This window comes from Schistocerca serialis, chromosome 4 (genome assembly GCF_023864345.2).
Source record: "Schistocerca serialis cubense isolate TAMUIC-IGC-003099 chromosome 4, iqSchSeri2.2, whole genome shotgun sequence".
Taxonomy (NCBI): Eukaryota; Metazoa; Arthropoda; class Insecta; order Orthoptera; family Acrididae; genus Schistocerca; species Schistocerca serialis.
The window spans coordinates 673,311,625-673,599,982 of record NC_064641.1 but is presented as its reverse complement, the minus strand read 5'-3'; the positions used below and the strand labels follow the sequence as shown (position 1 = coordinate 673,599,982).

Genomic DNA, 288,358 nt, shown 5'->3' with positions numbered 1-288,358 from the left:
GTAGCATGCCGCGACAGCGTGGATGTGAACCGTATGTGCAGTTGACGGACTTTGAGCGAGGGCGTATAGTGGGCATGCGGGAGGCCGGGTGGACGTACCGCCGAATTGCTCAACACGTGGGGCGTGAGGTCTCCACAGTACATCGATGTTGTCGCCAGTGGTCGGCGGAAGGTGCACGTGCCCGTCGACCTGGGACCGGACCGCAGCGACGCACGGATACACGCCAAGACCGTAGGATCCTACGCAGTGCCGTAGGGGACCGCACCGCCACTTCCCAGCAAATTAGGGACACTGTTGCTCCTGGGGTTATCGGCGAGGACCATTCGCAACCGTCTCCATGAAGCTGGGCTACGGTCCCGCACACCGTTAGGCCGTCTTCCGCTCACGCCCCAACATCGTGCAGCCCGCCTCCAGTGGTGTCGCGACAGGCGTGAATGGAGGGACGAATGGAGAAGTGTCGTCTTCAGCGATGAGAGTCGCTTCTGCCTTGGTGCCAATGATGGTCGTATGCGTGTTTGGCGCCGTGCAGGTGAGCGCCACAATCAGGACTGCATACGACCGAGGCACACAGGGCCAACACCCGGCATCATGGTGTGGGGAGCGATCTGCTACACTGGCCGTACACCACTGGTGATCGTCGAGGGGACACTGAATAGTGCACGGTACATCCAAACCGTCATCGAACCCATCGTTCTACCATTCCTAGACCGGCAAGGGAACTTGCTGTTCCAACAGGACAATGCACGTCCGCATGTATCCCGTGCCACCCAACGTGCTCTAGAAGGTGTAAGTCAACTACCCTGGCCAGCAAGATCTCCGGATCTGTCCCCCATTGAGCATGTTTGGGACTGGATGAAGCGTCGTCTCACGCGGTCTGCACGTCCAGCACGAACGCTAGTCCAACTGAGGCGCCAGGTGGAAATGGCATGGCAAGCCGTTCCACAGGACTACATCCAGCATCTCTACGATCGTCTCCATGGGAGAATAGCAGCCTGCATTGCTGCGAAAGGTGGATATACACTGTACTAGTGCCGACATTGTGCATACTCTGTTGCCTGTGTCTATGTGCCTGTGGTTCTGTCAGTGTGATCGTGTGATGTATCTGACCCCAGGAATGTGTCAATAAAGTTTCCCCTTCCTGGGACAATGAATTCACGGTGTTCTTATTTCAATTTCCAGGAGTGTAGTTTATAAATATAAAAATAGTTCAAGAGGTTAACATTTGTGATGATGTTCATGCGAAGATGGTGGTTGTGTGGTATCATTTGCCGCACTGTATGAGGCTCCATGTCACAGATTGCACGGCCCTTCCTGCTGGAGGTTCGAGTCCTCCCCCGGGCATGGGTGTGTGTGTTGTTCTTAGCATAAGTTAGTTTAAGTTAGTTTAAGTAGTGTTTAAGTCTAGGGACCGATGACCTCAGCAGTTTGTCCCTTAGGAATTCACACACACGCATTAGGTATACATTCTTTTCCTTATGAGGGTGATGTGATGGCGGCTCCTGGTACCTGTGTGCGAGGTTTGGTTGTGTTGGAACAGTTGGACTGCATGTCGTCTGGAAATGAATATGGATTGTATAAATGGTGTAATGACGTGACGAACAGCAGTCAATGCTGACACCAGTACTAGCCAGGACAGCGTCTTCTTCTCCAGAATCGCGGGTGTGCAAACTGTCGGCAGTGATCTTCCAACACCGTGGCGAGCACGGAGACATAACGCCCACTCGGTATCAGTATTCTTAGTGAAGTACAGCTTCCATACAAGAGGACGACTTTGGTGCACAGTAAGAGGGTGGAAGGCGTGGACACTGTGGCGGTGGCGTGCTGCCTCACCACTTGAGCGACACAGAGAGCGACAGCGTCCGACGTTTGGACGAGCGACATTTCTGCTGCAAGCAGAAGCATAGGACTACATACTCGGGTGTCCTGCGTGCGAGCGGCTCACTCTCTCTATAAGATGCCTACAAGAGCCGACCAGCTTGTGCAGTCTCATTTTATTTCCTGTGTAAACCAATAACAAGACCAAATAACACTGTATTAAGGTGCGACCTGTTGGCGCTGAGCAGTGCATTTTGTGCTCTTGTCTAACGCGTGCCCGAACAGCTGAATGAGGAAGGTATAACCACCAGTGTCAGAGACGACATACATATACATAGGCCGCTCTGTGCAGTACTCTTGTTGACTTCTTATTATTCTTAGATTTATGTAACTGCTAAGTCTAACAGGATTTAGGTGGAAGGATTCTGGTTTTGCTCGTACATGAAGGTAGACGTGTTCTGCACTAGAGTATTTCTTGTTAATTGTTGTGCGCCATCTGAGGCACATACTGTAAGAAATATTTTGTGTCTGAAGTTAAATGAAAATGAAAGTTTGATGTCAAATGTATGGAGAGTGCTGTAAAAAGATCACTCAACAGATGTATGAAATTAAGGAGCGTCTTAAAAAATAATTTTTGATTTACCAAGAACCGTTATCATGACACTATAGACTGGAGTTCCTCATAACGTGTGTGTGTGTGTGTGTGTGTGTTGTGTGTGTGTGTGTGTGTGTGTGTGTGTGTGTGTGTGTGTGTAAGAATATGCACTTTCTACGAGGTCGTAATTTCCCTCGTCACCGGATGATTTAACTTGCAAATCTAATTCACTCCACTCCAAAAACTCCGAATTCATATGCACATCAAAAAAAGTTTTGCATCACCCCTGATCCCAAAACTCCTGAAGAAAGACGTTGACTGTGGATATTGTATCACAGACACAGTCCCTTTGACTGTTCAGAGATGTCACTAAACCCGCCTAAAGATGTAAACAACCATGCATGAGCACCACCTGTTAGACGGAGGGGGTCTTACAGCTGATCAGTTCCACTCATTCCACCGGGAAGGAGGTACACGGCGCGTGTTGTTTATAGTTCAGTCATGCCTAGAAGGTCAATACCGTGGTTCGGTCGCGTCCACATTATTACTGTGTGCCAGGAAGGGCTCTCAACAGGGGAAGTTTCCAGGCGTCTCGGAGTGAACCAAAGTGATGTTGTTGGCACATAGAGAAGATACAGAAACACAGGAACTGTCGATGGCATGCCTCGCTCAGGCCGCTAAAGAGCTACTACTGCAGTGGATGATCGCTACCTACAGATTTTGGTTGGGAGCAACCCTGACAACAACGCCACCATGTTGAATAATGCTTTTCGTGCAGCCAAACTGTGCGCAGTACGCTGCATGATGCGCAACTTCACTCTCGACGTCCATGGCTAGGTCCATCTTTGCAACCACGACACCATGCAGCGCTGGACAGATGGGCCCAACAACATGCCAAATGGACCGCTCAGGATTGGCAGCCGGCCGTTGTGACCGAGCGGCTCTAGCCGTTTCGTTCCGGAACCGTGCTGCTGCTACGGTCGCAGGTTCGAATCCTACCTCTGGCATGGATGTGTGTGGTGTCCTTAGGTTAGTTAGGTTTAAGTAGTTCTAAATCTAGGGGACTGATGCCCTCAGATGTTAAGTCCCATAGTGCAGAGAACCATTTCAACCATTTTCACCAGAATTGGCATCACGTTCCTTTCACCGACGAGTGTCGCATATGCCTTCAACCAGACAATCGTCGGAGACGTGTCTGGAGGCAACCCAGTCAGGCTGAACGCCTTAGACTCACTCTCCAGCGAGTGCAGGAAGGTGGAGGTTCCCAGTTGTTTTGGGGTAGCATTGTGTGTGGCCGACGTACGGCGCTGGTGATCATGGAAGGCGCCGTAAAAGTTGTACCACACGTGAATGCCATCCTCCGACCGATAGTGGAACCACATCGGCAGCATATTGGCTCGACATTCGTCTTTATAGACTACAATTAGCACCCCCATCGTGCACATCTTGTGAATAACTTCCTTCAGGATAACGATATCACTCGACTAGAGTGGCCAGCATGTTCTCCAGACATGAACACTGTCGAACATACCTGGGATAGATTGAAAAGGGCTGTTTATGGACGACGTGACCCACCAACCACTCTGTGGAATCTACGCCGAATCGCCATTGGGGAGTGGGACGGTCTGGACCAACAGTGCCTTTATAAACTATCCAGTTACTTCAAACTTCAGAATTTTCTCAACACTAAGCGGTGTGCTCTGCGCAAGTGTATGGTGTGTAGCGCAAACTCAGTAGATTACACCATTTGCTATCCAAAGCACTTGGCCTTAATCATCACATATACTTTTTATAGATACATACATTTCAGTTGCCAAACAACAAACTAACGAATAAACAAAGACATACACCACCTAGTATCTTGTTAAAGACAGGGATACTGTAAGCTGTTTCTAAAATATGGCATCCATAAACCTTGGAATGTTTCAGCTGCACAATAAGCTTTACTTCAGAAAATAATATGATAAAGGCCCGCTGTGCATAAAATTCACAATGACAGGAATCTTTATGGAGAATTTCATCATTTACACTGAAGAGCCAAAGAAACTGGTAATTGCATGCGTATTCAGATACAGAGATATGTAAACACGCAAAATACGGCGATGGGGTCGACAACTCTTACGCATGACAACAAGTGTCTGGTGCAGTTGTCAGATCGGTTATTGTTGCTACAATGGCAGTATCAAGATTTAAGTGAGTTTGGACGTTGTGTTGTAATCGTCGCACGCAAGAGGACGTGCTACTGGGTATTAGAGGTACTTGTGTGTACAGCAATCTGGACCACCACCTCCGAAGGTCTCGCTGTGTGGTGGTACAAAATGCAATGTGTGGTTTTCATGACCAATAAAAATGGCAGAAATGATGTTTCCGTTGATCTCTATTCCAGGACACAGTATCTCCGAGGTGGCGATGAATTGGCGATTTTCCCGTACCACCATCACAAGAGTGCACCGTGAATAACAGGAATTACGGTAAAACATCAAATCTCCGACTTCGCTGCGGGTCCTGAAAAAGATCCGGCAAGAACGGGACCAACGACGGCCGAAGAGAATCGTCCAACGTGACAGAAGTGCAGCCCTGCCGCAAATTGCTGCAGATTTCAATGTTGGGCCATCAACAAGTGTCAGCGTGCGAACCATTCAACGAAAACATCATCGATACGGGCTTTCAGAGCCGAAGACACACTCATGTATCCTTGATGGATGCGCAACACAAAGCTTTACGCCTCGCCTGGCCCTGTTAACACCTACATTGGACGATTGATGACTGGAAACATATTGCCTGATCGGACGAGTCTCGTTTCAAATTGTATCGAGCGGATGGACGTGTACGGGTATGCAGACAACCTCATGGATCCATGGACCCTGCGTGCCAGCAGGGGACTGTTCAAGCTGGTGGAGGCTCTGTAATGGGGTGCGGCGTATGCATTTGGAGTGGTAAGGGTCCCCTGATACTTCTAGATACGACTCTGACAGGTGACACGCACGTAAGCATCTTGTCTGATCACTTGCATCCATTCACGTCCATCGTGCATTCTGACGGACTTCGGCAATTCCAGCAGGACAACGTGACACCCCTCACCTCCATAATTGTTACAGAGTGGCTGCAGAAACACACTTCTGACTCTAAACACTTTCACTGGCCACCAGATTCCCCAGACATGAACATTATTGAGCATATTTGGGATGCCTTGCAACGCACTGTTCAATAGGGATGTATACCCCCTCTACTCTTACGGATTTATGGACAGCCCTACAGGATTCATGGTGTCAGTTCCCTCCAGCACTACTTCAGACATTAGTAGAGTCCATGCCACGTCGTGTTGCTGCACCTCTGCGTGCTAACGGGCGACCAACACGATATAACGCAGGTGTATCAGTATCTTTGGGTTTTCAGTGTTTATCAGCAACTACAAAGATACGTTGGACTACCTCATCAACGAATTAAACACGAGTGTCTCTTAAGTGACAACGAACTTGCAATACTGTGTACGCAGCTGACCTCAGTGTATTTCTAAACGATGAGCAAGATGAAATCAGCGCAGCTGACGCACTCAACGAATATCAAAGACCTACAGAACCGGAATCAACATGGAAAAATCAATTTATATTGGCTCTATATCCAATTCTCCATATCGGTAGCACCCATGGCTGTAGACAGAAAACAAAATTTGAGAATAAAATTAGAGTGAATCCTACGCATATGTCAGAATTCAGCTGGCAGGAGATCATGCAACCAATTACAATGTTATTAAGGAGCAGAAACCTTTGAAATCCAGACAGAATACAAATGGCTTATGACATCAGTACTTATGTAATACCTAGTCTCAATCGTGTAGCTGAGTGCGTCCTATCTATACCTGAAAAATATACCAGACAAATACTTTACGTGGCGGCGTGGAATATCTGGAGGTTCAATTTCTTCAAATTGACTTTTATTAACACAACAATCCCTTGTGTCAACGGCGAATTGGTAGTGTGAAATTCGGACAATCATTGGATAACAAATTTCCTTAAACGAAAAAAAACAACAACAAATAAGCAAGATGTTCATGGAAATCACAGGAAGTATAACAGAAAGGATGTTAGAAATGTTTAACACCGACTACTTGTATCGATGCACAATGCAAAAATTATAGATGTGCCTACACCTACGTCATATAAACAAGATACTTAGGATATAATGAATAAGTCCTCAGCAGGAGTCTACCAACAATTAACCCAATGAGTTCCTAAGCCCCCTACGTCAAGCAAATGTCTTCACACCAAATGGTCACACGTTTAGAAAAATGCCCAGGCAAAGATTGTACCTACAAACAGAAGAGCTATGTGGCTATACGTCATCACCGATCTCTGTCCGCCTCATGTTAAGAAATATAAAATCAAACTGACCCCCCTTGACCTTACGCTAAGTGGGTGGTGTTGAAGTCGAATGGAACACATATATCTATGCAAGAGAACGATTAATATTTAAAATTGTGTAAGTTAAAAATCTCTGTATTATCACGATTACCTTTATAAATAAGTTAGTCTTCCAATAGTTTTGCGATCGGATTGGAAATTTTTCCCTGACACTAAGCATAATACTTCTGCCTGGCTTGTTGGACATTTGACATATTTTGTAACAAACTCTAGGGCACTGATATAGGGAATTTACTGGTTATTTGTCATTGCAGATCTGGAGCTTTATATATCGTTTGGAAACCAGATGTGTACCTACAACGTTAGTTCTCTACCTTTGATTCTTGAGTCAGATTGAGAAAGGAAAATGACGGTAAAGGGTACGCTTAAGACAGTAACTGACCTGATAGAAAGAGACAGTGTAGAACATCAATTTAGTAAAAAGAAAAAGAATAAAATTGCAAGAATGCACAAGAGACGAATCTCTATTTGGTCTAACTTCCTGTTCTTTTTTCATTTTTCAAAGTTTTATTGTTATTCTTCTCATTTTTATTGTAAGTGTAAGTCAGGGAAATGATATGTTCTGCACATACATATATATGCTAAACAGTTATAATTCTCATTTCAGTTCAATAAAATACTAGTATTTAAAAAAAGTCCACTGTTAACCTATTACAGACTTTTGGGACAGAACATAATCTGTATGGAAATTACTTCTTCTTCTAGTACTGTGGTTCTGGATTGCTGAGTTCACTCTAAATTAACTCTTTTTAGCAACCGAAAATACCATTAGGAAGCATATGTATTGGTGTTTAAGTAGAAGAATCCCTAGCTCTCGGAAGACGTTGTAATATTCTTACTGCACGCTTCTATGAAATAATACTGAATAGACGCAAAAGATTATAAGTGGGATAGGACCGATGAAAATGTGGAAAATATGCTATGTATGCTGACAATACTGTTTGTACATCAGCACAATTGGAAAGGTTTCTCAGTTCAAAGCAGGCAGAACTTAGCCTTTTTGGTTAACTGATCCACCTGGCGATGACACATCCGTTTAGTATTCATCTGAATTCCCAGGACCTTCACACACGCAGCCTCATCCAGTCCATGGATCGCTACTTCTGGTACCTATTGAGTCAATTTTATTTGTTTGAAATTGTGTTCTGTGCGTTTTTATAATATTAAGGATTAAATTATTGGCTATGAACTAGTGGCAAAGTCGTCCCATTATTCTCCTTAATAGGATGTGCTTTGGTCCTTCGCCAATGTACTGTATCGGGAACAGTCAAATAAAAACGAGACAGATGGAAAAAAAAGTACACTATTCATTACTTGTAAAGTAATCATCATAACTGCTTAGACATTTATCCCGCTGTGAGAGAACACGATCTGTGCCTAAGTGGAAAAATGTTTGCGGTTGCCTATGGAACCATGAAAAGATAACGTTCTACTAGTCGGGGCGTGCAATGTCAGAAGTTTGAACGTGGCAGCGAAGCTAGAAAATCTGAATGTGAAAACGCAAGGGCTCAATCTAGATATGGTGGGAGTCAGTGAAGTGAAATGGAAAGACGACAAAGATTTCTGGTCAGATGAGTATAGGGTTAATGAACAGCAGCAGAAAATGGTACAACTTGAGTAGGACTTGTTATGAATAGGAAGGTGGGTGAAAGAGTGTGTTACTGTGAACAGTTCAGTGATAGGGTTGTTGTTATGAGAATCTACAGTAAACCAACACCGACAAGGATAGTTCAGGTATACATGCCGAGATCGCAAGCTGAAGATGAAGAGATAGAGATACGGCTAATAGAGTACGTGAAGGGAGATGAAAATCTAATGGTCATGGGCGACTGGGATCCATTTGTAGGGGAAAGAGTAGAAGAAAAGGTTATAGGACGATATGGGCTTGGGACAAAGAATGAGAGAGGAAAAAGACTAATTGAGTTCTGTGATAAATTTCAGCTAGTAATAGCGAATATTTTGTTCAAGAATCAAAAGAGGGGTAGGTATACTTGGAAAGGCTGGATGATACGGAAAGATTTCAATTAGATTACATCACGATCAGACAGAGATTCCGAAATCAGATATTAGATTGTAAAGCGTACCAAGGAGCAGATACAGGCTCGGATCACAATTTAATAGTGATGAAGAGTAGGCTGAAGTTTAAGAGATTAGTCAGGAAGTGGAATTCAGAAGTCCTAAGAAACGACGAACTACGCTCTAAGTTCCCTAAGGCTTCAGATACAGCAATAAGGAATTACTAAGTTGGCAATACAGTTGAAGAGGAATGGACATCTCTGAAAAGGGTAATCACAGACGTTGGAAAGAAAAACATTGGTACAAAGAAGGTAACTGCCAAGAAACAATGGGTTGATAGATGAAAGTGCAAAAGTGTTCAGGGAAATTCAAGAACACAGAAATACAAGTCGCTGAGGTATGAAATAAATAGGAAGTGCAGGGAAGCTAAGACGAAAAGGTTGCATGAAAAACGTGAAGCAATCGATAAAGAAATTATTGTCGGAAAGATTGACTCTGCATATAGGAAAGTCGAAACAACCTTCGACGAAATTAAAAGCAAGGGTTGTAACATTAAGAGTGCAACAGGAATTCCACTGTTAAATGCAGAGGAGAGAGCTGATAGAGGGGAAGAGTACACTGAAGGCCTCTATGAGGGGGAAGATTTGTCTGATGTGATAGGAGAAGGAACAGGAGTTTCATTTAGAAGAGATAGGGGATCCAGTGTTAGAATCAGAATTTAAGATAGCTTTGGAGGACTCAGTAACAAATAAGGCAGTAGGGATACATAACATGCCATTTGAACTTCTAAAATCATTGGGGGAAATGACAAAAGAACGACTAATCACGTTGGTGAGTAGAACGTATGAGTCTAGCGACATACCTTCTGAGTTTCGGAAAATTAGCATCCATACAATTCCGAAGGCTGCAAGAGCTGGCTAACAGGTGCGAGAATTACCGCACAATCACCTTAGAAGCTCATCCATCAAAGTTACTTACAAGAGTAATATACAGAAGAAGGGGAAAGAAAACTGAGGAAGTGTTAGATGACGATCGGTCTGGCTTTAGGAAAGGTATAGGCACCAGTGAGGCAATTCTGACGTTGCGGTTCTCAATGTAGGGGGGGCTAAAGAAAAATCATAACACGTTCGTAGGATTTGTCGACCCAGAAAGAGCATTCGATAATGTAAAATGTTTCAAGATGTTCGAAATTCGGAGAAAAATATGGGTAAGCTATGGGGAGAGACGTGTAATACAGAATATGAACAATAACCAAGAGGGAATAATAAGAGTGGGCGACAAGAACGAAGTGCTCGGATTAAAAATGGTGTAAGACAGGGATGTAGTCTTCCGCCCGTTCAGGAGCGGTATTAAAATTCGCTGTGAAAGGATACCAATGATACGATTCGCTGATGACATTGCTATCCTGAGTGAAAGTGAAGAAGAATTACGTGATCTGCTGAATAGAATGAATACTCTAATGAGTACAGAATATGGTCTGAGAGTAAATCGAAGAAGGACGAAAGTAATGAGAAGTAGTAGAAATGAAAACAGTGAGAAACTTAACGTCAGGATTGATGATCATGATGTAGATGAAGTCAAGGAATTCTGCAACCTAGACAGCAAAATAACCAATCACGGGCGGAGCAAGGAGGACATAAAAAGCAGACTTGCACTGGCAAAAAGCCCTACTAGTATCGATCGTAGGCCTTAACTTTAGGAGGAAATTTCTGAGGACGTACATTTGGGATGTAGCATTGTATGGTAGTGAAACATGGACTGTGAGCAAATCGGAACAGAAAAGAATCGAAGCTTTTGAGATGTGGTGCTACAGACAAATGTCGGAAACAAGAGGGCTTATAAGGTAAGGAATGAGGAGGTTTTGCGCAGAATCGTGGAGGAAAGGAACATGTGCGAAACACTGACAATGAGAAGGGTCAGGATGATAGGACATCTGTTAAGACATCATGGAATGCCTTCCATGGTACTAGAGGGAGCTGTAGAAGGCAAAAACTGTAGAGGAAGACAGAGATTGGAATACATCCAGCAAATAATTGAGGACGTACGTTACAAGTGGGGCTCTGAGATGAAGGGGTTGGCACAGGAGTGGAATTCGTGGCGGGCAGTACCACACCAGCCAGAAAACTGATGACACAAAAAAAATCATATTTACAACTCTTCGTCCGAAGCAAATCGACGGCCACGAATGTCTTTCTTCAAGGCTCGAGAAATATGTAAATCGCACGGGAAGAGACTGGGACTGTATGGGGATGTAGAATGGCTTCCCAGCATAAATTCTGCATCGTAGTCGAAACAACTTTGTCAAGATATGGGCGGGCATATCCTGCAGCAGAATGATACCGTGCGTGTACATTCCTAGGCATTTGAATCTGATGACACACTTCAATTTTTGCAAAGTGTCCTCGAACGCTGTGCGTTAACTATGGCGCCGTGTTCCAGGAACACAATGTGCAGCGGGTTCTCGTGGTCAAAGGAAAAGGCCATAGTGACTTCCCCGGAGCTGGTGTGAACAGCTTTGGATTTTTTCCGTGGGGCTGAATTCGTGAGCTTCCATTGCTGTCTCTGACGCCTGCTCAAAATGATGACATCACGTTTCGTCTCCCGAGTAAGTATGGGACAGTAAACGACATTCCTCATCGTGACACCCTAGCAGGTGCTGCAGTGATGTCGAATTTCTGTTCAAATTCTACTCCTCCATCAGGCCTTGGAGAAGCCTCTGGACACAGATTCTCTGGAACTTCAGATGTTCCGTCATGATGACGTAAGCGGTACCGTGACTGATGCCCAATATGAACCAAATGTCTTCCGGCATCCACCGTCGGTCATTTCTGACGGCGGCGTCAGAAGGGGTAATGACACGATGGGCTTGTCCCGGCCTACTGCTATCTTTCATGCCTATCAATGACATCCGACCTTCTCCAAATGGTTTAATCCATGCAAACACATGCGCATGTGACATACTCCGTTCGCCATACACCGCAAACATTCGGGATAGAATTTCACTTCTTGACACTCCTTTCGCAGTCATAAACACCACCAAACCTCGCTGTTTCTTGCTCCTGGCCTCATAGTGAAGTCGGACGCACACACGACTCGCTGACCTCACGCTGAGCTCGCCTAACAGACACATGGCACAGAGTGGAACATTCGCGCTGTTGCTCCCCGATTACCTGCAGTTGACACATCCATACACACTCCTACCTGCGTTAAAGTCCACGCCACGCTCATTGTACAGTCTTTCTTGTTTCCATTTGACTGCACCTTATACTTGTGTCATCAAGAGTTCAAAAAAAAGTTCTCCAGTGTTCCATGTCAATCATTTATGTAGACTAAGTACAGAGTAGAGCAAGCACAGAGCACTGCGGCATACAATACGTAACGTTTCTGCAGTCTGCATGTAATACTTTGCCTGTTGTATTTTTTGCTACTGTGACCCTCTGGTTTGTATCGTTTAGATGCGACTGTGAAGATACTAGGTAAGGATCTGTAATATTTAACCGTTTCAGCTTTCTTAGCAGAACTGTATGATCTACACAGTCAAAGCCATGGCAAAATTTTTTTGGAAATTTGTGGTAAGGTCTTATGGGACCAAACTGCTGAGGTCATCAGGTCCCTAAGCTTATACATTACTTCAGCTAACTTAAACTAGCTTACGCTAAGGACAACACACACACCCATGCCAGAGGGAGGACTCGAACCTCCGACGGGGGGAGCCGCGCGAACCGTGACAAGACGCCCCTGAACGCAAGGCTACTCCGAGCGACAAAGCCATGGCAAGGTCATAGAAATGTCAACAGAGTAATTTTCATTGTTTAGTTCTATTAAAATTCAGTTCGTGATATCATATACTGAATTCACACAAAACCTAGGGATCCGAAAAATAAAAAGTTATTTTCAGCACGACGGTTCAGTATTCAGTTGCAAGATATCTTAACAAATATTTTGAGAACACAGGAAGGACGGAGAGCTGCCTCTCATTAGAAGTCAGTTGCTTATCTCCCCTTTTGTATACTGGTGTTCCTACTGCACACTTCAGCATTTCAGGATATACACGTTGATGGATCTGAGCACTATGGGACTTAACTATATACACGTAGGCTAAAGGTAATTCAGGACTGGCACTACCAAGTCAGCAATTATACTACTTTGGCCGAGATACAATCATAAACAGAAAAGTTAATAGTTTTTAGCGAGCTATAAGAAGTGGAAGTTTTTCACTGATAGACACGAAAGGCAACCAGTGTCTGCACACACATGATTTTTTTTTTTTTTTTTTTGAGAGTGTGTTGGCTTTGTTGAAGATTGTAATACATCATATTATTCCCCACTCTTCTGGCTACAAAAACCCTTTTTTGCAACATAATCTCCCCTCAGAGCGACGGCCTTACGCCACCTTACGGTGATGCCCTGTATGTTCGCATTCTACTGGTCGACGTAGCAGACAATGTCTTGCTACATCAATAACCTCGTCATCATGCACGTACTGCTTTTCGCGGAGTGCATCGTTCATTGGGCCGGACAGATGGAAGTCGGAAGGTACGACATCTGGGCTGTAGAGTAGATGCGGAAGAACAGTCCAATGAGCTTTGTGAGCTTCTCTAGGGTGCGCAAACTTGTGTGAGGTCTTGCGTTACCTTGGAGAAGGAAAAGTTCATTTGAATTTTTGTGGTGGCGAACACGTTGTAGTCGTTTCTTCAGTTTCCTAAGAGTAGCACAATACACATCCGAGTTTATCGTTGCACCATGAGGGAGGACATCGAACAGGATAACTTCTTCACAGTTTCAGAAGACGGTCGCCATGTTTGTACCGGATGAGGGTGCGGCTTTGGACGTTATCTTCGGATGATGATGATGATGATTGGTTTGTGGGGCGTTCAACTGTGCGGTTATCAGCACCCGTACAAATTCCCAACCTTTGCTCAGTCCAAACTCGCCACCTTCATGAATGATGATGAAATGATGAGGACAACACAAAGCACCCAGCCAACTCGAGACAAGTGAAAATTCCTGATACCGCCGGGAATCGAACCTGGGACCCCGTGCTCGGGAAGCGAGAAGGCGACCGCGAGACTACGAGCTGCGGACATCTTCGGAATAGAAATGGCATGGTGCCACATCACGGATTGCCGTTTTCTTTCCGGTTAGAAGTGATGAATCCATGTTTCATCGCCTGTGATGATTTTAGACCAAAAGTTGTCATGATCAGCCTCGTAAAGCGCAAGCAGTTCCGCACACACGGTAGTTCGATGATCTTTATGGTCTTCTGTTAGGCGGTGAGGAACCTAGGGGCACAAACGTTTGAGTGACCAAACTGGTGTATGAGTGTAACACCAACAGAGACGTCCATTGAGCTGATAAGTGTTTGATTGTGATCTGTCGATCACCTTGAATGAGAGTGTCCACTCGTTCCATCATTGCAGGAGTCACAACTATGCGTTGCCGGCCGGCTCGCAAGAGATCGGACCCCTAGCCCAACGACTCATCGTGCTTTTGCCCACGCTCGGATCTCCGTAGACATTCGGCAGGCTCCTACGAATATCAGCGATGTTCTGATTTTCCGCCGAAAAAAACTCAATGACGGCTGTCCGCATGGAACGCACCTCCGTTACAGACGCCATTTTGAAGGCAAAGTATAGTGCTACCGCCTATCGCAACTACACTCCTGGAAATAGAAAAAAGAACACATTGACACCGGTGTGTCAGACCCACCATACTTGCTCCGGACACTGCGAGAGGGCTGTACAAGCAATAATCACACGCACGGCACAGCGGACACACCAGGAACCGCGGTGTTGGCCGTCGAATGGCGCTAGCTGCGCAGCATTTGTGCACCGCCGCCGTCAGTGTCAGCCAGTTTGCCGTGGCATACGGAGCTCCATCGCAGTCTTTAACACTGGTAGCATGCCGCGACAGCGTGGACGTGAACCATATGTGCAGTTGACGGACTTTGAGCGAGGGCGTATAGTGGGCATGCGGGAGGCCGGGTGGACGTACCGCCGAATTGCTCAACACGTGGGGCGTGAGGTCTCCACAGTACATCGATGTTGTCGCCAGTGGTCGGCGGAAGGTGCACGTGCCCGTCGACCTGGGACCGGACCGCAGCGACGCACGGATGCACGCCAAGACCGTAGGATCCTACGCAGTGCCGTAGGGGACCGCACCACCACTTCCCAGCAAATTAGGGACACTGTTGCTCCTGGGGTATCGGCGAGGACCATTCGCAACCGTCTCCATGAAGCTGGGCTACGGTCCCGCACACCGTTAGGCCGTCTTCCGCTCACGCCCCAACATCGTGCAGCCCGCCTCCAGTGGTGTCGCGACAGGCGTGAATGGAGGGACGAATGGAGACGTGTCGTCTTCAGCGATGAGAGTCGCTTCTGCCTTGGTGCCAATAATGGTCGTATGCGTGTTTGGCGCCGTGCAGGTGAGCGCCACAATCAGGACTGCATACGACCGAGGCACACAGGGCCAACACCCGGCATCATGGTGTGGGGAGCGATCTCCTACACTGGCCGTACACCACTGGTGATCGTCGAGGGGACACTGAATAGTGCACGGTACATCCAAACCGTCATCGAACCCATCGTTCTACCATTCCTAGACCGGCAAGGGAACTTGCTGTTCCAACAGGACAATGCACGTCCGCATGTATCCCGTGCCACCCAACGTGCTCTGGAAGGTGTAAGTCAACTACCCTGGCCAGCAAGATCTCCGGATCTGTCCCCCATTGAGCATGTTTGGGACTGGATGAAGCGTCGTCTCACGCGGTCTGCACGTCCAGCACGAACGCTGGTCCAACTGAGGCGCCAGGTGAAAATGGCATGGCAAGCCGTTCCACAGGACTACATCCAGCATCTCTACGATCGTCTCCATGGGAGAATAGCAGCCTGCATTGCTGCGAAAGGTGGATATACACTGTACTAGTGCCGACATTGTGCATGCTCTGTTGCCTGTGTCTATGTGCCTGTGGTTCTGTCAGTGTGATCATGTGATGTATCTGACCCCAGGAATGTGTCAATAAAGTTTCCCCTTCCTGGGACAATGAATTCACGGTGTTCTTATTTCAATTTCCAGGAGTGTACGTCAAACTATTTGAGCTGAAGCGGGAATATTCCATGATGTCCCAGAATAAATTCCGCGTTTTTTCAACTGAAACTGGTCGAGAAAAAGAAAGAAGTGTTGCATTACGTACTGAACGCCTCTCGTACATAGAAGGATGGAGTATTATGACTGAAGGGGATCTACAGCTGCATCTACATACATATCGTGCACACCACTCTGAAGTGCAGAGAAGAGGGTACTTAGCGTGGCACTATACACTATGGCATCTTCCCGTTCTAGCTGCGTATGGAGCGTGGAGAGAATGACTGCTTAATACCTGAGTACTTGTTCTAATTATGACTTAATGGTTCTTTTGTGAACGATGGGCTGACTGCTAAAGAATACCTCAAACTTCTTCACTTAATACTAGTTCGCGAAACTTTGTAGGTAAGCGCTGGTGAGATAATTTGCTTCTGTCTTCAAGCATATGACGTTTCAGGTAGTTATCATTTCCGTGACGCTTTCCCAATAGTAAAATAAATCTCCGTCCATTCCTGCCACCCTCATTTGTATACGTTCAGTGCCCCTTGCTAGTCTTATTTGGTATTGCACCACACACTTGAACAATACCTCGAGGCGGGGCTCACAAACGATTTGTAAGCAGTCTTCTTTGTAGACTGTCTGCACTGTCACAGTATCTGGCCAATGAACCTAAGCCAGCACCTGCCTTACCTACCACTGGGCGACGCGCTCATTTCATTCCATATCCTTCCGAGCAGTCATAGGGTACTACTCTTCTGCGATTTGTGAAGTGCACAGTTTTACAGTTTTCTAAACTACAAACCGTTGCCAATTTTCGAACCACTTCGAAATCTTATCGAGATTTGACTCGATATTTTTCAGCGTTTTAGAAGTAGTAGGTCCAATAAAGTTTTGCATCACTCCAGTTCCCAGAACTCATGAAGATAGACCTTGACTGTGCATACTGTATCACAGACACAGTCACTTTGACTGTTCAGCGATGTCAGTAAACCCGCCCAAAGATGTAAACAACAATGCATGAGCAGCGCCTATTAGACGGAGAGGGTCCGACAGCCGATCAGTTCCAGTCATTTCACCAGGAATGAGGTACACGGCTCGTGTTGTCTGTAGTTCAACCATGCCAAGACGGTCAATACCACGGTTCGATCGCCAGGAGGGGCTCTCAACAAGGGAAGTGTCCAGGCGTCTCGGAGTGAACCAAAGCAATGTTCTTCGGACGTGGAGGAGACACAGAGAGAAAGGAACTGTCGATGACATGCCTCGCTCAGGCCGCCCAAGGGCTACTTCTTCAGTGGATTACCGCTACCTAAGGAGATTATGACTCAAGGAACCCTGACAGCAACGCCACCATGTTGAATAATGCTTTTCGTCATCCACAGGACGTCGTGTTACGACTCAAGCTGTGCGCAATAGGCTGCATGAAGCACAACTTCACTCTCGACGTCCATGGCGAGGTCCATCTTTGCAACCATGACGCCTTGCAGCGCGGTACAGATCGGCCCAACAACATGCCGAACGGACCGCTCAGGACTGGCATCATGTTCTCTTAACCGGTGAGTATCGCAAATGCCTTCAACCAGACAATCGACGGAGACGTGTTTGGAGGCAACCCGGTCAGGCTGAATGCCTTAGACACACTGTCCAGCCAGTGCAGAAAGGTGGAGATTCTCAGCTGTTTTGGGGTGGCGTTACGTGGGGCCTGTCTACGCCGCTGGTGTCCATGGAAGGCGCCGTAACAGCTGTACGATACTTGAATGCCATCCTCCAACCGATAGTGCAACCATATCGGCAGCATAATGGCGAGGCATCCGTGTTCATGGACGACAATCCGCGCCCCCATTGTGCACATCTTGTGAATGACTTCCTTCAGGATAACGACATCGCTCGACTAGAGTGGCCAGCATGTTCTCCAGACATGAACCCTATCGACCACGCCTGTGATAGACTGAAAAGAGCTCTTTTTATGGACGACGTGACCCACCAACCACTCTGAAGGATCTACGACGAATCACAGTTGATTGGTGGGATAATCTGGACCAACAATGCCTTGATGAACTTATGGATCGTGTGCCACGACGAATACAAGCATGCATCAATTCAAGAGGACGTGCTACTGGGTATTAGACGTACCGGTGTGTACAGTAATCTGTACCACTGCCTCTGTAGGTCTCGCTGTATGGTGATACAATATGCAATGTGTGGTTTTCATGAGCAATAAAAAGGGCGGAAATGACGTTTATGTTGATCTCTATTCCAATTTTCTATACAGGTTCCGGAACTCTCGGAACCGAGGTGATGCAAAACTTTTTTTGATGTGTGTAGATAACTGCATAATCCGCAAAAAGCAGTTGTTTGCTATAATATTCTCCGTCAGGCCACTTATATACAGTATGAGGAACAAGGGTCCCAACACGTTTCCCTGGAAAACGTCTGAAGTTACTTTTACTTCTGTCGATGACTCTCTGCGTCTTCCCTACCAAAAAATCCTGATCTGTTCAAAAGTTTCGTGTAATACTCACATAATCGTAGTTTTGTTAATAATCGTTGTTTCGGAAGTCAAGAAATATCATATCAACTTGATTGCCTTGGAGAAGAAAGTGGAAATATTAGTGTTTAACGACCCGTCGACAATGAGGACATTAGAGAAGGAGCACAATGTCGGACTGGTTGAGACACGGAAAGCAAATCGGTCAAGCCCTTTCACAGAAACTATCCCAGAATTTGTCTGGACTGATCTAGAGAAGTCAATGAAGACCTAAATCTGGATGACCGGACGTGGTTCTCAGCGTCGTCCTGCTCAGTGTGAGTACAGCGTGCTAAACACTACATCACCTCACTCGCTTGATCGCCAGGTTCCACGGCATTCAGGATGTTACGTGAGAAAAGCTTAAGATGGGTTTAGCTATATTCATGTTTTCGAAATCCGTTCTGGTTGGCATGGAGGAAATTATTCTGTTCGAGTTAACTCATTGTGGAGCTCAGAATATGTTCTAGGATTCTCCAACGGATGGTCCTCAGCGAGATTGGACGGTACTTTTGCGAATCACTTCTGTTACTTTTGTTGTAGACGATTGTGGCCTGTTCTAGGCGCTACAGTCTGGAACCGCGCGACTGCTACGGTCACAGGTTCGAATCCCGCCTCGGGCATGGATGTGTGTGATGTCCTTAGGTTGGTTAGGTTTAAGTAGTTCTAAGTTCTAGGGGACTGATGACCTGAGATTTTAAGTCCCACAGTGTTCAGAGCCATTTGAACCATTTTTTTTTATTGTGGCCTGTATTTGTTTTGTGATGGCTGACCACAGCATTTTGTACAAGGGATTTATTTCAGAGGGTGGTAAAATATTTCAAGCAACACCATCCACACAGATGACATATTAACCAGAGCACGATGGTAAAACTTCTCGGAAACCAGTGCTGCCGCAAACAAACCGATAGCTTCACTGTCGTAAATGGTTGCGTGTGAAGGAACACCAACGCTATTCTGACATCGTTCTGTAAGGGTCTATAACGCTGTACTCGCCTCATCAACTGCACACCAACAAAGACAATTTTGACCAGATATAAATGACATCCTTATAAAATATCAGTCTTATGACAACTCATCGAGTTGGAGACATGTGAAGCCAGCTGTGTATGCGGTGGAGATAAAAAAACTTACGTACGTCAGGCATCGGAGTGTTGCTGCTTGTGCTGCTCCTGTTTGCTGACGCTGCTGTGGTGTACGGGAAAGTGTCGTTGTTGAGTGATTGGAGGCGGATACAAGTTGACTTAGACAAAATTTCTAGTTGGTGTGACGAAAGGGCGCTTGCTCTAAATGTGAAAAAAAAGTCAATACAGATTAGGAGAACTAATCCAGTAATGTTGAATACAGCATTATTAGTGTACTTCTTCACACAGTCAATTCGATTAAGTATCTAGACATAATGTTGCAAAGCGATATGAAATTGAACGAACATGTAAGGATGGTAGTGGAGAAGACGAATGGGGAACTTCGGTTTATTGGGAGGATTTTGAGAAAGTGTGGTTCATCTGTAAAGGAGAGCGCATATAGAAAACTAGTGCGGCCTATTTCTGAGTACTGCTCGAGTGTTTTGGATCCCCATCAGGTGGGATTGAAACAAGACATCGAAGCAATTCAGAAGTGTGCTGCTAGAGTTGCTTTCGGTAGATTCGGTCATCACTCGAGTGCTACACTAATGCTTTGGGAACTCAAGTGGGAATCCCTGGAGGGAAGACGACGTTCTTTTCGCCGAACACAACTGAGAAAATGCAGAGAACTGGCGTTTGAAGCTGACTGCGAAACGATTCTACTGCCGCCAACATACATTTCGCGTTAAGGACCACGAGGATAAGAGAGATTAGGGCTCTTGCGGAGGCGTTTAGACAGTCTTTTTTCCCTCGCTCTGTTTGCGAGTGGATCAGGGAAGAAAATGAATACTAGTGGTAGAAGGTACACTCCGCCATGCACCATACGGTGGCCTGCGGAGTGTGCATAAGGATGTAGATTCCGCTACATTTGTGCGCGAGGAATGGATAAAGTGGATAGTACCAACCTTACAACGTGATGACAACGTGTTAAGAACATCCTGTAGCCTTTATGTGCTATGAACAGCATTTGTCTTGTTCTGTACAAAATGACACGTAACTCGAGATCCTATTAAGTTACGCTCAACTCAATTACATCATTGTTTTCCCCGTGTAACTGTCTATCTATTTGTTATGTCACATGACCTCCCTTTCCATTGCAAAATATTGAGTTACGTCCAAGATGGTGGATTCCACAATTTCTCTCATCACATACTATTTAGCTTTCAATTTCTGTTTTTCCTCACGGTATTTTTTTGTTTTTGAAGGATGATTTCACACCTATATAAACTGTATTCGTAAAAGGCAAGGAGAACAACTCACAACTGAATCTGTGAACAAAATAAGTAGTACTAAGCGCTACAGCGACTATTTTAATTCAGTGTCCAGCTGAAGTTTCTAAGAAATGATTCTTTTAGTTAATCCATACTCTGAACCAGTCTACGTTCCTCAAGCTTCTCCATTTAGAACATAATGACTGACTGACTCACTTGCAGAAGAGATTTAAATTGCTAGTACAAAACTTCACTTGATGATTAGGAAAAACAAATAAATCGGCTGTAGCAGAACACGTTTTTCAGCCAGGAAATCATCAAGTGAAGTTTTCCGAAACAAAAATTTTATCTACGACGACGAACTATTACCCACGGCTTTGTAGAGAAGCAATTGAAATATATAAACATAGGGATAATTTTAATCGGAAAGAAGAGACCATGAAACTTAGTGATATTTGGACAGTAGCACTACAGAATTGCTAGACAGTTTTATCCGTGACGAGATTACGATCGATAGTTAAGTTTTATCTCTGACAAAGGTTACCTCTGCATATCACGTGTAACTCTGGTCACGCCCACTTTCTATGATACATAAGTCGCTCTCAGACGTCCGACCCGTCAGTCGGCAAGACTCACCGGAGGAGAAACACCCCTCTGAAGATGTCCAGCGCAGCTCTGGACGAAACGTTAGGAGCTGAAGAGTTTCATGGACCACGACCTTACATCCCGGAAGGTTTATCAGAAGATATTCCTAAAAAGAGTTCCCTACCACGCAGATGCCCTCTCGAGTAATCCATGACCACTTCGCTACGTTACTAGGTACATGTCTGCCCGATATAATTGGCCCTTATTTTATAACGAAAGTATCAAAACAGCAGATTCCTGAAAGGTATCACAAAATTATTTCTGAATATGCTGAAATCTCACATATCAATTGTTCCACGAGTAATGTTGCGTTCAGTTTTCTACATAATGCAAGTAGCTCTTCTCGTGTGCAACTGTTCTTATCTGTCCTGACAATAAATAGAATATCAGCAATAAAAACATCACACTAACTAGGTAGCAATGTTACAAAAATTAGCCAATATGAATGATCAATTTATTGATAATGAACTGTGAATGATGTTGTTGACAACGATGTGGAAACGATCCTTCTATCTTTGCATTAGCAACGTGATAATTAAATGATAAGTTTCTCTTTATATAAGTGCCGAGTAGCAGGATGTAGAACAAGAGCTGGTAAGATGAGAGTCATTGCTTTGATTCTTGCACTTGCAGCAGTAGCCTCAGGTTAGTAACAAAACTGCACACTTTTGTATCAGTGACTTAAAAAAATAACGTCTTCTAATACATGTGGTATTTCTACTGTTTGTTGCCGCCATATTATAAAGTACATGCATTTGCAGTAAAAAGATTCTCTGAGCCAAATAAGACTCTTTCGTGCATATTCTGCCATGTCTTCGACCTGAGCGCCAGTGTCTTTATTTCTCAAAACTTACAGAAATCAGTCTTGTCAACAATCTGTGTCAAGAGCGACCCGAAACCCACCTTAAAATCCTACATTTTGTGGTGTACATATACATGAAAATAAGAACTATAAGAAACACTCTACGAAGCTCATTAATCAGTAAATTTAACACTGTCTATTCATTAACATCGTTTGTAATACTATTGTGGAGTAAGTCGTCTATTGCAGAGAAATTTTTCTTTAGATAAAAGGGTGCAATCTGAAGTATCCAGGGTGGTCCAGTATTTAGGGCTGTGACAGAAACGATCATTCGAAGCACTAAGGTCTAGTAAACACATGCTTAAAAATGCCAGCCTTACGAGCTATAAGCACTTCTACAGTAGAAGAGATGTGTTTCATAGTTTCAGAGATGAACAAATATTCATATTTCTTAAGGTACCCACTTTAAAGGCCTGTTTAATGGACATTTTTTCCTTGTTTTGGTCCATGCTACCATATCTCAAATTATAGAAATTTATTTCTTTATTTCTTTATTGTCAAATTATAGACCTGTTATGTTTTTAAAACAGATCGTGCATCTTAAACTTTTAGTTTTTCATCTATTTTGTGTTTTTTTGTTTTGTTTCTATCTGCAACATTGTATAAAGATTAAAATTTTTAATATAACAATAATTTAGGATTGAAATATAAATACAATTTCGTTATTTTAAGAAGTGTATAAAAGGATGATAGGACAGAGGAGAGATTTGTTGGTGCCATCGCCGACTGTGACTGGCGGTGAATACCTTGGAATGGTTTCTTCGAGTTGTTGAGCGCCAGTCACAACAAAAACAGTTTGGTTATTAATACAGAAAGAATATTGCTAATATTATGCATTAACTTTAGGTGCTCATCACAGTGCAACATTTGGTGCTATATGGGCTAGATGGCCAGCACCTTATGCTTATTTACTGCCACATCTCGTCTTCCTCCTCCTGTTTCTCTTCATTGTCACTGTTCATACTGTCACTGTGAGGATCGCTGTCACCCTCTGGAGATTGTTGTTACATTGTCATGGGGTCTGAGTGGGTTGGAGTGAAGTCAGGGGGTGCCCCAGGGATCAGTGTTGGGGCCACTCCTGTTCCTTATTTATATAAATGATATGCCCTCTAGTTTTACACGTAACTGTAAAATATTTCTGTTTGCTGATGACACTAGCTTGGTAGCAAAGGAGGTTGTGTGCCACATTGGCTCAGTTTAAAATAGTGCATTTTATGACTTAAGTTCATGGCTTGTAGATAATAAACTAACGCTAAATCACAGTAAGACTCAGTATTTACAGTTTCTAACACACAATTCAACAAAACCTAACGTTTTAATTTCACAGAATGGGTATATGATTAGTGAAACTGAACAGTTGAAATTTCTAAACTGTCATGGGGAACCCACGTTCAGGAACTTGTTCAAACATTTAATGCTGTCATTTTTACTATTCGAACGGTAACTGAAGTGAGTGATCGTTCGACACGAAAATTAGTCTACTTTGCTTATTTTAATTCGCTTATTCGTATGGTATTATATTTTGGGGTAACTCTTCCCATTCTAAAAGGATATTTCTGGCTCAGAAACTGGCAGTTCGGGCAATAAGTGGTGTAAGTTCACGAACCTCTTGTCGACCCCTGTTCACGAGTCTGGGTATTTTGACATCGGCCTCTCAATATATATGCATTCCTTACTGTCATTTCTTGTTAACAATATTAGCTTATTACCAAGAATAAACAGCTTTCACTTAGTTAATACTCGGCAGAAATCAAACCTGCATTTAGAGGGTATTTCCTTAATTCGGGTGCAGAAAAGTGTGCATTATACTGCTGCATCCATTTTTAATAATGTACAACTAGAATTCAAAAATCTTAGCAATAATCCACCCATTTTCAAATCTAAACTGAAGAGTTTGTTCATTTGTCACTCCTTCTATTCTTTCGAGGAGTTCCTTGAAAAAGTTAGCTGATTCTTGTTGTATTGTTGATTGCGTTTACTTACACATATGGCTTTACTTTTTTCGGGTTCATAAACATTTTATTTTTGTCTGATGTTGTAATTTCATATATTGACATGTACCACCACCTTGGACATTTGCTCCGCAATTTAGTCCTATGGAATTTGACGTGTAAACAAAAAATAAATGTAGCATGTAGGCATGTCTGTTATGTCATGTCCTCAGGTACTCTCCATGTGTTGTTTTTGGGATACTGTTTGCCAATGCGTTTAGATGAGCCCATTGTTCTTCGTCTGTTGTTGCTGTGTATATATGTATATCTGTAGTTCAAGTGTAGCGTATATTGTTGGTGTATTGTCCTCAGAAGAAGACAGTGTATTCTGGGGAACGTTCTTCCCCACATGTGCATGTGTGTCTCTCTCAGACTCACACGGTTGTGGAAATCAAAGAGCTTGCAGTAAAAGAGATTTGTTTTACAGAACTGAAGATGAAAAAGTGCTCATAGCTTGTAAGGTATGCATTTAAAGCACGCCTCACTCACGTTTTTGCTTCGAATGATCGTTCCTGTCATATCTACTAATATTGACCATTTCTAATGGGAAACCATGCATGCAGTGTTCCCCTATAATCACCTCAGTATCACTGAATTTTATTGAAATTTATCATTAAATGTCGTAACTGAGTAATAATATCCACAACTACAACATTATACGAAAATTATTGCCTCCATTACTCTTCTTTAAAACTGAATTTCTCCAAAATATGGGCCAATTATACTACAATAATCATTGCTCATCATAATATTGAAAAGGAAACACTTTCTTGATATTCTGAAACTGTTATTTCGTATATCACAAGAAAGCTTTCAGAGTCTTAGACTTTCGTCAGGTCGAAAAAAAAAATGATTCGTTATAAAATACATAAAGTGCTCTCTTTCTTATATTATTGTCACTACCTGTCAAACGCCGAAGGATAATTCAGTTAATGCTGTTCACCACCTTCTCACTGAAGTAAAAGGTCGGCCAGATACTAAAATTAACTTTTATTTAGTAATATATGAAATACATAGTGCGTTAGCGTGGATCACTTGCGTCCTAGTTCTGAAGTATTCTGCTTTATTGCGTCTACTATTCTCGTTCTCCTTTTTTCTTTGTAACGGCATCCGTATGACCACAGGTATCTCCATCATGGATTTGGTTTCCTCCGGCAATGCGTTGATTGCACAGTGAGGTGACATAAATCATGGGCTACCTCCTAATATCGTGTCGGACCTCTTTTTGCCGGCCTAGAGCAGCAATTCGATGTGGCATGGACTCCGCAAGTCGCTGGAAGTTCCCTCCAGAAATATTGACTCTTGCTGCCTCTATAGCCGTCTACAATTGCGAAAGCGTTGTCGGCGCAAGATTCTGTGCACGTGCTAACCTCTCCATTATGTCCCATAATGGTCGATTCGATTCATGTTGAACGATCTGGCCAGCCAAACCATTTGCTCGTATTGTCCAGAATGTTCTTCAGACCTATCGTGAACAACTGTGACGTGGTGAGGCGGCGCATTGCCACCCATAAAAATTCCATCGTTGTGTGGAAATATGAAGTCCATGAATGGCTGCAAATGGTCTCCACATAGCCGAACATAATAATTCCCAGTCAACGATCAGTTTAGTTGGACCAAGAGACCCAGTCCATTCCTTGTAAAGACAGCCTACACCGTTACGGAGCCACCACCAGCTTGCACAGTGCCTTTTTGACAACTTGGGTCAATGGCTTCGTGAGGTCTACGCCTTCGCCACACTGTTCTGATACATTCGTCGTACGTCCAAACATTGGTTTCTGCGGTTATTTCACGCAGTGTTGCCTGTCTATTAGAACAGACAACTCTACACAAACTCCGCTGCTCTCGTTCATTAAATAAAGGTCGTTGGTCACCGCGATGTTCGTGGTGAGAGGTAATGCCTGAAATCTGGTGTTCTCGAGACATTCTTGACACTGTGGATCTCGCAATATATGGAGTATCCCATGCCTCTAGTTCTAGCAACATTTCGCGCCCAAAGTCTGTTAATTTCTAGTTACAACTATTATTCCGCATTTAAAGTCTGTTAATTCCCGTCGTGTGGCCATAATCAAGTCAGAAATTTTTCCACGTGAATCACCTGAGTACAAATGACAGTTCCGCCATTGCACTGAACTTTTATATCTTGTGTATGCGATGCTACCGCCATCTGTACATGTGCATGTCATTATCCCACGACTTTTGTCACATCAGTGTAAACAAGTGTTACAACATGATTTTTTTAAAATTTTATAATGGATAGCTACAATAGACTAAAAAGTATCGTATGCGCCTCAGTGTACTGAACTGTTACGTATTTTGTGACAAGTTACCTATTAGCTTTTAAATGAAAATGTATTAAAATTTTCTTTGACTTATTCCACATTCATGAGGACGTTTTTTCACTTGGAATTTGTTAGGAGTAAATTAGCAGTTTTATTTTTCTTTGTAAATATTTATTGTGCATACTTGTTTTTGTGACATGTTCTACAACCTGGAGGATGTCCCCAATAGGCATCTATTGGAACGAAGTAGTTTCTACAAATCTTTTTCCTGTACTCTACCGCTTCCTCACAGTCCTTGTTCCACTAAAGAAGCTCCTTTTTCTTTCCTCTTTTCGCCACAATTTTATCTTCACGTATAGGAGATAAAAAGAGGAATGTTGCGTACAGTGAAGTCACACATCTTACAAGGGCTTCTTCAAAGGTCTTGAAATTTCTCATTCATTTCACGATTCATTTGCGACTTATACGATTTTCGTCTAATATTCAAAGTCAACTACAAGTCAACGGCGACTTACACAATCACAATAGAATACGAAAATACAGTTTCCATACAGACTTTGCCTTACCTCCTTGTCGGGTGTTCAAAATTTTGATCAGAACCCATGTGAAAAATTTGTATCAAGCAACCGACAAACAGAAAGCAAGGAATGGGGTATACTTGTGAATAAAACGTTTACTGAAAGCCTTTCTGAGAGTAACTGGAGCATATCGGGCGTTGTTAATGGCTAATGTTATCAACAGAAGTATTTCTCATAGCTCTCTCTCTTTGTGAATTTGCGCCTGACGTTATTCTATATAATGTGGACTGTAACCTTGCAAGGACTCCTTTCCTGTGTGTCTAATGGGATACGAAGAATTTTGTGGTAAAGAACTAAGTAAATGTCATTTCACTTTAAGTGGCCACTCGATCGAAGAAATGACGCAGTCACTTTATACGTAATATGGTTAGTACCAGCGTGGTGTAATGACAATTATAGTAAATTTCTACGATGGGCAGTATTCGAGGTGAGTGTGAAAAGTAATGAGACTGATTTTTTATCTACCAAATCTTCTTTTTTTTTCAAGCAACAATATTGTCCCCTTCAAAGTAGTTCCTTTCGGCAGTTAAACGGCGGCGGAGTCGCACTTCCCAGCCTTGGTAGCAGCGCTGAAAGTCTTCAGCTGATAAAGAGTCTTTAACACGTTAGTGACATTCTTTTGAATGTCCTCCAATGTCTCAAAACGTCGTCGTATTACAACATATTTCAATTTCGGAAAAAGGGAAAAGTCAGAATGACTCTGATAAGTGAAGAGCGGCGCTGCGAAACACCAAAAAAATGGTTCAAATGGCTCTGAGCAGTATGGGACTTAACTTCTGTGGTCATCAGTCCCCTAGAACTTAGAACTACGTAAACCTAACTAACCTAAGGACATCACACACATCCATGCCCGAGGCAGGATTCGAACCTGCGACCGTAGCAGTCGCGCGGTTCCGGACTGAGCGCCTTAACCGCGAGACCACCGCGGCCGGCGCGGAACAACAGGTACGCCTTTTGGGATCGAAAATTCCGTGATGGAAGTGTCCTTGTGACATGGGGCGGTGTCACGATGCAGCATCCACTTGCCTGCAGTGTCCGTACTCACTCGATTCACTCATTTCCCAAGCCTTTCAAGGACATCTTGTTCCTCCAGCACGAAGTGTCAACCAATTTTTGAAACTGAATTTTTGAATTCAAATTTTTTAATTTGATGGTCTCCCTGAGCGAGGTTCATCTTCAACCTGTTCGCGGCGTCCAAAACTGATTTGTGCCAGCGAAAAACTAGTGTTCTTGAGAAGGAATGTTCCCCACAGTCCTCTTTCAATTTTTCAAAGGACGCAATCGCATGTTCTTCAATTTTAACACGAAAATTGATGGCATAACGTTGTTCTAAATTCCGCTGTTCCATTTTCGTAACTCACAACAAAAACTCAACTTCGCTGGTGGCGTTGTACACAGTCCCGTGATGGTTGTACGGAGCTGAAGCTAGGAATGAACATCTGGAAGGGATGAACAAACCACTATGAAGTACATGGTAGAGGGTACTCACAGCAGTATAGAACTACATATTATGGTTTCTTCCCATTCTAGTCCCCTCTGGGGAGCGGAACGCATGCTTAAATGCTTCTGTGTGTGTTGCAGTTGGTCTAATGAGTTAGGGGTCTCTATGGGAATGATAAACAGGGGAACGACGAATAGCTCTAGATTTTTTGCTTAACACTGGTTTCGAAACTTTGTAAGAAGGCTTTCGCGGAGTGCTTAGAGTATATCTTAAGCATCTGCCAATTCAGGTTTCACGGTATGTTAGAGACGCTCTAACGCGAGTCAACAAACATGCAAACATTCGTGCTGCCCATCGTTCGCCATGTTCAGTAAATGTCCTATTAGTACCGTTCGGTGTGTATTATTTAGGAATATTCTAATATGGGAAGCACAATTTATTTATAAAAAATCTCCTTTGTAGATTGACTGCATTTTCCCAGTATCATGGCAGTGAACTCGAGTCTGTCAACCACCTTACCAACAACTGAATCTACGTGATAATTCCATCTCATGTACCTACAAACTGTTACTCCCAGGTATTTATTTTCGTTGACTGATTCCAACTGTCACTCGCTGGTCTTGTAATCATAGGATACTATTATTTTGAAATTGGTGTCGTGCACAATTTTATATTTTTTCAACACTTTAAACGAGTTGTCAATCTTTGCACCAATATAATTCGGGATCTCACTAGGTATTATGCAGCTTGTTTCACATATTCAGCGTACAGGGGATAGGCAAAATAGTGTGAACACCTGTACTTACTTGGGAATGGTTTATTAATAAGGCTTAGGAACCCCATTTGTCCGTATAACAGCTGTGATTCTGGCATTTAATGGTTGTATAGTCTCGAGTGGAATGTTATGCCGCTCTTCGATCAGAACCTCTTGCAACTCCTGTAGAATTCCAAAGTAAAATTCTATGTACCGACTTGACAGGAAATCCTAGGAAGTTCTGTTCTTGCGTTAAATCAGTAAGTGGATCGAAACAGCATATACAGACATTCTGGGAAGATAATGGCATTGAAACAGAGGATGACACGCTTAAAGCTGAAATACTAAACACCTTTTTCCGAAGCTGTTTCACAGAGGGAGACAGCACTGCAGTTCCTTCTCTAAATCCTCGCACGAACGAAAAAATGGCTGACATCGAAATAAGCGTCCAAGAAATAGAAAAACAACTGAAATAACTCAACAGAGGAAAGTCCACTGGACCTGATATACCAATTCGATTCTACACAGAGTACGCGAGAGAACTTGCCCCCCCCCCCCCCCCCCCCGCCCCTTCGAACAGCCGTGTACCGCAAGTCTCTAGAGGAACGGAAGGTTCCAAATGATTGGAAAAGAACACAGGTAGTCTCAGTCTTCAAGAAGGGTCGTCGAGCAGATGCGCAAAACTATAGACCTATATCTCTGACGTCGATCTGTTGTAGAATTTTAGAACATGTTTTTTGCTCGCTTATCATGTCATTTCTGGAAACCCAGAATCTACTCTGTAGGAATCAACATGGATTCCGGAAACAGCGATCGTGTTGAGACTCAACTCGCTTTATTTGTTCATGAGACCCAGAAAATATTAGATACAGGCTCCCAGGTAGATGCCTTATTCCTTGACTTCCGGAAGGCGTTCGATACAGTTCCGCACTGTCGCCTGATATACAAAGTAAGAGCCTATGGAATATCAGACCAGCTATGTGGCTGCATTGAAGAGTTTTTGGCAAACAGAACACAGCTTGTTGTTCTCAATGGAGAGACGTCTACAGACGTTAAAGTAACCTCTGGCGTGTCACAGGGGAGTGTTATTGGACCATTACTTATCGCAATATATATAAAAGGTCTAGTAGATAGTGTCGGAAGTTCCATGCGGCTTTTCACGGATGATGCTGTAGTATAAAGAGAAGTTGCAGCACTAGAAAATTGAGCGAAATGCAGGAAGATCTGCAGCGGATAGGCACTTGGTGCAGGGAGTGGCAACTGACCCTTAACATAGACAAATGTAATGTATTGCGAATACATAGAAAGAAGGATCCTTTATTGTATGATTATATGATAGCGGAACAAACACTGGTAGCAGTTACTTCTGTAAAATATCTGGGAGTGTGCGTAAGGAACTATTTGAAGTGGAATGATCATATAAAATTAATTGTTGGTAAGGCGGGTGCCAGGTTAGATTCATTGGGAGAGTCCTAAGAAAATGTTGTCCATCAACAAAGGAGGTGGCTTACAAAATACTCGTTCGACCTATACTTGAGTATTGCTCATCAGTGTGGGATCCATTCCAGGTCGGGTTGACAGAGGAGATAGAGAAGATCCAAAGAAGAGCGGCGCATTTCGTCACAGGATTATTTGGTAAGCGTGATAGCGTTACGGAGATGTTTAGCAAACTCAAGTGGCAGACTGTGCAAGAGAGGCGCTCTGCATCGCGGTGTAGCTTGCTGTCCAGGTTACGAGAGGGTGCGTTTCTGAATGAGGTGTCGAATTTATTGCTTCCCCCTACTTATATCTCCTGAGGAGATCACGAATGTAAAATTAGAGAGATTCGAGCGCGCACGAAGGCTTTTCGGCAGTCGTTCTTCCCGCGAACCAGGAAAGGGAGGTAATGACAGTGGCACGTAAAGTGCCCTGCGCCACACACCGTTGGGTGCCTTGCGGAGTGTAAATGTATATGTAGATGTAGTGACGACGCAGGCGGAAATCTGCTCCGGAGGCTGCTCGCCAATTCCGCCAACAATTGTTTGATAATGTTCAAGTTCAAGGACTCTGGTGGCCAGGGAAGACACTGCATATCAATTCTCATACCACGATTTTACTGTCCCGACTGTGTGAATGGGTGCATTATCGTCCTGAAATATGGCATTATTGTTGGGGAGCAACATTTGAACCATGGGGTGCACCTGATCACCTAAAATGTTCACATAATCGTTGGCTGTAACACGGCCTTTGAGAGTTATTATGGGACCAGTAGAAGACAATGAAATGGCTACCCACAGCATCACAATTCCACCTCCATGCTTAACCGATGGAATCAAGCAGTCAGGATTGTAGGCTTCTTTTGACGTTCACCAAACGTAAACCCGGCCCGATGTTGGAAAAAACTAAAATTTTGACTCGTAGGACAGTATGACGTGTTTCCACTGATCAGCCGTCCAGGATTTATGCTTCTGACACCATGTTTTAAGCTTCTTTGTGTTGGTTGTAATCAATGACCGTTTCGGTGTAGCAGCTTTTCAATGAATATTCGCTTTATGAATTTCTCGGCGGACAGTGTCGATAGATACGGAGTCTCGAAGATGGCTGTTGAGCTCTGCAATCACTTTAGCCGCTGTAGCTTTGTGTTGTTCTGACACAATTCGTGTTAGCGTACAACAGTCTCTGTCATTTAGTTTTGATTTGCGCCCACTATTACGTTTACACGATGATCTCTTTCCATGTTTTGTATAGGCTGTCATGACTGTTGAACAATTGCTCTTGAAACATTCAATAAGTTGGCTGTCTTGGTTACTGATGCTCCAGTTAATAGGGCCCCCAAAATCTGCCCTCTTTGGAACTCTGTTAGGTCTTTCATTGCAAGTTGACCTCGGCCTCTAAATGCAGATACGTTGTGTGCACTACTCGTAAACAACCTGCACCGATGCCTAGTCCGTACTGAACACGCACAGTTCAGTGCAACACGTGCCTTACCTCTGTTGTTGACCATCAGACACAACCACCCACTGTTCACATTATTTTGTCCATCCCCTGTAGATAGCTGACTCATGTGCAAGAAGCGTGAGATTGCTGTTCACATTATTTTGCCCATCCCCTGTAGATAGCCGACCCATGTGCAAGAAGCATGAGATTGCTGTGTTATCTGGCAGGTGATTCACAAGAAACATGAACAACACAGATCCCAACACAGTTCTCTGCGGCACGCCACAAGTAATATCTGTGTTTGTCGCTGGTTCTACATCCAAGACAACATGCTGCGTCGTTCCTACTAAGAAATCTCAATTCACGCAAAACTTTTGGTTCATACCCGATACACAGTACTTTCGTTATCGATCGTTGGTGTGGTATCGTCTCAAATGCTTTTCCAGAATCATGGAAGTCTGTCATGTTCCATGGCATTCGGAATATCATGTCAGAAAAGCCTAAGTTGGATTTCGCATGTTCGATGCTTTAAGAATCTGTGTGGTTGTCAATGAGGAAGTCAATCTGTTCGATATACTTCAGAGCCTCAGATCAGTTACTATGGGCTAAATAAATTTAAGCATCCAGGTCTTGGCATTTTCTGTCCGTTCAATTCAGCTTTTTTCTGAAGACATTGTAGATAAAATACATATTATTACTACAGGAAAATGGTTACTAGAATGAATCTTTGATCATAGTGAAATTCTGTCAGTAAAACTCTATATTTTCTTTCTTTTTTTGTATATTACATTATTTTCTAGTATTTTTTGGCTACTGCCACCACGACCTCTTGTAATTAAAAACAAAAGTGATACAAGAACGAAAAGTTATGCGCACAAATTAGCAATCAACAACATAAAATCTCAACCAGCAAATGCACTTCTGATGAAATAAAGTTGTATATCAACGTGTACCAATGATAAAATAGGGTGCCAACTGCTAGCTCGACTAGTAAATTGAAATAAAATCAAACTAACGAAAATATAATGACATGAAATACTAGTGAAACGTGATTCTCTTCTTTCTTTTGCGTCGTCACTATTCTGATCATTTTCACATGCCCGGCCACGACTTCCTGTTGTTCCACAGCAGAGAAACGTGTAGCAAATGAATGTCTGAGCTGGGCCCAGACTCGACCTGAATTGCTTTCTGTTCGGAAGCAGTCGCCTTAACTGTTGAGGTACCTGAACGCACGACTCCATGTCAACTTTCACGATTCCATTCGTGATATTCGAGTACTACAGGAAATAACACCAATGGAAGATTTGATTTAGCAAAGGATATGGTATTGAGAGGGGAGGGGGTTAATGTTGGTTGGTGTTTAACCGGTTTCTGGCTGGTTGGGGGGACATTAACGAAATTTCAATACTCTGAAAAAAACCTTATGAAGTCAAAGGTTCTCAAGACAACGTAACTACGTTTGGAACATTTGTTAAAATATTTTATGTGCATACACAAATATGTTTTCATTTTTATCGGTGTTATAGGTTTTTATTTATAAACAACTGAAATTTTTAACAAAGTGAGTACAAATATTCATTTTTGAAAAGTGTTTCAGAACGAAATTAATACATTTTTGTACAAAATTTGATATACCATTATTACAAATATCTGTGTAATAGAATTTTGATCTCTTATTTTGCTGGATTTTTACAGCTCTCCACTAATATCTGTAAAAAAAAAAGAACCAAATTTTAAGGTTTCTCTCTTACATTTCCATTGTATTAAATGAAAATTCCTTTCAGAGAATATTTCACAATAGTATTGACTAGCTTAATGCCAAATTTAAGTACTCTAACGTTAATGATTTCTAAGGAAAAGGTACATAAACTTTTTAAAATGTAAGTTACGGGAAACCTGACTCAAAGATTTGAAAGTTTTTATATATGGCCTTGCCCTCTGTGAGTGAATTAATGCAAACCATATGCATACTACTTTTCATCCTCAAGGAATCTTTTCTCTGATTTTCTTCCTTGAATAATCTGATTTCAAAATTAGTGCCACGCGGGATTAGCCGTGTGGTCTAAGGCGCTGCAGTCATGGACTGTGCGGCTGGTCCCGGGGGAGGTTCGAGTCCTCCCTCGGGCATGGGTGTGTTTGCTTGTCTTTAGGATAATTTAGGTTAAGTAGTGTGTAAGTTTAGGGACTGATGACCTTAGTAGTTAACTCCCATAAGATTTCACACACATTTGAACATTTCAAAATCAGTAGCAATAATGTCAGCTGCAGAAATTCTCCTGTTAGAGATTTCCTTCAATATCGATAATGTGGAAGTTCCGGATCAAAACCTAGCCTCTGTAGAATTCGTAGTCTGCCAAGGTTATTAAAGTGTAGTAATTACACTTTACTTGAACTGGGCTTCCTGCAGATTGTAATAATAGATCTACACACAGTTTCGTAAACTTTACTCCTTTGCAACCACTTATAAACAAACACCATAAACCAGAGAATACAGAATCAGTGGCAGTGATGCAATTCCACAACCTTGTTGATGTACTACACAAAAATTCCCTGCATGAGAATTACATAAAACTGGAAGAAAAGGCCACAGGAATAAATAATATGAGGAAATACAGAACAAGAAAGAGCCATAGACACGTACCATCTTTTGCCAGTTATTATTTCCATCAAATTTAGGAGTGTAATCGGAACGTAATATTCAGGAATTGAAATTTCAGTACCATGTAGTAAATGAAGAGCCAATTAAAAAAATCACAATGTCGGTTGCTTTCATGTACGTACCCCCTTAACAACTGGGCTACCTGAACATGACTTCATTGGCTTTGATGATTTCCGAGCACTACTGCCAGATATTCCATCGCAGGAAATAACGCCAATGGAGGAATTGATTTGGTGAAGGAATGTAATTTCGTTTAGTGTGGGGAGGGGAGGGGCCTTGATGTTTATTAACCAGCTTGTGGCTGGTTTGGTGGAACCCACCACAGCGTCCTCTCCTGTGCCAACCACTTCATCTCAGAGCAGTACTGGCAACCGACAGCCTCAATTATTTGTTGCTTGTATTACAATCGTTGTCTTCTTCCCGTACTCGTTTTACTCTCTGCTGCTCCCTCAATTACAGTAGAACACAGCTGCAGCTGAAAATTTCGAAAACGAATTCCAAAATGTTATTTCTTTGACAAGTTGACTTCAAGTTTTCTCAATTTCCAGATTCTCTGGACTTTCGATAACTCGGAAGATCTTAGGTCCCACCTAGTCTAGACCAACGAAGATCCACTGTATTTCATATTAGGTCTTCACGTTAAATGTCTGTAGCCTCAGAACCGCATACCCCAGTTACGCAGACATTTAAATTTTTCTGTTACAGCCCGTCCTCGCCGGTGGGAGCTGGTTCCCACGAAGGATGGCGGAGTCGAGCTTTACGACCTGACCCAGCCTCTGCCGGAAGTGCGGGTCGATGCGAGTGACGTCGTCTTCCAGCTCTACACTCAGTAAGTCAAATGTCATCTGCGATACGTATTATAACCACGATATTTTATTCTTGCGTCTCTTCTGTGTAAATTTTAGTCTAATACTGAACTCAGTGTGATATTTAATACTGGGAACATTTGCAGTGACATGTGGACCGGCTCTCATGGGTGTGAAGACCCTATTTGTCTTCTGGCAATACAAATACAGAGACGCACTCCTGACGTTGAGATTAATGATAGAGATAATACTTAACGAAAAATCAAGACACTTAGATAGACTGGATTTGTCGAAATAGAAAAATCTTTCGACAATGTAAAATTGTGCAAGATGATTGAAATCCTCAGAAAAATAGGCATAAACCATAGTTTATTTATTAAGCACACTCGTGGTCGCGTATATGATGTTACCAACATTATTTTTGGATGATTAGCTTCGATCTACGACAGAAATCATCATCAGATCTACATTCCTTGTTGGTAATAGGAGTCTCTGGCGTGGAGCAGTCCCATCCGTGCTAGCGTTGAGAAAATTGCTCAGTGTTCCTACGCAATTGGTACAAGAACCAAGGGGACACACTGGGAATGGAACACCAAATTGAGAAGTGCCTGGATTAGAAGAAGTGTGAGGGGATGTAGGCTTTCTCCCTCACTGTTCAACCTTTGGGCTCCTATATCAAGGATTAAATGACATGAATAAACCAAATATTCAGCAGCAGAGGCATACCAGGGTGATCCTGCGACCTGGCACAACTACCTAAGCTGCAGCCTCCCTCCTTCCCCCTCCCCCCCCCCCCCCATCCACACCTACCCCATAAAACTGCCTTTATGCAATTTTTTATGCGGTTTTACAAATTGTATAATTAGGTTTAATATACTGAAGCACTATTGAAAAACATATCTAACTGGACAACATTGCTGAAAAGTGTTGCACACAATAAAATCAATGTGTCGCTGTAGTAAATAAAAGGCAAACTGTATAAAATTCCTAAAGAAATTGAAATAAAAATGAAATCTGTATCTTATTGTTTATGAGTTTATCGGTTTACTGGTTGCAGAACGGTGATTAATAAATAACAAATTTCCTTTGCTGCTCATAAATTACTAATAAAGCAGAAATTAATAATTGGAAGTAAAAGAAGAAGGGCTATAATTAAGAACTGCCACAATATCCCTCTCCAGGAACTGTGTTTTTATTATAATTTAATTTTGATTTCCGCGTTTTGAGTGAAGCAAACGCGTCAGCTACATCGTTTAAATCAAGTTTATCAGCTTTGTCGTGTTGTATCGAGAATGCAGCTAACTCTGACAATCTGATCTCAGCATACACGACCTTAAGTATGTTTCTATCATTAATTTGCTGAAACTGCGTTTACAATATGCTCCGGTCACCGCCACTGTCATACTATTTCGTTGTTTTGGTAAGTATCCTTCACGCCATACGTTGAAAAACAAGACATTCGGAATACCCACAAGCCAAGCTGTGTCAATGCTCTTAATCAGCTTCTTCACGTGCAACTCTAAAGCAGTTACTTCATTAACTAGATCTGTCGTATCAATGTCTCTGGCATATGTTGCACCAAAACCAATGGCACATTTTCTGCAATAAGATATAGAGATTTCATTTATGGCCTTTCTTGACAAGAAATTACAGTCAGATGAAATTGTGAGATAAACATGAGATCTGTCAGTTTCACCTATACTCTACGAAATGCTTGAAACGCTTTAGCTCAAAAAGTCTGTCCATTACATAGGCGCCATTGATTGGTCAAAGAGCATATTTGCTTCATCATCCCTTCACCGACCTTTGAGTTCCTGCAACATCCCAGCGATGTTATTGAACGGAGCCAGGTGAAAAGGCGTCAGCTGTGGGAGCAAAGTGCAGTGTTGCCACATAAACCATGTTAACGGTAGACACCTCTTAGGTTGTCAGTAGCCGTTTCCTTATGATGCTGCTTAGACGAAATGACACTATGACGACAGCGTGCGTTTACAGTCGCAGTCTGAGGGAAAAACTGCTTCTCAAAGCCAGAAGATAGGAACACAAAAGGTAGGAGACTCTCACGAATCCCCTCCAGTTAACTCTTAAACCTTCCTTCTTTACTGTCTTCTTTACTAGTCAATTTTTATGTCCGACCTGTCTGTTAACTTGGCAGAGATCTATCTTACCGTCGCCTCAGGACTGTACCGTTAAATTCGATGTTAATGGATAGGACCTGTTGAATGGAATGGACAGTCTACTGAGCACAAAATATGGATTGAGAGTAGGACTCAATTAAAGAAAGACTAAAGCACTGAAAAATAGCATAAATGGAGAACGTTGGAGCAGAGGAAGTTAAGCAATTTTTCTGCCTTCGAACCAAACTGATATAAGATGGACGTAGCAAGGATTATATAAAAAGCAGACTAATGCCATAGAAGAGGGTATTCCTCGCTAAAATAAGTCTGCTTAAATCAAATATAGGCCTTAACTTGAGGAATAAAATTCTTGCACGTATGTATAGTATTAATTATGGGCTGTGGGAAAACCGGAAGGAAGACTATCGAAACGTCTGAGATGTGGTGTACAGAGAAATACTGCAGATTAAGTGGACCAAGAATAAACCCCTTCAGTGAGAGCTCGCAAGTTCAATCTTTAGTAAGGCTGATTTGCAAGTGTTGTGGCAACAACTATGACAGGAAAAATATTAGCTGCTAATGACTCACCATATGAATCAGGAGTGCAACAGAAATTTTGTGTCCGGCAGGTGCAGAGACACATCCTTCTATTTGTATGCATTACACTTCACAAAATGGACATCGTCGACATTCAAGAAATGCTCAAAATAACGAAGAACTTGTTGCATGAATAACAAATAAAAAAATGGCGTGTGTAGTGATCAGTAAGATTCGCACCACCAAGATCGAAGGCGAACTCCTCCGAAGATATAAACTGTGCGGGACATTCAAATCGGTATGCACTCTTAAAGAATGCATATGGTATCGTAGTGGTGTAACTGGGTGATAAGAGCTGACGGGATGTGATGGCAGGCCAGGCTGTCGTGGCGCTTATGATGAAACTGGGTATCCCTTAAGGAGTAGCTGCTGTTTCGTAGGTAGGGAAAAAACAAACACCCAAGGCCTGAAATTGTCCGGTGCTTTCAGGTGGTATGAACTGCAATGTCAAACGCTTGTCAGGAGGGATAGTTTTGCTCCAAAGGAGTATGGTTTTTATACACAGACCAGGAATCCAGCAAAAGTAAGTTAATTTGACCGACTACTGCCTAAAAACAGTGCTCATACTATAGTTGTAGTTTTCTTACACCCATTTTCCCACTCTTGTTTGCTATGGCGTAAATATTCCCTACTGCCCTTGCAAGATCATGCACATGAGAAAGAACTTCAGGGGGCAGAACACTTCCAACTTTTCGCAGTGCAATGAACAACTTTCGTGCCAATTTACCACCCAAATTAACAGTTGGCATAATTGTTTACACATACGTTAATGCATTGATGTTAGTTGATCTTGACACAGTTCTCTTGGTTCCTCTAATTTCCAGAGTTCCTTTCATATGCATTTCCTCTTCAGATACCGATTGGTCGGAGTTGAAAACAAATTCCTTACTAACTGAAAGGATAAGTTTGTTTATCTCATCTACCAATTTTAGGGTCGATTCCATAGTGGACCTTTTCCACCCTTGAACATCCGTAGCTTCTCTTATGTACCACACGATCATATTGCTGTGGACTTATACGAAGCATATACGAGGACCATACATTCCACTGATTCATCTTGCAATAACGCTGATATTTCATCTTCTGCTTCTTTTTCACTGTGCGAAATTCCTTGGGTTAATTTCTTACGAAATTATTGTTACAGAAAAATAAAAGTTAGGTTTTGATATTTGCAGACGAGACGTTGTAGATAGGTAGCAGAATAGCTGCCAAAATAAATGTCCAATAGCATGTAAGGTATGTAAACTAACGCATACCTCCACACTTTTCGCCAATTCAGTTGTAAATAGAACTTTTACATAATGTTATTGACAACACACAGTGCATCAGGTCGTTAATACATATCTCAGGCGTGAACTATGAAAATATGATGTATAATATTTTACAACAATTATTCAATCACAATTGTAAATATTATGTACTAAAAGGTTCGCTAAATGTTAATATGTAAGAACAATTTTACAGTTAGAAAATAATAAATAACCCACTGAAGATAGCCCAATGAGGGCTGAAACATGTCTAGGTGAAACAAAATAGAAAAAAAGGTGTCTTGCATAAGGCGGAATTCCTCGTTCAATAAAAATGATTTTTCTGCGTTGTGCTGGTGCATTCTGTTCCTGCGTGTTTCTCATAATTATAGAGTTGTAACAAATAAGTTCTATCGTGGAGAAACAGTTGTTCAGACACATGTCAAAAATGTTTACTCTTACATGTTTGAGAAACGTATATATAATGTCAAGTCGTAACCTTTTCTTTTGCTCTATAAATATAGTGAAAAATGGCCGAAAGAGGGAAGAAACGTCTAGGAGCCGAGCCACTTATTAAGGCTAACAGCTTGTAAATTGCAGCGACTGTCACCTTGGATGGTCCATTAAGCACTATAAAATTCCTCCATGATGCTCGAGTCTTTTGTGGGAGACATAAAAAGAAGGGCATATTTTTGGGAATTGTTCGAGCTGTTGGTTGTTGAGAACTAGTCAATTCCGACTATTCATAAGCACGTATCACAGATAAGCATGAATATATTCTATGCTCCATTATCACACCAAAATAGCTTTTAAGTTTTTATGGTGTTAACAATTGACCACTAAGATTATATTCTCAAGGTGAACAATTTTCACGAAAATACGATGATGTCTCCAACAACAATTTCAGATGACACACAATAATTTGATTGATCGAATGGAGATATACTATCAACAATGATTTCTTTTTGTCAACAGAGCAAATCCAAGTAGCCCTCAAACTTTGACAGCAGGTGGATCTTACATTGGAAACTTCATTGCCTAGAAACAAACAAAATTTGTTAGCCATGGATGGATGAACACAGGGGATCACATGAGTGACATCCGTGATGGTAAGTGCTATTCTTTAAAACGAATTAGTGTACATCACATACATCCAAATCTACAAAGTCAGTGGACATGTCATACATAATTCCAATCATCAAAAGTGAATATTAGTTACAGGTTACAGAAATATTATCATCTACAGTCACTGGAATATTTTAATGTCGCATGCCAGGTATCTACAGTGAAAGAAGTTCTTCAGCCTACTGCTTAAATATGTTATGGTTGAAACGAATACAAGACAATCTTTATTGAATTAGGAAACATAACCAAATATGCTAATGAGAATACCACTGATTTGTTGTGGCTTATCTGACAAATCCTTTTCAATTGGTGCGGCTGCAGTGTTCGTGGTCAGCTTGAAACAAAATAAATTTATCCCTCACTTCAAACACACAAACTTAAATTCATCAGTTTCAAGTATCAAGCTACAATAGCAAACTGTGCTTAAGAGAGGTATGTCAGCAATGTGTTGCTGTTCACCATGTTGCACTAGCCAAAAATTCTCTTACAATAGGTGTAGTCATGTTACAAAAATTTAACGCTCATGCAGCTTCTACAGATCACACATTAACACCGGCGAAAGCATGCTGCAATAACAAACATTAAAATTGACTTAGAAGAAAAAGGAAATTAAGAAAACGAAAAGTGAATCGACGAGATGGAGGAGAAAAGAAGTTGTGCTTCTGAAGACTAAGCTGTGCAGAGATTTTTCTCCTTTGTCATTCCAGGAAAATTCTACAGCTCTATGGCTCCATGCAGTCTTACGTTCTTTGATATGGACATTAATAGTACGAGCCAGGTGATTCAGTTTATAGGTTGTGTAAATTACAGATAATTAACAGAATTTCACAAACTATAATTCATTTTACAAGTTATGAAACAAATATCAAAACTGCCATTAATATGGAAGACTTTGTTGTAAAATCCAGCATGAAATATGTATATGAGGGTAAATCAGTATTCATCAATTAGAAGAGGTGCTGAATAAGAAAGCACACATAGAGTCGATGACAAAATAGTAAGCTTTCAGAAAAGTCATTATTCAAAGCTACACAACTAACATGCAGTAGAACTGTTGTATTTTGACACTGCAACCTAACTGGACCAGGAGTTAATAGTTGCTGTGTGTGTGTGTGTGTGTGTGTGTGTGTGTGTGTGTGTGTTTGTTTGTTAGCTTTGCAGAAAAATGCTGTCCAGAATCTCAGAATTATGTTTCTTTGTTCTTCTATCTCTCTCCTCCTCATAACCACTTCTTTCTGGTGAGAAGTAATCTCGCTTTACTGAACATATTATGTAACAAATGTGGAGCAGTTAGACTGAAATGTTGTTATATATTTCCAGGAAACAAAACTAAAGTTGTTTAAAATATAACAAGACTTGTCAGTTACACACAGAAGAAAGTTACATGTGGCTTTGTGATATGTAATGCAGTTAACACTAAGTGTTGTACATGATACTATCGCTGTTCCACAGGGCAGACATGGGAGAGTGGGACACGTTATTTTACATGTTTGTTCCTGTAACAGAGAAATGATCTATCTCTTGAGTTAAGTAAATAATACTTACTTTGTCCCCATTACAACTCTTTCCTTACAGGCTATAATGGAATCTCAGAATAAGATAAGGAATACTTTTTGTACTTGATAAATCTAAACTTGTATATGTATTGCATTATTTTGATGCTTGGCTGCGTGGAGGGCAACTTCTGTTACGTCTCTCAAATTGAAATGACTGCATAATTTCCATCCTACTTGCATAATTAGCTTCTTGTATTTTACCTTCGCTATAACTCAGAGTCCTTAGTTCTGTAATGCCGGACAGAATAAGAGAGCTTTATTTGCATAATTCTCAGGCTGGTTACGAGCTGGAGATTACAATGTGATTGTCATAGACTGGTCAGTCCACGCAGGAAACTGGAATTACGCTCAGGCAAAAGCTGCTGTAGCAGGAGTTGGAGAAATAGTGGCAACTTTCATCGACTGGCTTGCTTCTCTTGGAGCCAGCACTAATAACATGCAGCTTGTAGGACATAGGTGCTCACGTCTGTGGTGTTGCAGGCAATCGTGTTACTGGAGGAAGACTAAAAAGAATAACAGGTGGGGTGTTATTTTAAGTCACTTTGATAAACGCATCAATAACGCCAGATATAGCTTATACTTCTGCTATTCTATCACAGATTCATTATGTTCCTGCCTCTTATTTGTCTGTTGAATCAGTTTTCTGAATTTTTCCTAGTTCAGTTTGTTATCTCTATTATCTCTTTACACATTTTCGTTTCTGCTTTTCTCATTATAGTCCTGAAGGATGTTGTTTATTTACAAAAGCTCATTCATGTCATTATTTTATGTTTCATTGATAAGAAGATCTTACAAATATAGTCTGTATTCGTTATGCTTTTACTTCGTATGAAAATATTTGGTACTGCCATCATGGCTGTTCATGTATTTCTTGCAAGAGGAACAACCGCTTCTGGACCATGTATTTCAAGGAATATTGATGATAACTTTCATGTTTGTTATGACTGTCGTTGTCTTTGATCACAATCTTGGATTATTGTAACGTTCTTAAATGATATGAATCCGTAATTTTAACTCAGCTAAACTTTTAAGTTACTGCAATATTTTTTATTGCGAATTCACTTTCTTGCACTTTTGATATATGAGACATGATTGGCATACATTAATGATGGTGATATTCTGATGGTTTAATTTCATAGTCAATAAACGAATAAGACCTGCAGAATCAAAAGAAAGCACTGAACCACGTAAGGTTAAAAGGAAACTTACAGAGTCACTGATACTCTCCATCCTTCAGTATGGTGTCCCTATTCTCCAAGGGATTTAATATGAGAGCTCACATTGGCTGGGACTGGCGATGAATGCGGGTGTGCTACACATTTGTAATGTACGCTATTTCGACCATACTGCTCCTGCCAATGAACAATTATCATGGCTATATGCCAATAAGCATAGAGATAATCATACCTTGTGTTTGCCGCATCATCTTCTCAATCATTGGTCTCCTTCCTATTTATCTTCACAACCCTTAACGCATCTATCTGAACCATAAAGCAGACATACTCTTTCCCATAAAAGTAAAAGCCTCACTATACCACTAGACAACACTACCATGTTCTCTAAATCGTTATTTGTGTCAGAAAGCCGCCTTGGAACAATCTTCCTCAAAACATTAGGGAAATTAAGATCCTTTGAAACTGCAGGTCCTAATATGGGCAGGCTAAATAAGCAATAAATCAATAAATAATAAATACTTGTTACTTCAGTCAAACATGAACATTAATTGTAATTAGAGTGTAGGGCAGAATTAACTTAGAGCTGTACTCAAAATCAGAGTATTAATTCAGAGAAAATAAAAACTTTTCTATAAATAACTTCTCTTCCAATTACCCATGTGATGTGGAAAACTATTGATTCCGTGGAACAAAAATAATACGTGAAATTAATGCGTGATTCACCGATGATTTATTTATTAATTTCAATGTACAGCAAGGCAATTTAATAATCTTAAATGTAACGCTTATGAAACTATTCCTCCCACAAAGAACCAGTGATAAGATCCTAAGATCTTTGCTATATTAGCCAGTACGAATTTAGTTGCAGTAATAATTGCAAAGGAATAAGGAAAGAAAACAGCTATGAGTATACTGATACAAATATATTGTCTCTTCTTGTCTATCAGAATTTAATTCCTCAAAAATCTGATTTTATCTCCACAGGCATGGACCCAGCAGCACTATTCTTTGATTCAGAGCCCACCTCAAACCGTCTTGATGCAAGTGATGCTAGCTTTGTACAGGTGATACATACCAATGGTGGATATCTGGGGTGGTATGATCCTATGGGAACAGCTGACTTCTATCCAAATGGTGGAAAATGACAGCCTGGTTGTGACATTGATGTTACAGGTTAGTTATTTATGAAATTATGCGCTTTAAGTCCTAAAACCAAAGGTAGCGGTGGCTGAAGTGTTGACATGCAAGCTGTTTCATACCAACCGAATTGATTGTGTGGTAGATGATGATATATGACTTTGCCTGCATAAAGTTAATTTTTGTTTTTGACATACAGTAGGCAGAAGAGCTGCAGCTTTCCCATTTCAGTTAACCAAAAAATTCATGTACGTGTAAAATTCCATGGTGAAATATGGTACTCTTTTTCAAACCTAATTATTTCAGACAAAACAGATCCTTACATTTTTAGAAGTATAGAGAATCTTTAGTACTATATATCTCTATATATTACTAATTAAAGTTCCTTGCCACATTATTCACTCAGAATGTGGAGGCAAATCTCAGGAAGTACTGGTACAGTTCTCACTGATAACTAGACAGATTCATATGGAAGGTTTATGTATATAATATTCGTGTAGATTGGCTGAACTATACTGAATTAAAGTCCCCAACCACTTTTTGCTTTCTGTATGTGAAGCCTATCCTCATGAACTACTGTAAGGATTTTGATGCGGTTTTCACTAATAGATAGATTGATTCACAAGGAAGGTTTGTGTATATAATCTATTAGCACTATGGCAGAGAGTCTTCCAGCCATAGGTACTTAGTGCTGCCTATGCAAAGCCAGGTTGAGTCGCTAATTACAATATTATTTAATGGTCTTTCTATTAATTAAGATGTAGAAAAGCTTGTTCTTCAAATATTATGGTTTCTGTACAGCCAAAATGTTGCTAATAGATTGTCGCTGTCTTTTCGTTTTTAATCATTACTTTATGATGTTTGCTCATGTGGCACATAATTCTGCCTGGTAATTCTTTATATACTAAAATGTTTATGTCAACCATTATAGTGAAAATTATACATATGTATTTATTCTACAAATCCACAGGTGCGTGTAGCCATGGTCGGTCAACTGAATTCTTTGCTGAATCCATAACATCAGGAACAGGATTCAAGGCATACCAGTGTGGCAGCTGGAACGACTACAACGCTGGAAACTGTGCTAGCAACCCAACAGCTCTCATGGGAGAGACTGTCTCAACCAGGTACAATACATTCAGTAATGTGTAACGTTGTTTTGGTAAACGACTTAGTTTAGGAACACTTGAATAATCTATATCAAAGTCTAACGAAAATTACTGCGTGCAAACTGTTAGCTGCCAATGTACCGAAAGAAACTCTTCATCTCAGAATCAATAAACATTTTATTCAATTGCACAAAGAATTATCTAACAACGAAACTAGATCAAGGCGTTTTACATTAAGGTAGAGCCGCCCCGATAACTAGAACGTTCAGTAGTCAAATGTAACTCCGAAAATAGCTGACAGCAGAACGAAAAACTATTCTAAGAGTAAGGAAAAGAGCGTCACAGAATACAGCGCCTCTAGCGGCTGGCTCGAAAGCACTTTGACAGCGCCCCCAACTTAACGCTCAAAAACTACACAGCTTGCTCTACGCTATCGTGTCACTTCTGTCTGCTACATCAGCCTCCACCGGGAAAACGGAACGATGTCCAAAACTTCCTAGGGAAATGGACTGGTCGACCCGAACGTGTTGTGTGTCCTGAGACCTTCGTATCGACGGTTGCTGGAGCTGGCGGTGACGAAGAATTTGGAACTGGGTCGGGATTGCGCTGCGTTGTCGGAATCTCTTCTTGAGAGAGCAATAAAGGCTTCACCTGGCCCAGTGAGGCAGTAGTGCTTTTGCCATAAACAAAGATATAGGGCTTGCAGTCTCCTCGTCGTACCACATTATGCAGTCCTGAGTAAGGTGTTAGTTACTTTAGTTTGATGCCGTCAGAGCGTAGGATTATGTGTATACTGTTATTAATGTCTGGGCGTTTGCTGAGGTCTGATGTGGGAGATATGTTCCCTCCTCTGACAAATAAAATCACCATCTGTCAAGTTGGGTAGCTGCAAGGACTGTTAATACACGAACTCTCCTGACAGGCGTAACGTGTCACCGTACACAAGTCTGGCAGCTGAAGCGTCTAAATCCGGCTCGTAAGTTCCCAGACCGAGCAAACCCATTGGGAGGGTTGTTGTTCAACTTTCATCATGACACACCAGGCGTACTTTCAGTGACCAGTGCCAGTGTTCTATCAGCCCTTTGCTGGTGGGGTAATAATAGCTCATCATTCTATGATGATGAGAGCCACATAATTTAGTCATCTGTACAAACAGGTCGGTCTCTAACTGGCGTCCACGATCTACGTGACATGCGAAGGGCAGCCGAAACGTGACAACTAAGTAGGAGCGAAGGTATAAACTAAGGTCTCGCCACGATGTTGTCTACTGGTGCAGCTTCCGGGCAGTAAGTGAAACGATACACCATTGTTGGTAAATAACGTTGGCTGTTCCATGGATTCTAGAAGCCAATAACATCGATATGAACATGCGGTTGTATCAGGAAAGTTACCCACTGGCGCGCGAACATGTCCTTTGGTTTTGTTGCGTTGGCATTTAATATATGTCCGTTCCCAGTCTCGTCAGTCTTTCTTGACTCCTGGCCACACAAACTATTGTATGCTAATCGTGTTGTCGCATGACCCATGACGGTACATGTTACATATGTTATCGAAAACACACCACCGAACGCCGTATGTAGGAAAGGACGAGTTTTGCCACTGAACACGTCACAGTACAACTTGGCGTCGATGCCAGGAATCTCTAGCATCTGAGGTTTTGGTGATGATTTGGACTCTTCAAGGAAGTCGTGCAGGTCCAGGTGAACAATTCATGTTATTTAATCGGACGCCATATGCGCGTGGCTTATGGTGTGGAAAGATATGAAATGCTTGGTCACCAGTTGAGATCAGAATTATTTAATGACTTCGTAGATTGCTAAAAGCTCTCTGTCATTGGCACTCTAATTCTGTTGAGACGGAGACTGCTAATGCGAGAAGAATGCTAGCGCTTCCATGCTCCATTATGTTGTTCAACAGTGTTGATAGCCGTCTGACTCGCGTCAACTACTAGAGCCAATGATGCACTCGGTTCTGGGTGTGCGAGTAATGCCGCGTCCGCTAAACGCTCCTTCGTTGCTTAGAAAGTCGTGATTATTTCATCCGTCCAGGCAACTAGTGAGTTTCCCATGCTCTTCTGGCCAGTGAGTGCCGCTCTTAAAGGCGCTTGTAACTCAGCCGCATGAGGTAGATGTCAGCAATAAAAACTGAAGACGCCAAGAAAGCGATACACTTCCTTGTAAGTCCTGGTCGGGTCATCTGCAGAATGACTTTAACTTTCTCTGGCAAGGGTAGTGAGCCCGACATGATCCTGTGGCCCAAAAAATCAGCTTGTGCCTGGCCGAAGACGCACTTGGCGGTGATTAGAACAACGCCATACAGTTCCAATTTTCTGAACACTTCAGTAAGGCGCTGCTGATGTAGCAGTAGAGAATGTCATCGTAGCTGGTGTCTTACATGAGTTTAGCCGTGTGCACTGCCACATCTCGCCGAAACCTGCAGCTGTTAACCCAATGACGCCATCAACAAGCCGCGTGTTCGCCATGTCGGGAAGCAGTTGATAATGCACCAAACAATCTGCGCCTATTATGGGTTCTGACGCATCTGCAACCATGAAATGCCACGTAAAGTCGCACCATAGTCCGAGGTCCAGGCTGATTCACAACGTTCCGTATGTCGATATACACTCCTGGAAATTGAAATAATAACACCGTGAATTCATTGTCCCAGGAAGGGGAAACTTTATTGACACATTCCTGGGGTCAAATACATCACATGATCACACTGACAGAACCGCAGGCACATAGACACAGGCAACAGAGCATGCACAATGTCGGCACTAGTACAGTGTATATCCACCTTTCGAAGCAATGCAGGCTGCTATTCTCCCATGGAGACGATCGTAGAGATGCTGGATGTAGTCCTGTGGAACGGCTTGCCATGCCATTTCCACCTGGCGCCTCAGTTGGACCAGCGTTCGTGCTGGACGTGCAGACCGCATGAGACGACGCTTCATCCAGTCCCAAACATGCTCAATGGGGGACAGATCCGGAGATCTTGCTGGCCAGGGTAGTTGACTTACACCTTCTAGAGCACGTTGGGTGGCACGGGATACATGCGGACGTGCATTGTCCTGTTGGAACAGCAAGTTCCCTTGCCGGTCTAGGAATGGTAGAACGATGGGTTCGATGACGGTTTGGATGTACCGTGCACTATTCAGTGTCCCCTCGACGATCACCAGTGGTGTATGGCCAGTGTAGGAGATCGCTCCCCACACCATGATGCCGGGTGTTGGCCCTGTGTGCCTCGGTCGTATGCAGTCCTGATTGTGGCGCTCACCTGCACGGCGCCAAACACGCATACGACCATCATTGGCACCAAGGCAGAAGCGACTCTCATCGCTGAAGACGACACGTCTCCATTCGTCCCTCCATTCACACCTGTCTCGACACCACTGGAGGCGGGCTGCACGATGTTGGGGCGTGAGCGGAAGACGGCCTAACGGTGTGCGGGACCGTAGCCCAGCTTCATGGAGACGGTTGCGAATGGTCCTCGCCGATACCCCAGGAGCAACAGTGTCCCTAATTTGCTGGGAAGTGGCGGTGCGGTCCCCTACGGCACTGCGTAGGATCCTACGGGCTTGGCGTGCATCCGTGCGTCGCTGCGGTCCGGTCCCAGGTCGACGGGCACGTGCACCTTCCGCCGACCACTGGCGACAACATCGATGTACTGTGGAGACCTCACGCCCCACGTGTTGAGCAATTCGGCGGTACGTCCACCCGGCCTCCCGCATGCCCACTATACGCCCTCGCTCAAAGTCCGTCAACTGCACATACGGTTCACGTCCACGCTGTCGCGGCATGCTACCAGTGTTAAAGACTGCGATGGAGCTGCGTATGCCACGGCAAACTGGCTGACACTGACGGCGGCGGTGCACAAATGCTGCGCAGCTAGCGCCATTCGACGGCCAACACCGCGGTTCCTGGTGTGTCCGCTGTGCCGTGCGTGTGATCATTGCTTGTACAGCCCTCTCACAGTGTCCGGAGCAAGTATGGTGGGTCTGACACACCGGTGTCAATGTGTTCTTTTTTCCATTTACAGGAGTGTAGTTGAGTTGTTGGCGGCAGTCAAACGGAAGTGGGTGCATGGCCGCTTGATGTACTACTTCCTGTACAGGAACACGCATAGGTCAGAACCAGTATCTACGAGATATTTCTAACTGCACTTACGATCACTGACGAACAGGGGCTGAGACGACGCCTGGCAATCGGTTGACGCGCGTACATCCGTTTGCTGCTGTTTCCAACTTCTCCTAAGCGGCTGTCGTAGGTAGAGTGGTGATCACATCTTCAATCTCCGATGCGTATTTCTGAATCAGCGGGCTCGTACTGTGAACAAGGGTTGCAACAAGACTGAGGTGCCGACTTTAGAAAGTGCGGGCACGTAAACATGGTGTTGCTACGAGCGCCATCTAGTAGCCGCAGAAACAACTAGGCTACTGTACATTCAAAATTAGACACATGAAATTGTGATGCAGCTGATTCAGGCATAACGTAAGCATTAACAATAACAGGATGAATTTACATATTTATCTGCTTTAAATAGAGATACATTTTGTAACGTACAAAACGTTAGTATGACATACAAGAAAACAGCAAAGATGTGACAGGAAAACAACATTTCGGTAAACTGCAGGAGGAAATCTGAATCAAAGATGAAGCAATGGTTTTATATAGTCAAAAAAGTTTTTATTTCGCAGCTGCAGCTGTTCGTTGAGAATGAGGGCATCATGACGAGTGAGATGTTTGAAAAATCTCCAATTCCTCTAAGACATCTAACCTACGCCCCTTCTTTTCGGTATGCTGAAATTTGTTATCGCCTATGGCTTTAGGCACGTGTCCAGTAATTAAGAGATGATCGGCAAAGGACGAATTTAGGGGACTGGTGCCGTTCTTTCTCAAAAGATGTTCTTTATATCTGATGGTGAAAGCACGTCCAGTTTGCCCTATATAATAGGAGGAGCAGGTATCGCAGATGATCTTATAAACCCCAGAACTTGCTGTAGGGGAGCCAATGGATTTCAAATTATGAATGAAGTTTCTCTTTAGATTATTATTACAAGAGAAAGCAACATGGCAGTTGTATTTGTTGCGAATCATGCGCTGAATCTGATAGGAAATGGCTCCTATGAAAGGAATAGAAAAACGTTTTTTTGGGTTAATTTCAGTGCATGAGGTGTTGAGCGTGGTAGTTCTTGCAGTTTTCTTTTTTAGGATATCGTCCACTATGTTAGGCGTATATTCATTATTGACTGATATGGTTTTAAGTAAATTAATCTCCTCATTAAACTTTTCTGTTGAAAGTGGTATGGAGGTTGCTCGGTGGACGGCAGAGTGAAAAAAGGCCATTTTTTGAGACTGTGGATGAAAAGAGGAAGCAGGCACGATTTGGTCAGTATACGTTTCTTTTCGAAAAATATTGAAAGTGATGTTATTGTCTTCTATTGTCAGTGTCAAGTCTAAATAATGTAATTGGCGGTTTTCGTTTTCGAGTTCAATAATGAAAGAAATTTTTTCATGGAGGTCGTTAAAATGTTTAAATTTATGATCAATTCTAACGGCAGGTCCATTATAGATGACTAGAATATCATCAACGTATCTTGTGTAAGAAAGGATACCTAGTGAAGCGGCTGAGACACAGTTAAACAGCTTTTTTTCCAAGGAATTGATAAAGATGTCAGCAAGGATGCCGGCTAAAGGGTTGCCCATAGCGAGCCCACCAGACTGCTGGTACGGTTGTCCGTTAAATTCAAAGCAGTTGTACTTGACAACGACATTAATGAGCTTCATTAAGTCGGTAATCTGTTCATCTGATAGATCTTTTTTAAATTGACGTAAGTTTTCTTCCACAATGATGAGCGTCTCACGTACCGGGACATTGGTATAAAGATTTTTAATATCTAAGGAAAAAAGCTTGGTGTCTGAACTGCATACTAAGTTTTTAATATTTTGGACCAAAACGTGGCTGTTAGGAACGGAATAATTATTTTCGAAAACGAAGGATTTTTTCAAAGTTTCGTGTAGAAATTGGGCCAAATCGTGATATGCGCTATTCATGCTGTTGGAGATTGGACGTATTGGATGATTAGGTTTATGAATTTTGAACTGGGACCGAAGTTTACGGGGTTGGGGATTCATATTGATGAGTAGTTTCTTTTGGAAAGCTTTTATAAGAAATTTAGCATTGTTAATGGCTGACCTTACTTCATTCTGTAATTTAGGAGTCGGATCATCATGCAGCTACGATATGTTGTTTTTACTGAAGAAATTTTCACGTTTAGAAATATACTCAGAAATATAAGCAATGACTAGACAACAACCTTTTTCGGATTTAGTAATTAAAGCATTTGCTGTTTTAAGTTTATTACTAATGGAAGTTACAAAAATTCTGTCGTTATCTGTAGCATTAGACAAAATAGCTGCATTTTTCTCTAGCATGCGGGTTACATCATACGCAATTCTGGCTTGAGAAGCGTTATCTATCTTATTATAATCGAGACCGATTTTTAAATCAACAAGCATATTTTCTCTTACATTTCTGTCTGACGGGTTAGGCCTGACATTGTATTTTAGTCCTTTTCCTAACAGGACTTTTTCATTCTCAGTAAAGACGATGTTGGTTTTATTTAAAATTCTTTCATGAAAGATGTGACTGCTTTTTTAAAATGTATTCTGAGGGAATTTTTCATTAGAAAGCAGACAAAAAAGATTTCTGAGCTTCTTCTCGTGTTTCTGCATTATACCTATTTTACAAATCTCTAGATGTTCGTTAATTTGCGTCCACATGTCGTCAGTATTAAAATTATAGTTAACACGATAAGTGTTTGTGATATTTAAGTACAAATGGTATGCTTCTTCGTTAAGACGGTCTTTTTTAGCGTACAGCTCTTTTATTCTATTACAAATAATATTCTTAATGATAGGTCAAAAGGACTTTGGATTTTTCTAATATACAGAAAAATTGATGTAGGCTTTTGTATAAGTCGGGTCAAGTCCCCTTTTTTTCACACTGCTTGTTAAAATAGATAGCCATACTTGTATTCAAAATTTTCTTTTTTAATTCTTTATATTTAGAAACAGCCTTAGATACCTGGGCAGGTAAGAAACGTAAAAAAACTTTGAACATAGCTGCTAAGGTTCAGTGACCATGTCAGAATTATATTGGAACAAATAAACCCTCGGGCACAAATATTAAGTCAAAATTGACCTGGTTTCGACGCTACTATGAGCGTCGTCTTCATAATTAGACTAACTGTTCTAAAACATATTCGGTATATAGTACATTAATAAAATTAAAGTTTGTACTGACTGGAAAAGATGCAGTACTTACAAGTCACACATTAAAAAAGATCTGAGCCGGAAAGGTGACGTCATGAACAGTTGTGAGATGGCGATCCGCTAAGGGCTGCTCATACTGTGAACAAAGGTTGCAATCCTTGTTCACAGTACGAGCAGCCCTTATTATATGCGGTGAGGATCCATTGGATTGTGGTTCTGTGTTTCCTTTCCTGTAACGTTATGGCTTGCAACTCTTGTTTACTTCACTGTTTTTTGTCCTCTGCCACGTGAAGTAGATCTTTACTCTGACAAACCAGTTATAAATTTCTATGGTGAGAACATACTCTCTGTGCATATTATAAATATTTTCACATAGTTAATAACTAGTTCTTATATTTCAGTTATATTGTACAGATTTTCTTTTCTTTTTTCAGCGCATCTGGAACGTACTTTTTGGCAACTGCAAGCTCTTCACCTTATGCTCTTGGCTAGATGTTGTGTATTCTGCCCAGGGCATGGGATACATCCAAAACTTCTACATAAACCTGGAGCAGTAATCTTCATGTTGATTCAGTGCATAACTACCATTAAATAAAGAATTTTATTGGTATCACTCTGCAAAGTCCCTTTACTTTCCTTCCACACAAAAGTACTGATTACACAATTTTAATTAAACAGACTCCCCAAACATACTTCTTTAAGAGTTGTGCTGGCTGTCTTTGCAAATCCAGTAATTGCATATTGTATTGTGCTGGTATGGCAGTATCAGAAAAAGTAAAAACAATACAGGTCTCTGTATTTCTTCACCAACTGAAATAAACCAGACACCTAGATTACAGTCGAACTTCCCAAATCAAGCTAAAGTCTTATGAGAAACAGGAAGTTTTTGGCTTTGCACTGGTCATCAGCATCTGTTTCATTTCCTTCTAAACAGTTGGCAGTGCCAATACTGACGAGTCAATGTAACCAGATACAACCTGACAGTGGTACAACTATAAGTGAAACTTAGAAGGCAAAGTATTAAGAAGCCAGCAGCGCTTTTTTCACTCAGTAGCATTTATAGGACATGGTGAAGACGATAGCAAGGTTACATGCCAGATGGGTAATAACAATTACTGAACTTCCTTAGTAGTGGATAACAGGTGAGCAAAATTTTAAGGTAACTGGAGATGTGAGGTTGTCATCGTGTCTAATTAAAGGTTTTAAAAAAAAATGAAATCATAATCACTGAGTGTTGATACAATATTTTAGAACAGGGCCTTAATTATGCAATGAGGCATGAAATAAAGCTCGCAGCTGAGGATGATTATCATCTCATTGCGAAGATTTTGTTCCTTTTTGATCTATACGATAGATGATGCGTTAAATATTACGTTTTAAGTAATAAATATAGAACTCCAATAATTTCTAATAAAAGTGAGAAATTCACGCTTGTGCATATATATAGAACCAGCCACTCTTCACTCTGTCAGGCCACATATATTTTGTATGTCTGAATGCACCCAGAAGAGGTAAGTTGCATAAGAACACAGGTTATTCAGAAAGTGAAGTTGTAATTTAATGTGAGAAAATCCAACTCACAGTTGTTTCTTCTTTAGTTCCTCTGAAAGGCCACAATTCTCTAGATCTCGTTTATGGCTTAAAACTAAATTTGATGCTACTGCTATCGTTCTAAATGACAAAAGTGAAAGTTCATGCTGCAGTTCGCTTAATGAATTCAATTTAGGTACGAAGAATTCAGTGTCATTCCATCCCGATTGTAGTGACAACAGTAAAAATTGAAGGAATTGTGTTTGAATTTCAAAACTGAAAAAATGATGTTCATAAGGAAGAATAAAGGAATTTGACATATGGGGATGTGAAACAGATCGATCACATTTATTGAATCACAAGCAAATCAGGTGACAAAATTTGATTCATTGATAGGATACTGGGAATATGCAGTCAGTATACAAAGGATATTGTTTACAAAATATTTGTGTGATTCATTCTAAAGTGTGTGATACACATACAAAAAATGTCTAGTAGGTAATATTGAAGAAGGGCAATATGAATGACCAGACATTTGTTTGACTCACGGGAGAACATCACAGAAGAGCTGAAAAACCTGAATTGGCAGACTTTCGAAGATTGACACTAACTATACTGCTTACCACTATTTAAAAATATTAAAAATCGAGTATTTAGTGAGGAATCTGGGAATGTACTACGGCTGCCTGCCTTTTACTCCTGTAGGACTAAACAAGGCTACATTAGAATAACAACAGCAGCCACAGGTGCATTTAAGTAATCTGTGTTTCCACATTCCATAAGCAAATGGAATGGCCAGAAATTTTGATATGTTGTACAATGGGAAGTACCTTTTGCCACGCCTTTCACTGTGATTTTTCATTGAATGGCTGTACATTCCGATATAGAGGTAGACGAAAGTATGGAAGAAATATTGAAGCTGATGATGTTCAACGTTCAGTGAACTTCAGAACCGTTAAGAACTACCTAGTATAACTCAATCTCTCTATAATTGTTGATGAAGGTTATAGAAAGAGATTTAGTTATGCTAGATGCCGAAAATGAAGTCCAAAAGCCTTGCAACGTCACTACAACTTCGCATTTTACTCATTTTTTGTGATATATTGAATAGTCTGTTCAGTCACCTTGAATAATACTAAAGATATGGTGCATGTGAGATTGTATAGGATCAACTATTCATCATCAATAGTAATATTAATTACTACATCATTGCTGTGAATATATATATTATTTTTTATCTTCTCATAAGAGGAGGCAGCTTAAACCAAATAAACTTCGAACTTCTTCATTAATAAAAAATAAAAGCGTGGTTTCATCACAGTAATCATTGTTAATTGAGGTAGCCTCAAAAGTAGTGTTCTTTAGAACTATACCTCTACCTAAATTAAAGATTATATTAATGATATCAAATGACATAGTTTTAAAAACAAGATTAGCAACAGTCCTTTTATCTGGTCCAATAGTCTGATTCTTAAAAGCTGAAAAACATTCAGTATTACCCTTTACATCCACATACAGTAAATGTAACTTCCAATAATAGCTCGATTTTAACATTCATTTGCTTTCATGCTTGTAGTAGGTTTCTTTGTACGAAAAAAATTTTCCTGATTTTTTAAACTATATTGACTAACAATAAATCCTATCATTTCAGTGTTAAAATATAACTTGTAATTTTTTTCTATGACAATAGGAGTTAATACAGTTGCATGCAAAAACCTTTACTACAGCATTAAAACAGTCATTAAAGGAAACACTTATTCTTTTACTTAGAAATATTGAATAACTACTCAGTATAAATAATTTACCTATTCATTAGTAATTAAATGAAGATACATGTAGAATTAAAGTAAGACATCCAGAGAAGAAGACAAATGTAAGACATTCTAAAGATTTGCCAAACATAATTTATTGTGCATCAGTAGATGTAAGTGGTTATGGAAGCACAACGTTAATGATTGATAACTATCTATTAAGCTGAAGACTGTTCATTTAGAATAAAATAAATCATGAATTCATTCACTCTGAAAGCTTAGCTCAATAAAAGTTTCAAGAATCTATGGAAAATGACAAAGAACTGAAGCAGCAACAAGTGATTCATTAGCACCACGTATTAGTGACAGCGACGTTGTGAAAAGTCGGACAAATGTGAGTGTAATTCGCTACTAGTTTTCGATGAGTTCCCATTGGAAGGTTAAGGAAACGTATAAGAATGCTATCCACGTGAAAGACACAGATTAATAGGCCCCTTTTATTTAGCTCAAACATAGTTTTAAGAATAATGCATAAGGTTTTGGATAGGTGACTTCGGTGACGGGCTAGCTACTACTGCAGCTAAAGGAATAATGTGCAGCAAGACAATACACAGGATGATTCAGTTGAGCTGATAAGATATCCTTATTCTCTTTCAACAGAAATGAATCGCGAAAAGGCCACACTATAATATGTATGGTCTCTTTTAATAACTAAATTAACCACACAGATATCGATATGAACTTCGCAATTTTCTGATGGAATTGCTACAATTTTTGCAGGCAGTATCGTAATTCTAATAGAGGTGAATTCAACGGCATTTTGCTCTTAAAAAGCCGATTACTAGTTTATGAGAAATTATAACATTTAGAACTTACTGTTTTCTGCCTTGAACAAGAAGCCAATAGCTGTCATACTAGAAAGTTCGTGTTATATGGAACTGTCTCTTCAGGCTGAAAGGGGCTCTCTAGCTCGACGTAGCTAAGACAGTCAGCTTACAGTGGTGCATAAAATTTTAATTTAAAATTGGTACAAATCGCACTTTACAAAAAAATGGTTCAAATGGCTCTGAGCACTATGGGACTCAACTGCTGAGGTCATTAGTCCCCTAGAACTTAGAACTAGTTAAACCTAACTAACCTAAGGACATCACAAACATCCATGCCCGAGGCAGGATTCGAACCTGCGACCGTAGCGGTCTTGCGGTTCCAGACTGCAGCGCCTTTAACCGCACGGCCACTTCGGCCGGCTCGCACTTTACATCTGAGGACGTTTCGCCAGTTCTACGATAATACAGGACCTTTCAAAAAAGACTTTACAACTTTAAAAATTCATATAAATTTACTGAAATAAGATGTAGAGCTGGGCTTAGTGTTATTTTGTAGGGAAACACATCAAGTTTTTTCACCTTACACTAAAGATGTTGTATGTGACTACATTTGGATATCCTGCCTGCACACATCCCATCGGAAGCCAATTTCTTCCCAAACTCGCTGTAGAATTGCAGGTGTAACGTGCTCAGTGGTGGCGTGAATTCTCGCTCTAAAGCTTAGGTAGAGAAGCTGGCACAGGAGGTGCAAATACGATATCCTTGAAGAATCCCCATAAAAAAATCAAATGGTGTCATGTCTGGAGAAAGGGGGGGGGGGGTTGGCATTCAATTGGTGCATCACGGCCAATCCATTTTTCCCGAGAAAATTCCATACATCGGCCTGGTAGTGGGTTGGTGCACCATCTTGCATGAAGTAAACATTTCGTTCTTGGTTTTGCTCATCGATCTGTGGTATATGGTACATCATTTCACTGATAGTTCTCTCACGGAAAAAAAGGGACCATACACTAAGTTCTTGCTGAAAGCTCAAAAAACGTTCCGTTTATGGCTATCACGAACATGTTGCGAAGTTTGATTGGGATTTTCACTGCCCAAGTCCTACAGCTATGTGTGTTAACCTTGCCACTTAAGTGAAAAGATGCCAGAAAAGATGATTTCGTCCAAGAAATTTTCATCCTCATGTAACTGATTTAATATATCCACACAGAAGTTCTTGTGGGCAATTTTATCAGTGTCTCTTATTGCTTGTACGATCGTCGAAATGTACGGTTTCAAATGCAAACGGTTTCTCAACACACGCCAAACAGTCGTGTGTGAGATTTGCAGTTCGCGAGATGCACGCCGGGTCGATTTCGTAGCGCTGTTGACCAAACGTCGTCTTCACTCGCTCAAGGACATCGTTAGATATGCTTGGACCACCAGATGATTTCCAATATCTTACTGAGCAACCTGTTTTTATAAAACATTTATGTCACTCATGAACTGTAGGCCTACTAGGAGGATCTTTAGCGTACTTGGTATGGAAATGACGCTCAACAGTTGTTTTCGACTTAGATTCTTCAAACCAAAACTCACAACTAGCACGCTCGGGTCCAGTGAAGGCAGCCATCTTTAACGCAACTGCCGCTAGCGCTCCTTACGGTGCGATTCGGCGTAAGCGAACTATGCGAGACAAAACTTGATGTATTTCCCTACAAATTGACGCTATAATAACCTCAGTAGGTACAACGAATTACTTTATATGAATTTTCAAATTTGTAAACTCCTTTTTGAAACACTGTAGTTTTGCTCTTGTTTCTGCCAGAGCCTTCATAGAAAGATGGACATGAAAAATTGAATGGATCTGTAAAACACTGAATTAAGGTATTTAACTGTTAAATTATAGATCAGTGACGTGAGTTTATATTAAATTGAAAAATCACAACAGCAACAAAGAGAAAACCACAAAAGAAAGTGGTCATAAACACTCCCTTAAAATTCCTTTTATATCACCAGGTGTTTTAAATTCCCACTGTCTATCACAATACACGTCTGCTAGTGCAAGCGCTTCTGGAAAGTGAAGAGATTCCTTCGATATCTTTGAACATGGTGCAACAATACGATGCTTTAAATGTTCTGGAGTCGTCGGACTTGGACACAAACTTCATCTTTGAGATTACTGGAGGGAGAAACGTCCAGTAACGTCACATTAGGCCATCATGCAGGTCAGTTTAAACCGCCCTTACATCCTATCCAGGTACATAGAAAGACCTGGGTGAGCGCTTTTCTGGCCACAAGCGAGCAGTGAGCCAGGCACTCGCAGTTCCAATACGACGTACATCTACATATTTCAAGTGGTACTTCCCCTAGGACAGCTGGTAACACTTCGGTAAGAAAATGTGTGTATCTTCTAACAATTAAGGTTGCCGTAGTGAATTACGGATCAGTCACGGATGGTAGTCTCCGATAATGCTGAAGCAAACATTCACACTCCGCTACCTGCCCAAGCCGTTGGCACATGGACCGCGCATGCGAACGTTGAGCGTGTCGAATTGCTGACTTCATAGAGTGGAAGGTTTTCCCTCTTTCAGAAGGTGCAGAGTAATATCTAGCATGTCAGGTATCTTGAACGTGCGTCTGAACGTCAACCAGTGAGTTGGAAGAACGCCACTAACGCCATATGACGCCACTTTAGTACAGCGTCGCGAGACGCCATACTGGTTTCAGTTGAAACCCATATATGTATAATCACCAAACTGAGGTACCTCGAAAATTTGTCTTTAATTGTACGATTTGTTGTAATAAAATAACGGGAAACATTATATTGTTGGTTAAAGAATTACTGTAACTTGTGTATTATGAATGTATGCTGTTTCAAGACTAAGGCACATTGAAAATCGATCAAAAACTCATTGTTCTTGGTACAATAATTAAATATCAGTTTAAATTATAGTTACGACTGGAGCTTTCAGGAGATGGTATGATGGAAAGTATGGCTGTGAGTTATTCATATTGGGTGTAATGTAACGAGTAGAGAGGCAGAATTGTAAGCTAAGAGGTGATATGTTGATGGTCCGAGTCTCACTGGATTCCAACATATATTTAGTAACTGTTACGTCTGCCACAGACGGCCCCTGCCAGGCCGACTACACACAAGACAACCCTGTGAATCATATAACATACACAAGCACTTGCAGGCGCAACCAAGAGGAAAACAATTCTTCAAAACAAACAGAACTTGCTAAAGACTAATGCGAACCTTTTTCTGCAGAGGTCGCCTCACAGATACAGGGAAAGTTGGAGTACTCCACCGACCTCCGCCGGCTTTATAAGGCCAGCGCAGCAGCAGTACAGCCAGTTCCTCACTGAGCTAGGACCAGCTCCGACAGACCTCACTGACGCTCTTGATGAATGGTCGTCTACATGTTATTCGTTTTCTTTGTGTGTATATAGTGATTGTTCGAGAAGTGTAGTTCAGTTTCAATAAACAACACTATACTGAGTGTTCTACAATACTGAGTATTCTTCAGTGGCGACGAGTATTGTGGAACGAACCGACGAGAATCATGGTTACAACAGCAGCACCTACGGAATGGCAACAATTCTTTCAAGGACTTCTGCACCAGTTTTTGGAAACTCAGACACAACTGATCGCCGAAATCCGAAGCCTCCACCGTCCCGCAACGCCACCGCCGTTCCAAGCAAAAAAATGGTTCAAATGGCACTGAGCACTATGGGACTTAACATCTGTGGTCATCAGTCCCCTAGAACTTAGAACTACTTAAACCTAACTAACCTAAGGACGTCACACACATCCATGCCCGAGGCAGGATTCTAACCTGCGACCGTAGCAGTCGCGCGGTTCCGGACTGCGCACCTAGAACCGCTAGACCACCGCAGCCGGCCGTTCAGCGTTCAACGATGAAGTTGAAGAATAGGAAACATACAAACGACGTCTCCGCCAACACTTCACGATTCATCAAGTCACCCAAGAAGACAGGCAGCACGCTTTTTTCTTGTCATGGAACCAATCGAAGATGTATGTCCTGCTCACGAAACTACTGCCGCTGGACCCCGACTCCCTCTCCTTCACCGCCATCTGTGCGACGTTAAATGCCTACTACAAACGCCAATATCATGTACTCGCAGCCCACGTCGAGTTCTACCAATGCCGGAAGAAACCGAAGCAGACCTATCGCCAGTGGGCAGCCGAGCTGCAAGGTCTCAGCAGGAAATGTAAGTTTCACACACATCTTTCCAAGGAATCATACGCTGATGACATGGTGTGTGACCACTTGATACAGGCAGCTCCAGACGCCGCTTTCCGCTATGACGCCCTCAAGTTAGAACACCTGCCCTCGAGCAGGTTATAGAAGTAGCCTATAAGTTCGAAATTTTTACAGCCGCCTATCGTCAACTGGAATCCTGGGCAGATGTAGCAGCAATCAGTGACGACGCCACAAGGACACCGAAGACGTCGCAGCAATCCAGGGCTCAATGCCGCGCTCCTACTGCTGCCACGGTCGGAGACCGCCTCCACAACAAGATGCCGAGTCGCATCATCCTGGGCAGAGCCAGAAGCCACTGCAGCAGCAACACAACCAGCAACGTCGTCGTGGGGATCATCTCCACCTGCCCTCCTGCCCCACCTGCTATTCAGCACATGATAGAGAAGGTTGCCCAGACCGCTGGGTGCAATGCACACACTGCGGCAGGGAAGGCCATTTAGCGCCCGTTTGTCACGCAAAAACACCCACCCCCATATCCAGACGGCTGGAACAACACCCCAAAGGACGTCAACTAGGTAGACAACTCCTCGACATCAAAAATTTTTATAGACGTCACTATCAATGACAAGCCTCTGCGTCTGCAAGTGGACACAGGTGCAGCAGTATCCTTGATTAATTACACTTCATATGCCAACATTGGTTCACCAACCCTCTCTCTCCAGCACTTAAGCATCTACTGGCGTACAATAAGCAAGAGATAGCTCTCCTAGGGCAAGTCACGACCCAAGTCAAGTACAAATCGGTTCACCATCCAGTCACGTTTCTGGTTGTCAACAATTCCTCCACAGCAGACTTATTCGGACTGGACGCCTTCTGCTTATTCGGATTTTCCATTGTGGACGATGTTCACCTGGTGTCTCAGCATGTTCCTTTCCCTGAAGCTGATGCACTCTGTAAAGAATTCCAGGATCTGTTTTCACTGGGCATAGGCTGCGCCAAGGACTTTGAGGCCTCGCTCCAACTCCATCCCACTGCCTGGTCCCGCTACTTCTGGACACGCCAGGTACCAGTGGCGCTACAACTGCTGCTCAAAGAAGAACTCCAACATCCTCAAGATGAAGGGGTTCTCCAGCCCGTGCGGTTCAGCTTGTGGTCTACGCCTTTAGTCATCGTGCAGAAGCCAGGCTGCCACCTTCGCCTCTGTGGTGACTTTAAGTCTACAGTCAACCCACAGCTTCTCGTTGATGACTATCCCCTTCCACGACCGGAAGATCTTTTTCGCAAGTTGGCAGGGGGCTCCTACATTACCAAAATCGACCTAGCAGAAGCATATCTCCAAACTCCTCTTGATATTTCCTCCCAGCAATACACTGTTATAAATACTCCTTTTGGCATCTTCCAACTAAACCAACTCATGTTCGGTTTAGCCAGTGCTCCTGCAATCTTTCAAAGATACCTTGAACAACTTCTCACTGATATTACGGGCTGTATAAATTACCTAGACGACACAGTCGTCACGGGGTCCTCCTCCGAAGAGCACATAGCCAACCTCCGCCTCCTCTTCCTCCATCTCCGAACTGCAGGTCTAAAATGTAATATTTCTAAATGTTCATTTTTCCCACAATCTATTTCCTATCTGGGTCACACAATTTCCCAGAATGGCATTTGTCCATCTTTCTCTTACATCGACATCATTAACAACCTGCCCCATCACTGGGACCTTCATCAGTTGAAATTCTTCTTGGGCAAAATTTCATATTACAGGAAATTCGTTCCTTCTGCAGCTCAAGTGGCAGCACCCCTGTACCACCTCTGCCGCAAAAATGTCCCATTCTGTTGGACTGCCTTCCATACCCTCAAACAGCTGCCCCAATCCACTGCATGTCTCATGCCTTATGATCAAAATCTTCCTTTGATACTTGCTACGGACGCCTCTGAGTATGGTGTGGGCGCCGTCCTGTCTCACAAATTACCGGATGGCACAGAGCGCCCCATAGCATACATCACAAAAGCTCTCTCCACAGCGCTAATCAAATATTCCCAAATCGAGAAAGAAGCACTTGCCATGGTTTTTGCCTATTCCAAGTTCTATCCCTTTCTCTATGGCAAGTCCTTTCACGTTATTACTGACCACAAACCGCTCCTCTCTTTATTTGCGCCTTCCGCGCGATTACCGACCAAAACATCCAACCGTCTTGAGCGTTGGGTGTTGATCCTGTCCCAATTTCGCTACACCATGCATTTCCGTACCACCTCCCAGCACGCCAACGTGGACGCCTTGTCGCGTCTACCACAAGGTCCGGACCCTGCTTTTGACCAGTTGGACCTCCTCGTTTTTCAGATTGATGATGACGCCGAAGAGGCCCTGAAGGCATCTCCTGTTACAGCTGTCAAAGTAGCTGCAGCCACCGCAGCAGATTCCCTCCTCCGAGTCGTCCGACACTGCGCTCTGCATGGTTGGCCATCCTCGCCACCTTCTCAGGATCAACGCCACCTCTGGTTGTACTATTCCATCTGACACCAGCTTTCGGTGGTGGATGGATTCCTCCTTCGCTTATATTCAGCAGAACTGTGGGTCATCTTTCCGAGATCCCTGCAGCCGACGATTCTCCACATCCTTCACCAAGGGCATTGGGGCATTGTTCGCACCAAATTCCTCGCAAGGGCATTTTTTTGGATCGGCCTCACGTCTGACATAACTGAGATGGTGCGGCGCTGTACCGTCTGTCCCAAAAATTGCCCCGTCCCCCCCAAAAATTCCTTCCCTGGCCTATGCCGAACGGTTCCTGGGAACGCATCCACCTTGACTTCGCAGGACCATTTCCGGGCCCCCAATAGCTCGTAGTCACGGATGCATTTTCCCATTTCCCGTACGTCATTCGGTGTTCAGCAATCACCACGCACGTTACCTTATCATCGGTCGCAAAAATATTTTGCTTGAAAGGATTACCGAAAGCCATAGTCACAGACAATGGACCACAATTTCGCAGCCAGGAATTCCTCTCCTTTTGCACTGACAACGGCATCCAGCATCTTCTTACCCTGCCCTTCCATCCCCAATCCAACGCGGAAGCAGGACGCCTGGTCAGAACTTTCAAGACACAAATGCTCGAATATACCAAAGACCACTCCCTTGAAGATGGTCGGACGCTACTCCTCAGTTCCTATTGGGCCACTCTGATAGGGGACTGAAGCCCATCAGAAGCACTCCACAGCCTCCTACATGTTCTCTTGCCCTCTCCAAGCATTCAGATTCCTCCTGGGCAGTCCCAGTTCTTCCCTGGCTCCTTAGTCTGGACCAAATGTTTTGGCACTAACGCAGGTTGGCTGCCCGCCGTCATCCAGCGTTCCCGGGGTCGCCAACTTTTTGATGTCATCTTGGATGGCCACATAGTCTGTCGCCATCGAAATCAATTGCGTCCTCGCTACCCTGCGCCACCTGCACTGCACCCTATGACACGGACCACTGCCACCTTTACAACCCATTCTGGACCACCTACACAGACCCCTTCACTAATGCCATCTAATCGTTGCATGGGTGACGTTTCAGGGCATCAGTCACCGGCACCAGCACCACCAACACGGCAGCCGCAGCCGACGGACCAGCTGCCTGGCCCCTCTTCGGCGCCTCCCCAACAGCCGATGGCCACCGATGAAGACGAACTGATGCCACTGGTCCCACCCAGGCCGCCATCACAACCAGTACGCCGGTCAGCCCACATCGCAGGACGTACAGCACCATATTCTCCAAGAGGCAGCCTCCACAGCCTCCTCCAGGGAGCCGCAGCTGCAGATCTCCACAACGTAGCAGCTATCGATCCTTCGCGCGGCTCTCCCCCGGAAGGGAGGTATGATACGTCTGCCACAGACGGCCCCTGCCAGGCCAACTACACTCAAGACACCGCTGTGTAGCATATAACATACACAAGCACTTGCAGGCGCAACCAAGAGGAAAACAATTCTGCAAAACGAACAGAACTTGCTTGAGACTAATGCGAACCTTTTTCTGCAGAGGTCGCCTACAGATACAGGGAAAGTTGGAGTACTCCGCCGACCTCCGCCGGCTTTATAAGGCCAGCGAGGCAGCAGTACAGCCAGTTCCTCGCTGAGCTAGGACCAGCTCCGACGGACCTCACCGACGCTCTTGATGAATGGTCGTCTACATGTTATTTGTTTTCTTTGTTTGTATATAGTGATTGTTCGAGAAGTGTATTTCAGTTTCAATAAACGACATTATAGTGAGTGTTCTACAATACTGAGTATTCTAGAGTAACCTTCGCTTTTTCCAATAAATTCTAATACTTTCTTATTCGTTTATCCATAACGTGTATTTCTTACATTCAGCTTTGCATGATTTGTAATGATAATTTCCCGCCAAAGGGAACTCTCTGAAGAAACAACCAAATGACATACTGTTGCATCAGTCCCATTGGATAATCTACTGGTGAAGTGATACGCTGCAGATGAAAGCTGTTTGCGCGCAGAATGCGGATAATTTAGATCTGAAATTACAGAGGAACTCGTAATTTCTCTTGAGTTAACACGGATTACGAATAACAGCTGTCCAGATATCAATTTCTTTTGCTCCCCTTATTTTCTAGTGTCTATGTAGTATTTCAATGGCATTGTAATAACAGTTTTCAGACTTTCACTGAATCGTTATTCTCGTTGGACTTTGTCTGTCGTAACACTTCTGTATACGGGGTGCGGGGTGCGTTTTAGTAAGTTTAGTGTTGTCTCCTTCAAAGCAGTTCCCTTCTGACTGCACACACCTTTTCCAGCGCTTCTGCCATTGATGGTAACATTTCTGAAACTCATCTTCTGTAATATCCTCCGAGACCCTCGTCACAGCTTTTTGGACATCTTGTGTTGTTTGAAAATGGCGTCCCTTGACCGCCATTTTGACTTTTGGAAATAGAAAAAAGTCGCACGGAGCGATATCTGGTGAATAACGTGGCTGTGGTAGTGCTGAAATTTGTTTTGAGGTTAAACAAAATTGCTGTACTGACAGAGCAGTATGGGATGCCGCATTATCGTGATACGGAGTACAATTATCAGCAATGTTGGCATGGACACGAAGAACTCCTTTACGGAGTCTTTCTAAAATTTCTTTGTAGTAATGTTAGTTAACTGTTTGTCCAGGAGGCACCCACTCTTTATGAATAATTCCCTTGGAATCAAAGAAGCACACAAGCATACATTTCACTTTTGACATTGAATGCGAGCTTGTTTTGGTCTGGGTGATCCCCCTGGCGCCATTGCGAACTTTGGCGTTTTGTGTCTGGATCGTACTGAAAAAACCAACTTTCATCACCAGCGATAACAGGGCTCAACAATTCTGGATTGATTTCCGTTTTCTCTAACAGATCAGGTGCCACGTTTTTCCCTGTTTCTCACTGTTGTGGCGTGAGATTTTTGGGAACAATTTTTGCACAAATCTTTCTCATATCAAGATCTTAGGTTATTATTAGACGAACCGTTTTTCATTTGATGTTCAGTTCTTCTGCAATCATTTTCACTGATCATCTTCGATCAGATCGTACGAGTTCACGTACCCTGGCCAAGTTGACATCAGTCCGTGAGGTTGATGGTCGTCCACTGCGGTCTCCATCTTGAACATTCGTTCTGCCTTTACTAAACATTTTATGCCAACGAAAAACTTGAGTTCTTAACATTACCTCCTCTCCAAAAGTCTTCTAAAGCTCACCGTAAGTTGTCGTCGAGTTTCGGAGGAAAGTGTGCGTCCGTTCTGATGGAAGTGATCAGTGGACGCCCATGGCCGCATTATCGCTGCAGTTAATTTTTTGACCCTCCCGGTCTTGTCACCCTATTGCCGTGTTGTCAGCCCTGTTCTGTATTTCTTTCTTTAGCCTATGAGGAGCTAGTAGGATTAATTGGGACTGAGCACTCCGACAGTGGCAGCAGTGTCATATGCTTTCCCAGCCATTATACACTGAAGAGTCAAAGAAACTGGTACACTTGCCTAATATCGTGTAGGGCCCCCGGGAGCACGCAGAAGTGCCGCAGGATGACATGGCATGGACTCGGTTGGCGTCTGAAGTAGTGCCAGAGGGAACTGACACGATAAATCCTGTAGGGCTGTTCATAAATCCGTAAGACTACGAGGGGTTGGAGATTCTTCTGAACAGAACGTTGCAAGGCATCCCAGATATACTCAATAATGTTCATATCTGGGGAGTTTGGTGGCCATCGGAAGTGCTTAAACTCAGAGGAGTGTTCCTGAAGCCACTCTGTAGCAATTCTGGATGTGTGTGTGTGTGGGGGGGGGGGAGGTCGCATTGTCCTGCTGGAATTGTACAAGTCCATTGGAATGCAAAATGGACATGTATGGATGCAGGTGATCAGACAGGATGCTTACGTACGTGTCACCTCTCAGAGTCGTATATAGACGTATCGGGGGTTCCATATCACTCCAACTGCACACGCCCCACACCATTACAGCGCCTCCACCAGCTCAGCTGACATGCAGGGTCCATAGATTCATGAGGTGGTCTACATACCCATACACATCCATACTCTCGATACAATTTGAAACGAGACTCGTCCTATCAGGCAACATTTACGCAGTCATGAACAGTCCAATGTCGGTGCTGACGGGCCCAAGTGAGGCGTACAACTTTGTGTCGCACCGTCATCAAGGGCACACTAGTGGACCTGCGACTCCGAAAGCCTATATCTACAACTACATCTACATCTACATGATTACTCTGCAATTCACATTTAAGTGCTTGGCAGAGGGTTCATCGAACCACAGTCATACTATCTCTCTACCATTCCACTCCCGAACAGAGCGCGGGAAAAACGAACACCTAAACCTTTCTGTTCGAGCTCTGTTTTTAAATATTAAGTGTTTGCGTTTTGAGTTACGTAAGATTTCTTTAATTCATTTCTTTTGTAACTACGCCTTTAATGGCAAGTTGTTATATCTCTAGTGGTAGTGATTATTACACTTATACCTCCCTTTTCTTTTTGGACCCCTCTTTTTCCAAAAAAATACTAAATATCCGTTGAAGGGTTCGTATGCTGAGATTTGTTGATGGTCCAGCATTGAAATCTGCAGCAGTTTGCAGAAGGGCTGCACTTCTGCCACGCTGAACGATTCTCTTCAATCGTCGTTGGTCCCGGTCTTGCAGGATCTTTTTCCTGCCACAGTGATGTCGGAGATTTGATGTTTTACTGGATTCCTGATATTCACGGTACACTCGTGAAATGGTTCGTACGGGAAAATCCCCATTTCATCGCTATCTCGGAGATGCTGTGTTCCATCGCTCGTGCACCGACGATAACATCACGTTCAAACTCACTTAACTCTTGATAATCTGCCATTGTAGCAGCTGCAACCGTTCTAATAAATGCGCCAGACATCTGTTGTCTTATATAGGCGTTGCCCACCGCAGCGCTATTTGTACCTGTTTACATATCTCTGGATGGGCATGCCTATTCCAGGTTCAGTATATATCGAGGTATCGCTACTCCCTTGTTGCTGCATTATCCATATTATTTTACCCAGATTTAATGGAGAGATACCTACCAGTCAGGCGCACTAGCTCCACTTAAAGGAAGAGAAACAGAACGACTCACACTCTGTTTTTAGTGAACAACGTCTGGTTAGGGAAGCCGAGGAAGCCCCCTGCTGCGACATTACGCTGACAACACCAGTGGCTAGATGTGCACCGAATGGCGCTTCTAATGCGGACACATATTTCTGCCTTGTTTTGTGTTCCCAAACGTACTTGTTCTTTCGCTACTCTTTCTGGCAAGTGTCACTTTCAGATTTCCTACCGCTACTCTGTTAACTTCAGGCGTAACGACAGGGTGACAGAAGAATTTATTACTCAATTCAGGATTTTTTTTTCTCCGTATTGGATGTAGTAGAAAAATGGAGTATGCTGCAATGAATAGAGCATACACTGAAGTTTTTATGAGGAAATTTTAATGTCATCACTGTGTAATTGGGATTTTCCCGAGGCAGATCTGAAAGGAAGTAGATGGACAGTTGCCGTAACTCCGGTTGTGGTTATCTGAAACATGAAATTAACATATCAGCCTGATCCTTACAGGTGGAATTTTACTTTATCGCAGGGACTTGAAAAAAAATTATTTGGCTAAATTATAGATATTTTTGGAGCCCTCTTTTTCAGAAAAAATACTAAATATCAAGATTAAAAAAAATCGGCTTCGATGAACTGCTTCAAGGGAGACCAAAAATCATTAAAATCGGATGAAAATTATAACATGGGAGATGTCAAAACTGCCGAAAAACATGATTTTGATAAAAATGCGTTTTAAGTTTGACAATTATTCATCATATAAAAAAGGGTCAAAGCTTGAAACCTACGGGATATCGCCCCGGCTAGTGGATAGTCGCTTTCTGCTACTTTGACCTGATGAGCCCTCATTTTCGTCCTCAAAGCCCTTTTGGTCACCGAGCCTATCACTGCTGGCTTCTCTATCTTCAAAGAAGCGGCGCATTTCATCGATTTCGATTTAAAGAGCACATGCCACTTGTATTAAAGCAGTGTGGCCTACACTGAATAGACATACGACCAAATTTGAAGCAATGTTGACAAGTTCACTTTGGGCTGGGTGTTATTTTAGGAGCGTATCTCCGAATGAGTAAAACCGTCCACAAACGCTCCAGCAAATCAGATTTACTCAAATCGGTATAGATATAGGTGATGACTTCGGTAGCAACGAGTGGCGACCGGTTTTCTCACACCGAGCCGTGCCGTGCACGCTCGGCTTCAAACGCGCGCGGAATCGTTCCTTTTCAGAGTTCGCGCATAATATTTTGAGCAATAATTCTTAGATGTATATACATTCTATAATAAAAAACATTCGAATTTTTTTCCATGGAAATCCTGACGCTTCCCTTTCAGTCACGAAACATCGAAGCATACTTTAGTTACCGAACAGCTCCAGTTTTGTATTCGGACGTAATGGACCGATAAATAATAATGAACAATGATCCTATTGTAACTTATTGTACATGCACAAAGCTTTGAATACAGCATGTTTCCTCGATCCTTAGCGGATCAAGATAATTACCTGCTTCGTTTTCGTGCCAAAAGCGCGTTAGATGACAGACTTGGTCAGGGGTAACCTGAACACTAAGATCTATTTGTCTAGTTTTCGCCTTCTTTCCCACAGTCATGATGTCTATTTTAACCAACAGTTCACCTAATCTTTCGTCGGCTTCTTGCAGTGACGAACTGGCAGTATTATCTGGCGCTCACACAAATGCTGCCTGTTCCACGACACGGCTGGTCACGGTCCTGCTTGTACAGGATGTTCTACTTACACACAGTCATACACGTACCTTCACAATTTACATTACAATTTTTATACTCTACACTTTTGCACTCGTTACTGCTTGTGGATGATGCACTCTTGCAGTCCAGCTTGTACTACTGTTCATAACACTAACACTAGAAGTGTTATTCTTTGATTAATTAAGAAATATGAACTAGGTACTCATTATCATGTTAATTATACCATTATGCTACCCCCTGAGGTAGCATAATCGGTACACTTTGCTAATACAAGCAAATAACGCAGTAACTAATAATTTCCCATCTTCTGTTAAACTTCTTTCTTCTCAGTAAGAAATGTAAGCGCATTTCAGCAACTTCGTTCCGGCACTAGATGCACCTCTCACTCACATAATAAAATGGAAACAAATTTAGAAATAATGGTCACACAGAACCAATTAGCATTAATCCGTTTCGTGCGCGTTTGTGGCTGCACTTTACATGGTTTCAGCTACTAGATGAATAGGACATCCTCAATCAGCAAGTTCTGAATGGCCCAATCTATAAATTATTACAATCGAGTAGTCATTCCTAGTGTTACGTCTGTAAAATGGTTCAAATGGCTCTGAGGACTATGGGACTTAACATCTCAGGTCATCAGTCCCCTAGAGCTTAGAAATACTTAAACCTAACTAACCTAAGGACATCACATACATCCATGCCCGAGGCAGGATTCGAACCTGCGACCGTGGTGGTCGCGCGGTTCCAGACTAAAGCGCCTAGAACCGCTCGGCCACCAGCGGTCGGCGTTACGTCTGTACCTTTAGCTCTATTTGTCACTGGGTTTGGTATCGATTATATATAAATATGGGTACGGTAAATCAAGTGGGCCAGCACCACAGGTTGTGCCAGATCCCCAAACAGCTCTTGAACATCCGAGTTAAAAGTGCCACTTCACAAGCATGGTCCTCCTTTGGGTTAAGATATGAATTACTTTTCTAGTAAATAGTCCAGTTCTGATGCAGGTGTAATTAGATTGATTTGTAAAGGGGAATCCTAACTTAACGTGTTTTGAAATATTAAGTGTTTGCGTTTTGAGTTACATAAGATTTCTTTAATTCATTTCTTTTGTAACCACGCCTTTAATGGCAAGTTGTTGTATCTCTAGTGGTAGTCATTATTACACTTCTACCTCCCTTTTCTACAAAATGCAGACTACTCGTACCCCGACCGATGCGACTCCCGTCCGTGAGTATTGCAGCCACATGCAGTCGACCCACTTGATGCACGTCGGCCTGGGCTCGGGGACTTCGCCTTACCACGGTGCCCGCGTAACACTGGACGGGCTCAGCTACAGCTCAGCTGGCTACCGCTACCGTGCTCACAGACACGCCAGGTTGACAACCGGCCACTGCACCAACTCCGGCCACGTCGCACAGTCGGGAAGTAACATTTCAAAGAAAACTGTTAAACAAGACGCTTCAATAACTAGTATTTTCGCCTACATGTCGCATATTGAAACCGGATCTTTGCGAAACTGCACCAAGAATAGCCCATATGTTGACATGTCTGCACGTGTGTCCGGCGGAAGCGCGGCCGCGGTCGCTGGCGTCACACCTCTGCTGTGGCCGCAGGCGGAAAGGGGCCGGCTGACACAGTGTTCTCGAATACGACAGCCAACCCTAAGAGCGATGCTGATACACATATTTACCGCTGGTCTTAAAAGTTCTTTATTACTTTATTTATTACAAACAACTGATTTTATTTCCATTAACATACTCATAGTCGTGATTCTTGAAGTTTTTCCGGCGTACTGACAAGGGAACCTCCCCATCGCACCCCCTTCAGATTTAGTTATAAGTTGGCACAGTGAATAGACCTTGAAAAACTGAACACAGATCAATCGAGAAAACAGGAAGAAGTTATGTGGAACTAAGAAAGAAAAAAGCAAATTATACAAACTGAGTAGTCCATGCGTAAGATAAGCAACATCAAGGGTAGTGTGAGCTAACGAGCACCGTGGCCCCGTGATTAGTGTGAGCAGCTGCGGAACGAGAGGTCCTTGGATCAAGTTTTCCTTCGAGTGAAAAGTTTAATTTTTTATTTTCAGACAATTATCAAAGTTCAGGTGCTCACACATAATCAACTTCGCTCTCCAAAATTCCAGGACATGTCCAGATTTGCTTGGACATATGCAGAATTTGACGGTCTACACACGGAAAAATTTGAAAACGTTAAAAACATGTTTTGACAGAGCACAGAGAAAACTGTGCGACTGTGAAACTGTTGCATTTATTTGTTGCAGTTTATGTGACGAACTCTTATGTTTTCATCACTTTTTTGGGAGTGATTATCACATCCACAAGAAAACCTAAATCGGGCAAGGTAGAAGAATCTTTTTACCCATTCGCCAAGTGTATAAGTTAGGTGGGTCGACAACATATTCCTGTCATGTGACGCACATGCCGTCACCAGTGTCGTATAGAACATTTCAGACATGTTTTCCTGTGGAGGAATCGGTTGACCTATGACCATGCGATCAAATGTTTTCGGTTCCCATTGGAGAAGCACGTCCTTTCGTCTACTAATAGCACGGTTTTGCGGTGCGGTCGCAAAACACAGACACTAAACTTATTACAGTGAACAGAGATGTCAATGAACGAACGGGCAGATCATAACGTTGCGAAAATAAAGAAAGTACACTTTTCACTCGAGGGAAGACTTGAACCAAGGACCTCTCGCTCCGCAGCTGCTCACGCAAACCACGGGACCACGGCGCTCCTGATCTCACACTGTTCTTGATATTGCCTATCTTACGCATGGACTACTCAGTTTGTACATCTTGCTTATTTTTTTCATAGTTCCACACAACTTCTTCCTGTTTTCTCGATTGATCTGTGTTCAGTTTATCAAGGCCTATCCACTGTGCCAACTTATAACTAAATCTGAGGGGGGTGCGATGGGGAGATTCCCTTGTGAGTGTTCTATGAGATTTCGGGATTGCATCCGGATCACGTTGACTTCTTGCCACGATATTTCGGCTGGCAATCGTCCAGTCATCTTCTGGTGAGTGTCCTTCACTGGAGACTGCAGGTTCCCAGAGTCAACTTTACAGCAAAAATTGGCGTGAGAACGCATGCGCATTGATCTCCGTTACAGGAGCGCCATATATCGAAATCCGCGTCCTCTGAAACTACTGTTCTGTCTGTGGAGTGCAGGCGCATGCGTAAAGGTGAAAACGACATGTCCGCCCTCTGTTGAAATGGCCACCCACGTCGCTAAAAACAGACGTCAGACGTCGCCGGACGAGTCACTATGAATAAACTGTCTTCTTTCAGAGGAAATCAGAGAGATCTCCGGGTCCCAGGCCTTGTCCAGTTGAAAACCGCCATCACGATTTACAAGATTTTGCGCGAGGCGTACTTCCACATATTCTTTAATTACTGAATCCCAAAAATTTTTCCCTGGCGCCAAGATTTTCGTGGCAGAAAAATCCATAGCGTGTCGTGTGGTAATACAGAACTCAGCTACGGCCGACTTACTGGGCAGCGAAAGGCGAGTATGGCGTTCGTGTTCAATGCACCTTTCATGTACTGAGCGTGTCGTCTGACAGATGTAAGCTTTGCCACAGTGGCAAGGAATTTTATAGATACCGGCCTTCCGCAGACACAGATCATCCTTTACTGAACCGAGAAGGGCACTAATCTTCGCCGATTGCCGGAAGATTACTTTAACTTGATGTTTCCTTAGGATCCTGCCTATTTTAGATGAAAGATTGCCGGCGTATGGAAGGAATACCCTGGATTTGAATAGCTCCTTATCTTCTTGATGTTGTAGGTGGTCACGTTTCTTCCCTCTTAGCGCTGTTCTAATCTGATGTGGAGAGTAACCATTACTTCTGAACACCGACACTAAATGTTCCAGCTCCTTTGTAAGGCTGTCTCCATCAGAAACAACATGAGCCCGGTGCACCAACGTTCTAAGGACGCCGGTAGCTTGCGCAGGATGATGACAACTCGACGTTCGCGGGTAAAGCTCCGTATGTGTTGGGTTACGGTAGACAGAATGCCCTAATGACCCATCCAATCTCTTTGTAATCAAGACATCCAACAAAGGCAAGCAACCACTCTCCTCTATTTCCATCGTAAACTGGATGTTCTTGTGGATTGCAGTCAGATGTTGCAAGAACCGTGACAGTTCTTCTTCACCATGGAGCCACACTACAAAAGCGTCATCTACATATCGCCAGAAAACTCTCGGTTTAAGTTTTGCCGAATCTAGTGCCCTTTCCTCAAAGTCTTCCATGAAAAATTTTGCTACCAAAGGCGAGAGAGGACTGCCCAGGGCAACACCGTTAGTCTGCTCAAAATATTCGTTGTTAAATAAAAAGTAGTTGAGGAAAGGACATGATGGAAAAGTGCTGTTTAATCAGCCGTGAACTTATTGCTGATGAGAGACAAAGAATCCATAAGAGGAACCTTAATGAAAAGTGAGATGACGTCGAAGCTGATTAGTAAGTCAGTTTCACTAAGTTGAAGTGACTTCAGTCTATTGATAAAGTCAGCCGAGTTGCGAACATGATGCGCGCATTTCCCTACAAAAGGTCTTAGTAGAGAAGCGAGATGTGTCGCCAAATCATACGTGGGGGCGTCGATATTACTGACGATCGGCCGTAACGGAACCTCTTTTTTGTGGATCTTCGCAAGACCGTATAGCCTTGGTGGCGCACAACAGTGAGGTCTTAGTCTTTTCGCCACTTCTTGCGGAATAGAAGAAGAATTCAGCAGTCCTGATGTTTTCCTTTCCACTTTCGCTGTGGGGTCTTTGTCAATCTTCCGATACATTGGTTCACTCAGCAAGTTGTAAATCTTCTGATTATAAACCTCACGCGGCAACTGCAAGGCCTGGGACCTGGTGATCTCTCTGATTTCTTCTGAAAGAAGACAGTTTATTCATAATGACCCGTCTGGCGACATCTGACGTCTGTTTTTAGCGACGTGGGCGCGCATTCCGACAGAGGGCGGACATGTCGTTTTCACCTTTAGGCATGCGCCTGCACTCCACAGACAGAACTGTAGCTCCAGAGGGCGCGGATTTCGATAGATGACGCTCCTGAGACGGAGATCAATGTGGATGCGTTTTCGCACCAATTTTTGGTATAAAGTTACTCCAGGAACTTGCAGTCTCGTCCCCCCCCCCTTCAAATTCTATAAGTCCCTCCAGATCCTTGAGCGTCATGCACTCTGCCTCGCCTTCCGTACACACCTCCTGTCCCCCACACGGATCCTCTATGACCTCATTCCTTTCCCCCATCTGCTCCTATTCCTCGAACATATCTGCATACTCTACACCTCCCGCCGCCTTGATCCCCCTTCCCCCTGGTTGCTCCTCTCCTCTCCTCTCCTCTCCCATCCCCACCCCCTGCCACGTCTTCACTGTTGTGTCCCCCCAACCCTCCATCTCTACACCCTTCATCTCCTTTCCCAAGGTGGCTTTCATAAACTCCCCCTCACAGATGATGCCCTCTCTCCCTCCGTACATCCCGCCTATCAACTCTGATCCTCACCCTCCCCCCCTCCTTTCCTCCATCCTTTTCTTGGGCTCCCTCTCCCCCCACCCCCTTCCACCCTTCCATCCTCTTTTTTCCCCATATACCCTCTCTCTGCCTCCTCTTCTCTCCCCCGAGTCCCTTTGCATTTCCCTCCTCTGCCTTTTCCCATTCCCTCTCGTGTCTGCCCCCCCCCCTTATGGGTCCTCTCCCTCCTTTGGTTCCCCCCCTTTTCGCTTTTCCTCTCCTCCCTCCTTGTTTTCTCCCTCATCTGTCCAGGTCCACTCCACCCCCATCTGCCCTTGGCTATGGTGTGTCCTCTTTGTGCCGACATTTTAGAGCAGTGTTTACGGTGAGTGTTCAGTGTTGTGTGTCTTTTCCGACGTGTTGCGAACGAACATCATACTGTCGCTGGGTGTGATTTTAGATCTCTTGCGAACAGAAACCAGACTGTCGCCATGTTTTTTAATTGTGTGTCTACTATGTTACCCTTCTCGATCCTGTGTATTTTTACTCACTTTGCCAACCCTTTACTTTATGTTTTAACTTTCCCCAATTTTCCGCCGTTTTAAATTTAAGTCCCCGTTTTATCACCTGCTTTTATTGTTTCTTAACTTCTTACATTTTAAAAAGTCTGTAGGCTGCAGAGCAGCGTGATAAGCTGCTCCCAGCCCGCCCCCTTCAGGGGGAATCGAAATACAATAAAGGAAAAAAAAACTTGCAGTCTCCAGTGATGGACACTCACCTGAAGATGGCTGAACAATTGCCAGCTGAAATATCGTGGCAAGAAGCCAACGTGATCCGGCTGCAATTCCGAAATCTCACGGAACATAGGCCTAGTCATAGTCGTTTCTCTGATGAGTATGAACACCGTTTTTATGTTCCTAAGTCGGCAGCCTTAGATATCAGCGAAAAAGTGAGTAGAGGTGTATGAGGGCGTGCTGAAAAGTAACGTTGTAGAGTTTAAATAAAATAAACTTTATGTAAGTCTGCAGGCTTTGTGCTTGGCTCGCCCTTTTGTAGATCCTCCTGGCTTTCATTGACTGCACAGGGAGGCTAATTCTGGCGAATTTCGGGATAACGTCCCAAATGTATGGACTACCCAATATATATAAATAATCAGTTCCTTTGAGGCCTATCGTCAGTGGGATTAACTCGCCAACTTATTTTTTAGCGCGTCATTTATCTGAAAAACTGAGACATCTTGTTGGCAAAACAAATATCTTTGTCTAAGATTCAAAACATTTTTTAGAAATTATACGCACTGTGAAGATATCTGCAGGCGACATTCCTGTTAGCTTCGATGTGACTTCGCTATTTACCAACGTCCCAGTATCAGATAAAATGGAGATCATAAGGGAGAAAGTTGCTTCAGATGTTTGTGACTTAAGTGAATTATGTCTTCATTCGAGCTATTTTAAATGCAATGGTGAATATGTGAAGTCTTCACGAGTTGTCAGCCGAGTAGCGTCGTCGTCTCGTAGCATTGTTTCGATGTAGCAGTGTTTCATCTTCGCCTGAAGATGATGGAGACGCATTCCATCGAAACGTTGCTACGAGACGACGACGCTACTCCGCTGACAACCCGTGAAGAGTTCATATACGAAATTCGCCGAGAAAGCCTGTACTCACATATACAATGGTGAATTCTATGAACAGGCTGACGGCCTTGCTATGGGCTCACCCATATTGCCAGTTGCAGCTGACATTTTTATGGAACATTTTGAGTAACAGGCATTAAGTAGTGCTCTTTGGAAGCCTTCTTGTTGGCTCCGCTATGTGGACGATACATGTTATACGGCCACGCAGCGAAGCAGAACTTCATGCGTTCCACAATTTCTTAAATGGAATTTCACCGCAAAATCAAATTTAACTTGGAGGCTGAGAGTGAGGTAGGACTCCCGTTCCTGGATGTGTTGATATACAGAAGATCTGATAACAATCTATGGCACAGAGTGTATAGAAAGCCGACCAACACAAACAGCTATTTAGATGTCACTTTGCAGCACCGCCCAGCCCAGAAACAAGCAGTGCTCAACATATTTTTTGTCCAAATGGTTCAAATGGCTCTAAGCACTATGGGACTTAACATCTGAGGTCATCAGTCCTCTAGACTTAGAACTACTTAAATCTAACTAACGTAAGGACATCACACACATCCATGCCCCAGGCAGGATTCTAACCTGCGACCGTAGCAGCGGGGGGAGGGGGGGGGGGGGGGTTGGTTCCGGACTGAAGCGCCTAGAACAACAGCGGCCGGCCCATTTTTTGTCACACTGGCTTATTTATCGTAGGTGTTATCTTAAATTTTGACAGATTTTGATGCAAACAATTTTATTATAGTATCTTATACCTACATTTACATCTACAACTACATACATACGCCGCAAGCCACCGTACCGGTGCGTGGCAGAGGGCACCTAATCAATTCCTTTTCTGTTCCACTCGCACGAGGGTCCTATATGCATCAAAAATTCTCCCAGTAAACCGAAGTCGACCATTCGCCTTCTCTACCACAGTTCTCACACGCTTGTTTCATTTCATATCGCTTTGCAACGTTACGTCCAAATATTTACATTTGTGAAGCAGGACACTAGTAATACTGTATCCGAACATTATAGGTTTATTCTTCCTACCCAGCTGCTTTAACTTACATTTCTACACATTTAGAGCTAGCCTCCATCCACTACATCAAGCCTCGTGATGACTGGGTGTTGTGTGCTGTCCTTAGGTTAGTTAGGTTTAAGTAGTTCTAAGTTCTAGGGGACTGATGACCATAGATGTTAAGTCCCATAGTGCTCAGAGCCATTTGAACCATTTGAACCACTACATCAACTAGAAATTTCGTCTATATAGTCTTGTATCTTCCTTCAGTCACTCAACTTCGACACCTTACCGTACACCACGGCTACATCAGCGAACATCACAGATTGCTACCCACCCCATCTCCAAAATCATTTGTGTAATAGAGATCAATAGCGGCCCTATCACACTTCCCTGGGGCACTCCTGACGATTTCCTTGTCTCTGATGATCACTCGCCATCGAGAACAAGATACTGGGTTCTTTTACATGAGAAGTTTTCGAGCCACTCACTATGAACTTATTCCACATGCTCGTACCTTCGTTAAAAACCTGCAATGGGGCACCGTGTCAAATGCTTTCCGGAAATCTAGAAATATGGAATCTGCCTGTTGATCTTCATCCATAGCTCTCTGTATATCATGTGAGAAAAGGGCAAGCTGAGTTTCGCAGGAGTGACGCTTTCTAAGGCATGGGACATAAGCGGCTTAGTCTCAAGAAAGTTCGTTATATCTTAAACATGACTGCTATTCAACAACTGCATGAATTATAGGAGGCTGAAAAAAATCAGCCTACCAGTTTCGAACCAAAGAATTATTAAGCCCTTGACCTAGGTTTAGATATTTCTAAAAATATCTTCTTCAGAAGGAGTTAGCCCTAAAATATATATAAACGATTAGAAACTATTTTACATACATAACAAGATACTAATAATAGAAAAATGTTTGTGAGGTTCGCATACATGGTAGTAAAATACGTTAGCTGAAGCCGAGCGGCTATTGTCACATATAAAATTATCTTATCATGTATGAAATTGATATAAAAACCAGGAACATCATACACCATGGCTTAAGACAGCAGCCAGGTTACATTCATGGTACGTCAGAATAAATGCACAGATGTATTCGCCCTCTGGTAAAGGCTCTTGCATACATGAAATTATAACAGGAGCGCAAAGAATAAAATATTTGCATAATATAAGAATTCAGCGTGCCCGAGACAAAGGCCAACTGTTCAGAGGTACAGGCTCAAACTGATGAGAAAAAATTGGGATGCAGAGGGCCCATAAGAACTACGCCTTACTTGTGTTAAGCAGCAGCATTTTACATTAAAGTAAGAACTAAAATTTCTTCTACAAGGCTACTACTAATGCAATAAATTTACAGGTATACGAGGAGCGTTTGAAAAGTCCGTACAAAGTCCGAGAGATGGCACCACCGGCGCGTGTCGAGGTCATGTTTAGTTAGCAGCATCTTTGGGAAGAACACACACCAAGTTTCAGCCGTATTAGTCTATTTCTTTGTGTTTGGCATTCGTGTGAATCAAGGAAGTTCAGTGATTGTCAAAAAATGGACGAAAAAGAATTTCGTGTGGTGATTAAACATTACTTTATGAAAAGCAAAACGCCTCAGGAGACTAAAGAGAAGCTTGATAAACACTACGGCGACTCTGTACCTTCGATTACGACAGTTTATAAGTGGTTTCAAATTTTTCGGAGTGGCCATATGTGCACAAGTAATGCTGAACGTTCTGGACGCTCTGTGGAGGTTATGACTCCAGAAATCATTGATAAAATCCATGATATGGTGAAGGATGACAGAAGAGTTAAGGTGCGTGAGATTGCTAGTGCTGTGGGCATCTCGAATGAACGGATACATAATATTTTGCATAAACATTTGGACATGAGAAAGCTATCCGCAAGATGGGTTCCGCGATTGCTCACGCTTGACCAAAAACGGAATCGTGTGAAGTGTTGCAAGGATGGTTTGCAGCTGTTCAGGAAGAATCCGCAGGACTTTAAGCTTCGTTTCGTCACTGTGGATGAAACATGGATACATTACTGTACTCTTGAGACGAAACAACAATCTAAACAATGGGTTACCATGGGAAAATCTGCACCAAAAAGGGCGAAGAGCATTCCTTCGGCCGGAAAGGTTATGGCGAGTGTCTTTTGGGGTTCGCAGGGGATAATCCTCATCGACTATCTGGAAAAGGGTAAAACTATTACAGGTATATATTATTCATCGTTATTGGACCGTTTGAAAAACGCGCTGCACAGATGTATTAGTCGGCGATTGGACCGCAAAAAAAGGCCGTTTCCATCACGACAATGAACCAGCACACATGTCAGCAGTTATGGTCGCAAAGTTAATGGAAACAGGAGTCTAAATCGTTTCACATCCCCGCTATTCTCCAGACTTGGCTTCGTCGGACTACTATTTGTTCCCCGATTTGAAGAAATGGCTGGCGGGACAAAGATTTTATTCAAACGAGAAGGTGATTGCAGCAACTAATAGCTATTTTGTAGACTTGGACAATTCCCATTATTCGGAAGGGATCAACAAATTAGAACAGTGTTGGACGAAGTGTATAAGTCTAAAAGGAGACTTTGTCGAAAAATAAAAAAGATTTACCCCAAATACATAAGTAGTTTTTATTTTAACACGGACTTTTCAAACGCCCCTCGTACATTACGGATAAAATCTCCAAGTATATTCTCAAAAAAAAAAAAAAATGGTTCAAATGGCTCTGAGCACTATGGAACTCAACATCTTAGGTCATAACTCCCCTAGAACTTAGAACTACTTAAACCTAACTAACCTAAGGACATCACACACACCCATGGCCGAGGCAGGATTCGAACCTGCGACCGTAGCAGTCCCGCGGTTCCGGACTGCAGCGCCAGAACCGCTAGACCACCGCGGCCGGCAGTATATTCTCTGACAGAGTAATAATGTACGTATAAATCAGCGTGCAGAAGTTAGAGTTCTCTTCACAAAGGACCACTGTCACAAATGCATGTAGAAAGCAGAGCAAATACGAGCTAAAACTGTCACTATAAAGAGAAACTTGCGTTTGACTTAGCGGAAGCGATAAAGAGAAATTGGAAAGCAGTGGATGCTATATACATGCGCTTAATCACTGCGTTTTGGTTGTATTAAGTAACATAATTTTACACTGAAGAAAAATGAAATCTCTTATAGAAGGACAGTCGCAATAATTTTTGAGGTACATATAAAATGTAAAACATTTATGCAGCAGAGTGATACTACATGTAAATCTGAAGATATCAATTTTGTTGCAAAAAATTACTTCTGTCTCAAAAAGGTAGAGAAAAGAGTAAAAGGGATAAAATTACATCACAACATAAAGAATGAGAACATTCTGCTTGACTGAACGGAGGCTTACGCAGAAAATATACATTTTTTTGTGAAACTCCATGTGTAGGAACATATGCTGAAAAAAGTACGTGAAAAATGAAATCCATTGATATGAACTTCAGTAGATCACGAATGAAGATCAAGTATTTTGAGGAAAACGGCACATTCCCCGATATTAGCGGAGATCGGTAAACACGTATTATGTGACAGTGAGCAGCGGTTTAAAGCCAACAAGGAAATGCTTACTGGCGAGTTGAAACACAAGTCAGAGTTCTTACGCTCATGAATTTAACGTCCTCTGCATCCCAATTTTTCTTCATCGGTTTGAGCCTGTACCTCGGAACAGCTGGCCTTTGTCTCTGGCGTGGTGAATATTTATGTTACGCAATTATTTTATTCTTTGGACTGCTGCTATAATTTCATGTAGACAAACGTTGTGCCAGTGGGCGAATACATTTGTGCATTTATTCTGACGCACGCTGGATGTAATCTGGCTGCTGTCTTAAGCCATGGCAAGTGATGTAATTTCTATATCAATTTTATATATGACAAGCACCGCTCGGCTTAAGCTAATGTATTTTATCACCTCGTGATGTAAAAAGTGAGCTCACAAATATTTTCTATTATTAGTATTTTGTCATTTGTGTAAAAATAGTTTGCAAGCGTCTGTACACATTTTTTAGGCCCACTCCTTCTAAGTAAGATATTTTTAGAAATATCGAAACTTAGGTCAAGGTCTAAAAAACCTTTGTTTTGCGACTGGTTGGCTGATTTTTTTTCAACTTCTTCGAAGTTTATTGCATTTGTACTGAGAGTATGTTCAAGGATTCTGTAGCAAACCGAAGTTAGGGATATTGGTTTGTAATTTTGCGGGCCCATTCTTTTATGCTTCTTGTACATTGGGGTTACCTCCTCTTTTTTCCAGTCTCTTGGGACTTTGTGCAGGACGAGAGATTCACGATAAATGAAGGTTAGGTAAGGAGCCAACGCCGTAGAGTAATCTTTGTAAAACCGAACTGGGATTCCAACCGGACCTGGTGATTCATTTGCTTTCAAATCTTTCAGTTGTTTCTATACCCTAGGGAAGCTTATTACGTGGGGGAGTTGGAAAATAAGTTTCCCCTGTCGACTGTGGTCAGAGTTGTGTGTGAAAGGAAAAAAAGAGATGCGACATTAAAGATAGGACATATCTTTATTTTTCTACATAATTTCCAATTACATTGAGACATTTGTCATACCTCTTTATAAGCTTCAAAAAGCCTTCCAGGAAAAAATCCGGGCGTTGCATACTGAAGAAGCGTTGAATGACTTGTTTGACGTCAGCATTGCTGCCAAAGCGCCCTCTGCCGAGAGTCTTCTTCAAAGCAGGAAACAGATGGAAGTCACTTGGTGCTAGATCCGGCTGTAAAGCGGATGGTGTAGGCGCTCCGAACCAAGAGTTGCAATATGGTTTTGAGTTGCCGTCGCTGTGTGTGGTCTCGCGTTGTCATCCAACAGCAGAACGCCAGATCTGAGACGGCCAGGCTGCTTTTTACGAATTACCTCTTTCAATTTCGACAATGTGGCACAGTACCACGCATCATTGATGGTTGCATCCACCAGAAAGTCCAGCAGCAAAACTCCTTTGGGGTCCCAGAAAACTGTGAGTAGCACTTTACCTGCAGAAGGTGTGCTTTTAAACTTCTTTCGGACAGGTGATGACGGATGTTTCCACTCCATGGATGCGGTCTCCGATTCGGGCATATAATGGTGGACCCACGTTTCATCCCCCGTCACAATCCGAAACAGAAGGTCATTGCCAGATTCGTGGTAACGCACGAGATGTTCAAGGCAGAACGCCATGCGTTGTTCCATGTGTGTCGTGGTCAGCTGGCGGGGCACCCATAGTGCTGACACCTTCCTGTATCGAAGAATGCCGTGGATGATCTTGTGAGCTCGCTCATGTCCGATTCCAAGTTCTGCCGCTGCTCCATCGATGGTGATACGCCGGTTCGCTTTAATCATGTCATCCACCTTCCTGAAATTTGCATCTGCAGTGGCTGTGCACGTCCGTCCAGGTCTCGGCATGTCCTGCACTTGCTGACGTCCATCACTGAATTGCTGGCACCATCTCCGCGCCATTTGCCTCGACATCACACCTGACCCATACACCTCAACAAGGCGGTTATGAATTTCAAAAATGGCTCTGAGCATTATGGGACTCAACTGCTGAGGTCATTAGTCCCCTAGAACTTAGAACTAGTTAAACCTAACTAACCTAAGGACATCACAAACATCCATGCCCGAGGCAGGATTCGAACCTGCGACCGTAGCGGTGTTGCGGTTCCAGACTGCAGCGCCTTTAACCGCACGGCCACTTCGGCCGGCTATTATGAATTTCTGTGCCTGATTCTCCACGTGCTCATTCATAGCGGATAACAGCTCTCGCTTCCGCCTTTGACCACGACTCCAAAACGCACTTTCCCTCCACAGCTCCGGGAAAAGACCGATCGGCTGGCCTCCTCTTTGCGCAGGCACTGCGACAGCGCCATCTGCTTAATCGCGGTCGATCTCTACTCAATGGTGTATCGATGTCTTGCACGTGCGAGTTCACCTGCCGTGCCGTCTTTCGCCCATATCACACAACTCTGCCCACAGTCGACAGGGGAAACTCATTTTCCAACTCCCCCTCGTACTATGTCGTCCATACGGGAATCTGTCCGACGGTCAAATGACGGTATGTTTGTAGGATTCTCCTGTGTGAACGACTTCTTGAAGTGAAATTTAAAATTTCGGCTTTCATTTTGCTATCTTCAAGTGTCACACCAACTGGTCAAACAAGGAACTGAATGGAAGCCTTAGACCCGCTTAGCGATTTTCACTTTGGGATTGTATTTCAATATCGCTGAGTACTTTAAGAGTGAGGCAAAGTGTTCCATAGGAGCATTTCCTGTTTAATAGGTAACATTTAGTTTCATTCGTATTACATTGGAATGCACATATGACAGTATTGTGTTGCTGTTATAATTTTCAATGTATAATTTGCAGACTCGTACATATTTGATGATTGATTGCAGTGAGATGGAGTGCAGGTATTATTGAAGGTTTATGTGAACCGTTTGCTGTCGCGTATTTGTTGATTAATGCACGGTGGAGTGCCTTCCACATGCTGATTAAGCTGCTGTGCAAGATTTCTATGAAGATTTTCTGCACAAGTTGGTTATTAATGCAGCATTTGCTCTGGGTGTTTAGTCCTGTGAATTTAGATCTGTATTATTTCTAAAATGTCCATTAATTGTCCTTGGAGACATTATGAAACTGAGATTTCTCTCGATATTTTCAATGGAGTATTTATACTCTATGAGATGCGTGCCGAAAGCTGAAAGGGTATTTTCGCTTGTGTTTATATGTTCGCTATATTTCGTTTCTAAATGAACGCTTTGGTGTTAAACATTTAAAAATATCCTTTCTACAAAACTTGAGGGCTGCAAGACGCAGAAGTACCGAGAACTTTTATATCTGTCTGTAAAGCACCAAATTAAATGGCAAAAGAAGAAAATACGCCAAGGAGATACAAAAGAGAAAGTGTCCAGGTTAACGATTGCATGTACCGTCCGCAATGCGCTTATACCTGGTTCAGGAAGAAAACATTACGGGACCTACTGTTCGTCGTTAGCAAGTGCCAACTATTACAGTCATTCTAAAGCCATGCGGAGAGCTCCGAAGAAGAAGCAGTCTGGGAAGTTAAGATAACTTGGTGGTGTTATGAACACAGGATCGTAAAAGTCGCTGATTAAGTGACATACAAGATGGCTCGACAGTTATTGTTGTTGTTGTTCTTGTTGTTGTGGTCTTAAGTCAGAAGACTGGTTCGACGCAGGGCACCACGTCTGTGATTGTGGCTTGTGGTCTAGTGATGAGCATGACTGCCCTTCGATGCTGGGCTGACAAGCTCAATTCCCGTCTGCGCCATTGATTTTCCCCTGTTGCGCGATGGTTGTCTGTGTTGACCTTATCATTTCGTGTTATCATCATCGATGCACAAGGCGGTGATGTGGTGCCAAACAGAAAAAGGTGAACTAGGCAGCCACATGGGGACTCTCAGCCAATAATGCCATACGATCATTTCCTTTTTATCTCACACGCTTATCTATGGACGCCTCCTACATACGCATAACTCTTGCAAATGACATGGGTTTGAACCTGCTTGTTATGGTCAGGCCTTGGTCTGACTCTACAACTTCGCCCCTTTCACCTCATACCTCCCCCCCTCTCCTACTTCCCAACCCCCGACTTCCTTCCATTACCAAATTGACGATACCTTTTTGTCTCAGGGTAAGTCATCTTAATCGGTCCCTTCCCTTAGTCAATTTGTGGCACTTGTTTTCTGTACAGTTCGATTCATTACCGGTCCATTTAGCATTATTATTATAACCACATTTCACCCTCGAGGTCTCCGAGAGCGCTAATGCACTGCTTCCTGGACCCAGATAGGCGCGCTGGTGGGTAATGTCGAGGGCCGGTGTGCCGACCAGCCTAGATGTGGTTTTTAGGCGGTTTTCCACATCCCAGTAGGTGGATACCAGGCTGGTCCCCACGTCCCGTCTCAGTTACATGACTCGCAGACATTGGAAAACACGTCCACACTATTTCATGGCTTACACTAGACGCAGACAGCTGGGGTACACTGATTCCGTCCTGGGGCGTATAGGGTGGCGACAGGAGGGGTATCTGGCCACCCTCTGACACTAACATCGCCAAATCCTTAGTAACAACGCCGACCCCGTATTGCAGTGGGTCAAAGGCCCAAAGGAAATGATGATTAGAACCACATTTCAGAAGTTTCTACTCTCTTCTTGCCTGGACTGTTTCCCATCCAGGTTTCATCTCCATACACCTCAGACAAATACCTTAGTGGAGACTTCGCAACAATTAAACTTATATTAAGTGATAGTACCACAAGAAAATCAGCACAGAAACGGAGGGTTTGGTCAAAAGTTCGATTTTAGCCGTTATTACTATTTACCGAAACTGGACAGACGGCAGTGAAAATTTTGGAGTACTTGACCACGACGAGAGTTGCGGCCATATTTCGTACGGTCGGATGACAGTTGGTGGCCTTGTCCAGAGGAACTGGAGGCAGACACGCTGGAAACGCTTCACTCAATCGAGTTCAGCAGATGAGACTCACACTGACGTCTTCATGTCGGAGTGCGCGTAGAAGTACCAGTAACTTGTCAAAAGCTGCCTCCAACATTCTGAACATGTTAAGTTGTTTGCATCGTCCTGTCGTAGTTCTTTAACGCTGTGACCTACGAATTCTAATACGCCTTACTACTTTGTATTGTTATAACACTAACGTCGGTTATAGGAATCGGACCAGTATGGTATCACAGGTATTGCATCATCAACAATGTGGTTACACACATAAGTTAAATCCTGCCAATACATTCACAATAAGACCACACTGATCCATACATCTTACAGTGTAAATGAAAACACTACTTTGTTTGGAAACGCTGCGTCGGCGGGCATTATGTAGACACAGCTTCAGCGCGACTCACACATGGCTCTCGTTCCAACTGCCAGCTGCCATCCGAGGCTCTGGAGACACCTGTGCCCGGCGCCCACACCAGGCTGGTGGCTGCCGGCAGGCCGCTCTTCGGTCCCCAGCTGCCTCCCCGCGCCTTCCACCTCCTCCTCTGACGCGCCTTGTCCTCCCTACTCTGGTGGACTTCAATCCAGCTCCTCCTGCTCTACCGTTACAATTCTGACCTTGGGCTCAACACATTGCAACGTCGCGATTTTCTACGTACTCGTCCTCCTGAAATAATATTTACTCACCTTGCAGTGCTTTCTTCATTTGCAGTCAGGTCGCACGCGTGCCATATTACAAACGAATAAGCATTTCAACTGGAAAATCTGTAGTAGCGCCAACAGCATTACACGAGTCCAACGGGTGCAACAAATGTTTTGCTAGTACCAAGTATTACCGCACTTTTAATTAAGAACAATATTACAAGGCTTATTTTCATATAGGGGAGAGGAGAGGTGATCGACAATATCAGTAATAATTAATAGCCTTGAAAATGTTTTAATTAAAATTACCGATATACACTACTGGCCATTAAAATTACTACACCAAGAAGAAATGTAGATGATAAACGGGTATTCATTGGACGAATATACTATACTAGACCTGACATGTGATTACATTTTCACGCAATTTGGGTGCATAGATCCTGAGAAATCAGTACCCAGAACAACCAACTCTGGCCGTAATAACGGCCTTGATACGCCTGGGCATTCAGTCAAACAGAGCTTGGCTGGTGTGTACAGGTACAGCTGCCCATGCAGCTTCAACACGATATCACAGTTCATCAAGAATAGTCACTCGCGTATTGTGACGAACCAGTTGCTCGGCCACAATTGACCAGACGTTTTCAGTTGGTGAGAGATCTGGAGAATGTGCTGGCCAGGGCAGCAGTCGAACATTTTCTGTATCCAGAAAGGCCCGTACAGGCCCTGCAACATGCGTTCGTGCATTATCCTGTTGAAATGTAGGGATTCGCAGGGATCGAATGAAGGGTAGAGCCACGAGTCGTAACACATCTGAAATGTAACGTCCACTGTTCAAAGTGCCGTCAGTGCGAACAAGAGGTGACCGAGACGTGTGACCAATGACACCCCATACCATCACGCCGGGTGATACGCCAGTATGGCGATGACGAATACACGCTTCCAATGTGCGTTCACCGCGATGTCGCCAAACACGGATGCGACCATCATGATGCTGTAAACAGAACCTGGATTCATCCGAAAAAATGGCGTTTTGCCATTCGTGCACCCAGGTTCGTACACCATCGCAGGCGCTCCTGTCTGTGATGCAGCGTCAAGGGTAACCGCAGCCATGGTCTCCGAGCTGATAGTCTATCCTGCTGCAAACGTCGTCGAACTGTTCGTGCGGATGGTTGTTGTCCTGCAAACGTCCCCATCTGTTGACTCAGGGATCGAGACGTGGCTGCACGATCCGTTACAGCCATGCGGATAAGATCTCATCTCGACTGCTAGTGATACGAGGCTATTGGGATCCAGCACGGCGTTCCGTATTACCCTCTTGAACCCACCGATTCCATATTCTGCTAACAGTCATTGGATCTCGACCAACGCGAGCAGCAACGTTGCGATATGATAAACCGCAATCGCGATAGGCTACAATCCGACCTTTATCAAAGTCGGAAACGTGATGGTACGCTTTTCATCTCCTTACACGAGGCATCACAACAACGTTTCACCAGGCAACGCCGGTCAACTGCTGTTTGTGTATGAGAAATCGGTTGGAAACTTTCCTCATGCTCTGAGTTGTAGGTGTTGCCACCGGCGCCAATCTTGTGTGAATGCTCTGAAAAGCTAATCATTTGCATATCACAGCATCTTCTTCCTGTCGGTTAAATTTTGCGTCTGTAGCACGTCATCTTCGTGGTGTAGCAATTTAAATGCGCTAGTAGTGTATAATCTCTCATCAGAATAACGCCAGCAGCAAAGTAGCGCTTCAGGGAAACCAAAGAGGATTTCACGCGGATAGTTTTGTCTCTAAATTCTACAATATAAACCATGCACGGGTATTGTTAGTTCTCTTGTCTTGTTTTCTGCGCTCTGAATAAGTCTACGTAGCGAGCATTTCCGTGTGATATGCTAGGGAAGGGATCAGGGCACTTTTGTTAAATTGCAAACGGAATTGACTGTAGTTAATTTATACGGGACAGACTTTCGCCGTAGGTCACGGGCTGAGAATATCTGAGGAATTGTGTGCGCGAGAAAAAGTAGCGCTCAGTATTAACTTCTAGTACATGCCGAATAACTGATAATTGGATCTGTGGACTACACTATAAACTGAATATAAGAACTGGACTGGACACTTAGCTTTGTGAAAATTAAAGTGTACGCAGTTTGAATTACTGTACTGAAATATACTAATGGACCATATTTCTTGCTAGAATATCTTCGAGTGACTAACCATAAAAATCACGGACATTTTACTTGCCTTAATTGCTGAGAATGGTTGTAGGGTCAACCCTCCTTTTCCCTCTATACAAAACGTAATCATTCATGGTCACTTAATTATTATTTGATGTTATTGATAAAGAACTAAAGCGATTTCCGTAACATCGTCTATATTGGCGAATAATAACTAACATCCAAAGACGTTACTAACTATATTGTTTTCGGTAACGCAGCAACAAACGAAGTGTGGACGACTGAGCCAAAAATTTAGCATTAGTAACTTAGTCACCGTTACAGTGAAAATGTTTATGGCTGCACCATCTGATGTATATATTTAACTAAAAGCCATGCATATACAGTAGATAATAACATTGTATCTTCCGTCAGAGAAGTCGAAGACAGCAGGTCGACGGAGGGCGGTTACACAAGTTAGCTCAGATATTCAACGTTGAGTAGTTTGTAAGTGAAAACTTGAATATATTGCCACTCATTTGATACAAATCACGTCTGCGCTAACCAAGTCCATGCTAACCTGAAGCTACAGTTTCGGCACACTCACACGCCATCACAGTCACTCATCATAGACAGCTAATGGTAATTAACTGAACCGGGCCGTAGAAGAATTACCAAACGCCTCACCCGTGACAGAATACTCGCTCAAATGTTACACAATTTGACGAATACGAATGTTCAGTTTGCGGTCACAAATTGTATAACATGCTACGCAGATTTTGGTTATTCAAAAGTTACAGCTTGCGTATTAAAATCGAAATTTCACGTATTTGTTTTTCTCACACGTTGGCATCCACTTTGCTGCGATCCAGGGTATTCTGCAGAATTACCACATCTGTTCAGAGCTCCTTATACCGAAATCCGAACGTCAGCCGCGCGGTCTGAAGGCGCCTTGCCACAGTTCGCGCGACTCTCCCCGTCTGAGGTTCGAGTCCTGCCTCGGGCATGGGTGTATATGTCATCCTTAGCATAAGTTAGTTTAAGTTAGATTATGTAGTGTGTAAGCCAAGGGACCGATGACCTCAGCAGTTTGCTCCCATAGGAACTTACCACAAATTTTCAATGTTTCCTTACATCATGATGGCGGAACTCCGAAATGACTGTTCAGACTTCACAAAGCAGTTCTTTAGCTCACAGAATACCCGTGAACGTACTGTTCTCTGGTTGGCTGGTACACATCATAGCCAATCCTATATTAGAATTAAACTGCGCAGTCCCGTGTCTTTTACATTTGACTAATCACAACTTAATAGTTTTTATGAACAGTTTACTAAATGCGAAAATTTAGAAACTCCACAAACATCAAAATAACCCCCCTTTAAATAACAGAATTATCGTAAAATGTTTCTTGTTTCCCTATTCCTACAAACTGGCAAGTTGTACATTACAAAATTTGCCTAAGAGTATAACTCACTTTCTCTGTATAGTCAGAGTTCTGCCGCTAACGTCTGCTCAGTTGATCGACATAACAATACTAATGTACTATTTTAGTTTCCCTTGACGCCATTATTCACATTAACAAAGGAATTAGCAGTAATTAATGACAGTCATAATAATCGCAATAACAACAATTTTGTTTTCAAAACATGTTTTAAATGCCTGGTAATTTCATAGCTCGTACGAAGTCGTTTGGTGCTCAGCATTGCATATTACCGAAACATGGACTGTGGGAAAACGGAGCAGAAGAGAATCGAAGCATTTGAGATGTGGTGCTACAGACGAATGTTGAAAATTAGGTGTACTGATAAGATAAGGAATGAGCACATTCTGCACAGAATCGGACAGGAAAGGAATGTGTGGGAAACAGTGACAAGGAGAAGGGACAGGACGATAGGACAACTGTTAAGACATCAGCGACTGACTTCCACGGTACTAGAGAAAGCTGTAGAGGGTAAAAACTGTAGAAGAAGACAGAGATTGGAGTACATCCAGCATATAATTGAGGATGTAGGCTGCAAGTGCTACTCTGAGAAAAAGAGATTGGCTCAGGAGAGAAATTCGTGGCAGGCCGCATCGAACCAGTCAGAAGACTGACGACTTTTACTTTTCTGCCTCAGTCGTGACTATTTTCAGCGAGTCACTGGATCAGAGCGCATCCGTTGCGCAATAACCGTGACTCACTGTCTGGTGTTGTCTGCTTGCTATCGTCTCTTACTTAACACGAACGCGATATGAAGAGCTAAGCCTCAACGTGCACCACTAAACTATACAATATTTGGAAGGAAAATCAGCATTGGTCGTATTTTGTTTTATTATCCGCACAATCGATTTTCGTTCACTTAGTGACCATCCTCTGTGCTGTAATATACAATTAAAATTGGCAGGCACTGTTATCAACAAGCTTAGAGCGATCACATAAACTGCAAAACAAAAAAGTACGACCAATGCTGATTCTCCTTCCAATTATATCCACTATCTGGTCGTGGTGCACAGAACACTCCATAGAGTCGCCAATCTATACAATATTTCACAGCATACAACACATCAATATAGAAAATGGGCTTATTGAGTTAAAAAATTACAAGTTAACTTGACTGTTGCCAAAATCTGTACAAAATACCTATGAAACATTACTCACAAAAAAGTGCTAATTACTAGTAGCATTAAGTGTTGGTGTCGCACAATTCCACTGAGGCGAAACCTGAGGCTGGACTACGTCCATTGAATTGACTTAAAAGTGAGTGCAGTCCTCCTCCCCCCCCCCCCCCCCCGCCCCCGCAGCACCCGCTGCCGCTCCCCTAATAAGCATAGTCCTTTACTGTTAAGCTGAGGACAGCCTCTCCGCTCTTGAAACCCGCATGGCGGATATCACCGTGTGAATCTGTACTAGTGCTGTAACTGCTCTTGAGCATGTGATAAAGACTGGTGAACCGTAACACTGTAACTGCCTGTTTAACAGCGCGCTGGTCCAGATGTGAAACGCAAAACAGCAGTGGTCCTGAGTGGCATCGTTTCGACAAATCTTCAGTAGATTTCCCACAGCGCGTGGTCGCGCAATTCCCGTAAGTCACAGGCTGGCGGTTTGTCGGAGCAGGGTCCCAGGCGTGTTCCATCGGGTTCAGATCAAGCGAATCTGGTGGTCAAAGCATCAACATGACTTCACTACTGCACTTCTGAAGACAGAGCAGCCCCGGTTCTGGCCTGGTGACACAGACGGCTATATTGGCGGAAGGCGCCGTTGCAGTCAGGCAAGAAGTCGAGCACGCAGGGATACAGGTGGTCCGCAATAACGATCACGTAGACGGCACCTGTCACAGTGCCCTCCCTTACTAGCAGAGATCCCACGGAAGCCGAGGTCAATGTAACGCATGGCTTAATGCTTCGTCTACCTAATTGCGTCCGTGGTGCGGTGCACGTTTCGAGCATACCTTCGAAAGACTCGATCTCTTATAACTGACCCACACGAAAGTTAATATCACTTGATCACAGATACAGCAAATGTCATAATGTAAAAATACTAAGTTCATCTTAAATAATTAATATGAAGTACGAAAAATAGTGGCCAACTTACGTATTTTGGGTCTCCTTAAATAAAAATCGCCCAGTGAAACCTATTTGTTCACTAGGACCGCTTTCACTCAGAATTCACGTAAACACTCCTATTTTACACGAAAACCAATGTAATTCTTAATAATTCATGTTATTTACTTATTTATGAAAATTGGAGAAGTCAATTGACAAACTTCTAAAAAACGGCCTTTTTGTAAAAAAGAATTATTCTGTCAAGTCAGCAAATCTGTCTGTCAATTTAATAACGTGTTAAATTATGTCACTCGATATAAATTAATAACTTTTCTGCACAAATTACGATAACAGATGTACATGTGACTTACAAACTATATCTCTTTTTAGTAGTTCTTTGACAAGGTTATAAATACAAGCAGCAAGAAGGGTCGGGAGCGGAGTCTGAATGTCACTTTGGTAAGGTGTATGTGTGTTATTGTTCGAGGTGGATAAACATTGCAGAGAACATGTAAAACAAGTGCTACTTTGTGTTGTGTCATTGTCTTTGGTGGACAGTGGAATTAAGATGGCCACCAGAGTAATAAATATTTGAAGTTTAAATATTTGTTGGTTTCGCTCATTATTTATCATCAAAAGCACATCAAAAACGCGGGACCTCACCTTTTTACCCCTAGACAACCAGATTTAGAGCCAGCATTAGCATCGAGACACAGCAGCGATCCAGCAAGCAGCAGCGATTACCACAATGCATTTTAATGGCGCCAACCTAACATCAAGTGCTAACAAGCTCCGTAAATGGGAGTGAAATAGTGCGATTATAGCAATATCTACGACTAGGCGACCATTATAAGCTGCATCTTCATCTCCCACACCTAGTATCTGCACGTCTCCCGCGGTATTATCTTTCCTTCTCGATCTCGGCCGTCCTAGTGGTCTCCTTCCTTCGGCTTCTCCATCCATTACTGCTTTTATTACCGCATTCTCTCCTCTCCTCCTCACAAGTCCGTACCACCTGAATCTTTTAGTTTTCAAACTCGTTACGATGTGAGGTAGCGTGTCTAATTGCTCTCTGTATTTCCTTATTCTTGTCCATTGTTCATTTCGTTTCACTGGTCCATATATTCTTCTCAGTACTTTATTTACAAAAGTGATGAGTGATACGTGGTACTTACTGGAATTAAGGAAAACGTGGAAGGGAGGGCCCACTAATATAACTTTCTTTTCACACTACCCGTTTATTTAACAATACAGAAATTGTGTTTTACAGATAATCGAAGCATTTCATCATAAAATTTTCTTTGACAAAATGAACTAATTTGCAAAATTCCCTTGACCTTAAACTTCAATTTGAATAAGCTTTTAATCTTTGCAAAAGAAATCTGTAGTGCTGTATTGCAAAAGAGCAAACAATATGACAATGATAAGACGGCCGGACATGTAGCCCGCCCGTTGTCAGGTGAAACAGCGGTGTTTACTACCGCGCTGGACACACTCTGTCTTATTAAATGGTCTTCTGCAACACATGAAACTACATAAGCACCACTGACGAGAAGAGTGATTAAACTTCTCAAAACAAATGACTAGATTTTGATTGGAAAGCTGTATGTCGAAAGGTTCGTGGTTAACATGCGCACCTGTGCTTAAGAGTTAAATAGATTAGCAAACAATATAACAATGATAAGGCTTACTTAAAAGCAACCAACCTCTTAACATCTATCGGCAACGAAGGTGCACCCAGATCCCAACCCGTCCCTTCTGACAATGTTATTTTGACTAAGGCCCTGGAGACAGTTAGCTGTTAATATTTTCAAAGTTAAACTGAATGTCAGTTATTAAGACCGCTCTGAAGGAGCGTATTAAAACATTATCTGTGAAAACAAGAGAACTCACTCAGCGGAACCACAAGATCCAGCTAAAATACATCAATAATGACCCGGTCTTTCAAACACAGAAACGAACAGCTTAGTACAGAGGGTTGTTCAGATTATAACTAATTACTGGGAAATGTAATTACAATCAAAGAATTGAACCGGTTACAGCTAAATCTAACCACAGGGTCCCTCTTTTGTTTAACGGCAACTTGTGCTTCAGTACATTTTTTCTGGCTGTATTTACGACCAAAAGATGATTGATTAGAACATTAATGATCGTGTACAAACCAGAAAGACAGGGCAATATAATAGAGGAACAAATTTTCAAGCAACAACTAGTGTCTTAGTACAATACTACTGCCTATATTTACGACCAAAGAGCCAACCAAGTAAAACTCTGAGGGTCGGGTAAAAACGAGAAAATAATAAGGAGGGCAAGTACACAATGAAACAAACCACCATGATGATTGCAGAATGTTACTCCCCCTTATCAGCTCGTAGCTTCGACCGCTCGGACCTCGTAACCACCTCTTGTTGCGACGCTACCACCAATCCCCAAACTTCGTGCCTTTCTCCCGGCCCAGCGAACCCCGTATATACATCGATATATCGACAAGCAAAGACCTTCTAAGGACACAACCCACAGTACCAACTCTTCCACATAGATACTGGCAATGGGGCCGCAAGAGGGATATTCGATACTACACCTGAGCCAGTGGCGCCATACAGAATAGTGTACAAACTCAATGGCGCCACGGCTCAATGAGTTTTTTACCTTTTTTTTTCAGGGTCCAAGTCTCGTTTGCGTTGCACACCACTAGTTTGATGATGGTCTGATACAGTTATTTTTGCTTGCAAAATAGTAACTTAGATCTTATGATGTTATGTATAGCTCCTAGACATCTCCCCCAACTTCAGTTCTCTTTAAGATCTCTTCTTCTATAAGGTTTTGCTGATTGATGGCGACATCGAGGTACGTGAACGTGCCGTTTTCCATACTTTTATGTTCCTGACTGTTATATTGTTTTGTCCTGACTGAGCTCTTCAGCCTATTACCATGAACTATGTTTTACTTTCATTTATCCTTAGGTCTACTTTCTTAGCTTCTTCCAGCAGTACAGTTCACATTTTCTCCAGGTCTTTCACGCTCCTTTCTGTCATCACAATTTTCTTCCTTCCTTGGGACCTTTGACCTGCGTCACGCGGGGTAGATCGTGTTACTATTGATGTGGCAGTGTTAGTAGCAGAGTGTGGCCAGATGCCCTTTCTGCCGCCACCCCGAACCCCGGAACTGAATTAGTGTACCCCAGCTGTCTGCGTCTAGTGGAAGCCATGGAATAGTGCGAAAGTTTCCAAAAGTCCGCGAATCGTGTAACTGAGGCGGAACGTGGGGACCAGCGCGGTATTCACCTAGCAGGATGTGGAAAACCGGCTAAAAACCACATCCAGGCTGGCCGGCATACCGGCCCTCGTCGGTAATCCGCCGGGCGGATTCGATCGAAGGCCGGTGTGCCTACCCTAGTCCAGGAAGCAGCGCATTAGCGCTCTCGGCTACCCTGGCCGGTTCCTTCTGTCACCACAACATCATCTGTGAAAGCCATAACATGTACCTTTTTCCCTATGGCGACTCCTGTACATTCTTTCGTTACTCTTCTCAGGGTGTTGTTAAGTGCGAAACTGAAAAGCGTCGCTGATATAATATTTCCCTCTCTCACTCCTGCGTTTACCTGAAATGTTCCTGAGAACTCCCCCTGTACTTTCACTCTATACTTTGATTCCATCACACACGTTTTAGTTATCTTTATCAGCTTGTCCGGTATCCCACACTCTGCCATTATCCTCCACGTCTCCTCTCTATGCTGTCACATGCTTCGTTGAAGTCTATAAAGATACAGAAGGTAGCCTTATCGTGCTCCCAGTTCTTATCTGGTATTTGTCCTGGTGTGAATATTTGATCAGTTGTTGACTTAGCCTTTCTGAACCCCGCTTGTGATGTGTCTAATATTACTTCAGTGTATGAGTTGAGCCTGTCCAGTGTAGCTGCTTATGCCATTTTACAGCACGTGCATAGTAGAGATATCCTTATACAGTTCTGTATCAATGTTTTGTACATGGTACATACTCCAGCAGTTTTCCATTCCTCCTGCTTTACTCCTTTCCCGGTGTAACAACAGAATTGATTAATCGGATGAGGCGACACGTTTACATCGATCCACGGTTTACTCTCTATGATCCCGTGCCCATTGCAACCGTGACTGACAGTGTCAACGGGTCAACACGGCAACAGGTACGGATCGTCTGCTGCGTACCTCCACGTTCGAGTACGTACGCTGCGAAACACCGGTGCCTCCAGCGCAACTGCGCTCTGGTGTGAGATCTGCCACACATCGCCAGCAGCCCTGCACCACGGAGCGGGCTTTCCGACGCGACGGGGACTGCACTTCCAGCGTCTCGTCTCCTACTCTTGGGTTCAACGCCCTCTACTGTCCATAGACGCTCATGACAGCCTCACGCCAACAGCCGACCAGATTCTCCGTTTACGACATACTCGCTCAAACGCCGTGGCTCACAGCAATGTGCCCTTACGTCTGTGGGTTCCCCATTTGCGGCCTTTGCCGTCGCTTGAATACTTTCCCATTCGTATCTACTCCGCTTACGTAATTCTCTTAGTGCGTCACATGCACACAACGCTACCTGGTAGCATCCAGTATGGCGTTGGGCAGTGGTCGCAATGTTTTCGGCTCATCACCGTGCTGTCTTCATAATATTTTCACCACCAGTAAGTCCGCTTGACAAATTTATTTTTGCAATAAACACAGTTACTCACAATCTCTCTTACAAGGGAACCCCCCCCCCCCCTCCACCCATCGCATCTTTCTCAGATTTAGCGGTAAAATGGCCCAGTTGATAGCCCCAGGAAGAAGTTGCACTGCACTGTGAAAAAAGAAGCGAAATAGAAACAGTGAAACGTTTAAGCACCAGATTTGCAGCATCGGGAAAACTGCAAAAACTACGTTGTTGTGGTTGTGTTTTCACGGAGCTGGGCTGCAAAGCGGGACATCTGTAATCCATATTGAAATCTCACTCTATAAGATGACTTTTTTTAATAATATGAATATTTATATATGTGCTTGGAGAGAGAGAGAGAGAGATTGATTTTTGATTGAGATTTTTACTTTAAGTCGTAACTGGTACCTGACTTTTGGTTGCTGCCTCTTTGAATGATCAGCTTCTGCACCAGTTGGTGACGTATTACAATTTGGAGGAAGTTATTATCCTTTAAGATTTAAAATACGACTCTGTTAGTTACTTGGCCGTATTGCAGATAGCTTTGACCCCAAGTTTTCGTAGCTTTTCATACCTAAGGGACCACTGTTGTAAGTAAATAAGACCAAACAGCAATTTGCTTTTCGTGAGAAGAGATTGCTTGGCACACAAACTTCCTTCAAACTACACTTCCTGCTTCATCAAAATTGGTCAGTGGAATTCAGCACCATACTATTGTACAAGAACATAATCCAATTACTGTATTTAAAAAATTATGAGAGGTTGTTACTTACTGAATGAGAACTATAGAGAATGCATTTCTTTTCCTGTATTTTAGTGAACTTTGTACACTTACAATTTCGTCGTTTGATAGACAGCGACGACAATGAAAGTCACCTCCTTTTCCAAAAACAAGATATTTCTATTCTTCACCTCCAGAAAATTTGTATACATAAATGTTTGGCAACTCTTACACATACTTTACTCGGTTTTATCACTAAAATGTCAATTTTCATTAAATATAACAATACGTTCTGAGCGACGGTCTAGCAAAACTTCCTCTTTCCACAAGGTACAGATTAACAGTTCTCTTTTTTTAAATAAATCAATTGTCTTGTTTTGAGAGTCCATACTCAAACATTCACAACTACTATCATTGCGGGGAGTGCGCGCTAAAGAGTTTGTTGCTGTCCAGCTCCGCTTCACTTCGGTACTTACATACATTACTGAGCTTCTCAGAATAAAATCAGGCACAAATTAGTTTTAAAGAAAGCAGTGAGGCACACATAACATTACAACTCGTACGTAGTTTTTTTTTTTTTTTCACAAAGTTACGAACTTTCCATCCAGCTATTGAGGTGTCTGTTCTCCTTCTGTAGTCTTGGCAATTATCATACTATACATTGGTTAGACACTATGAGTCATCTGGCTAAAAATATATGTTCCGGCCTACCGAAAAACGCCGGAACGAAGACGAAAATCGCAAGATGAAAGAAGGCGGAGAGACGACTTCAGCCAATAGCGCGCTGACAAGAACCGCACCACGACAGGAGAGCCCTCTAGACGAAGAGAATATAATCGCCGCTCCTGCCAGCCTCGGCCGGACAGTATTAGCACTGTAGTAGACCCGGCCCTACGATAGCAGAGACGTGCGATCCATATCCATTGCGTAATTGGACATTGTCTATAGCGAATAACATTACTTATTTGCATGTCGCCCACCGCTTCCGACACCGATGTAAAGCCCAATTTAAGTATTGTCAATCTTCTTGTTTGTAATAAAAACCATTAATGTTATTTGTTTGAATTGTTGTATAGCATTCCGAGAAAGCAGCATCCTTTAGGCACCCTATAAGCGACGAGTGGGCAGGACCCCAAATACATTAACCGTGGCAAGTAAATGTGAAGAAGAGTGAGAACAGGCGAGATGCTGCATAGACCTCCGACAGAAAAGAAAACAACAAACAAACGGATGTGAACTATGTTACAACAAAGGAATTCAAGAGTCAAAACATCTAAACGGGAGCGCGAGAGTCATAACATGTGGTATTTGGGTAGAACAAATAGGAGGTATGTACGGAAGTTGTCGAGAAAGCAATGCATCCCATTTTCTTTTATTCTACAACTCTTTATTGAACATAATGAGAATTACACACACGAAAGAATGCTGTTTTATCTACACATCCTATTTTTCCACGTATTTTTCTATGGCCTTATTGCAGGGCGAAACACGGTCGGTATCGGTCCTTGTCCTGGTGGCGGAGCTAGTGCTTCACTGTGTGTCCTCAAAATGTCTTCCACGAATGGTATCCTTTAATGGCCCAAACAAGTGAAAGTCTGAAAGGGTTATATTAGGTGTGTCAGGTGTGACAGCCGCGGATGGTTTCCACGACCGAGCTCGGCCGAATCACCTTCTGATGAGCTTGCCCGCCGTGCCCAAGGACTAATTGTATTTCTATCGTCAGCAGATGCTCCACAGACTTTGCACAAGCGTTTGTAAATATTCTCCGTAGGTTCTTTCTCTGCAGTGATAAATTCAATGACGGCACGTTGCTTGCAGCGCACATCACATACAGATGCCATTTTGAAACTGTCCTGCAGCTACGCTATCTGTCGGAAGCGACGGAAACTTGACGCGCTCTCTCAGGAGGCTTCAAATAATACATACGTAACGTTTCGCATTCATAGCATTGTTTTCGGGTGAGAAAAAAACATTCGGTGCATTACTGTCTTGGCAACCCTCGTACGTCTGGATGTCCTTCCTCACACCTCGCTGTTGCAAACGGACGTCAAACCACGACACAGACAAAAATATGAATGGCCGGAGTGGCCGAGCGGTTCTAGGCGCTACAGTCTGAAGCCGCGCGACCGCTACGGTCGCAGGTTCGAATCAAGCCTCGGGCAAGGAAGTGTGTGATGTCCCTAGGTTAGTTAGGTTTAAGTAGTTCTAAGTTCTAGGTGACTAATGACCTCAGACGTTGAGTCCCATAGTGCTCAGAGCCATTTGAACCAATGATCCGTGGCGCTTGTGGTTGGCAGCTGGACTCCACTATAACGGAAAGGAACACTGCTGTGTTCGTGACGAGAGGCGTCACACTTCCGCGGTTTACCCTTCCTGCGGAAAGATTTGCGCCGCGCACGTCGCTGTGCTGAGCCTGCGTTCGCCCCCTGCACCGCGCATTGCGCGTGTCCCCCTGTCAGTGAGAACAACCTAAGATGCAGGCGGCGGATGTGGCAGCGTCGCTGTTAGCGCTACTTGCAGCAAACGGCACCTCGCTGCTCGATTGCGTCTGCGACTACATCTTCCACGTCACCGGGCCGCCCGGGAGCAGCTACGGCGAAAAGAAGTTGTGGTGGACCTACTGTCAGTATCCTCGTAAGTACTTTTTCGTAAATTACGGATTTACACGACGTTATCCGCCGTGCGGTTCTTAACAGCCGGCAGACGGCTTGGCTTTCACGTCCTGTTGTGGGGCAACATAAAAGGTTCTCAGCCCGACAGTAAGGTACTATTTTCACCAATTGCGACATGGTCGCGTACACAAGCAGTGATCCAATACTGTCAAATGTTTTTTATTCCGATCTTTGATCACAATATGAATTCTTTAGACGATGACCGGTTTCAGTCCGTAATGACCATCCTCAGATCTTTTTTACACCATGTCCTAAAGTGATAAGGCCATAATGGCATCGTCAAAACATATAAAATATAATCAGCATAGTATCGTCATATATATCTAAAATAAGGTGTAGAATAGACCGCACCGTCCACACAGTCATTATGACAGTCATCTTCATCTTCATCCAATATTGCTTGCAATTCGGCGTCTTCGAACTTTTTTGGTGGTCTTCCACGTCCTTCATTTCTTACATTAAAATCATTATTTCTGAACCGTTGAAACCATCTTTTGCATGTTGCTTCTGATAGAGCATGATCACCATATGCCTCGACAAGTATTCGATGCGACTCTGTAGCACTTTTTTTTCAAATGAAAACAAAAAATTAATGCTTTCCGCAAATCATCACTTTCTGGTACAAAATTCGACATTGTTAACACGATGAAAATATGTGATGTTGTTTGTTCCATGACTTGATGTATACTAAATATCTTGGACAGATGCCATACCAACCAAACAAACAAAAAATTAAGGCTCGTTCACAACACATTGTTCCCTATCGACACATTTGTAGCCGCGCGAGATTAGCTAAGCGGTCTAAGGCGCTGCAGTCTTGGACTGTGCGGCTGGTCCCGGCGGAGGTTCGAGTCCTCCTCGAGCATGGGTGTGTGCGTTTGTCCTTAAGATAATTTAGGTTAAGTAGTGTGTAAGCTTAGCAACTGATGACCTTAGCAGTTATGTCCCATAGGATCTCACACACATTTGAACATTTTTTTACACATTTGTATCTTAACGCTCATTTCATACCGGTACACCTGATATATGCCATTTCTGAGAATAAACGAATTAGCGAACTCTCGAAAACCATCCGTTAATTGTATCATTCGCTGCAATAACATGACGAGAAACGTCATACCCATGGTAAAAAAATGATTGTAACTTGCGTATTATAAGAGTATGCCGTTTCAAATGAATAGCATGTTGAGAATCCGTTAACAACGTATTATTCTTGATAGACTTTGTTATGATTAAATCTCGGTTGGTAATGTAACTACAATTAAAGCTTTCAGGAAATGGTAACATTCTGTGTCGTATCATACGTCGTTGTGTACTAACAAACTCACTCGACTATATTACAAATATGCTCCCCTAAAGACCAGAAAAGTAAGAAAGAAACTTGTAACTTCGCTAGCTGAAAAACGAAAAGAAGTCATGAATCTCAGAGACACTGCGTACTTGGCATGTAAACTGCGCCCCACGCTTGAAAATCATATGCATACAAACAGAAACGGAAGCAGCTGTGAGAAATGCAAAACTGAGGCAGGCCCACACATTACCCGACAACAGAAATAGATCATCTGTCCTACGGAAAAATAGCTCTGAGCACTATGCGACTTAACATCTATGGTCATCAGTCCACTAGAACTTAGAACTACTTAAACCTAACTAACCTAAGGACATCACACAACACCCAGTCATCACGAGTCAGCGAAAATCCCTGACCCCGCCGGGAATCGAACGCGGGAACCCGGGCGCGGGAAGCGAGAACGCTATCGCACGACCACGAGCTGCGGGCCCTACGGAAAAACCTGTGTGGTCTTGGTATAGGCAAAGCAAAAGCTGCAGCTGAGCCAACTGTCCCAGCGGAAGAACTGAACAAGTAGTTCACATTATCTGAAAGCACGACTCAACCAAGAACGAAACAGATGCTTCATAGCGACTGAACCCACAAAGAATTCTATCTGCAGCTTGTTATTTGCAATACCCCCAAAAACCCATCACGTGTTTCAGATTAGCATCTATTGGATACAATGGCATCACAGTCCAAATGCTGAAGGTTATCACTGACCCAATACTGCCCACTGTAACAGATATCTTCAACCACTCCATAACTACAAGAGTTTTCGCTGAGGCCTGTAAACAGGGACTGACTAAGCCACTATCTAACAAGGACGTTGCCACAGCAGCCTCTGATTACCGACCTAATTGCATTCTTCCCGCACTGTCCATGACCTTAGAATAAATAGTACACGACCAGCTAACAAAATGCCTAATCACAAACAACCTACTAGAAGGATATCAGTCAGGTTTCTGTAAACATCACAGCGTAATGGCTGCCTTAATAATGATGACAGATGACCTAAAGCTTGACATGGATGCACAAGAGGCGACTACTATGTGACTCTTAGACTTAAGAAAAACCTTTGATATTGCCGACTTCGACATTTTACTTGCCAAATTTAGCAACCAGAATTTCTCGCCAGGTGCATTGCAGTGGTTTCGCTCATACCTGATGCCTTGCCAGGAATGCGTCATGTCTCACACCCTAAGGTCACAACGGAGGCAGGTCGTATCAAGCATCCCCCCAAGGGTTCGGCATTAGGTCCTATGCTCTTTACTTTTTATGTCTACGATGTGTGATCAGTTTTGTCCTACAGCAAACACCACATGTACACAGATGATCTCCAGTTGTATCGAAGTGCAAAACCAATAACCCTGAAGACAGCTATCAAGAATTTTAGTAGTGACCTGTGTGCAATATCAAAATGGAATCAGGATACACTGTTAAAGCTCAAGCTACGCAAAACCCAAGTTGTACAGGTTGGCCATTCTAAGCTCATTAGAACTAATTTTTACAATCCTTAACCCCAAATCGGACAAATATCAACTTCTCTTCTTCAGAAAAGAATCTAGGTCAGTAACACATGACAATCTAAATTGAACTAGGCACGTTACTGCAGTGTGTAAGAGAACATCAGTATCTCTCCATGCCCTAGGAAAATATAAAAATCTCTTCCGTCTTGATCTCAAGAAGAAAGTTTTACAAACACTTATGCTTCTAATTTTTGATTACAGCGATGTTATACTGTAACCCCTTTCTCAAGAAAGTTCACGTAGCCTGGAACTGGCTGTGAATGCCTGTGTCCGTTATACCTGTGATGTTCGACTTCCATCACATTTCAACATCATATGCACGCCTTTCCTGGCTTCATGCAGAGAAGTGCAGGATTTTTTCCATAACCTCTGATACCTTTACTGTCTTGTCATCGAACGCTGTCCCTCATATACCTCCTCGAGCTTAACGCTCTTGTCTGAACAACATGGCAACACTCATTCCCACTACCGCAAAATGTTTTCTGTCTCGCTCCATCGCGTAGCTACTTTCTCGATGTCCTTCTCAGTATCAGGACTCTCGAAAAAATTCGTGCAGTATATTAGGGAAATGAACAACATCTCCAGCTTCATAAGACAGTTAATGACATGTGTACTAAAGCAACAAAAATGATTACCATTGTCCCTGTATGCATTCTTTGTCCTTCTTTCCTAATTTTCCAATATTATTAGCTGGTGCAGTCTCCTTAAATTTCCTTTCCCCAGAACTCGCTATATCATAAAATATGTATTTTGTACGCCCATAAATCATTTTTACATCTGCCACTATGATGAATGTTATTATTGTAATCATTATTATTAATTATAATTATTATCACTATCAGTGGCACTAGCAGCAGAAATACAAGTACAGGAAGTATTAACTTTATTAGTTCATAGTGAGTATTACTTACTCACATTGTCACTGTAGACATTAAAATCATTTTAACACTCCATGTCTTCACATTAAAATCACTTTTTCTTAGGTAACTATGACGTAAAAAAGTTACTGTATGTATGGAAACCCAATCCGTTGTAAGAGAGGGCCTGGTAGCCCTAATTATGTGAGCTTAAATCAATGCTGGTAGAAGTTATCTGTATAGTTGAGGGCCAGTGTCTTCAGAATAAGCGGTTGAACATTCGTAATTACGTAAAAAAATCAAAGACGGCGCTTATCAGAATTCACAGAGCTTGCTCATTGCAATCGTGCTGATATCGGCGGCACAAAGGCCATATACGAAACTTCGATCTCGTAAAAATTTATTGTTTATAAATTCTAAAACTCAGCTAATGTATGTTGAGGAGATGCAGTTAGTTCTCGTTCCCCGACGGGACTTACCATGACTCGCCAGGGTTTGGAAAGATGGAAATGATTTATTAGATATTATTCATGCCGACAAATTCCACAACTTACGAGCCACTAGAAAAGGCTCATGAGTGACTACAGTACCACAAAACTTGAGCAGTTAACAGTTGGCCAGTAAGCTGCGCCCAATCTATCATCAGTCTCGAGAGAGTGATGCATTATACACACGATAAGCTTTGCTCATTAACTACCTGTGTCTAAGCCTCAGCGTTTCTCACCAGCAGAAATATACTTAAAACACAGTCATAAAGTTCACTGCCTGCACGGCTTTACTCAGACAACTTTACTTGCACAGACTGTGCTCTAACAAAGCTTACTGCGGAATCATGACACAACGACTCTCAGTACACGTCTTTCCAATTCAACTGCTAAGACACTTGTCTTCTGATTGTGGTGTGTCGCTCCACTCTCTTTTTCTTGATGGTTATGACATCAGACACTACAGTTCACCACATATAAACTCTGCTTGTAATTGTATCATTCTCTACAATTTACTGATATATAAGTCAACTCTACATTCATCAACACTAAGAATTCTCTACTGTCAACCAGAACAAAACGTAAAGTGGATAATTTTTTGCTTTGGGATGGCTCTGGTGTTGGAGTTCTCCGCAGGAACCAAAGAGAAGAGAAGTCTTAACATTTAATTTGGGTCCTTTTTATATTCCCTGCACCTGCTCCTATGCTTTCCAGATCCCACTGCCTTAGCCCACGATGGTGACTGGCAACATCTGAGGGAGCCAGCTGCCCTCCCCCGAATGTGGTATGTGGCCGCCTCGCGCTCCACCCATATCCGAGTAGGCTAGCTCAAACTCAAATAACTCCACTATGTGTACTCTGATTGTTATGCTGTTTACACCATTCTTAGTGTAATGAAATGTTGCATCAGTTGACACGTTCGTCAGCTATTTACCTCTCTTAATTATTATACCAAATCCCTTAATTCATTTAATTATCAAACTGAGCATGCGAATCGTTATGACAGCACACTGCCACATCTCTCGCTGCTGATATTTATGGCATAAACAATGGCTGTAACCCAACTGGGTTGGGATTGTTTAGGGGAAGAGACCAAACAGCGAGGTCATCGGTCTCATCAGATTAGGGAAGGACAGGGAAGGAAATCGGCCGTGACCTTTCAACGGAACCATCCTGGCATTTGCCTTGAGTGATTTAGAGAAATCACGGAAAACCTAAATCAGGATGGCCGGACGCGGGATTGAACAGTCGTCCTCCTGAATGCGAGTCCACTGTGCTAACCACTGCGCCACCTCGCTCGGTAACCCGACTGGCCTTCGAGCTGAACTGAGCTCGGATGGCCAATCCAGGTATGTCATTTCGTATTGCTGCAAGTATGTGCCAGAGTTCCGTGGCTATAGAGTGACGCATGCCAGTTTTTTGGTAACCCACTACCAGATGTTTACAGTGCCAGAGAGATTTGGAGAACGTTCTGTTAACGGCGACAGTTAAAACCATCTGTATCACGGTAGATCGGGACAGTGTGTGGTTTTGAATCATCTTCTTGGAAGATAATGTCAGGGCATCTCAGAGATAGGGCAGAACCATAGGTCTCAACGCATTACAAATATAAAGGCTGCTGTCCAAAATGCCGACTATGCACTGTATATCAAATGGTGCCCTATACAGTGATGCCAGATGCTGGCCCTGCACGAGACTGATCAGTGCAACCTGGCAAGCCTCCACACTGCATCTGTCGACCGTGAAGCTGTAATAAGAACAGGGCCTCTGCTGAGAAGACAACGTGCTGCCATCCTGTGCCCAGCACCTTCATAGGGCGCACCACTGCCGGTATGCCCATCTCTGCTTCCACACCGGTGGAGCCCACAGCAATGGTCAGCGTGCTCATAGTCAGCTGAAATGCTAGTAATCTGCCCGTCGAAGCCCAAACTACACCTGATGACATGTTTACGAGTACTTTATGGATTGCTGCTTTCATGTTGTCGGTATTTCAGTGACGAGATGTCTGAACATACACTCATGCTCATAAATTAAGGATAATTGCAGAATGTGGTGCCACACAACGTGGCTCTACACAAAACTGGCGCTAATAGCATAGGCACATAGGGGACACACACGGCATTGGTGATAAGCTGAGAACACCGTCCCGAAACACATGTGCTACAAAACACCACTGTTTCCTGCGCATGTACCCCGACATCAATATGGGATATGATCACCATGCACATGTACACAGGTCGCACAACGGGTTGGCATATTCTGGATGAGGTGCTCGAGGAGCTACTGGGGTATAGCCTCCCATTCTTACACCAGTGCCTGTCGGAGCTCCTGAAGTGTCGTAGGGGTTTGAAGACGTGCAGCGATACGTCGACCGAGAGTATCCCAGACGTGCTCGATGGGGTATAGGTCTGAAGAACAGGCAGGCCACTCCATTCGCCTGATTTCTTCTGCTTCAAGGTACTCCTCCACGATGGATGCTCGGTGGGGCCGTCGTTATCATCCATCAGGAGGAAGATGGGACCCACTGCATCCCTGAAAAGGCGGACGTACTGGTGCAAAATGACGTCTCGATACACCTGACCTGTTACAGTTCCCCTCTCAAAGGCATGCCGTGGTGTATGTGTACCAATCATGATCCCACCCCACGCCACCAAACCACGACCTCCATATAGGTCCTTTTCAAGGACATTAAGGGGTTGGTATCTGGTTCCTGGTTCACGCCAGATGATACCCAGCGAGAATCACTGTTCAGACTACACCTGGACTCGTCCGTGAACATCACCTGGGTCCACTGTTCCAATGGCCATATACTGTGTTCTTAATACAAGGCTTTACGGGCTTTCCTGTGACTAGGGGTGAGTGGAATGCACCTTGCAGGTCTCTGTAGACTGCATGTCTGGAGACAACTGTTCCAATCGCTGCGGTGAGGTCCAAAGCAAGGCTACCTGCTGTACTCCGTGGCCGTCTGCGGGCACTGGTGGTGAGATATCGGTCTTCTTGTAGTGTTGTACACTGTGGACGTCCCATACTGTAGCGCCTGGACACGTTTCCTGTCTGCTGGAATCGTTGCCATAATCGTGAGATCACCTCGTCGCATATGGAGGGCCCCTGCTACGACCTGCTGTTTTTGGCCAGCCTCCAGTCGCCCTAGTACTCTATTATCCATAACGTCATCAATATGTGTTCTTCGAGCCATTTTCAACACACAGTTACCATTAGCACGTCTGAAAACGTCTGCACACTTGCTCCCTGCACTGTACTCTGATATGCACCAGCCGGCCAGAGTGGTCGAGCGGTTCTAGGCGCTACAGTCTGGAACCGCGCGACCGCTACGGTCGCAGGTTCGAATACTGCCTCGGGTATGGTTGTGTGTGATGTCATTAGGTTAGTTAGGTTTAAGTAGTTCTAAGTTCTAGGAGACTAATGGCCTCAGAAGTTAAGTCCCATAGTGCTCAGAACCATTTGAACCATTTGATATGCGCCAACACACCTCTGCGTATGTGGACTGCTGCCAGCGCCACCGTGCGATGACCGCAGGTCAAATGCACCGCACTGTCAGACCACGAGGTGATTTAAACCTGCAAACCCCCACCAGAGCGTTGTTTCATCATGTAGCAGCATTATCCTCAATTTATGAGCATTAGTGTAGATGTTGTTGTTGTTGTTGTGGTCTTCAGTCCTTAGACTGGTCTGATGCACCTCTCCATGCTACTTTATCCTGTGCAAGCCTCTTCATCTCCCAGTATCTACTGCAGCCTACATCCTTCTAAATCTGCTTAGTGTATTCATCTCTTGGTCTCCCTCTACGATTTTTACCCTCCACGCTGCCCTCCAATACTAAACTGGTGATCCCTTGATGCCTCAGAACATGTCCTACCAACCGATCCCTTCTTCTAGTCAAGTTGTGCCACAAACTTCTCTTCTCCCCAATTCTATTCAATACTTCATCATTAGTTATGTGATCTACCCATTTAATTTTCAGCATTCTTCTGCAGCACCACATTTCGAAAGCTTCTATTCTCTTCTTTTCTAAACTATTTATCGTCCATATTTCACTTCCATACATGGCTACACTCCATACAAATACTTTCAGAGACGACTTCCTGACACTTAAATCAATACTCGATGTTAACAAATTCCTTTTCATCAGAAACGCTTTCCTTGCCATTGCCAGGTTACATTTTATATCCTCCCTACTTCGACCATCATCAGTTATTTTGGTCCCCAAATAGCAAAACTCATTTACTACTTTAAGTGTCTCATTTCCTAATCTGATTCGCGCAGCATCACCCTTCTTAATTCGACTACATTCCATTACCCTCGTTTTGCTTTTGTTGATGTTCATCTTATTCCCTCCTTTCAAGACACTGTCCATTCCGTTCAACTGCTCTTCCAAGTCCTTTGCTGTCTTTGACAGAATTACAATGTCATCGGCGAACCTCAAAGTTTTTATTTCTTCTCCATGGATTTTAATACCTACTCCGAACTTTTCTTTCGTTTCCTCTACTGCTTGCTCAATATACAGATTGAATATCATCTGGGAGGGGCTACAACCCTGTCTCACTCCCTTCCCAACCATTGCTTCCCTTTCAAGTCCCTCGACTCTTATAATTGCCATCTGCTTTCTGTACAAATTGTAAATAGCCTTTAGCTCTCTGTACTTTACCCCTGCCACCTTCAGAATTTGAAAGAGAATATTCCAGTCAACATTGTCAAGAGCTTTCTCTAAGTCTACAAATGCTAGAAACGTAGGTTTGCCGTTCCTTGATCTTTCGTCTAAGGTGAGTCGTAAGGTCAGTATTGCCTCACGTGTTCCACCATTTCTACGGAATCCAAACTGATATTCCCCGAGGTCGGCTTCTAACAGTTTTTCCATTCGTCTGTAAAGAATTCGCGTTAGTATTTTGCAGCAGTGGCTTATTAAACTGATAGTACGGTAATTTTCACATCTGTCAACACCTGCTTTCTTTGGGATTGGAGTTATTATATTCTTCTTGAAGTCTGAGGGAATTTCGCCTGTCTCATACATCTTGCTCACCAGATGGTAGAGTTTTGTCAGGACTGGCTCTCCCAAGGCTGTCAGTAGTTCTAATGGAATGAGTGTAGATAGAAGTAGTTAATGAAACTGTGTCCGGGCAGTCAGTGTGCGGTCTTCAATGTTTCACAGGAAGCTATGACGTGTACGTGACGTGCGACAACCTGGCGCCGCCGTCTGCTGCGGTGTCGGCGGTGGCGCGCCTGATACCGAGCACCAGCAGCAGCCGCTGGCCACCCGTATGGGGGGAGGGGTGCGGCGGCGCTGTGGAGGCGGTCCGCGACCTCGCCAGAGCCACCCCAGACGAGCTGCACTCCTGGGACCTGTGCTCCCTCATCGCTAAGCACTGCATCCACTCCTCCTTTGTCCGGGGGTATGTATGCCACGGAAGGCCTCCGTCATTAACCGTACACCTAATCTTCTTTTCCTTTTCTTAATTTTCTTCTGTGCACTACCATCTCTCTTCCCTACTTTCCGAGCCTTACCAAGTGCACCGCACAACACACTGGTCACTTCCCTACGAGACAGCGGGCTAGTACCTCGTGGCACCACCTGTAGCCGTGATGACGGCTTAAATGCAGATGCTAACTACGCCTGCTGGTTGCGCTATTGTATTTGACCAAAAATGTTACCTGCGCAAAGTCCTCAATACGCTGCAAGTTGTAGTCCTGGTCAGAACATTGTTCTGCATAGTTCTGAATGGATTAGTCCGCCCCGATAGCTGAGTGGCCAGCGCGGCGGTCTGTCACCCTGAGGGGCCCGGGTTCGATTCCCGGCTGGGTCGGAGATTTTCTCCGCTCAGGGACTGGGTGTTGTGTTGTCCTCATTATCATTTCATCATCACCAGTGGAAGGCAACGGGAAACCACCACTGGAATCGCTTCCCTAGACGCTCATGCGGTGGACCTCTCTGACGAGGCTTCCCCCATGACAAGAACTGCAGTAAGGCAGAACTTAAAAGTTTTGAATGGATTATGTCGGAATAAGTGCAATCGTATGAGGGCGAATCGCTGCTGCTCTTATAGTGGGTGCCTCGCTAAACAAGACGCCTGAAGTGTTTGGTGTACCAAGAGGCAAGATTTATACCAAATGCAGCGAGAGTGGGAAATGCATCCTCTAAGTCACAAATTGGACGAAAGTGTAGCAGGACTTTGAATTTCGCCGCGCTACACTCGTTCCCTCAGATATAAATTATACAGTCACAGCAGCATGAGCGCTTGACGGCAGAGAAAATATATAAGAAAATGAAGGTACAAAAATTTTAACTCTTTTTGTTTTCTACCCGCTCTTGTCTCTTGAGAGCGAAAGCTTAAATTCACTTATTAGCTAGTCCTGGTCGGATTAAGACGAAAAAACTTATTGATGTGCAGACGTATTGTGAAAGTTTGAATGAAATTTGGAGGATGGAAGCAGCAACGTAAAATACATAGCATTCAATATCAAGACGGTTTTAATTTGTATACATTAGTAATTCCTGGACAATGAAATTTATTGCAAGATTTCGAAGCAGCTACGACTTTTCACGCAAAAATGAAGCAGGAGATTTTTGGAGAACAAGACCTGGACGCCGCACAAGAGAAGACATGTTAATATGGTAAAGAATGAACTCTTATCTACGCCATCTCCCCCTGTTAACATTTTGTTATTCTCTGTTCTCTTTCAAATAATTTTTGTAGTGGAAATTGGTTTGACTTTTGCTCAGAAACGCCACAAGGACCACCCCAACAATAGCTTTTCCGAATCACAAAGTCCGATAGCTCTTCTGTAATACGAAGTCCGATTTGCATTTCATTCTTTCCCTTTTTCTCGGTCATTAACGATTTTAATACCCCTTTTTATTCACCACCTCTTCCCACATATTCAACCTTTCCTTCTCTTCTTTTCCTTTTTTATTAACCACTACAAAAGGATGTGTTGCTTGGTCGTGATAGACGGTCATTGTGAGGACTGTGACGAAACATAAGAGCACGATAGCTACATTAGTCACATCAGAACTGAATGTCGTAATCGCAAATACGAAGGCAGCTCCATAAGCAGGGAATAGCAGAGAGAGCTCTAATTCCGAAACTATCGGTGGATATCAATTCCTGCAGAGTGATGAAATGGTTATTAACAGGAAAACGTGGTGCCGAAGCCAACCGAAGAAAGCGGTTCGGTCGGATGAGTCTTGCTTCACATTTTTTTCCAACTTCTCAACGAGTTTACGTCCAAAAAGTGAAACATGGAGGTGGTTCGCTGATAATTATGACAGCGATATCATAGTATTCCATTGGCCCCATTGTTACTTCCAAGGTCACACTGCTGACAAGGATATGTGACCATTTTGGCTGATCAGGTCGAGCCCATGGTACAGTGTTTGTTCCCCAACGGCGACGCCATTTTCCAAGATGACTGAGCACCTCTTCAAACAGCTCGCATCGTCGAGGACTGGTTCCCTGAGCACAAGGATGAATTCTCACGTCTCCCTCAACCACCAATATTATTAAGCCTCTGTGATCTACTTTCGAGGGGAACGTGCGTTCAAAATGGCTCTGAGAACTATGGGACTTAACTTCTGGGGTCATCAGTCCCCTAGAACTTAGAACTACTTCAACCTAACTAACCTAAGGACATCACACACATTCATACCCGAGGCAGAATTCGAGCCTGCGACCGTAGCGGTCGCGCGGTTCCAAACTGTAGCGCCTAGAACCGCTCGGCCACTCCGGCCGGTGAACGTGCGTGATTGTTAAACACCTCCTTCATCTTTACCCAAACTTCCCACTAACCTGCAGGAAGAGTGACATAGCTCTCACTTGGAAATTATGCAGGACTTGTATTTACCTATTCAGAGATGACTGGAAACTGTTATGACAGTGTGTTATGTTCTTGGTGTTTCCTTATTTCTGTACACAGCCTGTACGTCATATAGACATCCCTTGATGTTTAAGTCCGGTGGACGCACCAGTTTCCGGCGATTATGAGTGGTACGTTGCAGCCTCTGTTTCGAAAAGTCCCAGCCACTGTCCACGGTATTAGTATTGTGTGATAAAGCAGGCCCCACGAGGTGTGCTAGGCGTCCTGGGTCTTTGCCCGACCGGAAATGTGTGCATGCAACCTTGTGAAAATGGCTGTTGTCATCTTGTTACATGGGAGTGTCCACAGCATACTGATCACGAAGATTTACAAATAGGGCAACGCTTCGTCACTGAGAACGGGGAAATAAACACTCTGGTTCACGTTATAAGGGGGTAGTTTGTGTTGTTGGCCCGGATGATGATCACACGAATATTTGGTCAGGATTTGTAAGCGGTGGGCCCTTGAGGTACGGCAATACGCGAACACGAGAAGTCAGTTTAAACAGTTTTATTAACAAAGGCTGATTATAAAACACACACGCTACGCGCACCCATCATCACTGTGTCTGACATCCTAACATCGGCTAATTACGGTCGTATCGAAAGGCTCCATATTCGCGACCGAGGCCGCGTTAGTTAATACGGCGCGCTGTGGACGGCGGTCAGTGGCTTACTCTCTGCCTCGCACTGCTGACCAATCAAAGTGTCAGCATTCCAGATGGGCCGGCTGGCGAGCGCGTGTTATCTAACGTGCAGTCCGTAAAACCTTATAATGGCTCTGAGCACTATGGGACTTAACATCTATGGTCATCAGTCCCCTAGAACGTAGAACTACTTAAACCTAACTAACCTAAAGACATCACACAACACCCAGTCATCACGAGGCAAAACCTTATAATGTTCAGGATAACCTCAATGAGTGCATCCAAGTCACGCTACGAAAAACACCCTCATATCTTAACAGAACCACCTCCGGCCTGAACTATTTTTCACGTACTGCAGCCTGAACAACTCTTTGGATCGTTGGTCCACCTTACTCTTCGCATCGTTTGAAATGAGCCGAAATCATGACACATTGCTGTACACACTACATGCGTCCGCTTAGTTATAGTCCAGTTCATTGGTTTGATTGGCCCATTAGGAAGATTATCTCTATGTGCCAATGTGAGCAACAGCCTTTTGCGTGGCATCCGACTCGAAAGTCTAATCTTTGCAGTTGACTTCGTGATGATCGCTCGGAAACTGGACCTGCATTCACTGAAAGTAGTTGTTCCTGTCAGGTTTGAAACTGACTGCCATTGACAAGGAGTGCCTTTCTTTCGAGTGCCAGCGGCTAATATCTGTCTACTGTCGCTGTTCTTACGAGGTGTTACATTGCTGTGAGCGGTACTGCATCCCTTGTAGACATATGGACAGTCCACAGTGATAAACAAACAAACAAACTGGGCAACTTCTTGCGCTTAGTTATAGCCCAGTTCATAGAAAGCAGGTGTTGACAGATGTGAAAATTACCGAACTATCAATTTTATAAGTAACAGCTGCAAAATACTAACGCGAATTCTATACAGACGACTGGAAAAACTGGTAGAAGCCAACTTTGGGGAAGATCAGTTTGGATTCCGTAGAAACGTTGGAACACGTGCCTCAATACTGACCTTACGACTTATCGTAGAAGAAAGATTAAGGAGAGGCAAACCTACGTTTCTAGCATTTGTAGACTTAAAGAAAGATTTTGACAATGTTGACTGGAACACTCTCTTTCAAATTATAAAGGTGGCAGGGGTAAAATATGTGGTGTCACCGCCAGACACCACACTTGCTAGGTGGTAGCCTTTAAACCGGCCGCGGTCCGTTAATATACGTCGGACCAGCGTGTCGCCACTATCAGTGATTGCAGACCGAGCGCCGCCACACGGCAGGTCTAGAGAGACTTCCTAGCACTCGCCCCAGTTGTACAGCCGACTTTGCTAGCGATGGTTCACTGACAAAATACGCTCTCATTTGCCGAGACGATAGTTAGCATAGCCTTCAGCTACGTCATTTGCTACGACCTAGCAAGGTGCCATTACCAGTTACTATTGATGCTGTAAAACATGTACCGTCAAGAGCGATGTTCACCAATTATGGATTAAAGTTAAGTATTCCAGCAGCTACGTACGTTTTTTGTTAGTCTCATTTCCTTGTCCTGTTCCAGACCTCACGCCAGCCTGCGTGAGCTAAAACGCGTGGCCGACCGCGGTGGTCTAGCGGTTCTAGGCGCTCAGTCCGGAACCGTGGGACTCCTACGGTCGCAGGTTCGAATCCTGCCTCGGGCATGGATGTGTGTGATGTTCTTAGGTTAGTTCGGTTTAAGTAGTTCTAAGTTCTAGGGGACTGATGACCACAGATGTTAAGTCACATAGTGCTCAGAGCCATTTGAACCATTTGAGCTAAAACGCGTGCCTTTCGGCTTCCTCTCATAGTGGGTTGGCTGTCTTGCCAATACACAACGAAATACAGGGAGCGAAAGGCTATTTATAATTTGTACAGAAACCAGATGGCAGTTATAAGAGTCGAGGGGCATGAAAGGGAAGCAGTGGTTGGGAGGGAGTGAGACAGGGTTGTAGCCTCTCCCCTATGTTATTCAATCTGTATATTGAGCAAGCAGTAAAGGAAACAAAAGAAAAATTCGGAGTAGGTATTAAAATCCATGGAGAAGAAATAAAAACTTTGAGGTCGCCGATGACATTGTAATTCTGTCAGAGAAAGCAAAGGACTTGGAAGAGCACTTGAACGGAATGGACAGTGTCTTGACAGGAGGATATAAGATGAACATCAACAAAAGCAAAACGAGGATAATGGAATTTAGTCGAATTATGTCGGATGATGCTGAGGGAACTAGATTAGGAATGAGACACTTAAAGTAGTAAATGAGTTTTGCTATTTGGGGAGCAAAATAACTGATGATGGTCGAAGTAGAGGGGATATAAAATGTAGAGTGGCAATAGCAAGGAAAGCGTTTCTGAAGAAGAGAAATTTGTTAACATCGAGTATAGATTTAAGTGTCAGGAAGTCGTTTCTGAAAAAAATTGTATGGAGTGTAGCCATGTATGGAAGTGAAACATGGTCGATAAATAGTTTGGACAAGAAGAGAATAGAAGCTTTCGAAATGTGGTGCCACAGAAGAATGCTGAAGATTAGAAGGGTAATCACATACCTAATGAGGAGGTATTGAATAGAATTGGGGAGAAGAGGGATTTGTGGCACAACTTGACAAGAGGAAGGGACCGGTTGGTAGAACATGTTCTGAGGCATCAAGGGATCACAAATTTAGCATTGGAGGGCAGCGTGGTGGGTAAAAATCGTAGAGGGAGACCAAGAGATGAATACACTAAGCAGATTCAGAAGGATGTAGGTTGTAGTAAGTACTGGCAGATGAAGAAGCTCGCACAGAATAGAGTAGCATGGAGAGCTGCATCAAACCAGTCTCAGGACTGAAGACCACAACAACAACAACATGGTCACGAACTTGTCCAAACACTATAGCTGGTTTCTGCTATCCCTTAAGATCTCCAAGTCGACCCACCTTGCTGTGCTAATTTCATACAAGTAACTGGCACTTACCTACCACGACTGCCATCTCTCTGTCACGCCTTGACGTCAGCAGTGGAGAGTCACGTGACTCCCTGGTACCAGTTCTACACTACCTGTAGGGCTGCAGAGCAACCTGTGTGCTAAATTAAGTTGTTGACTAGTATTTTGTCTGGTGAGTTTGTCATGCTTTGCAAATGATATAAGACTTGTTAGTTTTTCTATTATAATCATTATAGCTAATGAAAAGCATCAGGCTGAAAATCACGTTATGGTTGTCTGCTTAAAGTAAATATCGTTTGTTCGTTCCTACGAGGGGCGTTGAATAAGCATTGGAGCACATTTTTTTCTGAAATCGTGATGGTTTTATTCAGAATTCCAATACACCATATTATTTCCCACTGCTTTGGCTGCAAAAGCCTGTTTGCCAACATAATCTCCATTGAATTCAACGGCTTTACGCCACGTTACTGGGAGGGACTATATGCCCGTACGGTGACACTCTAGTGGTTGACGTGAGAGCCAACGTCATGCTGCATCAATAACCTCTCCATCACCCACGTGCTGCTTCCCATAGAGTGTATCCTTCATTGGGCCAAACGGACGGAAGTCGGATGGTCCGAGATCTGGGCTGTAGGGTGGATGAGGAAGAACAGTCCATTGGAGTTTTGTGAGAGCCTCTCCAGTGTGCTGATTTGAGTGAGGCCTTGCGTCATCACGAAGAAGCAGATGTTCGTGTGCATTTTTTGTGGCGACGAATACGCTAAAGTCGTTTCTTCAGTTTCCTGAGGGTAGCACAATACACTTCCGAATTGATCATTGCGCCATGCGAGAGAATATCAAGGAGAATAATAACTTAAAAGTCACAGAAGGCTATCGCCATGTTTTTACCGGCTGAGGGCGCAGCTCTGAATTTTTCTGCGGAGAAGAGGTGGTGTGGTGGCACTCCGTGGATTGCTGTTTTGTTTTCAGTTCAAAGTGATCAACACATGTTTCATTGCCTGTGACGATGTTCGACAAAGAATTGTCGCGATCAGCCATCTAATGTGCAAGCAATTCCCCACAGACGGTCCTCATAGCTCTTTATGGTCTTCTGTTAGGGTGCAAGGAGCCGACGGGCTTTCAGTTGTAAGTAGGCTGTTTATGCTTTTATGTTGGTAACGTCATGTAACGCTCTATATGAAAATCACTGACTGTGCTGTGTGCAGTCTGCGACTGGTTTGCATTGTTGGAATTCGCCATTGTAGTGTTGGGCAGTTGGCTGTTAAGAGCGCGTAGCGTTGCGCAGTTGAAGGTGAGCTGCCAGCAGTGGTGGATATGGGGAGAGAGATGGCGGAGTTTTGAGAGCGGATGATCTGGACGTGTGTCCATCAGAGAGAGTAGATTTGTAATACTGGATATCATGATATATATATATATATATATATATATATATATATATATATATATATATATATATATATATATATATAATGACTTTTGAACACTTTTAAGGTAAATACATTGTTTGTTCTCCATCAAGATCTTTCATTTGCTAACTATGCCTATCAGTAGTTAGTGCCTTCAGTAGTTAGAATCTTTTATTTAGCTGGCAGTAGTGGCGCTCGCTGTATTGGCAGTAGTTCGAGTAATGAAGATTTTTGTGAGGTAAGTGATTCATGAAACGTATAGGTTATTGTTAATCAGGGCCATTCTTTTGTAGGGATGTTTGAAAGTCAGATTGCGTTGCGCTGAAAATATTGTGTGTCAGTTTAAGCACAGTCATTTATAATTTTTCTAAGGGGACGTTTCTATGTAAGTAGGCTGTTTAGCTTTTTATGTTGGTAACGTCATGTAGCGCTCTATATGAAAATCACTGACTGTACTGTGTGCAGTATGTGGCTGGTTTGCATTGTTGGAATTCGACATTGTAGTGTTGGGCAGTTGGCTGTTAACAGCGCGTAGCGTTGCGCAGTTGGAGGTGAGCCGCCAGCAGTGGTGGATGTGGGGAGAGAGATGGCGGAGTTTTGAGAGCGGATGATCTGGACGTGTGTCCATCAGAGAGAGTAAATTTGTAATACCGGATATCATGAACTGATATATATGTAATGACTTTTGAACACTATTAAGGTAAATACATTGTTTGTTCTCCATCAAAATCTTTCATTTGCTAACTATGCCTATCAGTAGTTAGTGCCTTCAGTAGTTAGAATCTTTTATTTTAGCTGGCAGTAGTGACGCTCGCTGTATTGCAGTAGTTCGAGTAATGAAGATTTTTGTGAGGTAAGTGATTTGTGAAAGGTATAGGTTAATGTTAGTCAGGGCCATTCTTTTGTAGGGATTATTGAAAGTCAGATTACGTTGCGCTAAAAATATTGTGTGTCAGTTTAAGCACAGTCATTTATAATTTTTCTAAGGGGACGTTTCAGAGTGCCCAAACTGGTGGACGAGCGTGTCAGCACTACGAACAGAGGCGTCTAGTTGTGCAGTGAGCTGTTTCATTGTGGTCCGTCGACCACGTCAAATGAGAGTGTGCTGTTTCGTTCACTGTCAGGTCTCCGCAGACATTCTCCAAGCGTCTATGAATACCTGCGATGCTCTGCCGCCAAAAGAAACTCAATGACAGCTGATTGCTTGGAACGCACCTCCATTACAGACACCATTTTGAGGGCTGCATATAGCGCCGCCACCTATCGGAACTGGGTGAAAGTATATGGGCTGAAGCGGGAATATTCCACGATGTACCACAACGAACTCCGAATTTTCTCAACCGAACCTGCCCGAGAAAAAAGGTGTTGCGTTACTTACTGAAAGACCCCCTCAACTAGCCAGAAAAATGTTGTACCACTGTGAGTGGGTTAAATTCTGTCAGGATATGATTTATCATTTCACAATCAGCAAGCAAGTTTTCTGTACACCTTCATTCATACTATAGCTATAATATGCAGCCAGAACATTCGCTAGGATCGTCAAGGCACTCCTTGCGCAAAATGTTTTATAAAACTGAGTTCCTAAACCACCTCCTGAACCACTTTTACACCAATTAAAAATTAACAACTAAAAAGGTTTTCAATCTAGTGTATCTTGCAGAGCACCATAAGTAGAATTCCTCTAATAATTATAAGATGATTCATCCGTTACACAATAAGTTACCAGGGAAACCATTTCGTAAATATACGGACTGAGAAAATCAGTTTGTAAGTTTGAAAAATGCTTTACTGTAAGTTAGAACGACTTTTATGAGCGAAAACTGCCCAGCTCAATAGTATACTCCTTGGTGTCCTTTCTTCTTTGCATCATTTTTCAATTTCAGTCACCGAGCGAGGTGGCGCAGTGGTTAGCACACTGGACTCGCATTCGGGAGGACCACGGTTCAATCCCGCCTCCGGCCATCCTGATTTAGGTTTTCCGTGATTTCCCTAAATCGTTCCTGGCAAATACCGAGATGGTTCCTTTGAAAGGCACCGCCCACTTCCTTCCCCATCCTTCCCTACTCCAATGAGACCGATGACCTTGCTGTCTGGTCTCTTCGTCCAAACAACCCAACCCCTCAATTTCAGTCTTTCCTGCTTTCCTTAGCTCCTTGGTAGATCGTCTTGCCCTGCCCCCCTTTTTTTTTGAAAGAGTTATGCTCCACATGCTTTCATTCTTCAAACATTTGATCGTATTTACCACACAGGTCTTTAAGTTTCTCAACAGATTTTAATGTGCCACCCAGCCCATCATTAAAAGTAATCACAATGTCACAAGCCCCTATTTGTACCGTTTTTTTTAAAAAAAACAGTCTTTGGGCATATATCTTAAATTTTGGAGTGGAATAAGTCATAGCATTTATCTTTTTTTAAAATTTATTTTACAAATTACATTTACCCTTCTTGTTATAGAATCCTTAGGTATGTAATAGGCTTTCATGTTTTTCATCAAACAACTTGGTGCGTAGCTACGACTATCACTACTCTTTTCCAAATCTCCAGTCCTCCCAGGATAATGTGCCATTTTGTTTTTATAATATGCTTTGAGTTTTCCATTTCAAAATAAAGTAAAATCGCCTCAGAAATCACGTTACAACAGCTGTAGAAAATAGTCCACACTCTCAATGACAGAACACAATTCAGAGAGTAAACAATTCTGAGGTGGACAATTGCAGGGCTGAACTATGACTAACAAGTATGAGAAATTTTCAGTTCCGTTCTGCCACACAGAAGCATGATAAATGCACGTCAAAGTTAACCTGAAAGTCAGCAAACTAACAGAAACTGACGGATGCAGTGGACATGGAATGTTCAAATATCAGACGCCTATCATCATCTATATTCGTCTATAATGCTGCAACCGACAAACATTTTTTGTTGAAATCTTCACGTCTGCAAAGCTGAAAGAACGGAGAGTCATTTGGAACAAATTTTCAGAATTCCATTTTTTGAATCCAGGTAGCTGTATGTAACTCCTCAACTATCATTACACTGGACATTTGAGTCATTCAAAATTGAAGTAAATTACTAATCGCAATGCATAATGACTGAGAAACGTGACCTCACAATAATATTCACTGTCACTAGATTTCCTGAATCACCTCTCTCTACCAATCAAAATGCATTTCCAAAAAAATGTAACAATTTAATTGTAAAGTCTTCCCACCTAGCAGCAATTAGAAATGGCAATGTTGAAAGTACAAAAACCTGCATTACACAAATATATATACAGAATTAAATAATATTTTACAATCACAGAATTAACTTTTACTTTGCCAGAATAATTACTTTTGTTATTGAATTTACCTGCTTCACAAAAAATTGGTGAATGCAGTTAAATTTCAAAATCGAAATAATACTTCCGGTTAAGCCATTGAAATAGCAAAGTGTAATATTAGCTTTCTCACTCACTTAGGACTTTCATATTAGATTTTATCTCTGTTTTGGAAATTGGAAATTTGTAGTAAGTTCCTATGGGACCAAACTGCTGAGGTAATCGGGCCCTAGACTTCCATCCTACTTCATCTAACTTACGCTAAGGACAACACACACGCCCATGCCCGAGGGAGGACTCGAACCTCCGGCGGGGGGAGCCGCGAGAACCGTGCCAAGGTGTAGCCGCGTGGCCCTGTTTTAATAACGTGACACCTGATTATTATAATGATTGGAACAGGATGCTACTGTTGGCGATGATATAGGAAAATCGTTAACATTAGGTAAGGATTAAAATTTATAAAGTACTGCATAATTCAGTAAACTGATTTTATGACCTTGCAAGTCTCGTATATTTCTAAACTCGGAAGTGGTACAGTCTTACTTTGAGGTAGCGCTGCTTTTAGCGTAAAATAATGACTTTTGAAGCCATAGTTATTGGGCAAAAGGCTCGTTTCCATTTACGTGGAATGTATAATTATAGCTGGCCACAAAATACTTCTCTCTCATTTATACTCTTCAGACTTCTCCTGAAATTAAAATTTTAATGTAGTCTATACAATTGATTTTTCGATGTATCCACAATGCCTTGTGAAACATTATGTCACAATGCCATTTACAAACATTTTTTGCGTGCTCTGACAATTGCTTCACGTCCGACCTCTTTCACTGTTAACTAGCGACTGTTTTAGCGCTCCCATATACAATCGATGTTAGTGCCATTCCAAAATATCTTTTGTTTGGGATTGTTATTATACACTATAAAGTCCCTGACATTGCCAGTGTGTTTACGACGTTCCCTAAAACATTATTTTGAAATAACTGTAATAAGTTTACTTTGCAACATTTCAGTTGATCAGAATTTCAAGAGAATAATAAAATCTATACATACTTATAATCAGAAAATAATACTGAGAAACGTAAATAGAAATAATTTGTTGTGTATGAGGTACTGTCATTCAGAGTTATAGTCGCTGACCGCAGATGAACATTTTAGAGAGTTAACTGTATGATTCTGTTCTAACCAGTAGTGTCTCTAAATGTTTTCCGTTTTCACACTCCTTATTTCTGCTGTAATATAAAAAATGAAGGTGTTTAAATGAAATAAGATCCCTGTGTAGGCTTTCCACAAAACAGGGAATGCTTAGAACTTATTTATTCTTAGGCTACAATTAATGGGCGTTCATTAACGAAAAAGTTATTGATATGTGCTTCCATCTAAATCCCGTTCAGTGCTTCTCATGCTTTTACTACTAAATGACTCTATATAAATGACTATAGCCCAAAAAGGACGCAGTTAATGATTTCATGAAACAGATTACTCGAACCTAGGCGAACATGTAACAGAAAGTGATTTTATGGAGGATTTATTTTACTGCAAATCTTTCAATCTGCATACTATTTACTTTTAAGTTTCTTCACGTCCCCTTTACACTGATCTTTCAGGGTTAGGTACTTGCGATTGGATGGGAATAAGAATGAGCGTCAACATCACACAGAGAGACGATGAGATTAATTGATCACAAATAGTGAAAATTTATTCAGGTCAACCATGAGACTGCCACCGAAAACACTTTAAAACACATTTATAAATCAAGAATCTTATGACACTGATAGGAGTACACAATCTAACGTCCGATTGCACTCTATAACTGTCCCTTGACACATATCAAAGTGCGGTTCAGAGGGAACATTGACTATTGTGAATGGAATCAGCCTCATGGCTGAGATATAAAAGTTCCAAACCATGAGGCAAGGATCACTTAACACACGCACATTCCCACAGCTAGATAAAGGACAAATTTTAGTTCTGCAATCTACTCACACCAAGGCAAGCAAAGAATGATTAGAGTGGTCAGTCTTGTCAGAGATAGTTGGTTGCAAATATGTTGTTAAAATCATAAAGTAGTTCATGAAAGACAGGTCCACATGCATGCAGGTACTTATGCATAGGTTCCCACTAGAGCCTTTAACTGGAACCTATGGGATCACAAACATGTGAGGGTCTATCAGACAAAGGAGATGATACTGGACACAAAGATTTACCGGTTAAAATAGTAATTAATTTATAATATTCACCATATGATTCAGGAGCTGCTATAGAAACAATTTAATAAAATGTACAGCTCACAATAACTATTGTTCGGACAAGGTACGTGTGTGGTAGTAGTCCAAAAACTAACAAAGCACACACTACCAAGTTACAATAAATACACGAAATCATGTAAAAGAATCAAAAAGAGGATCATGAACATTTCCTTAAAATACCGAAGCTGGAATGAAATAGACTATACACAAGCTACACTCCCATACTGAAATACATGTAACCTCAACCAATGAAGACGCTCGAGAGGGCATATCGGTTCACTTACCAAACAACTGCAAGAGTGTCGAAACAGCTACGTGGCCGACATGGTTTCTGTTTCCAACAGGTGGAATTGAACGATACCATTACTTCTGAGCAACCACACCCCAGACATACTAGGACCTGTTGACTGACGCTGCCTATGCTTTTTGTTCTCTGATATAGATTTCTATCACGTTAAAATGGCAAAGACGAGTTGCTGCATTTGCTAACTCTGGTCGACCGCAGAAGCATTTGAAATGCACTGACACCCAGTTCATACATTCATAGTTTATAGGATAAATGTATGATGTAACATACATCTACAAATGAAATAAATGAACAAATCGGCTTCTCCTTACTCCAGAGATTGATTATTAGCGTAAGGCAGTAATGTCTGTCGTGAAATCAGTACTACACTATATGCGTTATGAAATAAAAGTCTATGAAACGAATCTGACCGATGCGTTTCATCACCGGAAGCCCATGGGAAAGTTGAGCTGGGGCTGTCCTTCAAATGGAAGGGCAGTCCCTGGCATGTTTTGCTGAACAAACGAGGACGATATCTTAAATACCTTATTTTGCATACATAGTAATTAATGAACAAAGTCACAAAAAACAAGTACAAATCTTGAGGGAACTAAATGATTCGATTGTAATATATGAAATCATAATTTTAGTGACCCATAAAAAATGGGATCTATCTCTGTGAATAATTATCTATAATGATAATACTTAGGTTTTACAAGAAAAAAATCGTAAGCACAACATGAAAGATTTCCTATTGTAATACGTGTATATTTCTATTGTCTATTGTCAAACCACAATTTATGAAAGATGTTTGTATTTTATTAATAGGATTAAGTAGGAATAATTAATATTTGTCATGTTGGAAATAACTGTGGTAGCAGGGAATGTCTGCACCAAAGTATTGTTGGCAAGAGGGACCGCAGATTGATATAATTTTAAAAAGGGCGGGACGGACAGCGTATGGATACATTTTAAGAAAAGAGTGGGAAAGACCGCGCACTGGTACATTTTGTAATGTTAGCAGGGATTGTCTGCACCAGAAAGCATTGTTGGCAGGAGAGACCGCACTTTAGCGTTCGTAGGAAGTCATTAGTAAGCGAGATGTGGAGCGAGTCGGTAGTAGGTCTGAAGCGAGAGGTCGAGAGGAGCGGTGTGCCTGCCAGCCACCGGCTATGATTTACAAGAGATTATAAACGGATGTACAGAGACATCACCTAACTATTATCATAAGAGGAACTAATGTTATTGACTTATTTTTTTGAGAAACTCAAGACTACGGAAGGTATGTTTGCGCAATGCTGGTTGTAAGATTATTGTAAAAAGTAAGTTCGATTTGAACGTTTGTAAAATCATTTCATTCAAAATATAATTAATTTTTGCCAGCAATATTGCATTACTGATTATAATCCACCCCAAAAACCATCAACGTAAAACTTTGCAAAATTTTATTGTTGTCAAGAAAAAGTTTAACTATGAACTACGTAACGTCAGTCAAATTAATTAAAGAATAACGTTAGCTTTGCTATTAAAGAATAACGTCAGCTTTGGTAATAAATGTGGTGTCACCGCCAGACACCACACTTGCTAGGTGGTAGCCTTTAAATCGGCCGCGGTCCATTAGTATACGCCGGACCCGAGTGTCGCCACTGTCAGTGATAGCAGACCGAGCGCCACCATACGGCATGTCTAGAGAGACGTACTGGCACTCGCCCCAGTTGTACAGCCGACTTTGCAAGGAAAAGTTCACTGACAAATACGCTCTCATTTGCCGAGACGATAGTTAGCATAGCCTTCAGCTACATTTGCTACGACCTAGCAAGGCGCCGTATTCAATTGGTAATTAATATTATGAAGCATGTATCATCAAGAGAGATGTTCTACAATTGTGGATTAAAGTTAAGTATTATATCAACTACTTACTTTATTTGCAATTCTCAAGATATTGTCCTGTTCCAGACCTCACGCCAGTCCGCGTGTAATTAAACGCGTGCATTTCGGCCTCCTCTAGAAAAACAGTGTTGGCTCTTCTGTCAACACTACAATAAATACAGCCACTTATTATGACAGCCCACCAGCAGCTAATAGAGTATAGTAAACAGTGTAAGTATATTCATGTCGCAGTTTTATGTAGCAGTCAGATGGCGATCTAGTAACAGTAAAAAAGGTAAGGAACAGTTTTGGGTTATAGCACATAACGATTGAGGGCCACGACGACGACACATTCTATGTTTCGTTGAAATAATCAAGAAAAAATTTTTAATAAGCAGCATTTAAATTTGTATGCGAAGATTGAGAAAGAGAATTAATTTCAAAGGGAAGACTTCATTTGTTATTATTAAGCAAGAGGTAGAAATCCTAAGGGAAGGTTTCACAGGTTATTGTGAAAGGGAAGGTTGCGCAACAAAAGAGATATAGAGGAGACGGGAAGGTTTCACTATCAATTGAACAACATGGGTGACAGGTAAGCAGTACATGATAGAAACAAACACAAATGTACAGTTTGTTCATTACAAGAAAAATAAGTGAATAAAATAATCAAAAAGGATACCACTCCTTTACAATCTAATGGACTTTAACCCAGTTCAAATTTTATCCACTTAAAAGAAGATTGCTTCTTTAGAGTCTAATAAACACTCATCTATTCAAATACGATAACTTTTCGGAAACCAAGGAACGATCAGTCGCGAAACTGAAACTACAGTGAAAATCCTATGAGGGTTTGCACAGATGTGTTGGGAAGTGTCTCTAGTACGTTAGCAGTAGCTCTTCTCCGTTCAGTTTTAGCGCGTAAAGGTGCCTAGAGCAATAATGTCTCCAGCCAAATATGGGGTGCCTGCCGAGAGATTTCGCCTGATATCATGCAACCCCGCAGAACCTAACTTCATGCATTTCCTTCTTCATGACAGTTCTCAGCTGCACACTGCAGCGGCTATAAAAACGCCCGTGCAGCGTTTTCGATGGGAAGTGTTTGACCAGCCTCCATACAGCCCAGATGTGGCTCCATCTGATAAACCTCTGGCTATGAAGACGACGTTTTGAAATAGACAATGAGGAGCATTCCAGCGCAGAAATGTGCCGGAAAGCACAATAGCCTGCCTTCTGTGACGACGTTATTGGAAAGTTGATTCAACATTACGACAGATGTCTAAGACAGAGCGGAGACTACGTAGAGAAGAAGCTGGAAGATTTAGATAACTGTTGCAAATAAAAGTTGTGATCTTCACTGTGGTTTTCATTTCGCGACCAATCGTTCCCTTTTTCCCGAATGGTCCTCGAATTATGCACTTAAAGTTTGCACATGAGAATGAAATTTGACACATTACTTATGAATATCATGTAATTAATACAGTTTTGTATTTTTAAAGACAATAATTAATGCTCCAACATGTTAAAAGTATCGCGAAAGAACATGTTGACCGACTTCAACAATACAGTATCAAATAAAATTTAAACGTCAACAAAATTAATGTATCACATCTTTAAGAAAGAGACATATATTATCATTGATTAACTCAAGAAAAATAAAGAAAAAGTTACTATTTAGACGTGTATATTACCAACTGTAGGCAAACAAACTTGACAGCAACTAAATAATTCAAAGAAAATCACACTATAATAAGAACCAAGCAATGTTTTTAAACAAATCACTGCAAAAACAAAACGCTATAAAAGGGTATAAGTTGATATCGATCGATAGGAAATGAATATAATTTGCAGACAAATCGAATTACTTTTGGGATATTTACATTACTCGCAATGAAAAAAGTGAGTATATGTCTCAAAGAATAAACACAATATTGGTAAATGAAAAAATAACATTTCTACAGTAGCATTTGTCAATATTGCTTTTAGTTTCACACATCATCAAACACTTAACATAATAGAATAAAGAAAACTACGCTAATAATGTTGATAAAGAGACAATGCTCTTCAGTAACAGCCTGAGCCACCTCAGTCGATTGGCTCAGATTCTCAAGGATGCCTACAGCACGTGTCTTCTTGCAGTCGCCTCCCAAAATGTGTGTAGTAGATCTCAGTGGTGATTGGAAAGACAACACATTTGGACTATGGGTTACAGAACTGTTTCGTTAAGACAGTCATAGGGAGTGAGTTCCACATGCGTTAGGTGGGCGTGTTCCAGCTCAAAGAACATTTCGCAGGTTCTTTCAGTTAAATCAGCTGTTGGCGGGAAGCAGATCAAAATGCTTGTCTCACCTTCTTAAGACTTAGTGAAAATTTAGGGAGGCTGCTCTTGACTCATCTGCTGAACTCGTCGTTGATATTCATGTGAACGTTGTGGCACAGTACTGTGTGGTACCATAAAAACATGCACGTAGTTTCTCTTCTTCTAGTACCACACTGCTGTTGCACACCATGGCACCTACCACACGTAATCGCGTGTGCATGGTTTGGGCGGATTGGCCATGGTAGTGTTGCGTTAATGCCAGCACACTTCTGTATTTTCTGAACCCAAGAGCTGTTAGGAGTGTATCAGACCCTTTCTGCGTCATTAGGGCTGATTACCGCTCGTGCTGTGAAGTCAGGCCAGGTAATCCTAGTTGCTCAACTGTCATCTCTTTCGGCAGGACGTGCGTGACGTCAGTGAAGCGGACTCCTAGGTCCGAGTATTAGCAGTGCTGTGGTGGCTAGGGCTACCTTGTCCGCTGGGCTAGGATACTCAATTACATAGCAGCCTTCCATTACTCGGGCAGCGACAGTAGCGTAGGTGTCTTCCAGTTCATCCCAACCACTGAGCTCGCTTCATAGTCCCGGGAACATGCTGCTCTCTTAACAGATGTACAGACAATCATTTTTACGACATATTACACGGCATGGACCCGTTATTAATGCAATAATCTTTGCACAGATCTCCATTCGAACTTTACGTGAATAGGAGGTTGCCACATGAATATTAATCATACTTTATACATAGTTATGACTAATTAAAAGAAAGTTATATCAAGCAATTTCATACTGTACACAGTTTGCAATGGACAGGGTGAAGAAAAAAGTTAAGCGTTAAGTAGTACTACTCCCATTCACCACCAGCAAACTCATAGAATCAAATCACTCACTACATATACCTTTTACATCATTCTATACACACATTTCAGAAATACTTGTCCAAGTGAGGAACGTGGCTGGACATACTCAACGACCTGTTAATTTCATCTACTTGTCATTCCTGTACACACCCTCACACTATCATTTGACTGGAGTCAAGTCTCTACGTCTTCTTATCCATACGACTCTCCTTGCGTATTACAGTGTTTGTCAGTCTCCAGCATCTGTAAACATCTCACAAAAACCGAAAAAGATGACATCATCTCCTCTCTAGTGGTTTCGCAGTCAGAAGGTCAGTCGCAATTAACCAACACAATAAACACATAGCAATTCAAACGAGAAAAAATTACAGAACTGACTGATTTGTTACCTCGTGTGGCTCAGTCTATATGGGTACACAGAGCCATCGCTCAGCCACTTGATTTGAAACTGGAAAGCATGGAAATAATCTATTAACACAAAATATACAAGTGTACAAAAATATGAGGTCCATGGCGATCTCTAATTTCCATGTTCTTCTGATACTCCCTCACTCAAACATTTTCTTTACGATTGATTACAAACCACAGGCAGTATGAAGGTTTGTCTGCTATTACATCTTTGTTTCAGTATCTCCACTCAAAAGTCTCGTTCTTGTCATGGAATTTGACACAAAAGGACATGTCGCTAACTATTTCCAAAATAGTTTTCGTACACTCCTGGTCCACTGGAATCTCGGATCTATCGAGAAAAACATAAAAAATCGAATCACCTGAGCGATTCTCATTAAATAACTTCCACTTCTTTTCTTCTCCGCTGTTCAGTTTCCTATTACAGAAAAAAAACTACAAAAGTAATACAGGCTAGCACATAGTAAACTATTGTCCAGTCATTGATCAATGCATTCTTTCTGTCTTCATGTTGCTGATTAGTTGTTCCATGACCTGATCTCTTCCCACATGGTTTCCTCATTAAAAGCTTGTTTTGAGAGAGGCAGCAACACATTCATCTTGTGTGAAGCACAAGATTGTAACAGACCTTCCTTTTGGCGTACCCTTTCTCAACTCAAACAAACTACTGCAGCAAATCGCATCCTCTGCATTATTTTTTTTAGATCCATTTCTACTCTCAGTACTCCCTTGATGCGGGTCATGTTTTCCGGGCAAGAGCAACAAAAAACTCCGTTATTGCTTCTCACTACCTTCATATTGCCAGTGCTCCCTTGGCATTAGTATTCAGCAAATACTCTATGCAATTAAATCCTGTATTCATCTGCCATCTACAGCTCTCTATACGCATCCTACAGAGCTGCAAGTCAAATGTTCATTAATTACAGTTGCTCCCATAGAAGTTAACTCTTGCGTTGCTCTCATGTACTTCTGAGCATACCACCTCACAACACAAATACAGGTATAGACTACGTTATCACAACAATCAACAACATGGCCAAGTTTGGCTTCAGTAACTTGTGTTCTAACAAGAAGATGATGAAAGTAGAGTAATACACACTAACTGCTATTTTGATGGACTGTAATTCAAAAGAAAACACACTGACAAGGTTTACATCAAACTATTTATAGTTCAAAGATTTGTGATTAGAGACATTATGTGAGCTACATGGCTTGATGTAAGCTACATAAATTCTTTGTGTGTAAGGTTTCAAACTCAACAGCATTTTTGTATACAACTCTCCCGATACAAAAATACCGAAAGTAGATGTTATAGATTTTGCATCATATAGCAGATGGGATCTCACCAACTGTTTATCCTCTACTTCATTGGCTATCTGACACAGTCGTTCCATCTGCCTTACTTTTTTGCCATCTGCTTTCTGGATACAGTCTGTCACAAGTTTAAAAACCTCATCATGCCTACCTTTGTGGTGGGCATAAGATTCACTGGTTCTCACATGCGGTCTGGCAGTCCTTTGCCATCCAAGATTGTTATGGGAGACATTTCAGTCGATCCATAGGCATCTCGTTTGTTATCCCCTGAAATTCACTTATGAATAATTCCCTGCTATGGTGCTGCCTATTGCAAATAATTTCTACTGAGTTTGACACTGGATGGTAAGGCAAAATGAAGACAGATTTCATTTGTCGCCGCTTAAGGATGGTTTGCTACTGTTTTTGCTTAAACTGTGGTCTATTACTCAACATCACTTCCTCAACACCCTCTACTTCCTTCTGAAAGTGATTTGTGAACTCTATACCACAAGTTTCTGCTGTCACGCTTCACAAAGGATTAAATGTGACAAATTTAGAAACAAGTTCTATAGTAGCCTCAACTTTTCCTCCATACTCGAGCGATACTGGGCGGGGGGCACAAAAAGCTTACAATATTGTTCACTCGAAATTGGTACATAAACCCTTTGGTTGTGACTGGCAAATTGGAAAATAAACTCTTGTTTGATTCTGATATCCTAATTACCTCCTATCACTCAGCTTGCGCTTCTATGTGATCTAACTTTCCTTAGTTCATTCCTGTTAGCTCTTCAATTCACAATTTTGATGCCTGAAGACACGAAGGCCACTTTGGGTTGTTCTTCAGGTCACAGAAGTTTTTGATGACACCAAGAAGCGGAAAAAGCTTTGAATGAACATCCACCCCGGAGATCCATCGAATTCAAAATACAGTCACGGATGCTGCAATGGTTGATGTTGCTTGTTGCGAATGTTGGCGAGTTGCCTGAATCCGAACGGCACACGGTATATTTGGTCACATCTTGAAAGTGAGGTTATAGTGAAAATGCTGAGTGTGACCATGGTGCGGGACTGTGGGACATACCGCGGAGAACTGCCAACTCCATGTGTATGAAGATGGAAAGATTTGCATGAAGTTACCAAATTTAAATATTAACCCGTGAATACATTGTGCATGTACTCATGTATGTACCTTAAAGCCATGTAATAATAATCATTCTCGTGCACTAGAGTATGTCAGTATCGCGTAGTAGTTTGGGATGAATATGTGCGCAGGCATTCTCGTATTTCAACAGAGACCGCTCCGTTGATCAAAATGTGTCAGCAGACTCGCATTCATAACCTACTCCGGAGTAACTCAGTCTAATGCCTTGATTGCCCGCCCGCTTGGCCGAGCGGTCTAACGCACGGCTTTCTGGAACGGGAAGGAGCGCCTGGTCCCCGGCACGAATCCGCCCTGAGGACTTGTGTCGAGGTCCGGTGAGCCGGCCAGTCTGTGGATGGTTTTTAGGCGTTTTCCATCTGCCTCGGCGAATGCGGGCTGGTTCCGCCTATTTCGCCTCAGCTACACTATGTCGGCGATTGCTGCGCAAACAAGTTCTCCACATACACGTACACCACCATTACTCTACCACGCAAACATAGAGGTTACGCTCATCTAGTGTGAGACGTTCCCTGGGGGGTCCACCGGGGGCCGAACCGCACAATAACCCAGGGTTCGGGGTGGGGCGGCGGAGGGATGAAGTGGACTGCGGTAGTAGTCGTGGGATTGTGGACCACTGCGAATGTGGCAGGAACGGCGCCTCTCCGTCGTTTCTAGGTCCCCGGTTAACATACAACATACAATGCCTTGATTAATTTCTAATGGCCTGTCCACCACTGTCGAAGAAGAATATAGAAACTGGAGAAGGGGCAACTTGAGTTTAGCTTTCGCCATTCTGTTGTAGACAATACAATCAAGTTTCAGACTATCGTTTGTCACAATTGGTGACTCCATTTTATTTTTACAGCTGGACTAACCTAGAATGGGACGCGGAAATTCTGGCAATGGATCGTCTGAGGCATTCCATCCTCGTCCACTTACTGAAAGCTGCTCGGCGCATCACAAGAGCCATAACCGCCAGATTTCAGTGCGCCTTGCGAAATACATTATCTTTCATTCAGTCATCGAGGCTGAACGAAACTGGTGAGTATCTTATTTTGAAGTATGCTGTTATTAAATTAAGCGTAATTTACGATAATGATGGAAACTGAAGATATGAATTAAAATTTTTGCGGAGGCGGAGTCTTCCTGAATACTGAGCAGAAATGCTGACCATTACACCGCCGCAGTACGATGCTCAACGTAACTGCACGAACTTCTCAAGCCACATGCCCTCCCCAACAAAGCTAGAGTAATTCGTGCAGCAATGCTGACCATAGGGCTGTGGTGGTGTAAGGGTCAGCATTCCTGGCTAGTAAGCAAGAAGAACTTCGTTCGAGTCCGTGAAGACGTGCCTGGAACATGCCTGACTGCCTTGGGATACGGTGTGCGTCTACACACAAGTTGGCGGGACGCGGATGCCATTTTGTCTGTTCTGCCAGGAGGGCGTTTTCTTTAAATTCTATAAATCGCTTTTTATTTTGTTTGTTATTGATGGTAATTACACATAATTGTTTTTCGCCTGGAGGGCGTGCCCTATGTGATCTCAACAAGTATATAAAAATAAATAAATTAGCAAAACAAAAAAATAAAAAATTGAACAACACAGCAACGAGACGACAGTCTTGGAACAATTCGCAGCGGGCTCTAGTATGGAGCATCCTTATGTCGTAATGGGACGACTTTGTATTATTCTGGTTATGTAGCCGATGAGGAACGGCTTTCCTTTATCCATTTGTATAAAAAAAATTATAATAAAAAAGAAACAAACAAACCTTACAAAATTCTTTCCTTATTTTAAAAAAATAAAAAATAAAAAAAACCATGCTCTGCTAAATATTTTTACCTGTCAGAAACGTGACGTTCGAAATCGAATTCTGGTAAAAGTGTAAAAAAAAAAAGGTCCCGACCGCGCCACAAATATTAACTCATTTTTTTCAGCTTCCATCATTATCGTAGATAAAGATGAGACTTAAATGTCTCGGGGAAAATTTACTTAAAAGATCTATACGAAAGCGTACTTTGCTCATTAACTTATGCTATCAAGAAGATCTTCTTTAAGATAATAAAGAAACGTAGCTGATTCAATGTTTCAGAGCTTAATAAAAAACGTAGCTGATTGGATGTTTTGGAGTTTACAACTGTGTCGTGATCAAAGTACAAGGCAAACAAAAACTTCGAAGTAAATAATAACCAAGTCAGAAGAAAAAAACAATATCCGCTGATAACCAGATTGCACCTAACGTATCCTTTTCGTTTAGTAACGAACACGAACGTTGAGGAAAAACTTGAGCTGACGTCAAATAAGTTCGTCAGACGGACTACTGGCCAGCTCCCCACCGCCCCTTCCGCCCACCTAGGAGAGAGATGAGGGTGACGCCGCACAGTACAGTGGAGTACAGCACACCGCCCCTAGCCTCGGTAATGGCAGTGTTTGGCGAGGAGGAGACAACAGCCCAAGCTTCCTCACGTGTCCAGCCGAAGTCACTCATCAGATCGCGTACAGGTACGACATTGGGGGAGAGGGCGATAGGGTTTGTCTGCAACGTTCCAGACATTATCTGTGAGGTAAAGGTCGGATAATTAAGCGGGACAGTCGAGGTGCTCAACAACGCTTCAGCGGCCGTCAAGCCGGGGCCATATCTAGGAAGCGTTGTGAACGCGGTGGTTACCCTTGCAGGCGGGAGTGTTTGAACCATACGCAGAATCAACAATGAAGGTGTAGTGCAAGTATGGATGCGATGCGTTCTAGACCGCGAGCAGGGCCGTTTTAAAGGCCAAGCGACGAAAGATGACACTTGGCGCGACAACTGCAAATTTCTGTACTTGACGTATCACAATAGTACTACCAGGCGCCAGTGGAGCCCACGGGCCCCAGAGCATTTCACAATTAGTACGGAAAACTAACATGGGTGAAAGTCTACGAACGTAAGGGTGTAACGGGTGGGAGGCGGGGCACCAAATAATAAATCACTTGTTTGCAAAAACTTTCTTGAACATGCTCTGGGCCGGCCGGAGTGGCCGAGCGGTTCTAGGCGCTTCAGCTGGAACCGCGCGACCGCTACGGTCGCAGATTCGAATCCTGCCTCGGGCATGGATATGTGTGATGTCCTTAGGTTACTTAGGATTAAGTAGTTCTAAGTTCTAGGGGACTGATGACCTCCGATGTTAAGTCCCATAGTGCTCAGAGCCATTTGCACCATTTGAACAAGCTCTGGTCGTATGTACACAAAACGTCTACGCGAAACTCCGACATATCGCCTTTTAAGACTTTCGCCAACTGTCAATTCTCATAACCGAGAAAATGCAGGGAAGTGTTGTCTGTTTCTTCCGGAATTTCTAGAACTTTGAGGTCCCCTGGTGCCCTGAGCAGCGCGTCGAAAATTTATCGCGACCCGCTGACACACACTTGTTACTGAGGGCACGTGGATCTGCCAACCCCGCGTAACATGTTCAATGATTCGAAAGAAAGTATGAGGTTTATTAAGATGAAACCGACAGTGCGTGTACCTTTGCCTTACACTTAAGGTGGCACCACGTAACTGCGGGTATGGTGGTCCATCTATCGGTAGACAGACTGACGCATGCGCACCGTTTGATGTTGCATAGCGCCAGTGTGGTTTCACGCCGAAGTTATCGTCACTACCGAACAAGCAGGCGAGTAAGCAGGAACAATGAGGAGTGACTCGATTTTTGGCGGCGGAGGGAGTTGGAGGCCGTGAAGTGTATCGACGGATGAAGGCTGTGTATGATGAGTACGGTCTAAGTCGTTCAAGTGTTGTGGAATAGCGCAAACGATTCCTTGAGGGGCGCGAGTTACTGGAAGACGATGCTCGTCATGGACTGGCTCATCGTGTCATCACACAATAAATGGTTGTGAAAGTGAAGGCTTTAGTCTTGGACAACCACAGAATCACCGTGGACGAAATCCATCTGTTAATGAGTATTAGCGTGGGCACCGCCCACACGATACTGCATCAGCACCTGAACTTTCGAAAAATCTTTGCGTAGTGGGTTCTCCACCAACTGACTGCCGAACAGCGCAATACTCGAATGAGGCTGTCTTTCAGTCATCTGAAACGTTATCATGAGGAGGAATACGGCTTTCTGTCGCATATTATCGCAGGTGTCAAAACATGGTGTCACCATTTTGAACCAGAAAGCAAGCGTCAGAGCGAACAGTGGAAACATGCGACTTCACCACCTTCAAATCAGTTACGGTGGGAAACGCTGGAACATCCACCGTACAGTCACGAACTTTAACCGTGTGACTTTCATGTGTTTGGACCTCTAAAATAAGCTATTCGCGGACATCGATTCTCAACGGACGACGAAGTGTGTGACTGGGTCCAGGCCTGGATCCGACAGCAGCCTACTAGCTTCTTTAAGGATGTAATCGACCAGCTAACGTCGCAATGGCATAAATGTGCCATCAGTTTTGGCGAGTATTTTTGAGTATGTGTACTGTGTATAACTACATTTTTGAGTTAATAAAATCATGCCCCTTACAAGAACAGACCATGTAAACGTGGGCTATAAATCTTAAGGGAATTTGGCACGTTTTATTTTCTTATGTATTTATTTCACCTGGTCAGATTGGAGCGCTTATACCCTCTCTTACATCTAACCAAACATTAATGATTCAACATTAGAAAATGTGTATATAGTGTTAGTAATAATTGTAGCTGTTCAGGGAAAGAGCGAGAAATGGTAGGGTAAGATAAGTAGATGAAACGCAAGGAAAAAAAAAACAGGAATAGAGAGGGATGAGGAAGGCATGGGTAGTGTTGAGATAAAGGCGGAAATACTAGTTCGCTCTTGGAACGAAGGAAGACAGCTGCCATATTCCGACAGGCGGGTTAAGTTGATGATAATTGGATAAGACGTAGTTTACAGAGCAGTATGGCTGAAATGGAGAAGGAGATGGAGAAAGGATTAGTGTTGTGCAAAGTCACAGCCAAGATGGTGGACATCTACATCTACATTTATACTCCGCAAGCCACCCAACGGCGTGTGGCGGAGGGTACTTTACGTGCCACTGTCATTACCTCCCTTTCCTGTTCCAGTCGCGTATGGTTCGCGGGAAGAACGACTGTCTGAAAGCCTCCGTGCGCGCTCTAATCTCTCTAATTTTACATTCGTGATCTCCTCGGGATGTATAAGTAGGGGGAAGCAATATATTCGATACCTCATCCAGAAACGCACCCTCTCTAAACCTGGCGAGCAAGCTACACCGCGATGCAGAGCGCCTCTCTTGCAGAGTCTGCCACTTGAGTTTGTTAAACATATCCGTAACGCTATCACGGTTACCAAATAACCCTGTGACGAAACGCGCCGCTCTTCTTTGGATCTTCTCTATCTCCTCCGTCAACCCGATCAGGTACCGATCCCACACTGATAAGCAATACTCAAGTATAGGTCGAACGAGTGTTTTGTAAGCCACCTCCTTTGTTGATGGACTACATTTTCTAAGGACTCTCCCAATGAATCTCAACCTGGTACCCGCCTTACCAACAATTAATTTTATATGATCATTCCACTTCAAATCGTTCCGCACGCATACTCCCAGATATTTTACAGAAGTAAGTGCTACCAGTGTTTGTTCCGCTATCATATAATCATACAATAAAGGATCCTTCTTTCTATGTATTCGCAATACATTACATTTGTCTATGTTAAGGGTCAGTTGCCACTCCCTGCACCAAGTGCCTATCCGCTGCAGATCATCCTGCATTTCGCTACAATTTTCTAATGCTGCAACTTCTCTGTATACTACAGCATCACCCGCGAAAAGCCGCATGGGACTTCCGACACTATCTACTAGGTCATTTATATATATTGTGAAAAGCAATGGTCCCATAACACTCCCCTGTGGCACGCCAGAGGTTACTTTAACGTCTGTAGACGTCTCTCCATTGAGAACAACAAGCTGTGTTCTGTTTGCTAAAAACTCTTCAATCCAGCCACACAGCTGGTCTGATATTCCGTAGGCCCTTACTTTGTTTATCAGGCGACAGTGCGGAACTGTATCGAACGCCTTCCGGAAGTCAAGAAAAATAGCATCTACCTGGGAGCCTGTATCTAATATTTTCTGGGTCTCATGAACAAATAAAGCGAGTTGGGTCTCACACGATCGCTGTTTCCGGAATCCATGTTGATTCCTACATAGTAGATTCTGAGTTTCCAAAAACGGCATGATACTTGAGCAAAAAACATGTTCTAAAATTCTACAACAGATCGACGTCAGAGATATAGATCTATAGTTTTGCGTATCTGCTCGACGACCCTTCTTGAAGACTGGGACTACCTGTGCTCTTTTCCAATCATTTGGAACCTTCCGTTCCTCTAGAGACTTGCGGTACACGGCTGTTAGAAGGGGGGCAAGTTCTTTCGCGTACTCTGTCTGCACAGAATTGGTATCCCGTCAGCTCCAGTGGACATTCCTCTGTTGAGTGATTCCAGTTGCTTTTCTATTCCTTGAACACTTATTTCGATGTCAGCCATTTTTTCGTTTGTGCGAGGATTTAGAGAAGGAACTGCAGTGCGGTCTTCCTCTGTGAAACAGCTTTGGAAAAAGGTGTTTAGAATTTCAGCTTTACGCATGTCATCCTCTGTTTCAATGCCATCATCATCCCGGAGTGTCTGGATATGCTGTTTCGAGCCACTTACTGATTTAACGTAAGACCAGAACTTCCTAGGATTTTCTGTCAAGTCGGTACATAGAATTTTACTTTCGAATTCACTGAACGCTTCACTCATAGCCCTCCATACGCTGACTTTGACATCGTTTAGCTTCTGTTTGTCTGAGAGGTTTTGGCTGCGCTTAAACTTAGAGTGAAGCTCTCTTTGCTTTCGCAGTAGCTTCCTAACTTTGTTGTTGTACCACGGTTGGTTTTTCCCGTCCCTCACAGTTTTACTCGGCACGTACCTGTCTAAAACGCATTTTACGATTGCCATGAACTTTTTCCATAAACACTCAACATTGTCAGTGTCGGAACAGAAATTTTCGTTTTGATCTGTTAGGTAGTCTGAAATCTGCTTTCTATTACTCTTGCTAAACAGATAAACCTTCCTCCCTTTTTTTATATTCCTACTAACTTCCATATTCAGGGATGCTGCAATGGCCTTATGATCACTGATTCCCTGTTCTGTACATACAGAGTCGAAAAGTTCGGGTCTGTTTGTTATCAGTAGGTCCAAGATGTTATCTCCACGAGTCGGTTCTCTGTTTAATTGCTCGAGGTAATTTTCGGATAGTGCACTCAGTATAATGTCACTCGATGCTCTGTCTCTACCACCCGTCCTAAACATCTGAGTGTCCCAGTCTATATCTGGTAAATTGAAATCTCCACCTAAGACTATAACATGCTGAGAAAATTTATGTGAAATGTATTCCAAATTTTCTCTCAGTTGTTCTGCCACTAATGCTGCTGAGTCGGGAGTTCGGTAAAAGGAGCCAATTATTAACCTAGCTCGGTTGTTGAGTGTAACCTCCAACCATAATAATTCACAGGAGCTATCCACTTCTATTTCACTACAGGATAAACTACTACTAACAGCGACGAACACTGTACCACCGGTTGCATGCAATCTATCCTTTCTAAACACCGTCTGCACCTTTGTAAAAATTTCGGCAGAATTTATCTCTGGCTTCAACCAGCTTTCTGTACCTATAACGATTTCGGCTTCGGTGCTTTCTATCAGCGCTTGAAGTTCCGGTACTTTACCAACGCAGCTTCGACAGTTTACAATTACAATACCGATTGCTGCTTGGTCCCCGAATGTCCCGACTTTGCCCTGCACCCGTTGAGGCTGTTGCCTTTTCTGTACTTGCCCAAGGCCATCTAACCTAAAAAACCGCCCAGTCCACGCCACACAACCCCTGCTACCCGTGTAGCCGCTTGTTGCGTGTAGTGGACTCCTGACCTATCCAGCGGAACCCAAAACTCCACCACCCTGTGGCGCAAGTCGAGGAATCTGCAGCCCACACGGTCGCAGAACCGTCTCAGCCTCTGATTCAGACCCTCCACTCGGCTCTGTACCAAAGGTCCGCAGTCAGTCCTGTCGACGATGCTGCAGATGGTGAGCTCTGCTTTCATCCCGCTAGCGAGACTGGCAGTCTTCACCAAATCAGATAGCCGCCGGAAGCCAGAGAGGATTTCCTCGGATCCATAGCAACACACATCATTGGTGCCAACATGAGCGACCACCTGCAGATGGGTGCACCCTGTACCCTTCATGGCATCCGGAAGGACCCTTTCCACATCTGGAATGACTCCCGCCGGTATGCACACGGAGTGCACATTGGTTTTCTTCCCCTCTCTTGCTGCCATATCCCTAAGGGGCCCCATTACGCGCCTGACGTTGGAGCTCCCAACTACCAGTAAGCCCACCCTCTGCGACCGCCCGGATCTTGCAGACTGAGGGGCAACCTCTGGAACAGGACAAGCAGCCATGTCAGGCCGAAGATCAGTATCAGCCTGAGACAGAGCCTGAAACCGGTTCGTCAGACAAACTGGAGAGGCCTTCCGTTCAGCCCTCCGAAATGTCTTTCTCCCCCTGCCACACCTTGAGACGACCTCCCACTCTACCACAGGTGAGGGATCAGCCTCAATGAGGGCAGTATCCCGGGCAACCACAGTCTTAGTCCGATCGGGGGATGCGTGGGACGAGCTGGCCGTCCCCGACAAACCCCCATCCGGAACCCCACAGTGACGCCCATTGGCAACAGCCTCAAGCTGTGTGACCGAAGCCAACACTGCCTGAAGCTGGGAGCGAAGGGATGCCAACTCAGCAAGCATCCGAACACAGCAGTTGCAGTCCCTATCCATGCTAAAAACTGTTGTGCAAAGAACGTCTGAACTAATCTACAGAGAGCGCAAACAAATCGACACAAAATTTAAACGGTTATTAAAACACAAGATTGCCTAGTAAATTCAGTAATGCTGCTACTTGCGCACTGCTGACACACTGCTCGGCGGCGGAAGGGGACTACGCGATTTTACACTATTCAGGTACTAAAACGCGATGCTACAACTCTCAAATCCTATAATACACCCGAAATTTATGAATTAAACAATGCAAGTACCAAAAACACGCAAAGAAATTAAGAATTAAACTATGTAACAAATGAGTGAGCTAGGAGTATACGACTTGCTGCTGCAGCTGCTTATCCAACGGCGGCAGGGAGCACACTGACTGTGACCAACCGACACTGGCCGTTCAAAACAAAAACAGAAGACAAACGACCACGCGAATTTACACTATTCAGGTACTAAAACGCGATGCTACAACTCTCAAATACTATAATACGCCCGAAATTATTAACTAAACAATGCAAGTACCAAAAACACGCAAAGAAATTAAGAATTAAACTATGTAACAAAGGAGTGAGCTAGGAGTATACGAGTTGCTGCTGCAGCTGCTTATCCAACGGCGGCACGGAGCACGGAGCACATCCCCGATCCGATAGTTCAGTTATGGAATGATGGTATCTTTCTTATGCTGGAGGAGAGGTACTGACGACACAAGTGAGTGAGAAACAGATTTATTTTTCATTTACTTTTGTCAGAGGAGTACCAAAGACATACAGTTAAATGTATACATGATCACATAACAATTATAGTTATATTTGTATGTACATAGATTGCAAAAAATAAATTAACGAGGTGAAGGACTTGACCAAATATCCATTCACATTATATTTCTCCAAAACTGAGCCACAAGTAGGGCACTGTCACTGGCAAACAATTGTTCTTGTTACGAGAGGGAAAATGGGGAGAGAGGTCAAATGGATGACTGTTTTATCTTGACCATACTCGCAATTTCGGTCCTCTGATGTGAAGCCCTGTTACGTAAGCGATGACTCAGCCCTGCTGAGTCTGATTATTACTCGGTTTACGGACAACCAAAACAATCCAGACTTCTTTGCAGCCAGCTGAAAGATGTTCACGAGGCTCTGTCCAGTCCAGTTTGTTAGATTTCCACAGTTGAAATCTTGCCTTATTTGGAGGTACTTCCAAAGACTTCGGTCTCTGGAAGTAGCTTATCCTTCTTTTCAGCCTAGGCTGAGACTGTTGATAGCTAAAGAGTGCATGAGCTTCAGTAGTCTCAACATTCAGTTGTTCTTGATCAGCAACGACATCTCGACGAATACTTGGGAGGTGCAATACCAGCAATACAGTACGTCTTTTCAACAGGGTTGGGTTTTAGGCATCGGGTGGTTAACCTGCAAAGCTTCGTCGAACGCAAGGTCTTCACTTTTATCATGGATTGACTGTACAACACAGGGGATGCATATTCTCCAGCACAGTAACACACAGTCAGTGTTTTGGTTCTAACAACATGTGGGTTGTGCACTCCAATTTATACGTCTTAAATTCCTCAGGATGTTATTTCTACCACAGTCTTTGTGACTGATATTGGAGCAGCGCGTTCTAAAAGTGATATTGCTCTCCGGTGTTACCCCTAGTAAGACTGGGGTGAAAGAATCTTCAATGAAGGTTGCGTTCCAAGAGACATGTATTTTCCATGAAACCTCCCATTTCCTGCGATGAAAAGCGAACTGTTGGGATTCTGATGGATTCGATTTTAGATGGTGAGCCACGTAGTATATGCCAAGTTCCTTCAGAACAATTTCAAAGGTGACTTCTACTTCTTCAGCAGGCTAGTGCAACGTTTTCTGCAATGATAAAACTTCTTGTGTTCGTGTGTAGTGATTGGTCATTACTGTAGATATTGAATAGTAGTGGCAATGCATTCTTCTGTAGTCAAAATTTCCTTTGTTGAAAGTCAACAAAAACCCTGCGACTATATAGCATGGTAGACATCAATCTTGTAAGTCTGAAGTTCTTCGTGTCCTCAAAGTATTCTAACAGTATACAGTCGGTCAATCGTTGATTTCAATGAAAGCTACTTCTGTGATCTGTCGGTTTTCAGATCCATCCCGAATGTGTTGAACACTTTTGCCTGATCTAAAGTGTACCTGCTGTGGAGTGAGTTGTTGGCCAAAAGCCTGAATGAATTTGTTGAGTACCATCTTTTTGAGGTGGCACAGGAGAGATATTGTGCTACAGTTCCTCCATTCTCTATTGCCCTTTCTGGGCTCACAAACAGCTATTACATGAGCATTCATTCATAATTTTGTGATCTTAGGTGACCTTAGATAGCTATTAAAAGCTGTAGCAACCATTAATTCCACATTTTTTATTTGTTCCACCCATATATCATCCACACCAGCACCTTTATTTAATTTGTCATGTTAAAAGTTTGCATGTATTCAGATCTTTCTACATTTTTATGTGCAGATATCTTCGACACGGGTTGCCTGTGCTTAGCCTCTCGTTTCATTTTGCTATTCATGAGAATTTGACGGCCAATATGACTGGCTGTTACATCTGAGTGGGCCTCATTCATAATTAAATATTTGCTCTGTTTCTTTAATAGTCTCCAGGCCTCTCTACTCTGTGTCATATCCAATACTTCCATCAATTTGGACCAAGTCTCTCTCTCCCCTCCCCCCCCCCCCCCCCCCTGTCACTTTCACGATTTTGTTAAGGAAGTTAGTTCATGTGTTGCTTCAATGGTTTTCTCACCCAGAGGACTCTGTTTGAGTAGATTGTAGTAAACTTCTAGATGCAAGATCACTTCTGAATTGAGGCCCTCTACATAATTTGTGATGCATCGCTGGGGAATAGTTACTGGAACTCTTCTTAACAGCCTTGCCATATTGGTCGTACACTTCTGGAACTGATTTGATGTTTTGGAACTGGTCCGTTATTTTGGACCTTGGCCAATTTGATTTCTTTTGTAAATAATTCCAATGTATTTCTCGATGTCACAAAAAATATTGATGCCATTGAAGTCACACGCTTCTGAGATAAAAAAAGATCGTAAGACTGAATTTGAACAGAGAGCACAAAAATTCGAAACTATGCTGTCAGCTACTACGCTCCTGAATCACTTGGTTTAATGCTGTTCGCACTAACTGATGAAGTAGAGTCAAAACTTTGTCATTTTCTCGGAAACGATTGACTGTTGGCACATAAGAAAAAATAAGTATCCCTTAAGTTTTACCCTTCTTTCACCAAGCGAAGTTTGGTCTGTGTCAGGGAGCAACCTACTGAGGGTTCCCCTTGTAAGAATATAGTAAGAAACTAGTATCTAAAAGGGACTAAATGAGAAATATCAAATGAAACCATCAAGTAACAACATAAATGGACACGGGATACTACTAAAGAAACTACAAAGTATGGAGCTGCTGAAGCGTTAGTAACGAGGGAAGAGAAATATTCTAGAAGGGGGATATCGGTTTTGAACGACTACATTAGCATATTAATAAAAGACAAATGGAGGTGTGTCTAAAAGCCTTGTCATTACCTGATACTATGAATTACAAATAAGTCTATGAAAGTAAATCTGCTTTAGGGAAGAAAGGAATGCGAAAAATTTAGCATGAAAGTCGGGATCGATATGTGAGTGAAATAGAACATGATACTCATCTAAGACAAAGCACAGCATAAAACTATAAAACACTTCAATAAACAAGAAAGAGATACTTTACAACTATATTTAATTCCGAGTGGTTAAAATAGTTTGACTATTTGTTGACTGATATGAAGAAAAACCAAAAACAAACATCAGTACCAGTGACTGTAGGTTTGATATCAATAGAAGAACTGCAGAATGTGATCCAAGAAACAATAAACAAAACGTTGTTGGGCGCTGGTGATATAAACATTGAGCTGATTAAATATGCAACTAACGAACTGAAGCATAGGCTTTTAAATTTTATTTGCTGGCTGAATGGACATGTGACAGACGCCTTATGTACAAGGAAGGTGACAGATTGTAATACGCAAATTACCGAGGAATAAGTCTGCTAAACTGGTGTTGAACACTGTACGCTAACATTATAAGCACGAGGTCAGTACCAATAGTGGAAGCACTTGTGATAGAGGCATAAAAAAGTTTTAAGAAGACTAAATCATTGTTCCAATTGTCTTTTGTCTTTGGCACAATTCACTGAAAGAGGAAGAGAATTTAGATTATGAATTTATAATGTTTTTACCGATTACGAAAAGTCATCTGGCAAGGTAAACCGGAAAACGCTACGGAAATCATTGAAGGAAATGGAAGTTCCAGGAGATCTGCTTCCAACAATTCAATCATTATACAAAAATAATAAAATAGGAATCCATACTGTAAGGAAACGGACAGAATCCGCCGACATTAATCGACGAATCAGAGAAGGAAGCCCACCGTCTCCCAACTTTTTCAATGATTATATTGACGATATTATTCATAAATGGTTGAATATGTTAAATCACACATTAAGAAGTGATATTTTAATTTCATGACTACACTGTTCGGTGATGATCAGTTTTCACTGAGGTGACAAACGTCATCGGATAGCGGTATGATTATATACAGACCATGGAACATATTTTGTGTTCAGACATAATGATCTTTCTAGACTCTGAGAAGCTCATCTGCAGAAACCAGCACGGTTTTAGGAAACAGCGGTCATGCGAGAACCAGCTGGCCCTCTTTGTGCGTGATATACAACAGGTTCTAGATACCGGCTCCCAGGTTGATGGCACAATTCTCGCCTTTCGAAAGGCGTTCGACTCAGTTCCGCACTCTCGCTTCCTACAAAAAGTGCGCGCTTACGGTCTATCACAATGACATATGCGGTTGGATAGAAAGTTTTCTAACAGACAGGGAGCAGTATGTCGTCCTGAAAAGGGTAACTTCAACAGAAACAAGAGTAACTTCAGGTGTGCCCCAGGGCAGCGTAATAGATCCTCTGCTTTTTACGATTTATATAAACGATCTGGTTGATGGCATTGACAGCGGCATTAGACTGTTTGCCGATGATGCTGTAGTCTACAGGAAAGTAGTATCACACGAAAGTTGTGACCAAATCAATGAGGATTTGCAAAAAAAAAAAAAAAAAAAAAAAAAAAAAGCGTGGTGTAATGACTGGCAGTTATCTCTCAATATTAGTAAGTGTAACCTACTGCGTATAACAAGGCGAAAATACCCATTAATGTATGAGTACAAAGTAAATGATCAGTCTTTGGAAGCGGTAACAGTCAAGTATTTGGGTGTGACCATTCGAAATGATCTCAAATGGAATGATCAGATTACTCAAGTAACGAGTAAGGCGAACTCCAGATTGCGGTTTATTGGTAGAATCCTGAGGCGATGCAGTCCTTCAACAAAGGAAAGAGCTTATAATACGTTAATTCGTCCAGTCTTTGAGTATTGTTCGACTGTATGGGACCCTTACCAGTTGGGTTTGATTCAAGAGATTGAGAAGGTCGAAAGAAGAGCGACAGGATTCGTGACTGGTACATTTTGCCATCGCGAAAGTGTTACAAATCTCATAGAAGGTTTGAAGTGGGACACACTTGCAGATAGACGACGCGCTAAACAGAAGGGGCTGCTCTCTAAATTCCGAAATCCAATCTTCTCCAAGGATATAGAGCATATATTATTACCACCAACTTTCAAATCGCGTAATGATTATCATTCGAAGATACGAGAAATAAGAGCTCGTACTGAGGAGTTCAGACAGTCGTTTTTCCCTCGCGCGATCCGCGAATGGAACAGAGGGGGGGAAATATGACTTTGGCGCGAATTGTGCCCTCCGCCACACACCGCTTGGTGGCTAGCGGAGTATATATGTAGATGTAGATGTACAGATGGTGGTAGTATTGCGAACACAAGGTATAAAATGACAGCGCAATGATGGAGTTATCATTTGTACTCGGGTGATTTATGTGAAAATGTTTCCGACGTGATTATGGTCTCACGAGGGGAAGTAACAACTCTGAAGGCGGAATTATATTTGGAGCTAGAAGCATTGGACATTCCATTTCGGTAATCGTTAGCAATTCGACATACCGAGATCCACAGTGTCAAGAGTGTGCCAAGAATATCGAATTTCAGGCGTTACCTGTCACCACGGACAACAAAGTGGCCGACGGCCTTCGCTTAACGGTCGAGAACAGCAGCATTTGGTTAGCGTTGTTCGTGGTAACAGACAAGCAACACTTCGTGAAGTAACAGCAGAAATCAATTTGGGACGTACGCCGATTGTATTCGTTAGAACAGTGCAGCGAAATTTGGCGTTGATGAGCTATGGCAGCAGACGATCAGCAGGGGTGCGTTTGCTAACACTATCACGTCGCCTGCAGCGCTTCTCCTGGGCTCGTGATCAAATCGGTTGGACCCTAGACGACTGGAAAATCGTGGTCTGGTCAGATGGGTCCAGATTTCAGTTGGTAACACCTGATGTAGGGTTCAAGCGTGGCGCAGAGCCCACGAAGCCATAGACGCAAGTTGTCAAAAAGGCGCTGTGGTGACTTCGTAATGGTGTGGGCTGTTTTTACATGGAATGTACTGGGTCCTATAGTCCAAATGAACCGCTCATTGACTGGAAATGTTTATGTTAGACTACTTAGAGACCATGGACTTCATGTTCCCAAACATGTCACCGCATCATAATTGTTCGTCATTGGTTTGAAGAACATTCTGGACAATTTTACCGAAATATTTGGCAACCCAGATCGACTAACATGGAACATAATCTAGAGGCCAGTTAGGCACATCATCCTATACTGAGAATACTTTCGCAATTACGGACAGCTAAAGAGGCAGCGTGGCTGAGTATTTCTTCCTGGGACGTCCAGCGACTTGTTGAGTACATGCAATATCATGCTGTTGCATAACTTGAGGAAAAAAGACGTCCAACACACCACATTTATCAGATCAGTGTATAATACGAGAATCTTAAGAGTAGTTCATATTGCACTACATAAGTTGACTCTAATCGTCACTATACAGGGTGGTCCATTGATCATGACCGGGCCAAACATCTCATTAAATAAGCGTCAAACGAAAAAACTACAAAAAACGGAACTTGTCTAGCTTGAAGTGGGAAACCAGATGGCGCAACGATTGGCCCGCTAGAAGGCGCTGCCATAGATCAAACGGATATCAACTGCGTTTCTTTTTAAATAGGAACCCCCATTTTTTATTACATATTCGTGTAGTACGTAAAGAAATATGAATGTTTTAGTTACCACTTTTTTCGCTTTGTGATAGATGGTGCTGTAACAGTCACAAACATATGGCTCACAATTTTAGACGAAGAGTTGGTAACAGGTACGTTATCTAAATGAAAATACAGAACGTAGGTAGGTTTGAACATTTTATTTGGTTGTTTCAATGTGATACATGTACCTTTGTGAACTTATCATTTCTGAGAACGCATGCTGTTACAGCGTGATTACCTGTAAATACCTCATTAATACAATAAATGCTCAAAATGATGTCCGTCAACCTCAATACACTTGGCAATACGTGTAACGACATTCCTCTCAACAGCGAGTAGTTCGCCTTCCGTAATGTTCGCACATGCATTGACAATGCGCTGACGCATGTTGTCAAGCGTTGACGGTGGATCACGATAGTAAATATCCTTCAACTTTCCCCACAGAAAGAAATCCGGGGACGTCGGATCCGGTGAACGTGCAGGCCATGGTATGGTGCTTCGACGACCAATCCACCTCTCATGAAATATGCTATTCAACAACGCTTCAACCGCACGCGTGCTATGTGCCGGATATTCATCATGTTGGAAGTACATTGCCATTCTGTCATGCAGTGAAACCTTGTAGTAGCATCGGTAGAGCATTACGTAGGAAATCAGCATACATTGCACCATTTAGATTGCCATCGATAAAATGGGGACCAATTATCCTATCTCCCATAATGTCGCACCATACATTAAGCAGCCAAGGTCGCTGATGTTCCACTTGTCGCAGCCAAAGTGGATTTTCGTTGCCCAATAGTGCATATTATGCCGGTTTACGTTACCACTGTTGGTGACTGACGCTTCGTCGCTAAATAGAACGCGTGCAAAAAATCTGTCATCGTCCTGTAATTTCTCTTGTGCCCAGTGGCATAACTGTGCACGACGTTCAAAGTTGTCACCATGCAATTCCTGGTGCATAGAAATATGATATGGGTGCAATCAATGTTGATGTAGCATTCTCAACACCGACGTTTTTGAGATTCCCGATTCTCGCGCAATTTGTCTGCTACTGATGTGCGGGTTAGCCGCGACATCACCTAAAACACCTACTTGGGCATCATCATTTGTTGCAGGTCAGTCGGCCGAAGTGGCCGAGCGGTTCTGGGCGCTTCAGTCTGGAACCGCGCGACCGCTACGGTCGCAGGTTCGAATCCTGCCTCGGGCATGGATGTATGTGATGTCCTTAGGTTAGTTAGGTTTAAGTAGTTCTAAGTTCTAGAGGACTGTTGACCATAGATGTTAAGTCCTGTAGTGCTCAGACCCATTTGATCCATTTTTGTTGCAGGTCGTGTTGACGTTTCACATGTGGCTGAACGCTTCCTGTTTCCTCAAATAACGTAACTACCCGGCGAACGATCCGGACACTTGGATGATGTCGTCCAGGATACCGAGCAGCATACATAGCACACGCCCGTTGGGCATTTTGATTACAATAGCCCTACCTCAACACGATATCGACCTTTTCCGCAATTGGCAAACGGTCCACTTTAACACGGGTAATGTATCACGAAGCAAATACCATCCGCAATGGCGGAATGTTACGTGATACCACGTACTTATACGTTTGTGACTCTTACAGCGCCATCTATCACAAAGCGAAAAAAGTGGTCCAACTAAAACATTCATATTTCTTTACGTACTACACAAATACGTAATAAAAAATGGGGATTCCTCTTTTTAAAAAAAACGCAGTTGATATCCGTTTGACCTATGGCAGCGCCATCTAGCGGGCCAACCATAGCGCCATCTGATTCTCCACTTCAAGCTAGACGAGTTTCGTTCTTTGTAGCTTTTTCGTTTAATGCTTATTTCGTGAGATTTTTGGCCCGGTCACTATTAATGGACCACCCTGTATACTGAATGAGAATATCAACAGGAAAACAAAAGTGATGGCGTTTCAGACATTGGAACCCGTAAGAGTCATAGTTGTCACAGATGGACAAATAGTTAAAAAATAAGAGAGTAAATATATCGGTGTGATTTTAGATTTCCCAATTGAGATGATGTACAGCTAAAATTGGTCATTTCTGTGGAACCACACAACGTACATTAAAACAGAATATATAGAAAGGGGCATTTACAGGGTAATACTGTTGTCTTTGCTTTGAATCATCAGAGACGATGTTCTTCCACTTTTTAGCGGGACATTTATTATTAAACAGTGGAAGAAGCGCCGATATCGGAGAAAACCTAAATGTTGAACCCATTGCAAATATAGTTTAAAAACATCGACTGAATTGGGAAGGCCACGCCCAACTTATGTCTAATGATAGAATAACTAAAGTTGCAATACGGTACATACCAAAAGGAAAGAGAAACGTGCGAGGTCACTTGAAAGGATGGCCTGAATGATTCCGATGCGGAACGGGCCAAAAAGACTTCGATTGAAGTCGATGGTGATGATGGGGATCATTAAGCTGAATATGGCATACCTGAAGAATCTTGAGCACTTTGTTCCTCTCTAAGTTGAAGTCGTTGCCAGGAGAGGCGAGAGGCGAATAATTCTTTGTCCAGAGTGCTTACATTTAACTATCAAGGTGAGGGTTTTCTGTCCATCTCTTACATCAAATCTGGAATACTGAGAGATGTTCATTAAAGTTGATTTTTCAACTTGCACACAATACTAACGATGAAATAATATTAATGTCTTGTCCTGACACAGGAGAGAGGAAAGTCAGATTAAAATGGTTCAAATGTCTCTGAGCACTATGGAACCTAACTTCTGAGGTCATCAGTCTCCTAGAACTTAGAACTACTTAAACTTAACTAACTTAAGGACATCACACACATCCATGCCCGAGGCAGGATACGAACCTGCGACCGTAGCGATCGCGCGGTTCCAGGCTGTAGTGCCTAGAACCGCTCGGCCACCGCGGCCTGCAGAAAGTCAGGGGGAGGGGGTTAAGTTAGTCTGCAATTTAGGAGCGGTGAGGAACAAATGCGGAAAGATAGATGTGTTAAACAGAAGTACTGAACGCTAGCAGCACGTTAAGTACAAACTTGAGAACAGCACTCCAAGTGAGAAAAATATATATTTCGGGGCCTACTGAGGGTAGCCACGAGCGATATGGGGACCTTCGCCCCTGGGATCTGACTGAGAACTCCCTCTGAATGCAAAAATTCGGGTTTTTAAAGAATCGTTACGAACCACTACTTCTCCCTTCCTATGGTCGATCCACCAATCCCCCAGAACTTAACAAGCTTCTGCCAATCTAGCGACTCGCCCTGCACCTCCAGGAAGCCTCTGCTCAAACATATTTAGATTCCTCCCCTACTCCTAATGGTTAGGTAGAGATGCTTCTGGATTTTACATTAACAAATTCCAAGTTTGCTATTGACAGCTGAACGTCACTGCCACTCCTTTTACGGCCAGCAACAACAGCGTTTTACGTCACTTAGCCCCGCTCTCCCTCCTGCTGCGGTTGGGGACTGCTGTAGTAGCTCTTTAACCTGTGCAAACTCTCTGACGTCGCCGTTGTCGATAGCAAGTATCAAGCTTGCTGCCTCTACTAAGACGTCTTAAAACAGCGTCTAGTCGGTGGGTGGAGTTACCAGTTAATTCTCTGAAGTTATACTTTCCCGTGAGACAGCTGCCCAGAATGTCTGCAATTATACAGTTCTAGTGTCATTATTTATCTACGGTAACCTAAACATTTCCACATTTGTCTGCTCACTGCATTGTGTCTCTGATTTGCATCTTGGAGTACCCTTGACGATTCCTAACATCCTTAAGCGTAACAACGTACAAGTCATTATGTCGTCAATACATGATGATAATAAATTATAATAAATATTTCAGTTCAACAAACACCGTCATTTATACACATTCCTAAGAAAACGGATTTACTAGATACTAATAGAAAAACATGGCTGCGAAAAGAAGAGAAGTGAACCTACAGAAGAGGTTAACTGGTCATTGGAAGGGAGGGATTATAGAAGCCATGTTTGTGCCGCTTTCTAATTCTGAAGGTGGCAGGGGTAAAATACAGGGAGCGAAAGGCTATTTACAATTTGTACAGAAACCAGATGGCAGTTATAAGAGTCGAGGGGCATGAAAGGGAAGCAGTGGTTGGGAAGGGAGTGAGACATGGTTGTAGCCTCTCCCCGATGTTATTCAATCTGTATATTGAGCAAGCAGTAAAGGAAACAAAAGAAAAAATTGGAGCAGGAATTAAAATCCATGGAGAAGAAATAAAAACTTTGAGGTTCGCCGATGACATTGTAATTCTGTCAGAGACAGCAAAGGACTTGGAAGAGCAGTTGAACGGAATGGACAGTGTCTTGAAAGGAGGATATAAGATCAACATCAACAAAAGCAAAACAAGGATAATGGAATGTAGTCCAATTACATCGGGTGATGCTGAGGGAGTTAGATTAGGAAGTGAGACACTTAAAGTAGTAAAGGAGTTTTGCTATTTGCGGAGCTATATAACTGATGATGGGCGACGTAGAGGATATAAAATGTAGACTGGCAATGGCAAGGAAAGCGTTTCTGAAGAAGAGAAATTTGTTAACATCGAGTATAGATTTAAGTGTCAGGAAGTCGTTTCTGAAAGTATTTGTATGGAGTGTAGCTATGTATGGAAGTGAAACGTGGACGATAAATAGTTTAGACAAGAAGAGAATAAAAGATTTCGAAATGTGGTGCTACAGAAGAATGCTGAAGATTAGATGGGTAGATCACATAACTAATGAGAAGGTACTGAATAGAATTGGAGAGAAGAGAAATTTGTAGCACAACTTGAGTAGGAGAAGGGATCGGTTGGTGGGGCACATTTTGAGGCATCAAGGTATCACCAATTTAGTATTGGAGGGCAGTACGGAGGGTAAAGATCGTAAAGGGAGACCAAGAGATGAATACACTAAACAGATTCAGAAGGCTGTAGGTTGCAGAAGGTACTGGGAGATGAAGAAGCTTGCACAGAGTAGAGTAGCATGGAGAGCTGCATCAAACCAGTCTCTGGACTGAAGACCACAAAAAAAAAAAAAAATTAATACACACTGACGGAAATAGGAAGCGTTAGCAGAGAGCCCCATTGCCATATGTATATCCAAGTTTGTGGACATTTGCAGCTGGCCTGGAGTGGCCGAGCGGTTCTAGGCGCTTCAGTCTGGAGACGCCCGACCGCTACGGTCGCAGGTTTGAATCCTGCCTCGGGCATGATTGTGGTGATGTCCTTAGATTAGTTAGGTTTAAGTAGTTCTAAGTTCTAGAGGAATGATGATCTCAGATGTTAAGTTCCATAGTGCTCAGAGCCATTTGAACCATTTTTTGAGATGTTCATCAAATAACGGGTATTAAACGATTAAGGTTTCATTTTATTCGGAAGTCATGTCTGTCTTCACAAACGCTCTCATTAGGTCGTCTTAAAAAAATTCTTGCAATGCTTGATACATGGTAAGGCAACGGCCTTGCCGCAGTGGTTACACCGGTTCCCGTGAGATCACCGAAGTTAAGCGCTGTCGGGCGTGGTCGACACTTGGATGGGTCACCATCCAGGCCACCATGCGCTGTTGCCATTTTTCGGGATGCACTCGGCCTCGAGATGCCAATTGGGGAACTACCCGACCGAATAGTAGCAGCTTCGGTCAAGAATACCACCTTACGACCGGGAGAGTGGTGTACTGACCCCACGCCCCTCCTACCCACATCCTCCACCGAGGATGACACGGCGGTCGGATGGTCCCGGTAGGCCACTCGTGGCCTGAAGACGGAGTGCTTGATACATGGTGTGTCAGTTCATGACGGACGCTGTCTGGAGGTTGCTATACGTCCTCCTAATCACATCCCACACATGCTCTACGACTGACAGATCATGAAACAGCGCTGGCCACTCACCGATCTATAGATTCCTCACCGTGTTTATGGTGCGTGAGGCCCTTTGTTAATCTGCTGGAATATGCCTACTAGTACCATGCACATGAATGGTACGACAAAAGTGTTTAACAGTCTTACCATATTCTGCGAGCGTTCAGCCTGCCTCCAACAATTATGAAATCATTCATATTGTCGTATCCAACAGCTCCTCTCACTACAATTCCATTAGCTGTAGAGGTATGCATCGCGGGCGTTACTGCTTCCTACAGTCTTTGACCAGGACGAAGCAACGTTGATTTAACCACCACAGACAGAAGGGATATCAACCGTTGAACACTGCAGAGTGCCTCTCCGTGTGGCAGTTGTCTCCGGTTCTTCCACACGCATGTTAGTGGTAAACAACAAACAGCAACTCCACAGCTCAACCGAGCTTTCATTGACCTCTTCCGATAGTCAGTGTTCTCCCTGCCACACTGCTGCCTAATTCCAACTCGTCACCACACGCTCTGCAACCATTGTTCTACAGCTACCTGTGCGCTCTGTCGGTACTGTTTTCTAATCGACTCCCTCATCCCAAAGACCCGACCTTTGCCAGAGACAGAAAGACGGTGATAACAGCTTGTACACATCCTTTACACATCATATGGTACTGAAACAGAGGATGACAGACTAAAGGTCGAAATATTAAATGTATTTTTCCAAAGCTGTTTCACAGAGGAAGACTGCACTGTAATTCCTTCTCTAGATTGTCGCTCAGATGACAAAATTGTAAATATCGAAATACATGACAGAGGGATAGAAAAACAATTAAAATCGCTCAAAAGAGGAAAGGCCGCTGAACCTGATGGGATACCAGTTCGATTTTACACAGAGTACGGGAAGGAACTTGCCTCCCTTCGGCAGCGGTGTACCGTAGGTCTCTAGAAGAGCGTAGCATTCCAAAGGATTGGAAAAGGGCACAGGTCATCCCCGTTTTCAAGAAGGGACGTCGAACAAATGTGCAGAACTATAGACCTATATCTCCAACGTCGATCAGTTGTAGAATTTTGGAACACGTGATATGTTCGAGTATATTGACTTTTCTGGAGACTAGAATTCTACTCTGTAGGAATCAGCATGGCTTTCGAAAAAGACGATCGTGTGAAACACAGCTCGCGCTATTCGTCCACGAGACACAGAGGGCCATAGACACGGGTTCCCAGGTAGATGCCGTGTTTCTTGACTTCCGCGAGGCGTTCGAAACAGTTCCCCACAGTCGTTTAATGAACAAAGTAAGAGCATATGGACTATCAGACCAATTGTGGGATTGGATTAAAGAGTTCCTAGATAACAGAACGCAGCATGTCATTCTCAATGGAGAGAAGTGTAGTGGCGTAGCAAGACAGCCACGCCACTCGGAGGTAGCCGAAAGGCACGCGCTTAAACTCACGCAGGCTGGCGTGAGGTCTGAAACAGGATACGTAATGAATGCTATAAAGAAAAGTACGTAGCTGCTGGAATACTTAACTTTAATCCATCATTTGTATACATCGTTCTTGACGGTATGGTATCAAGAATATAAACTGTAATGGTGCCTTGCTAGGTCGTAGCCATTAACTTAGCTGAAGGCTATTCTAACTATCTTCTCTGCAAATAAGCGAGGCTTCGTCAGTGTTGCATCGCTAGCTAAGTCGTCCGTACAACTGGGGCGAGTGCTAGTAAGTCTCTCTAGACCTGCCGTGTGGCGGCGCTCGTTCTGCAATCACTGATAGTGGCGACACGCGGGTCCGTCGTATACTAATGGACCGCGGCCGATTTAAAAGCTACCACCTAGCAAGTGTGGTGTCTGGCGGTGACACCACAAGAAGTCTTCCGAAGTAAGAGTGATTTCAGGTGTGCCGCAGGGAAGTGTCGTAGCACCGTTGCTAATCACAATATACATAAATGACCTTGTAGATAACATCGGAAGTTCACTGAGGCATATTGCGGATTGTGCTGTGGTATATCGAGAGGTTGTAACAATGGAAAATTGTACTGAAATGCAGCAGGATCTGAAACGAATTGACTCATGGTGCAGGAAATGCCAATTGAATCTCAATGTAGACAAGTATAATGTGCTGCGAATACATAGAAAGAAAGACCCTTTATCATTTAGCTACAATAGAGCAGGTCAGCAACTGGAAGCAGTTAATTCCATAAATAATATAGGAGTAGGCAATAGGAGTGATTTAAAATGGAATGATCATATATAGTTGATCGTCGGTAAAGCAGATGCCAGACTGAGATTCATTGGAAGAATCCTAAGGAAATGCAATCCGAAAACAAAGGAAGTAGGTTACAGTACACTTGTTCGCCCACTGCTTCAATACTGCTCGCCAGTGTGGGATGCGTACCAGATAGGGTTGATAGAGGAGAAAGAGAAGATCCAACGGAGAGCAGCGCGCTTCGTTACAGGATCATTTAGTGATCGCGAAAGCGTTACGGAGATGATAGATAAACTCCAGTGGAAGACTCTGCAGGAGAGACGTTCAGTAACTCGGTACGGGCTTTTGTTGAAGTTTCGAGAACATACCTTCACCGAGGAGTCAAGCAGTGTATTGCTCCCTCCTACGTATATCTCGCGAAGAGACCATGAGGATAAAATCAGAGAGATTAGAACCCACACATAGGCATACCGACAATCTTTCTTTCCACGAACAATACGACACTGGAGTAGAAGGGAGAACCGATAGAGGTACTCAAAGTACCCTCCACCACACACCGTCAGGTGGCTTGCGGAGTATGGATGTAGATGTAGATATAATGTTTTTATGTGGTCTGAGTTGTAATGATGTGCCCTGAATAGTTCCAGTAACGTTAGACAATCACAATTTCTAGTGCATTCACACCGCTCTTAATCTGTAGGAATGTCTTTTTTACAAATCTTTAACACAATGCAGCACGTCAGCAACCCTATATGTATAGAAAATAAACAATTTTTTCAGCCTTCAGTTGCAAGGTAATTTTTACTCGTTTACCTAGGTTTCGATTCGAGTAATGGAATCTTCTTCAGAATATATAAATTAAACCACATACGGACATATATTACTCAATGAAATGCATCATCAGTCTAATGATTGAATAATAAAGAAATCGTGATACTTACAAAAAATTAAATTATTTTGAGAGCCAAACACTGGCCATGTCACAGATTAAAAATTAAAACAATAAAGAAGCATAATCATAAGATTATGTCTGTCAAAATTAAAACCATTAAGGCGAACGTAGACGAAGCTATGCCGGCCAGAAATAAGGACCACATGTGAGCGGCACGGAAACTAGGCGTCGCGAGCAGTTCCGCGGCGAGGCTCGGCCGCGGCCAGGCGCATGCGCGAGCGCAAGCGCAGGCGCAGGCGCGAGAGACAAACTGTCTCAAAATTATTTAGAGTACATATACATATAAACAAAATGTGACTGAAAGCCGTCTTACAAATGGACAAACCTATCTATTGGTATGGCAACATTAAACAATTTACCTGAGAACAAACTACAAAGCCAAGGTATAAAAAATTTTTTATATTTAAATATTATAGTAAGAGAGCGGAAGCACCGCTACAGTAACTAAAAAATTAGTGTCGAAACCATGCGTATTAAGCATAAAATGTCTTTAACATAAAAACGCCTTAGCAACTATGTGTCATTACCAAGCATATTACGAAATACAAAGACACACATGTACAATCGCACTATAATAAAGGGACAAAGCAGACAGGGAAACAGCATTGGCGATTCGAAGCGGACTATGGGTCAACTCCACTGGAGTAAAGGTTGAAATCCTTCGAAATAACTTTTATTTTTTAGTTGCTACTGATCATTAAGTAAGTTGTCTCTATCAATAATAAGATGTTTAAAAATTTGCAATTCTTCGAGGGTGTCTAGCCTACATCCCTTGACTTCATTATGCAAAAGCTCTGCGTCTTTTAGAGGCTTGGGAGCATGCGCCTTTTGGACCAGATGTTCAGCAAATGTAGATCCTCGTGTTCCATCACCGCTTTTTGTCGGCAGATGCTCTTTAAACCTAACAGACAGGGCCCTTCCTGTCTGGCCAATGTAATAAGAAGGACATTCAGCACACGTGATCATATACACACCTGACAGCGATGATTTATCAGTACCTTTATCCAGAGAATGTACTAAATTCTTTTTGAGGTTGTTGGTGGTAGAGTATGAAACTTTACATCCTAGGTTTTTTAATAAACGACCTACCTTATAGGACATGTTACCTATAAAGGGAACTGATATGTATTTCGTTGCCTGGTGTTGATTGTGAGTACTCGCGCATGCGCCTGGCCGCGGCCGAGCCTCGCCGCGGAACTGCTCGCGACGCCTAGTTTCCGTGCCGCTCACATGTGGTCCTTATTTCTGGCCGGCGTAGCTTCGTCTACGTTCGCCTTAATGGTTTTAATTTTGACAGACATAATCTTATGATTATGCTTCTTTATTGTTTTAATTTTTAATCTGTGACATGGCCAGTGTTTGGCTCTCAAAATAATTTAATTTTTTGTAAGTATCACGATTTCTTTATTATTCAATCATTAGACTGATGATGCATTTCAGTGAGTAATATATGTCCGTATGTGGTTTAATTTATAGGTTCTGAAGAAGATTCCATTACTCGAATCGAAACCTAGGTGAACGAGTAAAAATTACCTTGCAACTGAAGGCTGAATAAATTGTTTATTTTCAATGTCTTTTTTGTATACAGAAAATACAGACTCATGGGGATGAAATTTCGATCCAGGTATGACACAGGGCTAGAAATACCAGAGTATGAGTTTGGTAGTGTTCGATCAAGGTGTCCACGCTGCAACTCTCACCATTTCCAGCAGCGCGTATTGATCTACACTCCTGGAAATTGAAATAAGAACACCGTGAATTCATTGTCCCAGGAAGGGGAAACTTTATTGACACATTCCTGGGGTCAGATGCATCACATGATCACACTGACAGAACCACAGGGCACATAGACACAGGCAACAGAGCATGCACAATGTCGGCACTAGTGCAGTGTATATCCACCTTTCGCAGCAATGCAGGCTGCTATTCTCCCATGGAGACGATCGTAGAGATGCTGGATGTAGTCCTGTGGAACGGCTTGCCAAGCCATTTCCACCTGGCGCCTCAGTTGGACCGGCGTTCGTGCTGGACGTGCAGACCGCGTGAGACGACGCTTCATCCAGTCCCAAACATGCTCAATGGGGGACAGATCCGGAGATCTTGCTGGCCAGGGTAGTTGACATACACCTTCTAGAGCACGTTGGGTGGCACGGGATACATGCGGACGTGCATTGTCCTGTTGGAACAGCAAGTTCCCTTGCCGGTCTAGGAATGGTAGAACGATGGGTTCGATGACGGTTTGGATGTACCGTGCACTATTCAGTGTCCCCTCGACGATCACCAGTGGTGTACGGCCAGTGTAGGAGATCGCTCCCCACACCATGATGCCGGGTGTTGGCCCTGTGTGCCTCGGTCGTATGCAGTCCTGATTGTGGCGCTCACCCGCAAGGCAGAAGCGACTCTCATTGCTGAAGACGACACGTCTCCATTCGTCCCTCCATTCACGCCTGTCGCGACACCACTGGAGGCGGGCTGCACGATGTTGGGGCGTAAGCGGAAGACGGCCTAACGGTGTGCGGGACCGTAGCCCAGCTTCATGGAGACGGTTGCGAATGGTCCTCGCCGATACCCCAGGAGCAACAGTGTCCCTAATTTGCTGGGAAGTGGCGGTGCGGTCCCCTACGGCACTGCGTAGGATCCTACGGTCTTGGCGTGCATCCGTGCGTCGCTGCGGTCCGGTCCCTGGTCGACGGGCACGTGCACCTTCCGCCGACCACTGGCGACAACATCGATGTACTGTGGAGACCTCACGCCCCACGTGTTGAGCAATTCGGCGGTACGTCCACCCGGCCTCCCGCATGCCCACTATACGCCCTCGCTCAAAGTCCGTCAACTGCACATACGGTTCACGTCCACGCTGTCGCGGCATGCTACCAGTGTTAAAGACTGCGATGGAGCTCCGTATGCCACGGCAAACTGGCTGACATTGACGGCGGCGGTGCACAAATGCTGCGCAGCAAGCGCCATTCGACGGCCAACACCGCGGTTCCTGGTGTGTCCGCTGTGCCGTGCGTGTGATCATTGCTTGTACAGCCCTCTCGCAGTGTCCGGAGCAAGTATGGTGGGTCTGACACACCGGTGTCAATGTGTTCTTTTTTCCATTTCCAGGAGTGTATATTCAAAAAGTAAGTTATACTTGCATCATACACTCCGTGAGCTGGTGAAGCCAGAAAGTGAAAGCTGTGCTTCTACAGAAATCTGATCACTGGTAAGTCGTCGTCTTTTTGTCCAGAACTCCAGACCAAGGTGGCGGTCTACCTGGAACACCTCTCCAGCTACTGGCGAGACTCGGCGCAGCTGCTCTATCTCAGTGTGGACGACGTCTCATGGCTGTTGGTCCCCCTCGCCTTCGAACACATGGTGAGTGGCGACTTTGTCCCCTCTTTCCAGGCGTGTCGTGTGTACGAGGCTTGAGAGAATGACACGAATAGCCGCACGTGACTGTCAGATCTCGCGTCTGTTTTCTGATTTACCTGGCCGACGCTGTCGCCGTCATTGCCTCCCAGAGTCCCTCCAGGGGTCCTGACCCAGCTCATCTCAACGTCTGTCATCCTTGTGGTGTTACTAGATAAAGGTCGCAAGGTCAAAATGGATTAGGATTGGGAACATAGTTGAAATTATTTCGTTTTTCCCTTTTTTTACTGTTTTCTCAGGATTTCTTTAATACCTTTGGGATACTTCGCATCACATCATGCTTTATAAATCTAAACTTCTTGGTTACATACTCGTATTTTATGAGGGGAAGGTCTAGATTCTCACAGTTAATAAAATGTTCCGGGCATTAATGCCGTGGTCGAATTGATTCCACCTTAAAACTCAGAGCTCCTTGACGCAGTGTTAAAACACCGCACCAATGCATTGCTCAATAATGGTTATTCGTGCGCTGAGGTTAAAAAAGCATTAAGACTACCGTGCAGAAATCATAGCGATGCTCAAACACCGGTGAAAACTAAAGTTTTCCTGCCGTTCGCCGGCCTTTGTGACCGAGCGGTTCTAGGAGCTGCATTCCGGAGCTGCGCTGCTGCTACGGTCGCAGGTTCGAATCCTGCCTCGGGCATGGATGTGTGTGATGTCCTTAGGTTAGTTAGGTTTGAGTAGTTCTACTTCTAGGAGACTGATGACCTCAGATGTAAGTCCGACAGTGCTTAGAGCCATTTGATCCATTTGAACCTGCCGTTCATTAACGACGTTACCGACCGGATACGAAAAATCCTGAAAAAGGGGAACATCACATAATCTACACACCCACACGGAAAATGCAAGAGCACTTAAAATCGGCCAAGGATGCTCTCCAACCGCCGTAAAAAGCTGGAATTTATAAGACTCCGTGTGGATGTGAGGAGGTGTATGTGGGTACTACAGAAGGAACAGTAAAAAATCGACAAGAAGAGCACGAACGCAATTGCAGGAGAGTGGAGACTGACAGATCAGCTGTTGAGGAACGTGCTTTAGCCAGACCACCGCACCCATTTTGATAGGACTCAAGTACTGGCAGCCACAACCGGATACCATGAAAGGTTATACAGAGAGGCCATAGAGGTTGTAAAACACTCCAAGAACTTCAGTACGAAGGAGGAGGGCGTGAAATTGAATGTCATCTGGAGTCCAGTGCTGAAGAAGATGTGTACCAGTCTTCTTCCATCATGGGGTGATAGCAACAGCGGACGATGGCCGCTCTGACGAGCTTACATAATTTCATGAAAATTCAGCTGCTATCGCCAGTGGAAGAGACAATCGTAGCTTTTTTCAGTTTAACTGCCAGCAAATAGCCTAAATTTATTAAATACACCTGACTTAATGGTAGCAGACGTCCTATTAATATCAGATAACTCAATACTTGGCTACTGAGAAAAAAAGTCTCCAAAAAACGAAGACAATACATCCTCTTAAAATGGATGGGAAAATGTTTGACAAAATGCTGTCTATTAGTAGATAGTAGCTGCTTTTCACAATATGTTAATAGCTTTAATAACGCTTTCTTGAATTTAACCCATCTTCAAGAAAATTCTCAACGTCTTAGTGACTGCAGCAGTTCAACTTCCAACGATGTGTACTTGGTATAAAATTCGGAGACGTAAATCACACGAGGAATGGGAAAAACCGACCGGTTCAAATCGATAGAGGTATTTTAGCTCTCAATTGCTGGTAGTTTTCGGTATTTGTTTGGTCTCGATGATAACAGCTTTTTTCATGTTTTACTCATAAGAGAATGAAACACCGACATAGAAATTTGCCGTAATAGCAGTGCTAAAATTTTAGTTTTTGTTAGATCCTTTTTCGAAAATGAGCAATGTTCATTTGTAAAATTTCCGTTGCTTTGAAATACTAGGTTCTTGCAGAAAATCGGGAAAGCGTGGTGTGCTCCACAGCATGATAAGAGTGTACATGTAGTATGAAAGACTTTCCCCATTTTTTTTTTTACAGTAGTCGTCGGACATTGGTTGTATTACAAAAATGGCTCTAAGCACTATGGGACTTAACATCTGAGGTCATCAGTCCCCTAGACTTAGAACTACTTAAACCTAACTAACCTAAGGACACCACACACATCCATGCCCGAGGCAGGATTCGAACATGCAACCATAGCAGCACCGCGGTTACGGACCGAAGCGCCTAGAACCGCACGGTCACAGCGGCCTGCCGATTGTATTATAGAATGCCACCATCCCGAGGTTGGAAGTACTTTACGAAGTGCTATAGCAATGAAGTACAATGCTCCATTTGCTTTGGAAGATTAAAAACGTACAGTGCTCCATTTGCTTTGAAAATTAAAAACGGGAGGAGGTACAGCAAATTTGGGAAATCATATGGGGAGAAAAATTTTTCATTGTTCCTCGAAAAGGAAGGGAAATTTGATTGATATATGAATAATTTGGGATAATAACTGAACCTTTAATTTTTTGGTTCATTTGAGGTGAAAAATTGGTAGCACCCAAAAGTGACGATGCATGAAAGTCATTAACTCATGACTTTTCCCTCTCACCAACGCCGCACCCGTCTCCTTCGTCTTCGCCATCTCTGCTGGACACGATGCCATGCCTCAAGCCAATATCGATCGTCCTCTCCTTGTCATTCACCTTCATTAGAATATTTCAGTCTGTTCGAATTCTACGTTTATTATTCGAAATAATAGCAACAAAGCCGAGAATCCATGATCTCAGAACTGGTTACTTATAGCGGTTTTAATAGTAAAGTTAAACTGGAGACGAATGAAACCGGTATAACCGAAAATAGGATGTTTAAGCGGTAATCGCCGTCGTTAAATAACACGACTGTGCCTCCTTCCACTGTAATTTCTATTATAATGGAATCATAACGTTATAGTTACTAAAGAATGCAACCCAGAGTTACAGGAGTTTATCCAAATCCTAGGTTGGGTGAACAATCTAAAGAAGCCTACTCAGTAACTATATGTATCCGCGAGCAGCTCTGGATCGTATAAGGTTCCCCACCATCTCTTCCATAATAACACAGCGTATTTTACACTGATGTCCAAAAGTAAGGCAACAAATGGAAATTTTGCAATGTTGCATTTATTTTGCCACAAAACAGTACAAACAGGGTGATAGTAAAGTAGAAACAATGTAAAGAATACAGAATGTAAACAACTGCAACATGCATAACGGTAGACAAAAATGTTCTTCATTTCTTCTAACGTAACTAATTTGAACACACATTCTGACAACTGTGCTCAGTATGGGTTGTGACCTCGTCTGGCAGCAATACAAGTCTGACAGCGACGGAGCATTCTGTGAATGATGTCACCAATATCATGTTGAGGCAGTAACGCCCATCCTTCCTGCAGATCTCGCAAATCTTGAAGAGTGGCTGGAGGGTGCTGACGTGGTGCAACTCGTCTCCCTAGTGCATCCCAGACATGCTCTACGGGATTTAAATCGGGAGAGCGAGCAGGCAACGCCATGCGTGCAATATCTCCCATTTCTTAGAAAACATCAACCACTTGTGCTGTATGGGAGCGAGCATAAACGTCCATCATTACGAAGTCTGGACCCACATAATCTCGTAACAACCGCGCGTGGGATCACAAGACCTCTTCACGGTATGTGTCAGTAGTTAACACTTGCTGATTCACCCGTACAATTTCATGAAGAGGTGTTATAGTGGTCGAGTGATTCCTGCTCACACCATTAGGGCTCCTCATCGATATCACTATTTTTCCACTGTTTTGGTCCCTAAACCCTGTTCCACGCTCCCTCCAAATGTGAATTCATCGAGAATCTCTTACCAGACCAAATCGGGACGCATCTGTGAAAATAACATTGACCCACTGCTCGACCGTTCAGGTAGCATGTTGACGACTCCACCCTAGACGTACTCATCTGTGAAGACGCATTAGAGATGCACACACAGCAGGTCCGACAGTTAAGGCCACTCTGCCAACGCCTCAAGTACATCGTTTGCCTCGATACAACACATCCAGTGGAAGTCGCGAGTTCAGGTGCCAGATGCCGCGCCGTCTGAGGCGGTACCGTCGTGCACTTACATCAAAATAACGGTCATCACCTACGATAAGGAACCGTATCCGCGACTTAGTTTGTAAGTCATCAAACGATGTACCATCTCAGACTAAGTCCTTCCGATGAACACTGAGACAGAATGAGATTTTCACTCTGCAGCGGAGTGTGCGCTGATGTGAAACTTCCTGGAAGATTAAAACTGTGTACCGGACCGAGACTCGAACTCGGGACCTTTGACTCGAACTCGGGACCTTTGCCTTTCGCGGGCAAGTGCTCTACTAACTTCGAACGGTCACGAGATGATCGCTGAGTTGTGATCACAGAACCACCTGTGCGAATGCACTCCTCCACAACCTACGCACGGTGCTCCCCATCGCGCCTGACGAAACCGGCACGCACACCGCTATCCACCGATACATAATCCATATGAGAACCGCACCTCAACTCACATAGTGGCCTCTTCAAATACGTGAGACGTTTCCGCCGGACCCTGTATAACGGAAACTCACCGACTAGCGTATGCTACGTTAAAGGACACACTCTGCTCCTACAATCACCAAGCAGAATATTTAATAAATATTTCAAGACTATTAAAAACTTCGGCAGGCTCACTTGAACCTGGATTTCCTGTTTTTCACGAGCATTCCTCTTAGTAATTGGGCTCTGCGGACGTCGCCAGACCTAAATGAAACCTACCCTATGACTGTTGTCTTCATCTATGAATTTACCCACAAACGGCGTATGAAGGCCTTTGGGCTTAAAACAGTAGAAGCTTATATCGCGTGTATAAAATCCGATATGACACCTCTAGTAGCAGTGCACTGCCCTGATTAAAGATACTCTCTGCGCAACGTGAATAAAGCCCAAAGAAAATAACATTATAACGCGATATAAGTACCCTAAAAAATAACTCGCCACAGGCAAGCATTCAACGCAACGGAAATGCTTTTGGAATCTGAAACGATCTACTATAGATTACTTTGACTAGTAACATTGCGTTACCACAGATCATAATAACGAGCAACGAAACAGCTATTTCCATGTAACTGTCGACGCAGACATCCCTCTCGTAAGCTGAGATAGTCAGTGGCGGATTTACATACAGGCCCACTACCCACGTGCCTAGGGGCGGCACCTTAAGCGGGACGGCATTTTTGTTCTGTACTCATTTCAACAATTACGTTTTTAAAATAACTGCGCTTACAAAGGACAAAAATTTATAATATTGTTAAACAACTTGCTAGTTTAAATAAGCCTTAAGAACGAAATTCGACAATACAAGCTTGGAAATATACATACCGCGTGATCAAAAAGTCAGTATAAATTTGAAAACTGAATAAATCACGGAATAATGTAGATAGAGAGGTACAAATTGACACACATGCTTGGAATGACATGGGGTTTTATTAGAACAAAGGAAAAAAATACAAAAGTTCAAATAATGTCCGATAGATGGAGCTTCATCTGATCACAATAGCAATAGTTAGCATAACAAAGTAAGACAAAGCAAAGATGACGTTCTTTACAGGAAATGCTCAATATGTCAACCATCATTCCTCAACAATAGCTGTAGCCGAGGAATAATGTTGTGAACAGCACTGTAAAGCGTGTCCGGAGTCATGGTGAGGCATTGGCGTCGGATGTTGTCTTTCAGCATCCCTAGAGATGTCGGTCGATCACGATACACTTGCGATTTCAGGTAACCCCAAAGCCAGTAATCGCACGGTCTGAGGTCTGGGGACCTGGAAGGCCACGCATGACGAAAGTAGCGGCTGAGCATACGATCATCACCAAACGACGCGCGCAAGAGATCTTTCACGCGTCTACCAATATGGGGTGGAGCGCCATCCTGCATAAACATCGTACGTTCCATCAGGTGTTTATCAGCCAGGCTGGGGATGATGTGATTCTGTAACATATCGCCGTACCTCTCACCCATCACGGTAGCAGTTACAAACCCAGAATCACGCATTTCCTCGAAGAAAAGAGGCACGATGTGTTTCCGTGACAGTTCTAGTATTTTCGGTAGCCCAAACTCTACAGTTGTGGGCGTTGACAGACCCCCGGAGCGTGAAATGAGCTTCGTCGGTCCACAACACGTTACTCAACCAATCGTCATCTTCCGCCATCTTTTGAAACGCCCACACCGCAAATGACCTCCGTTTCACAAAATCTCCAGGTAACAGTTCATGATGCCGATGGATTTTGTACGGAGAGCATCGGAGGGTACGCCTAAGTGCCAACCAAACAGTAGCGTATGAAATGCCGGTGCGACGTGCGACTGCACGAGCGCTGACTTCCCCGTGCATAGACGAACCCGCTACAGTCTCCATTCCTTCCTGAACTGTCTCAGCAGCATTACGCCTTGTGCTCGGTGGCCACTAAGGGGTCTATCATCTAAGAAACCCGTGGCTTCGATCTTCGAAAGCATTCTCGCCACAGCTACATTTGTCAACGGACCTTTACCCGTTCGAATCCCCTTCCTATGGCGATAGGATCGTAACGCTAAACTAGCACATTCCCCATTCTGATAATACAGCTTCACTAAAAGCACCTTCACTAAAAGCACCTTTTCAGGTAACGTCAACATGATGCGACTGCTGGCGCATCTCATTCTCTCTTTTTTTTTTTTTCATTTATTGAATTTCAATTCCCCCCGAAGGGGGCGGGCTGGCAGCAGCTTAGTATGCCGCTCTTCAGCCGACAGTTTTTGTGACAAAGATCAAGAGAACAAATAATAAAAAACAGGCTATAAAATCGGAGACTTAGAGAGTAACAAGGCGAAAAGAAATCGTGGAACTTAAAACAACAACACTGGGATGATGACGCTAATAAAAATACATACGAAGCAGACAGGGGAAACAATAGACAATTAAAAAAACACGGCGACACTCTGGATTCTGTTCGCAAAGGACATAAAATTCACACCTAGCGACAGCATGGTTTCTGTTCGCAACACGAGAAAGACAAACAACACTGAATAGTCACTGGAACACTGCACTAAAAAGTTGGCAAATGTGACACCACAGTCGAGAGCAGGTGGGGGGAAACTGGACAGAAGATGGGAAAACAAAAAAGGGGGAAGGGAGGGTGAAAGCGAAGGGGGGGAGCCGGGAAAGGAGCTGAAGGAGGAGGAGGACCCATAAGAGGGGTGGGGGGGCAGACGCGACAGGGAGTGGGGTAGGCAGAGGAGGGGAATACAAAAGGACTGGGAGGGAGAAGGGAGGTAGGGAGAGGTTTAGTGGAGAGAAAACAGGACGGAAGGGGGGGGGGGGGGAAGAGAGAGCCCAGGGAAAGGACAGAGGAAAGGAGGGGGATTGAGGATCAGAGTTGATAGGAAGGATAAATGGAGGGAGAGAGGGCATCATCCGGGAGGGGGAGTTGACGGAAGCCACCTTGGGAAAGGAGATGGAGGGTGTAGAGATGGAGGGTAGGGGGGACACAACGGTGAAGACGTGGCAGGGGGCGGGGATGGGAGAGGAGAGGAGCAACCAGGGGGTGAGGGGGTTCAAGACGGCGGGAGGTGTAGAGGATGCGGATATGTTCGAGGAATAGGAGCAGATGGGGGAAAGGAATGAGATCATAGAGGATCCGCGTGGGGGACGGGAGGCGGATACGGAAGGCGAGGCGGAGTGCATGACGCTCAAGGATCTGGAGGGACTGATAGAATTTGGGGGGGGGGGCAGATATCCAGGCAGGACTGGCATAACAGAGGATAGGACGGATGAAGGATTTGTAGGTGTGGAGGATGGTAGAGGGGTGCAACCCCCATGTCCAGCCAGAGAGGAGTTTGAGGAGTCGGAGTCGGTTTTGGGCTTTGGATTGGATGGAGCGGAGATGAGGTATCCAGGTGAGGTGACGGTCAATGGTGAGGCCAAGGTAGGTGAGGGTGGGGGTGAGGCAGACAGGATGTGCGCAGACAGTAAGGGAGAAATCCAGGAGCCGGAAGGAGCGAGTGGTACGACCTACGATGATTGCCTGGGTCTTGGAAGGATTGAGTTTCAGGAGCCATTGGTTACACCATGCAGCAAAAAGGTCAAGGTGATTCTGGAGAAGGCGTTGGGACCGTTGGAGGGTAGGAGCGAGGGCGAGGAATGCGGTGTCATCAGCATATTGCAAGAGGTGTACTGGAGGGGGGGGGGTTGGGGCATATCTGCCGTGTACAGGAGGTAGAGGAGAGGGGAGAGGACAGAGCCCTGGGGCACACCGGCAGAGGGGTAGAAGGTGTGGGAATTTGCACGATGGACGGTAACATAGGAGGGGCGGTGGGAGAGGAAGGAGGCCACCAGACGGATGTAGTTGATAGGAAGGGCGTAGGTTTGAAGTTTAAACAGGAGACCGGGATGCCAGACACGGTCGTAGGCCTTTTCGAGGTCAAGTGAGACAAAAATGGTGGAGCGACGGGAGTTAAGCTGGAGGGAGAGGAGATGAGTGAGGCGGAGGAGTTGGTCATCAGCAGAGAAGGAAGGTCGAAAGCCACATTGGGTGTTTCGGAGGAGGTGGTTTTGGTGGAGGTGGAGATGGATGCGCCGGGAAAGGATGGATTCCAAGAGCTTGCTGAACACCGATGTGAGACAGATAGGACGATAGGAAGAGGCATCAGATGGAGGCTTATTGGGTTTGGAGAACATCAGGATACGGGAGGTTTTCCACAGGTCGGGATAGAAGCCAGTGGCAAGGATGACATTGTAGAGGGTGGCAAGGAGGGAAAGGAAGAAGGGAGGGCAGTGTTTGAGGTGGCGGTAGGTAATGCAGTCGTGGCCGGGAGCAGTGTTGCGTTTAGTGCGGAGTGTGAGGCTGATGTCCTGTGTAGTGATGGGAGTGTTAAGTGCAGAAGGTGGGTTGTGGCCCAAGTACTGGAAGCTAGGAGCAAGGGGAGGAACAGAGGTATTCGTACTGTCCATGACATCAGGGAAGAGGGAATAATCAAAGTGGGGATCATCTGGGATGGAAAAAGCATCAGAGAGGTGGGAGGCAAAGTGGTTGGCCTTACTGAGGTTGTCAGGAAAGGGACGGTCATTAAGGAGGAGAGGGTACTGGGGGGTGGGGCGTTTCCCAGTAAGGCGGTGGAAAGCAGACCAATACTTGGAAGAGTTGATGGGGAGCGTGGTGTTGAGGTGTGTACATGTCTGGCGCCAGGCTCGGCGTTTCTTGGCAACAAGCAGGTTGCGGATGTGTCGCTGTAATTGCCGGTGGCGGGTAAGTGTATCCCGGTCACGAGTGTGGAGAAAAGAGCGGTAGAGGCGGCGGGACTCTCGAAGGAGAAGGACGGCCTGTGGAGCCAGGGCGGGGCGGTGAGGGTGGATGGCTTTGGTGGGGATATGGGTGGCGACGGCGTCAGACAATGTCTGGTGCAGGAAGGCAGCAGCGCGAGCGATGTCATCAGGAGACTGGAGGGTAAGGTCGTGGCCGTCAACCTGGGTGTGAATGGAATCCCGGTAGGCATCCCAGTTGGCACGGGAGTAATCATGGACAAGTTTAGGAGGGACGTCAGGGCGAGGAGCGTGGCGGGGATGGCGACCGTTAGAGATAGTGAGGAGGACAGGAGCATGGTCACTGCCAATGAGGTCAAGGACATCCGCGGTGATGCGCCCAAGGAGGTTTGGAGAGGCAAGGACCACATCAGGAGTGGTGTTGGATTCGGGCCGGGTGTGCTGAGGCAGGGGAACCAGGTCTCCCTGGAGAGTGGTGAGAAACTGATGCCACCGCCGGAGGTCGGCAGGATCATGGCTGTGGATATTGAGGTCGGCGGCAATCACGTAGGTGGAGAAGGTGCGGTCAATGTGGGCCAGGAAATCGTACGGGATGGGGGTGCGAGGGTGGACATAAATGGTGGCACAGGTGATGGTAAGGGTGAGGAGGAAGAGGCTGAGGGTGAGATGCTCGGCAGGATTGTTAAGGAGAGGTTGGGGCCGGACAGGGAGGTGCTTGAGGTGGCCTATAGCAACTCCGCCACGCGCGAGAGGGTACGGGTTATCGGTGCGGTGTAGAGTGTAAGGAGCCGTGGAGACGGAGATACGGGGTTGAAGGAAGGTTTCATTTAGGACGAAGGCATCCACGCGGTGCTGATGGAGGGTGTGGAGGAAGAGGAGTTTGTGGGTGGGCAGGGAGCGAATGTTGTGGTACAGGATACGGTACGGTTGTTGTACCATGGGAGTGGAGAGTTAAGGGTGGTGAGGGGGGTGAAGGTGAAGTGGGCCTGGTTGTGGGAGTATGTGGCATAGGTGGTAAGATGGAAGATGGAACAGGCAGCGAGGGCGATTTGGGAAAGAGTGTGTGAGCGCTGGAAGGGGTGGATGTTTTGGAGCACAATGGTGGTGAAACGGATGATGTCCTCAGCAGTAGGGGGAGGGCGGAGCGAGTTGTTGGGGTGGATGGGGTCATCAACAGGACGGACAGGCACGGTGAGCTCAGGGGTTACTGGTGGAGGTTTCGCTTTACACTTCGAGGAGTAGGTAGGATGTGGTTCGTTGCAAGTGTTGCAGGAGGGGGGAAAGGTGAGGTTGGGGCATTGCTTGAGGAAGTGGGAAGCTTTGCAGTGGGGACAAGTAGGGGGGTTCCTGCAGGCAGAGGTAATGTGGTCGTTGTAGGTGAGACAGCGTTGGCAGCGGTAGGATTGGACGGGGGAACGGGAGGGGTCCACCTTATGGCGCTGATTGTAGATGAGGGCTCCCTCGGTGAGGAGGCGGTCAATGGAGGAGGAGGATTCGGTGAATATCCGCATGAGAAAAGTCGGCCCGGCATCATTGAAGATGCGACGGGCCGAGCGGATTTCAATGTCGGGCCGGGAGTTGAGTTCCGCCAACACCTCAGCCTCCGTGATCACGGGGCTAAGCTTCGTGATCACAGCGGTGAAGGTTGGCAGACGCCGGGGAGGTTGAGGCTGACGGGGTGAGGACGGTGTGTGGTAGGGGGTGAGGGTTGCACGTTGGCCAAATTGGATACGGGGGATGCGTGAGAGGAGATCGGTGTGGAGGGAAGCACTGGGGGATTTGATGAGGACCGAGTCCTTGCGAGGAATCAGTTGGGAGATGGTAGCATTGGGGTAGTATTTCCGGATGACGAGGGTGAGGGAGCGGGCATCAAGGAATTGAGGGTCAGGATTGGAGAGGACAAAGGTGTGGGTGGCAGGCGGGGTGGGGGCGGGGGTCGGACCCGCGTCCATGGGGGTGGGTGGGTCACGGGGGTTGGGGGTTTTTTTGGAGGAGACTGCGGGGGAAGGGTCAACATTCGGGCGCTTTGAAGGTTTCGTGGGCACGACCGGGTGGAGAGGGGGCAGGGGTACGGGTTGCAGGGGGAGATGGCGGGGGGCAGGACCACCCTGAGCAGCGGATGACGCAGACGGAGGGGGCGTGGGTGTCACTGAGACTGTGGAACGTCGAGCAGAGATCCGTGCTGGCTTGGAGCCTGTCGGAGGCGGTGCGGGGAGCGGCAGAAAGTCAGTAGCTGTCGATGGGGCGACAGTGATAGGGGAGGAGGAGTTGGGGGTGGTTACAGCCGAAAGTGGTGCAGGGGTGGGGTGGACAGGGAGAGAAGGAAGGACGGGAAGTGGGGTGGAGGAGGAGCTCCATGTGATGGTGGTTGGAGCAGCGGAAGGAGAGGTGAAAATGATAGTGGTGGTGGTGGTGGGTTGGGACATGGCGGCGACGCGCGAGAAGGGCGGCGGCGGCGGCGACCAGACGGCGGCGGCGGCGACCGGCAGGCGGCGGCGGCGGCGGCGGCGGCGGCGGCGGCGGCGAGCACCGGCAGGCGGCAGGCGACGGCGGCGAGCACCGGCAGGCGACGGCGGCGGCGAGCCCCGGCAGGCGGCGACGGCGGCGGCGGCGGCGGCGGCGAGGACCGGAAGGCGGTGACCAAACGGCGGCGCAGACGGCGACGGCGGCGACCGGCAGGCGGTGGCGGCGGCGGCGGCGGCGGCGGCGGCGGCGGCGGCGGCGAGCACCGGCAGGCGGCGACCAGGCGGCGGCGGCGAGCCCCGGCAGGCGGCGACGGCGGCGGCGGCGGCGGCGAGGACCGGAAGGCGGCGACCAAGCGGCGGCGGCGGCGAGCACCGGCAGGCGGCGGCGAGGAGGGCCGGACGGCGAGCAGTATGGACGGCAAGCAGACGACACGGCAAGGAAACGGCGGGAATCTTCTACGTCGAAGTTGGACCCTGAGAGTAGCCCAGGCAGTGAAACTCTTCGATGAAGAAGAGAGGGAATCCAACCCTCGAATCCTGCATTTCTCTCTCTCATTACATCTCCTTTTATACACGATTGTCATGCGCAGTCACTGACGTTTTGCTGTCCAGCGCCATCTGTCGGACATTTCGTGAACTTTGTTTTCTTGCGTTCTAATAAAACCCCATGTCATTCCAAGCATGTGAGTCAATTTTTACCTCTCTATCTACATTATTCCGTGGTTTATTAAGTTTTCAAATTTATACTGACTTTTTGATCACCCGGTAGTTTACGTGGTGACTGAAAGGAAATTTAACAATGGGTTTCTGCCTGGTATCATCTTCATGATTGTTGAAAATATTTTGAAGTAATCAACCAGGACAGTAATCTACAATGCAGTGTTTGAAACGTTATTATTACGAGGATGTGGTCGGAGTCTACTTAACCCTACCATATTTTCCCCATGAAAATACCGGTACCCCTGAAAAGCTGTGATAAGCTAATCAGCAGTTTCTGAAATATTGTAACATGTGTTGGCCTTAGTATGTAAAACCCGACTCTACTCAAATTTCTTGTAGAAATTATGGGAGGGTAGCAAGTCAGCCCCTCATTACTGTAATTAATGTGAAAGCTCTGTGGTCTTGAATTACTGAGCTTAGATTTAATGACACCGTTTAAAAAAACATGTTGATACTGGGAATGTTTTACATTTTTAAACACATGTTCATACGAAAAGAACGTAAGCAGAGTATCTAATAATGTGTGAAATACACTTCACCACAGTTGTAAGAATTTAATTTATTTATTTACTTAGTTACTTTTTTTGGCGAAATAAGAAGAAGAAACCAACTTTCGTTTGTTCCATTTATTATGCTGCAGCCTGCACGATATCAAAGTTCCCACTCTGTGCAGTCGAATAGTAGGTGGCGTTGCAAATTTTATAGCCGGCCGAAGTGGCCGTGCGGTTAAAGGCGCTGCAGTCTGGAACCGCAAGATCGCTACGGTCGCAGGTTCGAATCCTGCCTCGGGCATGGATGTTTGTGATGTCCTTAGTTTAGTTAGGTTTAACTAGTTCTAAGTTCTAGGGGACTAATGACCTCAGCAGTTGAGTCCCATAGTGCTCAGAGCCATTTGAACCATTTGCAAATTTTATATTACACTTCTTAACTAAGCTTTTTTCTTCGAGGAAAGGTTATTTTTATTTTATGTTGGAACAAAAGATGCATTTTCGTGTAGACATAACAACAATGTTCACACAAATGACAACACACCACATCAACTGCCAACAAGACTACTTAAATTTCGTAGTCTGTCTTCTCTGCCCACAGAAACCGCTAAAACCGCTAAGAATAAGTGGGATAAGATTCGATCCAGAACACTTCAGTGCAAGAAATTTCAAAGATTTTAAATTAGAAAGACAGTGTCAAGAATATTCAGAACATATATGTGTCCCAGCTAAAACTCCAGCGACGTGAGAAACAGAAGTCAAAAAAGGGACTGTCCCGTTTTCTTACTAGACGAATTCCAGCCAGCAGGTGTGCTTCAACTGTTCACTGACAACAGAGAAACAGACGACAATGAAATTAAACTATTCTGCACTGTCGTTCTTTCGTAGCACAGTTACGTGGCGTAATCCGAGTTGATCAGTTTATCGCTGCCTGTTTAAAGGAAAAATCTCTGTGCTCGTGTGCCATGTTTGAAGTAAAAAGCTTTGTGCTCATGTGCGGTGTAGTAGGATTCTCCGATTGTGCGCAGAACCTCCTCTTTCTTTATCTTGCCTATCCACCTAATTTTCAATATTCGTCTGTAGCACCACATGTCAAGTGGTTCGAATCTGTTCTGTTGCAGTAGCTCATCTATTTCATTATCATCAATCCTGGCGTTAAGTTTGTCGCTTTTCTCTTTTTTTTCTAATTCTCGTTACTTTCATCCTTCTTCGATTTACTCTCAATCCATATTCTGCTACTCATTAGACTGTTTATTCCGTTCAGCAGATCCTCAAATTCTTCTTCACTTTCACTCAGGATAGCAGTTTCATCAGCGAATCGTATCATTGATATCCTTTCACCTTGAATTTTAATTCCATTCCTGAACCTTTCTTTTATTTCCATCATTGCTTCTTCGATGTACAGATTGAACAGTAGGGACGAAAAACTACATTCCTGTCTTACACCCTTTTTAATCCGAGCACTTCATTCTTGGCCGTCTACTCTTATTATTCCGTGTTGGCCCTAATACATGTTCTATATCACTCGTCTCTACCTATAGCTTACCCTAATTTTCTCAGAATCTCGAACATCTTGCACCATTTTACACTGTCGAACGCTTTTTCATGGTCGACAAAACCTATGAGTGTGTCTTGATTTTTCTTTAGTCTTGCTTCCATTATCATCCGAAACGACAGAATTGCTTTTCTGGTGCCTTTACCTTCCCTAAAGCCAAACTTAACCTCACCTAACGCATCTTCAATTTTCTTTTCCATTCTTCTGTGTATTATTCTTGACAGCAACTTGGCTGCATGAGCTCTCAAGTTAATTGTGCGATAATTCTCGTACTTATCAGCTCTTGCACTCTTCGGAATTGTATGGATGATACTTTTCCGAAAGTCAGAGGGCATGTCGTTAGACTCACACATTCTACACACCAACGTGAATAGTCGTTTTGTTGGCACTTCCCCCAGTGATTTCAGAAATTCTGATGGAATGTTATCTATCCCTCCTGCTTTATTTGATCCTCCAAAACCCTCTTAAATTCCTATTCGAATACTGGTTTCCCTATCTCTTCTAAATCGACTCCTGTTTCTTCTTCTATCACATCAGACAAATCTTCCCCTTTATAGAGGCTTTCAATGCATCATTTCCACCTACCCGCTCTCTTCTCTGCATGTAACAGTGGAATCCCCGTTACACTCTTGATGTTATCTCCCTTGCTTTTAATTTCACCGAAGGTTGTTTTGACTTTCCCACATGCTGACTCAGTCTCTCTGATAATCATTTCTTTTTTGGTTTCTTCACATTTTTCATACAGCCATTTCATCTGAACTTAGCTGCACTTCTTATTTATTTTATTCCTCAGCGACTAGTGTTTCTGAATCCCTGAATTTCCCTGGATATTTTTGTACTTCCTTCTTTCATCGATCAACTGAAACCTATGGTTTCTTCGCAGTTACCTTCTATGTACCTATGTTTTTCTTTCCAACTTCTGTTATTGCTCTTTTTAGAGACGTACATTCCTCTTCAATTGTAATGACTACTTAGATATTCCTTATTACTGTGTCTATAGCTTTAGAAAACTTCAAGCGAGTCTCGTCATTCCTTAGAAGCCGGCCGCGGTGGTCGTGCGGTTCTAGCGCTGCAGTCCGGAACCGCGGGACTGCTACGGTCGCAGGTTCGAATCCTGCCTCGGGCATGGATGTGTGTCATGTCCTTAGGTTAGTTAGGTTTAAGTAGTTCTAAGTTCTAGGAGACTGATGACCTAAGATGTTAAGTCCCATAGTGCTCAGAGCCATTTGAGCCATTCCTTAGAACTTCCGTATTCCACTTTAATGATTCTTCCTGAATAATCTCTTAAACTTCAGCCTACTCTACATCATTATTAAATTGTGATTTCAGTCTGTATATACTTCTGGGTACACCTTGCTGTCCAGTATCTGATTTCGGAATCTCTGTCTGACCATGATATAATCTAACTGAAATCGTCCCGCATCACCCGGCCTTTTCCAAGTATACCTCCTCCTCCACTTGTGATTCTTGAACAGAGTGTTAGCTAGTACTAGCTGAAATTTATTACAGAACTCTATTAGTCTTTCTCCTCTCTCATTCTTTGTCCCAAACCCATATTCGCCTTTAACCTTTTCTTCTATTCCTTCCCCTTCAACTGCATTCCAGTCCCCACTGACTACTAGATATTCGTCTTCCTTTGCGTACTGTAGTATCCTTTCAGTATCCTCATATACTTTCTCTATCTCTTCATCTTCAGCTTGCGACGTCGGCATGTGTACCTGAACTGTCATTGTCGGTATTGGCTTGCTGTAGATTCTGATAAGAACAACCCTATCATTGAACTGTTCACAGTAACACACTCTCTGCCCTACCTTCCTATTCATAACGAATCCTACTCCTGTTATAACATTCTCTGCTGTTGTTGATATTACCCTGTACTCCTCTGACCAGAGGAGCTTTCATCACGTCCTCTCTTTCCCTTTGACTCAGTGAAGCAAGTATATGTGGCACAAAAGAAGTCCAGTTGCACTGTGGCGGGGGGGGGGGGGGGGGGGGGGGAGGTGTGAACTGAATAAGATTTCCGATGTGAAAAAACAGCAACTAAGGCGCTATTTCTTCACATCGTCCATCTTCAAAAAAATTTGCTGTAAATGATGACCAAAAATCTAAATGACAAGACTGGTCGCGTGAGGGTAAGTTCCGACGTAATGGGTGCTTGGCGGTTCCAATAGAAACTGCAACTTTTAGGTTCTTCACGCAATTTTGACACTACAAATGCTAGATCGCTGGCGTTGGCAGAAATGAAAAAAACGTGCAAGTCGTCATGAAGTGTTCCGAAGAAATCCGATATGTGGCGAAACCAAGCGACGGACGCATCGGAGATTTTTTATTGTGCAGTTACCATTCTTAGCAAAGTTGTTATCACCAAGCGTGAACGTGCATCGTTTCCTTTTAGCTATTGGTCTAAGGGAGGATAGGTAGGCTGCTAGCTTGTTGATGTATAAAATATCTAATAATAAATCTGTATTTAGACATACAGCTCTAAAATTGGCAGTGTATTTATAATGTGCAGCTGATATTTTCATAGGCTGGTACGTCGATATCTTTCCCGTCTATATATTGCTACTGTTTTCGATATATCCAGAGCCGATGACGACGTTTATTTAAATACCGATATATCGGATTCCCAGTATTTTTAAAATATTAACAGTCCTACTCGTAACCAAAAGTATCACTCTGATGATGCTGCAGCTGATACGCATAATTGATGAATGGACCAGATATAATAGCAAACAAATTATCTGAAGGAAACACACACGTCATAAACAGAATCTATAAAATATGCAAATTGTGACACCTTCCACGGGGCATTATGCCCGTCAGACATCTGACAGTAAATACAGTGATAGACTAATGGTGCAGTATGATTTGCGGGTAAGTTTAACATTTTTTGTGTCGTCGATAAATCCCTGTCAGTCCCTAAAATGGCGTGCAAGGGACATATTGGGTCTTTTGTAAAGGGAATTAAATGGTTTGTCGTCCAGTGAATTGATATGATTAGGGGAAGAGGAATTCCCTTTTGCGTAAATGTTATAGAACATCTCTGGATAGTAGGGAAGATACATGGGTGCAGATTCTACCACGGAGATGTCATATATTCGTTACATTTGGGGTTCAGCATTTCAGAACGGGTTTGTCCCAATGTCGTGTCATGTTATTCCAACTTCGTTGATTTCATTACCATTATCCCTTCATTGCATTGTAGGGAATGCAGTTTGCCTGATACGTATGTTATGTTTCTTAGAAACCTCACCTCGCCACTAACAAGAACATTTTGAACTACGACACGTCTATTACCTTTGAAATGCAGGTTACGCACAGGACATGTTTAGGAAGAATTTCATTATAAAAGGTCATAGTCTCGATTCAGAAAAACGTTATTGTTTACTAAACTGAAGTTACGTTCTCAAATAGCTTTGATATATGCATATCGTGGTAATTCTCTACCTCTTCACGTTCTCCATGCGGCGCTTCTTATAGGCTGGAGTCACCTGATCCTTTTTCCAAAAATGGTTCAAATGGCTCTAAGCACTATGACAGAACCGTTCGGCCACAGCGGCCGGCTTCCTTTCTCCAGTCCCATGACACAGATCGTTGTTCCAGCGACCTACGACACTCTGTTTCTAGAACTGATTTTAGTTTCTTGGCGAATTTCGTATAGAATTTAAGGTGCACCGCGCCACATCCTGTGACCTTTCCTGTAGAAGGCGACTTGAGCTAGTTTCCAATTCAACACTCCTTTCTTTTTAGGTGTGTCTTTTCGACTGTTTGCGACGGTGTAAAGTGAGTACTTTTCCAGTGAGACACTTTCTGGACATAGGATTAGATCATTCGTCTTTCTGTTTAGGTACCATCATGATCAACTGGTCTGCTGAGTTTACTACGTCGAATAATTTTACGTACGACCAGAAGAAGTCTTTTCTTTTTTGACAATTCCGTAGACACTTTATTGCTTTAAAACTCCACAGATTTTGTTTCTCAACAAGATTTCCGTTTTGTTTCAATGTTCAAAGCATCGCTCGCTGCTTTCTCTAGCGAGCCACATTCTCCTGCCCTGTGCTGCATGTTTGCTGCCGGCTGCTTGGGTCGCTTTCAGCGATTTTCCAGTAATTCTTGTAAGGCAGAAATATCTCTCCATTTTTCCGTTCTTTCAACACGGGTGATCAGTAAGTTATAACAGCCGTGTAGCCGCTCACTCCTACCTGTGTATTCACTGAATCGGCTATTTGTAAGCATTAGAAGCAAAACGTTATCGTCGAGGCCGTCTCACGAGCTGTACTCGGAAAGTACCCTCAGTACAGTGATTCAAGATTCTTTGTTCACACCTACCGATTTAAACCCGCAAATCTCCCATCCTATAGGTGCCAGGTTAGCCCCTGTCAGTGTAACACGATAGAAGAAATTGAGAGTTATAATTTCCAATTGTTCTTTGAAGACTTCCGCTCATTTGACATAAAGGGTGCGAATACGACAGAAATATCGATTAGTTTATTATGACGTCCATTGATGAATATCTACTGAAAGATTATCTGAATCCAATTTACATCACTAGACACTTCAGAGTATTTTATTAACACGGCCGGCCGCTGTGGCCGAGCGGTTCTAGGCGCTGCAGTCCGGAACCGCACTGCTGCTACGATCGCAGGTTCGAATCCTGCCTCGGGCATGGAACTGTGTAATGTCGTTAGGTTAGTTAGGTGTAAGTAGTTCTAAATCTAGGGGACTGATGACCTCAGATGCTAAGTTCCATAGTGCTTAGAGCCATCTGAACCATTATTAACTCGTATATTCAGTTCAAAGATCACCGGGCGCAGTAGAGCACAATGGACGCTTGGGAGTTCTACACATGGCGCAGATCTGGCACGAAGTGGCTGTGTGACCCTCTACCGCTTCCATGTGACTGCGCTTCTCGTTCATCGGCGTCGACAACGATGGCCGGGCGTCGCCAGCAGAGTTCGCCCGATAACATCGTACGACAGCTTGGACACAGTGCGTCCGACCTTCTTCGTCAGTTTATGGCGGTACCCAGGAGGCTGGAATCCATTCTAACCTATATCTCTCTCGAGAAGAGCTTGGAAAGTACCGTTCACCGTGTCCTCGGTTATCGGAGGAACTAGACAAGATTTAGAAAAATATGAGATGAAGAGAGAAACTTTCTATCACATACCTGAGATAATTCGTGGTGACAGTGAAAAGCAAATTTACAGACACTCGGCAAAACTTCAAACAAATTCAGCAGTAGAAACATAATGTCAGTTAACGTGAAATGGCGGTTATTCAGCATAAATGTGAAAGGCAAACATAAATTTTAGAATGAGATACTTTGAACACCGGAAGCACATACACACGCGGGGAAACACATACAACACATGTGCAAAGCGCATCACACATCAGAAACACCATCTCACTAGTATAAGAACGCCAGCAAGTGGTAATTGTTATTCGTAGACGGCTCTTTTGCACCTACTACAACCCAAAAAAGATACACTACAGCAGCATTAAGCATCAGAACTGACATACCAAACCTTTCTCACATGCTCACTTGATTTTTTTTATGTTGTAATCTAGATCTAAAATTTCCGGTACAGATTTTACCTCTGTTGCAGATTACAGGCTGCTTAAATTATACACATGAGGCAGAAATGGCTGGACAGCCAGGGGTGTCAATGGGATAACAAGATTTCCGATGTGAAGAAGTAGTATACCACTTGCATTAAAAAATAGAACAACTTTAACGCAAGTAATGCGCTACTTCTTCACATCAACATTCTTCAAAAACAGTTGCTAAAATTTATGAACAAAAATCTAAATGACGAGACTGGTCTTTGCGGCAGGCGGAGAGTAGTGAGGGGAAATAATGACGTAATCGGCACTCGGCGCTAGGTCGCTGGTATTTGCAGAAATGAAAAAACAGGGAAGTTCACATGAAGTGTACCGGACAAATCCGATATGGGACGAAACCGAACGATAGTCCCATCGGACACCTTTTATTATGTCACTCATATGCAGGTAACGTTCTTAGCAAAGTGGTTATCGCCAAGGCTAAACGTGCATCGTTTTTCTTTCAATTCTTGCTCTAAAGGTGATAAGCAGGCTGATAGCTTTTTGAAATACACAATATCTAATAATAAATCAGTACTTAAATATACACCTCCAAAACCAGCAGTATATTTTCGATGTGCAGCCGATATTTTTATAGGCCGATACCTCGATATATTGTCCGTTGATATAACGATGTATCGATACTTCTTTTCTGTGCATCGAGAAACGGCGATGGTGTTTTTTAAATAATGATATATCGGATTCCCGATAGGTTATAACGTCGTGACTGTGCCCCTCGTTTTTTGGCGCACATAGAAATGGATGACAGATGGCCGGAGAATATTCTTTCGACGGAGGCACATTCTACTCTGCATGCTGCCGTAAATTCGCAGAACTGTCCCACATGAGTTTCTACTCCTCGAAATGCTGTCCAGGAACTCGAGTAATGTAACTATGTGGTGTGGTTTAACAAGTTCCTACATTCGGTCCGGCTTTTTTTTTTTTTTTTTTTTTTTTTTTTTTTTTTTTTTTTTTTTTTTTTTTTAGAGGTTGTGACAACTCGTGGGCCTGTTAGGAGAACAGTGACATCTGCAAGTTATAAGAATCTCCTTGTAGATCACGTGATTCCAGCTTTGCGAGAACACGACTGTGTCTGCTTCAATATTTTCATGTAAGATAGGGCGACACCACATGTAGTTCGTCAGGTGAAAGATTTGCTTCGAGATGTCTTCGGTAACGACCTCACTATCTCTAGGTAGTTTCAAGATATGTGGCCTTCCAAATCTCCCGACCTAGGTCCATGTCACTTTTGGTTGTGGGGATTTCTGAAAGATCGTGTTTATCAGCGATCTATCCGGATGCCTCCCGAGCTGAAAGGCATCACACGGCGACATATCGTTCTGATTAGAGCGAATATGCTGCGGGCAGTTGTCAACCATGCCGTGTTACGGATATAGCATGTTCCTGAGTTTGGTGACCATGCTGAACGCATGCTGTAGTTTATGGCCATATCCTGCTAAACATGGCCAGAACCACAGTAATAATCTGTTCGATCGTTCCTTACAATTTTCTGCACCATATCATATTCTGATTGCTTACAGCGTCATATTTTCACCTGATGACAAAAAGTGGAACTATTATTTTTTTCAGCATACTCCACGATTAATGAATATAGCTACAACGTTTTAGCGTCTTGCGACGCGTACAGCCCTCACCGTAGCGCTCGGGACACAGTAAAGTACATACCTTCTAATCGACACCATTCGAGACACCTTCAGAAATTGTTGTTGTTGTTGTTGTTGTGGTCTTCAGTCCTGAGACTGGTTTGATGCAGCTCTCTATGCTAATCTATCCTGTGCAAGCTCCTTCATCTCCCAGTACCTTCTGCAACCTACATCCTTCTGAATCTGCTTAGTGTATTCATCTCTTGGTCTCCCTCTACGACTTTTACCCTCCACACTGCCCTCCAATGCTAAATTTGTGATCCCTTGATGCCTCAGGATAAGTCCTACCAACCGATCCCTTCTTCTAGTCAAGTTGTGCCACAAACTTCTCTTCTCCCCAATCCTATTCAATACCTCCTCATTAGTTACGTGATCTACCCACCTAATCTTCAACATTATTCTGTAGCACCACATTTCAAAAGCTTCTATTCTCTTCTTGTCCAAACTGTTTATTGTCCATGTCTCACTTCCATACGTGGCTACACTCCATACAAATACTTTCAGAAACGACTTCCTGACACTAAAATCTACACTCGATGTTAACAAATTTCACTTCTTCAGAAACGCTTTCCTTGCCATTGCCAGTTTACATTTTATATCCTCTCTACTTCGACCATCATCAGTTATTTTGCTCCCCAAATAGCAAAACTCCTTTACTACTTTAAGTGTCTCATTTCCTAATCTAATTCCCTCAGCATCACCCGACTTAATTCGACTACATTCCATTATCCTCGTTTTGCTTTTGTTGATGTTCATCTTATATCCTCCTTTCAAGATACTGTCCATTCCGTTCAACTGCTCTTCCAAGTCCTTTGCTGTCTCTGACAGAATTACAATGTCATCGGCGAACCTCAAAGTTTTTATTTCTTCTCCCTGGATTTTAATACCTACTCCAAATTTTTCTTTTGTTTCCTTTACTGATTGCTCAATATACAGACTGAATAACATCGCGGAGAGGCTACAACACTGTCTCACTCCCTTCCCAACCACTGCTTCCCTTTCATGTCCATCGACTCTTATAACTGCCATCTGGTTTCTGTACAAATTGTAAATAGCCTTTCGCTCGCTGTATTTTTCCCCTGCCACCTTTAGAGAGTATTCCAGTCAACTTTGTCTAAAGCTTTCTCTAAGTCAACAAATGCTAGAAACGTAGGTTTGCCTTTCCTTAATCTTCCTTCTAAGATAAGTCGTAAGGTCAGTATTGCCTCACGTGTTCCAACATTTCTACGGAATCCAAACTGATCTTCCCCGAGGTCGGCTTCTACCAGTTTTTCCATTCGTCTGTAAATAATTCGCGTTAGTATTTTGCAGCTGTGACTTATTAAACTGATGAAGTGTGAGGGTATTTCGCCTGTATCGTTCATCTTGCTCATCAGATGATAGAGGTTTGTCAGGACTGGCTCTCCCAAGGCCATCAGTAGTTCTAATGGAATGTTGTCTACTCCCGGAGCCCTGTTTCGACTCAGGTCTTTCAGTGCTCTGTCAAACTCTTCATGCAGTATCGTATCTCACATTTCATCTTCATCTACATCCTCTTCCATTTCCATAATATTGTCCTCAAGTATATCGCCCTTGTATAGACCCTCTATATACTCCTTCCACCTTTCTGCTTTCCCCTCTTTGCTTAGAACTGGGTTTCCATCTGAGCTCTTGATATTCATACGAGTGGCTCTCTTTTCTCCAAAGGTCTCTTTAATTTTCCTGTAGGCTCTATCTATCTTACCCCTAGTGAGATAAGCCTCTACATCCTTACATTTGTCCTCCAGCCATGCCTGCTTAGTCATTTTGCACTTCCTGTCGATCTCATTTTTGAGACGTTTGTATTCCTTTTTGCCTGCTTCATTTACTGAATTTTTATATTTTCTCCTTTCATCAATTAAATTCAATATTTCTTCTGTTACCCAAGGATTTATACTAGCCCTCGTCTTTTTACCTACTTGATCCTCTGCTGCCTTCACTACTTCATCCCTCAGAGCTACCCATTCGTCTTCTACTGTATTTCTTTCCCCTATTCCTGTAAATTGTTCCCTTATGCTCTCCCTGAAACTCTGTACAACCTCTGGTTTAGTCAGTTTATGCAGGTCCACCTTTTTGCAATTTCTTCAGTTTTAATCTACAGTTCATGACCAATAGATTGTGGTCAGAGTCGACATATGCCCCTGGAAATGTCTTGCAATTTAAAACCTGGTTCCTAAATCTGTCTTACCATTATGTAATCTATCTGCAATCTGTTAGTATCTCCAGGCTTCTTCCATGTATACAACCTTCTTTTTTGATTCTTGAACCAAGTGTTAGCTATGATTAAGTTGTGCTGTGTGCAAAATTCTACCAGGCGGCTTCCTCTTTCATTTCTTAGCCGCAATCCTTATTCACCTGCTACGTTTCCTTCTCTCCCTTCTCCTACTACCGAATTCCAGACACCCATGACTATTAAATTTTCGTCGCCCTTCACTACCTGAATAATTTCTTTTATCTCATCATACATTTCTTCAACTTCTTCGTCATCTGCAGAGCTCGTTGGCATATAAACTTGTACTACTGTAGTAGGCATGGGCTTCGTGTCTATCTTGGCCGCTATAATACGTTCACTATGCTGTTTGTAGTAGCTTACCCGCACTTCTATTTTTTTATCAATTATTAAACCTACTCCTGCATTACCCCTATTTGATTTGGTACTTGTAACCCTGTATTCACATAACCAGAAGTCTTGTTTCTCCTGCCACCGAACTTCACTAATTCCCACTATATCTAACTTTAACCGATCCATTTCCCTTTTTAAATTTTCTAACCTACCTGCCCGATTAAGGGATCTGACATTCCAAGCTCCGATCTGTAGAATGCCAGTTTTCTTTCTCCTGGTAACGACGTCCTCCTGAGTAGCCCCTCCCGGAGATCCGAATGGGGAACTATTTTACCTCCGGAATATTTTACCCAAGAGGACGCCATCATCATTTAACCATACAGTAAAGCTGCATGCCCTCGGGAAAAATTACGGCTGTAGTTTCCCCTTGCTTTCAGCCGTTCGCAGCACCACAACAGCAAGGCCGTTTTGGTTAGTGTTAAAAGGCCAGATCAGTCAATCATCCAGACTGTTGCCCCTGCAACTACTGAAAAGGCTGCTGACCCTCTTCAGGAACCATGCGTTTGTCTGGCCTCTCAACAGATGCCCCTCCGTTGTGGTTGCACCTACGATACGGCTATCTGTATCGTAGAGACACGCAAGCTTCCCCACCAACGGCAAGGTCCATGGTTCATGGGGTGGCCTTCAGAAATAGATAACATATCAAGTGACGACCAAAAAACAAAAATTTTTAGTAAAAGCGAGCAACGAAATTATACAAAAGTGTCAAACTGACAATTAATAGCCGGCCGCTGTGACCGAGCGGTTCTAGGCCCCTCAGTCCGGAACCGCGCTGGTGCTACGGTCGTAGGTTCGAATCCTGCCTCGGGCATTGGTGTATGTGATGTCCGTAGGTTAGTTAGGTTTAAGTCTAGGGGACTGATTACCTCAGATGTTAAGTCCCATAGCGCTCAGAACCATTTGAAGCATTTTGAGCAATTAATATGTGCACAACTAACACAGATAATTTTTCTGATACAAAGCTGTTGTTGCACATCATTACGTATGTAAACGGTGACAACATGTTTCCATGTTTCTCACAGCATTGGCAAGGAGTAAGATTTTGGCGCGATAGCCAACGAACTCACGTTTGTCTTCTCGAAAATTGATAAAAAATTGAATAAAATCATCTTGGGGTCCCAGCCACGTGAGGTGGCTACACATTTGGGTGCTTGACTTGTCTGGCATCCTTAGAACATTTAATCCAGACATATTACGGCTACAGCGTGCATTATTACGTCCCGAAAGAATGTACTGTAACTTCGGAGAAAAACTGCACCTCTCTTATGTGCTGCTATAGGCCGAGAATTGTTTATGTTCGATAAGACATCGCTAGACACTTTCTTTGCGTGAGTGTTGTAATTACTGTACATTATTTAAAGCGTAATCATGTACTGACAATAACTTTAAAGTTATGTAATAGCGTGATAGCGGTACCTATAAGTGTAAGTTGAGAATACCTGCTGTTTGTGAATATCATGCAAATAATCTGAATTATTTTCTGTGTGTTTCAGGGAAATCACACGAATGAAGAGCGGCTCCATGTATGGATTAAGGACATGGAACGCGTGAGAGATATGCTGCACACGAAGTTAAAGGGTTGGGTGCGCGATGTGAGGACACTCAGCGAGCAGATACCGTACTACAAGGTGGAAGAGGACAAGAAGACGCCTGGGAAGTACATACTTAGGTATAAGCCCGTGTGAATTCAAATATTTGTCGAACTCATCGCTGGCCACCGTGGTCGAGCTGTTCTAGGCGCTTCAGTCCGGAACCACGCAGCTGCTACAGCCGCAGGTTCGAATCCTGCCTCGGGCATGGGTGTGTGTGATATCCTTAGGTTAGTTAAGTTTAAGTAGTTCTAAGTCTAAGGGACTGATGACCTCGGATGTTAAGTCCCATAGTGTTTAGAGCCATTTGAATCTTTCTTTCCGAACTCATTGTTTTACTTTTCTCGCTGCTTTCTTTACTGTTACACAAGCTACTTAGATCGCTTAATTCGGGCTGGAGCAGAAAAATGTGACTTATAGGCCACAGTGAAGGAGATATTACAACTGCTCATTTACGAAGTGTTGGGATTCCAACACACTATGTGATCAAAAGTATCCGGACACCTGGCTGAAAATGACTTACAAGTTCCTGGCGCCCTCCATCGGTAACGGTGGAATTCAATACGGTGTTAGCCCACTCTTAGCTTCCATGACAGCTTCCACTCTCGCAGGCATATGTTCAATCAGGTGCTGGAAGATTTCTTGGGGCACACCAGCCCCTTCTTCACGCAGTGCTGAACTGAGGAGAGGTATCGACGTCGGTAGGTGAGGACTGACACGAATTCGTCGTTCCAAAGCATCCCAAAGGTGTTCTAACGGATTCAGGTCAGGACTCTGTGCAAGCCAGTCCATTACAGGGATGTTATTATCGTGTAACCACTCCGCCACACGCCGTGCATTATGAACAGGTGCTTGATCGAGCTAGAAGATGCAATCGCCGCCCCGAATTGCTCTTGAACAATGGGAAGCAAGAATGTGCTTAAAACATCAATATAGGGCTGCGCCGTGATAGTGCCACAGCTGGCCGTGATGGCCGAGCGGTTCTAGGCGCTACAGTCTGGAACCGTGAGACCGCTACGGTCGCAGGTTCGAATCCTGCCTCGGACATGGATGTGTGTGATGTCCTTAGGTTAGTTAGGTTTAAGTAGTTCTAAGTCTAGGGGACTGATGACCTCAGATGTTAAGTCCCATAGTGCTTAGAGCCATTTTTGTAATACAAAAGTTCTAGAGGTACTGATGACCTCAGAAGTTAAGTCCCATAGTGCTCAGAGCCATTTGAACCATTTGATAGTGCCACGCAAAACAACAATGGGTGCAAGCTCCCTCCATGAGAAACACGACCACACCATAACACCACCGCCTCCGAATTTTACTGTTGGCACTACACACGCCGGCAGACGAGGTTCACCAGGAATTCGCCACACCCACACCCTGCCATCAGATTGCCACATTGTGTACCGTGATTCGTCACTCCACACAACGCTTTTCCACTGCTCAATTGCCAATCTTTACGCTCCTTACACCAAGCGAGGCGTCGTTTTGCATTTACGTGATGTGTGTCTTATGAGCAGCCGCTCGGCGATGAATTCCATGTTTTTTCACCTCCCGCCTAACTGTCATAGTACTTGCAGTAGATCCTGATGCAGTTTCGAATTCCTGTGTGATGGTCTGGATGTATGTCTGCCTATTACACATTACGCCCCTCTTCAACTGTCGGCGGTCTCTGTCAGTCATCAGACGAGGTCGGCCTGTAAGCTTTTGTGCTGTACATATCCCTCCACGTTTCCACTTCACTATCACATCGGAAACAGTGGACCTTGTGATATTTAGAAGTGTGGAAATCTCGCGTACAGACGTATGACACAAGTGACACCCAATCACCTGACCACGTTCGAAGTCCGTGAGTTCCGCGGAGCGCCCCATTCTGCTCTCTCAAGATGTCTAATGCCTACTGAGGTTGCTGATATGGAGTACCTGGCAGTAATTGCAGCACAATGCAATTATTATGCAAAACGTATGTTTCTGGGGGTGTCCGGATACTATTGATCCCGTAGTGTACTCTTCACTTCTTCGGTTGGCTCTTTGTCTTACAATACGTCACATATTGCGCAGCAGATGAGCAAAGCAAACCTAACAATGAACGGTGATACTACAACTACAGAAAACACAGTTGCCGCCAGCTACTACATAAGATTTCTCAATTTATGATAACACTGATAACTTAGGAAAAAATGTGGTACCTGACACTAAACCTGGACACGTTTTATCACAATACTACGGTACAAAACCAAGCAACTTAGCAAACACGACTGAAAAAATTCTGTGTGCGCTGTGTATGTGGTTTGCACATTTTTAAATGGTTTTTTGCGTTTTCGAAAATACTATTTCTTACAATGTTACGATGATTTGAAAATGGGTCCCGGACGGAAACTAATCATCGAGTACTTAAAAAAATTAAATTTGCAACTTGGCACTGGTTTTTTAGTTGTACTGTTTCTGTTCAATGAATTTTCCATTATTTATTTATTTTTATTTTTGTCACTGGTAAATAGTTCTTAACATACAGTTATCGAGTGATACTGTAAAATTAGCCCATAATATAATATATTAACATTACAGATAGGGCAAAAGATTTGTTTACAGAGGTATTATTGAAAAGAAATACGTTAGTTGTTATTGTTTTATTGGGAATGGAGAAAGTTAAGTCAGTTGACAATAATCTGGGTTACATATGATTATGTTAAAGTAAAAACGTAATTATGTTTAAGTAATACAGTGAATCAAAGCACCTTAGAGTAAAAGATTAGTGTGTAGCTAAGTACAGTCTGATGTAATTACATTTTCCTTGAGACATATAAGACTCAACGTTACCATATAGTGCAGAAGCAGAAGAAATGAATAAGATTTGTGCCACAACCATGATTTAAACCCAGGATTCGTGCTCACTAGACCGACGTGCTAACCATTACATCACAATAGCAGTGTCACAAGTAAAATGTAATCCCAACAGATCAATAGATCACCTATGCTTAAGGTACAGGCGGAATTTTTCCATTACGTACAAATCTGGGGTGCTATGCCAATAACGGAGAGCCTCGGCAATACTGACGATTGAGGAAAGGGAAAATGGGGTGAAGGCGTGAACTGAAGTTAATGTTAGGGAGAGTGCTGGACTAGGGTAGTCCGTACAGGTCTTTTAGTCATGATGCTGCGGTGGTGTAATGTTAGAACATCTGCATTGAGGCTAGGAGACCTGGATTCAAGTCCTGGCCATAGCACAAATTTTAATTCACATCTTCAGTTTTTTTTTCATTTTTCTTAATTTTACAGCGTTACTCCTTCACTTGTTTGGTGAATGAGTGTCCAAATAATACTAACTCTGATTACTAACTCTGATTCTTCCATATCATCCGTAGCTCGTGGTCTAGTGGCTAGCGTTACTGCCTCGGGATCACGGAGTCTCGGGTTCGATTCCCGACCGGGTTGGGATTTTTCTCTGCCCGGGGACAGGGTGATTGTGTTGCTCTCATCATTTCATCATCATCATTCGTGTCAGTGGCTCGATTGGACTGTGTAAGAATTGCGACTTTGTACGGGCGCTGATGACCGCGCACTTGAGCCGAGCGCAAACCAAACATCATCATCATTTCTTTTATATTCGTATCCTTGGTCGGATCTCTTCTTCCTTTTTCCAAAATCTCATTATTTGTAGCACAGACATCATTGTCAGTAATAGGGATGTCAGTTGGAAGATGCGTGGAGTGTTGGACTTTGCAAGCGGTGGCACACCTAATGATGTTTTTCCTGCAAGAACAACCTCCATGGCGCACCATTCCAAGCCCAGGAAATGAATTCTACAGTTCCGCAAATGCTGCTTCCCTAGCAGTGGGAACTGGCAAGAGGCCGAATTTTGAAGCCCTCCACCCATTGCATAGGACTTGGTGGGTGCTTTTTTTCCTATCTTGCGGGCTCACATACATTCTCAGGGAATACTGTCGAGCTGTTTCTTGTTTAGGAGGCAATAAAGTGAGACTGAATGATGTTCTTGACACATTTTTCAAAGAAATGATAGTGAAACGCCTTTAATAATGTTGTGATCTTCGCAGTGCACGATTGCCATGAATTTCTGTCCAGTCTGGTCATTGTCAGAAGCAGTAGTAGTGGAACTTCGGAATATGTCTGTTGCTTTCTGCAGATGGCTTTTCGTCTCCAATACCTCGAGGAGTTTCAGTTTACCTCCGTCGAAAAACGACGAATTCATTTATCACACACTGAAGGCATGTAGGAGTAAAATATTTTCTCTAGATACTTGAGACAATTTGAAATTTGGGAGGCTGTAGACTACGTCGCCTCGTCTGTATCTACCTGGGTGAAGTAGAAACATGTTGGAGGACAATGGGACTGGAGCAGTCAGAAGGGCGGTGTCCTCTCAAACGACTGAGCAACGTCAGCAGCAGCGACTACAACTACAATATAGGCGTCCTTTACAGCTCCCTTAATACTGAAGCGCTCACCCTGAAGTTTTACAATCTGTAATCAAATGAAGCGCTGTTTATTTTGTTCGCTCGACAGAAACGAACCTTTTGCCATGGTTACTGACGTTGTTCCATAAACATGAAAGTCGGTGCAGTTCTTTCGGTGATTGCAGAGTCACTCAGCTGACTAACTTTGTAATTATGGAAGATAATAGTTATTTTTGCGCTCATGCCATTCTATGCAACAGAAATCCTCCATCTACATCGAACTATGGCTTCTCGAAATCAACTGAGTCTTTAAAGACATCAAACATCTTGTAAAACAAAGCTTTTTGCGTCTCCCGCATACTTACGTAGGTACAGATTGAGTGTACTGAAAAGTAAATTAACAAGAGTGAACACTGGAAGAAATCATTCAACTGACGTTGGTCGTTAATCACGTGATTTGCTTATAACTGAATAAGAACGAAATTTACATACCAGCTTGTTTTATTCTTCCTTTATTTCACTTTTTGATAACACAGTTCTGAGTTGTACAACTTCTCCGCTATAAAATTATGTATAAAATAGGTTGCTCGTTTTATAGCCACGACTGTAATCCGAAATGTGTGAAAAATTGCCGTTTTCTGACGTAGCTTCTCTATCGAAAAATAATCAAATAGCCAAGTTTTGGTACTCTAGCGAAGCAAAATTTAATTCTCTTCATTTTGGCAACATTGGATTTTTCGATCAAACGAATCTGAAAGAAAGAAACAGAAAAAGTCTGAAATTTTTGTGGTTTTCTTTTCATTAAGGCTGAAGTTCCACTTGAAATCGTCGCAAATTCAGTTAATCGTATCAGAGGGCTACTTGAGTGATTAAAACTGTTTCCAGAACTCCACTAATTGTTTGAAGGCAACCTTCTTTTTGCGGCTAATTTTGCTGATCGACTAGGACTGTATTCATTGGCACCAGAATATAATATGTGCATGTTGAACGGTTGTAGTGCTATTAATTCATCTGTGACAGGCATCAGTGATTACGTGGTTCTGAGGAGGCCTGTCTGTGGGATCTATGTCTCGATTATGCAGGCAGTTACTGTGCTGAGTCCAGAAGTAAACTGTTTGCGTCATTCATTCTAGGGCGCATCCATGCCCCGCCAATGAGTACACACTACCACTGAACATTTTCAGACATATGTTCGGAGACACATTGTGGCTCAACGGAAAACCAGATGGATGTACCGATTGATTGCTGCCCATGGTGATACAGTGCATTGGTGGTGTGTCACTGCTTCCAGCAGAGTTCTATGGAGCATTCCTACATCTGTAGATCGAGTTCTGGACATCCGCATAGTGCAGATGCAATCAAGATCGGGCCGTTGTGCAAACAGCAGGGCTGACTGAAGATCATCAAGGGACGAAATATGAGCACATGTTGTACCAGAGGTGTGGTGAGGGACCACTGGCAACGGTCCGCTAGCAGCAGTATTAAGAGCACATGTGAAAGTGGCCAGGCTACCACAGGCACAACGACACCGCCAAGCACAGCTACTCTGGTGCCGTGAATGTGTCGACTGGAGACTCTATTGTCTTTACTCATGCGAATTTGTTTTGTCTATATGCAAGCGATAGACTTGCATCGCTGTGACGGAGACTTCGTGAGCTGCCTATTCCAGTGTGGATTCGCCCACGGCAATGGGTCCCATCTCAGGGTTCATGATGGTGAGGGGGTGAGGGGTGGTGGGGTGGGGGCGCCTATTACAACTCGCTGTCATATTAGGTGTTCCTGTATGTAAAGCAACCAGTGTCCCCTACATTGCACAGGCTGTTACCCCACGCTACTGCCATTTCCATAAAAAAAAAGGCCAAACGGTACCAGTCGGTCCAGCCGCCGTGTCAGCCAAGTCCTTTAGGCGTCAACGGATGCGGATGTGGCGGAGCATATGGTCACCACACCACTCTCCCGGCCGTTGTCAGTTTTCCTGACCAGTGGCACTGCTTCTGACTCAAGTATCTCCTCAATTGCCCTCACAAGAGCTGTGTGTACCCCACTTGCCAACAGCGCTCAGTAGACTGGACGGTGACCCATCCTAGTTCTAGTCAAGCCCGACAGCAATTAACTTCGGTGACCTGACGGGAACCGGTGTTACCAATGCGCCAAGGCAGTAGGCAACGTGACCTTTCAGCAGGACAATACATGTCCACATATGGCTGCTGCCACTAACGTGCGCTTTGTGACGTACAGCCACTGATCTGGCCAGCGAGATCACCAGATCTCTCGTCATTTGAACATGTATGTGACCTGATGAGGAGGGAGCTTGCTCGTTCTCCGTGGCTAGCCAGAGCTGTTAACAAACTTGAAGGAAAAGTGCAAGATACTTAGAACAATTTAGTGCAAGATGTCATTTGGCACCTCTATGATTGTTTGTATGTGTGAATACATAAGAGGGAGGAGAGTATACAGTATAATGATGCAGCTGTTTGGATGCCATTTACTGTGACATGTGGTCTTAATTTCTTATCATGTACTCCTACAGTGATGACCTACGTGTCACTTCACTTGGCAATAAGATGACTTTGTCCATGAGGGTGCTGCATTTTTTCTGACAGTATAGGTTGCCATTAGTTCAAACGTAATAGTACCTGGTTAACCACGAGTAATGAAAAATAATGATTCCTCAAACAGAAGAACATAGTCAGATTTGCATAACAAAGGTAGCAGCAGAAAATTACGCTTTTGAGAACATTCTATGGCGTCTAGCATTCTGCCGAACCCACTGCGCAAAATGTAGGGCCCTGCATCATAAACGATAGGCGGAGGATGGAGAAAGGAGGGACGGGAGAGAGAAAATACTGATATTGTGCATTATTAAAAATAACCAAGAACTGTGTAAAACGCATAACATAATTAATTTGTCATTAATAAGCGAAACAAATGGCTCTGAGCACTATGGGACTTAACTTCTGAGGTCATCAGTCCCCCAGACCTTAGAACTACTTAAACCTAACTAATATAAGGACATCACCCACATCCATGCCCGAGGCAGGATTCGAACCTGCGACCGTAGTGGTTGCGCGGTTCCAGACTGTAGCGCCTAGAACCGCTCGGCCACACCGGCTGACAATAAGCGAAACATCTAAAGCATTTGACATTAATACATGAGACTTCTTGTTAAAATTTGTAAATAAATTATACAAGGTGAACGCAGTTGTCACTAGAGGGCGTCCGAGATATGCTCGTATAAACTGGACTCAGTCTGGTTGCAGTCCCTCTGCCTCTCACAAGGCAATATTTCCAAGTGTCAATAAACGATCTTGATGAAACTTGGAAGGTGTGTAGAGGGGGCAAAATAACGCAATACACATTGCATAATCTACTTTTGTTACAATTTGAAATTTTGCGAAACACCCCACCACCTTTAATTTATTTTGAAAAATGAACACTTTTGTGCAAAATTTTCGTATGTCGTTGTGTTGAATGATTATGATGTCAATCTCCACTTGAGTAACAATATAATCAAGCTGCAGGTACTAGTAAATGATCAATTATCTTCACAAAGGCTTACCAATGTACTGAAATATGCTTCATACAAATCAAGATGTTTAGAAGGTCATCTGTGACAATTTGAAATCTTGTTGAATTTTTTTATATTGTGTTCTTTGGTGTGTATATTATGTGAACAAATTTTGTTCATTTTATGTGTGTGGTGTGCTAAAGCGTTATGTTTTAAGTATTTATTTGCAGGTTTCCTACATACTAATGAATATTTGTGTTTCATTAACAAAATACATGTATGTGAAATGGTAAACTAAAAAACTGGAAAACAAGAAAAAAGAATGTAAAACGTAAATAACAATTAAAAACAAAAACGTAAGTAAAATAAATAACTAGACTAATAATGAATTTTTAGATAATTTAATTAGCTACAGGCTGGTGCACGAAATGCGTTACCCTTTTGATTTTGAATATAACCTTTATTGTCAATACAATCTGAAAGGAACATATGCTACAATGAAGAGCCGTCCATGGAGATTTGTTCTAACTCAGCACATGCTCAGTATGTCCACCATTTCGTTTCCTAACTTTCTTCAAACGAACACTGAAGTTAGTGTTTACCCTACGGCACATGTCTTCCGTAAATTCACTGCAAGCTTGAAGAATAAGTCTTCTGAGCTCCATTAAATCACGTGAACGTTTCGGAAAAATTTTTTTCTTTAGGTACCCCCAAAGAAAAAAGTCACATGGATTGAGGTCTGGACTGTTGGGGGCCCAATTTTGTCCGTCATTGCAGCGACCTGGAAATCTGAGTGAAATGATCCATATGTTGCAATGCTCGTGTAAAAACTCCAACACAGTGTTTGCAGTATGTGGCCTTGATCCATCGTGCATGAACCACAGCGTGTTGAAGGGCAAGGCAGTAGCAAGAAGCTGTGGAATGGAGCTATTGCAAGACATGCTCAAATAACGCTCGCTGTTCACAGTATCTTCAAAGAAAAAGGGTCCAACAAGTCCGTGACTGGAAATTGCTGCCCACGCTGTAATCCTCGGAGCATAATGTTGTCGTTCATGAAGCACTTGTGGATTTTCAGTGGCCCAAAAGCGTACATTTTATTTGTTAACCACACCGTCTAAATGAAAATGCGCCTCGTCTGAAAACCAAACGTTGTTGAGAGTATCTTCCCTATCCTCCGCCCACTGAGCAAACAGTAGTCTCTGCTGCTTCTGTTCTTCAGTGAGCTTCTGTGCACAGGTCATCTTGTATGGGTACATATGGAGGACACTTTTGAGAATGCGTTGAACGGAGCGTCTGGATATTCCCAGTTGCACTGCTGCCTTTCTACACAATTTTCTGGGACTTCTCTGTACAGCAACTCGTACCGCTTAAATATTCTCCGACGAACAAGCCGAGGTCGATTCGCTTCCAATGCTGTTCAAAAAATGGCTCTGAGCACTATGCACTTAACATCTATGGTCATCAGTCCCCTAGAACTTAGAACTACTTAAACCTAACTAACCTAAGGACATCACACAACACCCAGTCATCACGAGGCAGAGAAAATCCCTGACCCCGCCGGGAATCGAACCCGGGAACCCGGACGTGGGAAGCGAGAACGCTACCGCACGACCACGTGCTGCAGACCCAATCCTGTTCCTTCCTATACAAATTTATCGTAAAACCTGTGGATGGTGTTCTTGCAAGGGACCCATCGTGTGTTAAACTGTTGTCGCAAACACCTCTGAGTCACAACAAGGCTTTTCGTTTCATGAAAAAGTAACACAATTGCCGATCGTTGCTGCGTCGTCAGTCTTACATTGTCAGTCATTGCTGCTTACTAGTCTCCTAGCGGCAGTACCGTGAATTACACGTCATTTCGTAACTCATTTGTTTTTCCAAGCTCTGCTGGTACTGCTGTAGAGATCCCAGCGGGATATCTAATGTGCGTCGTAAATTGTGAAAGAAACAATTGGTAACACATTTCGTGCGTCACCCTGTATGATCAAAATACTCTGACAGCAAATTGTGTACAGTTTATTTTCCAAAATTGGTATTTCAGTAACCAGGTTTATTACACCTGAATGTATGTACTCGTAGCTTGAAAGCTTATCTAATTTGGGTTGTAACAAAAGCTTTCATTTTTCAAGATAGATTAATGGGGGTAAGGTAGATTGTGAAACTTCAAATTATTACAAAATTCGATTACACAGGTTCCAAGAATTTTAATTACATATCAACTTTTATGTGAGAAACGTTTTTTATATCTCGTTATTTGGAAGATATTTCTTCCAAACGTAATATGCCAAATTACTCTTTAAAAGTGAAATCGGGCACAAACAAAAAAATATGTATTGCATTATCTTGACCTTTCTAGAACTCCCCATCCCCCACCCCCTAAATTTCATCAAGATAGTTTATTGACACTTGGGATGTCCCCTTGTCAGCCACTCTGCTAGCAGGTGCAGTGGACTGCTGAGGCCTCGCTCGTCTGACGTCCGACTGCGGTATGGCAGATGAGCTGCTGCTGACTGTGCCTTGTCAGCACGTCAGCAAAGTTCTGGCAGTCTCTCTCTCTCTCTCTCTCTCTCTCTCTCTCTTTCACACTCATTCAAACACACTTTTTGTGGTGTCACCGCCAGACACCACACTTGCTAGGTGGTAGCTTAAATCGGCCGCGGTCCATTTAGTACATGTCGGACCCGCGTGTCGCCACTGTGTAATCGCAGACCTAGCGCCACCACCAAGGCAGGTCTCGTGATACGAGAGAGCACTCGCCCCAGTTGTACGAGAACCTAGCTACTGACCAGATGTACGAAGCCTTTCTCTCGCATTAGCCGAGAGACAGAATAGCCATCAGCTAAGTTAATGGCTACGAACTAGCAAGGCGCCATTAGCCTTACAGTGATTGTACTTAAAGTCTCCTGTGTATCGTCAAGATCGATGTACCACAATGATATTAAAGATAAGTATTAATCCTGCTCCGTACTTTTCTTCCTAACATTAATTACGTATCCTGTTCCAGTACTTCACGCCCGTCTGCGTTAGTCTAGCGTGCATTTTCAGCCATCTCAACTTCACGGTGTCGGCCCAGCTACCGACACAACATTGGCGACGAGGATGGGATAAGAGTTCTTTCTGATTGCTTACATTTAATTGTGTCATGGCTTCGCCACATTCTCCAGATGTACTGTCCGAATTTTATCGCTTGCAGAATCAGCAGACGCAGGCGTTATTGGATGCCCTTGGACAGCTCGTCCAGGGTCAACGTGCGCTGCACACCGATGCGGCCGCCGCCGCTTCTTCGCTACCGCTGCCACTAAACGCTGTTGCACCTCCCTTTCGACCATACGTGGCAGCCGATGAGACCTGGCACGAGTGGTCTCGCCAGTTCAACTTTCATCTAGCAGCCTACAGAATTCAAGGTAAAGAGCGGCAGCCGTTTTTGCTTTCTTGTGTCGGTGTGTCCACATACCGTGTAATAGTGAAATTGTTTCCCCGACGCGACGTAGCAACTCTGTCCTACGAGGAAATTTTGTCTGCATTAGATGCCTATTTCAAAGAAACAGTTAATGTGGTTGCAAAACGGTATACGTTCTTTTGTACAAAACGTACGGCCGGTCAAACTAATAGGGAGTGGGTAGCAACATTGCAAGGACTTACTAGGGACTGTGCCTTTGAATGTGACTGTGGTCTTTCTTATTCAGATACAATGGTGCGTGATGCAATTGCACAGAACGTTTCTGATGTTCGCATACGGGAGCAAATTTTGAAACTAGTTAATCCCTCCCTTCAACAAGTGATAGACATATTGGATAGACAGGACACACTTGACTGTGCTCAGGAATCTTTTGAAACTTCGCCAGTCGTGTGTAACATTACCCGGCTCGCTGGACGCGCTGCGCGGCCCGGTAACCGGGCCTCGCGCACGTCCGCACAGCTGCCGCCGCGCGCTAAGCCACGTGTGCCGCGCCAGCCCACAAATGTAGTGAAATCGTGCCCACGGTGTGCTACTAGACATTCGCGTGAACATTGCCCGTCACGCCAAGCTATTTGCTTTTTTCTGCAATAAGAAAGGACATGTTCAAAGTGTTTGCCAGAAAAAGCTCAGATCAGACACTCAAAATCATTCCAGGCCCTTTGCTTCGCGCCGGAATCGAACCAAGGACACTCAGGCTCGTGGACCTTCGCCTATGGACGTTCATGTCGTTAATTCCACTTCGTCCAGTGACACTTTCTCTAACAGTGACTGTGATCGTCCCACAAAAACTGTGCGTCGACGTCGCCGGAAATCACGTCAATTAGCAAGTGATTCTGTCCCAGTGTCTGTTCCAATTGCACAAACCAGTCGCTCTTGTCGTCAGCAGAACAATAAACTTTTTGTGGACTTAGACTTTGAAGGCAAAGTGATACCATTCCAGCTCGATACCGGAGCTGCAGTTTCATTGCTCAATCACGACACGTACAAACAACTGGGCAAACCTCCGTTGCGTTCCACAAATGTTAAGCTAACTACATATTCCGGACAGAAAATTCCTGTGTTAGGACAGTGCAGCCTTCTTGCAACATACAAGGGACAAACAAAACTTGTGTCATTTTACGTTCTTCGTTCTTCTTCTGCAGTGAACTTGTTTGGTCTAGATTTATTTCAGTTGTTTAACATGTCTATTGTAAATCTGGTGCTATCAGTGAATCAGACTGTGCCTACAAACAGTGTTTCTCGGCTGTGTGACGAATTTGCAGACATTTTTGCACCGGGCTTAGGTTGTGCTAAAAACTATGAAGCACATTTAGAACTGAAGGTAAACGCGCATCCGAAATTTTTCAGGGCGCGCAATGTTCCCCACGCATTGCGTGATGAGGTCGCAAGAACGTTACACGATCTCGAATCACAGGGTGTAATTGAACGTGTGCAAGCTTCTCTCTGGGCCTCACCCTTAGTAATTTTGCCAAAACCTTCCGGAAAATTGAGACTTTGCGTGGACTTCAAGGCCACAGTGAATCCACAGCTAGTGACTGCTACTTCTCCTTTGCCCCGCCCGGAAGATCTTTTTGCTAAACTGTGCCCGGGAAAATATTTTTCAAAGTTGGACCTAGCCGATGCGTACTTGCAAATACCGGTGGACGACGAATCCCAGCGCGTATTGGCGGTTAACACGCATCTTGGATTGTACCGCTTCAAAAGACTGCCATTCGGGTGTGCATCCGCCCCTGCCTTGTTTCAGCAATATTTACAAACTATTTGTGCGTCGGTCCCTACTGCAGCAAACTATCTGGACGATATAGTGATCTCCGGACAGACAGAAGAAGATCATCTTGCGAACTTACGAACATTATTTCAGGTCTTGCGGCAAAATGGTCTTCGCTTGAGGAAGGACAAATGTGTGTTTTTTGCTCGTGACTTACCATACCTGGGACATGTCATTAATGCCCAAGGCATACATCCGAGTCCAGAGCACCTCCGTGCCATACAAGAATTGCCTTCCCCTCAAAATGTGAAACAGCTACAGAGTGTGTTGGGTAAAATTAATTATTACAATAAATATGTGCGCAATGCCTCTTCCATTTCAGCTCCGCTTCATCGCTTACGCCGTAAAGGTGTTCCGTTCGTCTGGACGACGGAATGTGAACGCGCCTTTCGCCAGTTGAAATCGGCGTTGCTTTCTAATACTTGCCTTACGCCATTCGATCCCCAGAAACCCCTTTTGTTGATGGTAGATGCATCGGATTTCGGGATCGGTGCTGTGCTTGCGCACAAAGTTGGCTCCCATGATCGCCCTATTGCCTTTGCGTCCAAACTGCTCTCGTCTGCGCAAAGAAATTATTCACAGATAGAGAAAGAAGCTTTGGCTCTCGTGTTTGGTGTTACTAAGTTCCATGATTTCTTGTATGGTCGTCACTTTACCATCATCACAGACCACAAACCTTTGACATCGCTTTTTCATCCGACCAAGCCTGTACCTCCACGTACAGCGCAGAAATTCATTCGCTGGTCTATTTTCCTCTCGCAGTACCGCTACGATATCTTGTATCGGTCCACTGCTAAGCACGGAAACGCCGATGCGTTGTCCCGTTTGCCTGTTGCTGAGGATAAAGCATTCGATTCTTCCGAACTTGCTTGCATGTTCATTGATTCGGAAACCGATGAAGTGGTCGAATCGTTTCCGATTGATTTTCGTCGTGTCGCTACAGCCACAGCTGCTGACCCTGTCCTTGCTACTGTTTTACGTTTTGTTGCTACGCAATGGCCTTTGTCAAAGTCTCGGATCGAGGATCCGTTGGTTCGCCGATTTTTTGCTCACAAGGAGAGACTTTTTGTTCGACGTGGTGTTTTGTTGTTGCGTTCTGATAATGATCAGTCCAGAGTCGTGGTCCCACGTTCGTTACAGTCCTCTGTTTTACGGCTTCTTCACCAAGGACATTGGGGTATAGTGCGAACGAAACGACTTGCTCGTCAGCACTGTACTTGGTTCGGAATCGATGCTGCGATTACGAATATGTGTTCTTCGTGCCCGGCGTGTGCCGAACAACAATCCGCACCGCCGCGGAAAGTCTTTGCGTGGCCAAAAGCCACTTCCCCTTGGCAACGCTTGCACATTGATTTTGCTGGTCCATTCTGGAATGCTCGATGGTTGGTTCTGGTCGACGCCTTCAGTAATTTTCCTTTTGTTGTCCGGATGTCTTCCACGACGTCCTCCGCCACCATCCAAGCGTTGTCTGCTATCTTTTGCATTGAAGGTCTTCCGCAATCTATTGTTTCCGACAATGGCCCACAATTCATGTCCGCAGAATTTCAGTCATTCTGCCAGGCCAATGGTATTCAACATCTGACATCCGCGCCGTTTTCGCCTCAGTCCAACGGTGCCGCTGAACGATTGGTCCGGACTTTCAAGTCACAGATGTTGAAATTGAAAGAGTCGCATTCTCGGGAGGACGCATTGTTGCTCTTTTTGTCTTTGTATCGCTCTCAGCCCCGAGATGGTCGCTCGCCGGCTGAGTTGCTCCACGGTCGTCCTCATCGCACCTTGATGTCTTTGCTGCATCCGCCGCATCAGGTTCCTGTGCAGCGGCAGACTCCTGCTTTTGCTCCAGGCGACGTTGTATTTTATCGCAACTATCGAGGTTCACGGCGTTGGCTCGCAGGGCGCATTCTTCGCTGCCTCGGCCGCGCGATGTATTTGGTTTTGGGGGCCTCTGGTGAGGTGCGTCGGCATCTCAATCAGCTGCGCCTCTGTCGTCGCTCGGGTTCTGCCGCTCCCCGTCTGCTTTCAGCGACGGTGCCGTCCGGTCAGCGCCCTGGGGACCCATCTACTGGCTCGCCTCATCCCCAGGTGTTACCGACGATGCCTTCCATTTTGCCCCATAGCGACGCGCCGCCGCCGCCGCAGCAGCAGCAGCCGCCGCCGCCGCCGCTTGTTCTCCCGCCGGCGCCGCCCGCATTCGACGCTTCGTTGCAGCCGCCAAGCGCCTCCCAGGGTCACGCGCCGCCGATCGCTTCCCGTGACCAGCTGTCCTCCGCCATGGAACTCCCGCCCGCTCCGGACCACATGACGTCATCGCGCGTCGGCTACCCCGACGCAATGGAGGTTGATCCTTCGGTCCCTCCTGTCTCTTTACGGGCGCATACACCGCATGTTGACGTGCACCCTGGACTAGTTTTTCAGGCGTTTCCTAGCTCCCCTCGGACCGAATGGCCGGGTGCGGGTGGCACAGCCTCGCCTGTTGTTAGGCTCCCCACCTCATCGCATACGTCAACATGTGGTCCTCCCCACGGCGGGCGGAAGCCTTATCACACGACCGTTCGCCGATTTGCGGGGGAGGAATGTGGTGTCACCGCCAGACACCACACTTGCTAGGTGGTAGCTTAATTCGGCCGCGGTCCATTTAGTACATGTCGGATCCGCGTGTCGCCACTGTGTAATCGCAGACCTAGCGCCACCACCAAGGCAGGTCTCGTGATACGAGAGAGCACTCGCCCCAGTTGTACGAGAACCTAGCTACCGACCAGATGTACGAAGCCTTTCTCTCGCATTAGCCGAGAGACAGAATAGCCATCAGCTAAGTTAATGGCTACGAACTAGCAAGGCGCCATTAGCCTTACAGTGATTGTACTTAAAGTCTCCTGTGTATCGTCAAGATCGATGTACCACAATGATATTAAAGATAAGTATTAATCCTGCTCCGTACTTTTCTTCCTAACATTAATTACGTATCCTGTTCCAGTACTTCACGCCCGTCTGCGTTAGTCTAGCGTGCATTTTCAGCCATCTCAACTTCACGGTGTCGGCCCAGCTACCGACACAACACTTTTCTTGTTGATGCAAAATATACACTGGTATTGTCAACTTTTTAAATCTGTGAAGGAAGGCTCTGTTAGTGGCGGTAAAACTTTGCATTACTAATTGTATAACATTGCTCTTCATTGTAATTCATGGCAATAAAACACTTTTAGTTAAAAAAGGCAAGGGTTATGGGTTCAAGTCCTGGTCTTGTAGACGATTTTCACCTGTCAGGAAGTTTCAGATTAGTGCACACTCTGTTATCGAGTGAAAATTCACTTCGGGAATTTTCACATTAACGTATACACTGTCCATGATTTGTCATGTTGATTTAATTTGTTTTTAACTTCCAACCCCACGACTTGTGTGTTACAGGCGCCCCGTATTGAATGAAGACCTTCTCTCCTTCCACCAGGAGCACCCGTCATTTCGTGGCAGCTTCGGTGCGCTATGCGAGGAGAGACACCCAGGGGCATCACAAATGTTCAATCTTGCCGACTCACTGCACTCCCTCTATCATTACAACCTGTTCTACGAGATACATCCTGTAGGTGTCGATCGCTTTATAGGTAGGTTTAATACTAGGACCCATCTACTACATATTTATGTACTGACAACGGCGACTGCATTCTAATTCGAGGAATGAGATTGAAAAGCCTGTGTGGATATCCAGTTTTAGATCCTCCGCGATTTACAGCGCCGCTCAACGTAGCTTCTGGTGTTCTTTTTCGATAGTTTGACATGTTTCCATCTAGGTCTGTTTCAAGATAAGTACTTATTTTCGACATATCAATGACACCTGTGCTACATAGGGTACAAGAGAACTATGGATACAAAATTTTGGAATGTTTAGGGGAGACAAAAAGAAACACATTTTTATGCGACAAAAATGTCACAGGTGCATTGTTTCCCTCTACGGTGCCATGATAGTTTGGACGCTACCGATGTACAGAGACACTACTGTGCAATGAATATTATTTTACACATGTTGCTGAAAACTTCATCCCCTTATATTTATGGACAACTGTCATCTGCGTACCAGTGATTGTCTGACTGGCTCAAAAGAAACAGTTGACTCTCGAAACGCGCCGGCCGGTGTGGCCGTGCGGTTCTATGCGCTTCAGTCTGGAACCGCGCAACCCCTACAGTCGCAGGTTCGAATCCTGCCTCGCTCATGGTTAGTTAGGTTTAAGTAGTTCTAAGCTCTAGGGAACTGATGACCTCAGATGTTAAGTCCCATAGTGCTCAGAGCCATTTTAAACCATTTGAACTCTCGAATAGTGGATGTGGATTCAACAAACGGACAAACAACTCTTCTGGATTGTCTCTCGGTGTTTCATTTATCAAAAGCTTCGTGTTCCTCCACAAAGAGAACATTTATAGATCAGCAACATCTTTAAAACTGTATTGCTCCGTCGTCCTCACAACCTTCACGGGCGCCTAATGGGGAAGTGGTGCACCTGTAAAAAAAAAGGTGTTTCCTTTTATCTCCTCTAAACATTCTAAAATTATAGATGCATAGAGTGTTGTATGTTATAAGTGTGTTGTTTTAAAAATGGCATTTTTAGCTCTGTAACACAACAGCTACAGACGTATTTTTTTTCTTTATTGTCATTTTGATACCTTACAAACAAGGTAGGCCGGCAGCGGCCTATTTACGCCGCTCTTCGGCCACAGGAAAGAGACACAGTATAACAGCAATACAGAAAAACAAACATACATGGAGCACAAAAACGGGAGACAAACATAGTAAAAATAAGCGAAGTCGTTCACCGACGTACTGCTCGGATAAAAAAAAAGTTCAACACTGCACACAACGGAGAATACAGAATGCTACACGTGAACAGAGGAGCTTGGACAGGGAGACACTGATGCACTGACGGGATCTCCAGCGTACGAAGACGCACAGTTCACACAAAACAGAAAGGGGCCTGCCAGAGGCAAGAGGTGTGGGTAGGAGGGAGAGGGTGAGGGGGTTGATGCCAGTGGGTGAGAAGAAGGGAAGGGGAGGGGAGAGGGTATGGGGGTGCGTGGAAGTTCGGTGAGGGGGGAAGGGGGAGGGGAGGGAGGGAGAGAAGGGGAAAGAGGGTGCCCTGGAGGAAAAACACAGGGGGAGGAAGGGGAGGATCAAAGTTGATAGGAGGGGTATATGGAGGGGATGAGGGCATCATCAGGGAGGGAGAGTTGGCAGAAGCCACCTTGGGCAAGGGTATGGAGTGTGGAGAGATGGAGAGCAGGTGGGATGTGGGAGTACAGGCACGGCAGCGGACGAGGGTGGGAAAGGATGGGAGAGACAAGCAGGTGAGGGGGGTTAAGTTTGTGGGAGGTGTAAAGGATCTGTATCCGTTCGAGGAAGAGGAGGAGGTGTGGGTACGGAATTAAGTTGTAGAGGATCCACTTGGGGGAGGGGAGGTGGATGCAATAGGTGAGGCGGAGTGCATGGCGTTCCAGGATTTGAAGGGGGTTTGTAGAAGGTAGGAGCGGCAGTGATCCAGGTGGGATGGGCATAACAGAGAATAGGGCAGATAAGGGATTTATAGGTGTGGAGGACGGTGGAGGGGTCCAGACCCCATGTGCGGCCAGAAAGAAGCTTGAGGAGGCAGAGTCGGGAGTGTGCCTTGGCTTGAATCGTCGAGAAATGGGGGCGTCCAGAAAAGGCGACGGTCAAGGGTGACGCCAAGGTACTTGAGGATGGGGGTGAAGTGAATAGGATGGCTGTAGATTGTGAGATAGAAATAGAGGAGACAGAAGGAAGGGGTGGTGTTGCCTACAATGATCACCTGTGTCTTGGAAGGATTTGCCTTGAGCAGCCACTGGTTACACCAAGTGGTGAACCTGACCGGTTCAAGATGGGATTGGATAAGGTGCTGGGAGCGTCGCAGGGTGGGGACGAGGGCAAGGATGGCGGTATTCAAAAATTGTTCAAATGGCTCTGAGCACTATGGGACTCAACTTCTGAGGTCATCAGTCCCCTAGAACTTAGAACTACTTAAACCTAACCAACCTAAGGACATCACACAAATCCATGCCCGAGGCAGGATTCGAACCTGCGACCGTAGCGGTCGCGGGGTGCAAGCTAGTCCAGGCAAATGTTGAGAGAGGCGCTGCAGACGCGCTCTTCGCTAGCAGTCCCGAATCTGGCCAGGGCATAAACTGCGGTGTGTGCAGCAAGTAACTGACAATTGATCACCGGTATGGGGTGGGCGTATAGCAGGGGTGGGCCCGAGAGCTGCCCGCACGTTGCCCGCGGGCACCGTCAGCCGCGAGGGTAACGCTGAGCAGCAATGAGGCTGTGTAGTGCGGGTAGCAGAGCTGTGCGGTGTGACTGGCCGCTTGGGCACGCACACTGCACTGAGGGGGGGGGGGGGGGGGGGGGGGCAATCGTGTCGCTGTGAGAGCGCTTCGCGCGCACACCTGAGTATGGACAAGCTAACCTAGGTAGTGCAGGTGGAACAACACATGTCCGAGGTCGTTTCACGCGTATGTGGCGTCCGTGAACTCGGCACCTGTACACAGTCATCGAGAGGCGAATCACATGTGGTACAACATGCGTATGTGCTACATAAGTGTAAAACGTGCTTACCTGAAGTTTGTGTATCCTGTGCCATGCAACAGTTGGCCATATACGGATGAAACACAATTTCAAACCACTGTAACACGTTCTACTTTCATGGCCACAAATAGGATACGGACGTAAAGGATCAAGAAACGAACACATTTGTACTGTAAATGTTACGTTATATTTACACAGACACGTGCAGTTCGGAGGAGGTGTACTACGTACGAATAGGGCATAGGCATTAGTTTACAGTTTACATCCTCCTGGATGTTTTTACAATGATTCTGAAATAGCATCTCGATATTTGGTGTGAAATTACTGGTCATTAGGCGCACTGAACCAGTCAGATGAACATCAGTAAGACTACTCAGAAAATAAGCTTCGATTTTGTCAGTTTCATTATGGAGAAAACACTTGTTGTCCCAAAAAACTATACTCACGAGCCGCTATTTTAAATAACAATGGAAACTATTCACGTGGGAAATATTTGTAGAAGCTTTCAAGGGTTCTGCAGTGCGAAACTTCACCTTCAGCAAACGATTGTATTGAAAGTCAATGAATTCGAACTGAATTACAGAAGGCTTAGCTGCAAAAGGGGTCACAGAAAGGTTGACATCGTATTCCAGTCCTCATTACTATCAAAAATGCGTTCGAGAGACTGTAGCACCGTTACAAACCCACCAAAATGTTCTTTGAGCCTCTGCTGTTGAAATTGTTTTCACTGACGACTAGTGCAACGCTTGGGAAGTGTACACACGACATTTCTGACAGTTTCTTTGCCCGTAAAAGCAGTTTTCTCTTGAATGCCAAAATAGTCTCAAACACTTCGCTAATTACTTTATTTCTACCTTGCAAAACTACGTTCACGCTATTCAGATGCTTGGTTACGTCAGTTAAAAACACAAGATCTAAAATCTACTGTGGGTCATCCAATTCTTTCACCGGTTTTCCTTTCGAATACATGAATATCTCTATATCTTTACGTAAATTAAAAAATCGTCCTAAAACAACACCTCCACTCAAACAGCGTACTTTACAAAAATATGGAACATTGCCGTATTAATACTCGAGATCTGCCAGGAACGATTTAAAGCGTCTGTGTCCCAAACCGTGCGATCTGAGAATGTTAACTATTTTTGTAACCACGTCCATGACGACAACCAGTTTGACACATTATGCTAGCGATTTAATACGGTGGAGAACGCACTGTATTGCTGGTAGTTCCTGCTGGACACCGACGGCTTTCAACTTTTTTCGTGTCAAAGCAACGACACTAGACTTATGACCAATCATTGCAGGAGCCACATTTGTTGCAATCGATGGAAGTTATCCCAACATAGCTCGTATTTCTCTATTGCATGTTCTACGCACGTAAATATATCGTCGGCCGTTGTTGTGTAATGCATTGGCACTAAATCGAGGAGTTCCTCAATCACATTAAACTTAGGATCAACTTCTCGCAGAAAGACTGTAGGTTGAGCAACATCACATACATTAGTGCTTTCGTCTAATGCTAATAAAAAGAAAACCAAATCTTTGATCCTGTTTCTCCGTGTGTCGTTTCTTCAATACGCCTGCAAACCGTTCTCCGTGAAAGAGGAACGGTTTCGAAAGCAGGAAGACATGCTGGGCACAAAATTGTTGCGGCAGCAACAAAACATTGTTTCACAAATTCTCCGTCGCCGAAGGGCCGTCTATTTTAGCTATTTTAAGAGCTACATGATAGCTTACTCTCATCGCTGCATCGTTGCGGATGATAAGGTTCTCGTCCTGTAAATACGTACTAGGAGAATGTAAAAGAGACGAAAAATGCACATAACATTATTAATAACAATAATAATGTGACTCAATGTCATAATTATCTACATGTATACGTATTCAGTTCCATAATTTCAAAAAATGTGCGTGAATTCCTTAGGGAACAAACTGCTGAGGTCATCGGTCCCTAGGCTTACACATTACTTAAAATAACCTAAACTAACTTATGCTAATAACAACACACACACCCATGCCCGAAGGAGGACTCGAACCTCCGACGGGAGGAGCCGCGCAATCCGTGACATAATGCGTCAAACCACGCGGCCACTACGTGCGGCATAATAAGTTTGGCTTTTCTTCTTTCATTGTTCAAACCGACAATAACCTTCTCGTGAAGCAGTTGATAATGTCGCTTCACATTGTACTTCTTCCGCGAAGACGATGTTGTATGCAAATCAATCACTGAGGTCCGCTTTGCGTTTCAACAGAAAAGTACCCTTCTTCCCACTGTGGATGAAGAGTATGGTTTCAAAGGACTTTCGTTTCAACGATTTTGACTCCTCCTCAGCCATTTTCCACCCACTAGTTCTGTTTTGTCACAAATACCGAATGCGATGTCTACACAGACAATAGAAACTACAGGAAGTAAATGAACCGAGTGGCTCCGCACGGTTCAGTGACGTGCGTGGCTAGGCGAGTGGGAGAAAGCCACGGGCAGGCCTTGCAAGCATTTGCGAGCGCCCGCGCTAGCGAAACGTTATTTACAGAGCCCTGACGTGCAGCCAGGGGACCTATTCTGTATCGTTCATACTGATCGGTGTAATAGGTTAGTCTCGGTAGTGACGTCATTTTCGGTTCTTTATCCAAATATCCTATTCAGTAAGCTTCTGAGACTTGTTACCGAACGGTCCTCCCACCGATTTTACGACAATTGTACCGAGAGGTTTTGGATTTCGGTCTGGCCCTGTAGATTGGTGAGCTGTGTTTTATGTACACCTATAATTTGTTGTTTTAAACATATTTAGCGGTTTTAGCTTCGGATTTAGTGATTGTGTTACTAAAGAATCACCAGAGGACGCATCCGGTTGTAAAATGAGTTCATCATCATCATCATTTAAGACTGATTATGCCTTTCAGAGTTCAGTCTGGAGCATAGCCCACCTTATACAGTTCCTCCATGATCCCCTATTCAGTGCTAACATTGGTACCTCTTCTGATGTTAAACCTATTACTTCAAAATCATTCTTAACCGAATCCAGGTACCTTCTCCTCGGTCTGCCCCGACACCTCCTACCCTCTACTGCTGAATCCATGAGTCTCTTGGGTAACCTTGCTTCTCCCATGCGTGTAACATGACCCCACCATCTAAGCCTGTTCGCCCTGACTGCTACATCTATACAGTTCATTCCCAGTTTTTCTTTGATTTCCTCATTGTGGACACCCTCCTGCCATTGTTACCATCTACTAGTACCTGCAATCATCCTAGCTACTTTCATATCCGTAACGTCAACCTTGTTGATAAGGTAACCTGAATCCACCCAGCTTTCGCTCCCATACAACAAAGTTGGTCGAAAGATTGAACGGTGCACAGATAACTTAGTCTTGGTACTGACTTACTTCTTGCAGAAGAGAGTAGATCGTAGCTGAGCACTCACTGCATTAGCTTTGCTACACCTCGCTTCCAGTTCTTTCACTATGTTACCATCCTGTGAGAATATGCATCCTAAGTACTTGAAACTGTCCACCTGTTCTAACTTTGTTCCTCCTATTTGGCACTCAATCCGTTTATATTTCTTTCCCACTGGCATTGCTTTCGTTTTGGAGATGCTAATCTTCATACCATAGTCCTTACATTTCTGATCTAGCTCTGAAATATTACTTTGCAAACTTTCAATCGAATCAGCCATCACAACTAAGTCATCCGCATATGCAAGACTGCTTATTTTGTGTTCACATATCTTAATCTCACCCAGCCAGTCTATTGTTTTCAACATATGATCCATAAATAATATGAACAACAGTGGAGACAGGTTGCAGCCTTGTCTTACCCCTGAAACTACTCTGAACCATGAACTCAATTTACCGTCAACTCTAACTGCTGCCTGACTATCTATGTAAAGACCTTTAATTGCTTGCAAAAGTTTGCCTCCTATTCCATAATCTTGTAGAACAGACAATAACTTCCTCCTAGGAACCCGGTCATATGCCTTTTCTAGATCTATAAAGCATAGATACAATTCCCTGTTCCACTCATAACACTTCTCCATTATTTGCCGTAAGCAAAAGATCTGGTCCTGACAACCTCTAAGAGGCCTAAACCCACACTGATTTTCATTCAATTGGTCCTCAACTAATACTCTCACTTTCCTTTCAACAATACCTGAGAAGATTTTACCCACAACGCTGACCGAGCGAGGTGGCGCAGTGGTTAGACACTGGACTCGCATTCGGGAGGACGACGGTTCAATCCCGCGTCCGGCCATCCTGATTTAGGTTTTCCGTGATTTCCCTAAATCACTCCAGGCAAATGCCGGGATGGTTCCTCTGAAAGGGCACGGCCGACTTCCTTCCACATCCTTCCCTAAACCGATGAGACCGATGACCACGCAGTCTGGTCTCCTTGCCCAAAACAACCAACCAACCACAACGCTGATTAAAGATATACCTCTATAGTTGTTACAATCTTTTCTGTTTCCATGTTTAAAGATTGGTGTGATTACTGCTTTTGTCCAGTCTGATGGAACCTGTCCCGACTCCCAGGCCATTTCAGTTATCCTGTGTAGCCATTTAAGACCTGACATTCCACTGTATTTGATGAGTTCCGACTTAATTTCATCCACCCCAGCCGCTTTATTGCACTGCAATCTGTTGACCATTTTTTCCACTTCCTCAAATGTGATCCTATTTCCATCATCATTCCTATCCCATTCTACCTCGAAATCTGAAACATTACTGATCGCATTTTCACCTACATTGAGCAACTCTTCAAAATATTCCCTCCATCTGCCCAAGGCATCCACAGGATTCACCCGCAGTTTTGCTGACCTGTCCAAAATACTTGTCATTTCCTTCTTACCTCCCTTTCGAAGACTGCTAATTACACTCCATAATGGTTTTCCAGCAGCTTGACCCATAGTCTCCAACCTGTTTCCAAAGTCTTCCCACGATTTCTTCTTGGATGCTGCAATTATCTGTTTGGCTTTGTTTCTTTCTTCAACGTAACTTTCTCTGTCTACCTGGGTTCTGGTTTGTAGCCATTTTTTATACGCCTTCTTTTTCCTTTTACAGGCTGCCTTGACTGTATCATTCCACCAAGCTGTTTGCTTCATCCTACTTTTACACACTACTGTTCCAAGACATTCTTTAGCCACTTCTAGTACTGTGTCCCTGTACCTTGTCCATTCCCTTTCCAATGACTGTAATTGACTACATTCAACTAACTGGTACCTTTCTGAGATCGCTGTTATGTACTTGTGCCTGATTTCCTTATCCTGAAGTTTCTCCACTCTTATCCTCCTACAAATGGACCTGACCTCCTGCACTTTCGGCCTCACAATCCCAATTTCACTGCAGATTAAATAATGATCAGTGTCATCAAAGAATCCCCTGAATACACGTGTGTCCCTCACAGCCTTCCTGAATTCCTGATCTGTTATTATATAGTCAATGACAGATCTGGTTCCCCTGCCTTCCCAAGTATACCGGTGAATGTTCTTATGTTTGAAAAAGGAGTTTGTGATTACTAAGCCCATACTGGCACAGAAATCCAAGAGTTGTTTCCCGTTCCTGTTGGCCTCCATATCCTCTCCAAATTTACCCATAACCTTTTCATACCCTTCTGTTCAATTTCCAATCCTGGCGTTAAAATCACCCATGAGCAGAACACTGTCCTTGTCCTTTACTCTAACAACTACATCACTGAGTGCCTCATAAAAACTATCCATATTATCTTGATCTGTCCCTTCACAATGCGAATATACTGACACAATCCTAATTTTCTTGCTAGACACTGTCAAATCTATCCACATCATTCGTTCGTTTACATACCTTATTGCAACTAAGCTGGGTTCCATTTCTTTCCTGATGTAAAGCCCTACACCCCATTGTGCTATTCCTGCTTTGACTCCTGACAGGTAGACCTTGTATTCTCCCACTTCCTCCTCTTTCTCACCCCTTACCCGAATGTCACTAACAGCTAAAACGTCCAGCCCCATCTTACTTGCAGCCTCTGCCAGCTCTACCTTCTTCCCAGAGTAGCCCCCATTGATATTAATAGCTCCCCATCTCATTACCATTTGTTTGCCAAGTCGTATCTTTGGAGTCCCTGGTTTGTCAGTTAGAGGTGGGACTCCGTCACCTCCAAAGGTCCGAGGCATTTTGCTCTGATTGTTGCCAGCATCATATTTAAAGTACCAGGGAAGCAGGTTGCTAGCCTTACTTGCCCCGAGTCCCATTGGGTTTTACCCCTAACGGCTGAGGGACTAACCGGTGGATTTGGTAGTCTTTGCCGTATGAGCACAAAGGTGACCACGACTCAGAATATGTCCGAGATGCCCAGCCTTATTCCAAAGTAACTGGTATCCCGACTGTCGGGACCACTTACTTGGCCACTCATACGTTGCCCGTGGTTCATGAACTAGGACATGACTACAGGTTCATAATTGACTACACTCCTGGAAATTGAAATAAGAACACCGTGAATTCATTGTCCCAGGAAGGGGAAACTTAATTGACACATTCCTGGGGTCAGATACATCACATGATCACACTGACAGAACCACAGGCACATAGACACAGGCAACAGAGCATGCACAATGTCGGCACTAGTACAGTGTATATCCACCTTTCGCAGCAATGCAGGCTGCTATTCTCCCATGGAGACGATCGTAGAGATGCTGGATGTAGTCCTGTGGAACGGCTTGCCATGCCATTTCCACCTGGCGCCTCAGTTGGACCAGCGTTCGTGCTGGACGTGCAGACCGCGTGAGACGACGCTTCATCCAGTCCCAAACATGCTCAATGGGGGACAGATCCGGAGATCTTGCTGGCCAGGGTAGTTGACTTACACCTTCTAGAGCACGTTGGGTGGCACGGGATACATGCGGACGTGCATTGTCCTGTTGGAACAGCAAGTTCCCTTGCCGGTGTAGGAATGGTAGAACGATGGGTTCGATGACGGTTTGGATGTACCGTGCACTATTCAGTGTCCCCTCGACGATCACCAGTGGTGTACGGCCAGTGTAGGAGATCGCTCCCCACACCATGATGCCAGGTGTTGGCCCTGTGTGCCTCGGTCGTATGCAGTCCTGATTGTGGCGCTCACCTGCACGGCGCCAAACACGCATACGACCATCATTGGCACCAAGGCAGAAGCGACTCTCATCGCTGAAGACGACACGTCTCCATTCGTCCCTCCATTCACGCCTGTCGCGACACCACTGGAGGCGGGCTGCACGATGTTGGGGCGTGAGCGGAAGACGGCCTAACGGTGTGCGGGACCGTAGCCCAGCTTCATGGAGACGGTTGCGAATGGTCCTCGCCGATACCCCAGGAGCAACAGTGTCCCTAATTTGCTGGGAAGTGGCGGTGCGGTCCCCTACGGCACTGCGTAGGATCCTACGGTCTTGGCGTGCATCCGTGCGTCGCTGCGGTCCGGTCCCAGGTCGACGAGCACGTGCACCTTCCGCCGACCACTGGTGACAACATCGATGTACTGTGGAGACCTCACGCCCCACGTGTTGAGCAATTCGGCGGTACGTCCACCCGGCCTCCCGCATGCCCACTATACGCCCTCGCTCAAAGTCCGTCAACTGCACATACGGTTCACGTCCACGCTGTCGCGGCATGCTACCAGTGTTAAAGACTGCGATGGAGCTCCGTATGCCACGGCAAACTGGCTGACACTGACGGCGGCGGTGCACAAATGCTGCGCAGCTAGCGCCATTCGACGGCCAACACCGCGGTTCCTGGTGTGTCCGCTGTGCCGTGCGTGTGATCATTGCTTGTACAGCCCTCTCGCAGTGTCCGGAGCAAGTATGGTGGGTCTGACACACTGGTGTCAATGTGTTCTTTTTTCCATTTCCAGGAGTGTATTTTCCTTTGTTACAAATATGGTTAGGTTAGGTTGTTAATGTGAATGATTACATAAAAAAAACGTTTTCGGTCAATATTCTCTCAAAATACGTGTTATTTTTGTGCAAATAAGACTTTAAAGATCATTAAATATCAAGACATTGGCTCTGCTAACGTATATTACATGAGTGTGAACTGACGTTACTAGTACCTTTGTGTACTTTTTCCCACAAATGGGTTAGTTATTAATTATCGAAACGTGTTTGCAACTTTCGAGTAACAATGGAAAGCAATTATGTGAAGCCTCATATTGGAAACCTTCCAAACTATCACCCATTTATGACTTACGCAGCACCCTTTGACAACGAAGTCAGTCTACATTCCTCTACAGTCTACACAATACTAAGGAAATGAGTATCTGTCGTTTGGTGCGGCCATGTGGTAGCCGGCACGGTAGCTCAGCGCGTTCACTCATAGGGTTTAGCTACCCTCTAAAATAAAAATAAAATAAAAAAACTGAGTGACCGGCTCAACGAACAACCTCAAAGAATGTCATAGAACGTCCGCCTCGAACATATACAACGAACATAGACGAAAATGAGGTTAAAAAAAAAAGTTGTTTGCGTGCGGGAATGCGATGCACAGATCGATTCAATAGAACACGGGTTCGCGCATGGGTGGACACAAAAAAATTTTTTTTCCTCTTCATATATCCAACACGTTCTGAGACATTGTTACTCGTGTAAGTTAAGATTTTTCTGCAATAACCATTATTACTCACATGTATGAGCGCACTTCCTGAGTAATGATTTCGTGATTTCTGTGTGTCTAAAGAACCAAATATTGTTGGAGATGAAATTGCTGGTGAAACAACCGACAGTGACCTTTATATTATTTTGTCAGAAATAATACACCATTTTTTCCGAATATGTAGCGATTTCCGAGTATGCGTTTAGACAGGAATCTAAGAGCACAACTTAAATTACTGGGAACGTAACTAGCAGCAGTCATCTTCATAATCTTGATTGTCACAAGTATTTATCTGCGATCGAATTCTCAACCACAGTAGACAGAGATGAAAGATCTCTGCCGTAATATTTTTAGACTGTAGCACAATATACGAAACATTTTCATTCATGAAATGCATGTTATAAACTTCGACGAACTGCAGGGGCTCTCGAAAATGTGTCTTTTTTTTCAGTTTTGTTTTTAAGACTCAAATCGTTGACATATCATATAGGGAAGTGGGCTACTTAATCATTTGGATCTCTAGGAGCGAGCTATAACCACATTCTGTTTATCCTCTTATTCTTTAAAACTAAAAAAATGGTTCAAATGGCTCTGAGCACTATGGAACTCAACTTCTGAGGTCATTAGTCCCCTAGTACATAGAACTAGTTAAACCGAACTAACCTAAGGACATCACAAACATCCATGCCCGAGGCAGGATTCGAACCTGCGACCGTAGTGGTCTTGCGGTTCCAGACTGCAGCGCCTTTAACCGCACGGCCACTTCGGCCGGCTCTTTAAAACTCTCAGAATCAATTTTTCGGGTGTTTTTATAGATGTATTAGTATAATGTGGTACTACACACTATTTCTAACTCATTTTCCGAAACTTAAAATCCAAAACACGATGTCAGTGTGAATGAGAGTAAGAGACATAATGCGGCATTTACGACGATTTGCAGAATACAGACAAGTACGCTATCGTTATTATGCATGCATGGAAACATGCGGTCAGAGAAACTGTAAAAATTTTTATGCATTTCAGCTGAGAATAATGGAAATGGATATACTGCGCCTATGCTGTTAAGGAAGAGGCAAGGGCGATGAAGGCAGGGACTTCAGCTCGATGGAATGCGGCGTCATGCGTTATAGCAACGTAAATGCAATTTTCGGTACTTGGAAGAACAGCGCGCCTGTGTCGTCTGCTAGCCGTTTTGTGTTCGTGGCGCTGTGAGTGCTGCAGTGCGCATGCGCGGATCTGCTGCCGCTTGCTTTTCATTGGCTTGCGCAACACAAACCGACAACAGTGCTTCAGTTCTCTAGATCCGAACGGTATCGCTACCGAAATGCATACTGAATAATGCAGGGACTCTAATTCGAGTAATAGACCGTTCGGTGCTCTTGAATACCGAAACGATCGGCAAAATGGCGGAAAGATCCAGAACAGGCACCCAGGTAGGGGCATAGGCCGACTGTGTGCACTTCGGCTTCACCTCAGCAACATTCCATTCATATGCCGCCTCTGTAATGTTCCCGGGGCAGTGATTAAAAGTGAATTGTAAACCTGTCCACTCATTTCATCCATATATACCAGGTGTAGAAGTATGAAACCGGAATGTCCCTACAGACGGTGCTAGCCGTCAGTGTAGGGCCCATGAGATCGCACCTACAGAGCCATCTGTTTCCTGTAACGGCTGACGACGGTTGTCAACGAACAGTAACCCAAGTTCGATACATCGCCATGAGTTTCAACCCGTAAACATTTCCACTTTTGCGCCTACGAACTACGATTTGCGGACAGCATTGGTTCCCTGTTATCATTTGAAGAATCGCATCGAATGCTTGTCGAGGCTTTCAGCTAACATGCTCTTGGGAAGACACAGTGTTTCGAATGGTTCAAAAAGTTTTGACGTGAGAAACGACGAGCGCGGGAAACCACTGGAGTTCAAGACAACGAATTGTAGGCCTTGTTGGATGAAGATGGTACTCAAACTCAACAGGAACTCGCGGAACAATTTAATGTGACGCAGAAAGCCATTTCTCTTCTGTTGAAAGCTGTGGAAAAGGTGCAGAAAGTGCTAAAATGGGTTCCGCATGAACTGCATGAAAAACAGCAAGCAAATCGAAAGAGCACTTGTGAAATGCTGCTCGAAAGATACGAAAGAAAGTCGTTTCTCCATTGAATTGTGACAGTCGATGAAAAATGGATATATTCTGAGCATCCTAAGGGTGGTAAATCATGGATGAATCGAGGCAAACCATTGACATCCACTGCAAGACCAAATCGCTTTGGAAAGAAGACAATGCTCGATGTTTGATGGGATCAGAAGGGTGTCATCTACTATGAGCTGCTAAAGCCTTGTGAAAACGTTAGCACCGATCGCTACCAACAGCAAATGATCGATTTAAATCGAGCATTACGTTAAAAGGCGACCGGAATATGGAAAACAGTAACACAGTCATATAGCTCCATGATAACGCCTCATAACACACAGAAAAACGGGTCAGGGAAACTATCGTGGCGTTCAGTTGGGAAATACTAGGGCATAAGGCTTATTCTGCAGACTTGGCTCAGCCCTATTGTCATCCATCTGCATCACTGGAACGCCCTGTTGCTGAAAAACCCTTTAATTAGTATTAAAATGGACGAAAATGGTTCGCTGACTGGTTCGCTTCAAAAGAAGAACTGTCTTTTCTTTTGGCGTGGCATTCATAGCCTGCCGGAAAGGTGGGAGAAATGTATAAATAGAAATGGAGATTGTTTTAAATAAAATATTGTTTTTCAGTTTCAGAGAACAGACGTGTAATTATTGCAACCAAATTCCGGTTTCATACTTCTACACTTGGTACAAGCACAGAAATCAATGTGGGACGTACGACGAACGTGTCTGTTAGGACAGTGCGGTGAAATGGGGCATTAATGGGTTATGGCAGCAGATTACCAACGCGAGTGTCTTTGCTAACAGCTTGACATCACCTGCAGCACCTCTCCTGGGCTCGTGGCCGTGTCGGTTGGACCCTAGACGACTAGAAAACTGCAGCCTGTTCAGATGAGTCCCTATTTCAGTTGTTAAGAGCTGATGGTAGGTCTCGAGTGTGCTGCGGACCCCACGAGGCCGTGGACCCAATTGGTCAACAAGGCACTGTGTAAGATGTGGTGCATCCATAATGGCGTGGGCTGTGTTTGCTTGGAATGCCGAGTTCTGTGGCCCAACTGAACCGGTTATGTTCGGCTACTTGGAGACGTTCTGCAGCCGTTCATGGACTTCATGTTCCTAAACATCGATGGAATTCTTATTAATGACAATATTCCATGTCGCCAGGCCACAATTGTTCACGACTGGTCTGAAGACCATTCTGCACAATCTAAGCGAATGTTTTGGCCACACAGCGAACATATATGGGACATAATCGGGAGGCCAGTGGATGCCCAAAACTAACCCCGCACTGGCAACAGTTTTGCAGTTAAGGACGGCTATTGAGGCAGCATGGCGCAATATCTCTGCAGGGGACTTTGAACGACTTGTTGGGTCTATGCCACGTCGAGTTTCTCCACCACAAAAACAGAAGAAGGTTACATCATGATATATATACCTGGTGGTCCATTGATAGTGACCGGGCTAAATATCTCACGAAATAAGCATCAAAAGAAAAAACTACAAAGAACGAAACTCTTCTAGCTTGAAGGGGGAAACCAGATGGCGCTATGCTTCGCCCGCTACACGGCGCTGCCATAGGTCAAACAGACGTCAACTGCGTTTTATTTTAAATAGGAACCCCCATTTTTATTACATATTCGTGTAGTACATAAAGAAATATGAATGTTTTAGTTCGACCACTTTTTCCCTTTGTGATAGATGGCGCTGTAATATTCACAAACGTATAATTACGTGGTATCACGTAACATTCCGCCAGTGCGGACGGTATCTGCTTCGTGATACATTACCGGTGTTAAAATGGACCGTTCACCAATTGCGGAAAAGGTCGATATCGTGTTGATGTATGGCTGTTGTGATCAAAATGCCCCAACGGGCGTGTGCTTTGTATAATGCTCGGTAGCCTTGACGGCATCATCCAAGTATCCGGACCGTTCGCCGGATAGTTATGTCATTTAAGGAAACAGGAATGTTCAGCCACACGTGAAACGTCAACCACTACCTGCAACAAATGATGATGCCCAAGTAGGTGTTTTAACTGCTGTCGCGGCTAATCCGCACATCTGTAGCAGACAAATTGCGCGAGAATCGGGAATCTCAAAAACATCGGTGTTGAGAATGCTTCATCAACATCCATTGCACCCGTACCATATTTCTATGCACCAGAAATTGCATGGTGACGACTTTGAACGTCGTATAAAGTTCTGCCACTGGGCAAAAGAGAAATTACGGGGCGATAACGGATTTTTTGCATGCGTTCTATTTAGCGACGAAGAGTCATTCACCAACAGCGGTAACGTAAACTGGCATAATGTGCACTATTGGGCAACGGAAAATCCACGATGGCTGCGACAAGTGGAACATCAGCGACCTTGGCGGGTTAATGTATGGTGCGGCATTATTGGAGGAAGGATAATTGGCCCCCATTTTATCGATGGCAATCTAAATGGTGCAGTGTATGCTAATTTCCTACGTAATGTTCTACCGATGTTACTACAAGATGTTTCACTGCATTACAGAATAGCGATGTACTTCCAACATGTGGGTGTCCGGCATATAGCTCACGTGCGGTTGAAGCGGTGTTGAATAGCATATTTCATGACAGGTGGATTGGTCGTCGAAGCACCATACTGGCCTGCACGTTCACGGGATCTGACGTCCCTGGATTTCTTTCTGTGGGGAAAGTTGAAGGATATTTGCTATCGTGATCCACAGACAACGCCTGGTTAACATGCGTCAGCGCATTGTCAATGCATGTGCGAGCATTACGGAAGGCGAACTACTCGCTGTTGAGAGGAATGTCGTTACACGTATTGCCAAATGCAGTGAGGTTGATGGACATCATTTTGAGCATTTATTGCATGAATGTGGTATTTACAGGTAATCACGCTGTAACAACATGCGTTCTCAGAAATGATAAGTTCACAAAGGTACATGTATCACATTGGAACAACCGAAATAAAATGTTCAAACGTACCTACGTTCTGCATTTTAGTTTAAGATACCTAACCGTTACCAACTGTGCGTCTAAAATTGTGAGCTATATGTTTGTGACTATTACAGCGCCATCTATCACAAGTTGAAAAAAGTGGTCCAACTAAAACATTCATATTTCATTACGTACTACAAGAATATGTAATAAAAAATGGGGTTTCCCATTTTAAAAAAACGCCGTTGATATCCGTTTGACCATTGGCAGCGCCACCTAGAGGGCCAACCATAGCGCCATCTGTTTTCCCCCTTCAAGCTAGACAAGTTTCGTTCTTTGTAGTTTTTTCGTTTGATGCTTATTTCGTGAGATATTTGGCCCGGTCACGATCAATGGATCACCCTGTATGTATAAGCACAGAATCGTTTAACTTTCTCTTTAGCAGAAAATCGTATAACGTTACCTACCAGACAGGCCTCTCAGGCCCGTGTTATTTAAACTGACCCAAACCAACACTATTTTGACTACTGATGATTTGAACCACTTTTGATGTATAAATACTTTTAAAATAATTTTGTTTATTGTGAGTTTACATTTAAAAAAACGTAAATTTTACACTTTCGCCAGTGACTTTTTAAAGATGTATAGCTTATTCCCGTTCTACATCGAGTATTTTTATAGAATAATTCCTATTGCAAACAACCTTTCTTCTCTTCACAATAAGTACATTTTCTCCTTTTCTTAGCTGGAGGTTTAGCCGCCATTTCTGGATTTGGTGATACTACTGGATCATTGACTATTGCTTTGCCAAACTGCTGGTGAAAGTGCGACGTCTCATTGTTTCTTTTTTTATTGGTAGCCAGCATCTTCCAAATTGTGAATGCAAAATGGTTCAAATGCTCTGAGCACTATAGGACTTAACTTCTGAGGTCATCAGTCCCCCTAGAACTTAGATTTACTTAAACCTAACTAGCCTATGGACATCACACACATCCATGCCCGAGGCAGGATTCGAACCTGTAACCGTAGCGGTCTCGCGGTTCCAGACTGTAGCGCCTAGAACCGCTCGGCCACCCCGGCCGGCTTTGTGCATGCATTCTTTACGCGTACTTCGATCGTATTGAAGAAAATCACCAATGGCCTACGTATTGTTTTTCTCTTCATACTGTAGCAATCACCAAGGTTTTCAAAACATTCCCTCCAAGTTGCAAGTTCCTGGTTTCTTCCTCCTCCCCAAAACAAACGTAGGCAGTAGCTTGTCGCACTGTCACAAACTGCCCAAAACTTTATTTCATGTCTACCAGGTTTTGATGGTACGCACGGCCACGCACCATTCTAGAATGCAGGCAACCCTCAAGATAAATTTCCACATATCAAAAACTTCTCTGATTGGTCCCAGTTTGTCACTTGACATATGTTCACTTTGGGCTGCTACACTGTCAGACCACGAAATGTTAAGAATAGCATATAAGTGGTTGCGAGATTCAATGGTCAGCCATTCTCAACACTCCAAAGCTAACTGATATCTTCATGTCAAGATCAGAACACCAAGAACGTTTTTCCTATTTCATGCAGATATGTATCCATCCATTCCTTGTAAAGAATTCGACCTACCTTGTTGGTCCTCATGTACACTTTCTCAATGAGTGGTACACGAAAGAACAACATGCCCCTGCGGGTCCAGGGTAAGAATAGGCCCGAGGTATTCCTGCCTGTCGTAAGAGGCGACTAAAAGGAGTTTCAACCGTTTCAGCCTTCCATGTGATGGTCCCCCTAGGGGTTTGACCTCCATTTTTCAAAATTCTACAGAAGTACGAGCTTTTTGGGAAAGGACGCCTTACGTGGTGTACCCTGGTCCTCAGTGCACTAAGACCTTGGCACTCAGCATTGTAACGGCGTTGTAACCATACCCACTATTCCTCAAATTGGGCCTAAACGCCTGATGGGTTGTACAAGTTACGCCCATAGTGCGTCCCCATCTGCACCTACGGTCATGATGGACTTTCCATGGCACCCAAAATCCAGCACGGTAGCCAGCGCGTTGTGGTGGGGTCGTCATGTACCCTCTAGGTTGTAGCCCCCTGACAACACAGGGATCGTACTGCCGATATCTGAGCTGCACCCTCCCCACATTGGCCAAGGAGTAGATGCCTATCTCCTTGGGGCATCAGGATTCCCGGCAACGGTCATCCTGCCAGGTGGCCCTTGCTGAGGCTGGGTGGCGCCCGTGGGGAGAGCCCCTGGTCGGAGTGGGTGGTATCGAGGCGGACGTTTCGTAGATGAAACGTCAACATGTATCAGGTCGCTCTGCAGTCGAGTCTTTTAAAAAGAAAGGTACTGTCTCTGGTTCTGGTTCTCCTGCCCTATCCCCCTTGGCCACTCCCTGGGAGGAAGGTCAGGCCTGCCGGCTTGGGGCGAAGTACTTCCCCCGCTATTTGGTCTGTTCTCGAACCGATGGGGGGACGTTCGCCACCTCCAAGCCCATGTTCTTTGTTCAGTACATCGAGGACATCTTCGGGGAAATCGAGGCTCTCAGTAAAATGCGTTCAGGGTCTGTTCTTATAAAGACCACATCCGCCACACAGTCGCCGGCGCTCCAGGCCTGCGACCGACTAGGGGACATCCCAGTGTCCATTGTCCTGCATCTGGCACTGAATAGGACGCAGGGGGTTATTTTTCATCGGGACCTCCTGCTACAATCTGATGAAGAGCTCAGGGCCAACCTGGAGCGCCGAGGCGTGCATTTCGTCCGGCGAGTCCAGCGCGGCCCGAAAGACCGTCGCATCGACACCGGGGCCTTTATCCTCACCTTCGAGGGGGACGTTCTCCCGGAGAAGGTAAAGGTGATGTGCTGCCGGTGCGACGTGCGACCTTACGTCCTGCCTCCTATGCGCTGTTTTTGGTGTTTGCTCTTTGGGCACATGTCGTCATGGTGTGAGGCTGAGCCCCTTTGTGGCGATTGTGGACGTCCTCTTCGTGAGGAAAATACATGCACTCCACCACCTCGGTGCGTTAATTGTCCTGGCATCCACTCGCCTAGATCCTTAGACTGCCCCGCGTATCAGAAGGAGAAGAAGATCCAAGAACTCAAAATTTTGGATCGTCTCTCTTATTCTGAGGCCAGGAAGAAGTATGACCACCTCCATCCCGTGACGTTGACCTCTTCGTTTGCCTCAGTCGTGTCTACTCCTTCCCCAGTATCCTCACCCCTATCCTGTCCCCCCTCCACCTCCTCCCCCCATCCGGGGTCTATGCCTCCGCCTCCCAAATCCTTCCCTTTCAAATCCTCCTACCCCGCAGCCCCCGCCCCCTCTGCCCCAGGGGCCACCCTTCCTCCTCCTCCTCCACCCCCCCCGCCACCTGAGAAGCGATCCTCTTCTCAGGCGTCCATCGGGGAAACGTTCCGGATCCCAGCTTCCGAGGTCCGGCGTCCCAAAACGGACCCTGTGCGTGAGGACCTTCTTCGGGTCCAGCCCAACATCCCTGTGCCTCCTCGGACTTCCAAGAAGGCCTCCAAGAAGAAGTCTCTATCCCCCTCTCCACCCCGGCGCGTTTCGTCTGACGCTCCATCCGTGAGTCGCTGCTCCCGGCCGTCCACAGTTTCGTCGGGACGCTCTGCTGCCAGGTGCTCAGCTGGCCTCTCGTCGGCAAATGATGCTGCCCCTCCTACACAACCCGGGACAGCAGCCACAGCTGGTGACGACTCGATGGAACAGGATCCGCCTCCCGCCGGTTGTAGCGTTGTTCCCTCGAAACCTGGCCCTCCGCGGCCGTCGAGGTGACCAGCTATTCCCCCGTCTCATTCCCTCTTTTTTGGCTAGCGATGGCCTTGTTACATTGGAACATAAGAGGTATTCGATCTAATCGGGAGGAATTACAACTGCTCCTCGGCCTGCACTGTCCGCTCGTCCTTGGTCTCCAGGAAACCAAGTTGCGCCCGACTAACCGTATTGCCTTTACCCACTATACCTCAGAGCGGTATGACCTCACCCCTGTGGACGGTATCCCAGCTCATGGTGGGGTCATGTTGCTCGTTCGGGACGATGTCTATTACCATCCCATCCCATTGACCATCCCACTCCAAGCAAAAGCTGTCCGTATTACTCTTTCTGCTTTTACTTTTTCAGTTTGTACCATCTACACTCCATCGGCATCCGCAGTTAGTCGGGCTGACCTGATGCACCTGATTGTTCAGCTTCCTCCGCCGTTTTTATTGTTTGGCGACTTCAATGCCCATCATCCCCTTTGGGGCTTTCCTGCATCCTGTCAAAGAGGCTCACTCTTGGCAGATGTCTTCAACCATCTCAATCTTGTCTGCCTCAATACTGGCGCCCCAACTTTCCTCTCGGACTCTAATCATACCTCTTCCCACTTGGACCTCTCGATCTGTTCTACCACTCTTGCCCGTCGGTTCGAGTGGTATGTCCTTTCTGGCACCTATTCGAGCGACCACTTCCCCTGTGTCGTTCGTCTCCTGCACCACACCCCATCCCCACGTCCTTTGAGCTGGAACATACCGAAAGCTGACTGGGGACTTTACTCCTCCCTGGCGACCTTTCCGGACCACGATTTTCTCAGTTGTGACAGTCAGGTCGAATACCTCACGGCTGTTATTGTCAATGCTGCCGAACGTTCCATTCCTCATACTACCTCTTCACGTCGCTTTTCCGTCCCCTAGTGGAATGAGTCTTGTAGAGACGCTATCCGTGCTCGACGACGTGCTTTACGCACCTTTCGCCGCCATCCTACGTTGGCGAATTGTATTGGATACAAACAACTCCGAGCGCAATGCCGTAGAGTCATCAAAGACAGCAAAAAAGCTTGTTGGGCCTCTTTTACCAGCTCCTTTAACAGTTTTACTCCCTCTTCTGTCGTTTGGGGTGGCCTGCGCCAGCTGTCGGGCATTAAGGCCCACTCCTCGGTACCTGGCCTGACCTCAGGTAGTGAGGTCCTTGTTGATCCTGTGGCTGTCTCCAACGCCTTCGGCCGGTTTTTCGCGAAGGTTTCAAGCTCCGCCCATTACCACACTGCCTTCCTTCCCAGGAAAGAGGCAGAAGAGGCTCAGCGACCTTCCTTCCACTCGCTGAATCTGGAAACTTATAATGCCCCCTTTACTATGCGGGAACTCGAACGTGCACTTGCACTGTCCCGGTCCTCTGCTCCGGGGCCAGATGCCATTCACGTTCAGATGCTGGCACACCTTTCTCCGGCAGGCAAAAGCTTCCTTCTTCATACCTACAATCGCGTCTGGACCGAAGGTCAGGTCCCCATGCGTTGGCGTGACCCCGTCGTTGTTCCTATACCCAAACCCGGGAAGGATCGACACCTTCCTTCTAGTTACCGCCCCATTTCTCTTACAAGCTGTGTCTGTAAGATGATGGAGCGCATGGTTCATGCTCGGTTAATCTGGATTCTTGAATCTCGACAGCTACTTACCAATGTCCAATGCGGCTTTCGTCGCCGCCGCTCCGCTGTTGACCACCTTGTGACCTTGTCGACATTCATCATGAACAACTTTTTGCGAAGGCGCCAAACGGTAGCCATGTTCTTCGATTTGGAAAAGGCTTATGATACCTGTTGGAGAGGAGGTATCCTCCGCACTATGCACAGGTGGGGCCTATGTGGTCGCCTGACCCTTTTTATTGATTCCTTTTTAACGAATCGAAAGTTTAGGGTACGTGTGGGTTCTGTATTGTCCGACGTCTTCCTCCAGGAGAACGGAGTGCCTCAGGGCTCCGTCTTGAGTGTAGCCCTTTTTGCCATCGCGATCAATCCAATTATGGATTGCATTCCACCTAATGTCTCAGGCTCTCTCTTTGTCGATGACTTCGCGATCTACTGCAGTGCCCAGAGAACATGCCTCCTGGAGCGCTGCCTTCAGCGTTGTCTAGACAGCCTATACTCATGGAGCATGGCAAATGGCTTCCGGTTCTCTGAAGAGAAGACGGTTTGTATCAACTTTTGGCGATATAAAGCGTTCCTTCCGCCATCCTTACATCTCGGTCCCGTTGTTCTCCCATTCGTGGAAACAACTAAGTTTCTAGGGCTCACGTTGGACAGGAAACTGTGTTGGTCTCCACATGTCTCTTATTTGACGGCCCGTTGTACACGTTCCCTTAATGTCCTCAGAGTTCTTAGCGGTTCATCTTGGGGAGCAGATCGCACTGTCCTGCTTCGCTTGTATCGGTCCATAGTCCAATCGAAGCTGGATTATGGGAGCTTCGTCTACTCGTCTGCTCGGCCATCCCTCTTACGCCGTCTCAACTCCATCCACCATCAGGGGTTACGTCTTGCGACCGGAGCCTTCTACACTAATCCTGTCGAGAGTCTTTATGCTGAAGCTGCCGAATTACCATTGACCTACCGGCGCGACGTACTGCTGTGTCGGTGTGCCTGCCGGCTGTTGTCAATGCCCGACCACCCCTCTTATCAGTCCTTCTTCGCCGATTCTCTCGACCGTCAGTATGGGTTGTATGTGTCTGCCCTGCTGCCCCCTGGAGTCCGCTTCCGTCGCCTGCTTCGACAATTGGATTTTGCCCTCCCTACCACCTTCAGAGAGGGTGAGAGCCCGACACCACCTTGGCTCCAGACTCTGGTTCATATTTATCTCGACCTCAGCTCACTCCCGAAGGAGGGAACTCCGGCTGCAGTGTATTGCTCACGGTTTGTCGAACTTCGTGCTCGACTTGCCGGTCACACCTTTATTTACACCGATGGCTCCAAAACTGATGATGGTGTCGGCTGTGCCTTTGTCGTCGGGGCCGCCACTTTAAATACCGGCTCCTCGACCAATGTTCCAGCTTTACGGCCGAGCTTTTTGCTCTCCATCAGGCCGTTCAGTATGCCCGCCGCCACCGCCATTCATCGTATGTACTCTGCTCTGATTCCCTCAGTGCTTGGAGCTCCCTATCCGGTCCATCCCTTGGTGCAACGGATCCAGCAGTCCCTCCATTCTTTCGCTGATAATGGTTCTCCTGTCAGCTTTCTGTGGGTTCCCGGACATGTAGGAGTGCCTGGGAATGAGGCTGCAGATGCTGCAGCCAAGGCTGCAGTCCTCTTGCCTCGTCCAGCCTCCCATTGTGTCCCATCATCTGACGTTCGTGGGGTTGTTTGTAAGAGGCTTGTGTCGTTGTGGTGGGATGCTTGGTCATCCCTCCAAGGAAACAAGCTCCGGGCAGTAAAACCGCTCCCAACTGCTTGGACAACCTCCTCCCGACCATCTTGGCGAGAAGAGGTCCTTCTGACCAGGTTGCAGATTGGGCATTGCCGGTTTAGCCACCGCTACCTGCTCTCCGGTGACCCAGCCCCACAGTGCCCTTGTGGTCAAGCATTAACAGTGCGCCATGTTTTATTGTCGTGTCCCTGCTTTAGTCAATCTCGTGTTGTCCTGTCCCTGCCATCTACTTTACCGGATATTTTAGCTGATGATGCTCGAGCAGCTGCTCGTGTTCTGCGTTTTATAACTTTGACTGGCTTGTCCAAAGACATCTAACCTTTTTACTTATTTTATCTGCATCTTTGTCAGGACTTTCTGGTGTCCCCCCCCCCCTCCACTTGAGTTTTATTAGATTCCATGTGCTCTAACAACAGTGACTGGGCGCTAATGACCTCAGTAGTTGAGCGCCCTTAAACCCCACCACAAAAAAAAGAAAGAACAACATAAAACGAGACTCTTCATCATCACAGACCTTTATCGAGTACCTTGTAGGTATCTTCCAGAAATTCCAGCCTGAAGGACTGTTGCCCCTGTTGTATTCTCATTACGAGGAAACAATAAGTGGAGAACCTGCACTGAATTGTTCATGTCCTCGCTGTAAAGGGATTCTTCATGGTCATTAACATCTTTGTGTTACTGTGAATTTTCAGCGGCATCTACCTCATTATCATCATTATTTGAAAATTGAGATACACTAGGCGGGTTTTCTAAATTACTTGCAAATATTCCTCACTCCTTCTTTCCTTGTACTGTTCCTTCTGTAATTTTACACGGAGCAGGTTCTGGCGTATTGTGTGATCTGTTCACCCATATCGTCTTACATAGTTTTTCCTTCAGTCGCTGGAGTAAGGGAAGAAGAAAACGCATTACGCCTACGAAATTCACAGGCTGGAATTTACAAATGTTCTGTCGATACAAAGCAAATAAACAATTATTGACAGCCTTTTATTTTAATCAAACGGTTAGTGAGTGAGAGAAAGGTGTAGACCAATTTTTGTGTGTGTGATCTTGTTTCGATTATCAAGCTTCAGAGTGGTTTTATGAAGATCTTCACTGTAGTTGCTTGTCAGCTACGATCTTCATTTCAGCATTAACTGGTAAATGCCATACAACGTGTGATCTGCCTGATACACGGTGGACCCGAACGCCATCGACAAAATTTGTGACATTGTTCAGCGATATTTTCTGCGTATTTCGACACAAGGTGTAAAGTAGCTTAATTATTCATGTAGCACACCCGTGCATATTTTTATTAACACTTTTATGCTCTCATAGTACTCCCCATGTCTATTAACAAAAATGAATGGGTCACTGATATGTTCTTACCATAATTCGTTTTACTACTGGCACAACGCATGTGTAGCCTCACACACTGCCTACAGCCAGGCTAGGAACTGAATTAGCTGTTCACGTCTGTTTGTGAGAAGCTGAATTTTTCCATTTATTTGGCACGTAAGCCCTTTCAGAGAGATGGCGGAGTGAAGTAAGAAGACGACCTTCGACATGGCCACAAATGTGTAGCTCGCACTGTGCCAGAATTGCAACTTACGAGTGTCCACGTAACTAGGCCTGTTAAAACGTTCAGGCACCACGCCGGCCCAGCACACGAGAAAAAGAAGAAAAAATATAAATAAAATAAAATTGATAATTACTCGAGGAGAGACACAATAGAATTCTATCCAACCTCAAAGCTCTCAGAAGAACACAGATTCCTACGAACGCTATACGAGCAACGATGTGATCAATAGTCACATGCTTGATCGAACTGGTGATTCTACCTCCATGCACTATAGCACACCTTAGATTAAATGGATCTTATTTGCTTTAAGCTTATATTGCATTGTATTGTATGGAACTGGAGACCTAGAAACGACGGAGAGGCTTCGCCCCACAGTCAGTAGCCCACAGTGGTACACAATCCCACAACAGGCTACAACAGTCCATTCACCCCACCGCCACCCCACATTAAGCGAGATGAAATTTAGGTATTACCACCACTTTATATCCCTACTCTTCGGGTGTTGGCCTCTCGTGTAGCCACTAGCAAATCTTAAATGTAAAGTCACTAGACACTTTTACTACAGAGACAATGATAGCAGTTGTATTTTCCGCTTTAAAATGTTCAACTAGGGCGGTGTGGTGTCAGTGGTAACGTCACTAACAGTGCTTATGTCCAAAATATGTAGTCTAATTCACCTCTGATCTTTTTTTCCTGTGCTGGATTCGCCGATTTAGAAAATCTTCGAGAATAATGCTAGGTATGAAATTACTCCACTTACACAACAACGTTACTATCCCGTAGTGCGATTCTATACTTCAAAAAAAAAATACTTAACCAATTGCAATATCCAAACCCACCGGCGCTTGCACTACCCAGTATCACGGTCAACGCAACACTAACGACTTCAGACAAAATTACTCAAGTCAAAACTTTAGTATCGCCGCAATTTAACGACTCACGTATTATATTACTAAATACTGAGACAGCATACAAGACACTCTTGAGTAAGTCTGTACAAAATCAAAATCACTCGACTTTTTGTCAAATGTCACACAAATACAAGGAGCCAGACTGACAAAATTCAGGAAACAATTATACTCATCATGCCCTAAACCAAGGAAACAATTATACTCATCATGCCCTAAACCAGTTACTGCACTTTTCCAACCTTGCATTTGAAATCTATTTCAGCCCAAGAACAGAGTCCTATATCCCTTCAGTCCGCAGCTCGTGGTCGTGTGGTAGCGTTCTCGCTTCCCGCGCCCGGGTTCCCGGGTTCGATTTCCGGCGGGGTCAAGGATTTTCTCTGCCTCGTGATGACTGGGTGTTGTGTGCTGTCCTTAGGTTAGTTAGGTTTAAGTAGTTCTAAGTTCTAGGGGACTGATGACCATAGATGTTAAGTCCCATAGTGCTCAGAGCCATTTGAACCTATATCCCTTCCATAAAATCTCGGAAAGCTTCAGACTGACGAAATAACCGATACAATATTGCGCTAGGCAGGAATCGATCACGACACTTAAGGTGTCCCAACTCCCATGCAGTAAAACGTACACTGATCAGCCGGAACATAATGGCCGTCTACGTAATATACGGTATGTCCACATTTGGCACGGATAACAGTGACGACGTGTCGTGGTACGGAAGCAATGAGGCCTTGGCAGGTCGCTGGAGGGATTTGACACCACATCTGCACACACAAGTCACTTAATTCGCAAGGGAGGGGGTCTTGAGCTCTGGCGCCACGATCAATCACATCCTAGATGAGTTCGATCGGGTTCAGATCTGGCGAGTTGTGGGACTGGCACATCAACTGCAGCTCGCCACTGTGTTTCTCGAACCACTACATCACATTCCTGGCCTTGTGACATGGTGCATTATCTTGTTGAAAAGTGCCACTGCCGTTGAGAAACATAATCGTCATGAAAGGATGTACGTGGTCTGCAACTAGTGTACAATACTACGTGACCGTCCTGACGCCTAGACGAGCTCCACTGGAGTCCACCAGAAGATAATAGAGCCGCCGCCAGCTTGTGTACATTCCGAAGTACAGGTGTAACAGAGCTGTTACCCTGGAAGACGACAGATTCGCGCCCTCCCATCGGTACGTTGAAGAAGGTATCGGGATTCACAGATCGTGCAACGCTCTGCCACTGTGCTAATGTCCGGTGCCGAGAGTCACGGCGCATTTCAGTTGGAGTTACCGATGTCGTGGTGTTAACATTGGCACATGCACGGGTCATCAGTTGTGGGGCCCAGCAATGGGGGGTTTCAGTGCACTGTGTGTTCAGATACGAGGGTCACTCCAAAAAAAAATGCACACTATTTATTTTTAAATCCATCTTTTATTTTACATGTTTGAAAGTTTTACAGTGTGTAGAAACATACTTTAGGAACGATATTTTCATTTCTCCACATCATTTTCCATCCCTCTCAACTGCCTTACGCCATCTTGGAACCAGCTCCTGTATACCCGAACGGTAAAATTCTGGACCAATGTGTTGGAACCACTGTTTGGCGGCGTGCACAAGGGAGTCATCATCTTCAAACCTTGATCCACGAAGGGAGTCTTTCAGTTTCCCAAAGATATGATAGTCACATGGAGCCAGGTCAGGACTTAAAGGCGGGTGTTGTCCATCCGAGTTTTGTGATCGCTTCCATGGTTTTTTGACTGACATGTGGCCGTGCATTGTCGTGTAACAGCAAAACATCCTGCTTTTGCCGATTTGGTCTAACACGACTCAGCTGAGCTTGAAGTTTCTTCAGTGTCGTCACATATGCATCAGAATTTATGGTGGTTCCACTTGGCTTGATGTCCACAAGCAAGAGTCCTTTGGAATCGAAAAATACCGTAGCCATAACTTTTCCAGCAGAAGGTGTGGCTTTGATTTTTTTTTTTTTTTCTTGGATGAATTTGCATGATGCCACTCCATTGACTGCCTCTTCATCTCTGGTGAAAAATGATGGAGCCATGTTCCATCACCTGTCACACTTCTTCCAAGAAATTCATCTCCACCATTCTTGTACTGTTCCAAAAGTTCGCTGCATACCGTTTTTCTTGTTTCTTTGTGAGCAACTGTCAACATCTTGAGAACCCACCTGGCACAAACCTTTTTTAACGCCGACACTTTCAGTATTCTGCAAACACTTCCTTCCCCTATCCAAATGTAGCGTGACAATTCGTTCACTTTGATGCGTCTGTCAGCAGTCACCAATTCGTTAACTCTCTGCACATTGTCTGGAGTGTGTGCAGTACGAGGCCTGCCGCTGCGAGGACAGTCCTCAATATTGCCGTGCCCGCTTTCATCACGTAACCTGCTTGCCCACCGACTAACTGTACTGCGATCGACAGCAGCATCTGTGGATGTTTCCCACTGTCTCGTTTTCACAGCACAGGAATTCTGTGACAGCACGTTGCTTCTGACAAACGTCAAGTGTAGCAGCCATCTTGAAGACATGCTGTGACGGCGCCATTCACGGAAACAGGTTGTTGAACTAAGTTTGAAAAAAAGCGGGAAGGATGTATCTACACACTGTAAAACTTTCACAGATGCAAAATGAAAACTGTATTTTTACAAAAATAGTGTGCATTTCTTTTGGAGTGACCCTCGTACATTGTACTCTGCAGAGCATTAAAGTCTGATGTAAGTTGCGCCAAAGTTCGCCGCTTGTTCTGTTTTACCAGTCTGTCCAGCCTATGACGACCGACATCTGTAATGGGGTTTGGCTGCCCAACCTTACAACATCTGGACGTGGTTTCACCTTGGTTTCTACATGTGATGAAGACACTGACCACAGCACTCCTCGAACACCTGAAAAGTCGTGCAGGTTGCGAAATACTCATGCCGAGCCTCCAGGCCATCACAATCTGCCCTCGGCCAAAGTCCGACAGATCGCGCGCCATCCCAGTTCTACAGATGGACGGCACGCTTACTGATACTACATGCACCGTTAGTGTCTCTGACTAGCAGTCATTCGTCATCAGGTGACACTGCTGTCACTTGGATAGGTTTATACCGATAGTAGTTCGCCGGTCTTAATATTCTCGATGATCAGCGTATGTCGTCTACCAAGCCAAGCTCGCTGTCTCCTTAGCTCCTCAATAGTGACTGACTGAAACCCTCGTCAGTACCATACGTGGAGCATTAATTGAAACAAATGTAGGGCGCTGCTGTCATTTCTTAACAAGTAAAGTAAGAATCTCGTGGCCATCAGTTGCTCTTCTAATGGTCAGCTCGCCCAGGATGATATCTTGCGTGCCCAAGCTCTGCTGTCAACCAACGGTGTTCGGATGATCTTTGGCGTGTCTGCACAAATATTTCCATTGCTGGACACAGTATGGGTTTTTCTAGAACATATGTATCAAGATAGACTTTAGTTGCAATGAAATGCAACTTATCTTACTTCTTGGTTCCTATTACAATAGACTGGAACGATGAAATTGTATCGTGACGACACGAAAACTGGTAAAAATAATTTTGAACCGTCACAAGCTTAAATTGGGCTTCAGGGCGGAAGTTGCCTCCACTCTCACTTTCCCCTATTTTAACGTGACGCCAGCTAGCAAGCGCTCGTGCAAAGATGCGAGATCTACGCGAAGGAATATCTCCTTTACTTAAAAGCAGCCGTTGGAAGGCTGCCGTGGGAACTCGAGAGACACAATGTCTCAGCGGCTACTTAGGAACATGGCTAGAAAGATGGTTAGCTTCTGTTGTTACCTCCGTGTAATGATAAAACCTAAAATACCCCTCTTGGAGACGCTCTGTCGAAATCTTGAATTGTATTGGGGCGGTGGTCGCAATCTCGGCAAAACTTGACTAGAGATTAGACAGCACTCGGAATCATTACCGTCATTGGTGAATGACTTGGAGCTTTTCCAAAATTAAAGAGAAGTTAGAATTTTGGCTGAATACTCTTGAGTAAGACAAGGCAGAAACTGTGCCAACAAAGCACAGCAAGATGCAACTCGTTGCTCCATATTGTTGTTGGGTAAGTCAATCAAAAACATTGGCCTAACTCCTTTCATTTCAGTATCTGTTTTAATGTGGTTAAACGTAGTAAACTGCATCGTACCCTTGCAGATTTACAGAGTAACTGTGTCACCATGGATGCACAACTCCAACAATGTAATACTGAAACAATACAATTCAAGACTAATAACAATGCTTTTGTTAGTTTCAGGATAGTCACATCAATAAACGCTGTTTATTTCCCGAACGGCACAAAGTCAGGACGGATACGGAGACTTCTCTGATACCCTGTAGATGAAATATACTTGTGTAGTATGCAGTAATGTTTGAGAAACAATGTGTTTCTTTACTTTAAAATGAACGTAACTAGTTACAACCTGAAGAACAATTTCTTTTTTTGAGGTTACCGGTTTGGTCTGTTTTAGACCATCTTCAGATCTCATACCATGATGGTAGGCTGTGGCGGTGAACGGAGCAAGTACCACGACTCTAGCAGTTAGCTGTAGTGAAGGTGTAGCGCCTGTTCCGTTCACCATCAGCACCTAACATAAGGTCTGAAGATGGTCTGCATCGAACCAAAACCGGTAACCTAAAAAATAAAAAAGTTTCTTGCAATTGTAACTGTTTATGTTCATTTCGTGTTGTGTTATTTAACAAATCTCTGATATACGACTTTCTGAATATTAGAATTTTTGGTAACATTCCGTCTTACATCATTTGAGGTAATAATCCCTGGGAATTTGTTGGTTGCGACCTGTTCTAACCATTGATCAACGACAATTCAGTTCCACAACTCCTAGTCTAATCGTGTAGAGGAGACTTTGATTTCAGCTTCCTTCAGTGTATGAGCACCACCTACTTGCTGTGACTATTTTTCAGATGAGGAGTGGCAGCTGGAGGACAGAAGCAATGCTACCCTCTCCGTGGACACTGGCTGCATGCAGCTGTTGGCGAACGCTCTGGACCACCCGACGTGTCCACTGGAAGACCTGCCACCAGAAACCATCAGGCAGCGCGAGCAGTGCCGTATACAGCTGTGGGAAGACATGGTGCAGCGGTCGCCCCACATACCCGTCACCAGTTACCTGGCCTACACGCAGAGGGCGAACGTCAACCTTTGCCTCTTGGCCTGGATGACAGTCAACTCTTTCAGCATTTGTCAGGACGTCCCCTTTAGTATGATGCAGTCCGTACATGACGCTCGCTGCTATTTCGATAGTCCTCACGACCAGTCGTGTCTGGAAACGAATGCTACAGATGCCATCTGCTCTGTTTCCAGAACTATTCTGTTGGTGAAGTGTCGTGTTTTTCCTTATATAATAGGCTCGAGGTATGTAGCGTCCATCTTTATACAAATGGATCAAACTCAACAACGGACAAGTTATCAGGGCTAGATGGGTACGCAAGGGCAACAGAAAGAAGACTGAACTACAAAGATAGTCTAAGCAGTGCCACCTTGAAATACAAGGATTTTAAAATTGACAGCTTAAAACCTTTAGAAATCTCGTTTATAGCCGTGAATATTATTTTCCGATTTCTGACTGCCGGAGTGTACATATACCTTCCCCAGTTACGTAATTTGCCTGGAATGATATTCCTGTCCTTCCAGATTACAGGCATAATCCAGATCCTGATGCATAGTCGGATAATATTCCTGGTTGGTATTTCCCTGTCGATAGGTTTCAATTTGATCTGTCTTGGACTACTAGGATACATGTACGTACGTACTAAGATATCCTTGACTGAACTCAAAATTTATAGTAACGACAAATTTGGCTCAAAGAGACAACTTCTTTACGTATCAGTTAAGACTACCATCTTAAGTGGGATATGCATACTTATTAGAATTCGGTTCCACCAGGCTGAAGGTATAGCACAGTTCGTATATTACGTGCATATTGCTACCATGGTTCAGGGACCATTGCTGTTCGTTTTCTTCATTTGTAACGAAGCAACACTCCCTCTTCTCAAGAACAGACTACTGGCTTGTTGGAACCCACACATCATCAGTCTGGAGCAAGAACTGTGTTCAACAGCTGAGAGAAATCTGGCTCGGAGGGAAAACAAACTGTCTGTGACTGCAGAATCCTCTTTGTAAAATGTCCAATAGTATTCTTCTCAAAGGGCTGTCTTCATCGTAGACCATACTAAAGCCAGCGATCAGTCGTAAGAATTGTATCCAGCTGGTGTGACAAAACTAATTGTGCCTGATAGCGTACAACCCGTGCCTCCGTTTTCTAATTGGTTCTTTGTACATAATTGCATGCTTATTTATACATGTTAGACTCATTTTACGTATTTTAATGCACTGAGAGCAAGTAATTAATTACTATAATTGATTATGCGTGAAGAAAGTTTTTCTCCTGCGTCTTCTACTTCGATATTTTTATAAGAACATTTTATAATACTTAACATAGGTCAAAGGCGAAAATAATGATGTAACTTCCTATATACGGTAAATTATTTTAACCATCGTTCTCTAATGCAAAGCCAACCGAATGAACTCTTACAAGGCGTTTCCAGGAATCTTTGTTCTTTCACTGATTCATACGAAGCTTTTAAAAGACGTCTGCATTTATCTTATATTGAAAACTGCATAATCGTTCAGTACATAATTAACTGCGTTGTTATACCTCGTCCTGCGTCTCGCTGCATGTGGAATGGCACGAGTTTTCATGTTCGACTAATACAAGCTGCCACTGTTTTCTGAAACTTTTACGTGACTTTCACTTCTGGTACTTCATGTACCTGAAAATTATCATATTGTACCACATTTAACTATATTTTGAGACAGATTTTTTTATCATGTGTTTACCTATTTGTTATTGTTTATGATAGGTGAAATATGAAAATTATAGATATGTGCATAAAAGCTATACATGTGTATTATTTTTAATATAAGTACTATGCCAACATAAATAAACAGCAATGTAAAATTATAGGAAGACGAAGATGAAGACGACCTAGGGTCAGTAGCGTATGGAAGGGCGTGTAATGGCGTATGTTAGGCTGATTAGTGGCTCGATTCAAGAGGGCGGGGAAAATATTTATAGTAAAGAACACAAAAAAACTGTCAGTATGAAATATTGTTTGAACTGAACGCAAAGTATTAAAGACAGTATTACACCAGACTAGAGTAATGGCGTTTGTAAGATGGGATGGCGGTTTGTTGAGCTAGAGATACATAAAAGAAGTACAGAAAATGTTAAAATTAACTTACATGCAAATGAAACCGCTGTCTGTTTGAAGTTAATTTCCCACCCAACTGAACACCCTGCCACAAACGCTACTACATAGATTAGATTTTCAGACATTGTCGAATTACAGCACTCATCACTCAATTGCCAGCCAACAATAATGTTAACAGCGATTTAGTGATATTTAAGAAGGAGGAGTTGCCATATTGGATACAGCAGAAGCAGACATTCGCCACTCGCCATTCTCATACGTCACGAGGCGGGTGACAGGTGCAGCCTGCCGATTCCATTATTCATCAGAAAGAAACACTGACGGCGGAAGCCAAACAAACTACGTCACTTGCACATACCAAATGTAGCAAGCGTTAATATTGTGAAAGAATATGTACATCTTAAAGACTTCCCTCTCATATTCCTGGTGGAAATTATTTTAGAAACATTCTCGCAAGCGAAATTACTTCCACAGTATTAACTTAGTGGTACTGTATCAATTGGACCACTCAGAGAGGCACTAGGTGCGAACTACACTCATGTTTAGAAAAAAACAGAACACCTTGATTGACTAGAGAAAGGACGTTCATATTCACAGGACATGTTCTACAGAAATGTTTAGCATATCAGTCTCCTCGGTTCAGCATGTGTCCTATTGCCTAGTACATACAGGGTCCGCCACTCGCGCTGATAACTTGTTACATGCCCGATGGCATCGATGCGTATAAGGCGCGAATGGCGTCCTGTGGTAGTGCAATCCATGTTACATTCACCTGGTTCTGTGGTTCACCTGCGGTGGTAGACATTGGGTCAGAATACTGCAGCTGTTGTTTCAACATACCCCACACATTTGCGATTGGTGACAAGTCTGGTGATCTGGCGAGAGAGGGCAAAAGGCCGACATCCAGTGATCCCAAGAAGGCACGTGTTCATGCAGCAGCATGTGGTCGTGCATTGTCTTGCTGAAAATCGCTTCTGGGGTTTTGTGCAGAAATGGTATGGTCACATGTCGCAGGATGTCATTAGCGTAGATCACACTGGTCACAGTGCCCTGGTTATGCACCAATTGTGATTTGTGAATGTATCTGATGGCACCCCACACCATAAGGCCTCGAGTTGGCACTGTATGTTTTGTGAGAATGTGATCACTGTGATGGTGCTTCTAACCTCCACCTTTCTAATCGGCCTACTGGATTGCAATGTAATCGACTGTGATCGCATATGTCTAATGAAATTTTACAGGGAGTAAAGCTATTGTTACTGAAGGAAAATAATACCGGTTAGTAGGAGGAAGTGTGCAACAGACACTTCTGAAGGAAGAATCTACTCTAAATATTGATAGAAACTTTTCTCTACCTCTATAATTTTTGTCATACTTCATTATTTTCAAGCATATTTCCTCACTTTGATGACGACGCATATTTTTACAAATATACTATCTTCTTTCGTCCTTCTACGTCTAGAAAGTAGTACGATTTCAGTACACCTTAGAATTCATTTTCCCATAACAAGCCCTCATCCACACTCAAGGTCATTACAGAAAAATCCGTCCGACTCTGACACCGAAAGCGGTTTATCTGGTGGTTTTTCATTTTCTGTTCTTAGACATTAATAATTTCTTTCTTCCTGTTCTGGGGTTGCTGAATTTTGACACCAGCAGTGTAACCTTTTTATCAATTTCTTCGAGTAATTAACTTTGTATTACCAGCTATTCGCTAACTGGCAAGTCAGGTAAATTTTCTTCGGAAAGATGACTGTCATCTCCCAAATTGCTTGGAGAAATGTGCTCTGTTCCTGCTTCTAATTCTTCTCCCGACTCTCGTCTGACTGTATGACGACAGCCTTAACCTCGCAGATGTAATCTACGAGGCTTTCAATTAGTCGTACCCAGTCATCATCGGCAAACTCGTCTTTCCCCTCTTCAGAAATTTCGCCTCTGTTTTCTTTAGGACCAGCGGCGTTGGGGATGGCTACTTCAATTGCTAAAACATTTGGAAAAGCCTGTCTCTTCGACGCAGAGCTCTCCGTTTCTTCATAAACGCTAATTTCGTGCGGATTGAGAAGTGTCAAATATTGTTCGCTCTCTCCATTAGCACATCTCCCATACAATCCTCTGTAATCCTTCAGTTCGCTGTAATCCGCCCGAACTGACCTAACCACACCTCCTCGCGTTCCGCATTGTCCTGCGCGATAACGGAAGTTTTATTCGATATCGGCTTCTTTAACTCCGCCAGCGAATCACGTTGTATTGGAGCTTGTGGTACCGTTGTTGTTTTAACAGCGGCAGCCTCTCCGTTAATGACCGGTACTCTACCCTCATCGTTATTACGGACAGTGATCGCTTTGTTGACTGCCGTTTCATCCACAAATACTATTACCGCGGGTGCGTTACTCGCTCTGTGTCTTCCTGCATATTCTCCCATCGCCGATTTATCCATTCGGATCTATTATAGCGACGTTGCCTAAGGCTTTCTTACGGGGCGCCAAGGTCTTCCCACGCCCGTTGGGCCCTACCAGGGCGGCTAATGGTTGCCTTCATTAAGTACGTCAGGCTCGTTTCTATCCATCTGTCGCAACTGATAACTTTGCTCCTGCCTTCCAAAATTCTGCAAAGAACCGCATACTATATTCACATAATACTGGCCTCTGTCATTTCTACTATTATTGTTCTCACTATAACTGTTACTGTTATAGAGGTGTGAGTTATTATTACCACAGTGGTGGTTACCATTAGTGCCATTGTTGCTGTTGTTATGATTGCTGCTGCTGTGGTAATTGTTACTATTACCACGACTTTTAAAATTTTCGCGTTTATTCCGCCAATTATTTTCATCTTCGACCTTTTCTAAGAATGCAGCAATTGTTCTGTAACTACTGTCCATGCACCTCTTGGAATCACCTAGAAGCTTCTTCCACCGCTCCTAGACAATCACCGATTCAGTCCGTCGGTCATGCAAATATTCTAAGTTGCGGATCCAATAATCGCAGAATTCTTTCATTGAGCCGCACGAGTTTTCGTCGTAGGAGTTTGAGAGTATGAAATAGCGCCATTCAATCTCATGCTTCGGCTCTGATCAATCTTATTTCAAGAATTCATACTTAAATTCTTGAAAGCTCAAGTTCACAACATCGAGATTCAAGCCCCATTGCTTAGCATCGCCTGCTAGCACGTCGATTACAGCGTTAGTTTTTCTCTTACCCGTCCACGATTCAGGCAATACTTCGCAATTTTTAATGAAGTCGGTGGCGTCCAATCAATCCTGCTTTTGGAGGTGATCGAAACGCTCCTCATTCGCAAAGATTTCAGTATTATGTACGTGACATAACACACACGGCAGCTTTTCGTATAATCTCTTTTCCAGTTCGGTTACTTTTGTAACTGCTCGGCAAGTGGTCGTCGCTAACGTTTCCTTTTACCTCTTTTTCTCATCACACGTAGTCAACTGTTTCTTCACTCTATTATCTACGTCTGATACTAAAGTTTGCAAATTCGTAACCTATTCCCTGGCATCTTTTTGTACTAATTTTACCTTTTCAAGTACTTATTTCCAGTAATGGGTTCAACAGTCTCTTCCATTTTCTGGTCGATCCTCTCAACTTCCGTCTCAAAACGACTATTTATGCCTCCTATTTTGACTGTACCTCTGTCATGTGTTGCTCAAGATTATCGATTTCGGAATTCATGACAATTATTTCTTTCTTGATTTCATCTATTTCCGCGTTAACAACTTCAATGTTATTCTTAACTATCTTGATTTCTTTCTTCTGATCATCCTTTTTCACTTAACTGTGGGTCCATTTTTCTGTTAATTCCCTTCGTGAAAGTAAATTAAGGGTGGCAATGTACAATAATCAAGAATGGAAGAAAACAGTACTCTGAGTAAAATAGGTTTAAGACAGGGCTGCAGTCATTGTCCCAGACTGTTGAAACTGAAGAAGGGTGAACCGATAGTGGAATTATAGAAAGTTTCATGAATAGGAGTAAAGTTCAGGGTGAATAGGATTTGCTGAAGACACTGCTACCATCACCGATAGTGAAAAAGGATTAGTTGAGCTGTTGAATGGAATGAATTATTTAACGCACATAGAATTTAGTTTTATAAACTAAAGAAAGACGAAAATGTTGGGGAGTAGCAGAAATGAGATTTGCGACGAGCTTAACATCAAATCTGGGGACCACTAAGCAGACCAATTGAAGGTCTTCTGCTTCCAAGCAAATTTAAGAGTAAGGGATGAAGTAACATTTTTATAAGAAGTAAACGAGCACCGGTATGACATGGCTACTAAAACTTGGAGGATCTACTAGTCCGAGGAATAAACATCTAAGAATGCTTGGAGCACAGCATTGTATGAAAATGAGTCGTGGATTGTGGGAAAAAACAGGAAAAGGAGTGAATCGAAGTGTTCCAAAAGTGATGCTACAGAAATATGTTGAAAATTATGTGACCATAAGAAATGAAATGTGGATGTTCTCCGCAGAATTGGCGAGAATAGCAACGTGTGGACAGTTGCGACAAGGAGAAGGGATAGCATAATAGGACAAGTGTTGTGACATAAGGGCAAAAACTTCCATAGGGAAAGACAGAAACAGGAATCCATCTACAAGTAACTGAGGACTTCGTGTGCAAGTGTTACTGAGAAATGAAGAGGTTGCTGCCCTTCCCCCTCCCTCCCCCCCCCCCCCCCAAATTTGCCGACAAGAAAACAAATACCACAGGTCAACATGACATTCTAAATCTGTTATTGAAACTGATACAAGTGTCATCTGCAGTGGGCAGAGATACGGTTTGCATTTTGCTCGCAGTTACGTGAACGTGTTGTACTGTGACAATGTTTCACAACCTGAGGATATGAGGTAGGACAGGCCTCCTCGATCGACCCTTTCTGGTGGTTTTACTCTTGAAGAGTGTATTTCTTATAAATAGTTGTTTAATACACAACTCTAGGCGCTGCAGTCCGGAACTGCCCGGCTGCTACGGTCGCAGGTTCGAATCCTGCCTCGGGTATGGATGTGTGTGATGTCCTTGGGTTAGTTAGGTTTAAGTAGTTCTAGGGGACTGATGACCTCAAATGTTAAGTCCCATAGTGCTCAGAGCCATTTGAACCCATACAGAACTGTGAGATTATTTCTCTTCACTCGTTCCTACCACAGATCCCACATTGTCACGTAAATTTATCTTTATCCCGTTTACTGCAACAGCATTCCAGTCCTATGTGACTATTAGCTCCTCATCTCGCTTTGCATGCAGATTTACCCGTTCACTGTCGTCGTATACTCTCTCTTCCCCTCACTAGATTTTCTGGGTCCGTTGTTGACTTACATGCTTGAATTATTTTTCGGCACTGGTTTGCTGATTCTATTGAAAACAAATCACCAAACTGTTCATAATTACTCACTGTTTGCCCAACCTCCTTAGTCATAGCTAACCTCTCCCCCATGATACAATTTTCTCATCCTGTGAATGTCACCCGCGCCTCATCTGACCATATATCTTCATCTTTATTCCATTTCACTTTTCATACCAACATTAAATCTAGATTGAGACCTTACATTTTCTTTTTCAGATATTTTAGCTTTCCTACACGTAATGGCACTGTGAGAGTGCGTGCTCACATGTGTGTGTGTGTGTGTGTGTGTGTGTGTGTGTGTGTGTGTGTGTGTGCATGCACGCATGCATGTATTGAGGCAACTCGGCACATGCAAAGAGACGGCAGCACTATCAGATGGGTCAATGTGGTGGTTGTCTTGGGTGGTGCATCTGCAGCAGGAATCCAGCCATGGTTGCTGTGTGTCTGACAGTGAGTGCTGGCAGTGAGCCTGCTGTCTTCCGTGACTGGTGAGCTGCAGAAAGGGGCAAAGTGTGGCTCAGTGTATTGATACGGGGACCTGGGGACGGGTCACTACAGGCAGGACCACTGGCACATAATCCACATGCAGACAACAGACTGAGTACACAATGCCAACAAAAATAGTGTTTCATCCAATATAATTGCCTCATCAGTGATGCAATCACATTCAGCTTACTTTAAGTCGCCACAGCAGTAGTTTACCACAGTAATGATAGACAGCTCACGATAAAGCATGTATCAAAAGTAAGTACTATAGCCAAAAGTTGTACTAAGCTTATTTACAGAGTTATTGGAAAGGTCAGCTCAAATGCATCGGAACAGCAGCAACTGCAGATGAATTACAAGGACGTTAAGCTGGTTGTGACCGAAATTTAAATTTAATTAATGTGATAATATCACCAACAGACAGTGTTCAAAGCTTGAATTAAAGAGTGGGATTTAGAAGGCACAAATGGAAAGGATTACAGCAGATTATGAACAGATGGAGAAGAAGTTCAGAGGGGTGAGAAGTGCAGGAAGGTGAAAACAAAGATTTCGTCATATAAGTAAGCTCTGATAGTGGGAAATTTATTTGCCATTAAAAATATTACCACAGATACTGAAATATTATCGAGTAAATAGAATTGACACAAATTTGGTTATTTGAAAGCTAGAACTTTCACTTTGTAATCGCCCATGAAATCACGAAATCCTTAAAATAAGCTTGTATATTTGTCACCCATTACAGGACACAGTCTAACGTCTTGGAACTGAATGAATAACAGCGAAGGATAAGTGTGTGAGTGTGTGTGTGTGTGTGCGTGTGTGTGTGTGCGTGTGTGTGTGTGCGTGTGTGTGTGTGTGTGTGTGTGTGTGTGTGTATGTGTGTGTGTCTTGTGAGGAACGTTTGCGATTTACGATATTGTAGTTGTAAGTTACGCTGTGGACTTGCTACTGAACAAAATATGATTGCTCTTCCTGCACATACACGAGATGTGAACCGTAAATCATATCATAATTTGATGTCAAGCAGATAGACAGCTAAATCTGGTGTGGATGCAAACCATGAGGGTCCTGAGGACCCCTTCCCACCCACCAAGAGAAGCTAAAGAATTGTGTTAACCATTGATACAAAAATATTATGGTTACAAGAAAACATTTTATGTACATAGTATTTCTTATTATCCATTATCCATGATTATGTTATTATAAGTTACATTGGGGGAGAACACGTTGAAAGACAACGGCAATCATAGAAATGAATCTGGATACTTGCATGTAACTAATGCCTGATAATATGTGATGCATGAGGCAGTGAGTAACCTGATGGACACAAATTACGAAAAGGAGCTGATGTATGTCACTCACAGCATTTGCAAAACGTACAGGTAGATCTGACTATACTGTCAAAAACAAATGGTTCAAACTCTAGTGCTTGTATCATACAACACAGTATACAGAACAAGTTTGAAGTAATGTAGACAAGTATATCCATGTGCATTGTTTTAAGATAAAAACTATCTTACAAGAAGATACATAGCGACAGTTGCATGTTTCTTATTTCAAACATGAGTTTTCACGCTAAACTACAATGAACAAGAGAGAATCGAATTGAATGATTTGCTATGCAGGCTATAGGTTAATTAGCAATGTTCTATGTTTCCCAAACTGTGCTCTGCCGAACATCGGTGTTCCGCAGGAAGTGAATAAGTCCCCTGCAAAAAACTATTAATAACATGGCGTTGTTTCACGACTTTTTGACGACTTTAATTACCTTTTACATTTTATTACAACTTCTCTGTTATGATTAATAGTTGAAGCAATCACTAAATAGAACAAGTTTTTCTCATTTTTGATAATTTAATTAACTTTCAAAATAAATAAGGTGTTCCATCAAAGTACAAGGATTCTCAAAGTATTGCATCAGAGAGAAAGTTTGGAATCCCCTGGGCTGGAGAGTGCATGCACCGTCATCTTAAAAACAGCATTTCCAATACGTCAAACAGCACATTATTCTTTCGTCTGATGTGCCTCGCTGAAAACTATTAGATGATTTGGGAATGTTATTAGCTACTAAATTTGCAGTAACTGTAAAATGGTGTTGAACTAATGAAATTTGGATGTCAGCGACTCTTCAGTGTTCAGGTTGTCAAGATGGAATAGCAACAGCAACTGATGGGGTTAGAGAATGTCGTCTGCAGTGCCCTAATAGAAAAAAATACTGTGGTATCCACTAGATGGCTTGAGTAATCTCATAGAGAAAACAACACAGGTGGACAGAGACTTTATGTATGTTCATCGAGAATGTAGGTAAAGTACGTTAATCACTTGATCACAGAAGGGAGTGTGCCCAAGTGTTGTATGTGCTCTAGGCTCTTACGGAACAGAGGGGGGTCGGGAGTGGCAGGGAGAGGAAATTTGTTGGGAAGACTCACCTGTATGCAGGACTGCCCAGAGCTGTCGTGGACTGGTTTGTGGTCCGAGAGAGGGTCGCAGCGCGCGTGAGGAATGAGCAGCCATACACTGCAGCGCAGATGCTCACTTCATCTTGTTATTTTCAACTTCATACAGATCATGACTGAGAATCGCATTATTCTTTCGTCAGCTGTGCCTTCAAGATAACTCCAAATCTTCCATGTACCGTCTGGAGAGAACAAAGAACTGTCTTGACAAAATTTCTGACATATTGCGTATGCGTAACAAATAAGTGAAAGACGAGTAATCAACAAACAAAGCTGTAGTACCGAGATTGGAAGAGTGATTACATTGACCATCTACTTTATTGCACAAAGATATTCCCATAGGTCAGTTATTTTTGGAGGGGAAGCATAAGCTATCGAAAACAGTAACGACACTGCTACTCTCTTTGAACGGTGTTCCAGTGTGTTATCTTGTTCCAGATGTCAGTTATGAGCGACACACTTGATCCTCATCTTGTTGTTGTTGTTGTTGTTGTTGTCTTCAGTCGGAATACGACTTTGATGTAGCTATCCATTTTATTCTATCCTATGCAGGCTTCTTTATCTCAGAATAACTATAACAACCTACATAGTCCCACACTTACGTCCAGTACTAAACTGGTGACCCGTTGATGTCCGGTGTCCTACCAACTGATCCCTTCTCTTAGTCAAGTTCTGCCACAAACTCTTTTCTCCCCAATTCCATTCACTCCCTCCTTAGTAGTTACCTGATCTACCAATCTAATCTTCAGCATTATTCTGTAGCTCCACATTTCAAAAGCTTCTATTCTCTTCTTGTCTAAACTAATTATCATCCACGTTTCACTTCCATGCATAGCTACACTCCAAACACAAATACTTTCAGAACAAATTTCAGTACCGAGCGAGGTGGCGCAGTGGTTAGCACACTGGACTCGCATTCGGGAGGACGACGGTTCAATCCCGCGTCCGGCCATCCTGATTTAGGTTTTCCGTGATTTCCCTAAATCGCTCCAGGCAAATGCCGGGATGGTTCCTCTGAAGGGGCACGGCCGACTTCCTTCCCTGTCCTTCCCTAATCCGATGAGACCGATGACCTCGCTGTTTGGTCTCTTTCCCCAAACCAACCAACCAAATATCAGTTCGTCAAAAACGCTTTTCTTGCCACTGCCAGTGTATATTTTTATCCTCTCAGTTTCGGCCAACATCAGTTATTTCCTGCTCATATAACAAAACTCACTTGCTGCTTTAAGTGTCTCGTTTCCTAATTCCCTCTATATCACCTGATTTAATTCGACTACATTCACTTATCCCTGTTTTGCTTTTGAAGGCACTGGCCATTCTGTCCAACTGCTCTTCAAGTCCTCTACTGCCTCTGACAGAATTACAAAGTCATCGGCACACCTCGGGGTTTTTTCCTCTTCTTCCTGAACTTTAATCCCTACTCCATATTTTTCTTTGGCTTCCTTTACTGCTTGCTCCATATACAGATTCAATAACATCATGGAAAGGCTACAACACTGTGTCACTTCCCATTCATGTCCCTCAACTCTTACAACTGTTGTCTGGTTTCTATACACGTTGAAAATAGCCTTTGTCTCCCTGTGTTTTACCCTGCAACCTTCAGAATTTCAAAGAGTTTATTCCAGACAACACTGTCAAAACCTTTCTCTAAGTCCACAAAAGCTATAAAATTAGGTTTGCATTTCCTAAACCCATCTTCCAAGGTAGCTTCTCTTTATGCACCACGACTCTCTTTGTAGGTATGCCACAGTCAGCGCAGCAGAGACACTAATCAGCATTAAATGCTATTTCATACACAACGGCTTACAGCGACCTAAAAAGGGCAGAGAATGGGGCCTGAGGAATAGCCAGCCCTGGCTGCAAACTACACACATCACTGTGTCTGGTTCTGTGTTAAGCAGTACATCACTGCGTCCAGAACAAAATGGCTCATGCTGTATACACAAGTGCCCTTTTTCCAGACATTTGATGTGTAAACCTAAGTAACAACGATTTGTACACATGCAGTTTAAGAGAATTACTGGCTGCAAATAAAGATGAACTGCCTAAAAGTGAAAACAGTTTTTGAAGCTATGAAAAAGTAGCTCTTTACAGATATTTGATAGACACCTAATCTGCTAGTAAACGCAGTTCAGTTCAGTTTAGAACACCGTTGAATGTGTCACGAAAAGCACTGTGAGCTACCAGCAAACGGCTTTTGTACCTCTCAATGAAGGTATATTACACATAAAAGAGTTATGTACGTAAAATCATTGGCTGACATTGTAGGCTTGAAAATACCCACACAAACTACTACAAAGACACACACACACACACACACACACATAAACACACACACACAAACACACACGCGCTCGCGCGCGCATGCACACACACAATCACATGCTGCGTTAGAAAACACTTGAACTTACATGGTTTCTGCAGGTGGCCCACTACGTGGCCGACACCTGCGAGCTGGTCTTTATGAAAGCGAAAGCGACCTCTGTGAGGCTTAATCCCGTTTTACACGGAACGTATGAGCTTGCAAGGTTACCCATGATGCACCATTTCCGCCGGCGCCTTCCGCGTAGACGAGGCCACTTGCAAGAGATTCACTCTTACGATCGCTAGACGGCGGAACAGGATGGATCCTGTTCTCACACGTATGTAGGTTCTTCGCGCTTGCACGGACGAGCAAGTGGGGAGCACAGCTGGCAAACGGCGCGAAATTCTATGTGAAATGTGTACCTCGCTCCTGCTCAGGGAAATGTTATACAGCAGGTTGTTCGTCTCACAAAAGTTAACGCGTGAAATATCAGCCATTTTCGGTAGGTATTATTTGAAGCTTTTATCTCGGTTACACGATTTATCAAAAGCTGCTGCTATTCTAAGCCATTCCTCTTCAGCTGTTGAAGCCCGTAAGAAAGTAAAAGTGAAGTGAAAGTTCTCACTTTTTTAAATTCAGTAATACAGGAAACAAGTACCTTCAAATAGTCATCTCTCAAAGAGTTACGGATTTCACACTATAAATCTATTGTCAATTTAGACAAACTCGTACTAAAATGCGATTTGCAAACGATAAGCTCTTGTAAGATTCGCCAGTCGCCAGAAATTGCAATGTAACTGTTAACATGGAAAGGAATAAAATATGGCCGGCCGAAGTGGCCGTGCGGTTCTAGGCACTGCAGTCTGGAACCGCGAGACCACTACAGTCGCAGATTAGAATCTTGCCTCGGGCATGGATGTGTGTGATGTGCTCAGGTTAGTTAGGTTTAACTAGTTCTAAGTTCTAGGGGACTAATGACCTCAGAAGTTGATAGTGCTCAGAGCCATTTGAACCATTTGAATAAAATATGACAACTTTCAGCTACTGTATTTGAACAAACAATCGTATGAAAAAATATACACACAAAATTAAAGTCTTTTTTCTGCTTGGCGTAACTGCTTCTCTCAGACGAATATTGGGCTCAATTAAGGACGACAGCATGTCGAAGTACACTGCAGCCATTCTCACAAAATTTTAAACTGTAGTGGATCCTCCAGCCTCAATTCCTTCATCAATAAGGAATAACAGGCTTTTTTCCTTGTCCCTTCTTTGAAACCATGACCGAACCCAGAAGCTTCTATTTCTGCAGCATCGTTCTTCCTATATTTTTCTTTATGATGAAAGCTGCATCTATGATAATAAGACCAATGTGATATCTTCTTCCATCCTTCTGAGCCTTGTCTTCTGAAAGTATTTAAACGGCTTTTATAATGAGGGTGTTTACACATGTGAGGGACTTAAAGTTTCATATAAATTGTGGGAAAACAATTAAATGTATCATCATAGTGACCGTCTAAAGTTCAAACAAAAGTAGTGCCCTTGGAAAAAGACATAAAATACCCGAAAGTCTCGAAAGTGAACTAAGGCCGTCGATTCACATGCTGGAAGTTGTCAACAAACATTTAAAGCAGATGATGTGACAGTCACGTGCCATATAAACGCATTTTTGTAGTTGGACGTTCTACCGCATGGAGCGCTGCAGTAGACGACGACTTTCTTGTGAGAGTTGCACGTCTAGTGTGAAACGGGATTTACACACGAGTGCCTCACTGCAAGCATTTCTGTGCCCACTGCATTCTCCACCGCCAGCTGAGTGGCCAGCTGCCACTCACACTGAGTCTCCAACACCGACACGCTGTATTTGTTTGCATCAGCCAGCAGTTTGCAGAGGGGGGGGGGGGATGTCAAGCTGCGCAGCTGGGGGAACTGAAAGGCATAAATGTAGGCCAGCAGCTGGCGCAGAACTGGACCCTCCACATCAGGTATTGTGACCTCACTGCTGCTGGTCAGTTGGGTTGTTTTTGGGGGAGGAGACCAGACAGCGAGGTCATCGGTCTCATCGGATTAGGGAAGGAATAGGTAGGAAGTCGACTGTGCCCTTTCAAAGGAACCATCTCGGCATATTTCTGGAGCATTTAGGAAAATCACGGAAAACCTAAATCAGGATGGCCGGACGCGGGATTGAACGGTCGTCCTCCCAAATGGGAGGCCAGTGTGCAAGCCACTGCGCCACCTTGCTCGGTAGTCACTGCTGCTGGCCTCCAGTGTATCGTGGTGGAACATGGCGGCGAACATGGGCCTCCTGTCTGTCAGAACGACCCTGTGCACTGCCAGCCGTGTGTCGCCTGCCACCAACATCACTACAGTGCCATCCCCAGCGTTTTGATGGGCGCCCACATCCAAAGTCGCAGTCTCCTACACACCCTATTCAGCTACCACTGTGAATGATTCTGAAATATGGTGTCCCCAAACGTCCCTTTGCCTTTAAACAGCACCATCAGTACTTTTTAATGAATTTTGTCCTTGACAAATCAATTACAACACTGTGGAACCCTTGCTGTGTCCAACTGATCTTACAAGTGAATAGTTGTAGATCTTCAGCAACACAGTATCATACACACTTATATAGTCCAATATGTCCACAGAAAAGGTTGAGACATTTTAACAATTTCTGGATACAATGCAGTCTCACACTATCCTGAAGTCTTTCAAACGGAGATCTAATGCCATACAGACAAGGCCAGAAGGAACTATAGTGGTGCTTCACTGAATGACTTACCCTTTTAATCTCTCGAAGTATTTGGAAAAACGACATTTTACAACTGAAATATAAATCACACTTCAGTAGCAATGCTATGGTGACTCCATCCTGGAGTTCCACTTTCCGCCACCAGGTGGCATCAAACTCGTGGTGCTGCAGTCACGTAGTGTGGGAAATTATAAAAAAGTGGTGGATGGAGAGATATCCAAGAAAATGGGGCCCAGAATTCTGAATAGGCCAACTGTCCTGCATTACAAACGATGGGAAATTAAAAATATTTGTGAGAAATTTAATAATAAAAGATGGAGGTTGGTGAGAAATTTTAAAAAAGATGGGAACTTCAAGAAAATCAAAGATGGCATAAGTGGGAAATTTAAAAGTTGGTGGGAAATTTAAAAAAAGGAACTAGCACAATTGTGCTTTATGCCGTAAACCATGACCTCCTCGTTGTAACTGATCAGGGTGAAATATTAAATGGAGGGACTTGATATGAATAACACATATTTTAAAACATATAACTATCTCCATCATACTTTATAGTAGCTATCCCTCCCCCCTTCCTCTTCCCTCCCTCCCACTGTCTCCAGTCAATCATAGTACACTTTCAAATTCAAAGTAGCAAAAATAGTCAAATTGTGTTAGTTGAAAATTAAAAACTCTGTCTTCGTCACCCTGTTTCCAACAAATATCATGGAGTGTTCCTTATCTGCAACCTATCATCATGCAGTATTAGAAATGAGAAAAATCCAGGATGTTGGAAATAGTCCAATTGTATTAATAGGTGTTCCGGCATAAAGTCAAGCCCCGTCATGCCTGTTGGGAACATTAGAGTAGAGAGAGCTGTGAAGAAGATGTCAGCCAATAGCACACTGACGGACCCTTTTCTAGGATGAGAAATCAACAGCAGCGGCCTCTGGATGAAAAGAACATAAGCACCGCTCCTGACTGGTCGCGGCTAGTTCTACACAAGCGTCAAGACTGGCGACCTGGATAGAAGCATCCACTGTATTACTTCAATTGTACTGAAATCGTTATACTTAAAGACATTGATTATATTGCATGTCACCCTTTGCTTGCGACACATCTATGTATTTCTCAAGTTAAGTATTGTCAATGATGCATTTCACAATAAAACTCTTTAATACGATTTGCTTGAATTGCTGTCTAGTGATCCGAGAAGCAGGTTTCCTAGACATGCCATCTTTTACAACTAGGCAGGATACAACAGTGGGAACTTGAAAACCATATCCTACTCCCTCTATCACGAACCAAGTACACTGCAATACTACTTGTCTCAAGCCAGTCGTAGTGCAGTAGCAAAAAGTCAGGGTCCAATGAAAAATCCAAGATATGGGAAACATCCCAACTGTTTTAATGGAAAATTTAAAACTGTCTCCCCCTCCCATTCCCTCCATCCTATCAACAACCAATAACTGTGCAGTATTAAAAATCCAAGATGCTGGAATTAGTCCAACTATGTACCTTATAGCCCCTCTCCCTCCTCTTTTGAGTCAACCAGAGTATGGTACTGAAATTGTCCATAAAAGTTGTGCCAGTTATGTAATAAAATTACATAGCCTCCACTTGAAAGACAAAGAAATTCATTTTTTCCAGCACAAATATTGTGTCAGGTTATGTTACTTTTTGAACAGACCAAAATGTGCTTTATATTCCCTCTCTCTCCTCTTTCCTACCAATGATAGTGTAATATAAAAATTATGCTTAAAACTGACATCTAATCCATGATATGTACATAAAATTGTGGAAAGACACTCTGTATAATACACTCCCTCCCTCCCTTCTCCTCCAGTCACAGCCGAATATTAAAATTAAGGAGTTGATTACAGTGCAGTCCCATCTGGTCTGTGCTCAAAAATATCTAAATGACCTGAAATATCAGTCACGAAAAAGTATGTCACACACTTCTCTCACTTGTTCCTCAATAACAGACTGGTATTACAATTACAATGTAGTCTAGTACGAGCTATGCTCGAAAGCATCCAAAATATTTGTAAAGATAAAAATACATCTAAGTATCTCAATTCTGTGAAAAATGACAAATTGCATTTTTGTTGGTGACATCCAAAAATCATTTATGGACTGGCTCATCAGTCACATCAGAAAATTTCTTTCAAAGTTGTGTCATTTGCTATGAAATATTAGAATGAATATATAACACACTCTCCTTAAATAATTAAAAACCAGCAATTGTGTATAAAATATAATTAACAAATTAGTTATACATCGTTGTCAAACATTAATTATATTGTATATACTATGCTCCAAACCCCTGAAAAATGCTAAATAAAATCAACTGCTGTTTTATGTACCTGCTTTTCACTGTCACCAAACTGATGACTGCGCTATTAAAAACGTCAAATGTTCGTTCTTTGTAACACGAGTTATTTGTTATTACCAATAGATGTATACAGATGCAGGTAACGTTAAAGGTTCGATCATAGTACAACACTTGGCTTAAGACACAACGTAGTCTTAAATTAATTGTTAGTTTGTGATGCTTACCAAATGTCAAAAAATTTTAAAATACCTGTAAAATACATTGGCAATGCAAAAAAGTACGTGTTTCTATCAGGTTTTTACCACACATATGCATCTATAAAACATGATTTTGAACTGTGAAACGTGTTTGAGGAAGGAAAGACTGAAAATACAGTAACACCAGATAAATATGATCGATAAGAGTCAGTGCAACAAATAACTGGGAATTAGTTGATTTCAAGTACAAGGCCCTGTATGGCTCAAATTAATTTTCTTGCACCACCTATGAAGCAAAAAAAAAAAAAAAATCCAATGTTTACAACAGCATCACGAACTTTAGGAAAGGAAAGAGGAAAGGTGGTGTCCAATTTTAGGAAGGAATAAGGTGTTTTATAACGACATATCATATAAACAGCAGAACAACATGCATTTTTATGCAAACTCATGAGGTAACCAAAGAGGGTAGTAACAAGGACAGTAATGACATCTCCAAATTCGATACCAGTTCCGATACCTCGAGAACAAGACCGAAAACAATATTGCAGTCTTTTCTTTTAAAACTAAAATACTTATAGTAGAAGTTGCTGTAGTTTCACTTGAAAAACGTAAGTTGATAACAATATCTCTGTCAGTAACATAGGAACGGAAAGACACTTTACAAATTTAGTGACAACTTTTTCACAATTAATTAGTGTGAAAACATCATTTTGATATCTTAAACAGTTGAGGAAATATTTCAGATTAAAGCCTAGCTGCATCCTGAATATTCTCTTACCATGCATTATTCCTCTAACTGCAGTAGTAGCTAGTTTTTCACCAAAATCGCCTTCCTAGAAGGTTGTGCAGAATTCTTAAAAGTATGTTTGAGCTAAATAAAAGGCGCCTATTAAACTATGTATTCCTCCATAAAATATTGCCTTGTGTTATCTTAACTCTCCAATACGAAGTCATCAAAAACCACTAGAGAATTAAACAGTCTTACACGAAACAAATTTTTCTTGCATAGGATTTTAGAACTGTTTCAGTCTGTATTTGAGGTGCTGAAGCTAAATACTAATCAGTTTTTCTATATCTGCTCTACTTTTTAAGACAAGTGTTTCTTAACCAGTAGTTCCACATGAAATGTGCAACTCTAAATCACATGTATGAGAACTGGTTCCTGTATATTTTTGCTATCATCGATTCAGTTCCAGGAAACTGCACCAGATCGAGTAAACATGTGGTAACTTAGGTGACATTCAATGCTAGATCTGAGGTCAGTTTGTGAATTCTTGCTGTCTAAGGTACAGCAAAGTTGGTGGGAAAGAGTTGTTATAAGGTTATCTTAAAAAGTGTGGTCTATAGATTATTGCATTGTATTGTTCAAGTAGAAAAAGTTATGTAAATCATCTTGACGCGTTTTGTGGGGATTGCACATTGAAAGGAAGCAGAACTGTTAGTGACTTTGTAAACGTTTCTTAGCTTGGAAACTCGGTGTTAGACTTGTGATCAGGATAAAACCTGGCCACCCCATTAGATCTGTAAGACTTTTACAGGACATTTATGACAATGGACTACTGGGGAAAGAAAAAGTGTGACATTCTTTTGTAGGAAAGTTCTGGAAGTATGTAAATACTTTGGAGCAAAGGAGACCACTCAGCAAGAAGCAGATGCATTGAGACATTGACCTACACATGCAAAAATAAAAGAAAGAAAACTTGCTATCTTTCAAATGCATGTGCACACATGGGCTTGCACACATTTACCTACGCCACCATATGTACTCAGCTGGACAGACAGTGGTGTAATCAGTCTTTGCCCAGTCCTCTCCATGTAGGGGCATAGGCATGTGTGTGTGTGTGTGTGTGTGTGTGTGTGTGTGTGTGTGTATTTGTCTGTCAACAACTCAATGCTTCTGCATTTTCCTCTTTCATCCCAAAGTACTTACGAAGTGTGAAATATGGCATGGGACTATTGATGGTTTTGAGAGAACACAAATATTACTTTGAGGGCTATTACTGGAATCACTTGACTCAATTGTAACAAATGGTTTTATTCTGATTTAGTCTCTCCATGATGCCCAGTCCCTCACTCAGTATAAGAGCCAATCCATAGGTTTCATCAGCTTCATGATCTCTGTGAAGACAGGTGTTCTCCCTCTGATACTAATGTATGTGACAATGATTAAATGATCTCACCAGAGGTCACAACCTGTCAAAATATACTTGTGATTACTGGCTTCCAAGTTGAAACACAAAAATTCGCTGGAACCTTTACCAAATTATCTTGTACCATACAAGAGGAAGTGTCTGCTACCTTCTTCTCTAAAGATAGTCTTGCATTTTTTCATGAAATTAGAAGACCTTGAAAAAAACTGGTCTTCCTGCATATTTTCCCAATTATTAAGCACTATCTGGTGACAGCTCAAAGTGAAGTTCGAAGCATGTCCTCCTACAGAAATGGAACAAAATGCTTCAATATCAATTGCTCATTCAATGAAAACGAAAATATGTAACACCATAGCTTTGGTCTTGGAGAAGAAAAAGTATCATGAACATCAGTCAGTGATTTGTGTGGATTTAGAATGGTAAACATTCTCCTAGGACAGCAAATTGGCCACACACCAAAGTTGCACCTCTGCATAACACACCTCTGGATTAGAAAACAGTGGCCTAAGAGAGAAAACATGTAGTTGGAGAAAAGAATATCATTAACAACATATTAGTTGAATGAAGGGAAATCATCTTTCCAGGTCTGCATATCACACTGGCCTTATGAAGCACATAGTAAAAGTGCTTGATAAGAACGGATCATGCCTTGCATGTGTCTGAGAAAAAATGCCTCAGTTGGGTACATATAAATTAAAACAGAAATATTTAATGACCCGCAATGAAAGGAATTTTGTAAATGCTGCTACAGTCAGTCATTGATCACAAATATTGTCTATTCAATTACCGGTTTTGATCATCTTCAGATTGATCTGCCCTCATAAAGTTAACAGAGAATGCCATTAAAATATACAGTTATTTTAATTTGATTTTCTGTTAACTTCATGAAGACAGGTCTATCTGGAGATGATCAACATAGACCTGTGGCATCTAAAAAATTTCATAACAATGGATAGCTAACACATTCACAGTGACTAAGTAACCTCTCATTTGATGGATGAGGCTGAGAAATGAGCCTGGACTTAATTTCTTGCTGTTGTCAGAAATTCTCTAAGAAGATGCAAAGCTGAAAACTATGTTGAACATGTAAATGAGATGCTCAACAGTTTCAAATCCCTTTGCTCATAACATGAGCATTACACAGCCAATTAGACCATCGTCTTAAAAGTTTAGAAAACATTATTGAGGAAGAAGGTGAAAACCTTCACCAGTATATTGAAGCTATGGTGGACAACACCAATCCAGATGGCCTACACATATGATGGAGGCTACTCAGGGGGTTTAAAAAGGGACTGTTTCAAAATGCATTCCAGAATGTCATGTAAAAGAAGCTTCTGAAGAGTTCACTGATTAGTTTGTTTCATTGATGATTTTTTCCTTATCTTTGGATATAATAATATTTATGTGATGTAATTATAAAAATTCAGTGATTAACTTTTTAGTTGATCCATCAATCTAAATTAAAACAGTGTAATACATGTTTCACTAAAATGTTATACACTCCTGGAAATTGAAATAAGAACACCGTGAATTCATTGTCCCAGGAAGGGGAAACTTTATTGACACATTCCTGGGGTCAGATACATCACATGATCACACTGACAGAACCACATGCACATAGACACAGGCAACAGAGCATGCACAATGTCGGCACTAGTACAGTGTATATCCACCTTTCGCAGCAATGCAGGCTGCTATTCTCCCATGGAGACGATCGTAGAGATGCTGGATGTAGTCCTGTGGAACGGCTTGCCGTGCCATTTCCACCTGGCGCCTCAGTTGGACCAGCGTTCGTGCTGGACGTGCAGACCGCGTGAGACGACGCTTCATCCAGTCCCAAACATGCTCAATGGGGGACAGATCCGGAGATCTTGCTGGCCAGGGTAGTTGACTTACACCTTCTAGAGCACGTTGGGTGGCACGGGATACATGCGGATGTGCATTGTCCTGTTGGAACAGCATGTTCCCTTGCCGGTCTAGGAATGGTAGAACGATGGGTTCGATGACGGTTTGGATGTACCGTGCACTATTCAGTGTCCCCTCGACGATCACCAGTGGTGTACGGTGATCGCTCCCCACACCATGATGCCGGGTGTTGGCCCTGTGTGCCTCGGTCGTATGCAATCTTGATTGTGGCGCTCACGTGCACGGCGCCAAACACGCATACGACCATCATTGGCACCAAGGCAGAAGCGAGTCTCATCGCTGAAGACGACACGTCTCCATTCGTCCCTCCATTCACGCCTGTCGCGACACCACTGGAGGCGGGCTGCACGATGTTGGGGCGTGAGCGGAAGACGGCCTAACGGTGTGCGGGACCGTAGCCCAGCTTCATGGAGACGGTTGCTAATGGTCCTCGCCGATACCCCAGGAGCAACAGTGTCCCTAATTTGCTGGGAAGTGGCGGTGCGGTCCCCTACAGCACTGCGTAGGATCCTACGGTCTTGGCGTGCATCCGTGCGTCGCTGCGGTCCGGTCCCAGGTCGACGGGCACGTGCACCTTCCGCCGACCACTGGCGACAACATCGATGTACTGTGGAGACCTGACACCCCACGTGTTGAGCAATTCGGCGGTACGTCCACCCGGCCTCCCGCATGCCCACTATACGCCCTCGCTCAAAGTCCGTCAACTGCACATACGGTTCACGTCCACGCTGTCGCGGCATGCTACCAGTGTTAAAGACTGCGATGGAGCTCCGTATGCCACGGCAAACTGGCTGACACTGACGGCGGCGGTGCACAAATGCTGCGCAGCTAGCGCCATTCGACGGCCAACACCGCGGTTCCTGGTGTATCCGCTGTGCTGTGCGTGTGATCATTGCTTGTACAGCCCTCTCGCAGTGTCCGGAGCAAGTATGGTGGGCCTGACACACCGGTGTCAATGTGTTCTTTTTTCCATTTCCAGGAGTGTATCATAGAAATTTGAGTACCTAGGCAATAACTATAACTATACTTGAATTATTCTAGCACCGAAACAATTGTTGGTCTATGTTATCTTTACATTTACCCAATTGTATCAGATTGTCAGTGTAACTAATACGTGATGCTAATGAATCACTTTCTGCTTTTATCCTTTCTTTCTATTTTGTACTTTCATTCAGGGAGCTTTCACAGTAAATGAAGCCATTACTTATTTTATTTCAAATCAGCTGTCTTCAGCACAATAGATAGTTATTGCTCAACTAAAAGTTAGGCTATTGTTGAATAATAAATAGTGTTTGGTACATATTTAGAAAGTTATCTTTTTGCCTCCTTCTATGGAAGTCCTATTTTCATTCTCAGTTTGTCTTCATTTAATTACTAACAATTAAAAAAATTATTCCAGTTGAGTCATAATTCAGTATTTCTTTGTGAACAGTGTTGTGTTCCCAATAAAGATTAATTTAATAGTAGTTGGTTTCCATACAGATTTTAATTCTATATGTCACAGTAAAAATAACAAATTATATGTCAATAATCAAATAATAGCATTTTATAGCGGTCAATATTGCTCTAAAAATTGATAAAAATTTATTCATACAAAGAAACTTAATTCAAACAAGAAAGCAAATGAATGTTAAACAGAATAATTTTTAGGATTTATTTTAAATTGTATGTCGATACAAGGCATAATATCAGAAGTTTTTCATCTTCTAAAAATCACCTAATTGAACCAAATAAAAACACTATTGCTAAAGGTGTACCTTCAACCAAACATATCTGCATCTACATCTACATCTGTGTCTAAAGTCATACTCTGGAAATGACAAAGAGGTGCATGCCACTAGATACTTACCATTGTACCGCACATTAGGATTTCGTACCATTCCACTTACAAGTGAAGTGTGGAAAGAATGACTGCTGTAATGGACTTGTACATGCTGTTAGCATTCTAACCTTGTCTTTCTGGTCCCTACAGGAGTTGTAGTGCTCTTCTGTTTTCTTCCCTTAACCCTTTCACTGCAAATTTACTCTCAGCGGCTCCCGCCCTGTGCTCATTATTTTCACCCGGTGCGTATATATACGACTGGAGCAGTCTACCGCTATTATTCAGATAAAAATGAGACGCAAAATCCAGTATTGTCAGTGTAAATCGTTTCCTTTTTTTAAATCTTTGTTCAGAAAGTCTTATTTTGTTCAAAACAGGTACTTTATTAGGAGAAAAAATACAAAACATATTACATTAGTTATACTTCAAAGTGTGATATCTCTCGAAACAAAAATGCAAACATAAAGACACATTACATTTTACACAAATGTATCTTGTGTCACTTCGTTTATCATGTTTTGCACATACAATGCACCTTCTCTGGCCGGCCTTCTTCTTTGGAGTTCCTCGGATTAGCGAGATAAAGTGGCGCTTGGTTAGGCGTAAGGGATTGTCACCATCAGCCAATCTCCTTCCACGCCGTCCCTCTGTTTGCGGTTGGTGGTGAATCTCTAGGATCTCCTTGATAAGTTTCTGTTGAAAATCAGATACTGAAATATTTCATCCCGTTTGAGTTTTATATAACGCATGTACACTGAGCAGAGACAGATCCAGCAAATGAAAAAATACCTTTTTATACCATTTTACAGTTCTTAGTACACATTCTACTGAACTCAGCATAATGTCGCTCCTGTCGACGGCCCCCATATTTTCAGTGTAGCTTACAATGCAAGCTGGTTTTGTTTTTGGTTTTCGTGGTTCTGTCAATTTTGTCAGTCGCTGTAATTTCGCTTGTGTGAAGAGTTGAAAGCATCCTCACTTCCCGCTTGTCCTGCCACTTCAGAGCAAGAAGTTTATCTGTTGACATAAACTCAATCTCGCCTTTTCTAAGTTTTTTAGATAAAGCAGGCATGCCTTTGCGGTTTGTTCTCACAGTTCCACAGGCATTATCCATTCTGTCATGCAAATAAGAAAGCAACGTTGGGCTAGTGTACCAATTGTCAGCATAATAATGTGTGACCTTTACCAAGATAGCGTTCAAGTAATGTGAGAACAATGCTTCCAGGTATTCCAACATTTACACCAAAGTCAGTTTCTTTTTTTACGTCTGTTGCTGCACCCACATAAATAATAAAGTCAAGAATATAACCAGTTTCACAATCCACATAACACAAAAAAGTGTTCTTAAGTGATCCACAATTCGACGTAATTTCCACATTTTGTCATCTCCAGGGTCCTTACTGTTATCAGCAAAATGTAACATTCTAAGTAACAGAAGATATCCATCCCTCGCCATGATTTGCGCAAACATTGGAGTAGACAGTAACTGATCATTGGTCCAATAACTGAATATTTCATTTTTCTCACTTGAGCCATCAGAAAATTTACAGCAAGGAAACAATAAACTTCGTCCTGTTTGTGTTTTTCCAACGTCGCGGTCTTGATTTTTCACTGGCATCATTGCAAATGTGTTCATAACATAAATTACATTGCTTAGCAATGTAGCTCACAATTTCATGGCTAAAAAAAAACTTGGAAGCAGTCGTATACTGTTCATAAATCATCTAAATTGATGATTTTGCAACCGGAACCACTGTTATCGAAATTATACACTTTAAGGTCCAAATCAGAGCCTTTCCATCTTAAATAAACTGTTTTGTGTCTCTTAGGAGATTTTTCAGGCATACACTCAGGCTCTTCTTCGGAATCGGAGAAAGAATGGACGATAACGTCAAAATCTGGATCTGTATTTACTGTTTCAACGTTTGTTGGTTCAAAAATATTTTTTTTTTATATTTGTGGTAACAGATTTATCTGCCAGCTCGTCGTCGTCATTATCTGTCCACCCATGACTAGCTGGCTTGGGCATCATGATGTTCTCGTCGTCACTTTGGTTTAGAATACCCAGCAGCTCATTGTCTGTAAACGGACGGTAACGTCGCGTCATTTTATTCGGTAACGCGGAAAAGGCCGCACACAAATTAGGTAATATAGCGATTCGAATGAACTCAGTTGAAAGAGAATTCAGCATTGAATAGTCGTTCAGGTATTTCCTAGTATTCCAACAATTAAACTGCATACTTGCACAACAATTACCTCCGACTCGCTGGCCCGATTGTCGGCGTTATACGTAACTATACGATTGTAGCAGGGAACCGCTGTATTTTTTTATAGCAAATAGTATATATACGTCTGGAGCACTGAAATGATTAGCGTATATTTACACCTGGAGCAGTGAAAGGGTTAATAGTAGTTATATTCAAGTGTCTGCCAATTCAGGTTCTTTTGCATTCGTCTGATATTCACCCGTGAGTCAAACAAACTGGTCATCATTCGTTTTGAAATAATTCAATATCACCTATTAAGGTCCTTTTGATGTTTGTACCACACAATGATCAATATTCCCGAACTTGTCCACAAATATTTTATAAACAATCTTTGTTGTAGACTGACTACAATTTCCCAGTTTCCTGTCAGTGGACCAAAGTCTACCAGCTGCTTTAGGTATGATTCCATTACATATGTATTCTACTTATTCTTCCTTATCAACATCATTTCTTTCCTTTTGAAAATCAAATACATTTTCTCCAATTTTTGGAACTTGTGAGTGCTCAAAGGCAAGGTTACTGTTGCCATGACAACCAGGAAGGAGACGACATTGAATTCTTCTTACCCATTTTTAATTTATTAAACAAATAGCTGCATGAACTTTCACTTTTGTCGTATGGACTGAAAACAATAATACCAACTTTAACTTTTACTTCATAAGGGAAATGTAGAGAACTGTGTGATTACATACATAGAAAAGAGGGAACATCTATGTGATAAAGTTTCTCACATTTTAATTAGACTTGTAACTTCACTTTCTGAAAAACCCTTGAACAATCCTTGTTATTATGCAACTTACCTCTTCCTAGATATAATAAATGTGATCTGGGAGTGAGGAGTAGCTGATTTTATACAAGTTCTTGTGAGAATGTCTCACTTTACTTAGGAATTACTGAAGTTCTGTATTTACTAATTAAAAATAACATATAATGTAGCATCTATTATAATAGACAAAAGGCAACACAATATTCACATTTGTGTGACAGTCATTCTCAGCTGCATGCCTGACTTCATGTTCCATTGCATAACTGAGCCTGTATTCCAAAATATTGCCTAAACACCAATGATTATGACATGATTTTCTTCATTAAAGGTTTTAACAAAAGAAATGTGATTGGTGACAACTTTAGTTATGTTAAGATTATTGCTCACCTGGTATTCCCCTACTAGGGGAGTTATCTTGTTGTAATTACCTCTGTGGTTTGTAACTTTACCTGTGTTCTTCACCATGCCCTGTAACTGCTACTGAGAGAGTGAAACACTATTTGATCTTCTTAATCATTTGCTTCTCAGCTTTTACTTGCAATTATACCACTATCACGTCTTACCTGATATTATTGAGTTCTCATTATGGTGTTGTCAACTGTTTCCTAAATAGTGAAACAAAGACTGAAAAGAAGTGCAAAGTAGGGATGACAGTTATCACTTAAACAACCGGTTTTCAGTTATATTTTATGTTTTTCTTCCATGCCAATTATTAATACTGCTCAAAATAATCAGTTTCTGAAATAACCGAGTATTGAGATTTTATTCCTATTACCTCATGTAATAAACAAACAGATCGAAAAACTTTGGCTGTCTCAGTTTCAAGAAATATAAAATCAAAATGTATAAATAGACGAATAAAAGAAAACTATCCTCCATTTGCTTTTTCTCAAAAAGTTATAAGTGGTTGATACTAAAACAAATCACCAGTATTCTCTCACTGATTCCAAGTTTTTGAAACTTTGATCAAATATCATGTTGTAATCAGAAATCATGACAAAATTTGGGAATTAGAAACAGTCAGCGCTAAAGGATGAAAACTGACATTGCAGAACTCAATTTTTCATATTAATTTGTCAATTTTCAGAACTACAAGCAGATAATACCATATTATGTAGACACAGGTAGTTATAAGCTACATTCTGTTTTTATTGTACACTGTGAAATGTTTTTAAGTTTTTAATTTATTACTGTTACCATAATTTCCTTCTTCATTTCTCATTTAATAGAAATGGCAGACAAATCTTTAATCTCTTAAAGCATATGATGCATTTTACTCCACTGCTATGTTACTTCACAGAAATTTATTTTTATTTATTTATTTATTTATTTATTTATCCATCCTCCAATGTACAAATTGTGGTATCAAGTCTAAATATTTTCTTAACAAATGCAATGTACATTGTTTAATAAGCACAGGTATTATGATGTAGAACTTAAATACATAAATACAAAGTGCTGCACACATATTACATAAATGAAAAATGATAATTTATATTGTTTAAATAAATATACTAGGTGTGTTGATATGGAACTAGTAGACATAAGTACATAGGCATAAATATATAATACTTGGATGAAAAAAAAGTCAGGTATAACTTATGTTAGGTGTTCCCAACAATTCTTTGGTTTTCATTTAAGACATTCGTCCAAAGTGTAGAAACAATGCTCTTTCAAAAACAGTTTTACAGTTCGTTTAAAGAATACATAGTAGTGCTAATTTCTTTTATATTCTGTGGCACCTTATTATTGATTAATAATGCCTTGATAATCAAGACTGTTCTGAGCTTTTAGCTTAATTTTACTATCTAAATGGAGGCAACGGCTCACCCTTGTGTTGTAATCATGAATAACGTTATTCAAGCTATAGTTGTCAAGATTTTTTCTGATATACATTATGGTCTGAAAAATAAACTCACAAGGAACAGTCAGAATGCCCAGGTTTTTAAATAATTCTTTGCAATAAACCCATTTTTTGTATTTTGTCATTATTCTTACAGCTCTCATTTGTAATCTGAAAACTGTTTGTAGATTCTGGGTACTATTTCCCCAAAAGATTATACCATAGCTAAGGGTAGCATGCACATAATCAAAGTAAGCTGACATTACACAGATGTCACTGCATACTGATGCAAGAACTCTAAGCACATAGCATGCTGTGGAGACCCTCTTTGAGATAATCAACACATTTTCATTCCATTTTTGTTGGCTGTCAATGTGCTGTCCTAGGAATTTAATGTTAGTTATATCTGTTATTGAAGAGTTGTTTACTTTTAAATTTATGGACTTGTGCTTCTTGTTTATTCTATAGTACATGCTGTTAGGTTTCTTAATGTTGAGAGTTACTATGTTCTCTGTAGACCATTTGTAAACAAATGCTAGTGCTTTATTGGCTTTTTCCAATAGCAGATCAGGTGTCTCACTGGTAATCAGTATAATACTGTCATTAGCAAAAAGTACTTTTTCTCCATGCTCCACACACTGTGGAAAATCATTAATATAAATTAACCATATAGACCAAGTGGGGATAAGTCTTGTACATCACATGTACACCGTACTTTAAGCCACGACACAAGGCAACAAAGTGATCATTGTCTCAGCATTGCTGTGCCAACTCTAATGCCATGTTTTTATTGCTTGTTTTCTGTTGGCATTGTTATTAAAAGTAGCACTGGCTGCTATTCCCATTTTCTATAATGACATAATATTTCAAACCAATGCAAATTTTATGAATACAAATTACTCCTTCTTTAAAAAACCAGTTTAATAAAAACAAAAAAATTAGCATTGCTGCTGTGGCAAATTGATGTTTCAGTTTTTTACTCAGGTATTAGTAAAAACAAAAACATATGTTATGACTGAGACCAAAGAAATACAAAAGAATACTGGTTATTTAGAACTAAAATATTGGTATCAGTTTTAACCAGTTAGTTTTTGTCATCCCTAGGGTAAAGTCAGGAACTTGCAGTTTCTCTTAATACTTTTGCATGATTTGGTAAATCTGACTGCAACAGTGATGTCTGATTTATTTCTTTTAATTGGTGAAGAAATCTACAGACCTCTGTTGATCTTATTAATTATCTGACACTGCTAGATGAGCATAATAAAATATGCAATTACTGCACACTAAATGACAAATAGCACAATTGTTAAAGAACACTTAGGCATAACTTCAATTATGTGATCAAATGTAGACATACTAATTTTCTAGGGAAGTCTATTTGACTAAAATTGTATGTTCAATACTGCTGTTTTCTAGGAAAATAAGGCAGTTTTTATACAGTGCCATGAAGAAAAATATTTATTTAATGACAGCTATACATTGAATCAAGATGAAAATTACTATTTCCTCATATCCTTCATGTTGGTAACACCATGCCCGTGAAAATGGTGGAAATTCTGCTGTTGCAAAAAATTACATAAATAAGAGATTAGAAGCTATGTTTAAATATTTCTTGTTGTCATAATTAGAAGTGTACCTTAATTACATTAATGTAGCTGTGTCATATGAAATAAGATAAAACATCATAAAAAAAATCTTCTTCTTATTGGTCCTACAGTCATAAATTTAGGCTTAATTTTATGCACAAGAACTATACACAAAAAGAGCAACATGCATTTCTTTTTTATGTACATTGTATCTAGTATTAAAACCAATCAGCCTTGTGTGATAAATGTGGATGCAGCTGCAGATTAGTTAAACAAGGAGTGCTTTGTGAAAACTGTAGCTTATGGCATCATTGCAAGGAAGAGAGAATCAGGTAATCAAAGTGGCTCTTCCATGAAATGTAGGTTATGCCAGAAAGACTGGAAAATTGGGGATCATGAGTGAAGATTTGTGCATCTCAGACAGAGGTAGAAATTGTGAAATTTGAATTTCAACTGCTGAAGGGAAAAAATGACAAGGGGTGCTAGGAAATGTGGCAAGCAAGCAAGCAAGAGGAAATTTTGTTAGCAAAATTGAATTTCAGAACATGGCACAAGACACTCAAGTCATTTACATACAAAACGAACAGGAAATGTCCCAGCACAGATCCTTGTGGCACTCCATACTTTATATTGAGAAAACCAGTCTCTTTTTTTTTTTAATGTGATGTATGGTCACCATTTGTTTTCTGTTAGCGAAATATGATTTCAGAAGTGCTAGCTCATTGCCTTAGTTTTTTTTATTATGATATAGTGTGAAACTGTGTTGAAGACCTTGCTAAGGCTGACTGGAGTAACAACAGTTTGTTGTCTGTTTTCAAAGCTGTATAAGGAAGACAAGCTTGGTCCAGAAGACATTTACATGGTGCACAATCTAATCTCTGTTATCCAGTTATTGTTATAGGAAGATGGGGACATACTCTTCAAGGCATATACCTGAATGGGAGGGATAAGGACAAGTTAGCAGATCTATCAGCAAAAACTATGGGACGGGCGGGGGGGGGGGGGGGGGGGGGGGGGGGCGGCGGGGGGGAGCAGGGGGCACCATACTCAAAGGCAAACACCAGTAGTTACTGGGGTCAGGTGCAACACCAACTATATGTCAGGTTCAGGATCCAGACAGAGAGCATTAAAGAAAGAGAAACTGACAAAGACTACCAGTTTATCCCATAATAACAGAGGGAAAAGTGAAATCAACTTTCTTTATCAGAATATTAGAGTTACAAAAAAAAATGAAGTAAGTGAGTTGTTAATTTGGGAGAAGAGACTGACATAATTTGTCTGTCTGGACACCACATAACCACAGGTACAAAAAAAATCCTACTATAAGAGGTTACAAGTTAAGTGCATGTTTATTTATATTCAATGTGGATAAAGGAGAAGTTATCACATTCATGATAATGAGATACAATAGAAAAAAATGTAGAACTAAGTAAATTCTATATAGATCAGAATAAAGAAGTACGTGTTTTTGAGTTACTGATGAGAAATGAAATATTTGTTGTTACAGTATACAGGCCTCCACTGGGAAACTGAGAATTTTTCTTAAAAAAATCTAATGAATCATTGTACCTTCTGACACACAGAATGGATAGATTATTAATTTGTGGTGATTTTAATGTAAATTTCTTACAGGAGTCTGACAGGAAAGTGATTCAGAGGTGATTTTATTCCCTTTTAATTTGCTATCAGTCATAAATTTCCCTACCTCAGTTGCTCAAGATAGTAGTACTGTTACAGATAAAGTATTCAGTTCCCAAACAGAAATTAATGAGACGCACACCATATCCAGTGGTAAATGAATTGTCAAATCATGATGCACAGTTAGTTGCATTATATAACTTAGCCCCATGTAAAGTTCAGAAACAGTCTGAGAAAACAGACTGATTAATAACACTTAAGATGATTTTAAGAACAGCTTAAAAAATGCAGACTTGGGTGACATTTAAAATTAGCCCAATTAAATTCAAATTATTTCTTATGAGTTTGTATACATTTTTGAAAGTAATGTCTCTGAAAAGATAGTTAAATGTAATAATGGCAAGTCATTAAAGAAACTACTGATATTTAGTTACACGTATTAATAGCTTCTGCAGAGAACTTACTGGAGAATCTAGCACAGGACATCTATGAAATACTTGCTAGATACTCTTTATACAGTTCATAAGATAAGTGATGTTTCCAGCTTGCAAACAACACTCTCACTGATAGACAAAGATACCACAATGATTATACTCTAACTCTTAATGATCAATGTGTTGACTGCTGAGGCCACTACACTAGCTCCCTCCCCCCCCCCCACCCCCACCCCCTGCCCTCCCCACCTCCTCCCGCTCCTCTTTGAAACCAGGAGCACTGTGAATGGTTATGACAGTGGTGGTGTCCCCTTCCGTAAGCTTCACAGAGTTCTTCGAAGTTCTTTTTTGTGGCAGTTAACTCAGCTCCATCATGGTGGTTTTGTGGATACATACAAGGTGGGTAGTTGTAACTCTTCCCCAAGCAATAGTTGTGCCACAGAGCAAAGCAGCTCCTTTTTTTACAAATACGGATAGTTCTAACAGCACTAGTGGTAGTGACTCGGCCTAATGGCTTTCATTGTATATTAGAGCCTCTTTGATGGTCCTGTGGAACCTTTTACCATCACATTGCTTGCTTGATGGTAGCTACTACTTCTAAGGTAGCTCCAGCCACAATGACACAAAAGTTTATGAACAACTGAGACTCAAATTGCCTCCCACTACCTATTCTTATGGTTTCATGCACTCCAAATCTCAAAATCCAGTTTGCGACAAGGGCTCTGGCCACTGTTTCATGCGAAATGCTCATGATGGGAATGGCCTCTGACTACCATATGAATGTATCTATGACCATCCATATGTATTTGTGTTCATATGAGGTCATTAGCGGTTCTACCAGATCCAAGTGCATAAAATTAGTCATTAGAGTTTCAATGGCACTCATTGGTGCTGAGACTTGCCTTCTGATTTTGCTCCACTGACAGCTGTCACAAGATTGTGGCCACTAACAGCAATCCTTCTTCATACCTTGTCAACCACTTCTTGGCAACAAACTTGACTGTTGCTCTCACCCCAAGTTGTGCTATGCTGTGGCAGGTCTCAAAAATCTGATGTCAATACTCTTGTTGTATGTATGGGCATTGTATATTGTGGGCTATGTTGTGCCATAACATGGCTCCTAGCTCTGGAACATGAACTTGTATTAAGTGCTGGTTTTTGCTGCTTGTGTAGTTGTTGCAGGTTGCTGTCTCTCTGCAGCTGTTCTGCAGTTTGTTTCCTCAGGAGCACTTGCACGTTCATGCAACAGGAGAAAAAATTCGCCATTACATCCATTTTGCTGCTGATGTGCCTCTGATTGGTGGTGAAATATGAGATGTATTCTGACTGCTGATACTGTCTATGCAAGCTGTGGTCCGTAACTCTTGCAGAAAGCACTGTTAATGGTGTGTGATCAGTGTAGACCGTGAAGTGTCTAATAGCTCCTGTGTCCTCTTCACTTTCTCTTCTGGATGCATATATTCCTTTTAAAATGTCTGTCACTGGTGCTTGTAGGTGGGCACCTTTGGGGATGTGCCAATGATAATAGTTCATCATTCCTAAAAATCATCTTAGTTCCTTGTATGTTTGCAAAACTGGCATGTTTTGAATGCTTGCCACTCTCTCCGGCAATAGCAAGATATCTGCTGGAAACTGTGGAGGTCCAATTCTCTTCTTTGCCCGGTGGCTCTTGGAAGAAATTAATTGTGAAACACAGTGCCACAATACAAAAGAAGTTACAAGAAAATCTTATATATAAAACTGTAATTACGGAACAAATGTGTCTCAGACTTTGATCATTTGTATTACCACATTTTATATAATTGCCCTTTTTAGTCCATCCTATAATGTTAACTTGTTAATCACTGTCTCTTCATCTCATTCTGAAATCCTTATTATCCAGTTCATTCAATCATCAATTGCCATCTCTATCATATTTGTTCAATCATCAAAAACACGGCACTTTTACTCAAAAAAGAATTCTAAGAGTGACCTGTTTCTAGCCAGGGATATCTTTCAAAATATCTGTTTATACTGTGATTGTTTCATCACAGCTTCAGTGGAAAGTCTCCTTTCAAGAGTCATTTCATTGCAGCATGAGAAAACCTTTTAGTACACCTGCAATTAGTAACATATAACTTATGGATGCTCCACATTTCTTACATCTTTCATCCACAACTTGAGAGACCAGGACAACTTGTTGCCATAGAATATCCTTCTTTCCAATCAATCATTCCAGAGGCTGGGAGAAGGGGAATCCAACTGCAAATGTTTGAAGGCAAGATTTCTGGTTTCACTTTTATTTTTTATTTTCACATCAACTCATACTCCACTTCAGAGTGGAAATTCATTCTTGAAACAAACCTCCACACTGTGGCTAAGCCCTGTCTCCACAATACCCTTTGTTCCAGGAGTGCTAGTCCTGCATGTTATGCAAAAGAACTTCTGGGAATTTTGAAATGTAAGAAATGAGGTATAGGTGGAAGCAAAGCTGTGAGGATGGATCGTGAATTGTGCTCAGACAGCTCAGTTGGTCAATCACTTGCCTGCGAAAGGCAAAAACTCTAGATTTGAGTTCAATTCTGGCACACAGTTTTAATCTGCCAGAAAATTTCATATCAACACACACTCCACTGCAGAGAAGACAACCATTCTGTAAACAATCCCCAAGGTTGTGGCTTAGCCATGTGTCACCAGTATTCTTTGTTCCAGGAGTGCTAGTCCCACAAGTTTCACAGGGGACCTAAAGTGAAATGTGAAAGGTAGGAGATGAGGTAATGGAGGAAGTAAATTGGTGAGGACAGGTCGTCAGTCACACTTGGGTAGTTCATGGTAGAGCACTTGCCTGCAAAAGGCAAATGTCCCATGTCTGAGACCCAGTCCTGCACACAGTTTTAATCTGCCAGGCTGCTTCATTTCAGCACACACTCAGCTGCAGTGTGGAAATTAACTCTGGAATCTTCATTTCCACCTGCCTGTGAATAAAGCGTGCCACATATTCAAGTTTGCCTATGAGACAACCATTATCGCACTGTATTCTTAGCAACAGGTTCTAGGAATCTACTTACAGGTATGTTATAACTTCCACACAGAACTGATTGATTGCAACTCATGAGCAAGACAGACACTGCATAACAAAGACCTCTCACTGATTACTCTAATTGTTCATGATTGACATGTTGAACATCAAGGTCACTACAAACAGATGTATCACTACAGGTATCATAGTCTCTTCACAATGATAAAAGGCCTTTTAAAAAATAGCCAGAAAAGTTAGTGACCCAGAAATACTTTGCTTATAAACAGGAGTATGCACATCTTGTCTGAAATTGACAGATCAGACAGTGAAAGAAGCCATAGAAGATGACACTTTTTCTTAAATCGAACAGAACCATTGTAGAAGACAGTTCATGTGCATGCAGAAACTTTCAGTAATTACTTTCTAAAAGTGAAATAATCGATGCAAACAGTTCAGAAGAGAAAGCAAAATGACACTGAAGAACCAATATAGAGGACATTTAGTTAAATAAAAATTCATCTCACATTCCCCTATGAAATATGGAAGATAATCTTGACTAGAAGTTCAAATGAAGTGGATATTGTATCTAATAAGACACTAAAAAGCTGTGGCCCTATAATATGTAATGTTCTTAGTTGTACATGTAATGTATCCTCAGTACATTGTGTTTTCCCAGAAAGATTGAAATATTCCATTTTTAGGCCTCTCTATAAAGAGAGTGATTCCACTGATGTCAATAACTACCACTTAGTGTCACTGCTTACATCATTTTCTAAAATTTCTGAGAAAGTAATGTACTCCACAGCTGTTGCCTGACTGTGCAGTATTAGGATACTTAGTATTTAAAAAGGGCCATTCTACTGAATCAGCTATTTATACATTTACTGAGCACTTAATAAAATCTTTAAAAGGATAACATATCACCAATTGGGAGCTTCTGTGACTTATCAAAGGAATTTGATTATGTAATTCATAACATTCTATTAGAGAAGTTGTTACAGAATATATATTTTAGGCAAGTGCCTAGTTTAGTTCATATTTATGAAAGTTACCCTACACTATTTGAGTAAAACAAGATGGATGCCACTTTGTCTGCATGGGGAGAAATTACAATGGGATCCCACAGCATTCAACCACTGGCCCACTACTGTCCTTGCTTTATGTTAAGCAACTGCCATTTTATTTGAATCAAGAGGCAGAATTACTCCTGTTTGCAGATTATACTAGTATTGTTGTGAAGCCAAGAAAAGGAGCACCAACAGAGAAAATTTTAAATCATGTTTTTGTGAAAGTTTTATATATGCTGCACTGTCAAATGTATCCCACCTCCTATTAACTCAGTACACCAACAAGAAATAATAAATACTGTAGAACATTGTATGTTCTTAGGTGTGCATATTGATGAAAACAAACTGGAAAAGCCATACAACAGACCTGCTAAAATGTTTAGGCTCATCTATGTGAGTGATGCAAATAATTTCCACCTTTAGGGACACAGAAGTCAGTAAGTTAACACATTTTGCATATTTTCATTCTCTGATGTCTTATGGGATGAGTCTGAGATAATTCCACACTTAAGCAAAAAGTATTCATTGTACAAAAGAAAACAGTTACAATTATACATGGAGGTCAAACGCATTAGCCTTGTAGGTACCTTTTTAAGAAGCTGGAAATGTTCATCACAGCCTCACAGTACATTTATTCACTTATAAAATTTACCATAAACAATCCACTTCATTTTGGGAGTAAAATTAAAAGAGATATTAACAACTACAATACTAGAAGGAAAAACAGTCTTCATTACCCTTTACTGAAGGTAACTTTGGCACAGAGAGTGGTGAAATACACAGATATGAAACACTTTGACAATCTACCCATGGCAATAAAGTGTTTGACGAGTAGCAAGGGTATATTCAAATGTAGATTAAAAAACTCCTTGTACATCTTTGAGGAATTCTTGTGTAAAGATAATCAGTCATTTTTAACGAAAAAAAGACCTACAGGTGGCCAGCCTGTAGCCATACACATATTATTTTTAGTTGTACATAAGTGTTGTATGTTCATTCTGTTGACTCAGTCTACATCTTAATGTTTATCATAGATTTTATCTATGGAACACATAACTAACTAATTAGTTAAATAACTAGTAAACTAATTAATTATCCTCAGAAGAATGAGACAGAAACACCATGTCTAACCAAGAGCATATGGTGGATAACTTGCAGTTGCCAAATAATATGTTCCAGATGCACTGAAAGAAAGAAAATCTTTGCAGTATTACTGAAATATGATATGTCATTATCAAAGATTTGAAAATATCTAAGATATGAACAAAGTGCACAAGCTCACCTAGTGGCTGCAGGTGGAAGCACATAGAAATCTGTAAAATTTCTGTCAGAGTTTGGCTCTTCTTCTTTGTTTCTTCAGAGAGAAAACATTGAAGTAAAAGACATTTGTAAGGTATAAGGTTATAGGGATGTCACATAGAATATCAATGCAATGGAGCATCACCAGATACACTTCCTTGAAAGTTACCCTTAACTTGGGATCCTGGGAGATTTTTTCCTGTATCTTTAAGACTTACAAGTCTCCTTTCCTTCAACATTTTTCTCTCTTTTTCCAGAAGAAAATACCTCTCCATAAAAAGTTTAGCAATGATATGTCTTTCAAGTATTCTATAATATAATCTAGAGGTTGTTTTATATTACGCTTATTTATAGCTATTGAAAGTTGGACAAATGACAGAGCAATTCCTCCAAAGAAGCAAAAGTCTACTCTTTACATCTGCTCCTTGTATCAGGCCTAGCTTATTGACATGCTATTTCCATGATGATGAAACAAACTTTCATGTATGATGGAGTGGATCCACTGAATCAATTTTAGATGTAGAAATTTGGTCTAGAGATGACTAATTCAAAAGTTATAAAAGAAAGTATAAAATTTCACCCTTATTGTTGATCCACTTGTGAAAAAATCCAAGTAGACAAATAATTTGTAATGATTTCATTTATCTGAATTACTCATACAAGATACTACTTTTACAATAATTGCTCCAAGCAGAATTCTGCAGGTTCCATGCAAGCATGACACCTGTCATCATTGTACAAATGTTTGTTCATACAACATCCCACATGTCACATGTAGTGAAACTTCTTTTCAGGACAGCCTCCTCACTTTCGACAGGGGTCACATAATGAGACATTTTTACAGGACTCCTCAAGAGGAAATGAGGTCACATCAAAAAAGGAAAAATCCTCCTCTTCCTATTCACCTTCCGTGGAATGTCTCACATTGGCTTATTCAGGCAAGAGATACAAAGTTTGCTGGAGTTCCATCCATGGTGGCAGCTGTTCGCCAGTGTAGCACAGGGCTTCACAATAGCCTATATGTGAAATTTGTGACTACTGAGCATTCTACATCTGGTGGAATAGGCAACATTCAAGAATAGTTCTTGGGAGGGAAGGTGAGTTATGACCACACAGCATTTATTGGCTCAACACAACACAATCTCTCAAGTCAGCAAGAGCTACAATTTTCACTTTCTGTGAATGGTAGGAGTGTAAGTGCTGACATCCACATTGCTTCCCAGTACATGAGGTCCAATGTCTGCAAGAGTTGAAGATTTGGATTTTCTGTGGGTGGGAGCAGTGTAGCTGCTGTTTGTGTATTTCACAGTACTGTGTATGGCAACAGTGTCATATGCATCAGATCAAGTGCTGCCTGAAGTTTCCTCATTCAAGCCAGCAAGAAGGGTTTCTACCAACTCATAGGTCCATACAGTTTATTGTCCTCTTCAGCTGTATTGCTGTATTATTTGCTCAAATTTGCTTAATAACTGGAAAAGTTTTGGTAAGTTGGTGTACATCAGATATCTCCTCAGTGGGTACGTGGCCCAATGCAACCTACCATCTTTTCTACAATTTCCAAATGCTTCTCTATATGTCAAGTCTGTAACTAGTTCCAACTGTGCCATGATTTCGGAGTACAGCTTAAGTCCTACCCCCACTTTGTAGGTGTAGGTGGAGGGGTCACTTTGCTGCTGCAGAGAGTGCACAGCAACAGTTAAGAAGTCTTAAGTGTGCTATCAAACAAGTGGAAACTTGGAGTCAGCACTGAGAAAGACAATGGGCAGCTGATGTCTGACAACACACTGAAAGCATGCCATCTGGTGGTGTCTTGGTTCCCAAGTGCGTGGTTCCTGAGACCTGTTGAAACTTGGAGCCAGAACCATAAAATATTATGGACAGTTGCTGACTGGCAACATGCATGTTATTTGCATGGAGAGCACAACATATGGTGTTGTCTTGGGATCTGACTATCAGTCAGTCTGTTGATGAACAACAGAACACTTGAACTTGAGGCATGTGCCTGGAGCTGAGTAGCAGTTGGTGGCAGATGACACAACCAAGAGGTTCTGCAGGCGAGGAGCATAGGCCAGCTGGTGTTGTGTTGGTATCTGAGAAGTCTGTTCCTAGAGAGCATTGACAGAGACAACATCTTGTGCTATGCGTCTAGCATGCAGGGCTTCCCAAGGACAAGTGTGAGCTTCTTTGTGTGCTCACACTACAGCTGACTACTTACTGACAGGAAATAGTACAGGCACTAGTGCAACAGAGATTACATGGGAATGTATTCCATGCCAGTTGACCACGTATTAACACAGTATTTGACCAATTTGTGTGTGTAGATGGTTATGCTTTGTTATACATTGCTGGTGGCCACACTACTGATGCAAGTTATGATTTAATATTGTTTCATTTTGTCCCTGGATGGTTTGGAGTCCATCAAACTATAGCTCAAATAATGTGCATTCTGTAGTCTAGGATATAGTACCAGTTAATTCTGCTGCTTTTGGTATCAGGTTTATTGAGTTTTACTCATATGATTTTCATATATTCCTTGGTGTATTTTTAGTTACTGTTACATGAATCTTAGGATTAGGCATTGGCTTGGTGTATTGTAATTATTTAATTCTACTGCATTTTGGTATGATCAGTATTGATCTTTTACTACTAAAATATTGTTCAAATCGCTGTGGGTTTTGAATCACTGTTACAGGATTCCTAGGCATTGACTTTCATTACTCACAATATCTGTTTTCTATTCTACATCTGTTTAGCAAGCCTATCTGTGCTGTTTCTGCACTTTAGACATAGGTTTTTCTCTGAAGGGATGAAGATGGAACATCAGGGCTGACATCTTGTCAACAGCGAGGTGATTAGAGAAGGAGCACAAGCTCAGATAGTTCCAAGGATAAGGAAAGAAACTGGTCAGGCTCTTTCAAAGGAACCATCCTGGCATTTGCCTTGGGTGACTTAGGGAAGTCACGAAAACCTAAATCAGGATGGTTGAACATGGATCCAAAGCATCATTTTCCTGAATACAAGACCAGCGTGCTAACAACTGTGCCATCTCAATTTCTTTTTTCTCTGATTGTGGATTTGCTATATTTGTTGTATATTTATTAAATATTGTCTATTAATGTTCATCATTATTATACACAATTTTAATAGAAGATTTTGTCACTTGTTTCAAGCTATCTTGGTGATACTGTTTAATGAGCTGTGTATTTTGGTATGTAATAAAAATCCACCTACAAGTTGGCAGCCCTGTGCCATGTGAGATGTCCAGGATTTTTCACTCTCATAGGTTATTTGGATTTTAATAACAGTTGATCTAGTACAATTACTCATCAAATATAGGTATTAGTTCATTCATGTGGCATAGTTAACTTAGAGGACCTCATTTAATTGTTCTGCTTTTCTTTCCAAGGATCTAATTTGAGTGTGTCCATTCAATATTAATTTCATATTTCTGAAAAGTATTTGTAGCATAAATTCTAAGTTGTTTGATTTAGAAAATTTTGCACTAGTCATTTGTTTACATACTGTTTGCATATATTAAAGTTACTGTCTGTTGTGGTGAAGTTTATTAACAGATGCTGTAGTTAAGCAAGTGTTAAGTTCTTGTTGCAAGGAGAAATAAATAACTCTTTACTTTATACCGTACACCTTAAGCGCTAACCTGTAGGCCTAATTGTTGGTGCTCATAAGTAATGAAAATTCATATAGTGTAAAATCTGTGAAGTGATTTAATTCTATCTGGAAGCTTGTAATTGGTTCAGCAATGTGTGATAAGTGTGGATGGTGCCGTAGTATAATCAAGGAGGGAGTATTATGTGTAGACTGTGGGTTGGAATTTCAGTGGGATGACTGCAATGGGGAACTGAATGGAGAAATCAACAAGACCCTCCCATGGTATTGTAGGCTCTAAAAAATTGACAAGAGCATCACCAAGCAGGATGCAAAGGTTTTTGCCCTTCAGGCTGAATCTGACCACATGAAATTTGAACTACAGTAGATGGGTTGAAGTGGAAACGATCATGGGAACTGGGTAAAGGTAACAAGCGATGGGCAAAATGGGAACAGCTCTTCAACTTCACGTACATTTGAGCTATCAATATTGAATAAACTTGACTTATTACATTGAAGTAGAAGGAGAAGAGTTTCATTCAGCCACAGGTCACAGCAGGCTGAAACAGGCTCCTAGCAAAGAAACTCAATGTAGGTTGAAACCAAAAAAGAGAAGGAAGAAAAGATCCTTGCTGCTAGGTAGATGCAATGGGAGGGGTATGGTCAGATGGTACAGGACAAATTAGGAATGGGGTACCACATTGCAAGTATTGTGTAGCCAAGGTGACAGAGAACATAGTGAATTTCTGCAAACATTTTGGCAAAGAGGATAGGATTATTGTAGTAGGTAGAGCACAGAACAGCCTGGCTAAGAACAGTAATTACAGCATTAGCAGTGACCAGGATGAAATAGGCATAGGAACTGCACACAAAAATGCAAGTTTTGTGTTCTGCAGTGCCATGAATAGGCCCTGGGTCAACACTGCTGTGAGGTGTGTGAACACTGCATTGAGAGGGCTGCTGCTGACTAAAATGAATATCTCATGTGAGTGCAGTGCCAGCTGCTGGCTGCTACAATTGAGAGATGAGGATATACTAGACATGGCTTACACCCCTGAATAGGAGAGGTAAAAATAGGCTGATGAGTTTCTTGCAGATAATATACTGCGATTGGGGGGGGGGGGGGGGCATGGTCATGCAAAGCAACATTCCTGTGGTTTTGTGGGTTAGAATCAGGAATCAGGCAATCTGTTTTGAAAGTCAGAAGAACAGAAGAGTCCCACAAAATACTTCAGAAGACACAGTAAAGTGCAGTTGGCTTATTTCATCATGTTAGAAATCAGTAATTCTAACAACAGATTTAAGGCTATGTAGAATACAGCGAAACGGAGACAGGGCAACCGGCCATAGAGCAGGATAACATCACTTTTGAATTGAATGGAAGGGCTATTAATTACGAGTTAAAGTTAGCAAATGTATTTAATACTCATTTCTTAAATACAACGCAATGCATAGGGACAAAAAGCTCTTGAGAAAACTCACAGGCATAAGTTGGAAATGTATCTCTCAAACAATTCAATCATATGAATGTATCACCAGCTTCTACTGAAATTAAGAAAGTTACACATTCTTTCAAAAATAAAAACTCATCTGGTTTTGATGGTGTTTCCAGCAGAGTACCAAAGATTTGTCCACATATATGTATCACTAACTCAAGGCATGTTTTCAGAAAGACTGAAAAATGCCTTATTAAACCCCTGTTTATGAAAAGTGATAAGAGAGATAACCACTGACCTGTGAGAAGGTGATGTAATCTAGACTAATATCTCACCTTGTCAAAACAATAATATCCTCAGCAAATCACAGTTTGGACTTCAGAAGAGTTGCTCTACTGATAATGCCAGTTACATGTTCACTCACCAAATTTTACAAGCAGTAGGTAATAAAATAGTGAAGGCTGGTATTTTCTGTGAACTGTCTAAGGAATCTGACTGTGTAAATCCCATTATTCTGTGAGATAAATTTGAAGTTTTATGGGATTGATGGAGTAGACAACCAATAGATAATGTCATATCTAACCAAATGAATGCAGAAAGTTGTACTTTGTAACTCAACGAATATGGGCCAGGGACATAATTCTGACTGGGGAGAAATCACGTATGGTGTTCCTCAAGGCTCAATTTAGGTCCACTATTGTTCCTCATATATCTAAATGAACTTCTGTCCAGTATACAACAAGCAGAATTAGTTCTTTATAATCAGTGCAAGTGCATGTACAGAAACACAAGAAATGGCAAATAAAATTCTTAAAAGTATTGTTGACTTATTGTCTGTAAATAGTATCACCTTCAATTTTAAAACAACACAGCATATTCAGTTTTGCACATTTAGATGTACTGCACCACATTTGCATTTAGCATCAATACAAATCTTGGGAAGTGACAAATAAGTAAGTTATATTTTTGCATATTTTCTTTCAATAATAATGTATGGAATAATGTTCTCAGTAACCCATTTTTAAGAAAGAAAGTTTGCTTTATGCAAAAATGTGCTATAAGACTAATATGTGGTGTTCACATACAATCATTTTGTAGACATATGTTTAAGGAGTTGTGCACTCAGCCTACTGCTTCACAGGATATTTATTCCCTCATGATTCTTTTTTGGAAATAACCCACTATAGTTTAAAAGGAACAATTATGTACATAATTACAACACCAGAAGGAGAAAATGACGTTCATTATTCTGCATTAAGGTTATCTTTAGCACAAGAAAGGATGAAAAATGCTGCAACAAAAAATTTTGATCACACTTACCCAGTGACACAAAATGTCTGACAGACAGGAAAGTAAAGTTTGAAAGCAAACTGAGAAAGTTTCTTCTTGACAAATCCTTCCATTCCGTAGAAGAATTTCTGTTACTGTAATGTGTTAAAGGTGGTGGGTTGGAACTACTAATTCACACCTGTATACCTTTTTTTTTTAATTATTAATGTTCAGCTTATAACAGTACGTGCAAATTAATTTGAAATGTGAATTTAAAATGAATCGTTCCACTTCATTATAGTTATTATGCAGACTGGTCCATGGAGCATGAAACTAATAAACTAACTAACTAACAGCTCCCAGTCATTTCCATTACTCAGCCTATGCTGCTGCTACCCTTGCCATAACACACCACCATTTCATTAGTGATGTACAATTCATACCATAAAAACAATCTGAACATATTGACATCAGTGCTGACAATTTCAATGCACACTTTATACTAACTACATAGTATTGGTGAATTTTCCTGTCATAAGCCATCATGACGTATTCCTATATGTTGATTGGATACGTCTACCCTACAGCATTAGCAATCACATATCCAACATAAAATCAGTTTATTGTGTGAAACACATCTCCTCTATTTAACAAGTGCTCGTAGCTCTTACTGCATCCATTTTAGAGCCCATTTTTACTAGAATTTTTTCTTGTTTTGGTCTATACTACCACCTCTGAGATTTGCTTACCCTACCATCTTAGCAACAACAGCAACAGTACATGTATCCCACTGTCAGACATATCAGAACGGTTTTTGCTTTTAAGTTTTGACTCATTCATTTCCAGTACGGGTTACCCTTACCTCAAATTGATACATTTATCCTTCTCCATAACCTTAGAAAGTTTGTAACATCATCACAAAATCACCCTGTATATACATAATTACAGGCGCCAGTGTCTATAACTTTGGAGCTCTGTAACATCATTGAATGACGTTTCAGAACATGGATTCCTATGTAAAACATGATCTACTAAGTCCCTTCTACAACCTCTCAAAGTTTGTAACATGAATTATGAAACAAACTGAATAAGGTGTTCCAGGGGGAATGATCAACATTCAGGGATATGACAAGAATGTTCATTTGATGCAAACACATCATATAAACAAATGCCCAGTTCCACATTGTTTCCAGGATACAACACATTTAAGGTACATTTGTTTTTGAGCTAGTGGCACTTATCCTAATTGTGGATTGATCATAGCAGCACAGTCATTTGATTTTTGATTTTTGTTTATGGCATTGGATGATGTCTGTTTTTCCATTGACATTTAGTAAACAAGTATTGTATTGTTTAATAACTGCTGTACACGTGTAAACCACACAATGTATTGAATAACAAAGAAAATAAATAACAATTGAAATACCTCCACTGGCAGACAGTTTTGATGCCTCGCAGCACCAGCGGCCCAGCACCAGCAGCCCAGTAGGAGGGGAATGTCGGACCTTATATAGTGACTGCTGGAGATGTGGATACATGACCATTCTGCACCCACACAGGAGGTAGCCTTGTGGATGCCGTCAGCTTGCTCAAGACTAGATACACTGAGAAGGGCCTGGAAGACATTGAGAAACTTGCCAATGATTCATAGACCCTTGCAGCCACTGAGACAGAGTGTTTATACAAAGATATGAAGAATGCACCCATGGAGGCATGTGAAACTCCTGGATTGCTGCAGCAGTATAGACCTGCCTTAAAAATCTGGAAAATTGCAGATTATTCATGGACCCCTGCGACGCTGAAATGGAGTGTAGAAACAAAAGAATCAACAGTGGTTACTTGGAGGTGTGGGAAACTCTTTGTTGGCTGCAGCACATTTTGCCTGCCTTAAAAAGGGGAAAATGCACCAATAATTCAAGGACTCCTGCAAGTACAGAGACAGAGCATAGACCCAAAAGTGCAAATGATCCACAAAGGGAGGTAGGTGAATCTATGTAAATTTGTAAGAAGAATCAGTCTGCTTAAAAAAATGTTTGCCATACAACAAGGCGGTTACTTATAAATCTCAAATGCCAGCGGATTCTTAGACAAAGCACAATTCACAGCAGTTAAGAAACATGCAAAAACGTAGGAACAATGTGCTGAATTGATTGCAGTCAGCACCGGGAACAGTCCTAACAGTGAACACAAGAAGAAAATACCAGTTCCTGAGCCACACACCTGCTCACGCAAGACAGAAGATTTCCACCCTATACTGGGAGGCAAGGTCACAAAACAATGATCAGTCATAGAGTGGCATACCAAATTTGGTATGCCATTGACAATACTGAGAGGAGGAAAAATCTGATGAGTCTGTGAGCTATTGAGAGTTAGGAGAAGTCAAGAGACAGCACAGAAGGAAGAGGACATAGAGGCTCTTCCCATGACCATTGTGTGGGATGTCAGGCACAAAGACAGTGTGTCTGTGTGTGCTAAGTGTGTTGCAAATGAGCAGCAAGCAGTGGACATAGCTGTAGTTAGTGTATTTAGTTTCAGTTCACACAGGCTCCCCTGTATTTTATGAAGCAGTTTTAGAACATGTAGTTGGTTGTTGTGAATATTCTGTTTCACATTTTCATTGTTATACTTGCTGCTACCAGCATTGACATCAGCATCATATTCTCTGTCTCAGTTCATTCTGGGAACACCTGCAGGCACTGAGACAGAGCATATAACAAAAGTAACAAGAATGGATGTTTTCTATGCAATTGAGGTCTGGTAGACGGGTAACTATGGAAACAGACAGGCCAACTGAGGAGAGTTTGGGGGAGAGTGAGGAATCACCAGGCACGTCTGTGCAAAGTACACAAATTCTGATTCTGCTAGAAATCGACAGGCCACTTAAGAAAAGTTTGAGGGTGACCAAGGAAATACAAGGCACATCTTTGGGGGATAGTCAAAATCTGAGTCCACTGGGCCAAGTTCTCATAATATTGTAAAACCACACATCTCAATTAACCACCATAATGGAGAAGAATCAAACAAAACTTGGAAGACTGGAAACCAAACTAAAACTTTTCAGTCAGAACATTGATGGGCAAATTACTATAGACAGCTGCAAACTGGGAACCGGGACCAGAAAGACATTGGCAAAAGTCACCAACAGCCTGGGCAAGGTAAGAAAAGAATGCAAAATGAAGGTTGAAATGCTGGCTAACATGAAGATGACAAACTTCTCTGTCAAGATGAGGAAAGTAAATCGTCTAAGGAGACACAAATATAATGTCAGTCCTCTTGCAAGAAGTCTCTACAATATGACAAGGAAATGTCCTGGTAATGTGGGTCATGTCACCAAATTTTCAGCGAATTTGCAATATCCCCCCCCCCCCTCCCTTCTCCCTGAAGACATGCCTAAAGAATTTAGATGTGTATCAGTGAATGAAAGGAGTGGCAAAATACAATGATTTACTTGCTGCACGGCGGATGCTTGGCCAGGAGGAAACTGTGAGGTTTGATGTGACTATTTGTGAAAACAGTAGTTACAAGGATTTATGCACCATGTTTCTGGTGACATACTAGAATCTGGTCGCACAGGGAAGTGAAAAGATGAGTACATGTTGGGAACAGTATACACCTCAGTCAAGTCAATCCATGAAAACATATGCTGCTCACTTTGTCATTCTTGTGGCATACTTGTATGACAGAGTGACAGATGAGGAATGGTTGAGCATTTTCCCACTCATGTACAACATGCATTCATTGGGGCACTATTGGCAGAACAGTTTTTTGATATCTTAATGTCTTTGGATGACACTGAAGAGCAGGAGGTACAAAGGATTGCACTTGCTAATACAATGAGGGCAGAAAATAGGTGGACACAAGGGCTTGTGCAGCACAATGAACACATGGGCCGCATAAATCAGCTGCTGGTGTCACTCCGACAATCTGGCATGATGCTCAGGCCTGACAAAGTGAACTTGTGTGCAAATGGAGTGGTATATCTCATGTGTGAGATCTCACTGCATGCTATCCATCCACAAAAGTGCAAACTGATAGAGACCATGAAAATGAAGTGACCATCCCATGTATGAGAGTTAAGACAGTTCTTGTGCCTGATATTATTTTACAGGGAGTGCATAGTCAACTTCATGCAGACATTGAGTCTCTATACACACTGCTGGAGAGGGGTAAGAAGCAGAGCTGCAGAAAGGAGGAGGAAAATGCGTTCAAGAAACTTAAGATTGTGTTCCATCACAGTATTTGTCTTGCATATCCTGATTTTTCAGAACCTTTCTAACTCATCACAGAGGCAAGTATGGAAGGCAGTGGGGGATGTCTAGAACAGGTCAGCAGGGATAGGAACATACACATTTTGGCTATGTATAACCAGAAACTACTGGATGCAATGACACAGTATTTCAATACCGAACTAGAAATGCTGGTGACTGTCTATGCATCAAAACAGTTCAGTAGATACCTGCTTGGGTGGAAAACTTGGTTATACACAAACCACTATGCTTTCAACACTCCTAAGAATCATCAGATACACAAGTAACAGGGTAGTGGGGTAGACCATGGCAATTCAGGAATATAATCTGGAAATAATCTTTTTGCCATGGTAAATATAACAAATTTACCAACTGGTCATCACAGGATAACAGTGACTAATGTGCTGGCAGAGACATTAATGAGGTAATAATGGCAATGTTGGAACAATGGGACCAAGCATGCATCTGACAATACAGGAGGGATTTAGCCACAGTAAGAGACCAGCAGCATGAAGTCTGGAGTGTAAAGAAATTTCTGTAGTCAGCTTTGGTGTAACGGATGCACAAACAAGGAATACTGCTCTATTGTGCATGTATGAGTGGTGTGTATGTTTCTGGTGGCTCGTGAAAGAATGAAGGTTGAAAATTTGGCTCCCTGATGCACTTTTGGAGGATTCAATCAAGCGCTTGCATCAGCATCTTGGTCACTGCAGAGTGACAAAGTTGTGCGTGACAGTCACCAAGGAATGGGAATATGCCATACTAAAGATGGAAAGTTGTGGTGATAGGAAATGCTATATGTGCCAGCAAGTAAAACACCTGAACATGCTGTATGAGGCGAAATGCATGCAATTACACCAGATGTGCCAAATGACTTGGTGTGTGTTGATCAGTATGGTTCTCTGTCAAGGGGGCAGTTCAGGGCAGCAATTTATTTTTGTTGTCGTGGCTGTATTTACTAAGCACATCAGACCTTACATCACAAAACAAGCAATGAAAGGCTCATTAAAAATTTTGATGGAAAATTATGTGCACATATGTGGTAAGCCCAAGAGAACCCTCTCATATCACTCTATGATTTTCACATCCACATAGTGGAAGGCAGGATTGGAAAAGGATGGGATCAAAGTGACCTTTTCCTCGATGAGAAACCCTCAGTCTGATCCCATGAAGTGATACATGCACCAGCTGGGAGTCATCTTTAGGATAATGGTTTTTGACGGACATAAAACCTGAGTCCAGCACCTACCAGAGACAGAGAGGAAATTCAATGAAGCCATGTTCTGCAGTATGTGGTACTGAAGGGGGAGGGGAAGGAGGGCTAACACTTCAGTTGGTACTTGCCACTGTGTTCCTTGGTTCCTCGAACCACTCCATTACACCCTTGGCCTTGTGACGTGGCACATTATCTTGTTTAAAAATGACACTGTTGTCAGGAAACAAGTTGGTCTCCAGGGGTGTACGTGGTCTGCAACCAGTGTACAATACTCCTCGGTGATCATGGTGCCTTGCACAAGCTCCACTGGACCCATGGGCATCCAAGTGAGTGTTCCTCAGAACATAATGCAGCCAGTGCCAGCTTGTCTCCATCCCGCAGTACAGGTGTCAAGAAGCTGCTTCCACGGAAGACAATGGATTCGTACCCTTCCATCAGCATGATTAAGAAGGTATTGAGATTCATCAGATCATGCAACAATCTATCACTGCAACGGTGTCCAGTGCCGATGGTTGCACGCCCATTTCAGTCGTAGCTGCTGATGTCATCATGTCAAATAAATGTCGTGTGACTGGGGCCTCCCGTCGGCTAGACCGTTTGCCAGGTGCAAGTCTTCCAATCTGACGCCACTTCAGCAACTTGGGCGTGATGGGGATGAAATGATGATGATTAGGAGAAAACAACACCCAGTACCTGAGCGGAGAAAATCTTCAACCCAGCTAGGAATCGATCCCTTACGATTGATATCCTGTTGCGCTGACCCCTCAGTTACTGTGGGCAGACATGGTGTCAACATTGGAGGCCCATCATAGGAGTGTTCAGGCACTGTGTGTTTAGATACACTCATACTCTGCCCAGAGTTAAAGTCTAATGTTTGTTCTGCCACTGTTTACCGCCTGTCCTGTTTTACCAGTCTGCCCAGCCTACAATGATCGACATCTGTAATGAGGGGTGGAAAACCACAAGATTTCACCTTGGTTTCACTACAAGTAGAAGACTCTCACCACAGCACTCCATGAATACCTGACAAGTTGTGCAGTTTCTGAAATGCTCATGCCGAGCTTCTGGACCATCATGATCTACTCTCAGTCAAACTCAGATAGATCGTGTGTTTTCCCCATTCTATATACGGATAGCACACTCACTGCTACTACATGCACCATGTTTGTGTGTCTGACTATCAGTCATTAAGGATGATAGGAGCCACCTGTCTTTGATAGCATAAGACTTCCTGTGGCACAGGATTATAATGCAGCTCATGCTAGTACATTACCATTTCATTGTATGTTACTGTTTTTTGTTGCTGCATTTCCTTAATTGTAATATGGTGTGTACATGTTATATCATATTGACATACAATGTGTCAAATTGATTGATGCTTGCATGGATGGTGAGAAATACACATGCACCCCATTTGACAAGATTTCTGTTGCAGAGATTTGCCAAAAGTACCTTACAGTCAGCAGTGAAGACATTTTACATTTGCAAAGTAGTGCATAGAATGTGGATTGAGGCATGTTAGAATTATTTTGTATGTTATAAACTAAGATTAAGTTAAGATTGATTGAGTATACATACATGCTTAATTTTTATTTTTTTATTAATTTTTTTATTTAGTTATTTTTTATTGTTGAGATTTGAGTCTGTTCATGTAACTTGCACAGCAGATACTACAAAACCTGGTGAATAAGAGGAAGGCCCCCAAAAGTCAATTATACATACTTTATTCATAATGATTGTAGGTTCCATGATAGGATGGCTCTAATCTCATTTCTGTATGTGCTGTATGGTGGGAACCAAACTCACTGAGGTCTGTGGTGCACTGCTGGAAAAAATATTAAGATGTTACCCATCCCATCCTATCCTGATGGCTAGTGGTGTTCCAACAATGTATGTCATCTAGACTTGGCCACTGTTTCTATGTTTTGATACAGTGTATCAATACGTGGAACTGTTTCAGTGTTTTGAAAAGGCTATGGTTCATCGTTTCGAAACAGTCATGTTTCATTCCGTCCTGTCTCAGATAATGGGACCAGATATGATCTCAAGCCAGACACAGAAACTGTATCGTTGTTTCAAAATAATGCTGTTTCAGTACACTTGTGTTTGGAACAGACTAACTGTATCGAAACAGTGATGTTTCATTTCACTCATTGTTGGATGAGATTCGAGCTTGGCACAGATACTGAAACACTTTCAAGAGTGTCAAAATATTTTTGACAAACAACAGCATGAAGCTTGAGATTTCCAAAAATAAAGCTTCATTTCTGGTGACTACCCTTTTCCAAAATAGCGTAATATCTGCTTTATAAACGCTATCCAAACAGTAAAATTATGCACAATATTCACATTCAAAATAACAAATGAGTGAAAGCCATTCAGTTAAATTACACACCTTTTATAACATATGCTTCTCTGTTCATGTACAGTAATAATTAAAAATGCAAGTAAGCATACAACATTTTGAATGAAAAAAGCCACAGAGTGGCAGTTTTTAGACATATACATTAATTGGATGTACATATAATTGGAAGCAATCTGCTTGAGCTTGATGTATCACTGATGGTGAAATGGTGAATGGGAAGGGCTGGGAAGCATGGTGAATTTATAGTAATGATCTGAAACACCTTGAGGAACAAAAATTTTGTCTGTTATATTTTGTTATTTACTCGAATTAAGTGGAGCTATTTGTGAGTCTATAGTCAATGGGCCTAGTCTCCACAATGATCCCTTTTGTGTGCATCGAAATTAGCAGGATAGGTATATTACCCGTGCTAATGGAATGTAGGAATCCCAGTAGCATATACATTGTTTCTGCAGTTTGCTCCCACCTCCAGTTCCGTTCATGGTGGTTCTTCTGTCTTCAGCTTTGGCGTTATGAAACATGATGTGAAATTATTTTATGAAGATGAATCCTGACAAAATTAAGTGTAACTTGTGCTTGGTGTTGTTGTCTTTTAAAAGTAGTTCAACCTCTTGCTTAAACAGACATTTATGGCATAAGCATCCAACGGTTAATTTAAGTGAAACTTGTTTGAAACCAGTTTTTATGAATCTGGGCAGTGATGAAGCCAGATAAATTTCTGCAGCAACTGTTCAGGAATCTGCCAGTTCAGTTCTGGGTAGGTGTGGTAGACAAACAAAAATTACTGGATTTGCACCAAGACCAGCCAATGTCTTCATCCAAATGAGCCAAAATAGATGAATAGATTTTAAGACTTGTTGTTAAAGAATATTCTCCATTTAATATAGTTGAGAGTGTACAGTTTAGAAAAACGACTTATTTATTAAATGAAACTCCAAGAGTTTACTCTGTCAAGTATTCGATAACACACTCATGCGAGTAAGATCTGCAATGCAAGCTCCATCCTACATTTGCACTACGAATGATGGATGGACATCTGTGAAAAACAAGAATTATATTGCAATGACTGTTCGTTTCATTTTTAAATTCCATAACAAGCGTACAGCTGAAAACATTTCCAGTGAGTTACAAAATGTGACTTCAACTTGGGGTATTACCAATAAAATTATAGATTGCACTACAGATAATACACCAAATGTGGTGAAGGCAGTGATGATGCGCAAATGGTGGCATGTACCTTGTTTTGCACATGCACGAATTTAGTTGTGCAAGTAAGCCTTGAACCAGTTACAGAAACAAGGGAAAAGTGAAGTCAATAGTGAAATTTTTCAAAAGAAGCCTTCTAGCATTTCAGAAATTATGCAATATTCAGAAGCAAATGGGCTTCCCTATTTTAA

At 43.1% G+C, this 288,358-nt stretch overlaps 1 protein-coding gene and 1 pseudogene across 2 annotated transcripts; both read left to right on the top strand.

Annotated features, from left to right (window-relative positions):
- The first annotated feature begins 101,460 nt into the window (after nt 1–101,460).
- Nucleotides 101,461–252,518, top strand: LOC126473150 (uncharacterized). 2 transcript variants are annotated; one of them, XM_050100009.1, is made up of 7 exons: nt 101,461–101,634; nt 111,041–111,281; nt 133,327–133,502; nt 160,749–160,876; nt 186,835–187,010; nt 203,475–203,668; nt 251,312–252,518. In XM_050100009.1, exons 1-7 carry the CDS (start codon nt 101,475–101,477, stop codon nt 251,323–251,325), a joined length of 1,089 nt encoding a protein of 362 aa, XP_049955966.1. In that variant the 5' UTR covers nt 101,461–101,474; the 3' UTR covers nt 251,326–252,518. The 2 variants fall into 2 exon arrangements, with proteins under 2 accessions (XP_049955966.1, XP_049955965.1); XM_050100008.1 differs by lacking the exon at nt 251,312–252,518 and adding an exon at nt 234,865–236,861.
- LOC126475667 (5S ribosomal RNA) lies at nt 153,966–154,083 on the top strand (annotated as a pseudogene).
- Nucleotides 252,519–288,358: the final 35,840 nt, after the last annotated feature.

Bases quoted from the DNA above. Each gene is read 5' to 3' on its own strand.
- LOC126473150 (XM_050100008.1), top strand. From the start codon at position 101,475: ATGCAGGCGGCGGATGTGGCAGCGTCGCTGTTAGCGCTACTTGCAGCA. The intron at 101,635-111,040 runs GTAAGTACTTTT...AATGTTTCACAG, and splicing joins GACCTACTGTCAGTATCCTC to GAAGCTATGACGTGTACGTG. The intron at 111,282-133,326 runs GTATGTATGCCA...TTATTTTTACAG, and splicing joins CACTCCTCCTTTGTCCGGGG to CTGGACTAACCTAGAATGGG.